Source organism: Stegostoma tigrinum, chromosome 9 (genome assembly GCF_030684315.1).
Source record: "Stegostoma tigrinum isolate sSteTig4 chromosome 9, sSteTig4.hap1, whole genome shotgun sequence".
In the NCBI taxonomy this organism is placed as follows: domain Eukaryota; kingdom Metazoa; phylum Chordata; class Chondrichthyes; order Orectolobiformes; family Stegostomatidae; genus Stegostoma; species Stegostoma tigrinum.
Genome location: NC_081362.1, coordinates 46,068,171 through 46,328,899, shown reverse-complemented (window position 1 = coordinate 46,328,899; position 260,729 = coordinate 46,068,171). Strand labels below are relative to the sequence as shown.

The 260,729-nt window shown below is 40.5% G+C and overlaps 2 protein-coding genes across 3 annotated transcripts; both read right to left on the bottom strand.

The window, feature by feature from the left end:
• Window positions 1-33,587: 33,587 nt before the first annotated feature.
• LOC125454619 (serine/threonine-protein phosphatase 4 regulatory subunit 3B) lies at window positions 33,588-93,436 on the bottom strand. Of its 2 annotated transcripts, XM_048535568.2 has the most exons (16): window positions 92,933-93,435; window positions 92,533-92,588; window positions 92,098-92,196; window positions 82,455-83,078; window positions 70,439-70,516; window positions 70,059-70,175; window positions 64,903-65,019; window positions 59,789-59,920; window positions 57,064-57,169; window positions 53,188-53,232; window positions 51,214-51,372; window positions 43,673-43,842; window positions 43,389-43,531; window positions 40,919-41,106; window positions 35,638-35,840; window positions 33,588-35,175 (listed from the first exon to the last, which is right to left on the bottom strand). In XM_048535568.2, the coding sequence occupies exons 1-16, from the start codon at window positions 93,072-93,074 to the stop codon at window positions 35,080-35,082; spliced, it is 2,475 nt and encodes an 824-aa protein (XP_048391525.1). In that variant the 5' UTR covers window positions 93,075-93,435; the 3' UTR covers window positions 33,588-35,079. The 2 variants fall into 2 exon arrangements, with proteins under 2 accessions (XP_048391525.1, XP_048391526.1); XM_048535569.2 differs by lacking the exon at window positions 53,188-53,232 and having other exon boundaries at window positions 92,933-93,436.
• A 2,729-nt stretch (window positions 93,437-96,165) lies between these two features.
• LOC125455146 (polyribonucleotide nucleotidyltransferase 1, mitochondrial) lies at window positions 96,166-160,773 on the bottom strand. The gene is made up of 28 exons (XM_048536818.2): window positions 160,557-160,773; window positions 146,557-146,617; window positions 143,288-143,362; window positions 143,107-143,212; window positions 142,293-142,342; window positions 139,735-139,798; window positions 135,845-135,892; window positions 133,350-133,463; window positions 132,181-132,367; window positions 130,363-130,414; window positions 130,217-130,274; window positions 127,235-127,331; window positions 125,120-125,222; window positions 124,143-124,213; window positions 120,786-120,822; window positions 118,955-119,021; window positions 118,761-118,850; window positions 116,836-116,889; window positions 116,534-116,643; window positions 116,351-116,422; window positions 113,284-113,347; window positions 113,119-113,202; window positions 111,149-111,232; window positions 106,418-106,524; window positions 106,271-106,326; window positions 104,896-104,974; window positions 104,694-104,741; window positions 96,166-100,287 (listed from the first exon to the last, which is right to left on the bottom strand). Exons 1-28 carry the CDS (start codon window positions 160,763-160,765, stop codon window positions 100,132-100,134), a joined length of 2,403 nt encoding a protein of 800 aa, XP_048392775.2. The 5' UTR covers window positions 160,766-160,773; the 3' UTR covers window positions 96,166-100,131.
• Window positions 160,774-260,729: the final 99,956 nt, after the last annotated feature.

Genomic DNA, 260,729 nt, shown 5'->3' with positions numbered 1-260,729 from the left:
ATTTGGAACAGATTACGTAACTGAAGTATGGTTATAGACCTGATAGTAATATTTTGCTCAGACTTCTTTTAATAATGTTAAATGAAGTAACCTGAATAACAGTTAAATATTATGAACACAAAACTGATTTAATAGTTAAACCAGTAGAACGTGTCCCATTATATGTTATATTGTTCATTGCTGCCCTCCGAGTCATTTATTGGTTTGTCTGCCTCCAGGCTCATCTCTTTTGTGAGAGATAATGGGAACTGCAGATGCTGGAGAATTCCAAGATAATAAAATGTGAGGCTGGATGAACACAGCAGGCCAAGCAACATCTCAGGAGCACAAAAGCTGACGTTTCGAGCCGAGACCCTTCATCTCTCTGATGAAGGGTCTAGGCCCGAAACGTCAGCTTTTGTGCTTCTGAGATGCTGCTTGGCCTGCTGTGTTCATCCAGCCTCACATTTTATCATCTCTTTTGTGTTGACTTTAAATTTTAGCTAAATAGAGAGTACATGACATAATTAGCTAATATATAGCCCTTTCATTTGACAGAGGGTTTTGAACTTTGTCCAAGTCAGAATTCCTTTTCTATCTGCTGTTAATTTGCTCAGTCCTCAACCATTATTTGAGCAAAACAACACAATACCATTTATAATACATCATTTTAGTGCCTTTCACAAATCCAGTTGCATGATGGCAGTTGTGAAAAATAGAAAAAGTGTGTTGCAGGTACAGTTTTTTTTTTAAACAGCTAAAGGATTAGATGAAAACATACCTCAGTTTTATCAGTCTAGGCAACCATCAAATATTTTCTGAAACATTTAATTTTAGAATACTATTTCAAGTGGGTAGTTAGGGAGAACCAAGTCAGTTTTAATAAAAGCTTAAAAAGTCTGATACAACAAACTATTTAAATGGATCAACAGAAACAGTTTGGATAAAAGGTCAAAAAATTATTCCTTGGATAAGGAGAATATATTTTGAATGAAGTTGAGGTCTTCATTGTATGCCATGAGAAACTTGATTTTAGATTGCATTTTTGCAACTAATAAATGAATTTATAATCTAGACCCATCTAATTGGTTGTTTTAAACAACATTCATCTTGTGGTATGCGTGTTATTGAATTGTCTCTCTAGATTTTAATGTTTGAGTTAGAACTGAACACATTTGGGGCTAGCTACAAGACATAAGGCTTCACAGGAATGAAAAGGACTTCTGAACAAAGTCAATTATGCAGTTAAATTATTAGGAAATTGTTGCTGCATACAAGAAAATATTTGTTGTTTTCATCGTTACAAATCTTGAGCCACAACTCCAACTAACTTTACCAAATTTAAAAACTAAGCTGTGAAACATTCAGTGACTCAAATGGTAAAATGAAATAATTGTGAGATTTGCAGGGACAGAAGTATTAGCACGTTATTTGCATATTTTACTCTACTTCCCACCTAGCAGTCAGCTAGACTAAGAGACTGGCCAACTACCAGGTGGGAACATCTGCAATAGTACGCAACTGTAAAAGATCAGGCAGTGGTGGGTGGTGCTACAGCTGAGGCAGCAAAGAGTTAAAGAAAAAATCAGGCATAATCAAGAAGGCATCCGTTAGGCTAGAGATAGCAAGAACTGGAGATGCTGGAGTCAGAGATAACACAGTATACAGCTGGAGGAACGCAGCAGGCCAGGCAGCATCAGAGGAGCAGGAAAGTTGATGACCTGAAATGCCAACCTTCCTCCTCCTCTGATGCCACCTGGCCTGCTGTGTTACCTTATGTATTTGGTTAGAGTTAGATTTAGCAGCTTGTTGAATTTGATAAAGTGGAATGTCTGCACATTGTGGGGCAACTCTCTTCCTGTTGACCCACAAGCTGTTTTGTAAACAGCACATCACTACTTGATCCACCTGCATACATTCCTTTAGTTACCAAAATCTGAGCGAGGGAACCCCATTAATATATTACAATCTGGACCCACCTTGCCACAGCAGATTACTTGGATACCCCAAATATGCCAAGGTTAAATCAGAGGTTGGCACATCCAGAGTGATTCAAATTTGCCACTTTCCATTGACACGCGGACTTGTCATAGTGTGTATAAAATTTCCCCCAAACGATCAGCCTAACAGCTACATGTAGATTTAAATTGCAAGTGTCACGTAATTTAATTAGCAGAGCAATCTTGTTCTGTATCTGATGGATTAAACCATGAATATGAACGTAATATCAAACACATGGTACTTAATCGTTATGATTCTTTGTCCTAGACCTCCTATTTAACATTGTGAATTTACAAAATGGATTTGCAACAAAGTCGGACCAATTTGCTGGAATACGAGCTACCAGATGAGGTGGTGGAAGTGGGTACAATTACAACGCTTAAAAGGGATCTGGATGGGTATATGAATAGGAAAGATTTAGAGGGATATGGGACAAATGCTGGAAAATGGGACTAGATCAATTTAGGGTATCTGGTCAGCATGGACAAGTTGGACCAAGGTGTCTCTTTCCATGCTTATAACTCTATGCCTCTAAGAGTAATTTCCTGTCCAATTCTTTTTAAATTCCAAACTCTGCCATTATGTAGAATGGAGACAGCCATTGCCCATTGTACTTTTGAAACCAAAGACGTATCGTAGGAGCACTCCATGTAAGAATTTAGAGTTTGCAGTTAATTTGAGCCTTTGGAATAGTTCAGATATTGATCAAAATAAAATTGCTTGGATTATTATTAATGGTAATTTAGGAAGTAGCAGCTGACTGATGTTAATTTTATGCCCCTTATTCTTTAGATTAGCTCTGAATGCATGGTACTTTTTTTAACTTGTGCAACTTCCGCCCAAATTCTGTAAGTCAAATATGAGAGAGTATAGCAAGGATGGAAAGGAAATGTTTACTCCCAGCGATGACCATTCTTTACTATTTCTTGTATATATTCATAGTAACTGGACACAATATAACTAACTGAATTACAAAACCAAGAATGTAGAGGAATTACGTATTCAGGCTCACTGGAAGCCACTCAGTGCCTTTCATAGGAATGACAATGAGATAACGGCTTGGTCCATCTGGTAAGTCGAAGAATTTAACTAACTATAATACCACAATTTATTTTCACACCATTCTTAAAATGTCTGATGACATTGACCTGATTACCATTCCTCAGCTCATTTTCCAGTGGTGAATTAGTTTTATCTGATCATTCAACCTCCTGTTCCATAATCTCAGGGCCTGTGATAAACAATCACTCAAGATTCATCCCACAGACAATCTAGTGGATCTTAAATCCCTCAAAACTTTCTTAAACAATTTGTTTCTAATATAAACAAATTCAACTTCTCTCAGTTGGTTTTTTTGTATTTAATGTCAGGGATTAGAAAGGAAGCACTTTTCACATTTTCTTGCACAATGATGCTTTGCCGTAAGATGACTATCGTAACTGCGCAAGTGATAAAACAATACCTTGTTTAGGTTGAGTCAGACTCTTCTTGAGCAATCAGGGTTGAGGATGACTTTTTTTCTCTCCAGAGGCAGGGAGGGTTGTGTAGTGGATAAATAGTCCAATCCAGGAGCTGCAGATTATGCCACAGGTGGGGTAGGTGATGACTTGGGTGGGATGCAGTCTGTGTGCTCTAGGACAAGTAATCCCTGTGAGCCAGTGGAGATATACTTTGCTTAGGGAGGCTTTCAGGGTGTCCTTGTAGCATTTCTTGTGCCTTTCTAGTGACCACTTACCATTGCATAGCTTAGGGTCAAGCACTTCTTTAGGGAGTCTTATATCAGGCGTGCAGACTGTGTGAACTGTCCATTGCAGTTGGTCATCTGTGACACCATTGCCTTGATAACTGGTCACATTGGTCTGGGAGAGGACACTCACTTTGGTATACCTACTCTGGCAGTGGATTTATAGGATTTTGCAAAGGCAGTGTTGGTAATAACTCTCCAAGAATTTGAAGCATCTGGTGTACATGGTTTATGTTTCTGCTGCATGCAGAAGGGTGGGGACCACATTGTTCTGTAAACCTTGAGCTTAATGCTGGTTTGAGGTCACAGACTTTAAACACAGTGTTCCTTAAGCATCTGAAGACTGCAGTAGCTTATTGGAGTTGATGTTGGATTTCATTGTCAATGTCTAGTTGCACTGAAAGGAAGTTTCTGAGATATAGAAAATGATCCATGTTGTCCAGGGACCTGCTGTCAATTTTGATGGTCAGGGGACAGTGTTGTGTGGCAGGAGTGGGCTGGTAGAGAACCTTCGTTTTCTGGATATTAGTCTGAGGCCCATCCTATCATATGCCTTAGTGAACATGTCAATAATGGTTTGTATCTCACCCTCTGAGTAGCACTCTTGTAGACGTCATCTGCATTCAGCAGCTTGATGACAAAGTTGGTGTGGTTCTGGTTCTGGCCTGGAGTTGGGGATTGAACAGTTTCCCACTCATCGGTGAGTTAGCTCCACTCTAACAGAGAGGTTCATGGAGGTGGTCTGGAGCATTGCAGCAAGAAAGATGGAGAAAAGCTGATGGTGTGAAGATGCAGCCCTGCTTAACCAGTTTGCACTCATTGAGTCCATGGAGTCTGTTGGTGAGGAAGATGGTTTGCATGCTATTGTGAAGCAGATGAATGAATTTCTGTAGGCAGCCAAATTTGAGGAGAATTTTCCACAATCACTCATTGTTGACAATGTCAAAGACCTTTGTGAGACTGAAGAAGGTCATGTACAGAGGTTGGTACTGCTCCCTAGCTCGTTTCTTGAATTTTCCATGCACTGAAACTCATGTCCATTGTTGCTCTTGATGGGAAGAAGCTGCATTGAGATCCAGGTGGAGGCAGTTGAGAAGGATTCTCATGATGAGCTCTCCTGTGGAGGACAGTAGGGAAGTCCGTCTCAGTTCCACAATTGGACCTGTCTCTGTTCTTGAAGATGGTCACAATTAAGGCATCTCCGAGATCCTCCTTCCAGTTGAGTGATAAGGTCATGGATTTGTGTCAAATGAGCCTGCACATCATATTTCAGTACTTCAACTGGAATTGCATTAATGCCAGAAGCCTTGTTTATCAGCTTTCAGATAGTTTTTTTCACCTCACGATAGGTTGGAGGTGTTTCAGGACAGTGTGTAGAACTGTTGCATTGAAGGCTGCAGCTTGGTTGAGGTGCCCTTCGAAGAGTTGTCTCCAGCAGACATTGTTTGTTCTTCAGTTGTTGATGAACAACTGTATTTTTGGCACTCTCTCAGTGGAGCAGGTCCAAGGGTCATCAATTCATAGATGGCTTTGATTGCGCTGAAAATGCTACACACATGATGATTATTGACAAGTTGCTGAGTCTTCTGTGCTCTTTCCATCCATCATCTATTCTTTAATGCTGAGTTGCTGGTGTCGGATTGAGTGGACAAAGTCAGAAGTCACATGACACCAGGTTATATTCCAACAGGTTGATTTGGAATCACACAAGTGTTCGGAGTGCAGCCCCTTCGTCGAGTGCACCTGATTGCACCAGTCTTGGTGTTCTGGTCAAGAGGCCAAGCATCTCCAAACAAGTGCTGATGATGGTTGCTTTTAGGGTGGGCCAAGTGTTGTGGGCACTGAGTTACTTTGGGATGTTGATCGTTGCCAGTTTGACTCTGAGGCACCACCTGAGTAGGCCTTTTCTGTCAGGAACTTTGCGTTCAGCACATTGCAGCAATAGTCAGATTGCATACCTAATCAGGCACTTCCAGTGAAGAATGACCTTTGCAAATACCATTGATTCAGAAGTTATGGCCTTACATATCTTGATTTTATCAATTGAAATTAAGAGAATTTGTGGTCCACAGTTCTGTAATTTCTTGCCACTTCCATTCTTCCCTGGGAGCATCCGATGAAAAATATACTTTAGTTGCATCTTGACTTCTATACTACTGCTCTACACAACCCAAGAAATATTTCCCATTTAAAAAAAAAATCAGCACCATACATCATTGTCTACAATTTTTTTTTATTTTTGCTATATCCCATGGACTTGATACTGTTTAGTTTTAAATTCAATTTATTCTTCTGCCCTAGTCTTATTACTCTATAAATGTCAAAATTGAAAACTAATTTGTAATTTCTTAATTAAACCATGTAAATGTTTCATATTGGAGCAGTTTTGTTTTAAAACTTTGCGTCTCTGCATGCACAATGTGACTGGGAAAGGTCATGGGTGATATGTAGAGGATGACTTTTGCTAAATTGAGTTACAGATTGTAACAGATTGGCAACTGAAGTTGAGAAAAGGAGGTATATTTCACCCATATACTGGTAGCCCAGGGTTCCAGTAAGAGGTAATTAAAAATATGGAAAGATGATTCAGCAGAATGGGGATGGAAATCTCTGATATTATCTGAGACATGCGAGTGAAGACTAACGAGAGCAGCATTGTTTGAGAGGAGATATAACTGCTGTTGTAGCATTCCTATCTATAAATTTAAAGGCTACATACCATGCTATACACCAATTGTATTCATCAGATTGTGATTTGTAAGTATATTTTATTTCACCTAATTGATACACCCTAACAGCATTACTCTGTAATGATGGCTAATTAAAAATAAAACCTGTAAACAGCTACAAAGCTCTCACCTGTATTAACATGGTTATGTTGTATTTATTTTATCCTAGATTTTATAGGGCAGTGAGGGGCTATCATAGTCCACAAAAGCAACTGGCAGCATTTTTGCAAAGCTAAATTATAGGGGTTACATTTCATAGGGGAGAAATATTGACTTAATAACATTAGTTATTAGTCACTAGTGATAGTGCTCTTGCAAATGTTTAGTAGATTTTCACAGTGCAAGTAATTGGATTCAAGGAATTTGTTTCGAATCAAAATGCAAGTTGTATATTGTATGGTGTCCATGACCAGTCCTGTTAAATCAGCAGAATTGCTAAATACTGTTGATTTTCCCAACTTATCAAATCAGGAGTTTACTAAATGTGGACCGGGGTTTATTACATTATCATTCTGGTCTAACTGCTGCAAATTGGCTTTTGGTAACAGGTAAGGTAACAGTAAAGTTACTATAGTCTTATCAGACCACATGGCTGCTTTCCCATTAGAACATGGTGGCGTTTAACTGGAAGGTCACCACACCTTAGGCAAGGCGAAAGGTTGAGGAGTAGAGAGTCCCTTCATGGTAACCTGAGAAATAGACGAGCACAAAGAAAATTCTCCTGATGACAAGCTCCATCGCAAACTCTGCCCGTGTAACTTACCCTAGCTTTCTTTGTTCGAAAATAATATCCCCTCCACCCAAGAACTTGCCAGAACCCAACTACCCTGAAAAGTAGTTACAGCTCAAAATCAAATCATACAAAATGGAGTTCAATGAAGAATGCTAGGACTAGTCTGTAAGCAAGTTCTGTTAGCTTAAGCCATAGAAAACATCAAGCTGGGGACCAATCCTGGATCAAGGGAGAGTGGATGAGGGCATGCCAGGAACAGCACCAGGCATAATTAAAAATGAAGTGTCAACCTGGTGAAGTTACAACATGGGACTACTTGCAAGACAAACAGTGGAAGGCATGTGCAAAAGACAGTTCTAATCAATCTACAACCAACAGATCAGATCTAAGCTCTGTAGTCCTGCCACATCTAGTTGTGAATAGTGATAAGCAGTTAACTACCAGGAAGAGGAGGCTTCACAAATATTGTGATTCTTAACAATGGGATAGCTTAAACACATCAGTGGAAACAACAAAACTGAAGCACCTGCATCTATTTTCAGCTAACAGTGCTGAGTGGATGATCCACCTTGGCCTCCTCGTCAAGCCCCCAGCATCACATATGCTAGCATTCAACTAGTTTGATTCACTCTAAATGATGTCAGGAAACATCTGAAGGCACTGGATACTGCAAAGGCTACAGGCCCCAACAACATTCTGGCAACAGTACCAAAGATTTGCATTCTGGAAGTAGGCTGTAATGCACCCCCCAACCAAGCTGTTCTACTCCAGCTACATCATTGGCAACTATCCAACAATGTGGAAAAATGTCTTACCCACCAAAAGCACAACAAATCTAACAGCCACTTACTGCTTTATCAGTCTACCCTCAATCATCAGCACAGTAATGGAAGGAATCATTGATAAGGCTAATAAGTGGCACTTGTTCAGCCCTTACTCACTGATAAAGCTCCAGCAGGGCCATTCAGTTCTTGACCTTATCCTGATCAAACATGGACAAAAAATGCAAAACACCAGAGGTGAGATAAGAGTGACTGTCCTTGACGTCAGGCAGCATTTCACTAAGTATGCCATTACTAACATCCAGCAATAGTAGAAGCAAAAGATATCAGGCAAAACATTGCACTTGTTGGAGTCAGACCTCACATTAAGGAAGTTGGTTGCGGTTAGTGGAGATTGTCTGAGGATATCACTGCATTAGCCCCTCAAGATGGTGTCCTAAGCTCAAACACCTTTAGTTGTTTCATCACTGACCATTTCTGGCCTTGTTTCCAGGAGCAGAGACAGGCAGAGGAGCACACATCTGACTGAAAAAGGTTTCTGAAGGGTCCTGACCCAAAACGTCAGCCTTCCTGTTCCTCTGATGCTGCCTGGCCTGCTGCATTCCTCCAGCTCCACACTGTGTTATCTCTAACTGCAGCATCTGCAGCTCTTACTCTCTCTGAAAAAAAGTGAAATCACAGGAGAGCTGTGACCTGATTGGCTGGTAGGAAATCTGTCCTAAATTTAGAGGGCGGGAAGAAAACTGCAAAACTAATTAAACATAATTGACTAACCAGGGATAATCTAGCTAATTATTTAAATAACTAAATAGAGATGAATGGGCAGATGATGTGCTGTAGGTATATGTTATGGGAGCTGGCTGACCCCATTGTGAACTGCAGTGACCACATCTGCAGCAACTGTTGGTGTTGGAGGAACCTCAGCTCAAAACTGATGAGCTGGAGTCTGAGCTTCAAACACTGCAGCACATCCAGGAGGGGGACAGTTACCTGGATGTTGTTTCAGGAGGCAGTCACATTTGGTAGATTAAGTGCCACAAATACAGTTAGTGGCCAGGGACTGCAAGGGGTGACTGCAAGTGAGGCAGGTAGAGAGATCCTGCATTCAGGAGCAGAGGATTGTCAGCAAGAGAGTTGTAAAAATAGATAAAATGATATTGTGGTAAATCTTTGTCTGAGAGACTCAATCATGGGATGCCAACTTTAGAAGGTTGAAATAAAAACCAGTGAATTAATAGGAATAGGAAGGACCAGAGTCCATGTGTGTTGCTGAACTTGATCAAGTGTCATAAAGGAATTGAATGTATCAGGAAAGTATCAGTGGACTGGTCAAATGGGCCAAAACGTTGCAAGTGTTCAATCTAAAAATATGAACAATACATTAATGCATTTGGGGAGGATAATCAAGACAAGAGAGAAAGCAGAATAAATGCTAGGATGATGAGAAATGTAGCTGAACTCTATGCATGTTCACAGATCCCTGATGGTAGCAGGACAAGTAGGTAAGGGGTTTAAAAAGGTAAACGGGATACTTTATTAGCTGAACAGTCAATATTAAATGGCACGTAAGTTGTACTTGAAATGTGTAAAATTTTAGTCAGGCTATAGGTAGAGTGCTGTGTATAAATACGATCAGTGTATTACAGAAAGTAGGTCATTGCAATAGTGAAAAATTACAAATAAGTTGCTAGGAACAGAAAATTTTAGATTTGAGATAAACTGGTTCATTTTGAAAAAGGGGAGAGATTTAATACAAGTCATAACATAAGAATCATGGGTTTAGTTGTAATGGATATGTCCCATTTTTTCAGAATTATGGACCAAGAGCTTGAAAGTGGGATAGGCTGTATAGCTCTTTTTAGCTGGCAAACACGTGATAGGAATAGGAAGGACCAGAGTCAATTGGCTTTTTCTTTTGTGCTAAAAAGCTTCAATGGACAGAACTGTACAGAGGCCTGAGCAATGTGGCTTATGGTGAGATGTGTGGCAGAATTTGCTGAGAAGTTCAATGAGGCCCACCTCAACATCAGAATGCTCATGCTGCAACCCTCATGCTTTTCACAAGTGGTGTAGTCAAATTCTCACAAGGCAGCAGTTGAGATGTCAATTTGATAAGGAATTACACTTGTTTAAGTGCCTTAACAGCCATCTCACTTTATTTATAGTCAGCCTGCCATGTTATTACATTTGCCAAACAAGCTCAATGTGGGGAGAACGCGACAAGGAAGCTAGAGTATGTACCTTATGGGTTCAGCTGTTTGTCTGCTCTGATCTCCATGTTGTCTACAAACAAACCACAGCACGGGACAGTGACGGACACCAAGTACAAACACCTATCTACACAGATATTGGCATCAGGCATTTTCCGACTGATCACAACCATCCTGATAACTCTACTGTTTACTGGCAGCACATTCTGGGGTTACAGGCTTACATCGCAGGGCACCCTAGCAACTGGAACTGAAAGGCTGAAGCAGGGAAAATTTGAGTGCAGGGACAGGCTCTCATAAACTGGATTAGGCTACATTTTTGAGGCTGCTTGCTTTCTCACATACTTAGCACCTTGCTGCAGCTCACAGCTTCCCTGTACTGCCTATTAGCACAGTCACAAAACAGGCAGTTTGCCTTCCTGTTAAGTCGGCCTCAGTCTAGGGGGCACACAGCTTGCAGTGCAGCAGTGTGATGTGTCAGTCTCATATACAGACCTTGTGCCAGCAACTTACACAGCAAACACATCGCATGCGCAGCAAGCTGGCAGCCATGTCTCAAAATCATAGGAGAATAGACCTCATGAAATTCCACAGACACATCCATCAGTCAGGGGTCCAGACACAGTAAGTTAGGAGTAGTCTCTTGTCCACTGCAAGGAATTGGCCGTGGTCAGGCAACGGTTAGAGTGTTCTTGGTCAGGGGCTCTGTGCCTTTGCAGTAAAGCCAGTCTGTTGGCTCCATAGGGGATAAGGACTGATATGATTGGGCTGTTGTAGAGACTCCAGTTAGGGTCTATGCCTGCATAGACAAACAAGAGACTGGAAAAACCCTGCGGGCCAGGCAGCATCTGGAGGAAAGCAGCAGTCAACGTTTCAGGTATTACCCTCTTGAAGAATGTTGATACCTGAAATGTTTACTGCACGTCTCTTCCAGTTGCTACCTGGCCTGCTGAGTTTTCCCTGCCTCTCGTTTGTCTACCTTGGATTCCAGCATCTGCAGTTTTTTAATCTAACTAAGTCTATGCCTGCTTTGCCTGGTCATGTCAGTCAAAGGCATGAGCCACCATCAGTCCATCTGGTCTGTCCAAAAAAATGAAGGGGAATGTTGGCAAGTGCAGCCATTGCCATGGGCCTGAGCCCCAGCAGATTGGGATTTTGGACTGGGGTCTGCAGGTATGATTGTGAAGGGAGCAGCAAGATTTGCAATAGGATTGATATGGTAAAGCACAGCTGGGTGTAAATTTGGATGGGTCCACTGTCAGGAGCACCCTGGCTTCATGGGCAGTAGCGAATGACCAAACCGGATATGGTCACTTCATATGCCAGGAACTGGGTGGTAAAGTTAAGCAGTTGTAGGCAAAGGTAGATCTGGGAGGGACTGGTGGGTGTGTGATACCTCTCAGGTTGACAGGATGGGCTGGTAGGAAAAGAATGTGGATGCTTGGTACCTCATCAATATGTTCAGGTTGAGGTTAGAAGCCACTGGCAGAGGAGGGCTCAAGAAGTCACTGTCACCTTCCATCGTGCTGGAAATCAGACGTGCACAATAGGGAAGAAAATAGCTGCAGCCACATTGGGAGCGGGCAGAGTGAGTGACTCGAGTGAAGGAAGGGCTGTAATTAACACTGATCATAGGGTTTTAAATGGAATAAACATTGGTCACAGACCCATGCAATGTACAGCACACAGGCACCGGGGCTGCCTACTCCCTACACATGCTACAGCATTGACCCTCTGTGTATGCTGCATCTCCCTGGCACAGCCACCGCCAGACTACTCATTGACAACTATACCTTTGTGCACAGGAGGGAACTAAACATTGGGGATGTTGAATGAGGAGGGATAAAGTTACCATCATGATCCAGTACCATGTCCACACATTGTTCCTCTGTTTAGAGATGGTTCAGAAGGTTCTCAGATCAGGTGCCCCAACCAATGAGCCTCATCTGTAGCCATAGGTTGCTCCTGGATTGTCTGAAGTTGTGCTTTGCACCTGCACAGAGACACTCGAACACATGGCAGTTAACACCAGGAATATTTATGCAGGAACTGAGTGCCTCACAAGCCTTTTTCATAGAGTCTTCGTCTCTCTCTCTCTCGTCTATTTCATCTTAGTGCACTCCCTGTTTCAGCAGCTGGGGTGAGGAGGAGTAATGGAGTCCATTGGCCCTGGAGATTTCATGCAGCAATCCTGAAGATGCTTGTGTCTGGACGGGCCAGACATAGCAAGGGTCTTCTTGCTGGAGGCAAGTTAATTCTTCTTGACTTAAGTTTCCAAAGGTGGAAAAGGGATAGACAGTGCTGACTGTGGAGGGCCCAGTCACCTTGGCAGTGTCCAGTGCCATGTCAGAATTACATGGGTTGTTCTTTCAATGCAGCATTCTATGCAACCTCTGGACCAGAAGGTCTGGGTTCGATTCTCACCTGCCCCCAGAGGTGTGATGTGACATGTCCAAACAGAACTAACGGGGGGTGTCACCGCACCAGATTATGACTGAAAGTTTAATGAGTTCTTTGGGTTATTTAACATTCACAGGTATAATTCCTGTTACGGATCGATCATGCAATAGGAAATGATTTGAACATACTGTGGAATATATACAAACAGTTAATAAATTTATTTTAAGGAATATTGGGACACTTAAAGACCAGGCTAAGAAGCCTTTTCATGCACAGGTCAAACCTTTTGGGCAGTAAATTGGAGATGCCATCATGGCCAGGAATTATAGTAAGAACGGAAACGTTTCAATGTTCAAATAAGGGTCCATTCCCAATACTGGATAATAAATCCAACAACATATTCTATAACGTTTTCAAGGGGAAATAAAGTGACAAGATGGGATATAAACCAAATTTAAATCAACAATGTATAAATGTTGCCCTTCGGGTTTTTCCAGCTAATGGAAAATCTTCAAGTTTTGAGGCTTTGAAGAAACAAAACCAGACATAAAGATCCATATGTCTTAGAAGTCTTTAAAAGGGGATTAGAATTGTTTCACTAAGCTTGAAGATGGGGCTTTATGAGAAGTCACCTTGGTGACATATATTTTTGTGGTCTTAATGCAACTTACAATATAGAGTCATAGAGTCATACAGCATAGAAACAGACCCCTCAGTCCAACTATTGCACCCTGACCATGTTCCCAAACTAAACTCATCTCACCTGCCTGCACTTGTCCCATATCCCTCCAAAACTTTCCTATTCATGTACTTATCCAAATGTCTTTTAAATGTTGTAATTGGACCTGCATCCACCACTTCCTCTGGCAGTTTATTCCACATACTAACCATTCTGCACAGAAAAGTGGCCCCTCATGTCCTTCTCTCACCTTAAAAATTTGCCCCTTAGTTTTGAATTCCCCCACCTTACAGAAGATGCTTGTCTTTCAACTTATCCATGCCCCTTACGATTTTATTAACCTCAATGGGGTCACACCTCAACCTCCTGTAAATTGTACTATATAAATTTATTATGTGTACAATCTTAAATTGCAGTCTTTAGCGTTTTAAGAGGCATGTAATGCGGCTTTAGGAAGAATACTGAATTTTTCTCCTGAGTAACAAGGGTACACAGCACTGCAGGACATTGTAATTTCTGTACAGAAAACAGAACAGATTGAACAGACAGAGCTTACTGACTCACTGGAAGTTCTCCAAGCATCACATTGTTGTGGAAGCTTATTCACACCTTGTACGTTGGTCAATGATTGTACATATTAATGAAGAGTTTTGGATTTTGTTGGCACGAATACAGAGACTTGGTTTGAATATTGCAAAATCACCTTCAGCAAAATAGGCTACAATAGCAGACATGTTACTGAGATCCGATGGCAGTGATTGTCAGGTCAATACTTGCTAAAGGAGGCAAGTACTCTTATTTCCTTGGAGAATTTGAGTGAGGAGCATTAAGAGTTTGAGTTAGGAGGATTAAAGAGAGCATCTGGTTCAAGAAATTGTCAAAAATATGTAGGCTGAAGCAACCGTTGTAACTGAAGAAGCAAAGCAGTGGAGAGAAAGAGCAAAGGAGGGGTGGGGGGGGTCGAGGCAAAGGAGGGGATAAAGGAGAAGGATAAAGGAAGCCTTGTGGGAGAGAAGAGGAGACGATGGAGTGCAGCTGCAGCAATTAAGGTGGGCTGGGAATTCGAGCAGTAAACTAGGAAATTTAAGTTGAAATTTTAAAGCTACAAACGAATTTATATACCTATATAAATTAAAGCTTCTGAAATTAAGAGAAAGATCAGTTCTAGCAGCCAAGAGAAGGCAGCAGAGGTCCTGAGACCCACAGGAGAGACACATAGACAGACAGACAATGCTGAACTCTTTATAACATAACTATCCATTAATCAGGTACTTATTGCTGTCTCATAAAATTTGAGATTTAACCTTTTATTGAACATATTTTAAGCAAATGCCAAAATTAGCCATGTAAGGAAAATTTTAAAAAAGATTCTCTCATGTTAACAATGTAAATTTCAAAACAAACATTTGGTCCTTGCAGCAGTAAGAAAAAACGCAACAATAAACATTTAAGAATTGATGGTGTGGAGCCGGATGAACACAACAGGCTAGACAGCAGAGGAGCAGGAAGGCTGACGTTTTGGGCCTGGACCCTTCTTCAGAAATGGGGGAGGAGAAGGGGGCTCTGAAATAAATAGAGAGGGGGAGATAGAAGGTGGATAGAGGAGCAGATAGGTGGAGAGAGGACAGACAGGTCAAAAAAGCAGGGATGACGCCAGTAAAGGTGAGTGCAGAAAGGGAGTTGGTCAGTGAGGAGGGAGAGGCCAGTAGGTGAGAAAACCGACAGGTCAAGGAGGCGTGGATGAGGCTAGTAGGTAGGAAGTGGGGGTGGGGGTTAGTCAGTGAGGGGAGGAGTGGATCGGTGGGAGAAAAGACAGACAGGTCAAGGAGGTGGGGACGGGAGGGAGGTCTTGGGATGCGGTAGGGGGTGGGAAGATTTTGAAGCTCGTAGTCCACATTGAGACCATTGGGTTGTAGGGCTCCAAAGTGGAATATGAGGTGCTGCTCCTCCAGTTTTTGGGTGGCATCATTGTGACACTGGAGGAGGCCCAGAATGGACATGTCATCTGGGGATTGGGGGGGTGGTGTTGAAGTGGTTCATGATTGGGAGGTGTTTGTTGCAAACCGAGCATAGGTGCTGTACAAAACAATCTCTGAGCCTCTGCTTGGTCTCCCTGATGTACAGGCCACATCGGGAACAGTGGATACAATAAACCACATGAGCAGATGTGCAAGTGAACATCTGTTTAACGTGGAAGGTTTTCTTGGGGCCTGGGATGGGGTTGAAGGAGGTGGTATAGGGGCAGATGTAACACTTCCTGGGGTGGCAGGGAAAAGTACTGCGGGTGGTGGGGCTGATGGGGAGTGTGGAGCAGACGAGGGAGTTACAGAGAGCATGGTCCCTCCAGAAGGCAGATAAGGGTGGGGAGGGAAATATATCCTTGGTAGTGGGGTCAGATTGCAGGTGGCAGAAGTGGTGGAGAATGATGTGTTGAATCGAGAGGTTGATACGTGAGGACAAGGGGAATTCTGCCTATTGCGAAGAGGGGCTGTGAGGGTTGAGGTGCGGGAAACACAAGAGATGTGGTCGAGGGCGTTTTCAACCACAGTGGGGAAAATTGTTGTCCTCGTTTTTCAAAGACAGCAATTTCATCTGGAATGTCTGACAGTGGAATGCCTTATTTTGGGAGCAGATGTGACAGAGGCAGAGGATTGAGAATAGGGGATTGCATCCTTGCAGCAAGGTGGGTGAGTCGATGGGCTTGAAATGGATATCAGTTTGAAGGTGGTTACCAGAGATGGAGACAGAGGGGTCCAGGAAGGAGAGAAGTATCAAAGATGGTCCAGGTGAACTTAAGGTTGGGGTGAAGGTGTTACTAAAGTGGATGAAATGTTCGAGCTCCTTGTCGGAGTACGAGGCAGGATGACCTCTTTAAAATGACAATGTTAGTATATGTAAAGGAGAATGCAAATTTAATCAACATATTTGACTTCAGCAGAACAACTAATTTAGGCGGAGAAGTTACTGGTTAGAGGCTTCCATTACACATGAGAGTTTTGTAAAAGGCACAATTAACTCAAGTGAATGGGGCTTATAATGCATGTGACAATGATTAATTACTAAATATTATGCCATCATTTATTGCCCATCTGTTGAGTGTCTGCAATCATATGCAGACCAGACCAGGTCAAAATGGGAATTTTCCTTCCTTAATTGATATTAATGAACCAAATGAATTCTTATGACATTTGACAGTGGGCTGGTTACATGATTGCTGTTGTTAGGTGAGCTTTCTTTTATTCCAGATTTATACTGAACTTAAATTCCGGTATCAGCCATTTGGAATCAAATTGATGTTTGCAGAACATTAGCATAGACTTTGGATTACTCATCCAGTGACATTACCGCTATGCCTGTATATTTGTGTCTTAGTTAATGATATCTACCAATAGCATCATTACCAAAAATGTTAAGACTTTGGGCTTTAATATCAAACAAAAAAAAAGGTCCCAACAAATGTTACATTTTATGCCAAAACTTCTAAGTGCAACCATTCTGTCACATCTGAAATTTATGTTTGTCAGATGTTATGGACCAGGCCAAACCCCCTCAAACTATTCAGAAAATAGTCTAGACCCTAACTTTTTCTTAATTTAAAGGCAAAGATAAGGTGTTGTGTTCCAGATGCAATTCAATTTGTCAAACTATCGAATTTAAAGCAAAATACACTTTATTCATTCCCTACAGTTAAAATGCAACAAAGGAGAAAAGGGGTTGGAGTGAATTGACTATTTGAAAACTTAACACAACAATAGATGTATTAAGTATTAGAAGTTAACTGTTCCAATATAGTAACATCCCATAAACACATTCTTGGCAAAAGGCAAATTTGCAAGACAGATTGCCTCACATGCAGAAAGACAATTCTGAGAGAGAACTCCAGTTTCCAGCCATAGCAAAGAGGGGTATGGCAGCTTCTCACAATGCCAGCAGCTTTTGCTGAAAAGTAACTAAAACTCCTGGTTCTGTGAGAGCTTGACCACACACACTCAGGCTGCTTCTATTGTTCCAATTTTAAAATGAAACCCCAAGGCCTACAAGCTGTTAACTGGGTTTCCAATTGGACAGCTGTGTTCAAACCTCTCTTTAAAAAAAAACAGAACAAAATAACCTTGTAAAGTCCCAGCCTTGTCACACAGAACAGTGTGAATGAACAAATCTCGTTTTCACTAGAAGAAACATGGAATAGTGAAAGATGCTTGCATGACAGGAACACGGGTGAAGTGTTGCCAAATTTAAAGATTGGACAACTGGCTCATATTCGCATTTTAAGTAATGTATGTTGCATTCTTCTGAATTGACAAGGGTCTGTCCAGAACCAACATCATCACGTGCAATGCTGCAACACAGAGATGGAACAGAGGACAAAATTAGTGAAGCAGCAAATCCTCCACTATTGTGCAACACCACTGCCCCCATGCCATGATGGTAGGAAAAATCCAAAACAACATTCAAGTATTAAACTCCATCAGACCAATGAGCAAATTCAAAGTTATGCTAACATTACTTACTGAGTAGGGTAAGGGCATATAAGGTATGAACAGACCATCGCAATGCTTTAGGGATTGAGGCGGAGTTTCTTAGCTGAATACTTTGTAATATGTAACCAAACATTTCTATCCACTGTAAATAGTTAGCATTATTTGTAAGGCAACGTTATTTATTTGTAAAAGGAGACCTATTGCAGAATGCCTTTAAATGGATGTAGTGTGGTTTCGATACACATCATTAGAGGGAATATTAAACCATGTTCCATGTTAATCAAACTATTTCTTCTGACCAAGCTCCAAACTCAAATGTGTACATGTTAACTATAATTCTACAACCGACTTCTGGAATCTTTAACGAATGAACCTGCATATTTTAACGTTAACCAATCTATATGTGGTTGATGCATTATATTTACCTACAAAATAAATGAGGAGAAGAAAAACACAAGGCACCTTACTGGATGTCTTCTGAAAATCAAAATGCAGCTTCAATCTAATTTACCCTGTTAGTTAAACCATTGCAGAAAGTTTGTCAAACAATTTTTCAACTATACAAACCACATCTAAGTGATATTTTCTAATTGTCCTCTAACCGTTAGTCTAATGGATTCTTGCATTTTCACTGCTATTTTTGTCAGGTTACAATCTGTAAGGTTACTTACTTTCCCCCTTCCTGAATAGGGTTATGTTCAGGCACTGGCATAGACAGATTCATCTATTTTTATGCTGCACATCCTATATGATTTTGTAAGTGATGTCAGACTCCAATCAGAAAAATACACAACTTGGGATCTAAGCTATTCCGATCAAAATTGATTTTTTTTGAGAAACTCAGTCTTATTATAGAATGTACATTTCTATTTGAAGAATAAAATTACACATCATTGAATTATTCCAACTGCAGACAGTTGAACAGTGATTATACAGTATTCTATTTTAAGATCCTAAGAAATAGAACAGGCCATTCCACCCATTGAGCTTGCTCTACATTCAGGAAAATCAAAGTTAACTTGATTGTGACTTCAATTTCACATTCCTCCCTATCCACCAGGGCCCTCAAATCCTTGTTGATCAACAATCTAACTCAGTTTTGAAAATAATCAATGAACCAGAATCCACAGCTTTCTGCAGAAGAGATTTCCATAAACTCAAAGACCCTCAGAAAAGATTACTCTTCATCTCAGTAAAGAAGACCTCTTATTTTAAAATTGTGCTGTCTGTTCTAAATTCCCCACAAGATGAAGCAACTGCTCTGGTCTTACTCTCTCAGAATTTTGTATGTATCAATGAGCTCATTTCATTTTTCTGAATTTAACTGAGTGTAGGCCCAACCTTTCCTCATAAAGCAACTCCTTCATCTAAAGAAAACAGTCCAGTGAACTGGCTCTGCATGACTTTCAGAACAGTTGTATCCCTCATTAAATAAGGAGACTAAAACTGTACGCAGTTGAGAAATGGGTGAAAGGAGCACTCGGAAAATTAGCATCACTTGCTTTGTGCGCTGAAAGAACTGGATCTGCAGGAGGAATCTCTACTCAGAAGAATGCAGAGTTTGAAAAGAAATCAGAATGTCACCACAAGGAAACCACAGGCTCAATGAGGGCAAGCAATCAGCCATGTGCGTTGGCTATTTCTACCCTAGTTTATAAAAGCAAAAATTGGTCTTTAATTTCATTAATGTTTAGGGTAGAACTAGCAATGCCTATAGATGATATTTAATAATCTTTTAACTAGCATTGACACTCATGTTACATTTCTTGACTGAAACCTTCAACAAGGCTTTGAAATGCCTCGTTTTGTTGAAGTACTTGCCTTGAGTTGGGCAAAGATGTTTTGCTTTGACAGTCAGAACTCAGGCATCCTAAGCATGTGGCCAGTGCAGTAGAGTTGGTTTGGATCACCATGGCCTTGGTGGTGTTATTGGCTGCTTAAAGGATACTGATGTTAATGTGCCCGTCCTTCCACCTGATTTGGAGTATTTGTCTTAAACAGTGTTGATAGTACTGCTGAAGGGTCTTGACAGGATGTCAACATGGAGTCCAAGTTTCAGAGGCACATGGAAGAGTCGTATTGATGATTGCCTTATACACAACGATCTTGGTATCAGGACAGATGTCACTGTTGTCAAAGACTCATCTTTAGGCATCTGAAAGTAGATTATAAATTGGATGTGATGTTGCATCTCCACATCAACGTCAAGCTTTGATGAGAGGAGGTACCTTGCCAGATCGAGGAAATGTTCGTGTTTGGGAGGATTTCTCTTAATGATCTTAGTGGAGGAATGGACCAGAACTTGATTGGGACAGATTGGTAAAGGACCTGAGACAAAAAGAATGTCCTCATTACCGAAGTGATGATCAGAGCAAATATTGCTAGACAGGCCACCAGCTCATCTGCTCCTCCATGTTCATTAAATGTGTCCAGAAGCAGTTGAGTGTGAAAAAGAAACTCAGAAGAAAGCTCAACATTGAGTGGCTTCAGGAGCAAAGCAGACTTAGCAGACTTTCAATAATGTCTGCATCAAAATTTCCAAAGAATTTATTCCAATAGAGGGGAGGAAATCTGGAAAGAGCTGGAGATAGTCATCATCTCATGTTGTGAAGAAATTGTCAGCTACAAGACCAGGAAACACCAAGACTGGTTCAAACAGAATGACCACATCATCCAATACCTCATTTACAGAAGAGCTAAGCTCTCCTTGCTGGCAATACAGCATCACCAGTGAGGCAAAGTGGTGGGCGGGTGGCGGGGGAAGTAATCAAACAGCTAAGTCAGTGTACGGACTGAGAAAGCTAAGAAGCTGCAACTCCTCAACAATAAGTATGACACCTGTTTCCTCCAGTGCTACCAAGGTAAATGTACAGACCCACTAACCTTGGCCTCATATCAGTATGGAGAAAAAAGTGGAAACCTTTTGAGAGATAGAGAAAATGGCAGCCTCCAATGGAGGAAGTACTTTAAGAGACTCAAACTGTGATCCAATCATCACCATGGACATGTTGAGAAAGTCCCCGAACTCCACAAAGATGATCTTGGGCTCCCACCTGATGTGGCAGAAGTTGAAACTGCCATTAGACATTTGCAGAATTGAAAAACTGAAGGAGTGGATGGGATTCCAATAGAGATTTTCAACCTAGGAGGAGCAGAGTTTATTTGTCATCTCCATCAACTTTTCTTGAAAACCTGAGACAAAGAAGAAATTCCTGCCATTCTCAGGAATGCTGCTATTACCACCATCTTCAAAAAAAGGAGAGAAAATTAACTGTGGGAACTACCGAGGAATCTCCCTACTCTCCATTGCCAGGAAGATCATTGCCCAAATCTTCACTGGGCACATGTTCAGAGAGTCTGAGGAAATCCATCCTGAAAGCTGGTGTGGATTTCAACCAAACCATGGAACTTTGGACATGGTTTTCATTGTTCAGTCCTTGTATACCATTCACTGAAAGCAAACAGGCATCTACAAGTTAGGAAAGAAAATGGTATATTGGCTTTTATTGCAAGAGGATATGACTACTAGCCATTCCAGGTGTGGTCATGCGCAGTTTTGGTCTCAATTGAGAAAAATATTTGTCCTGTAAGAAGAGCAGGAAACATTCACCAGTTTGATTCCTGGTAATGGCAGATATATCACATGAGGAGAGATTGGGTTGACTGGGCCTGTATTCACTGAAGTTTAGAAGAATGAGAGGGCTTCTCACTGAAAACAAAATTCTGACAGACTGGACAAAATAATGAAGAAATGATGTTCCCCTAGTTTGCAGTATCTGGAACAAGGGGTCACAGTCTCAGTAAACAGGGAAGACCATTCAGAATTGAGATGAGAAGAAATTGCTTCTCTCAGAAGGTGGTAAACCTATGAAATTCTCTGCAGCATGAGACAGTGAGTCCAAGTCGCTGATATATTTAAGAAAGAGATGGATTTCCAGAGTACTAAGGAGTCACAAGCATAGGAACAGCACAGGAGTATGGCAATGAAACAGAAGATCAACCATGATCATGAATGAAAGAATAACAGAGCAGGCTCAATGGGCCAAATGGCCTACATTTGCTCTTATTTTCTACATTTCAGGTACTCTAGGTGCAACCTCAAACACCCAGGTCAACTGCAGCAATACTTTGTTATATCGCAAATCCTGTGCAATAAAGGCGAATTCCATTGGAGGGGGGGGGGGGGGGGGGAATCTTCCTAATTACTCCCTGTATGCTAAATGGCAAAGCAGTACAAAATAGGTCACAATGAGCAATCAGTCCAAGCTCGGTAGCCCTACCACATCCAGTTGTGATTAGTGGTAGACAAGTAAATTAACAGGTAGTGGAGGCTTCACAAATACCCCATCCTCAGAGATGAATGCAAAAGCCAAAGCTGAAGTATTTGTATCAATCTTTAGCCAGAAGTGCAAAGTGAATGATCAATCTCACCCTCGTTCAGAGGTCCCCATCATCACTGATTGAGTCCACATGATTTCAAGAAGTGGCTGAAGGCAGTGGATATTGCAAAGACTTCAGGCCCTGACAACAGTACTGAAGACTTGTGCTCTACAACTAGCCACACCTCTGCTCAAACTGATCCAGCACAGCTGGAACACTGGCACCTATTCAACAATGTGAAATATTGCTCAGATATATTGTATACCAAAAGCAGAACAAATCCATCCTAACCAATTACTGCCCTATCAATCCACTCTCTATCATCAGCAAAGTGATTGAAGGGCTCATTGACAGTGGTGTCTAGCACCTTTGTAAGTAGAGGGAAACAGCATCAATAATGCCAACACTGGGTACAAGAGTCCAGTAGGTGACAGTTTACTTCAGGGGACATTTGATGTAGGAACCACAGGAATGGCCCAGCATGGGTAGGAGGCATGGTCATTGCAAGGTCAGGTCCAGTGATATATAAAGTTCGGGTAGGTGGTGATGGTTGTGAACAAGCACTTGGACCACAAACTCGCAAACTGTGCGGGAGCAAAACATGCCCAGATCCCTGACAGCCTTCCCAAATGTTCTGGAACCCATGGGGTTCCTCACTCTGCTGCGCATTAAAGATGCCTCAATATCTGGACAGGTGGACAGGGCAGATATTGCATCTGAAGAACAGGTTGAGTTTCTTCTTAGATGTTCCACACGCAAGAGGTGAGCTACTGCATGTTACATGTCACCTATATTAGGAGGTCAAGTTGGGGGAACTGGATCCAATGCTAACACACACCTGGAGAAAGTACAAAAACATGAACTAGTCTACATTCTTAGACTTGGGGGTGGGGATGAGGCATGTAGTAATTATGAGGTCAGCCAGTTGGACCTCCTAGAATGAATTCCCTGATTGGGGCCATTAGCCTGGACCAATCAGGAGTGCCCTGGCTGACATATAAATAAGCATGAGTGAACAAGATGGCTGACAAGAGCTGGCTCTGAAGGACCTGGATCACAGTCAAGGATGCTCCATGTGTAAATAAAGGGTGATTTTGTAATAGGATAGCAGCCTCGAGTTGCTTCACTCTTCTGAATGGATACTTTCTGATCAACCTGTTCAGAGAGGTTATTACACACCACTGGAGTTGCTGGGGCTTGAACCCAGGTCTCTGGCTCAAAAGTAGAGACAAACCATTGCATCACAACAGTCCCAGTTCCCCAGAGTATTAACCTAGGTGCAACCATCTTCAGTTGCTTCAATGACCTTCCCTGCATCAGGTCAGAAAAATTTAGGATAGTTTCTGATGTTTGCACAACATTCAGCACCATGTGACATATCAAAATATTGAAGCAGCCATTGCTCTCAGGGGAAAAAAAAAACATCTGGACAATACTTGTTATTTATCAGCTAAAGACCAGACAATGTTCACAGCACATAAATATTGGACAATGATCATCTCAAGCAAAGGGGAATCTAACCATTTCTCCTTGATATTCAATGACGCCACTGTCACTAAATCCTGGTGCTTACTATTGATATGAATTAGCCGCAGAAATACTGCATCTACAGAGCAGGTCACTAAAGAATTCTGCAGCAAGTAACTCTTGTCACCCAAAGGTTGTCAAACAACAGGCACAAAACAGGAGTACGATGGAATGATTTCCACTTGCCTGGACAGTAAAACTTCATCAAAACTCAAGAAATTTGACACTACCCAGAACAAAGCAGCCTTCTTGATTGGTATTCCATCCACCACCTAAAAACATTCACTCCCTTCCCTGATGCTGTACAAGATGAACCGTATTAACTGACTAAAGGAAACTTTACAAGCACCTTCCAAGCCTGCAACCTCTGCTCCCAAGACACAGGCAGCAGACACACAGGGACACCAACTAAAAGTTCTCCTCCAAACCATAGAATGTTCTTTGCTTTCAATGTTGCTGGGTCAATATCTGGAATTCTTTCCAACAGCACTGTGTATGACCATACACCCAAAGGACTCCTGTGATTCAGAGATAACCCACTGCAAACTTTTCCACAGCAATTAGGGATAAGCAATAAATAGTGGCCTAGCCAGTGATGCCCTTATACCATAAATAAGCAAAAGTGTACAAGGACATTCATCCCACTGTATTGCAATGATCTTACCTCCATTTCAATAACACTTTTTGCTCTGCCTGCCCAAACAGACATATTTTTCTAAATTATACTCTGCCAAAATTTTTAAACAAGATCCTTTAATAAACTCTTTTCCCCCTATCTGCAAATTTGATTTCAGTTCCTTCATCCAACTCATTAATGCAGGCTGTAAAGTTGAGGTACCACCGAAAAGTGCTTGCCAATCTGATAATGTCCAATTTATCCTACTGTTAAACAGTAAAAAAAAAATTGCCATTTCCTTTTTACGAAACGCATCTGGGTATGGTCAATATGGTTATGACTTTGTGCATGCCCTGCTATTATCACGTTAATAAATGTGTAATTCTCATTTCATGCTTTCTCCTTCCTTTGCAGAAATATGGCCTTATATGTGCAGTTTTCCCACTTGCTGGAACTTTTCTAAATTCAAGAAAACTTTGGAAGTTTGCAAACAATGCAAAATACTTTTGGATGCTGTCAATTAGGATCCAGGAGACATATCAGCTTGTGGTGCCAGGTTTTTGATGCAATTATTGTTAGCTCCTCCCTCCCTCTGTCTCCTGCTTTGTATTTTACCAATTTTTGGCTTTTTTTTGTCCTTTATAGTAAAAACAATCAAAATATTTGCTCAGAATCTTGGCCATTTTCTTGCATCCCATTAATTACCCAATCTTACCCTTTAAGGACAAACATTCGCTTTCTACATTTTCCTTCTTAGTAACAACATTTTTACTGAATGTGTGAAGTTTTCAAATAAAAATTAAGCTACTAGTTTTCTCTCAAAATAAAGAAGAGAGATAAATTCAGTTAAGGCATCTGTTGCAGGTTTCACAATCACCTGGGCTACCACTAATCTTTGCTGCATTGTGCTACGACATCATCCTTACACTTGGATGGTATTTGCCTTGCATCACTCTCTCAATGGAATATTTGAGAGCCGTTTTGATTCAACCTCCAAAATCAATCCCATTTTGTACTATTATTCAGAACAGAAGGGAGACTTTCACTAGTTTTCTTTGTTGAACTCAAATAAATAATCTTTATTATAAAGCAAAACTTCCAAAACTAAATATCAAAACTAGTTAACAAACCAGTTGTAATCTGGAACTAGAACTGTATCCCTTTGGAATCCCAAAACATTTGCAGAGATCAAGTTTTGAAAAGCCAAAAGAATAACACAGTTGCATGTTTAAAAAAAAATTGTTGACTGCAGATCACTTGGTTTCTCGTTGACAGAAATCTGTAGATTTACTGATGGAAGATTTTCAATTTAGCTTGAAACCATCTGGATGAGTGTCTTTGGAAAGTGACTACAGTTCAGATTCTCAAGATTTATAAAACAAAAAAAATTGGAAACATTATCAGGTTGCCAACAATGCCAAGAGAGACATGTAATCTAGGTTTCCTTCTTTACTGACCTAGGTCTGTGAAAATGGAAATCAAGTTTATAAAGCATTGCCAAGTAGCTGTCAGCACAGGACCCTTCTATGGTATTTTTATCAAAGGCCAGGTTTCCCAGCAGTTAAGGACAAGAAGTTACATCATAGCTTGGCCTACTTCTTTCCTCCAAAATCAAATACAACAGGTAAACAACACATTAAATTGGTGACAATAAAATGTGAGGCTGGATGAACACAGCAGGCCCAGCAGCATCTCAGGAGAACAAAAGCTGACGTTTCGGGCCTGGACCCTTCTGTGCTCCTGAGATGCTGCTGGGCCTGCTGTGTTCATCCAGCCTCACATTTTATTGTCTTAGATTCTCCAGCATCTGCAGTTCCCATTATCACATTAAATTGGTGACCTCATTTCCCAAAAAATCACATGGTTAAAAATCCTTTTCAAATTGGAAGATATCCAATTTCACTTTTCCTCAGCTTTTAAATGCAAACATATATTCCCAATAGCACTTATTACAATAGCATCCATTATAACCTTCCACATAAGAGTTGCTCCTGAATAAATACAGCTTTGAACTAAAGACATATATAATGCAGCATAACAAAGTGTGGAGCGGATGAACACAGCAGGCCAAGCATCTCAGGAGCACAAAAGCTGACGTTTCGGGCCTAGACCTTTCATCAGAGAGGGGTATGTGGAGAGGGAACTGGAATAAATCGGGAGAGTGTGGGAGGCAGACCGAAGATGGAGAGAAAACAAGGTAGGTAGAGGGTATAGCTGGGGAGGTAGGGAGGGGCTAGGTCAGTCCAGGGAAGATGGACAGGCCAAGGAGGCGGGATGAAGTGGTAGGTAGGAAATGGAGGTGCGGCTTGAGGTGGGAGGAAGCCACACCTCCATTTCCTACCTACCACCTCATCCCACCTCCTTAACCTGTCCATCTTCCCTGGACTGACCTATCCTCTCCCTACCTCCCCACCTATACTCTCCTCTCTACCTATCTTGTTTTCTCTCCATCTTAGGTCCGCCTTCCACTCCCTGTTTATTTCCCTCTCCATATCCCCCTCTCTGATGAAGGGTCTAGGCCCGAAACGTCAGCTTTTGTGCTCCTGAGATGCTGCTTGGGCTGCTGCGTTCATCCAGCTCCACACTTTATCTTGGATTCTCCAGCATCTGCAGTTCCCATTATCACTGATATAATGCAGCATGATGGCTCAGCGGTTAGCATTGTTGCGTCACTGTGCTGGGGTCTGTCTCTGTGGAGTTTGCACATTGTGTCTGTGTGGATTTCTTCCAGGTTGCTATGGTTTCCTCCATGGTCCAGGGATGTACAGTTAGGTGGATTAGTCATGGGAAATGCAAGGTTACAGGAGTATGGTCAGGAGGTAGCTCTGGGTGGGATGATCTTTGGAGGGTCAACAGGCCAAATGGACTGCTTTCACACTGTAGGGATTCCACATTAAGCAAGTAAGACATTACTTCAGTGACTGGGTTTTCTAAACTCCTAGTTCTTGTATTCCTTCCTCAGCAGGTTTGTAAGTTCCCTTTTTGGCAGCCTCCCTCTCAGCCCTATTGTCTCAAAGCCTCTCTTCCCAACTCCACTTTGAAACTGGCAGGCAGGTGGCCTCCTTAGCAAAAAAAAATGCTCTCGATGGCCCTTATTGGCTTTGGCAAAACATCTGCTTCTAGCGTGATTCCACGTTCCAGCCTCAGCAAAACAGTAACACGCATATTTTCATTTACAGGGTCCAGTCTTCTCAAACTGGTCACCGTATGTATTTTCCTGGGGTATTTTAGGGGTCAGGGTCTGGTGGCTGCCCCCTGCATATTTTGAGTATTGTGGTAGCATCTTTAGTACATGCCCATATCATTTTATGAATTTATTGTTTTTCTGCAGTGTGGCTGCTATCAGAGAGCCTATAGAGCATTGAGATTTCTCAACTTTTAAAATCCCCCACAAATTGATTCTACTTTTCCTCTGAAATTACTCATTAGTGAACTGAATAAAGAAAGTTTCAGAGCCTTCCCACCTGCATTACGTTTCAGACATTCCAAAATGTCAAGTAATGCTTTAAACATTCATGCCCCATCTGTGCTCACTGTAAAACTTAACGGCTGACATACCCATTTGAAAATGTCCACTGACATCCCAAAATCGCTCTCAGTTCATGTGCAAAACAAGGACACGTGGTACCCTGCCAGTGATACGCACTGTTGACATATTTATTGCACTTACTTGGTAACAATGTTTCTTACCAGCAGGGCATTTCACACAACATGCTGTGCAATGTACCTTTTGGAGGTGCCAGGCGACAGCCCACCTATTTATTTCTATTTGTGCCATGAATCTATCCCTCTTATTACTGAAACACAGTCTTTCACACTGTGTAAGTGTGATTAAAGGGACAATGGCATTAACACAAGTGGACCAGAGAGCATTTTCCCCCTTTCCTATTATGTTCTAGTCATCACCCATATTTTTATCCTGTCCTTTCTCCATGTTCCCAAATCACCTCTCTCAAACCCTGACGACCTCAAATCTACATTAAAGTACCTCCTACAGCTCTATCTCTATAATTCACAAGTGCACTGGTTCCAGTATGGTTACAGTGAGAGCCATCCTACCGGTAAAATTCCCCTACATTCCAATATTGATGCCAGTGCCAATGAATCAAAACTCATTTCTCTCATAACAATCTTTGAGCCACAGATATAACTCTGGTCTTATTTAACCACACCATCTTTTCTCAGGCTTGGAGATATCCAAAGATTACATTTAGGAATGTAGAAACAGGAACAGGCCATTCAGTCCCTTTAGCATGCTCCGCTATTAAATGAGATAATGACTATCTGTGGTCTAACTTCTGTCTTTGGCCCATATCCCTCAATACGTTTGCTCAGTAAATTTATCTCTCAGATTTAAAATTCACAACCGATCTAGCATCCACTGCCATTTGTGGAACGGAGTCTCAAGTATCTGCCACTGTGCTCGTAGAAGTGCATCCTAACATCTTTCCTGAATGGCATGGCTCTAATTTTTAGACTATGTCCCTTACTTCTAGAATCTCCAACCAATGGAATTGTTTGTGTGTCTTTTCCTGTTAATACGTTGAAGACTTCAATCAGATCACCACTTAATGTTCTAAATTTAACAGAAAACAGGCCTAATTTCCATAATCTCTCCCCATAACAACTCCTTCCAAGTTGTAGTTCTGTTAAGAAGGCATACAGTGTTTTAGCTTTTATTAATAGAGGGATCGAGTTCCGGAACCAAGAGGTAATGGTGAAGCTGTACAAAACTCTGGTGCGGCCGCACTTGGGAGTATTGTGTACAGTTCTGGTCACCGCATATTAAGAAGGATGTGGAAGCTTTGGAAAGGGTGCAGAGGAGATTTACTAGGATGTTGCCTGGTATGGAGGGAAGGTCTTACAAGGAAAGGCTGAGGGACCTGAGGCTGTTTTCATTAGAGAGAAGGTGGTTGAGAGGTGACTTAATTGAAACATATAAAATAATGAGGGTTAGATAGGATGTATAGGGAGAGCCTTTTTCCTAGGATGGTGATGGCGAGCACGAGGGGGCATAGCTTTAAATTGAGGGGTGAAAGATATAGGACAGATGTCAGAGCTACTTTCTTTACTCAGAGTAGTAAGGGAATGGAATGCTTTGCCTGCAACGGTAGTAGATTCGCCAACGTTAGGTACATTTAAGTCGTCAGTGGATAAGCATATGGATGTACTTGGAATAGCGTAGGTTAGATGGGCTTGAGATCGGTATGACAGGTCAGCACATCGAGGGCCGAAGGGCCTGTACTGTGCTGTAATGTTCTATGATTTCTGGTCCTACTATTGCAGGTATATAAACATTTCCCTCATTATACAACCTGTTCTGAATTTCATCGTATAAATGTCCAAGAGAACTGCAGCATTAACTGTCTTAAGACTTGTATTTTCCAAAGTTGTGACAGGTAAAATATTTGAAGGCAGACTGCTGGAATCTAGAAAAAGGCTCATGAACTAAGCACACTCTCAGTCATACAGCATAGGAACAAACCCTTTGGTCCAACTCGTCCGTGCTGACCAGATATTCCAAACTGACCTAGTCCCATCTAGCACATACTTCTCTAAACCCTTCCTATCCATATACCTATCTAGATGTCTTTTAAATGTTACAATGGTACCCACCTCTAACCACTTCCTCTGATAGCTTGTTCCGTTTACACACTAACTCCTGCATGAAAAGGTTACCCCTCAGGTCCTTTTTAAATTTTTACCCTCTCACTTCAAACCTATGCCGTCTAGTTTTAGACTCCATCGTGGGAAGAAGACCTTGCCTATTTACCTTATCCGTGCCCCTCATGACTTTATAAAGCTCTATAAAGGTCACCCCTTAGCCCCTGACGCTCCAGGAAAATAAAACCCCAGACTATTCCTCCTCTCAAACCCTCCATTCCGAGTAACATCCTGTTAACCTTTTCTGCATCCTCTCAAGTTTAACATCTTTCACAGTACACCATTCATGGAAGATATTCAAGTACCTTCCTCTGGGATAGCAAATTTTAAACATGCTGACAACAGCTTGTTAGGAAGAAATTTTATTACAACCAAGTTAACAACATATTGCAGCTGTGCCCCTAAATTACCGCTTGACAGGAATCTGTCACACAGCATCTATTTTCAAGGGACTTAGAGTCTATAAATGTAATTTCCCCTGACTCAAGCTTCATACTATCCTTCACCTTAGACAGCTGAACCTACAAATATTTGGAACTTGCTTGCAATCCACACTATAGAATAGGTAACCATGTCTCTAATAAGCAATCATATTTGGTTCAGCATCATTTGAGTAATTTTAAATTTCAGACAAAGGTGGCCATTTTCAATTAACACCTAAGTATCTAGTATATTCACATTTAGTGCTGCATTTACAACTAAAGTATAGGTTGGCACACAGCCTTTCTCAATCATCTTTAATTCAGTGCAGAGAATGTAAAATTCTGTAATGTTTGTTTCTTGTTATGAGTATACTACTTGTACTAACTTTCAGGACAGACATTATGCTAAGGCCTGATCTGCCAGTTCAGGCAAAGAACTGTTGAAGAGTCAGAAATTCTCTGAGCCCTGACCAACTACTTTATCGTCAAAGCAGCAAAGATAATATGGGAAACTCTACAGCACCATGCTCTGCTAAGTCCCTGCCACATTCAATTATAGCAGCATTAACTGCATTTCAAATAGTGGTCAATAACATTTTAGGTCAAAATGGGGATGCAGCAGAACTGAATATGTGCCTTTAGGAGGAGGTGACTTCATTATGTTAGCTGCTTCTGTGAATTAGAACTCTTACTCACATTTTCTGAATAGCATTTATGAATCAAGTTTGTTGCCATTAACTATGTAAACTTATGAGACTGACAATCTCCTGAGCAATATAAACTAGAATAAACATCCATAGGGAAAATCTGAAATCGCTCCATGATCTCTAAAACAATCAAGCAAGAGCTCCCAATATAGTCAATTATGCTGATATTCTACACGTTGTAACATGTATCTTTGGCTTCTTAGTAAAGCCATAACTGGGTATACTTATTTCAATAACGTTAAATATGAAAGCATCCTATATATTTAAAAATAGTAAATCTCTTCTGCAATATGCTAATAATGCATTTTCAAACATTTGAAATGCAACATACAAATGTACATTTTCATTAATTTTAGAAGTAATGAGGCTTTCAGGTATGTTTACGAAACAATTTACTCTTAATTCCTCACTCATTAAAAAACTGGTGTCAAGTACAGTGATCTTTAATAAACAATTTTGCTTAAATTATTCTTAATCTAATAAAAATCCCTACAATTATTAGATCGGCACTGAGACAGCAAGAGCAATAAAATCATTTAACAAAGAATATTTAACAGGCAATTCTGAAAAGGTAGCACTATAATACAACATCCTGAAACAATTACAGGTACTTGGGCAAACACTTGGAAGTTAAGTGGATTATGCACAACATTTTATGAAGTCTAAATCAAAAACAGAACTAAAATTTCAAATCACTCCTTAGATTTCAACACTGTGACTTTAAAACAAGACAAAGTAAAGTGAACAATTCTCACAGAATCCCTCCAAGAAAGTGCAGTGATTTTGTAAGATCAAATCTAAAAATTGACTGCATTCCAATGGGAAGTGCAGTGCTCAACTCAGCTTTTACAATTGCTCCAGGTGCTATTTCAACATTGGCTGCCCAAAAGAAACGGCAAATGATTTTTCTCTTTCAACTTGTCCCACTCTTCATCTGCTATATTGACTACATAATGAGTTAGAATTATATTTAGTCCTATTTAATTTGTCCTAGGACTAACTATAATGATTACCATGGAACTAACAGATTGTCTTCAAAATTTATCTTGTTCACTAATGTCCTTAAGGAAAGTAAATCTGTCATCCTTGGTTGGTCTTACCTATATGTGACTTCAGACCCACAGGAATGTGGATTACTCAACTGATATCTGAAATGGCCTAGCAAGCCATTAGTTCAAAATGCAATTAGAGGTGGGTAACTCACCTTGCCAGTGACATCCAGCAGGAAAAAAAACAAAATCAAGCAGCTTAAGTAGGGGTATTTCTAACATTAGACTCACATTTCAACAAATTAAATTGAATAATTTCTAAACTGCTACAGAAAGCAGAATCCAACAATTGGTGCAGAATCTCTCATGAAACAGATACTTGAGAATTATTCTATTTGGGGAAATATTAAAGTGCATGACCTAAAATGATAACTTGATTTTCTTCTACATCTGAAAACTAAGATGTTACTGACTATTTACCAAATTCACCTGATGTCAAGATACTCAAAATGATTCAAGGGTCAATTTCGGGCATCTCTTGGAAAGACATTACCAAGTGAAGTTGAGTGACACACTAGTCAGAAGGACCAAAATGTCATCACAATGAGGCGCAACCAAGACAGGCATCTGGACATACCCTGCCAGAGTAGCAGTGACTGGACACCACCAGATGCAACATGGTATGGCAGAGAAGACTGACTTGGGGAAGTAAATTTAAGAGTGAGATTTCATCTGGGCTGCAGTGAAAGACTGATGGACCAGGGCCAGTGCACATAGGTCCTCCAGTCACATGCAGCAGGAAGAGAGACAGACAAGTTACACAATAAATTTTAACTTTGTTCACTGGAATAGAAAAGGTCAAGTTTACCGAATCCAATTGAAGTTCTTGGATTATCAAATTATTGCTTGAAAAATAAAAGCAAAAATTCTCAAACTGTTTTCAGGTAAACAGATTAAAAAATTCTACTCTGTATTTAAATCATAAGCAGCAACATTTATCACAAAAATGACTCATTTAAAAGTTAACTAGTTACAGGCAAGTAACATACACAGTTACCTGAATGGTAGGATGCAGGTAACGTGGATTCTGGCTCTCTTGTTACACTGTATGAACGTTTGGTATAGCACATGCAAAACTCTATATGAGAGGGGAATGTTGTAGTTCTGCATAGTTTAAAAGTTTAATGCTCATTTGTGGAAGGGATTATGGCTGAAGATACATCTTCTAAAATGAAATGTAATGAATGACAACACTACGAAGAAAGAAAAACAGCTAAATATATGTTAATTACACACTTCCATACAAAATAACTTCATGTAAAATACACATTTAATTAACCCAAATGACAACAGAAAAATCAACTTTGATTAGCACGACACATTTAGTTGCTGCTTTGGTTTATTTTTAAAACATTGTGCGTAATCCTATAAATAAAACTAAGTCCTAAAACAAACAATCCAATTGATCAATTAATTGATTCAGTTTACAATTCAGCACCAGTAAAAAAAGTTCTGACTTTTACCAGAAAATAGACACAACAGCATTCTGTTCATGGAATTACAGGGTCACATTTTAATTCCTGAATCTTACATCGCTTCATTAATATCAACACATGTATACAAACAGTGTAAAATAACAGTTACAGTGGTGGTTATTCATCCATACAAAATAAACTTCTGTTTTATGGAAAAACTATACTTCATATCTACATGACAGACGGCCCATTTTTTTCCAAAGAATATTTAAGTTGAGCTACAAAACCTCCAGAATACCAAGGGATGCAGATGACTTCAAAAAAAAAGCTGTAAAAAGTTTTGATTTCATTTTGTAACACACAGATTGCCAGTTGGCTATTTGGCTACAGCTGGTTTAACAACCTGCGTTAACCACTGTATTAAAAATGAACTAGAACACCACACTGTGCAATAAAAGCATCTGGAACCTAACTTGAGCCTTCTAGTGTGCTTAGATCTTAACTACTGCACAGAAATGACTGACGGACTGAGCAAAGACAGACTATTTAAGACTCACGTTTGTTGCAGCTGTTACAACTCCCCAGTGTTACCATCAGTCAGCTGTTAAAATTAGTGTTCCCTAAAAGAATCTTGCCTAACAGTTATAATGAAATGTTAATCTGCAATATAATACCCAAACATATACATAAAAATCAGATTGGGATAATGTTGTTTTGGTTAAGTGGCATGTTTGGCCTGGGGAACTGCCACAATGTATAACAGTAGATGAGATAAAAGCAACAATCATGATCATAAACCACTCTCGCTGCAGTCACGAGTACCAGCTTTTACACACAGGCTTGTGAAACAGTCTATCTGTAGTATAGCACATGACTGAGGTGCATGTTCTTCTGTGCTTTTCCAACCATTCACCATTTTGATTAGAAAATGCTTAACAGGCCCATTGGATGCTCAAAGATCCAGTGAACATGATGGCAGTCTCATCATTATGGTCCCAGTAGTAGGTTGAATTCCTCTGCTAAGGAAGATTTTGACAGGTTTCCTTCCTTCCAATTTACACTTGGAATTGGAGGTAAACAAAACAAGAATGAGGATTAACACATGGGACAGCAACTAATTCATTTCAGACTGATAGGAATTTCAACTGATACTTTGCACGCCTATCCCAGTTTATGTTTCCTGGCAAAGAATTCCAAAACATCATTTTCGTGCAGTTCCTGCTCCCTTGCTCAAGCTTTCCCTAACCCGCCCCAAATCTGAATCTCTTCCCCATTTGGGAAACTGTCAATCAGGCTCCCAATCACTAACTGCTAGCCCTGCCAGCCTGATTGGCCGGTTTTCCTTTCCAAGTTTGTTCCAGAGAGGTCCAGTTCCCCAGTGGCGTGTCGCTGCCACACAGAACTCAAGCCCTCTAGTTGAAACATTGGCACACTGTTTGCTACTCCTTGTGTTGCATCTTCTGTAGTCACAGTGAAGCAGCCATTCCTGATTAAGACCCCAAGCTTAAGGAACAGTTGCACCATTGTATCAGACCCCAAAGTAAGCCATCACATGCGTCAATTATGAGCCTAGACGAGGTCTTTTTCTTGGAGATGCTTCTTCTTCCTCCTCCTCTTCCTCATCATCAGGATAATCTACAAGTCCCACTAGACCTCCCTAAGGAAATTCAAGAAAAACACACGTTTAAAGCAACATGTAGTTTTCCTCCTGAAAACATATTAGAACATTGTCTACTTCAAATTGTCCTTGCCAATTTACACAATTTACACTGCAGAACAAACCTACAGCAATCCACAGCATTTTTACTACACTGGTTTAAATTTTTGTTTGAAATAGTTCCAAAAGATTAAAAACAAAGCCAAAAAATACCGATACAATTTTGACACCTCATTCAGATTTATTTCAATCTATCGTCATTCATTAACATATTTATTACTAACAAAACAGGCCCACCAAAACAAAATTGCCAGTAGACTTATTTAAGGTGATCAAGAGTTCAAATCCTTGCATCCAAGTAAATGTAAAACAAGAATCTAAATTTGAAGCCTAGGAAGTAACCAAATTCCAAATTTATACTTAAAACTTGAAACAGATATTTGAACACAAGGTGATTCAAACCTTTGTCGTCATTGCAGTGGATGAACTGGTATGCTTTGCAGAACTGGTGGAACTGGCTGGAGTGGTCTGAGCTGCCATTGATTTACTATTAGTCCCATTTGTTCCATTTGCTGCACCAGATGCACAGGTATGCGAAAATGTAAATTTGAAGCTTGGACTTGAAGAACGTTTTGGAAAGTTTTCCTTGTCCTCACTTTCTTTAGCTAGAAAGGAAACATTTAAAGGCTCAGACAACACCAAACTAAAGTGATTATCTCAGTTAAACAATAACCTTAAGTTTTATATTTCAAACATCTATATTGACAGTGGCACTCTTTCAAGTTGTGCTGTTCTGATTCCATGGCCTTCTAGGCAAACTTTTACACTAGGTAAATGTATAACATAGAGAGCTGCAATCAATCAGTGGCAGCCTTTGCCAGGAGAGATGTTGGAATTGGTTTTTTCAATAAGAATGCAAACACAGGATGCTTTTAAAAAAAAATTAGTACTGTGCACCAACTTTGTAACATAGCTGGTATGAAGTTGCAAAAATCATAGCCCATGAAGTGAAATGAATAGTAGCAGTAGGATACAAAATCAATTCAGATATAAAGACTGAACATTAACATTTGCTAGAAAAGCTCAGCAGTTTTGGCAACATCGGTGGAAAAGAAATTAGAGTTAATGTTTTGGGTCAAATGATCCTCCCTTAGAAATCAACCCAAAACGTTAACTTGATTTCTATCCACAGATGCTGCCTGACCTGCTAAGCATTTCCAGCAATTTCTGTTTATGTTTCTGATTTTTTTGGTGTTCATTTAAGAGTAATGGATATACGGTTTGTTTCTCAGACTCTGGTTAAGTATATAGGGGTGTTCCCAAAGATCAGTGTTAATTTTAACACATCAAGTGTGGTACTGATTTGCAATTCAGTATAGGAAACATAAATTATGAAGTTGTTGATTATAACACTTGGAGATATAATAGTTTTTTTTAAAAAAAGCGTAACAGCATGTGATCATTATGCCCATTGAGTCTGTTCCTCCAATATGATCATGGCTGATTGGACTGTGACCTCAACAGCCTTGTCAAACAAAGATTTGTTTAACAGCCTGGATTATAGAATCTTTACAGCTCTGTGTACAAAAGAATTCCTCCACTTAAACAAACAGGAGAGTCTGTTTTAAACTATGCCTCCTTGTTCTATATTATGAGCTAAAACATCTGCCCAGCACCTACACTATCAAGCCTCATCAGAATCTTGTGTTTTAACAAGATCATCTCATCTGTCATTCTTCATGAATACAAACACACATCCTTCTGCACAGGAACATTTGACAGGTTCTCTCTCCATTTCAATAATATTCTGCTTTTCTGCTGGTGAAACTCACCTTCCCACATATACAGATTTATTTGCCAAACGATCTATCTACTGATCTTGCTCACAAACTGCCCTCTGACTTCTCTTTGTATCAGCAGCAAATTGGTTACAATATAGGCAAGTCCCTTCATCCAAGTCAAGACCAACAGTAAACAGTGGAGGCCCCAGCACAGATTCCTGCAGCAATCCACTTGCTAGTTTGCTGACCTGAAATGACCCATTTGGTGCAGTAGTGGTCACCCTATCTCTGGGCCAGAAAGTCTGGGTTAAGTCCTCTTTACCCCAGACAAGTGCCATCCCAAATCCAACAAGCTGATTAAAAACTATTCTAACTGCTTTCATTTAGTTAAAACAATTCTTTTTCATGCTAACCTATTATCACAAACACTGCTAACACTAATCTTGTGCTGTGACCTTTTATGAACGTCTATCAAATGGCTTTTATAGATCCAAATACACAACTATTATGGTGTCCCTTTATCAAATCTCATGCCCTCAAAGTCGCCTAATAAATGTGCCCAACAGACTTACATAATTTTCTAAATGTCCTGCCGCCTCGCTCTCCTTTAATAACAGATTCCAGCAAGTTGCCCAACATTAGCTTCTCCTGCATAGATTACTGCTTTGTGTCTCCCTCTCTTCTTGAATACTGCTGTTACATTTACATTTTTCAATCCACTGCAACCTTCCCAGAAGGAAGAAAATTTTGGAAGATTTTTAAAACTTTTTTGAAAACCAGAATGTATGTCACTGGTCGGGCCAGCCTTAATTGCCTAATCTTCAAATATCTTGGAGGTGCTGTGGATGGCGAGCTGGCCTGGAACCACTGGAGTCCTTTCAGTGAAGATAACTGCACAGTACTGTTAGGAAGGGCACAAGACTTGCGACAGTGCAGGAAAAGAAATACACTTCCAAATCAGGATGGTGTGTCAGTTAAAGGGTAACTTTCTGCCCCTTGTTCATACTGACAGTAGAGTTTGCAGGTTCGGAAAGTGCTGAAAGAACCGGTGATCTTGTGGATGATACACACTGTGTATTGGTAGTTGAGACAGTGAATGTGTGGCTGCTTTATTTTTAAACACAAGGGTCTATAGTGTGGAAAGAAGCCATTCAGCCCAACGAGTCCATACTGTCCTAAACATCCCTGGACACTATGGACAATTTAGCAGTGTCTGGTAGAAACTGTGCTGAAGCAGTTGCACTCATCCAGGCAAGTAAAAAATACAACAACACAATCTTGACATGCTTTTTATAGATGATTTACAGGCTTTGAAGAGTCAGGTGGCTGATCTACTTGCCATCAGGTTTCTTGTTTATAACCTGTTTTTGTAGCCACGGTATTTATATGGCTGGTCTAGCTTAGGTTCTGGTCAATGGTAATTTCCAGGATGTTAGTAATTCATCAATAGCAATACCACTGAATGTCCAAGGGTGGTGGTTATATTTTGCCTTGTTGGAGATGGCTACTCCCCGCCACTGGTGTGACACAAATGTAACTAGCCACTTTTATGTCCAATGTTGTCCAAGTCTAGCTGCATATTGACACTGGCAGTTTCAGCATGAAGATTCAGGAATGGTGCTGAACATTGTAGCTTCCTGTTGATTAAATAATCCTCATCTTTGGTGCAGCACCTCCAACCAATGCTCTGAGTAATCAGTCCTCGGTCTCAGCAGTGACTTCCTTTGTTCCCTAGTTCTTACCTCTACCCAAACTAACTTTACATTTTTATCCTCTGAGCCAACATCACTTCTCACTGAACTGTATTAAAGGAAACACCCGGCCACCTTCTCCCATCTTCCTCTACTTCCCAAGCATCAAATACCTTTGAATAGTCATCTAAGCAATAGGTGCCCTACAACTTGTCTCTAATGTCTAGTATATCATGCTCATTTACTTATATTTGTGTTAATAATTTACCCACCTTGTTACACATGCTGTATGTATTCACATGTAAACAACTTTTTTATTTACAATTTTTCTCTAGGTCACTAACTAGCCTTATTTGCTGTTGCACTGGTGTTGTATGGTCCATCATTCTCTGGTCACTATCTAGACCTCTAGCTACACAACACGTTGCCTACTTTCCAAAACTCTGGCAAGGTGGCACAGCGCCAGGGACCCGGCTTCGATTCCACCCTCGGGCGACCATCCGTGTGCAGTTTGCATATTCTCCCCATGTCTGCGTAGGTTTCATCCGGGTGTTCAGTTTCCTCCCACAGGGCAAAGTTGTGCAGGCTGGGTGGATTGGCCATGCTAAATTGCCCATTGTGTACAGGGATGTGAGTTATATGGGGATGGATCTGGGTGGGATGCTCTGAGGGTTGGTGTGGACCAACCGAAGGGCCTGTTTCCATACTGTAGGGATTCTATGATCTATGAAAACTTCCCTCGCTAACCCATTATTGTACTGGGGGCACAGAATGTAGAATTGGGCAAATATACTGAAGATAAAGTGCTGTTCACCAATGATGTGAATTGAAAGTATGCAGGAAAGGCAATAGAGGCGCTGAAGGCCTTCAGTTATATGGACAATCCCAGTCACTGTAATGAAGAATCGCAGATGCTAGAGATGTGAAACAGACAAAAGCAAAATGGCTGGAGAAACTCCGGCAACGATCAATTCTGAAGATGGGCCACAGGTTTCAAAACATTAATTCTTTTCTCTCCGCAGGTGCAACTTGACTAGGTTTCTCCGAAAACATGATTTGGTATTGTTTGGCTCAGCTTCTGCAATATATTTTCCAAAAAGAGAGGAGGATCAGGCTTTCAAGGTGAGGGGTTTTTATAAAGCATAGAGAAATGACTTACACTTGCTGTTGTATCAGTAGTTAGGTAATACACATTTAAGAGGAGAGAAGAAGCATTACAAGTTTTGATCTGGCATCCGCTACCTGATAGAAGGTCGGGTAAGTGGATTCAGTAGCTGCAAGAAATGGATGAGGTACCGTGGGCCAAAGAGCACCCCATTTGTAATGTATCATGAATGGGAGAATTAGGAAGCTCCCTTAAATTAAGTGAGCATCAACATGACAGGATTAACTAACTATTAATTGATTAACTATCAACTATTTTTATTGTATCAGAATATTGCAAACATCCACATTTGCAACACCAGTTATAAGAAACAGAAATAAGTGAAATCTCAATTTCAGATTTCCAAATTTTGCAAATTAAAAAAACTCTCTCTGAATTAGACAGACTGAAAGCCTGGAAGTTTTAAATTTCAAACTCCTCCGCAAACAGGAGTAGTGAAAGCAAAGCCGTAGCTTCCCAGCATTGTGCGCTGTAACTAATTATAGGTAATTGCAGGTAAATTCTAAGTTACAAAAACAGCTGTAACTTAATGAGTCACACAATCAATAACCCAAGAGATTCTACTTTTAATATGCTTGAGCAATTAACTTCCATGGATTTTTCACATTTAAACAGTCTATGGGCAATGTTTCAATAACTTCAACTATATCAAAATGAATTAATACTTATTCAGATTAAAGTTTTTAAGGAAGGAAATACCAAAGATATGCTATAACATCTTGCAAACAAAAATACAATAGAAATGCATTTCTATTAAATGGTTAGGATGACAGGTTTTTACTTAAATTTAAAATATGTTTTATCTTATTTCAGCCATTTGGTAAAGTCTGAAAACAACATGGAGAATTTCTCAGTATATATGGACAGTGACAGGCTAACAGATATTCAGAGCAAAACGGGGACCTTCAACCGCCAGTACATTAGCTATATACTGCTCACTAATGTGGAGGGTCAAAGGCCAGCCATCTGGATACTGCAAGACAATTAAATGCACATGGAAGCAACATGGACAACAACCTTTTCTTTTGGTACTTAGCATTCAGGTTTTTAGGATCAAGTACAGTACATCATAAAATGTATTACAAAAGGGCTGAAAATTACAGTACCCTTTTTAGTTTCCAGAAATTTTCCATAACTGTCTGGATAATCATCCTCTGATTTAGACTTCTCTACATGTGGTACTAGAGCCTCTCCTTCCTCCTCCTCCTCATCCTCATTAAACCACATCTCTTCATCTTCTTCCAATGCACGAGCATCTCTCCGGTACCGATTATTACGTAATATGGATGGTACACTGAATTGAAAACATAATAAACAATTAAACACCAAGTTCTACAGAAAACACAAAATATTATCTTGAATGCTGAATTGTTTTTTTGACTTCCAAACTGAGGTAGTTATATATTGCTTACAGACATATTTACAAATCACATCAGCTAATCTGAGTTATGCAAGCTGTCAAGCCCCAATTTTGTTCCTCGTACAATCCCTTCATCATTTTCTCCTCCTCCTATTCCGTCCTTGTTCCCTTTTCACCAGAAGGTGCTGATCCTTATCGGTGGTTTGGCTTGTGGATGACTGCAGCCCTCTGGGACACTGCCCAAGTCATCATATTTTGTGCATGAACCAAAACAGTGTGCATCGGCAAACATTCTATTACAGAAGGCAACAGAGACAAGTCTGATCCTTGGCTTACCTAATGTTCACAAACAAGCACTGTGCAGCTTAAATTCATAAGTAGATTGAGAAACAGAAATACTTGCTGGCATGGCCAGTAAACCAACTGAAAACATCTCAAAGTTGATTCTTCTGAAATTAATTGATAAATGGAACTGGAAACCTATAGCATGATTCCTAGCTTGCATGAAATACTATATAAGACTGCAATTCCATCCAACAAAAAAAGCCAACACTGTCAAGTTTGTTGATATATTTTGTACAATTTTGCTGTCAATTACAACACAATTATAACAAGTTTCCTTATATACTGCAAACCAACATTTATCATTTTCTTTTGAAAACTCCACAAACATATTTAAGTGCATAGTGAAGTCCATTTCCTTACTGAGACTTATTATAAAGGTTCCCCACATATCCGATACTTGGCTCAAATTTCAGTAAGGCAGTCTGTGGACCAGCACCTGCAATTCACACCCAAAAACAAGCTTCCCAAAGCACAACAGTAAACACCCACAAACTGAAGAAATGTAAATGTGAAAAAAATATAAAAGTTCAATCTCAGCAGCGATCTGCATTCAAGCCTGATGAAAATACTTTCCCTCATTTTCAGCTAGAGAGAAGATTCTTTACCAATATTAGTATTATCAATTCCCCTACATTGGTATGATTAAAAAAAACTAAAAAGTCACTGTAGCACATACTGCTCACTTACAGAACCAAGCTGCGGGTAGCTCAGGGTTCTTAACTTTTTTTTAAAAACATAAGTCACTTGACAAGAACAAGGTAACAACTCCAACACCAATCCAAAATTGTGGAATACCAACCCAAAAAGTTAGCAATCACCAGTGAAATCAATTAATAATTTAAATAGCTCAAAGTTATAAATCATAAGTTTTCACTGCAAGTCTGGATAATCAGTATGTGATGTTAAAATTTCTCCCCTTTGAATATTTTAATTTGATACCAATCTGTGATATTAAGTACAACTCATGAAATCCAAAAAATACGCAACAGCTCCGCGTGCTCAATATTTCGTCAATTAGTTTTAACAATTGATCTCCTCCCAGCTCTAATTGGGCTACATAGTTTTCAAAGTACAAACATTATTAGCCTTACCATTTAATCATTCCATCTGCTGGATGATAATGGAATAGTGTAGGTTAGATGGGCTTCAGATTGGTTTCACAGGACGGCACAACATCGAGGGCCAAAGGGCCTGTATTGCGCTGTAATGTTCTATGTTTATGCTGTCAGATTAAGGACCTACTACATCAACAGGAACTGTGTCAAGCAAATTGAAATTATAAAGTATTCCATTTTTGCAGTGTTATGCTATAATGTTTTTAGTTACTGGTGAGTAGCCACTTACTGATCAAGCACCAGACTTATATAGATTTAATTGGCAATTTGGCAAAACAAAATGCTTGTCATGCAGCCAGCAAGATCACTTTGGGAATAACATATTGCGAGTTGCGAGCTGTCAAATAATATTTGCTACGGAATGCAGTAATCAAAATTGGAAGTGATAGCACCACACCACTCTTCTCTATATGGCACCTGCAATTGGCCAGACACAAAATGCCTGAATGAATCTTTGTTCATGATCTTGTTCCTTCCTTCAGCTCCTCTCCATTCCAAATGTAAACTTTGTTCTATTCTTCAAATCAGATCACAGTCTGAGAATCTTAAAACTAACATTTCATTACGTGTGATGATAATAATAAGTCTAATAATTTATAACATATACTGTTTGTGATCATACAAGCCACAATCTAGAGTTTACACACATACTGAACTTGAACTGTTTTTTTAAAGATTCAACAGTTTTAAGCAATGATCTCTGAAACACGATTATCAGAGTTGAACATACATGAAGGATTCAATTAATTCTCCTACCTGTTCAGCTTCTGATTTTGAAGTCTATCCCTTTCCTGCTCATATCTCAGCTTGAGTCCTTTAAACGTTTGCACATATTCTATGTGTTCCAGTGATTTGTAGAAGTTGTCAACTATATGTGTTGTAAGTGACTTGATATCTTCCTGTGGTATCAAACATGACAACAGAAAGCACTGACAAGATACTTCAGAATGGTACAAAATCTTAAGTGACAGAAGAAGTTAGTCTAAGGAAATCTATAAAAAAAAGTTTTTTCACAAACTATTACAGAAATAGAAACTTACCACTCTGATAAATTCAAAAAGTTCAATTATTGCTGAATTAAGTAGATTATATCTGGTTCCATTATCCAAAAAGGCATTTATAACTGGTTCAAAGAGATTTCCTTTTGTGATGTAACGATTATAAAATTCATCCTTTAGTCCAATTATTCTCCTCATGAAACGCAGTGCACCTGTTTTCAGAAAAAAGAAACTGCTTACTTAGGTCTCAGTACTTCTCACTAGTTTGGACTACTTCCTCCAATATAGCTCATTTTGCTGTGAGGTCCAATCCTTCCGTTACTCCAAAAATGACCTCAAACTTATTGGCACAAGACCAATTCACGAACTGTATCCAATTTGGGGATCACCTGAACCTCCCTCAGCAACCCTTCAAGATTTAGGCTCCATTGCACCATACTATACACCTTTGCACACAATCTCCTTTTTAAACTGCATCTCTAAGATCCAACACCTATTTCTGTAATCTGCTCTTGAATATGGTTTCTGCCTGGTATCTTGATTACCAACATAATCTCTTTCCTACAACACGTTCTCCACCTTTACTTTCTCCAAAATCAGTCGAAGGTTCGCTCACTTTTTCTCTCAGACTGCCTTTACTCTCTCCAAGGCCTCAAAAGCATTGCAATTCAATTATATCGTCAGCATGTGATTCTTTCATTCGGCTTGCAAATCATTCAGCTTAAAATTATGGAATTCTTGAGGTTGCTAGGTTATGGTTCCTCTTCACCCGTGTTCTTTCATTTTCCGTTTTCCAGCATTTTCTCCTTAGCATCTTTCGTGCACCTCCTCCTAGTGGTTAGAATCAATTATACTGATGCATAACTCAAATTTCTTATCCTGAGTCACATGTTTTCCCACTGAGCTCAAAGCCCCATTGTTGATTCCTGTTATTTATCGTTTAAACAAGACTCTTTAGCAACATTATCTTGACCAGGATCAGCTTCCACATACATACTGGTAGTACAAAGCCTGGACTCCTTTAATCACCAACTCCAAAGCTTTTAAATACGGTGACTATTTAACATCAAGTCTCAGATGACTCAGGATTTCTTTAAGCTCTACACCGCTAAAATAGGAGACCACTCTCACCTCCATGTAGCAGGCAAGTGACTTCAGTTTTAATGCCAATATTGCCGACTGTCCACTTAGGATAACTTCAGTAGAAAAGAATTTTAACGTCCTGATTAACATCTGATCACATCTCTTCCATCCTTTCCTTTTCCATTAAAAGCACATTTTTAAAAAAACTCAAATTTTGTTTACATGCTATAACTTTATAAATGTTTCACGTCCCATAACATCCACAAAAGGCAGAACGAATCCAATCTGGCCAATTAGTGCTCCAATTTACACTATCAGCAGCAAAATAATGCTCAGCACTTAATAGTGCTATCTGGAGGCAGTCAGTAAGTAATAAATTGCCCGCAAACTCAGTTTTGATTTGGGGCTTGATGTTAAGCAGAGTTTGTTATTTATGAATTCTGGAATTGCTAGTAATGGCTGTCAGAATTGTGTGACTGTTGATACATAATCATAGTTTGGATTCTGTAAAGGTTACCCAGCCAACAGCACCTTCCAACATAAATGGTAATCAGAAAACAGTAATAACTATCCTACTTTCTTCCAAACAATTCCACAGGATCACATCTGAAAGGTCTCATTTGAAAGATAGTATCTTGGATATCAGGTAAGTGATCCATGACCTTTGTACTCAAGTCCGGATCTTATATTAACCCTTGGGAGTCCAGATATAATTCTGATGCATCCCACTATAATAAAAGACTCAAAATTCACAACACAGGACACAATCAGCCCATTTTGTCTGTACCAGCCAAAACTGAGCCCTGCAACCTAATCCCACATTCCAGCCCTTAAGTCTGTGTAGCCCTGGGGGGTGCAACACGAAGTGCACCCAGGTGCTGTTTAAAAAGTGGTGAGGGCTTCTGTCACAACCACCTTTTCAGGCAGTGAGTTCCAACATTTGGAGGAAAGAAAAAATTTCAATCCCCTCTAATCAATCTAATTACTTAGACTCGGTACTCCATGGGGACTGACCAGTATTCCAAGCGGAAAAAGGAAAACCTGTCCACTCGGTCTGAGAGCATCAGCTTTGCTGGTTTAAAGACCTAACCCATCCAAATAACGCTAAAATTCTCCATTCCAGAGTACAAAAAAAGGCCCCTGTAACCTCTTCAGTGCAATATATCATTTGTGATGAACAGTAACTTTAACTGCAACCTATCTGATATACTTTTTAAGCATAATTTCTTTCTTACACTGCCTCAGCTAAAACAGCGTTTTTTAAAAAAATTCAAAGGATACTGGCATCATTGGATAGGCCAGCATTTATTTTCTATCCCTAATTGACTTTTAACTACTGTCTTGGCAATTATATTGCTGAGACTCTGCGGTCAAACGTAGACCAGGCAAGGATAGAAATTTCCTTTCCTGAAGTAAAGTGAACCAGATGGGTTTTTAATTACAAATTTAAAAAAAAACATTTATGGTCATCATTAGATTCTTAATTCCAGACTTTATTTTTAATGAATTCAAATTCCACCATTCAAATCTTGGTCCCCAAACCATTACCTGGGTCTCTGCATTGTATCCCATTCTGTTTTCTTAACCACATTAGCGGGATAGTGAGATAGAGGTACAAATATGTGAACAGATAATGGAAAGGTGTAGGAGAAACAGGGTGGTGGTGATGGGAGATTTTAATTTTCCCAACATGGACTGGGATTCACTCAGTGTTAGGGGTCAAGATGGAGCAGAATTTGTAAGGTGTGTCCAGGAGGGTTTTCTAGAGCTGTATGTACGTAGTCCAACTCGGGAAGGGGCCATACTGGACCTGGTGTTGGGGAATGAACCCGGCCAGGTGGTTGATATTACATTAGAGGACTACTTTGGAAATAGCGACCACAATTCCGTAAGTTTTACAATACTCATGGACAAGGATGGGAGCGGCCCTAAAGGAAGAGTACTAAACTGGGGGAAGGCCAACTGTATCAAGATTCGGCAGGATCTGAGGAATGTAGATTGGGAGGAACTGTTTGAAAGTAAATCCACATTTGATATGTGGGAGGTTTTTAAGGAGAGGTTGATTAGCATGCAGGAGAGACATGTTCCTGTGAAAATGAGGAATAGAAATGGCAAGATTAAGGAACCATGGATGACAGGTGAAATTGAGAGACTAGCCAAGAGGAAAAAGGAAGCATACATGAGGTCTAGGCGACTGAAGACTGACGAAGCTTTGCAAGAATATCGGGAATGTAGAGCGAATCTGAAACGAGGGATTAAGAGGGCAAACAGAGGACATGAGACTTTGCTGGCAAACATGGTTAAGGAAAATCCCAAAGCCTTTTATTCATAAATAAAGAGCAAGAGGGTAACTAGAGAAAGGACTGGCCCACTTAAGGACAAAGAAGGAAAGTTATCCGCTGAGACAGAGAAAATGGGTGACATTCTTAGCAAATACTTTGCATCGGTATTCACCAAGGAGAGGGACATGACAGATGTTGAGGTTAGGGACAGATGTTTGCTTAGTCTAGGTCAAGTTGACATAAGGAAGGAGGAAGTATTGGGTATCCTAAAAGACATTAAGGTGGACAAGTCCCCAGATCCAGATGGGATCTATCCCAGGGTACTGAGGGACGCGAGAGAGGAAATAGTGAGGGCTTTAACAGATATCTTTGCAGCATCCTTAGACACGGGTGAGGTCCCGGAGGACTGGAGACTTGCTAATGTTGTCCCCTTGTTTAAGAAGAGCAGCAAGGATAATCCAGGTAATTATCAACCGGTGAGTCTGACGTCAGTGGTAGGGAAGCTACTGGAGAAGGTACTGAGGGATAGGATCTATTCCCATTTGGAAGAAAATGGGCTTAAAGTGATAGGCATCATGGTTTTGTGCAGGGAAGGTCATGTCTTACCAATTTAATAGAATTCTTTCAGGACGTGACAAAGTTGGTTGATGAGGGAAAGGCTGTAGATGTCATATACATGGATTTCAGTAAGGCGTTTGATAAGGTTCTCCATGGCAGTCTGATGGAGAAAGGGAAGTCACATGGGGTCCAGGGTATGCTAGCTAGATGGATAAAAAAAAACTGGCTAGGCAACAGGAGACAGAGTACTAGTAGAAGGGAGTTTCTCAAATTGGAGACCTGTGACCAGTGGTGTTCCACAGGGATCTGTGCTGGGATCACTGCTGTTTGTGATATATGCAAATGATTTGGATAAAGGTGTAGGTGGTCTGATCAGCAAGTTTGCAGATGACACTAAGATTGGTGGAGTTGCAGATAGTGAAGGGGACTGTCAGAGATTACAGCAGAATATAGATAGACTGGAGAGTTGGGCAGATAAAGTTCAATCCGGGCAAATGCGAGGTGATGCATTTTGGACGATCAAATTCAAGGGTGAACTATACAGTAAATGGAAAAGTCCTGGGGAAAATTGATGAACAAAGAGATCTGGGTCTTCAGGTCCATTGCTCCCTTAAGGTGACAACGCAGGTCAATAGGGTGGTCAAGGCGGCATATGGCATGCTTTCCTTCATTGGGCGGGCCATTGAGTACAAGAGTTGGCAGGTCATGTTGCAGTTGTATAGGACTTTGGTCCAGCCACATTTGGAGTACTGTGTACAGTTCTGGTCGCCACATTACAAAAAGGATGAGGATGCTTTGGAGAGGGTGCAGAGGAGGTTCACCAGGATGTTGCCTGGTATGGAAGGTGCTAGCTATGAAGAGAGGTCGAGTAGATTAGGATTATTTTCATTAGAAAAGACCGAGATTGAGGCGGGACCTAATTGAGGTCTACAAAATCATGAGGGGTATAGACAGGGTGAATAGCAAAAAGCTTTTCCCCCCCCCAGAGTGGAGGACTCAATTACTAGGGGTCATGAGTTCAAAGTGAGAGGAGGAAAGTTTAGGGGAGATACGTGTGGAAAGTTCTTTATACAGAGGGTGGTGGGTGCCTGGAACGTGTTGTCAGCAGAGGTGGAAGACGCAGACACGTTAACGTCTTTTAAGATATATTTGGACAGGTACATGGATGGGCAGGGAGCAAATGGACACAGACCGTTAGAAAACAGATGACAGGTTAGACAGAGGATCTTGATCGGCGCAGGCTTGGAGGGCCGAAGGGCCTGTTCCTGTGCTGTAATTTTCCTTGTTCTTATCTACTTGTTCGGCAATCTTCATGAATGTTTGGACATACACCTTATTTATCGTTACTCTTCCCTGAACAGTTATGGCATATAATTATGTGTTGTTCATCAACTCCAAATATACTACCTCAATCCTCTGAACTGAATTTCATTTGTCACTTTCTGCCCACGTGACCAGTTTGCAGTGCTCTTCATGAGGATTTTATTTGCCATCTGCAAAAGTCTCAAGCTTGCTATATACTTAATTCTAGATCATTGATATGTAACAAAACAAAAAATACAAACAGCCTTTTAGTCACAAAATATTTGCCAACCATTATTTTTGTTCTGAGGCAGACACAACAGAAGGCCCTCTCAGCTATCAAGTCTGCACCAACCTACCTACACAAATCCCACTTTCCAGAATTAGGCTCGTAAACCTGAATAGATGACATTTTAAGCACCCATCCCTGTCCTTTTTAAAAATGGCGATGAGATATTACATTCTCAGACAGTGCACTCCAGATTCCTAACAGTCAGTGAAAATATTTCACACACATACCCTCTAAACCTCCTGTCCATCACCTTAAAATTATGCCTCCCTTAATAGACTCTTATTCATATACATTCTGTTCATTCTCCTCCGTGTTATACACCTCAGTCAGGTTCCTCCTTTACCATTCTGTGCTCAAAAGAAAATGTCAATTTATGCAGGGATAACAAGGTGTACAGCTGGATGAACACAGCAGGCCAAGCAGCATCAGAGGAGCAGGAAAGCTGATGTTTCAGGTCGAGACCCTTCTTCAGAAAACGAACCATCAGCTGTTCCTACTACCTCTGTGAACTTACGCAGCCTTTCATAGTTAAAATGCTGAGACATAGGCAACATCCTGGCGAATCTCTTTTGCATTCCCTCCATTGCAATAATTTCCTGACTACACTGCGGTGACCAGAACCCCACATGAAGTAGTCCAGCTGGAGCCTAACCAGTTTTGAAGATAAAGGCAAGCATCTTGTATGTGTCTTTAATTACCCTAGTCACCTGTTCTGCCACATTCAAATGATCTCTGGACTAGCACAGCGAGATCTCCGTACCTCTGAACTTCCTAACATCTTGCACTACTCAATTGTCTCCTTATTTTTTCCAAACAGCATCACCAAACACTTCTCAGGGTTAAATTCCACCGCCACTTATCTGCCGATCTGACCGACCTGTCTACATCCTACTGTAACTTAAGACCTTCTTTCACAATACTAACCACTTAACCAATCCTTGTGTTATCTTATTTACCATGCCCCCTAAATTCTCATCTATATTGTTTATTATCACAAACAATATGAAAACCACCTATGAAAACTGATTCACTGGCCACTGAATACTACCCTTCAGTCACAAAAATAGCCTTCAGCCATGAAAGCAATGTTTGATCCATCTTGTTAAGTTACCCTGGATCCCATGTGCGCTTATTGCTTTCCTTGTTCGTCTGCCATGTGGGACTCTGTCAAAGGATTTGCTAAAACTCACAAACTACATCAACTGCACTACTCTCACCTATGCATTTGATCACCTCCTCAAAAAAATTGCTTTTATTATTTTGACTAGTGTGCCACATAGGTCCCTGTTAGAAATCTTAACATTTATTTCATCCAACATTTTACACTCAGCTACAATATCCATGTTGTTTTCCGTTTTGTGGAAAGAGATACATGCCATGACCACTTGTTTCATCCCACGTAAATTATCTTTTCCATTTATCAATCTGAAGGCCAATACATCCTAAGTTTTGGTGCCAGAACAGCTCAATTCAGGTGCTGCCTAACCTGTGCTCTGTTTAGTTGGAAATATGGCTTGCCTTGCTTTATATTCTAGTGTTCTCAATAGAAAGGACCAATATTCCATTCTCAATATTTTTCATAATATTCTGTAGGAACTGAATGTTTAGAATGTTCTCTGTATCAAGATCAATTATTTTTGGGCTTTTACTGTTCTAAATTTGCACTATTTCAGAAGTATCCTGGTCTAGCCTTATTAGATGCACAGAGAATACCATCTTCTGGTGGACGATAGGAAACACTTACCACCTCCAGGACATTAAAGTGAATCTTGAAAACTGCCATATCACAGCAAAAGAACATTAGAAGGACTTCCAATCATGATTTGACTAGAGTTACTCAGGTTTCTTGGACAGACATATTTATTATTCAAATTAATATTCGCGATGAAAATCTGATAAATTATTAAAGAACATGTCAAAACAGGTGGCAAACACTGGTTAACATCTGACCTGGATGGTTGGCACAGACATGGTGAGCCAAAGGGCCTGTTTCTACACTGTATGTCTCTATAAAAGACAGATAAATACCAAGACTATTATTTTCACTTTCACAAGTGTTCACTTACACAAGGCAAGGAAAGTATGTTTTGAATTCATCAGCACCAAAACTCTTCTAAGTAAATCTTTGTTCATGATGTAGTTCTTGATGTGATATGTGTGATGCTCTACACAGAAAGTGAGAAGCTCTAGGATCAAGGCCAACAGCTGTGCTGTCTGGAAGTTATCTAAAAAAAAATAAAATTTTGTCATACATTTGAAAATAACATCTTTGGAATCATTTTAAAAAGTCAGAAATAGAGTGAAAGGAGTAATGCATAATACAAAGCTGCATTTAACCTCTGGCACCTGGGTTCAAAACCTAGCCAGACCAATGGAATGCAAGTCTTTCTTCTTTCAAAGAAGATAGGGTCCCAAAAGAAATCATTTGACTGTGTTCAATATCAGCAGAAAATTGGGGCAATCACAAAACCTTAAGGCTAAGGTCAGAACACATTTGGATTTTGGCAGTCTCTAACAGTTGAAAGGACATATCTTGCAAATAAATATTTTGCACATACAAGAGATAAAGTTTGTTTGACTTAATAACATGTTGGGCAAGTGCAAATTAAGTTTTACTCTTACTTAAGCTGCATAAGATTGCACTTCATGCATTAGTAAAGATGAAAGCTATGTTCCCACTAAAGATACCATAATTTTCCTCTCCCCTTCCCCCCACCCCACAGGATATTTATGTACTACAATTTCAAAAGTCCTGGCTGTTTGTCAATATCTTCATTCTTCTCAAATAAACTCTGATTAGTAATCCTAATGGGAGTGGATCGTGGTATAATTTTGAAGGAAATGCAGGTAAAGAGACTCAAGAATGTATATAACAATCTTTGATGGTGCTAGGGCATAATGAAATGGAAATTTAAGCATACAAGACATGGCTTCATTAGCTGAGGAGAGTATAAAGGCTATACAAAACTTTCATAAACTGGCGAGGCCTCAGCTGAAAAGCAGTGTTCAATTCTGGGCAGCATAGTTAGAAAAAATATTCAAGGTCACAGAAAGGGTACAGGGAAGATTTACTACGATGAAGCCAGGAATGGCAGATCTGAGTCTTATGAAGAGGTTGCAGCAGTTATGACTGTACTCTGTGGAGTGTATATGTAAAGAAAAATTTGATAGAGTAAAGGAGACTATTGCTGATGGTAGAAAGGTTGATGACCAGAGAACATAAGTGGAAGCTTATTGGCAAAAAAAGAGAGGAACAATTAAGTTACTTAACAGTATGCTATGATCTGAAATGTACTGTCTGAAATAGATTCAATAGTAACACTTGGAAATACTCAATTTAAAACAACGTACGAGAACAAAGAATCAGGGTTAAATTACAGCCCACCTAACTATTTACGTACGCATGCAGTGCCTCTTCCCATGGTGTATTATTCTATGATCTGCCCAGCACCACACAAATGTGAACACACACATCTTCTAGCAGGTGAAAGACAGCAATCAAGAGCGACAGCTATTAGCTGATTCTTTGCCGACATAGTTCAAAGTCACCGAAGCTAAATATCAGGACGCCAAAAGGCACGTTAGTTGCTACCAGTATCTCAACACAGCACGAGGCCTAGAACCTTCTGGTCTAAACTGTTTAACATCAAAATGTAGTTATTTAATTAGACAATCCATGCCACACAAGCACAGCGTGCACTTTCAACACTGCTTTAACATCACAACTATATTTCTTGCTGTTTTAAATGAATGTGCCAACATGAGCTAGACGGCATAATAGTTGAAAACAACTTTCTACAAGCTTAAACTCCCATAGAAAATTATCTTGCAGGTTACAAATATTTTATGCAGGCAACCCACTAATCATAATCGTTTAACAGCTACTTCCAAGCAGCTGGTCAATAGCCATTCAAGTACATAACACTTTTTTCTTCAGAAACAAAGCAAGTGCTTTGCTGCTATTTAGTGTTTAAAATCCAAATGAGACACACTCCACTCACACAAAATCTACCAGTTCAATAAATAAACATGAAACTTACCAGAACAAAAAGCAGTATTCCTGCTGGATTCAACTATTCCTGTATCTAATAAATAAATCAAGTACAGGATTATGTTAAAAACATTAATTGCTAATGCAGTTCTCAAAACCAAATTAGGAAGCCATTCACACCTAGTATATTCATTTAGAAAACTCAAGGTCCCCACACTGCAGTGTTTATAGTTTTAAATTATTTCAATTTTTCGTTTTCATAACTCTAACTGTAATCCCTGTGATGGAAAGGCCACATTACTGTCGATTTAATATTGTTGTAAATTTATTGTTAATTTGAAATCTCACCTCAAAGAAGTAACATATTTCCCAAAAAATAAGTTAAGAACTTTCAGCAGTAGTAAAGCATCGCTAACTACTTAATTTAAAATGAGCTACCATCATTTAGGTCATTTCAGTCCCTGGTGCTCCATTCGAGGCCAAGACTGCAACAGACTCCTAGCTATGCAGATAAATAGTTCCATTTGTACATTAACACCAGCATGCACCAGTGCTGTTTATGCCAACTTTTAGTCGCCTAAGAAACCAATTCAACTTGCCTTTGGATTTTTGTTGCCCCCTAACAGAGTGGCATACAGTGTATCAACCTAGATAACTTGGAGAAGACAGCAAAAAATTCAAGATAGTTGACCCACCCTAAAATTCTACAAGGGCATGCAATTTATAAAACAGAGAACATTACAGCACAATACAGGCCTTCGGCCCTCGATGTTGCACCAACCCGTGAAACCAATCTGGAGCCCATCTAACCCACACTATTCCATTATTATCCATATGTTTATGCAAGTTTGCACGCACAGTACTGCTGCAGGTAGGGCATTCCACGCCCTTACTTCTGAGTAAAGACCCTACCTCTGGCATCTGTCCTATATCTATCACCCCTCAATTTAAAGCTATGTCCCCTCATGCTAGCCAACACCATCCGAAGAAAAAGACTCACTGTCCACCCTATCTAATCCTCTGATCATCTTGTATGTTTTTATTAGGTCACCTCTTACCGTCTTCTCTCTAATGAAAACAGCCTCAAGTCCCTCATAAGACCTTCCCTCCATACCAGGCAACATCCTGGTAAATCGCCTCTGCACCCTTTCCAATGCTTCCACATCCTTCCTATAATATGGCAACCAGAACTGTATGCAATACTCCAAGTGCGGCCTCACCAGAGTTTTATACAGCTGCAACGTGACCTCGTGGCTCCGAAACTCAATCCCTATCAATAAAACCTAACATACCGTCCGCCTTCTTAACAACCCCATCAACCTGGGTGGCAACCCCCAGGGACCTATGAATCCATGACTAAAGATCGAGCTCTATGATACAATTCTCATTGCAAAGTGATTAAGAACAAAACTTTTTCAAATAGTACTTTTGGAATGGGCTCCTCGGCCTAATCTGAGGGCATTTTCCATACAGACACTGGTCTAGGGAGAACCTTTGACCAAGTCAGGCCAATCAGTTTAAAGAACTCAGCAGTTCTCAAGGGAGGCAGAAATACACAAGAAAAGCCTCAAACGACATTCTATATACAACAATTTGTACGGTAGCCATATTTTTAGGGGATTTGGCAGGTAGATAAAACAGCTCCAGGCTCCAAGGCTGGCAAAATGTGCCTGGGAAAGATATTGTTAGGTATCAAGTTCCAAGAAAAGTGACTGTCAATTCCAGGCTTGGGAGACTGAAGCAAATTGTTAATTAAGGTACTATAATAAGATAATGAACGGATAAATTTAATCTCATTGTAAAATACTTTTTTTCTAAATTTAGTTTGCTTAGAACCATATTCCAGTCTAAAAAAATTGATACTGCACCGAAATGTTTAGCTATACCCTCAAATGAAGGGCCACTAAATCTGCTCTCAAACGTAACAAATGCTGATCTCTTCAGAAATACTTTAAGAATGTCCCTTGAACTTATAGGAAAGTGGGAGTTTTTAAAAACAGAAAAGGTGAATTCTTCAAACATCTGCATTCAGATTAACACCCATGTGATCCCCAATTACCATAGGAGAAAAACACAAATAGAAATCCATCGAAGTATTAAGTGGCAGATTTTAAGCATCTTTCCCAGGGCTCTCAGAAAAGAAACGCAGGCAGCAGAGGGCACAAAAGTTGCACAATGGAGCCGCAGGGAAAATGGTTTGTGTTGCCAAGCTTTTAGGGCTCAGTTTATGTCTAAAGGGGGAAAAACCCAGTGGGGTTCTTGAAAATTCTGGGAACTGAGAATCATTAAGGTGCGCCTCGCTGGTGATATAGAAATGCTGCTGAAAGACACATGGAGGTTTCAAGCCAGCATAGGTGAATCCTTGCAAGAGAGGCTAGGAATGACACTGGGACCATCCATCTGATGTTACATATTTTTCAGAAGCGTTATATAGAATAAAAACTTTTTATAGGTTTTACTTTGTCAGCTTATTAATGTAAAATCGTAACTCCTTTAGGCTGAGGCACTGGTAACTTGTTTATTAATGTTTGATCTACACTGATTAACCTGTCAAAGTACTAGTCCTGAATGGTGAAATCTTGTCCATAAGTTAACTTCAGTTGGTGATGTTGGGGTTCCTTTTTTTAAAAAAATAAGTTGTCGTCAGTCTCCATGGAGACAGTAACTCTCACAATCTTGTGCAATTGTATGCAAACTGAAACCAAGGGGTCAAATTTCTGGTCAGTTGCACAGATTTGTTCATTTGAATTTAGCAGAGGCATCAAAAAGATTCAGGGAATTAAGCAAATCAATCTGTAGTTGGGCCCACCCAAAAACTAACCACACCCTCAGGAATAAATAATTATTGTTTGGAATTTCTGTTAACAGCTTCCTTGTACGGCTTTGAAGATGGTGTATAAATTAAACTGGCCTTTTGGCCACTAATAGACATAATTAAACAAGTTTTAAAAGCTTGAAAACAAATTTAAGTAACCCATCTAAAATTCACCAATACAATTAGCAAATCATTCAGCAATTTAAAATTTTGCAGACGGTGGACTGACATGGATTAAGAATGCTTGTTGTAACAGATAATTCAATTTTCAACTCCATTAATCAAAGTTACCACTCAAACAAATCAAGAATCTATTTTTCTAACGCAAGTGGTGAATTTCTCAGATATATAAACTCAGAGTAATGCCCAGGTGATTTCAGATTACCAATTCAGTTTGAAAGTATTGCCTGTTTCCACTAATTTACAGCAAAGTTTGTGTCTAGCAGTATGCAAATAAGTTTAAGCAGAATTTTGGTGGAGGGCACACTTCTGAAAACAGGCATATTTGACCTCTTGATCAGTAATTGCATTTAAAGTTGAAAGTCTACCCCCTGTTTTAAATGAGTGTATACCTAAGCACCATTATTCCCAGACAGAATACAGAAAGCTGAATTATTTCCTTTAACACATCTGAAGGCTGCTTATATTCTCTGACAGGGATACACAATTCTCATGTAACTATCCTCCAGATATCACAATTGGCAAGAGAAATTGCCATGTTTTTGCTGAGAGCAAGTTACACTTCTGTTGGCTGCAGTCTGTGGAGTCCCTTTAATCAAACTGCTTCATTTGCTTAGTGCAATTTGGATTGTTTTGCTATTCATGTAATGTATGCGGTAGCCGTATGTCCCACCTTGCCTCCAATTCATTGGCTGACAGTGGTGTCAATCAACACTCCAGTTTTTAAGTAGGGAAATGGCAGAATTACTGGGCTGGAAAATGTGTCTAAAGATTCAAGTGCTCCAAATGGAAAAACTAGTGCACCACCTACAAATCACACAGGAAATAACAAATGTCATGAAGTATAGGCACAATCGACATTCTGAAGTTCACAAGTATTTAGATAAAGGAAAGGCAAATGGACTTTAATTGAACGAGTTTAAAACTCACCTTTACCGCTGTGTTTTTCATCTGTGGTATTAGCCAGCAAAGGAGCACTGAGAACATGCATGCAATGCTTGTAAAAAAAGCTAAGGAACTCTGTCTTCTCAGTTTTCTAAGAAAGATGACAAGATTACATGCTGGTAATTACAGAGGTTAACTATTATATAATTGAAGTTTTAAATTTTTAAAAATTGAATATTCATACTTTAATATTATGCAATTGCAGAATGCAACTTTTGAATTCAAATCAGGGCTCGGCACACATATAAGATAAACCTTTGTAAATACCTCAAATCCCAAAAATGGAAACACATGAAAAATGATTTAAAACATTCAAAAATCAAAAGCAGAAATATAAACACCCAAGAACAATAATGATAAAATATCAGCAATCTGTAAAAACTAGGGCTCAACAAACAAACATGAATCAGATCATGTAATAAGTTAATCTTTTCTATGCCTTCTCCAGTAATAAACACCCAGTGCTGGACTTGAACATGCTGTTATGTTAAAGGTACAAATTGCAAGGGTTTTGAGAAACCCTGGAGTAGGGTGAAGATAACAGATAATTTGCCAAATTGGAAAGGCATGGACAGCTGGAGATGATTGACTCAGCACAAATGGAATGTTTAAACCTTGGAATATACTGGGTAGAATAAGGTGATGAAAAAGAACTTGTAGGTGATAACGATATAAACTGCTTTGAATTAAGAACAAGTAAAACAGGATTGAGAGGGGGACAGCGGGAACAGCGGGGGAGGCCGGGAGAGAGCAGGAGACCGTGACCGAATAAGAGGAGCTGAATAGTGGATCACAAAATTTAGAGACGATAAAATGAAAAACCAGAAGAACAACACTGCACCAGTCTAGGGTCCAGAATGAAAACAATTTGAAGAAAATTTGTACTACTAAGAAGGCTCTCTTAGAGAAAACAAATGACAAAAGATCAAGTCTCCAGGACCTGATACATTGTAGAATTTTTTCTGAGGGTGACTACCAGATACTGAAATAGTTCTTGCAGATTAGAAGGTAGCAAATGTCACCCCACTATTTAAGCAGGAAGGGAGAGTAATAAGTAAATTACAAAGCTGCTTTGTAAGAGAAATAGTAAGGGAATCTCTCTGGAGTAAGGGAAAGGTTAGCATGTATGATAATGATATATTAGTTGTACAATAACAGTCTGACTGAGCATAGTAAATGCGCATTTGTCAATAGGAAATAGATTTTGACAAACCTGTTGGCGTTTATTGAGAATATTAGAATTGTTAGAGAAGTCAGTGCATGTGTTTTACTTGGATTTTCAGAAGACATTTGATGAAGTCCCCCAAAAGGAACAGGTTAGCAAAATTAAAACAAATGAAATAGGAGATAATGTACTGGCATGAATTCAGGATTGGCCACAGGCAGAAAACGGAAAAAAGGAATAAATAGGTTAAGTCTTGCATTGGCAGGCTGGGACCAGTGGTGTATCATAAGGATGAATACTCAGGGCCTCACTTGGTTATGGTATATATCAACGATTTAGATGTGGGAATTAAAATGTAATATTTCCAAATTCATGAATAGGTTAAAATGCATGCTGTGAGGATGCAGAAAGGCTGTTTCAATGGTATTTGGACAGATCTCACGAGTGAGCAAGAACATGGCCGATGGAATATAATGTAGAAAAATGTGAAGCTGCCCATTTTGACAGAAGTAATAGAAGTGCAAAGTAATTCTTTAATAGTAAGAAATTAGTAAGTGTCAGTGCACAAAGGGATCTAGCAGTCTTTTTTGATAAGTAATTGAAGGCTAACATGGAGATGCACCAAGCAATTAGGAAGTCTAATGGTATGTTAGCCTTTATCACAAGAGGAAGACAGGACAGGAGCAGTGACATCTTAATTCAATTACACAGAACCCTGGTTTGATTATACCTGGAGCAGTGTGTGCAGTTTTGGTCCCTATACCTAAGGGAGAATATTATTCCCATGGAGAAAATGCAAGAAAGTTTGCAAATCTATTCGCAGAGTGGCAGGGCAGTCCAACAGAGAAATTTTAGGAAACTGGGCTTAGATTCTCTAGAGTTTTGAAGAATGAGTGATGATATCAGTCTAACAAAAAGAAAACACAGACTTGCACAGCGGGCTCAATCAGACAGAATGCCCCATTCCTGCTTCTGTGTTCCAATGAACGACGAGGGAATAATGTGTTATTCATGGTCTAGCTTGGTCTACAGCAATCCTGATGAGGCACACAGACAAAAGGAATTTAAACTAAAGTGTGCATTAGAAAGAAGGGGAGATGAGTTCAAGGAACTAAGTGGAACAGCAGGTGGCTGTTGGAAGGGGTGGTACTTTGTGGAGAGATGAAAGTGGAGAATCAGGTTCGGGCAAAGGGAGTACATCAATAATGCCAACAATCATGGGCTAAGAGGTAAATGAGTAATCAAGAGTTTAAGATTCAGACTCCTTTAAACACTAACCTCAAAAGTTTTAAAAATAATTGAGACTTTCTAAAATAGAAATATATAACATCATCGAAGGGATAATATACATCATCGAAGTGCAGTTCTTAATATGGAGTACTATTATAATCAAAATCAACGTACTAAATGTATTTAAACTTTACTTTTATAAAACAATTGGAGGTACAAGATCATTAACTGCAAATCAAGTTATCCCAATAAGCATATATAGTTATATTTACTATTCTATTAGCCAAGATTGTTAAAATATTCTAAATGTCTTACATTTGCTGTAGCTAACATATTCTCAGGGTCAATTAAGGTTCTCAGTAGGCCCATTAGCTGAACTGCTCCACCAAGCTCAGGATCAGCATCACAGATCATCTGTTCAATGATTACATTAATTAGGAGAATATCCTGTACAGAAACAAATGAAAAAAATGGTCAGCATTAAATTCAATAGCTACCATTAAGTGATAACTAGTTTCAAAATAAAGCCCTAACTGAAATCACATGGTAAACATTCCTCATTTGATCCCATCCTTCCAAAATACCAATCATTTTTAATTAATATTCATCTGATTCTTGAAATATCTTGGCCAACTGACATTCTCATCAGCCTATACCACTAATTGACAATCTCTTATCTATTACTGTTTATCCTAAGTTTCGCTTTCACACTTTTCAATCAGTGCTCTTTTGAAATACTCCCTAAACATAGAAAAGTATCTTTCAAGAGCTTACCCTTTCTACTCCATCGCAAATCATACGCGCTTAGGGTTCACTGCTTAATCTCAAGATGGTCCAAATGAGATGTCCCTCAGATAATTCTTCTGTCAAAAAGTCTCCTTAGAGCTTAGTTAATGGTGATTGTGAACATGTAAACACTAATTCAGGAATGATTTCATTGCAGCGCTGCATTTAACTAAGCTTTCTGGACATTTAAATCAAAACGAATTGACAAAATAATACAGCATCCTATTTCCTTTATCATTCTCAAATATTTAGAATCTTCGACACATTTAAAGGGTCACTAGGTAAATACACAAGGAGGAAAGAGCTGACAGGGTTAGATGAAGTGGTTAGGAAATTTCAGGCTTAAGTACCAGCATGAACCTATCTGGCTGACGGGCAGCTTCTGTATTGTGTGCATAACCTCACTTTGTCAGGGTGAAGACAGTATTTTATGAAAATGTAAATTGCTCTGGCTAGCTTCCACAGTGGCATGGAAATGTTTTGGCAAATGAGCCTGCTGAAAGTTAAATGAAATGTTGCTTTTCTGTTGAATCTACTAAGCTAAAATGTAAATTCCATTGCAAGTGATACACATTTATTTGAATAAACACTATTCTAGAGCAAAACATTTGGTCCATTTTGTTCCAGAGATAGTAGGAACTGCCGATGCTGGAGAATCTGAGATAACATGGTGTGAAGCTGGATGAACACAGCGGGACAAGCAGCATCAGAGGAGCAGGAAAGCTTGACATTTCAGGTTGGGACCCTTCAGAAATGGGGGAGGGGTAGGGGATTCTGAAATAAATAGGGAGATGGGGGATGCAGATAGAAGATGGATAAAGGACAAGACAGGGTGAGAGGAGACAGACAGGTCAAAGAGGTGGGGTTAGAGCCAACGAAGGTGAATGTAGGCAGGGAGTTAGCGGGGATAGGTCAGTCCAGGGAGGACGGACAGGTCGGGGGTGGGGGTGGGGGGGGGGGGGGGGGGTGGGGGAGATGAGGTTAGTGGATAGGGGTGGAGCTTGAGGTGAGAGGAATGGTTAGGGAGGTGGAGACTAGCTGAGCTGGTTTTGGCATGTGGTCGGGGGAGGGAAGATTTTGAAGCTTGTGAAATCCACACTGATGTCCTTGGGCTGCAAAATTCCCAAGCTAAATATGAGATGTTGTTCCCACGTCATTCGGATGGCATCATTGTGGCAATGCAGGAGGCCCAGGATGGACATGTTGTCCAAGGAGTGGGGGCAGGAATTGAAATGGTTCACGACTGGGAGGTGTTGTTTGTTGCAAACAGAGCGTAGGTGTTCCAGCAGTCCCCAAGCCTCCGTTTGGTTTCCCTGATGTAGAGGAGGCCACAACAGGAACAGCGGATACAGTATAATAACATTGACAGATGTGCAGGTGAACATCTGTTTAATGTGGAAAGTCTTCCTTGGGCCTGGGATGGGGGTGAGGGGGCAGGTGTAGCACTTGCTTTGGTTGCAGGGAAAAGTGCCGGGGGTGGTGGGGCTGGAGGGGAGAGTGGAGCGGACAAGGGAGCATGCAGAGAGAGAGTGGTCCCTATGGAAAGCACAGAAGTGTGGGGAGGGAAAAAAAATGTCTTTGGTGGTAGGGTCGGATTGCAGATGGCGGATCCCTCACACCCCCTATTCGCTATAATAACCATAACCGAATCACCCTCGTCCTCACGTACCACCTGACCAACCTCCCAATCCAACGCATCATCCTCCGACATTTCCGCCATCTGCAGTCTGACCCTACCACCTTTGCAGAACACCTACGCTCTGTTCGCAACAAACTACACCTCCCAGTCACGAACCATTTCAATTCACACCGTGTTATCTCTGTCTACTTTGTTCGTTGTTCCTGCTCCTAATTTGTGGAATTTTAGGGATTGGAATAGGAACTGATTTTCTAATTAGAATAAAATTTCAACTAGCTTTGACAAGGAAGTGGAACGCAATTTCAGGCATGTCAGCTATAGCTCAATTGGTAGCATGCTGACAGAACATGCAAATCAAGGCTGACAATCCACTTAAGATAATAAAATGTGAGGCTGGATGAATACAGCAGGCCCAGCAGCATCCCAGGAGCACAAGAGCTGACGTTTCGGGCCTAGACCCTTCATCAGAGAGGGGGATGGGGTGAGGGTTCTGGAATAAATAGGGAGAGAGGGGGTGGTTGACCGAAGATGGAGAGAAAAGAAGATAGGTGCAGAGGAGAGTAGAGGTGGGGAGGTAGGGAGGGGATAGGTCAGTCCAGGGAAGACGGACAGGTCAAGGAGGTGGGATGAGGTCATATGGTATCAATGTGGACTTCACCAGTTTCAAAATCTCCCCTTCCCCTACTGCATCCCTCAACCAGCCCAGTTCGTCCCCTCCCCCCACTGCACCACACAACCAGCCCAGCTCTTCCCCCCCACCCACTGCATCCCAAAACCAGTCCAACCTGTCTCTGCCTCCCTAACCTGTTCTTCCTCTCACCCATCCCTTCCTCCCACCCCAAGCCTCACCCCCCGCTACCTACTAACCTCATCCCACCTCCTTGACCTGTCCGTCTTCCCTGGACTGACCTATCCCCTCCCTACCTCCCCACCTACACTCTCTCCACCTATCTTCTTTACTCTCCATCTTCGGTCCGCCTCCCCCTCTCTCCCTATTTATTCCAGTTCCCTCCCCCCATCCCCCTCTCTGATGAAGGGTCTAGGCCCGAAACGTCAGCTTTTGTGCTCCTGAGATGCTGCTTGGCCTGCTGTGTTCGTCCAGCCTCACATTTTATTAGGTGGGATGAGGTTAGTAGGTAGGAGATGGAGGTGCGGCTTGGGGTGGGAGGAAGGGGTGGGTGAGAGGAAGAACAGGTTAGGGAGGCAGAGACAGGTTGGACTGGTTTTGGGATGCAGTGGGTGGAGGGGAAGAGCTGGGCTGGTTGTGTGGTGCAGTGGGGGGAGGGGACGAACTGGGCTGGTTTTGGGATGCGGTGGGGGAAGGGGAGATTTTGAAGCTGGTGAAGCCCACATTGATACCATTGGACAATCCACTTGGATTGGCCATGCTAAACTGCCTTGCAGTGACCAGAGTTGTGTGAATTAGCCATGGTAAGTGGAGGGTTATGGGGATATTAAGCTGGGAGGGTACTATTAAAGGACTCGGTGACTTGGTGGGCTGAATGGCCTCTTGCAGCACTGCAGGATTCTTTGATTTTGTGACTGAAGGAGTAATACTCTGTAGGACATGACGTCTTTTCAATGAGAAAAGAAACAGAGGTCTGAAAATGCCCTCTCCAGTAACTACAAGATCTTATGACAGTATTGTAATAAATATTTATGGTGTGGTAATATCCCTTAATCAAAACATAAAACAGCTGTCTGATAATTACTATATTACTGTTTTAAAGTCTGCTTGGTCAATTACTTTATGATAGTGACTATGCATCAAAGGTATTTAATGGATCATAAAATGCTTCGAGAAGTCCAGTAGTCATGAAATGCACTTTATAAAATGTAAGTATTATATTTGAGACAGGTGTTAATGTGATCAAACTATATCTGAAATATTTCAGAATCATGGTGAAAAGGTACCATTCGAAAAAAAGGTACCATTCGAAAAGTAACATGTCAATCTTTGGTCAATGACTTAATTTAACAGAATCTGATATCAACAGGTATGCTGGGTACTTCTGCATGTACCAAAATATCACAACTGTACAAGAACATAAGTATCAACAAACATTTAGTGCTCAGGTGTTTTGTGATTTGAAGTTACTGTCAAATCAACACAGAAGCACGAAAATCCAAGAACCCTTGTCATTAGTAATACAGTTGGCTCAGCTGGCTGGGCAGCTGGTTTGCGGCACAAAATAGCACCAACAGCATGGATGTGATTCCTGCGCTGGCAGAGGTTACCATGACAGACTTTCCTTCTCAACCTCCTCCCCTTGCCCAAGATGTAATGATCTTCAGATTAAACCACCAGCTCTCTCCCTAAGAGAATGCTATTCATTCTAACGAGAATGCAGTCCAGTGGTTCATAGAGCTATGACGATTTTACCTTTTTTAAAAAATGAAATGCAACAGAAGGCTGAAGAAATCAGACACAAAGTAAACTACCTCTGTTCAATTGTATGAAACTATTCAGCCTCATTTTACAAAAACAAAAACCCGAGCTATCTTTCAAATTTTTGCAATTGCTATTCAAGTCTCAGACCAACTTTCCACACAAACAGTTTAATTTCTTGGGAAATTGTCAAAAGCCAGCAACTTTCCAAAATCATTATCTGCCCAGTATTTGAAATATGACAAACATTAAGGTATGAATGCACCACGGAATGGATGGCAAAATCATGAACTGAAGTGTAAACAGGGCCAAACATTACAATTTGTTTGTTGTTTGTTAACAGAAACACTTGCACCTGGTAATATAATCTAAGATTAGATATTTTTCACAAAGACGATGAAATGTTTACAAGTATTTTCTGAACAGATATTCATAAACCCTGAAAATAGAGTGGGTGACTTATCAGCTAATTTACATAGAAAGTATAATAAAGGTAACAGTTACATAAATCTGATAAATCATTTATACACCCTAAAGAAAAGTCAACAGTTATAGTGCACATCCAGCTCTTCAATGAAGCAGAATTAGATTATTCCCAAAAGGACAAATACTTACATCATCACTCTGCTGAGCTTCCTGCATTACAAACTCACGTACCATTGATGGGCTATATTCTACTAGGTAGGAGAATATGTCTGTAGCCGCAGTTCGCACCTGTGCGTCATCCATGCCCTGTAAAGAAGATAAATGTACTATTTAATTGAAAATTAAAATTATGCATCAAGCGGTTAAAAACATGGCACTTCTACCACAAAGAAAACCAATCACAAAAACAAACTGGAAATGTTTAGTGAACTAGTGAACACAAATTACTATTCTTATGGAAGTAAGAAGGGTTAGAATACACAATTTACCAACGAAGAATTTCAAAGTTAGCAACACATCCACCCTCAATAGTGAATCATCATACATTTCTGCATATAATTCAACAACTAAGACACAGCTGTTCTAACACTTGCCACAAATTAACTTCTTATTTCCACCCCCATGATAACAGTGGAAGGTCACATTCTTCTACCCTTAGAAATGAAAAGATATACAACAAATAAAAATGAACGATCCAACCACAGCATCAGGTGAAACATCGTCGAACTACCAGTACGGAAGGGAATAGATAAAACTCCAGGTATAGATTCTCCAAATGGTTTTAAACCCTAGCTGAGGTGACAGAGAGAATATATAACTCAAAGGATCTGCATAATCTAATGATCCTGAAGTTAAAAAAAAAAATTAGTTGCTTTTAAACAATTTTAAAAGAAAAGGTAGATTTTCAATTCCATATTGAAAGAAGTTAACAGTTATTTAATTCTGTTCATTTGCCAAAAGGCTTTTCAGGACTTCTTAATGATCTGTTCTCCTCGAATAGACGAGCAGCATTTCCATTTACATCATTTTTCTTCTGAGTTTTACTGCAGAAAACTTATTGTACCATACACCACCTCATTGGCATAAATCAAGCAGTACAACATGAATGTTAGACTAGCCTAATTTGTCATTTTAACTTTAACTCACAGTTTTAAAAATGTCCTATCCAGCTTTAAGCAAAAAAGGGTTCAATTTTTAAGCAGTGAACTATTCTGAATTTAACAGACACAAGATAAAGAACAAGTGATACAAAAATTGAATCAACCTTCCATTTTAAAAAAAAATTCTCAAGGTATTTCAGTTCTTGCGAGTTATTGAACAGTGACCTATTAATGAGCTAATATCAGTATGAATGTTTTTTAGACTTCTGAACTCTCAAAATTAAAACAGCCTACAACAATGAAGAAATGTGCAGAAAGATACATAATTTTCAGTATGATGAGCATTCTTGAACATACTGCCCCAGAGGTCATTGGCTATATGATCCAGGACAGCCACTGCATATCCATGCTTGCCATTACTTCCGCTAAAATGTTAAGCAATTTCACATGAAATAATCCATCCATTACTTCTGCCAAAAGTTTATAAATATTGAACAAATCTGTACATGGAAATATTACTGAGTACGATAAGTGATTATTTTTGAAGAGATGCTAACATGTTTTGACATAACAAAAGTAGTCTGCAATAGCACACGTCCAAATGTTCAAAAATCTGAAGGCAAACCGTGTCAAATATGTACATCTCCTTATTTTTGAAATGTTAATGTCCAAAGTATACTAGAGAAATAAAGTTGGCTCAGTAACAACACAAACATTTAGTGCTTCAAAACAACATTCTAAGGGAGGCGATGGCTTAGTGGTATCATCGCTGGACTGTTATTCCACAGACTCAAATAATGTTCTGGAGACCTGGGTTTGAATCCCACAATGGCAGATGGTGGAATTTGAATTCAATAAATATCTGGAATCTAGTGATGACCATGAATCCATCGTCAATTGTCAGAAAAACCCATCTGGTTCAATAATGTCCTTTAGGGAACGAACTACTATTCTTGCCTGGTCTGGCCTAAACGTGACTCCAGAACCACAGCAATGTGGTTGACTCTTAACCTCCCTCTGGGCAATTAGGGGTGGGCGATAAATGCTGCCTAGTCACCGATGCCCTCATCCCATGAATGAATAATAAAAAAAAACTGTTAAGTGAAATGGGTGACAAAGTTATTGTGCAATCTTCGTACACAGAAGTGCTCACAGTTTAGCAAACTGGTGATCCTACTCAAAGGCCCCAACAATGACTGGAATGGAAACAAGTAATACAAAAGGTGCAATGTGGCATTTCTTGCTTAAGCACATTGTTAGCATGAGGCAAAAACAAAATCTGATCAGTATTACTGCAATACAGCTGTAAGAACAGTGTTATACCAGGTGGATGTATAGCAGTTAGATAGTTCACGTGATTAGTAGAGAGCTCTAAGAACAGAGATCTATGCTAAATGTAAAAAGATATGCAACGCATAAACTCATTTGCCCTCTGCTGCACCTGCTGATCTCACCAAAACTCATTGCACTTAATTTCCCAAACTACTTCCATCTCAATAACATAGCCAGCACTTATTTAATACAAAATTGAATAGCCTTCCCCTCGAAACAAACATTTGAAGCCATCACCTAACCATTTCTATTATAAAACCATGAACTTTGGATGCTGGAGATCTGAAACAAAACTAAACTGCTACTGAAACTCACCAGGTACATCAGCATCAGTGGCAAGAAAGCAGAGTTGACATTTTGAGTCCAACGATGCTACCAGGCCTGTGGAGTTTCTCCAGCAATTTGTTTCCACACCTGATCATTTCTTCCTACTCCTCTCTTTTTAATTAACATCGCCTCCTAGACCATTGCTGCAACTGCTTTGAATATGTTTTTAAAAACGTTTGTGCAGACTACATGTCTGTGTCTGTTTCCATGCAATGAAAATGTGCAGAAAGCTTAATTATCCTTTCCTTTGAGTAATTCCTTAAGTCTTTTAATAGGTCTTGCTAATCTCGTAACTTTGAAAACATTTGATGCAACTTACTTGCAAAGCCCAACTATATGCATAATTTGCAGCCCACAATGTATGTACAGACCAAAGCCACCATGTCAAACAAATTACCGTCAATTATTGAGAAATCTCAAACCTCCAAGATGAACACAATGCAAAAAAAAAATCTGAAGATAAATAATTAATTGATATCAAACTAATTGTTTCTGGCAGAATGACAAAAAGATACAATATAGGAATGCTTCATGGGAAAGCTGAAATGGCTTAGGTGGCTCACATGCAAACTGGTATCAGATCAAGGCGACTGTGATCTATTCTTTGTTCTTTGTGGTTAATCCAAAACTGTAATACTTAAGGGCTGCAGCTCCTCATCTAAAAATAATTGTGGAATCAGGTAAATTACTGGCCTAAAGAATTAAAAGTACAATGGAAATATGAATAATACCACTCACTATTAAGCTCTAAAGTTGTATGGGCACCAAAAAGTTTGAGATTATTTTGAAGGCCCAAAGCCACACTCCAGCAAAAAGATAGCAATAAATCAACCAGTTTCCTTCTATTTTACTGCCGATCAATTGAAAACTGAAAGCAAACACCTGCAGAAGCGCAGAGCAAACTTGAGAGGCTCAAGATAAAACCTCAGCAAGTAACCAGGAAAATGGGTCTTGGTGGCCCTTTGAAACTGCTCTGCCATTCAAAAAGATCATTTCATTTGATTACAGTCAGGGCTCTACTTTTCTGTCTGCACCCCATAACTCTCAACTCCCTTGTGTATCAAAAAATCTAACTCAGCGTTGAATAATTTAATGGCCCAGTTTCCACGATCTTCTGAGGCAGAGAACTTCACATTCAAAAGGCCCTCAGATTAGATTTTTTTAAAAAATGTGTCTCAATGGGAGACCTCAATTTTAAAATATGCACCCTCGTTTGAGTCTCTTCCGCAAAAAGGAAAACATCCCCTGGGTATCCACAGTATCAATTCCTTCTGGATCTATTTGATTCTTAAAATCACTTCTCATTCTTCCATTCTTCAATGGGTATGGGCCTAAACTAATCAATCTTTGTTCTAACATGAGCCCTTCACCCCAGAAGGGAGCTGAGTCAATCTTTTCAAATAAGACCAAAACTCAAAAGGTTTTGGCAAAGATCTGTGACTTGAGTTGTGGGGGAGGTTGCCAACTTGCTCGCTGAACTGGCTTGTTCTTAGTGTATGCCATATACAAACCCATACAGATCAAAACCGGAAATGACACTACTCACCATTACGGAGCAAACAGTACAAATTCCAAGCGGAGTAGAAGAACATTGCTTCATTGGATGCTCCACTGATGATGTCACCTAGCATGGTGACGAAACATCTGAACGAGAACAAGTCAGCTCGGTGAGCAAGTCAACAACCCGAGACCAAAACTGTATGCAGTGCTCCCAACATGGTTTCATCATCTCCCTGTACAACTGCAGTAAAACTTCCCTAATATTCCATTTCCTTTGCAATAAACTTCTTAATCACTTACTATACCTGCACTGTAACTTTGTGATTCCTGTGCCAGAACATCAATATGCCTTTGCATGGGCATGTGTGATCTCTCCCAATTTAAAATACTACACTGTTTTTCAATTCCAACTGTGAAAATGGACAAGTTCACATTCACTTACATTACATAAACATGCCAATTCATTTAACCCACGTGTATCATTTTGCAGACACTATCTCATTAGCAAATTTGCCTAAGCTACCTTCCAGCAGTAAGTTGACTGTTGCATCATCCAAATCATTAACAGATTATAGTGAGCACTCAGAACTGAACCCTGTGTAACTTCACTCAATACACATTGCCAATCTCAAAGAGACACATTTATCCTTGTTCTTTGCTTCCTGTGACCTAAGCAATCAGTCATCTGATAAGAACCATGTGAAGCTCTATGAGCACATTGTCCTTTCCACACTGCATCAAGGACAACAATTAGTTTTTGTGACAGCCATGGATCAGATAGTAAAATATTCAATCCTAATTTCTATAGGTTCAGCTTTGTAGCCTCTTTCGCCTTAGGGAGCATCCATTCAATTTTTTTTCCCCAATATTGGCACGACCAAATGTCACAAATGGAAGGTAACACTGCTTTTATACTGCTGAGTAGTCACAAAATTGCCCACTGTTGTTTCTTCGGTCAGATAACATCTGAATATTGATGGAGTAGAGGCTCAATTCTGAGTTAGAGGATAAATAACTTTATGGATAGTTCCTTTCCTCAATGTTTTAATTAAATGATTACTACTAAAAAGAAAAGTCCATTCTTACCAGAACTATTTCAAGGGCTGGAAGAATTCCTAAATTCGCCAATGTTTTGAAAAATGCATCACGATTCTGAGGTTGCAGTGTTTGAGAAAATGCACAAAATTCCTTAAAGAAGTTCACCTACGTTTCAGAAAAAAATAATTGTGAAGTAAACCACGGAGATAGCAAGAACTGCAGATGCTACAGTCAGAGTCAATATAGTGTGGAGCTAGAGGAAAAAGGTCAGGCAGCATCAGAGAAGCAGGAAAGTTGACATTTTAGGTTTACACCCTTCATCGTGCTCCCGTGATGCTACCTGACCTGCTGTGCTCCTCCAGCTCCAAACTGTAAAGTAAACCATTTTATGCAAATACACAACTTTTCAAATTCAACAGTCAACTTACTAATTCACGTCTCTTGTCATCATCTGTTGCTTCATCTGTTAACTGTGCAAACAGTTCAGTCAAAAATTTCTCATCTTCCTGTATAAAAATAACAAGTTTCAGTATTTCAATTTTACCAGTTGCAACCTGTATAAAATGTATACGTATGACTGACTTGCAAATTTGCAGTTTAAACACAATAGGCAAATTATGAGCTCTACCTTTAGATCAAAATTAAGTTGATTTAAAGAATGCTTCGTCTTTTAACATTTTTTCAATATCAACATCTCTTAAAACGCCTGAAAAAAGAACTTGGGAAATGTGATTGTTCTCATGTGTCAATGCAAGACCTCAGGAAATCTAGAAAAGTAATTTGACTGTCCGTGTCCATAAATCTCAAGTACAAAAAGTAATCAAATGATGAATGGAACACAAGGGTTGAAACACCAAAAGGAGGAAGCAATGTTTCAGTTGTACAGAAACTTTCATTAGAGCCCACCTGGAGTCTGAATTCAGTTTTGGATGCTGCAGCTCAAGAAAAATACATTAGGTTTAGAATGACAAAGCATATTTAAGGAATGAGTCTCTAAATGAGACGCAACATTCATTTCATTTTTCTACTCATTCCATCCTTGTTCCAGTCATGAATGAGTAATTCAAATTTTTAGAGCATTAATTTTCTTATTCCAAAACTCACCACCTGGATTTGTCTGCAGCTTTCTAACCAATTAGGTTTCTAGCATCTCATTAGTAAAATAATCGTTTGTCTATCTTTCATTTCTAGCCATATCGCCAGTGCCACACATCCTCTCAACAGCATGCATACCAATTTTCCTGTGTTTAAATGATCTTTTTACTTGTTCAACTTACTTCTCTTTGGTCCTGATCACTGCAGTGTATACACTCCACTGTTTTGTGTATTTAACACATTTCTTTTGACATTTTTGTTAGATCGGAGTTTCTTTCTCCACTGTCTCTATTCCTTATGTACCTTATTTTATGTACTTAGGCTCAACTATTTCTACCTTGCTACTTTGTTTTTAATTTCCCAACTTTCCTTCCAAAGTAAGATGATTTCGTTTTCCCACTCCCCACTTGGCCATTGCATTTTGTAGAACATCTCTCATGTTCCCAGATTTGATGCAAATTCTGCTTGAAATAGTAACTTTCTAATATTACTGACTAATACTAACATGTGGTTGAAAGAGTGATCCAGAAATTTTCTTCAATTCCAGTTCAAAACCAAAATTATTTTTCAGGCCATGGGCCTTTCTACTATTGGCACTAATACTGGTAAGATGGTTGACTTCCTTTCCTCCATATTTTTCAGTCTTTCCAAATATCACATACTTTAACAGGTGGGACTAAAAGATGCTTTTGACTGTGGTGGGTGGGTGCTATATTTTTGTATGGGGGGAGAAGGACAACTTGCTGTGTCAATGGATGGTAGAAAAAAAGTAATTGTACATGTAACATTAAGTACAACAACCTGCAATTGGGATGCAGAAACTGTTAAGTGTCTTTTTGGGGTTGATACCAATTTGGAGTGGAATGTCCTTCTCTGTGACTCACTGACTGACTTATTTATCCAACAGCAGGCAGCCTATCCATCTCTCAATAAGCCAAAAATATAACTGATTCAAAAATTAACCTTTCCAGGCCACCATTTAGATTTCAATACTCTGAAGATACATTAGTTACCACTCTTCTGCCCTCAAATCAACTTTTTCCAGTTAGGCTGTTCCACTCTTATAATTTGCATTAATTTAATTCAAAAACATTCTCACATACAATTTAAAAATCATATTCCTATAAACATGGTGCTTCAATCAAAGAAATTTCTCAGGGGTTTTGCTCAATTTCTCAGATGCAATTTAGCCCTTAAATTCATGCAGACAGCCCTAAATTTATCAGTATTTCTAGCCTATATATTGGGTGGTAGAAACTTAACCACATCAGTTAAAAATCAGACAATACAAACCCCATGACATTCTGGCAGAATTTACATACCCAAGGAGATCTGAAGAATGTTAGAACCTGTTATTTGATCTCCCAGTTTGCCAGCATTCGGAAAATGAATGCCATTGGAACAGGGTGCCAATTATATTCACTTTTCTTCAGCACTACTGCCAAATCCAGTTATCAAATTCTCCATTTCCTTCTCTTATATCCACTTATTTGTACACTCTGGAAACTTAGGTAAAACAATCGTTTAATATTTCTTATACTTAATATTCATCTTTATCTGACGCTGTTGATAAATTATGCACGAAATTATTTTTGCCTAGGTTTCTCAGATATATCTTTAAAATTTTGTGTATATCCTAACACGTCTTATTTATGTATCTCATTAAATATGATCTTATTTACCGATTTTCCTCGACTGGTGCCTTTTCCATCTGTTAGCCTTTCTTCCTTATTGAGAACATTTAGGTCTAACAGAACACACTCAAACAACTATGCTGAGGTCATTCTCCAGATGTTCACCAGCTATATTAGTTAGTCTTTCCACTCCCTCATTCAGGATTAGATTCAGAATGGTTTTTCTAAGTTTTTTTTAAACATTTTCTAAACACCTATCTGAAAGGGGAATGTATAGGGAATGTGGGAGAGGGTCAGTGAGTGACAATTACATGAATTGGTCCTCAGGAGAGCCAGCAAGCAATGGGATAAATGGCCTTCCTTTATGCTGTAATACTTCTACCGGTCTAAAGACAGGAACTATTTAGAAAAATACACCAAGTAGCTAGGGAGATTTGATGCTGAACTGGACATAAAGGCAAGAATTCAAGGAAATTGAAAATAATAGCAGAGGTAGACTATATGGTTTCTCAGGGCTGCTTTGTCATTCATGAAGATTATGACTGGTATTCTTTTTCAGCTCTACACCCTTGGCCTTGATGAACATAACTGAGCATCCACAGCCCTCTGGTGCAGGGACTTTCAAAGTTTTGCAACTACAGTGTCATACAGCACCTTTGGTCACACCTATCCATGCCGAACAAAATTCCAAAATACACTAGTCCTACTTGCCTGCTTCTGGCCCATATTCCTCCAAACTTTTCCTATTCATGTACTTAAGTGTCTTTCAAACACGACTATGCTTGCATTCACCACTCCCCAGGAAATGCATTCCACATGTGAACCACCCCGCTTTAAAAAAGTTATCCCCAATGTCTTTTTGAATACTCTCCTCTCAGCTTAAAAATATGCCCCTGTCTTAAAATCCCCCACCCTAGGGAAACGACACCCATCATTAACCCTATCTAAACCCCTCATGATTCTATAAACCTCTGTAAGGTCATGTTTCAACCTCCTACACTCCAGTCAAAAAACTCCCAACCTATCCAGCCTTTCTTCATAAGTCAAACCTTCTAGACCTGGCAACATCTTGCTAAGTCTCTTCTAAACCCTCTCTAGCTTAATAATATCCATCACATGTAAAGGATTTTTTCATTATTCATAAATATGCAATGACTTATCTGGAATTTGATTAAAATAGATAACAGATAATCAGTTAAAAGGACAGTGGCGGTGAGATGAAGCCAAAAGTATGCTGTGTATAAAGAGAGCAATAGCAAATAGTATTAGCTTAGCTCTGACAGAGTGGGTATGAGGTGAGAAATTCAGTTCAGAGACCAAACATCATGACGAGGTTAAATAGTGTGGTCCAACTGAGATGTCATGCGGCAATGATGAGTTTCTCAAAAAGACTTTGCAATCAAATACTTCTTTTCAAGCACAACATCAAGGTTTTCCAATACTATAGGAACAAAGATCAGAGGGAGTGGACTATTCAATCATCATTCCTAAGCTCCAATATTCTATGACCAATCATCTACTTCAAAGCCATGTTCCTGCATTATTTCTATTTCCCCAGGTCTTTAGTAACTAGAAATCTTAGTTTCCATCTTAAAATAATGACAAAATTTCCACCACCCTCTGGCGAGAGAATTCTGAAGATGTACTACCCCGAGTGAAGAAGTTCCTCTTCATCTCAGTCCTAAATGGCAAGCCTTTTAGTCGGAGATCCCACATTCAAGGAAATCACCACTTCTGTATCTACTTTGTCTAGCCCTTTAAGAATTTTGAAATTTTCACGAGCTGATTCTTCAATCTTCTCGACTTTGGAGAATACAGGCCCAGTCTCCTCAACTATTCCTCAAAGGACAATATCAACACCTCAGCAGTCAGTCTCAAAGAGCTTCCCCTGAACTTCCTTTATGACAAGTATATTTTTCTTGGGCAAGGAAACCAGATTTGCAAACAGTATAGGAGGTGTTCTCACCACTGCTCCATACAATTGAAGGAAGGCTTTTGTACACACTCAAATCCTCGTGATAAAAGCTATCATTCCATTTGACTTGGATTACTTGCTGCACCTGCATTTTAGCTTTTAGTTACTTATGAACACGGACCTTCTAATCCTTCTCCATTTAAGAAATATTCTGCACATTCATTCTCCATACCCATAGTGGACAATTTCACATTTATTAACATTATATTGGATTAGTCATGCTCTTGCCCACTTACTAAACCAGTCTAAAATTCCCTCGAAGCTTCTTTGCATCCACCTCCAAACTCAAAATCCCACAAGTTTCATTCTTGTGCTAAGCTCGGAAATATTACAATTGGCTGCAACACCCTAATCATTAAGACAGGCTGAACAGCTGGCACTCATGCACTGATCCCTGTGGTCCCCACTGGTTGCAGCCTACTAATCTCAATGACCCATTTATTCCTACTCTTTAATCTTCACAACATGCTGGTATGTTACCCCCATCCCACGTACCTTAATGTTATTTGCTAATATGCTGACAAGATTTTATCAAAAGCTTTCCAGAAATCCAAGCTCACTTTATCCACAACAGTCCCTTAATTGAATCTGCCAGAAACATCCTCAAATTCTCAGTTTTCTCAAGCAGGATTTCCTCTTCACAAATTCACGTTGAATTTATCCAAACAATTATTTCCTAAATAACCAAACACAACTCTTTTAAAATAGTCCAGCATTTTCCATACTGATAGGAGGCTAATCAGTCTGTAATTCCTGGTTTTTTCCCCTCATTCTTTCTTAAGCAACAGGATTAAGTTTTTAAACACTATACGTCAAGAAAGCATTAATAGTGGACAGTGTCATGTCAGAGTGTCATGGAGAAACAGAGCTGAGTGTGATTTGCATGTGCTGAAGCTGACAGTATGTCCAAAAATGATGTCACGGGGAAGGGAGGGGTAGCATGTAGATGAGGAAGACATGGGGAACGAAGGGCAACTATGCTTGGACAGAAAGAGATACTAATTACACAGATGCTCTAATCAGACAGTATTAAGCAGCACACACAATGAAATTCCATAGAAGTCAAACAAACCGAAATTAAACAAAAGGCAATCTATTGTCACCAAAAGAAACACTTACCAATCTTAAGAGGATATGACAGACACTGCATTTTTCCAATGTAGAAATGCATATGCCATATTAAAATCTGCTTGTAAGATATCGCTAGTTGTTTAAGTAGGACACAAAGCTAACTAAGTTTAGAACTGACAATGCTCCATCAAGAACAAATCTTGTGAACCGTTTCAAACGTTACCAGAGAATCATCTGAAATTAATAGGAGCATTACTGTGCTGACTTTGATTTAAATTGTATGCAGTGCTTTCCTAATTTACCTGATACTTTCATTTCTGAAAATAAAAGAACTGAACTCAGCTTCCATTGAAAACGTGTTAAGTTTAGAAGGTTGAATGGAGTCATTCTGCTGTATGGAGAAACTATGTCCACGTTATAGGGTCTGCTCTACTTTATTGTAAAAGCAACTCAGAATCTGACAGCAATACGAAACCAGTCAAGTTACCTTAGTGGATTGTTAATATTCAACTACTCAGACAAGGCACAAACATACTAATTGTTTGCCATGTATCATTTAAGTAGATGCTGGAAGATATCTTACAGTAAACCATGTTTTTAATGCAAACTTTAGCCTTAGAAACACTAGATTCAACTGTAGCTTTTAAAGAAGAAAACTTGAAAAGTACAAGTAAAAATACAGGCAAGCAGCAAGATAGCAGAATTAAGTGCATAACTTTTTCAAAGAGCTGTCACAGACAGGATAGGCCAAACAGCGTCCCCCATACTACACTATCAAATTGTGGTTCTTTGACAGATGCAAATAATCATACAGCATGGAAGCAAATCCTTCAGTCTAGCTTGTTCATGCTGATCAGGTTTCCCAAACTGAACTAGTTCCATTTGCCAGAGTTTGGCCCATACTGCTCTAAACCTTTCCTATTTTGTATACCTGTCCAAATATCTTTTAAATGTTGCAACTATTTGCATGTACCACTTCCTACGGCAGTGCATTCCACGTATGAACCACACTGTGTGAAAACAGTGCCTTTCAGGTCCCTTTTAAAATCTTTTACCTTAAAATTATGCCCTTTATAGCTTTGAGCTCCCCATTCCTCGGCAAAAGACCATTGCTATTCACTCCATGCCGCTCATGATATAAAACTTTGTAAAAAAAAGGTCACTACCAACCTATGTTCCAGCGAAAAAAAGTCCCAACCCATCCAGCATCTCCTTATACCTCAATCCCAGTCCCAGTAACAATCCTTGTATATATTTTCTGCACCCTTTCCAACTTAATATCCTTCCTACAGCAGGGCAACCAGAACTGTATACAGTTCTCCAAAAGTGGCCTCACCAATTCCTATACTCAGTGGTCTGACCAATGAAAGCAAGCATGCCATAGGCCTTCTTTACCAACTTGTCGACTGGTGGTGCAACTTTCAAGGAACTATGTACCTGAACCCCTATTCTTTCTACATGACAAGTCTTCGCATGGCCCTACCACTAACCATGCAAGTCCTGTTCTTGTTCATCTTGTCAAAATGTACCACCTCGCAGTTATCCAAATTAAACTCCATCTGCTACTCTCAGTCCACTGGCTCAGTTGATCAGGACCCCTTTGTACACTTAGACAACCTTCTTCACCATCTACTATACCATCAATTTTGGTTCCATCTACAAACTTACTAACCATGCTTCCTATATTTGCATCCAGATTGCAATCTGTCAATATCAACATCTTGCTTGTAAATAGTTTGCTTTTAATCAAAACACTGCTATCAAAAGGTGCTTTCCCCAAAATTGCTCCTATGAATGTCTTGGCTAGAAAATGCTTATACACAGTCTGCTAAAATGTCTGAAAACTTCGAGGTATAATGCAATTGTAGCACTTGGGCAGAATCATTAGTTTTTCCCCTTTGTTCACCTCATATTAGCTGTGTTTGTCTCCAAAGAAGTGAACAGCTAGCACGACTGAAGATGGCCACTATTTTCGATCTGTACATGTACAGATCGCATCACAAGTATGTGAGCTTTGTTAGATTGTGGCAAACACTCCTGTAAATCTCAGTCATTACCTCCAAACAGTCAGACAAAGGTTGGAAACGTGGGATCTGCTGTTGAAACTTCCAGGAAAATGCCTAACCAGGAATGATGACTTTGATTCATCAGAAGATTTCCACCTTCAAAACAGGTCATCAGAATATTTACTGAACGAGGAATATCAACTTCTGCTAATCTATAATGTAGAGACTGAAAAAGGACCTGGTTGAAAGACTTTGGCAACAGATACAGCCTTTTCTGAAGTCAAACTGATATTAGTATTTCAGCAATGTAGTTACAGCATACATTCCAGGATAGAGTCCAGAGTAACATAACATGACCTTTCTACATTATGTTCATGCGAAACACAACAAAAGGTCTCTGTGCAACTTACAGAAGTTAATTGGAATGGGCTATTAAGGTGGGCTACACCAGTGGCGGCCACATTCCATGAACAAATATACGACAAAAGCCTCTTGAAAATTAATGCAACTGCTTAAAATCAGAACAGGAATAACAGCAATATTCACTAGATAAAGTTTGCCTATTATTGATCAACATAAATCGTAAATATGAAAATTTGCTTTTAAAGTTGGGTTTTCAAAAACTGCTTTCTCTACCTCAATTGTGATTAACCCGTTTAGAAGCAATTCCATAAGTAGGTACGAAATTCAGGAATCTTTGTAAGAAATTTAATGTCTAGAAAGATTTCAATTTGTATTAACTATACCACTAAAATGGCGCACAGCCCACCACAAATTCTGGATGTTGAAATAGAACTTTAAGCTGTGTGAGAAAGAAAAATATTTCATGATCTGCTCTTTAAATTAAAACATAGCAATAGTAATTAACTTTAGACAATTTACACACTTCCATTTGAGTGCAAAACAGCAGAATGCATGCAACATTCAATTAATATATCTTCATGAAAAAGGAACCTAAGATATGCAGCGTCAGGCACATGTTTCTCTCTCCCAAAACCCCAAGAGAAAAATATAGCTCAAGACAGGTAGTCATAGTTGCAGAATGTAAACTTCAAACTAGAACTTAACTAGACAGATATTAGCACGTAATCATTAAGAGAACAGATTAGCTAACAAGGTAAACGATCCTTTTCGCTGATCTTCAGAGAGTAAGGAAACCTCAAGTTTGCTACGCCAATTATCTCAAAAGGTGAGTAATTCTAGCCATTCATTCATTCATTTGACTTCCAAGTTTATTCAGATACTTAGTGCGAATTGGATAAGGCTGGGAGAAATTAGGTTCAAGTTTCAACGTGTGCTGAAGAATCGAAAATCCATTTTGGGAATAAGTGTGCAGCTAAAGTGATAGCTACCACTGATCATGGTATTCAATTCAACCTTTTGAAGTTTCATAAAAATCCATCCAAAACAGTGGCTGACTGATGCAGTGTATAAAATGTGAACTACTGCTCTTGGTGCACATGGCCTCTTGTTTTAAAATATGTGGGTCCATCTTAAAAGATAAATAAGAGATTTTTCTAAAACTATACAAGGAGGGAGGAGACTTGGACTGAGAAACACAGCCATGATCGAACATGGGGCACAGACTTGATGGGCTAAACGACCTAATTCTGTTCCTGTCTTACGTAAGGCACTACTTAGGCCACAGCTGGAAATTTGTGAATTATGTTATCTCAGGGAAAATATGCTTGTATTAGAGGTAGTCCAGAAAAGATTCGCTAGGCTGATAACAGGTATGGAGGGACTGTCTTATGGAGGAGAGGCTGGGTAAATTGGACTACACTTAATGTAATACAGAAGAATGAGTCGCAATCCTACTGAAACATACAAATGTGCTTTAGTCCATTCTTGGTTGTCAGTAAATACTCCCTATGCCTGCTGACAACATTGACATGTGGGTAAAGAAAATCATTTGAAGAAAACAGAATTTAAAATGTAACATAATCCTGGTCAGATATTTTTAGACAATCACCTCAAACTGTTCCAATTGATTCACTGCTATTATGTGATCTTTTGTCTTAAAGCTAAGAAAAATCATTACAACTCAAAGAAATTTATAAAATTATGAGGTTTGGATAGTCAAAATCTTTTCCCAAGCTAGAATTGTCAATTACATGGGGAAATAGGCTTAAAGTAAAAGGTGGAAAGTTTACTTGAAAAATGAGAAACAAGTGTTTTTTTTTTATTTACAGGGAAGATGGTAAGTACCTGGAATTCACTGGCAGAGGCGGTGGTAGAAGCAGATTTTAAAAAAAAGCAATGTATAAGAGGCATCTTGACAAATACGTGAACAGCAGGGAATAGACACATGCTGACCATGTCGAGTCAACAGGTTTTTAGTACGTAAAGGCATCATGCGCCAATGCAGACTTGGTGAGCTGAAGGGTTGGATCCTGTGCTGTACTGATCTTTGAACACACTCTAGGACACTATGTTCGACATGGCTTCACTTTGAGCAGCAAGGTTATGATCTCTGACCAGCTATATGATTGCGTGAGCCACAAGTTGTGGAAATTAAAGGAGGCAGTGCTGCAGTGAATTAACTCAATCAGTAATGCATCTGACTGTATCATGCCTTCTGAAAATGGGGCAGAAAGGTATTTAATTGTATCAAACCACTGAAACGTTTCCTAAAAAAAATGGATGGATCAGCCAGTATCAGTGTTAGTGCCAGAAACAAAAACAGCAAACCTCTTCCTATCAACGCTGCAAAGCTGTCTTTAAGATCAGTGGGGGCTTGTGCCACCAATAAATCAAGCAACAACCTGCCACTAGCAGCAGATACATGGGAAAATCATCACCTGCAAGTTCCCCTCCAGCCATACACCATGCAAGCTCGGACAACACTGCCATTCCTTCACTTGCTCTGGGTCAGAATCCTGAAACTTCCTTCCTACACACCAAGGACTGCAGTGGTTCATCCCTAGTTACCTCTCTCAAGGGCAATTACAGATGGGCTAAAAATGCTTGCCTAATCAATGATATCCACATTCCATGAACAAATACATTTTTAAATTTTAAATATTGCTACTGGCTGTGATGCCACCTTTTTCTTGATCAAGTCACCAGAGCAACCTATCACTGCACAGCTGCAAAGATATGCAAGGTACAGATAACTGCATTTTGCAGAAAATGGTAGGCGTTAAGAGTGATCGGAGTGTAGGTAATATCAGGTGATCTCTGATGGGTAGGAAACTGTCTGGGTCAGCCTGTTTGTTGCTGAATGGTCTACACATGTATGCTGATAACACCTTGAATTGCTCATCACCTCAATGCTGCTATAGCTCCAGTCAGACAACCCTTTCTGATACAAAGTGATTTAAAACTGCGGATCAAGAGACTGGTCAGGAAGAACAAATGCATTATTTAAGAACCCATCATAAACTCTGGTCTCTCATCAATGGCTGCATTCTACCTTGTGGCTATGCACTTGGGGTTGATATGCGTCTTCCATCCGTTATGCTGATTACTGGAGTCATTATTCTAATACACTTGTTGCTGTCTTCACGTCTTCTGCGAACAAAGATTTCTCCCAAGCTTTGCTGCCTCCAGCTAGATTTCCACAGAGTCCCACGACTCATCCTAATCGTTTTACACTGTTGGTTTTCTACTTCGCATCATACTAAATGTGCAGCCTGTATACAGAATCAGAATCCAACCAGTGTCTGCATCAACATGGAGGTTAGGAAATTCACTCAAACACTGCACATTTTAAAACCTACACAGAAATCCAAGCATTTAGGCAGGGTAGGCATTAACAACACCATTAAACCAATTTAGGATGACAATACCAAATAAAAGCAAAATACTGAATATGCTGGAAATCTGAAACAATCAATTCTGGAGAAATTTAGTGGGTCCAGAGAGTATTGTGGAGAAAGAAAAGTGTTAGCTTTGAATCTGACATGAGTTTTCCTCTGAAGAAATATCAGACACAAAATACCAAGGCTATTTCTCACTTCAGAGATGTTGCTAGACTGTATGGTAAAGTTGTGCAGTTACAAGTAAATTTGGTCCTGAGAAAGAAAATTCAATTTTCATCCAGGTCATGTTAGAAAAGTAAAATAAAAATGTACAAAATTCTGGAAACCCGCAATCAAAAAGAAAACAAACTACCCAGGTAACTCAGGATAAAGAGGCAGAAAAGCTTTCCATATTTCTGCTATCTGCTCTTCCTTCACATGTGAAGCCTGTTTGTAATTTAATCTGCTGTTTCTGGTCTCACCCAAGTACAATTCAAAATGCACTTCAAGCCAGGCTACTGGAACAGCATTTTCCAATGTAAAGCCTTTTAATGTCCAATGCATTTGAACTGAATCACTTTTTCATACACAGATCCATAGCACAAAATCTCCTAAATCTAACTTGACTAGCAAATCAGGAACGTTGCTCTGAGACACTGTGATCACAGGTGGTATAGGAAAATTAACATTAACAGATCTCAACAGGAGGCAAGGCATAAATCACTTAGAGCATGAAGGCAGCAAAACTCAAGTTCCTCTTTTATTGCATCACCACCTTTCATTTCCAAAGCATATTTTATTCCTTTACACAAGGGGGAAACCCAAACCACTGTTGGAATCCAGAGCAAAGTCTCATCTTGCTATAGTTGAGACATCAAATCTGCAAATCAAATTGTTAATATTTCAGAAAATTAACTCACCTGCAACATACTAACAATCTCCACTTTATTGAAGAATATAAATGATGTTAGTGTGGATAGAAAGTTTTCCTCAAATACAGATGGGGTGGGCAAAATTATATCCTGGATATATTGCACCCGGTATGTTTGGTGAATTTTTTGCTTCAGTTCAGTGTCAGTGATAGGTATAACCTCTTTAAATTTGGCTGTTTTGGTCAAAAATTCTCTGTGTTTTCTGGGATGAGATAAAGAAGGATCATACTCCAAACAGCCCACCACGTCCATAATGCACTCATCTGAAAACATCACCTCAAACAGTGCTGCTTTGTTGAGGAATAAAATTCCTCTGATAATTTCATACAAATGATGTAGACCTTCCGTGTTCTCCAGGTCCTCACAAACTTGAAAGAGCTGCAATAGTTTTTTAATATAGCCCTCATTTTCCAAAGCCAGTGCCAACTTCTCTCTGCGGATAGGAGAGGAGAGGACCGAGGTTACCAAGTCGGCAATCTCTTCCAGTTTGTTTAGTTCACATGGTGGAAGATCAACTGTATGAGTCGTTTCAGGCATTTCTTCAAATCGCTCCTCTTCAGACTCATCAATGATGTCCTGAGTGATATCTAGTGATGGGTCTCGTCCCTGCACCTGTGAATGCCAATAAATGGATCAGTTGAAATTTATTCTACTACTGTGACCTGCAAATTAAAACATATTTAATATTCATCTACTGTTCATTGCAAACCTGTCAGAAAGAATGCTTAGAAACAAGATCAAAGTGTGCTGGATTTTTATAGACTTAACGTTAAGTTTCTTTTCAAAAGACAGTAAGCAATTTCTCAAAATGCAAATACAATAGATTATACACATTAACCTCAGATGCTTCATATTCTTAGACGGCAGGCTTTCAATCATCTGATGATTTAATTTGAAATAACCAGCACACTGCCTATGGTCAGTTAGTAAATACAAGCAGTAACAGAATTAAGATTTTTCATAATTAGGGTTCACAAAAGCTGATTGGCTAGAGCACAGCACGGCTCACCTTATCAGTTAACACGTTTAAAATGCCATTTTGTGGCAAACTGGTGACAAGAAACGTGATGAAGGTACACGATCAACAGTATGAAAGGCTTTGATTTTAAATAGCTTTGCACATTACTCAAATGACAAACTCATCACATCTAATATCAGAAAGAGACAGCAGTAATAATAAGCCATATAACATTCCAACACATTTTGCCATTAGACATATGGTATCTTCTGCCCCAAAATCACTTTGGTCCCTATCACTTAGTATCAAAAAATCTGATCTCTATCCAACAATCAGTCTAGCGAACTTTGGTAAATCTCTCTTTTGGTCAGTAAACCAAATCTGTAGTGTTTTAGGTGCAGTCTTACCAAAGCCCTATATAATAGCCATTACAGACTTTGTTACTTTTAGATTTCAACAGAAAGGGTTTGAAGTATAACACCATTTAGTTCCCTAATTGATTGCTGTTTATGCATATTAACTTTGATTTATGCACAAAGGAATTTTCCCTGCTAAAGTGGATAACTTCATGTTTTCCATGTTACAATCATCAGCGACATTCTTAAATATTCACTTTGTAAATTACTTTGCAAGCTCTGCCACCCTCCTAAATTTTTTTTGCACATAACTGAATCATCAAATTTGAATGTTATACTTGGTCCTCAAAGTCAGTGACAACTGTAAACACTAATTACAGTCTATGAACCAAAACATTATTTTTTCCAGTTTATGTCCGTTAATCAATCCTCAATGCATGCTAACAGCCCAATTGAGTGTAAATCATTTATTGCACCCTACTCAAAAAAAAGACTTGAAATGTTTACAGTTCCATTTCACTCCTATACTCTGGGGAGCTTCAAAGGCAGCAAGAGAAAATTACCATTTCAATGGATGCATCTATGTTAAATGTTTCAAAATTCACCAGATGAACTCAACTAATTCATCCTCAGTTATTAGCCTATTTTTTCCATTATGACTGCAAAACTGTAAAAGTTGTTCTCTACCAGACTGCCAGTTGATGGATAAGATAACAAGTAAGCAGTCTAGATAACAAAGCGTGGAGCTGGATGAACACAGCAGGCCAAGCAGCATCTTAGGAGCACAAAAGTTGACGTTTCGGCCTAGACCCTCAAGCACTCTAGCAGGTCTCAAGTTATCTAACACCTTTGGGGCGGCACGGTGGCTCAGTGGTTAACACTGCAGACTCACAGAGGCAGGGACTCGGGTTCAATTCAAGCCTCAGGTGACTGTCTGTGTGGAGTTTGCATATTCTCCCCGTGTCTGTGTGGGTTTCCTCCGGTTTCCTCTCTCAGTCCAAAGATGTGCATGCTAGGTAGATCGGCCATGCTAAATTGCCCGTAGTGTTCAAGGGTGTGTGGGTTATGGGGGATGGGTCTGCGTGGGATGCTTCAAGGGGCGGTGTGGACTTGTTGGGCTGAAGGACCTGTTTCCACACAGTACGGAATCTAATCTAATATAATCTAAACTAGTCTGGAAATATCCATGCAGGCTGTGCATAATTTGGCCTCTTCAAGTTATCGTGCACTTGGTGTCATGCAAAAATTTAATGCAGCACGCATTCCCAAAAACAAGAGCAAACGCCGATCCAAATCCAAAATTATGAAAATTCCAAAATGGTAGATGCCAAAAGTGCAACATGATGATTACCTACTTTTCTAGAGATTCTCAAGCTTGGGAGTCTCAGATTTTCATTCTGTATGTACCATTCCAGGTAGTTCTCCTTTAATGCGATAGTGGAGTTCTTGCATAACCTCACATTATAGAGAATCACTGTACTTGTACAGTGGAAAGTTTGCATTATCCAAATAGCATCCACTCTTCAATCATGTCACAGCCAATTCATGTTAACAGAAAATGCATTATAGCAGAACTACATGTAAATAACACAAAGTTTACCAGCTATTACGGCACTGCTTCCCCTGAGTAAGTGATAGTATTTTGAAAATTAGAAATTGGGACAAGTGGAAGAAGAGGGACAGAAGTGCTAGTACTGGCAGGGGAATCCCACACTGGTGAATTCACATTTGAATCAAATTTTCAGATACTTGGACCATCCAGAATGTGCCACTAGTAACAGCAGTCACAAACAACAAGGTCTTTTAACATAAACCAATATTTAACGAAGACAACATTGATAAGTTAACGAGGCTGAAGTCTTGTTGTGCATCACAAGATTAAATGGAATGGTTTGAGGTGATTCAATTGCTGCATGCCTGTAGTGGCCTCTCCCCACACCTCTCATTTCCCATCTCAACACTTGCCTCACAGATTTGTGATTCTTTTCAAGATCCAAGAATAATTCAAAGCTGTGGAACTCCCAGTTGGGGCATTTATCATCCAAAATTTTTAAAAAAAATTGAAGTTGATCCTGCCTCACTAACAGCAAGGATTCAGGAGAAGTAGCAAGCAACTGCATTTGAAAAAGTGGGACCGTAAAAGCTCCAGTTCAGCACTTCCACAGTTTTGGGATTCACAGCCCCTCAACATTGGAGCTTAGATTTTGAAACAGATACAAAAATGGAAAGGACAACAGCGAGAGTCATGGAATGGAAAGTTTAGCAAGAACATGGGTTGGAGTCAGGAGGAGTGGTATGCAGCAAATGAAGGAGGTTCAGGAAACAGGATCACCTAAAAGTCTATCGCAGTAAGAAGTTAACATTTTGAAAGCATAAAAGCAAAATTTTACAAGTATTTCACTTGCCAATATAGCTGTGAGAAATATTTCAATATGGGAGAATATAATCTTTTAAACACTTATTTTTTCTAATAAATAAGAATCTACGGAATCTAGAGTTTTAACACCGACTCCCACTTGAAGTAGTTTTTTTTTAAGGAACACAATCACAACTGTAACTGAGAACTTATTGTATTGATAATTGCGTGGAACCGTCCTTCAATGCAAAGCACAGGAAATTCTATCAAATAGGCTGCATAAGTCTTGCGTATACTAATTCACGTTCTGCAGTAGAACTAGTAATTTGGTTGGTTATATTGCTAGTGATTCACAGTTATCTTTATGGTGTAAGTACTGCATTCGTATGTTGTTTTATGGGTGCTGACGTTATTTCAAAGTGTCCTCGAAATTACATCCAAGAGGTTGGGAGCGGTCAAATAGAAAAGGAAGCAAGTTCATTGTAAACACTTTTTCACTCTGGAATTTTATTCTTTTTAAAACAGAATGGTTAATTTTAAAAAGGTGTACCACAATAGCTGACCATGGGAGCATATTCCAAGTCTGACAGTTAAATGCAATAACAGTAGCCTCAATAGGGATGCAGAGTGTCATAAATGGTCTTTAAATTTGATTGGATTATAATTTGGAATACCCACAGTGAAGTAAACGGAATCTATTTTGAAATCTATTGTTCTTTGAAGTTTGAGCATGGTGGGGGCCTCCTGTGATGTGGTAATATCCCTACCCCGGACCAAGAGGCTTAGGTTCAAGTCCCACCTGCACTCGAGATATGTACGAACATCTCTGACTAGGTTGATTAGAAAAACAGCAAGGGGCAAAAATGAAATCAAAACCAAAACCAAACCCCATTAAGATTCCTTTTTTATGGAAAAGTCCCAATTACCAAACCGGACTTCTCAATGCAACACATGCAGCAATTCTGGCTAGTTGCTCTATGTGCACTTAAAATGTAAAACTGTTCTATGCACAATTTTAACAGCCACAAGAAAGCATATTTTGTCCCAATTAGGGAAAAAAATTAAACATTTTGCCAAACATGCAACTATCCAAATCCAGAACAATGTCAAACTGTCGATGAATTACGAAATCAGTGCAAAGATCCACAAAGTAATAGGTGAAGATACAGAGTCATGTTTGAGGGGACAATTAAAAAAAAGGTTTTCCTTGAAAGTTTCCAACTTGTCTTAGCTAAAGTAGCACCTCAGGCAGGACTACATGGACAGATATCATTAAAATTGTGCGCTTGTGTGAATTTACGTACTTAAAAACTATTTCCAAACATCGCTCGAATGTTTGTAAGCAGAAAACTCAAGTTAAACTTGCTTTACGAACACAGCACCTCTATTGATAAAATCCAGGACCCCGTATCTATTAAACCACTTGCTGAACCAACCTTGCCACAAATAACTTATGCATGTACATCCTAAGGTTTAGCTACTTATGCAACCCATTCAGAGCTGTGCCTTTTATTTTGTGTTGCCTCTCCCCATTCTTATTACCAAAATATACATCACATTCCTCTGCATTAAATCATATGTGAAATGGGTCCACCCTGACTGCATCAAATTTTGAAACTGTATCTTGGAGATGCAGTCTATGACATTAATATATGAAATATATTATAAATATTAATATATAGCAGTCTTAGTATCAATCCCTTAGTACTCTTTCCTCCAGTGCAAAATGCAATTGTTTACCACTACTGTCATTTGGGTAAACTGAAAGCCACGCTACCATTTTTTCTTTTATTCCACGGGTTTCAACATTTTCAAGTACTATTGTTGAGCTTAGATAAGCAACTGCACCATTCCTCATTATCTGCAGCACTGCTTCGGGTTATTTCAAGGTCAGACGATACCACAGAAGACTTGTTTACTTCTTTGTGAAGACAACTTATAACAAAGCTGCTGGACTCCCCCCCACCCCCCCGCCAATCAAACATACATCGAACATACTCATGTGCTTGAAGAACTATAAATTCCAAAAATAGGTTCAGAGTTTACCTCACTGTTGTATTCAAGTTATAATCTATTCAAATTTAAGACCATTTATGACAATCTGCATCCCTATTAAGGCTATCACTGCATTTAGCTATCAGACTTACTACCACCATCAGTTATTGTGGTATAGCTTTAAATTTTAATTTAATATTCTCTTAAAAAGAATAAAAAATTCAGTGTTTTACTATATGATCAATTTGCTTCCTTTTCTATATCACCACTTCCAAACCCATGAATGTAATTTCAAGGATGCTTTCAAATAAAATGAGGACCCATAAAATCACATATAAATGCAGTGCTTTCATCATAAAGATAACTATAAATGACTAACCAAGCTGACAAATTACTACAGCGATAGTAGGAACTGCTGATGCTGGAGAATCTGAGATAACACGGTGCGAAGCTGGATGAACACAGCAGGCCAAGTAGCATCAGAGGAGCAGGAGAGCTTGATGTTTTGGGTCAGGACCCTTCTTCTGAAGAAGGGTCCTGACCTGAAACATCAAGCTTTCCTGCTACTCTAATGCTGCTTGGCCTGCTGTGTTCATCTGGCGTCGCACCGTGTCATCTGCCAAATTACTAGTTTGATTGCAGGAAGTGAATTTGTACACACAAGACTGACTACATGACAGAATTCTCAAAGGACCCCAGGAACAGTCTGATATACAAGTAGTTACGAAGGCTGTGAAAACAAAATTGCAGATCAACAAGTTTATAATATGGATACAATTTACAATCCATCTGCTTAGAATGACAGAGCAGGGTTAAGGGCTTATTCTACTTTTTATAAAAGGCATTGAAGATGACAGCGCTAGTATTGATGAGTATGTACAATAGCAGATGAATCACAACTGGATTGTTGTAAAGTGTTCTGCACACCTTATCAAAAAGTCACTAAAAGACAAATAAAGGAGGAGATCTGAATGCTGCTTTACTACGATTACACTAAGGTGACAGCATACTGTCTTGATGAGAAACTTGTAAAAGAAGCTTTATGTTCACCGAAGCAGAGGCTAAAGAGGAAAGAAATGTTCAAAATGAGCACAGTGTTATTTCCACTGGTCGATGAATTACCAACGAGAGGACTTAAAAATTCAGTAGCTATTCAGTAGAATTAATACCTTCACAAAAATGCATGCCTCAATAAAAACTGGCAAATGCGATTAAAGCAGGTGACATGGGGATAACAATAACAGGCAGAGGACAAGCCAACTAAACATTTTTTTTAAAAAATAAAAGAAAGTTAGGAACACAACCAAGCACTTTGTCGATAAGCGCTGTGTACACTAACGTTTCTATGCCAACATATAAACACAAGTGATCTGAGACCGAAACACAGTCTCCATCAATTGTGTGAAATAAATATGCAGCAAACACAGAAAATCCTTGCAAGAGTCTCATTACCAACAGTAGCATAAAAAAAGATCTGAAATACCTAGCTTTAGCAAACCACCAGCCAATAACAATTGAATTTGACTGAAAACAGTGAATTCAGATTAATCTTTTCTTCATTTTCAGTATGAGGTTTTTTAAAAAAATGAGGACTCCGCTGAAATACATTTTAAAACTGTCTTATATATAAAATGAACAAAAACTGACAGCATAAGCGAGTTTGGTAGCATTTTGGAAGACTAAATTATTTAATATTAAATTTCAGCATTCATGTTTTTAGGTAAAGGATGCACATAAATTAAGCATTTGCATCTTTATAGCAAACAGCTCAACAACCTGATTATTACTGGTATACTCAGAGGGTAGGTTCAAATATTCATGTTATGTTCCCCAATGGTACAGATAGTTCTATAACGTGATAGCTGTGCTCCTGTGATCTCGTGCTATAGAAAATCACCATGGAAAATTGCTATACCTATACAGTTGGAGGTCTGCCTCATGCAAACAGCATCCACTATTTATCGGTTTCAGCCGATTCGCGTTAATGAAACATGTGTTATAGCAGAACTACCTGTAATGCAATGTGGCAATCCTGAACAAACTAAAACAAAGTTGCTAGGTAGCATACTGTCTGAATGTATGTATGATGCAAACGTATATTTCAAATAACATATCTGCACACAGTTATCTACAGAATTGTGCTGCATTGTTGTGCTCCTCGCTGGCTTTATAGATGGGCCATTGAATATAATAGCATTAATAATGAATCTGTGGAAAACAACAGATAGGCCATAACTGAAGTACAGCAGTAAGTTTTGGACACACCATTAGAGATAGGGTACTCAACTCATTGAAGAAGGTGTAACTAAAATGATCCAGAGATTAAAGGTTATCACCTACATGATTAATTTGACAAGTTAGAGCATCATTAGCTTGAACAGGAATTAAAAACCTGAAAGAAAACCGTTCATTTAAATCCATTAGGAGCGAAAAGGACAAAACCGTATAAAGCCGAAATTGTTAGTTCCTCCCTGCCCCCAGTATAAATCCAATGCATCCATTTAATTGGAACAACCTATGAAAATTCAACCAACATTCTCATCATCAGGTTTTGCATAAACCGCAAAAAATTCTACACATTTTCACCATCCTGAAAAAAGCATTGCGCGAGAGGTGGGATTGTTAAATGAGTAGACTGAAAAAGACCGGGGGTTATGGGGAGGAAAAATGATAACAGTGACAAAGTGGCAGAAAGAATTTACAGATGTGTGGAAGATTGGCTGGATCTATGTGACAAACAAGTAAACAAGTGACAGGAAGAGTAGATGGCAAGCAAGCTACTGAGCATCACAATGCCACTGTAAATCCCACATTAAGTGCAACCTTGTGGACATTACTGGTTCCTCATCCACCACACTAACCATCGCATCCTACCTGAAAAATAATGAAGATGGCGGACAGAAAAACTAGAAAGTTTGCAAAAGAAAGTGATACCATATGCTCTACTTTATCATAGCTAAGAGCAGAGAAGAAAATTAATATGTAAGATTAAATATTTTCCAGTGCAGAACTCCAAAAGAATGTGCATTAATTTTTAGACATCTGGAATGCCAATGAAAATCAAAGTTCAACTGTTCAGCTAACTCACTTAATCAATGCTGATTATGAATCAGTCAAACTGTGGGATAAAATTTTAATTATCTGTGAAGTATAATACTCAACATGGAAGACTTACACTTATTAGTACTTTTAGCATTAACCATGATCTCAAAGCACTTCATATCCAAAGGATTTAAATGCACTTAGCACTGCACAGGAGGAATTAGTGCCATTCTCAAATTTTTAAAAATGTGAATGTTTGATAGAAAATTCAACTGCTTTAGGATGTGGGTACCATGGTAAGTGTGGACCTTGTTTTAAAAATCATGAGGGGCATGAATACGGTGAATAGCCACAGTCTTTTTCCTCAGGACTGGGGAGTCCAAAACTAGAGGTTATCTGTTTAACGTGACAGGAGAAAGATATAAAGAGGGACCCAAGAGGCAAATTTTTCACAGAGTGGGGTGCATGTATGAGATGTGCCGCCAGAAGAAGTGGAGGAGGCTGGTACAATTATGTTATATAAAAGGCAACTGGATGGGTACACGAATAGGAAGGATTTAGAGGGATATGGGCCAAATGGGACCAGATTAATTTAGGATATCTCCATGGATATCAATCTGAATGTAGAAACACATTTAGCATTCTAAAAACTGTGGATATTGATTAAAAACAGATTAGGTCATACAACAAATCTTCTATTAAAAAAGCACTTCTCCAATAATGCAGTTTTTACAAATAATGTGAAAAACATGTGCGTCTCCCTGTAAAATCAGAAACATTATAGAATTTTAAAATATCCACCCAACATATACCATACCAATCTGTTTTAAAGTTGCTTGCAAGCTTCTAATTTCTCAAACAAAGCACAAATTGAAATGGCAGAACTCATGTCTCTTCAAACAGTTAATTTTGTAAAAACAGTACCTGACAAATTTTCTCCCAGATTTCATCACATCCAGCTTTTTCTTGGAAACTGAGTGCTAAATCATAATTGTCTGCTTCTGACCAAACAATCAGCGTATCCTGTTTTAGAATAAGATAGAAATCACAACTGATTGTTTATCTGCAAAGTACTTTAGATAATATTTCAAAGATCAATCCAAAAAGCAGTGAGCAACCTCACTACTACTGATTCTCCCACACTATACCTTTAAATAATAAAGGAAACTAAACACACTTAGAACCTATTATCGCACAAATTAAAATGTGCAAAAACTCTAAATGACTCAACTGAGTCTGTATATTTGCACATGACTTTAACTATAAAATGAATGCTCCTTACTGTAACTCCCGTTTATCATATCCGCTTACACATGAAAATAAAACTTCCCATTTTGTACAATACTTTAATTAACTTACTTGCTGTTTCTGATACGCGGTATTCGGATTGATTTTCGATTCCAGTAGAAGCGAACCTAGGAGAACGAAACAAAGAATGAGCATAAATTCCACCTGCACTGCACACACTAGCCTCTACAGTAAATATTATTTAAATCTACATCTCCTCGCCCCAGCACGTCACACTGGCACAATTTCCTGGCCTCTCCACAATTACAACGTTTGGCTCATCTTTCACTCGGGGTCATTTGGAAACTCGCAATTACAGCGTCTCAAAACAACGCCTCGGAACATCGCACAAAAAAAACAAACGGAGGATTTTTTTTGTCTCTTTCAAACCAGCCGGTAGTTTATTCTACAAAAGGGAATGCAATTGCATTTGCAGATACAATCCGGCCCGAAGTGTTCTCCTCTTTCTTACCGTCGGACTCGGCTCGGACCAACAAGGACATTCCATTCAGGCGATCGACATAGGTCGAAGACACATGCCCCGTGCCCCGGTCGTCCCATTGTCGGTCCTCGTTCAGCGTGTACACTTTCACCCTCCTCCGCGTATCCGACATCTTTCACCTCCCTCTGTTTCTCTCTCTCTCTCCTGGGCCTTTTTTTTGTCTGAGGGCCACGGCCGTCGTTCTCAGTCTCTCGCTTTTCTTTTTCTACGCCGTCACCGCCGTGATTTTACAACGGTAAAAAACGCGAGTAAAGAGTCGCGCGGCATGTTATCAAAAATAAATAAAGGACCGCCACGGAGAAGGAAGGAAGAAAAAGCACATTAAATACTAGTGGCTAATGTTCGATGGGTAGGCCAGGCCCGCCTGCCTTCCTTTTCCCCCTCAAACGACTGCCCTCAGCACAGAACAACATCCGCCATCTTGTAACCCGATCCCAGCGATTCAGTCGTCGTACGGGGTTCCACAGTCTCCAGCGCAGGGCCATAGCGTGGTCACGCAAAATCACTGACGTCACCAGCACTTAAAGAGATAAGCCGGCTGGTTCTCGCTTACCTTCTTAAAGGAGCCAAACCGAGTACATTCCCGGGGAACTTCGCTGGCACTTTCCAGTCGGCTTGGGAATTAGTGGTTTTTGGGTTGCTCATACACTGACTGGAAACATTCCAAATCTCTCAGTTCACCTCGACAATCTTCAAGTGATGTTTGGGGCAGCACAGTGGTTAACAGTTCATCCATCTCGGTGACAGTCTGTGTAGAGTTTGCATGGGTTTCCTTCAGGTGCTCCAGTTTCGTCTGACAATCCAAAAATTTGTTTTTTTCAATCAAGGGATGGGGGCATCACTGGTTACGTCAACATTTGTTGGCCATCCTCAATTGCTCAGAGGGCAGTTAAGAGACAACCACAGGATGGGCAGTTTCCTTCCCTTAAAGGGCATTAGTGAACCAGATGCGTTTTTCAAACTATTGACAATGGTTTCACGGTCATCATTTCTACACTTCAGGCTGCACCAGCAACTATAATTGTAATGCTGCTACAAGGAAACTTTACCCTTAGGTACATACATCCAAGCCCTAGACTGAACCATACTACATCTCTGGGCTCTTTATTTACTGTCATATCACTCTGAGCAGATCTAGATGCTTGCAGATTTCCTGCCGTGCCTTGCCTTGCCTTGCCTTTTTGCACATTGCCCTCTCAGTCAGATATATTGCTGCTGTCTTGCCATGCTATCTTGTGCAGGCACAAAGCCAGGAAGTGAGTCATGGTTGTCAGCAGGTCTCAATCCAGTCAACAGGGATAACCCACATTCAGGGGATCTCAGCACAACAAGTCAAGGGCAGCATCTGATACCAGGTCAGGCCCTGTATGAGCATTCAGGATTAGGATCTTTTGCACATAATGGGTGGGAGCTGATTAACAGGCAGAACACCATTTGTGCTGGCCTGCTATTTAGGGCAGTTTTCTATAGGAAATGAGAGAGAAGCAGCATATTGGAAGATGAAAATGGATGGCACAGCAGATGCAGGTGGGAGGTTTACTGAACGAATGAGTCGGCAGTGCATAGGGCATGCAGGATTGGTGGATGTCAGAAGTTGGGATAGGTAGGGATGACTGGTGAAGATATTGAAAGTAGTGGTGAGAATGATAGAACATGAGCCTTGGTGGGTCATGGGTATAGTAGCAGAGATGGAGTGAGTGTGAGGTAGCAGAGAGAAGACAAAGGTAGTTGGAATGAAGGAGGAGATTGGCCTTCTTCCCACAGAGTCTGGGATTTCTCCAGATGACTGAGACTGCACTAACCCAGGTGGCAAACTCGGACCAGGTGGCATGGTGTGGTTTTGTGGCCTCTATTGCTGGATCCTGGGCAAAAGTGAAAGTCTTGCCTCTGCATCATCCTATCCAGCATGATCTCCAGGACCATGGCCGTAAAGTGGGGTGCTTAGTTCCCCTTGTCTAGGTAAACATCAGGAACTGAACAGGACAGCTCCGTACTGACAGTGTCTTGTCCAGGTGCACAATGACCTTTTAAATTTGGCAACAGTGGCAAGGATTCTGATCAATTCTGGAATCACCTGGTGAGTTACACCAGCGACAGCACACGGCAGAAGTTAGATGTGAAACTCACCACTCGAACTGAAACACTAATTAATGCAGTGACTTTGGTGATATATGGCAGATAACTCAATCAGCCCCACCACTCTTCCAGTGAGTACATTTGATAACCTACTTACTCAGTTTGAAAAAAAGCTTTTTGCTGTTATCACGTTGCTTCTTTTGCAAATCACTTTAAATCTATGCCCTCTGGTTCTCATTCCTTTTGCATGTGAGAATGGTTTCTCTTTATCTCCTTTCGCCAGCTGCTTATGATTTTGAAAATCTCAGTCCACTCACCAAGGAGAACTGATAAAATGAACAACAGTTCCAACTTCTTCAATCTATCCTCATAACTGAAGTTTCCTCATCTCTGGATACCTTCTTGCAAATCACAGCTGTACTCCCTCTGGTGTGTTTACATCTTTCCTATAATATGGCACCCAGAACTGTACACAATACTCCAGCTGAGATTCAACACATTTCCTTACTTGAATCCCTTATAATATAGCCAACAATACTGTATGCATTATGTAACCATTTTCTATCTGTCCTGCTAGCTTCAAAGATCTGTGCACATACACAGTTAGGTCACTTTGCTTCTGAACTGCATTCAGAAATAAACACCCTACATTATATTGCTTTTCAATGTTCTTTCAACCATTATGCATCACTTCATATTTCTCTGCCTGGAGCCTCATTTGGCAATTGACAAGTTGGTGAAATGGACTGGCATCATCCTTTTGGAATTCTACACTACCCTTTCAAGTTACATTTCTTTCACGTTTCCAGTTATTATTTCTTGCATGGAGAGATTTGTTGTCAGGCTTGTCGGAACTATTATCGTTCTAGTAAGCCACGGGCAATCACAGGTATAGTTCATTCAGAACTATTTTTCCACACAGAATGGTAAACCATGTCTTGAGCTTTTTTCTTCAGGGGTCAAAAAGATTACAGGTTGTTATGATCCTTTGATACTAGTTCTGGACAAATCAGTTCACAGATTGAAATCAGGCTTGATGGGTGTTTTTTCCTTGGTTTTGGTGAGGTGATCTTTCACTAAAACACAAGTATGCAAGAGCTGCAGATTTGGATTTAACAACAAAACAAAGTTTATTATGCAAAAGGAATGAAGAAAATACAGAATACACCAAATTATTTACATATAAGATACAGCATTTAAAGATTATTAGACATGTGGTTTAATACAATCCTATTAATCCTTGCAGCACTCCTTCACAGTACTCAACATAACAGAGAATTACCTTCTCTATAGGACATAAATGAACTGACTTCAGGATCTTAAGTTGGATTTCCTCAATTTCAAATAATCCTTTTATAGTTTAACCAACCATTTTGGGTGTCGAGCTTCCAAACTAAACTCCGTACACTGAAGTAATGAATTTCTTAAGTTCTATGTTATCTTTTGTCTTCAGGAGCAACTGGTTTACACATCCAGGTCTAGCCAAGGCTTTTGCAAACTGAAATGCAAAAATAAAAGGTTTCCCAAACTACAGGTGTCGCCCCTAAGACCAAAAAAAACTCCATAACTCTGGGACCTTCCAAAGTCTAATGTGGTTCATTAGTTTGCTTGCTCACAGCTTGAGCATATTAAAATAAAACTCATTTATTCCCCAGGAAGTCTCTCTAATACTACGTTTTAAAACAAATCATGAGGGCAATAGAAATGTTTACAAGTTAATGATTAAGTGCCTTCATGGACACAGACCAAACCTACATGGCACTAATTCAAATTTAAAATGTAGAAGTATTTTAAAACATTAACATTTACAGATCACACATCTCACATCATTTCAAATTTTCATCCTAGAAAAGCACAAGTCTAATGAAGAACTCTTGAAATCGTAAAACGTGAAAGCATGAAACTTTTGTAACCACAACAGCTTCCTGAGTGCATGTATGTTACTGAACGCTTTGGTGTAGTATGCATAATAGATGTGTAACATGTATAGACGTTGCATAACAAACATTATCCTTCTTTTAAAGTTAAAAAACCTTAGTACTTCCCTGTACTTGACAAATAAAATATTATCACTTTTTTATCTTTCTAAAAGTTATTCATTGATTACCTTAAAAATAAATCATCATAAGATTTGTATGCGGGTACCAGGAAATAAAAACAGTGGTGTTCCGTCAAAATATATTTAAATACAATATTTCTGAAGCACTGAAATGGTGAAAAGATTCAAAAGATACTCTAGGCTTGAGGAAATTTATGAAGGATATGGCTTGCCTTAAAATTTTTGAGTGTAGCGAGACAACATAAGCCACCATAAATGGCACAATTTTAAAGGGGATGCAAGAACATTGACACCTTAATATGTTTGTACAAAAATTATTGAAGGTGGCAGAACAATTTAGCAAAATTTATACAGAAGTGTACAAAAAATGAGAAACAAAAACAAAGTTGCTGGAAAAGCTCAGCAGGTGTGGCAGGTCAACTGATTTCTTTTCCTAGATGCTGCCGGACCTGCTGAGCTTTTCCAGCAACTTCTGTTTTTGTTTCTCATTTTCAGCATTCACAGTTCTTTTGGATTTTACAAAAATGAGAAAGTTACACTGAGTTTTAATATGGCCTTAATTTGTCCCTCACTGAAGTATTGTGTTAATTCTGGGCACCACACTTGGAGGGACACAGAGGCTTTGGAGACCATACAGCTCAGATTCGAAGGAAGGAGAATATCAGTTAGAAGTATAGACTGTCAAAGCTACATTTTCTTCTCAGAGCAGAGACTTATAAGAGGAGATACAGCTGTTTAAAATCATGTAGAGTTCATAGGTGGCATAGGTTTAAGAAAATTGACAAAAGAGCTGGTATTTAGACTCCGTTGCCTGACAGAAAGATAAAGTCCGCCTATCCTTTTGTCTTCCAGCCACGAATGGTTTCAGTTTTTCTTTGATTTTTCCAAAGACATTTATTCCATTGACCGGTTTCAGAAAAAGAATCAATCACAGGAGGTCATTCCACCCATCAAATCTGCACCAGTTCTTCATAACAGCAATCCAGATAGTCTCATTAATCTGTTCTTTCCTCAAATACTGATAATTTTTTATCCAGTATTTATCCAATTCTCCTTTGAAAGCAACAAGTGATCTACATCTACCACATACAGAAAAACTTTCCATTCAGCTGTGAGCCCCAAAATATAGTGGAATATAATTCATATTCAACCCCTGCACCAAAACTGAAAACTCCTAGGGTCAAACTGTGATATCATATTTGCTGCCCTAAAGTGGTCAGTAACAATACAATTAAATCAGTTAGGTAGTCTGCATTTAGGTGCTAGTTCAGTAATTCATACTAATGCTCATGAGCATTAGCTTAAAATGCTTAATAATTCCACATTGTAAGGTAAGCAGCACAAGAAGTTGAAGTTCACAGCTAAGTTATGATTATATCATTAGACTATAATCTAATCCTGTAGATCAACATATTGTTGATTGAGCAGAAAGAATTTTAACCCTTGGCCTCTTTTCACCTCAGTTCTGTAAATTAGCTTTAACCACTTCAATATCGCTTGCTTGCTCTGGTTTATTTTCTCACTCTCCCTTAAATTCTCACTATTCAGTCTTGCACTTTCTCCTTTCATATCTCAGCTTGCTGAGAAGGATTAAAACAAACAGACAACAAGAACTTGGAACAGCAACTCATACTCCGCTTGGGAACCCTGCAGCCCAATGGTATCAACGTGGACTTCACCAGCTTCAAAATCTCCCTTCCTCTACTGCATCCCAAAACCAGCCCAGTTCTTCCCCTCCCCCCACTGCATCCCAAAACCAGCCCAGCCTGTCTCTGCTTCCCTAACCTGTTCTTCCTCTCACCCATCCTTTCCTCCCACCTCAAGCCGCACCTCCATTTCCTACCTACCACCTCATCCCACCTCCTTGACCTGTCCATCTTCCCTGGACTGACCTATCCCCTCCCTACCTATACTCTCCTCTCTACCTATCTTGTTTTCTTTCCATCTTTGGTCCACCTCCCCCTCCCTATTTATTCCAGTTCCCTCTCCCCATCCCCCTCTATGAAGGGTCTAGGCCCGAAACGTCAGCTTTTGTGCTCCTGAGATGCTGCTTGGCCTGCTGTGTTCATCCAGCTCCATACTTTGTTATCTTGGATTCTCCAGCATCTGCAGTTCCCATTATCACAAGAACTTGGAATGGGCAGGTTGGAAATAGCAGATGTGGAGCAATCAAACAAGCAAGTTAGCAGGAACTCTGATGGGTCAACAGCTGATCCAGGAACTGTTTGGGTCAAGCTGGCTGGAAAAATGGTAGGGTAAGAAGCCCCATTGGCGAGTTGTTTCCTTTGGACAAATGTGGAAGCTTATCATCACATTTAAGAAGCTCTAAACCAAATGAGTGAAATCTATACCAGCAAAAGTTTCCTCACTAATGCAACCTCAGAGCTTAGGCTGGTCGATCCAGAGCTCAGATACTTTGAACTCCTTTCCCCTAACCCTTCCTTTCCCTTCCCCACATGTGAAAAAGGTACTGCTGTTTTTCAGGAGCAAAAACAAAGTTGCTGGAAAAGCTCAGCAGGTCTGGCAGCATCTACGAAGGAGAAAACAGAGTTAATGTTTTGGGTCCGGTGACCCATCCTCAGAACTGCTATTTTTCAGTTAGCTAAAAATCATGGTATTATTGCAGATGCCTCTGCTTGCCCAGCTAAGATCACCATACCAATTTGGGCATTGGCTGGCAGAATTAGTTAAAAGATTCTGGGAAGAATCCCAGTCCCCAATAAGTTTTCAATTATAAGTAATGCTTCCATTTCAACTCAATTTATTTACTCAATATTTTGAAATGACTAGTATACTAAGTAGTTTAATCTTTCTTGTATCAATATTTTATTACACAAAAAAACAAACATTGTAATCGCCAATGTCACAATTACTATACTAATTGAGGAAAAGTACACATAAAACAAATTTATATAGTATGTATAGAAAACTTGTATTACAAATTTTCATCCTATGTTAAAATAAATGTTTAGTTTGAGGAGTTCTTCAAACTTCATGTAAATTGTTACTGTTGCTTCTGACAGTATCAATGTGGTCAAGAGGAAGCACTAGAAGCTGAAGACTCTCTTGCTCCCATCACAATACTATTTTTGTCACTCAAGTTCTTGACTACCGTTGCAACTGGAGACTGCAGCACTTTGCGAGAAAGCCTCATCCTTCCATCTGTGGGATCACGACCAAAATACTTCACCTAGTTTTCAAAGAAAATATTTTCCTCCATATTAATGCTTTCATTTTTTTAAATCAGTGTTGAAGTACACTTTTCATCTGGATTTTACGTTTGCAAACTTTCAGGTTTAAACAAGCAAAAGCAATAAATCAAGAAACCAATTAAATACTAATGCTTCTTATGAGTAGCAACTAAAAAAAACACACCTTTTTATTTTTGTGGTTTTAAAATAGGAGGACTGAAATGTGATAGAATGGTTTTAAAAAACCAAGGATGGATGCAAGTTTTGAAGACAAATAACCTGACACTAACATACATAGTGTAAACTGCTACTTGAAAAAGGAATAATTAAAACATATCCAGAATGCTGGAGAAGGTGAAGCTGCGTCTGTGGAGACTGAGTTAACATTTCAAATTCACTATGGTTTTTCTTCAGCTACTCTGAACAGTCATCAGTTTTTCTGTTGAAGAGCTTTTCAGTTCTGAAGGAATCATACCAGACTCAGAATGTTAACTACCTGTCTCGCTCCACATGTGCTAGAACTGCTGAGTTTCTCCAGCATATTCAGATGTCTATAAACAAGAGGCTGGAAGTACACAGCAGGCCAGGCATCATCTAGAGGAAACGAGCAGTTGAAGTTTTGGGCATTATCCTTCTCCGAAACATTGATTACTCCTTTCCTCCAGTGCTGCCTGGCCTGCTGTGTTCTTCCAGCCTCCTGTTTGTCTACTTTGGATTCCAGCATCTGCAGATGATTTTTTTTGTCTCATTCTCAGATGTTTGTTTGTTTCAGATTTCCTAGCAGTCTCAATGTTCTGCTTTTAAGAAGTACTTGAAGTTTAGGTTGCAGTCGAGCTGGAGTTGATGTGTTCTGTATTCAGATGGAGCGCTGGTTGGCTCTAAAAAGTTGACTGACCTATGAACTAGTGCTCAGTTAGTGATGACAACAACCTTTTGATTGCCAATAACTGATTAGTTCTTAGGTAAGTGAACAACTTGGGGCTGGCAAGAAGATGTAGAGTGAAGTTATCAGATCTCCACCAACTCAGGATCTTCCTCTTTGTTTTCTGAAGTCAAAAGCCACTTTAAAAATGGAAGAAAACCAGCTTATCTTTCAATGGTTTCAATAAGCTTTGACTTTTTATTGATAAGTCAGAGACCTTTTATAAGTAAACCAGTGGAAGCATTTGGAAAAGGAACCTCAAGAAGACAACTTCCAATTCGCAAGAACCAACTCAATAGGTCTTTGAAACAAAGGCTACTAACTGCTCTCCTCATTTTTCCTCTGCTCTGCGTTTTCTCCCCATTTCTGTCTGTGTACAAGGAGTTTACAAAGGGGATTAGACATTTAAACTAGTAGCATTATATGCCGATAGTTTATAACTGTTCACTTGTAGCTAAATTTTAATTACTTGTAATAAGTAGTAATTCATATTAAGTAAACAAATCTGGTCCATGCTTTTAGATCAACCTGGATCTGGAAATGAGCTAAATTGGGGAATAGGAACTACTTATTTTACAAATCTTTAACTTTTGTGATAACTCTGGGAATAGTGGGTCTTGATTACCAGCATCCTATTCAGTGAAGTGTGATTCATTTTGTCAGTAGAAATTTGTTTGTGAAACTAATGCAGTAATAGCTGGTTGTGACAGCGTGGTAGCATCTCTACATCTGAGCAAGAATCTCTTGGTTCAGCTCCAATGCTAGGACTTCGTAGAAAACATTGAAAAATAGAAACTAGGAACAGGAGTAGGTTATTTGAGTCTGCTCCGCCATTTAGAATAATTGTGGCTGATCTTCTATGTTGATGCCATATTCCTGCTTTCTTCCCATATCCTTTGATATCTTTATTATCTTAAAAAAAACTTAAGAATATATTCAGCAATTTGGCTTTCACAGCCTTCTGTGGTAGAGAATTCATAGATTCACTGCACTTTGAATTGTCATCTCAGTTCTAAATGGCCCATTGTATTCTCGGACTGTATTCACTAGTTCTAGCCTCTCCAACCAGAGGAAAAAATCCTCCTTGCACCTATCCAGCACCATTAAAATTTTATACACTTCTATCGGATCCCCACACATTCTTCTAAACTCTAGTGAATATAGGCCCAGTTGAACTAGTGTCTCCTCACAGGGCAGTCCTATCATTCCTGGTATTAGCTTAGCAAAGCTTTAACACATTCTTTTATGGCATGTATATCCTTTCTTAGATCAGGAAATAAAAACTGCATGAATACTCCAGGGGTGTGTTCTTACCACAGCATTGTACAACTGCAGTAGGACATCCCTACTTCCGAACTCAAATCCTCTTGAAAAGGCCAATATTCCACTTGCCTTCCTACTTGCTTGCTGCAGCTGCCTGCCTACTTTTATTGACCAATGTACAAGGACATCCTGATCACTTTGCACATCCCCACTTCATAATATATCACTATTTAAATAAAATACTACCTTTCTGCTTTTTACACTTAAGTATAGAACTTCATATTTAGACATGCTATACTGTATCTGCTATGTGTTTGCCCACTCACCTAAATTGTCTAAATCATGTGGTAGGCTCTTTGCATTCTCCTCCCAACTTAATCCTACCAGCTTTATATGACTGTTGGTCATGGAGCTATGTTTATAACATAGCCAAACAGGTTGATTATCAGATGACAGGGGTTTTTCCCAGAATCGTTTGGACAATTCCAGAAGCCAAAGCCCAAATTCGTAAAGTGGCCATAGCTGTGCAATCAAAGGGATTTTCACTTTTAACCTGTATGATGACACAAATTATAGACAGGAAGGCAAATGATAAGAATTGTACAAAGAGTCTGCTGTGGGATCATAGCCAGGTTAAGTGAGTGAACAAAAGTTTGGCAAATGGAATACAGTGCGGAAAAATGTGAAGGTATTCACTTTGGCAGGGAGAACGCAGAGGTTGAATATTGTTTCAATGGAGAAAGGCTGCAGAAAACTGCAGCAGAAACGCATTTGGAAGTGCTTGTTCATAAACCATGACAAGTTAGCAGGTAATATGAAAGACAAATGGAATATTCCTTCATTTCAAAGGGAATGAAGCGTCAAAATAGGGAAATCTTGCTAAAACTATTCAAGGCACTAGTTTGACTTCTTCCTAAACACTGGACAGCTTTGGTTCACTTGTCTAAGGGAAGGCACTTGTCATTGAAGGCGATCTAGAGAAGGTTGATCTCAGGTATGGTTGGAATGTTTCAGGAGGAGAGGTCGAGTAAGTTCAGCCTGTACACATTGTCGTTTAGAAAGAAGACGTTCTTCAAATATATGAGATTCTTCAGGAGTTTGACAGGGTACATGAGAAGTTGTTTCCCTTGTGGGATATGGGGTCAGACGGCATAATCTCAGAGTAAGGTTTTGCTCAGTTAGGACAAAGATGAGGGCAAATTTCTTTTCTCGGAGGGTAGTGAAAATATGGAATTCTTTATCACAGAGGTTTGGTGAGACTGGTTTGATAAGTATATTCAAGGCTGAGATAGACATTTTTAATCAGTAAGGGAGACAAGAGGCGAGGCAGGAAATTGGAGTTGAGGATTATCAGATCAACTCTAACCCCATTAAATGGTGATACAGACTCAGGTGAGCCAAATGGCCTACTGCTACTCCTACATTTTACGGTCTTATGATTAGCCTGCAAATCCTTCACGTGGTTTGATAACAGATGGCAAGAGTAGGAATGTCGCCTGGTCAGCCAACCTGCACAATGCAAGGCAAATCTCTATTGTACTGGAAACCAAACCTCAGAAAGGAGAACAGAAGTAAGGATAGACAGTGCAGTAACAAGGATATAAATATAAAGACAGTTCAATATCCACCTAAAAATCAAGGCTTACTGAAATCAGTGAATAAATTTAAAAAAGTAAGTAGCTTTCAAAATGAGACTTTTGATTTTCATGGTTTCATTTTACTTAAGTTTGGGAGCAAATGGTCAGCTGTAAGAGGTACATGTTTTCAGAGGTAAGCCCTCCATAATGGGCAGGGTTTTGTTATAGTATTGACAATCAACTCCTGCACCTTCACATCAGTGTCTGTGCAGGAGGCCTGACAGGTCTTAACTGGTCAGGTTCAGGCATTTCACACAATCAAACACTGTAGAGGGGCTGAAGTCCCTCTGAGAACTACTGGTCAATACTGGACTGCACTGGGAGTATTGGCTAACCACTTATCTTCCAACCAATGGCAATTATATAGCAATGGAATGACAGCATTTTGTACTTGGAAGGTTATGAATGCTCCACTTGTTGAGCATACTTAAGGCAAGAACGGTCAGACTTCTGCTGATACAGGGAAACAAGGAATGTGAAGAGTGAGCAGTAAAGTGGAGTCAAGGCAGAAGATCAGAGCAGACTTGAGGAGCCAGAAGGTTTACTTCTGTTTCTATTTCTTATGTACATATGACAAGACTACCTGAATCTGTTGTCCAACTTCCAGTCCAATGGCACTTGGATGTTTTATCTATAGAAATAAAGAAAACGTTTTAAGGCTATGATAAATATTTTATGAAATTAAAGACTTTTTAATTGTTAATATGAATTATTATAAAGGTAACATGTAGGCTGCACTATTACATTTTAGTTTTTGCACTGCATTTTGTTGCGACTTGTCTTACCCTTCTGTGATCAAGTTGTGAATTATGCAGTAAAACCGCAGTCATATTGGGATAAAGCTTCACCATAACTCCAATATCCCTAGATAAATACAAGTTACGAGATAAATATGATTAGCTTTGTTACATAAAATACAAATTACACAAAAATACCTGGGTGAACTTTGTTCGGCTGGTTCAAATTAGTACCAAATGAAGCAATTTATTTATACTTCTCTCAATTTAGCTCACTGTATTTGCTCTTCACATTGTAGCTTCCTCTATATTAAAGAGACCAAATGCAGATTGGATGACTGTTATGTGACACCTCTATTCAGTCTATAAACATAACTCCAAGCTACTGATGCCTTTTAATTTTAAATCACCAACTCATGTACACATTTCTGTCCTTGGCTGCAGGGTTCCAGTGAAGCTCAAAATTAGTTCAAGGACCAAAACCTCATCTTTCAATTAGGCTTTTTACAACCTAGTGGATTCAACATTGAGTTCAACAATTTCAGTCCATGAACTCTTCCACGATCTAGCGGCACGGTGGCTCAGTGGTTAGCACTGCAGCCTCACAGTACCAGGGACCCGGGTTCGATTCCAGCCTCGGGTGACTGTCTGTGCGGAGTTTGCACATTCTCCTTGTGTCTGCATGGGTTTCCTCTGGGTGCTCCGGTTTCCTCCCACGGTCCAAAGACGTGCAGGCTAGGTGGATTGGCCATGCTAAATTGTCCGTAGTGCTCAGGGGTGTGTGGGTTATAGGGGAAATGGGTCTGGGTGGGATGTTTCAAGGGGTGGTGTCGACTTGTTGGGCCAACGGGCCTGTTTCCACACTATAGGGAATCTAATCTAGATTCTGGGTTTTCTGCCATATGCCAATCTTAATCTTATTTTCCATAGCTATCATTTGGCACTGAGGCATTTACTGGGTAAACCTATCCACTCATTGAGCTCGGGTCACATGTTTTCTTGGAAATGCTGTTTTGAACTTACTGTTCAAAATTACTTTAAACTTGAAAAGCCACTTTCACAGAACTAAGATTTACCTGTACTTTAGAACCCAAACATACTAATAATAACAATGTATGATCCCTTTAGAAACCTATGAAATTCTAACAGGGCTGGACAGAATAAAACGTTAGCATGGAACACAGATGTGTATTTACCAATTACATGCATGTTATGGATGACTGGTGGTTTCACTAGTCACAGATCCATAGTCAGCACTTATGCTGTGGGGGTTATAAAGTAGAAATCCCTATTTCTCAGTTAAGATGTCATTTTTTGCAATATCATTGCCACACCCCAACACAAACAAACAAACAAACAAGCACGCACGCATATATTAGAGGGTCTACTTAGTACAAAGTATGACTTGTTTTGATGTATTTACCGTATTTCAGTTATAGTGGCAGTGTAAACAGCACCAAACTCAAGTTGTTGTTCTTGCTGTGGAAACATGGTAAAAAAAAGCCGCAATTTGTTTTGATATAGAACAACAAACAAACAAGCTAAATTACAAAATTATGTTTAGACTTACATCATCCTTGCAGAGCTCACTTATGAACTCAGTAGCTTCATGCATAGCACTTGGAGTTGGAGCAAATACTGAGAATGTTTCTTCATCGACCTGAGATATTGTTACCCCTTTGAAGGAAACAAGAACGAAAAAGGTGTTGTTTGATTAAAAGATACATTAAACACAATAGAAAGCTCTTGTAGTTCTGCTGGGCAAAGTGGAATAGCTGGGCCATACAGACTATGATACATTTCTGGCTGACTTCTTCAAATTTGCATTACGAACAGGTGACGATGGGGTCATGATACCCCTTTTTTGATAAGAAACCACTCTTGGTCAGTCACAAGTAGCCTTTTTTCCAAAACTATTCTTTTTTAGCAGGCAGCAGTAATGTCAGTGGAATAGTTATCTAGAATCCCAGGCTATTGCCCTTCGAACAAGGATTAAATCCGAGCACAGCAATGGTGAAATCTCAATTTAGCAGATGTCTGTTATAGAAAAATGCCTAATGCAAATAACTATTGTCACTTGTCATAAGAATCCATCTGGTTCTTTAACACCCTTTAGCTAGTATGAATGGCCTATCTAGGACTCCAGATGCACAGTAATGTTAACTTCTAACGGTTCACAATAAACACTGGCCTAGTAACTGGTGTGCACATCACAAACTTTATTTTTCCTCCTAAAAAAAACACCTATACCAGCAACCTGCACATGCTTGAGGCTGTCAGTTCTATTCCATGTAAATAACGGTGAGTATGCTTGGAAAACATGTCTTTTTTTTACTGCTCCTCATTTCCATCATTGCCCTGAGGGGTACAGCATGTGTGTCCAGTTGAGCAGAGTTTGGCAAGGTGAATGCCCTCCGAATAACTTTCCACTGCCATCTCTATCAAGATTATTGCCTCCCTCTTCATAGCCATCGGGTAAAAGAACAATCTGTCTAACTTCTCCAACCAAGCTTTCAGTATTTGTAACTTAAGTCCTTAAGGTGCTGCAATCTCAAGGAGTTGGTCAGCTGCTTGGAAGGTTCATTGCCTGCAAAGACCAGAGATTTTGGCTGCAGAAAACCTGAAGGTCTTAGGGACTGTCTTTATAATGATTGTATGCACTAGTTGTTGCAAAAAGTCAAAGTCAACTATTGTATTACGTATTTGTCACTAATACTGAACTGTTTCACCAGGTATTTGGGCAGTTTCCACCTAACTGCCATGATGGAGAAACATTATTAATCTCCAGTTCTTTTTCCTCTAAAATTTTTCACTGGGAAATCTGTGGAAGTCTACCTTGGATTCAGTCCCTTTCTCTAATGTTCTAACTCTTTCTCCTGCAATGCAGGAGGAAAAGAACTGAGTGGCACATGGTCACTGAATGGGCGCAGAGCATTTTGTAAAAAGGACTACTGGAAAATAAGCTATGAAATATCATCAGGGGAAGGGCGAGTCAGATAGATATTTAGTTGGGGATGTGAGGAAGTAAAGATAAAAAGGAGGTGTGGGTAGGCAAAATAAACAGGTGTGAAGTGTAAGATGTCAAAAAGAAAAAAAAAAAGAGGCTGGCGGATGTGCTGACATGCTAAACAACTTGCCAGTGGATGTGTTCTAAATTCATCAGCTAGATGATTAAAGTGTCGAAGAATAAAGGCGACCAGGCGAGGCAAGGATGGCAGATTTCCCACCATTAAGAACATCAGTAGAACACAATGTGTTTTTGTGAGAATTGATAATAGTTTCATAGTCACCATATGGTCACTTCCATGTTTATTAATAAATTCTGCCAGCTGCCATAGGAGAATTTGAATCTATACTCCCACAGCATAACCCTAGGCCTCCAAATTATTTATCCACGATCTGACACTATGCCTTCTTCTCCCTTCATACGCTTCTGGATTTCCCCCTCAATACAGTTTAAGTATTAAACTGTCTCTAAGTTAGTATCAGGGTCATTATGCCCAGAACTTCCCAACGATCAATCCTTAGTCTATCCTTTTTCTCTATCTTATGTATCTTGGCAAGTGTCAGAGAGTGGCTTCAGCTTTCTATGTATATTAGTGACACTTGGCTCTAACGTTTTCACCTTCAAGATCCTCCAACTCTCTGCTGGCCTGCCTTGCATTATAGACAAATATTTCCTTCAGCTGAATTGCTCATGGCACCTACTGCAAACCTGTTTCCCTCCTTGGCTACTACAGAATATACAACAGTACAGCACAGAAACAGGCCCTTTGGCCCACCACATTTGTGCCAACTATGATGCCATTCTAAACTAATCCCATCTGCATCCTTCTATTCCCTGCCTGTTTGAGTCTGTCTAAATGCTTCTTAATCGTTCCTATCATATCTGCTTCTACCACATCTTCTGGCAGCACATTCCAGGCACCCCCATCCTCTGCTGTAAAGAACCTTGCTTCACAAGGTTTCCCCTCTCATGTTAAAGCTATGACCCCTAATATTTGACATTTTGACCCTGGGAAAGAGATTCTGTCGATCCATCCTATCCATGCTTCTCATAATTTAATATACTTCTTTCAGATCATCGGTCAGCCTCCACTGCTCTAGTGAAAACAATCCAAGTTTGTTAAACCTCTCCTTATAGCTAATACACTCCAATCCAGGCAACATTGTGGTATACTTCTTTTACACTCTCTCCAAAGTCTCCACATCCTTCCTATATAGTGTGGTGACCAGAAATGAGCATAAATGTGCCAAATATGGCATAACTAATGTTTTATACAGCTGCAACATTGCTTGCCAACGCTTATACTCAATGTCCCGATTGATGAAGGCGAGCATGCTGTAAGCCTTCTTTACAATCTTATCCACTTGGTTGCCACTTTCAGGGAGCTATGAATTTGCATCCCAAGATCTCTCAGTATATCAGTGCTCCTAACAGGCATGCCATTTACTGTGCAAGACCTAAGATTGAACAAGAGTTCAAAAGAAAAAGAAAATCTGTTGAGTTAAGATCTGCAAATCAAACCACATCCTTGCAAATGACAAAGTTCATTATTTCTACCTCTATTGCACAGCTCATTGTAAAATGATACAGCAAAGAATGTCATTTAGCCAATGCTCTGTCGCTAGTTTTTTGACAGTCATTCAGTTAACTCCTCTCCTGATTCCACAACCCCACCATCTCCCAGCTCTGCAAATATTCTTTTGAAGTCTTTATCCAAGTTCTTTCTGGATGTTACTGAATCTGCTTCCACTACCCTCTCAGATACAGCATTCCAGATCATAACAGCTAGCTGTGTAAAAAGGATGTTTTATCCTGCCAGTTTTGACAATTACCTTAAAACTAGGTCATCTGGATACCGACCCTTCTGCTGTAGGACACAGTTGTATTTTCCCCGAGGGCTTTATGCTGGGACATATCAGGTGTCTTAAGACTGCATGTTATGACAGTAAGACCAGCTATGCAATCTTCTGAAAGGCTTTTCCAAATTGGCTACCACTGCTTATAATGGCCATTAAGAATGGCACGTGGGTTTCTGATGTTGCAGGACCACGGAGATAGCAGCTTGAGGCTCAGCCATCTCATTGAGAAAGGTGGGTGCTGTCAAGTCAGATGGGGTGGGGGGTGGGGGGCAGGGAAGCCTCAGTGAAGAAAAATTGGCAATGCTGAAAGATCGACCAGGATGTATGTGAAACCCTGCTTCTCGATCAGGCTTGGTTGAGATTGCTGTCTTTCATACTCATGGCCCCATCAACCAGGGTTTGGAGGGGCTGCTCCACTAGGATTTTTGGATGGCAAAAAAGTTTCCAGAAAGAAAAAGCTGGAAACTGGTGTACGTGCTAAAGAAAGATTTATAATAAAATTCTTGAAAGTATCAAAATGCATTTGTTGCTTAACTCAACATACATATACAAGTGTTAAACACCTATCCATTATACCTTTCTACTAAGGCTGTTCTCTAGCTTTCTCCAAAGCTTTGGCATTCCTCCTAAAATGTGGTCATACTTGAACACAAGGGTCTAGTTGAGGTGAAGTGTTTCATAAAGATTTAACATAGCTTTCTTGATTTTGTACTTTATTCTTTGATCAAAACAGCCAAGAATCTCGACAGCCTTTCAAATTGTCCAACCACCTTGTATATACAACTTTATAGCATCTGTATACTGCAGTCTAGGACATGACTAAATATTACAAATACCAGTGGTCCTAATACTAATCCTTGGGAAACACTAGACAGTCTGCTAAAATTGCTATTCACCACTACTCTGTATTTCAGTCCCATAGGAAACTTGCATTTACACTCTCACTGTTGCTAATTCTGTAGGTTCTAACATTGTTAATCAAGCATATTAAAATAATTTAAGGTCAATAAACATTACCATTTTCTATATTCCAAAAGAACGCTACCAAGTCCATTAGCAAAGCTTTCAATTATGAGCACCAATTTTCAAACACCAATTAAGTTTGTCCAAGATTATTGTTTTTAAACATTTCCCCATCCATGCCATTCAGCCTTATGTCATTTAGTTTCTGGGTTTATTCCTTGCCCAGCTTTTGGAGTGGTAATGTCTCCAATTGTTCAGATTTCAGGCATCACCCTCACACCTGAGAAGGGTTGCAAGATTGGCCAGAACTTCAAACTGTCAGAAAAAAAAAATGCTCTAAAGCTTCCCTAATCCTCAAGTTTTCTGCCACCTTTCTAAATTCTTCCTCTAGGTTTGGTGCTACTGGATTCATACCATCACTACGTAAATGCTTTGGAACACTGCATAAACAAATAACATCATTGATTCTTACCAGTTTCAGCCTGAAGTTTCCTTAGGTTGTAACCACCTGGACCAACAAACCTAGCTCTTTTAGACACTGGCACCACTACAGTTTCTGAAAAAAATATACATGAATGCATTTCCTGAATTGAAATCCGAGAAGTCACCCAAGCAAAAAAAAGACAAAAAGACAGACAGATGTTTCTTGGATTGAAAATAAGATCAGACATCAAACTAAATCCTTCGGCAAAAATCAACAAAATAATTTAGAAAGGAAGCAAATTATCTATTTTTAGATAATTAACTGCCTTCAAGTCTCATAGTAAAGCAGAGATTTAGAGACTTAGCTGCATTCTGACCATCCTTCTCCACTTGGCCTTTTGTTAAAAGATGTGAAACCTATAAGCATGGATATTCAGGGAGGCTTGGATGTGCTCACAAAGGAATTCAGAAAGCTGACATTTCACAACACTCTTTACAATTAGATTTGGTGAGGGCAGTGAATTTAAACTGGGATGGATCAATTCTTGGTCTTTCTGGGAATAAGGAACTTCAGTGTAGGTGGGAAAGTAAAGCTGAAGCCCAAGCTCAGTCATGATCGTTACTGAATGGTGTTCATGAATCCTGTTCCTGTTTGTATTCAGCAACCTGGATGTGATGCAGGTGACTGAAGACGTAGTCCACACCGATGCCGCCCTCCAGTCTCGAAAGCAATAGTAATTCTTGCGATAATTAAATATATCAAAAGAATTAGAAATAAACTTGTCATTTATACATAATACAACATTGAACATAATGGAGCACTTGGATGATGATGGGATAGTGTAGGGGGATGGGCTTAGATTAGTTCACAGATCGGCGCAACAGAGGGCCGAAGGGCCTGTTCTGCGCTGTATTGTTCTATGTTCTATTCCAGGAACTAAATTAATGGACGTGTAACTAACATCTTACCATGTCTTTTTATTTTTATACTTTTTACAACTGTGGACTGAAATGGGGAAGAACTGCTTTAAATCCAATGCTTTAAATGATTGCTACACTTTTGAAAATCACGTAACCTGGCACTCATCATGCAAACAGATGTTTGAACAAGTAGTAACTGAAGCGGTTGCAGATGGATTAGAACAGAGGGGTCCTGTGTACATATGCAGTTGCTTGGCAACAAGAAATTGATTGATCTATTTACTAGTAAGCGTTTACTGACAGCAAAAGCCTTTTGCCTAAACAGTTTGGAACTGGGAATAAAATATAGAAAAAGAGTGCTTCGATCTCCACCAGGACAGGAACACAGTTTGCTGCAGTCAAAACCCATTTTGAACCCACAGATAACAGAGTTCCTCTTTCCTTCCACAGTTGTTGTAAACTATGACTTTTAACTGGTAAGTTAGAGATCTTTTGTAAGTGAACCAACCGCATTGTGTCTCTTGCAAACCAGTGGAAGCATCTGAAGAAATATGACTGAAAGGCAACACTCCAACTAGCACATGAATCACAAGGTTTCCTTCAGCAACCTGTGAACTGCACCTCAATGTTCCTCTTTCCATACGATTGTCTGACGTATGTGTCAGTGAGCCGGATAGGGGTTAGTTTATAAGGTGGATTACAGTTTCACTGTAAAATGCCGATAGCTTATAATTATTAGCACTTTAAATAGTAATTATTATGTACAGAAATCTGGTCTATGCTTTCTATTGACCTGGGTCTGAAAATTCTCAGTGAAATATGACAGATGTGATAAGAAAGACATGTACCTTAGATATGACTAAATGTTTTAGACTATGGTGAAAAGTGGAGAAATAGTCAAGTATTCTTTGTAGAATCATATTGTGACCAACACAAAAGGATAAAAAAAAACACACAATCATAGCTAAATATAATTTGAGGTAAAGAAGTAATCTTTTTAAATCATACTGAAAAAAAGTTCTAGTACAGTTTCCAATCATACTTGCAAATAGTAAAGCAAAGATAATTATGTACAGTAAGTGAGAGTTATAAACTTACCTAGAACAGGTCCATTTTCTTTCCTTTTTTCTCTGGGTTTAGGAATTGCTTTATTCATTAAGGTCAAGATCTCCTTCTTGGCAACTAGTTTAAAAAATATATTATTATAACTGCGCAAATGACAATTAAAACCAGAGCTGCAATGCAAGATGCATTCAGATTTACCTGAAGCTTGCTGGACAGCTTCCATTATAATTTTCAATGGCAGTCCTTCTATTTTAATGTCTGCCTAAGAAAAAATAAATGACATACGTCAGTGGAGCACTAAAGACTGTATGAATCAAATCCATGGAAACATACAATTTTAATCAGCACGTTTTATTTTACATGTTGAATATTTTATTGGCACTACTCAAAGAAGAAACAATATTACTGTAACCAGAATTTGATTAAGTTGAAATATATAATTCAGAACAAATCATTCCTAGCTTACAGACACTGCAGAAACAAGGAAAAACTACAAAAGAATCTGTCAATAAATTACAGATCTTTCACAATGTATGAGAGAAGTAGTGAAAATGTACAAGACCATGCTTAAATTTATATTCACTTAATTTAAATTCTGAAACGGAGTTCTGCAAAGTATGAAACTCGGCAATTCAATCCAGCACATGCAAAGTCAATGTGCAATTTTTGGAGCATATTTTGCATATAACATAATTCAGTAAAACAGACAAAATGCAAACAATAAAATTAAATATAGAAAAGAACAGACATCAGAAAGTTATCAAAATTTTCCTTCTTTAAACAAGTAAGGACAGCAACACAATTTTCCACTGGGCTATTTCTAGAAGGGCTAAAATAAATATTGGTATCACAACATTCTTAAATTCATTCTATCCAACCCTCAGTATCATTGATAAGGTGTCACAACAGGCATGTTACAAAATTCAGTGGCATTGTATATGAGAAATGACACAATTGATGGAAATTTGGTTGGTGGATAGGAAACAAAGGATTAGGGCACATGTTGCTTAGAAAAGGAAGACTTTAAAACATTGAAACCATAGGGTCAATATATACAAATAAGACAGTGAAAGATTTCATGAGGACATAGATTAATAACAGCTTTGCCTCAGCACTGCAGGTCTCATCTTGAATCAGAAGCTGGTGCATAGATTCTAGGATGACATTTCATTTCAGATCTGAGGAAGTGTTGTGCTGCTGGATAGGATATTATACTGAGATCTCAAATGCATATAAAATCTTGGATGCCACTCCGAAGAGTAACCTGATTAATATTTAACACTGAATCATAATCACTATCCAAGAATCCCTGGTAGTATAGCTCTTTCTTGTTTGTGGGGCTATAGATCATAGAACATAGAACAATACAGCGCAGAACAGGCCCTTCGGCCCTCGACGTTGCGCCGACCTGTGAACTAATCTAAGCCCCTCCCCCTACACTATCCCATCATTATCCATATGCTTATCCAAGGACTGTTTAAATGCCCCTAATGTGGCTGAGTTAACTATATTGGCAATTCCCTCTAAACCTTTCCTATTTATGTCCCTGCCCAAATGTTGTAACTATACCTCCATCTACCACTTCCTCTGGCAGCTCTTTCCACGTGCAAACCACCCTCTGCATGAAAATAGCTGCCCCTCAGGTCCTATGTTTTAAGCATTTTAGCTTCTGGGTTCCCCTACAACAATGACAAGTATTACATTGGCTATGGAAGTTTTGGGGCACCTTGTGAAAATTACAAAATGTGCTATACAAACCCAATTTTTTTTCCCCCCCCCAAGCTTCTTAACTTATTTTTGCAAAAATATGATGGACTGTACTCTGAGATGAAAGACAATTGGTGAAAGCATGTACAGTGAAGATATGCTGGAAGGTGTTGAAGAATTGGGGCAGTATTTACTGGAGAGCTAATGATGCCCTCATGTCACATCTTTTAGGGAAGAATTAAGTGAATTGCACTGAATTAAGTGCCACTGCATACATTCTGCCCAAGTCATAGGCTAACGAGCCATTGAATGGTAGCATCACCAGGCAGCAGCTGTTGTAAGTACAATGCCCATTTGAGGCCAAGTATTATTGCTGATTCCAGGAGTGTGAGATGTTTGGAGAGGTTCCATGGTGGAGGAAAGAAAAGAAGTAGTGACTCTTAGCAGAACCCCCTCTCTGATCCTGGGTCCATTTGATTAAGTACCAAATGACTTTGATAAAGGGACCCCCTACTCCCAACTACTTCTCCTCTAAATTCTGGCAAACATCCTTAAAGAGATTGCTCATCATGCTCCCCAGATAGTAAGCCTTCCACCATAAAATCTGCCAAACCGGAAAGCAAGTACATCGATTATGCACAAAATAGTTAAGCTGTTTAAAAAAAAAGTTTGAATTTATGATAGGAACATAAAACCCAAGAACAAAAGTCCAAAAAGAACTTGGAATATAGGTAAAAGCAAAATTCCATGAATGCTGGATATCGGATATAAAAATGTAAAATGTTGGAGAAACTCAGTATGTCTGTACTGTTAATGTTTCCAGTCCAACTACTAGACTTCAAAGACCCTCCAGCAGTTCCCAAGAAGACTCATTGGACTCAAAATGTTAACTTAGCTGCCTCTTCAGACTTGCTGAGTTTCTCCAGAATTTTTTGTTTTCATAGATCATAGAATCCCTACAATGTGGAAACCGGCCCTTCGACCCAACAAGTCTACACCGAACCTCAGAGCATTGCACCCAGATCTATTCTCCGTAACCCACCATAATCGACACATTCCTGAACACTAAGGACAATTTTGCATGGTCAATCCACCTAGCCTGCACATTTTTGGGCCGTGGGAGAAAACTGGAAGCACCCAGAGGAAACCCATGCAGGCATGGGGAAAATGTGCAAACTCTACACAGACAGTTGCCTGAAAGTGGAATCAAACCCAGGTCCCTGGCACTGTGAGGCAGCAGTGCTAACCACTGTCCTGCCCCGTTTTATTGGAATACAAGTAATTTTTTGGTCAACGTTAAAGCACTGTTCAGTTTTGCGTTTTCCTTATAGACAACATACAGTGTAGAATAACGAACACTATGCCAGCAATAAGAAACTATAGTTATATAAAAGGGGAGATGTGAGAAATTTAAATAATTTGCTTTGAAGCAAAGAAGCTTAAAAAAGTTAGACATATTTTAAATTCAGGGTTTCGACAGAGCAAATAGGTAAAAACATTTCTGTGCATGAAGTAATCAATTTAAAGTCATTAATAATACAACAATTGAGACATTCACCTGTAAAGCTGTTATTCCTTTGCTTGTTCCTGCCATCTTAAAGTCCATATCTCCATTATAATCTTCAATACCCTGCAGGAGTAAACAGAACTAACTTTCATTTTTGAATGGGTTTAGGTACAATTCAATGCGGAATACAAAGCCAATGTTACAATGGTCCTTGGACAAAAAACAAAACCCCACCAAAATATCAGTCAGGAGACGGTAATCTTCGATTTCAGCAGGCTTTTCTGGATTGTTCTTTGTGATGAGGCCAACAGCTACACCCGCCACAGGAGCGGAAATTGGAACACCTGATGGAAAAGTAAGACAACACCACAAATAAATTGTAAACTCTCCTACAGTGGAAAACAAATTCTTTAAGTCTCTAGTCTTTAATATAATCTAAAAGCATTTACTGAAAAGTTATATAATGTTTTCTTATATATTTATTATCGTAAAAATTTGAAATGATACTGGTGAAAGGATACACGGTTAGAACTCACCTGCATCCATCAAAGCCATACTTCCTGCACATACAGATGCCATAGAAGATGAACCTGTAAGTTAAAAATGAACATAAAAAGGTAAATTGCTACAAGACTGGAGCATTGGGCTCCCAATTTCAGATACAAACACCACAAACCCCAAAAGAAGGGTAAAGTTTGTTGAAAATCTGAAATAAAAACAGAAAATGCTTGAAACACTCCGTGGCAGTGTCAGTGGGAGACAGAATGCATCAACATTTCATGTGAATGATCTCACTTCAGAACTGGCAGCACTCATGTAAGCAATTTCTTTAAAAGTTCCGGGAATACATATCTATACTTAATAAGTTAATTTGCCATAGTCCAATTGGCCCATACAGCTGGTCTCTCATTTGAGAGAGATGACTGGTGGTGGTTTACTGCAGCGTCACCACACCTCAGGCAAGGAATGAGGTCGAGAAGGAGAGTCCTTCATGGTAACCTCATTGGTGCAGGATTTGAATCTACACTGTTTTATAATTCTGCATCGCAAACTAACTGTCTGGCTAACTGATGCCCTTATTTATATTCAATGACTATGTCAGAAACAGAAAATAAGAAGCACCTTCTTATGGACACCTTCTAGACAAAAAAGGGTTTTACTTACATAATTTCGTGGAAATTAAGGTCAATAGTTTACAGACAATGGGAACTGCAGATGCTGGAGAATCAGAGATAACAAAGTGCTGGATGAACACAGCTGGTCAAGCAGCATCTTAGGAGCACAATTGTGCTCCTAAGGTGCTGCTTGGCCTGCTAAGGTCAGTAGTTTAAGTGTGTTGTAGTCCAAGCCCATGAAATATTCCTGTAAACTGCTGCAGTGATCAGAACTGCACACTCATTTCTAGCTGTAATATCACCAGCATTTTTTACTGTTCCAGCACTATGGCTCTATTTTCACCTTCTAAAATCCTGTTCAATTCAAAAAAAGAAATTCCACATGCCACCTGTGCCATCTTATCTACCCGTTCGCTACTTTCAAGGACCTCCGGATGTGCACTCAAAGACTTCTCACCTCCTTTACCCCTCTCAATGTCTTGGCATCATTCTGTTCACTGTGTATTCTCCGGTTTTGTTTGTTCTTTCCGAATAAATTTCATTTGCCACTCTTCTACCCTCTCAACAAAACCATTGACATAAATTTGGAGTTAACATCCATCCTCTCCACTAATCGACTACATGGTTGATAATTGTGGTCATCTGCAAACTTCCCAACATCTCTCACATTCAGGTTATAAATAATTAAGCACTTGTGCAGCTCCAGCAGGGTCCGGGAAAGTGTTTGGATGTTCCAGATACACAGTCAGTGATCAAAGCACAGAAGCCCTGTCTATTTCAATCTTAATTAAGGCATAATAAATGTTAATTACCATCAACCAATTACTATTGCACTGAAATTAATAGTACATCGCATCATTCATTCAGATTTAGTTTGCAATACTGACAAACTAAAATGTTAAGCTCACATTTTTGTTTCAGCTCCTAATTCAATCTTTGATACCTTTCTCTTCATTTTCCTTGTTACCCTTCTTTTCCTGTACTTGATTTGATGTTGAATTTAGGCTGGATTAATTTACATTTCTTTTTTATTGCTTGTGCTTTCATTTCTAAATCCTTCATTCTGATCGGTAAAGGAGTTGTCATTGTATGTGACCTGTTCCCCTGTGGTGGTGATGTCAGATCACACTTCCACCAACTTGCTATGCAAACATTTTAAAAACCTGTAAGTGCAAAGGCAAGTAAATGTATGACATCTATATATGTTCTTTAACTTACAACTCTCAATTACATAAAGCAAAAAAGAGGGACTTGGGAGCATTTGTTACATTAGATTGATTAAAAGGATTTAAAGTAAACAGATGTGCTATTGTTTGAATTTATGGTTATTTCATTTAATAACTTACCATTAGATTCCAATACTTCTGCAGTTACTCTTATTGTAAATGGAAATTCTTTAGGAACCACAGGTTTCAATGCTTTTTCTGCAAGAGCACCTAAATTGATATAATTTTAATAGATAGACATAAATATTTTTGATAAACGACAAATTTTGAAGTAGAATTTCTGTAAATTAAAACTTAATTCTTGTTCTCCTCACCATGGCCTAATTCCCTCCTATTCTGACCAATTATTTTCCCGATTTCATTTGTTGCATATGGCGGAAACTGAAATAACAAATATGATGCCATTAGACAAAACAGGACAAAAAAAAAAGTTTTACAAATGTACAAAAACAAACTTTGAGCTGTGTTCAAAACAAATATATCAAACACAAACATCAGGAAATCTTAAGTTATTTAGTGGAGATGGCAAAGGTCTTATTACCACCTGGAGAATGGGTGAGAATCGCATTGTCTCTTTACAGAAAGTCTCAGATTGGAAGAATCAAGAGTTCCGGTGTGGAAGTCAAGCCTGCCAAGCACAGCAGTCAGAGGCTGAATGCTGTTTATTGTTTGGCAGTCTCATCGATGAGACGGTGGCTGCTGCTAGCACTACACTTAAGGCCGAGGATCAAGAACTGGATGGCAGGAGGGTTTGGTTGTAGGCAAGATTGTCAGCAGCAGGGTGGCTTTCAGTAAGTCTCTGTCTCCAATGTCCTGATGCAGAGTCCCATGCTCAGGCAATTGACTGCTTTTAATTGAAGGAATACCTCTAAAAGCTCAAACAACAGCATGGCAGTTTACAGTTCCAGTTTCTAGGTGGCTCATCCTCCACCCACAGTGGGTAAATATCAGTTGAGTTTGGATTAGACTTTAAAATAAACACTAATTGCTCACTTAAGGAATCTGCTATTTAATTCTCACAGTTGGAAATCACAAACGATGATCAGATAAATGGCAGAGATAATTTAATTAGTGCTTTTGGTCTGGTATATAGGCTAGGGACAATTCTTTGTACAGTCCTTGACATCAACCTAATAAGAAAAACAGGATTTCAATTTAACATCCTATTTGAAACATGCTTCTTGGAACAGTGCAGCATTTGAGAGACAGCAAGAACTGCAGATGCTGGAGTCAGAGGCAACACATTTTCCTGAAGAAGGGTCCCAACCCGAAACGTCAATTTTCCTGCTCCTCTGATGCTGCCTGGCCTGCTGTGTTCCTTCAGCTCCAAACTGTGCTGACAGCATTTGAGAAATAGCCTGGACTGTGCACTTTATTTTCTTGAATGAGGCAGAAACAAACAAACCTCTAACAATGCTAATGAATAAACCAAGACTAAAAAGTGATATGAAACTTTGGGTCGACAGGAGGAATAAGTTGTGAAACTTCAAATAACTGTAGTATTTGAAAGTCTGACTTCACTAGTTCCTTTTTCAACAAACAACAGCTGCTTATATGAAAGGTACTTATGAAACACAGATTTATAAGCTGTGAAATATTTTTGTTCATAAGAAACACTTACTACAGAGATTGGGTATGGAATGGTACTACAAAGTCACTCGATAAGTTTCAACCGAGGAATTCAGAAATGAGAGATTGTTGACCTGAAACATTAACTCTGTCTCTGGCAAGAGACACTGTCTGACTCGAGAGAGAGTGTATGGTACTTTGTTTTGATTAAAGTAGACATGAGATTTGCAAAATCAATGTTTCCCTATTACCTGGTGAGGTAATTTGGGAGATGCATCTCCATTTGAAATCTTTTGCTAACAAGTCTGAGGAGAAAATGATGTGGCTATGTTTCTTTTGAGTAAATTTGTCCAAGTAGAGGTGTGTATATATTACAAATGTGCTATCAATATGAATATTAAAAAGAATTGTGCAAACAAAGAACAGAACATAAATCTATAATTATAGTTCAAGTTACAAATATTGTTTTTTGATTCAACAAAATTAAGTGTATGTCACATCTGAAGGCTCAACAAATTAAATGACTAAAACAAATCAGAACTATCACTAATCGGAATACAGAAAAATATCACTTACCTCATAGTGCAGCATGAAATTTTTTTCCTTCACTCCACTGTACAAATAAAATTTATAATATCAGCTTGGGCAGAGCATAACATATAGCACAAAAGTGAAAATCATTTGATCAGAAGAGAAAGGGCAAATATTTTCTAGTCGGCTTCAGGATATAACCATACTGAAATTATGTTGAGAACCTGTAATGTGTGGGAGCAAACTCCGATTGTGTTTTTCCACAAATTGGCCTATTACTGGTTAGATGGTGGATGTGTTGTCCAATTATGAATGATGGACAGACTCTTGAAGGTGAAGAATCATTAGGAGTTCCGCCCACACCAATGGAGCAGGAGGTCAAGATGGCTCCACTACTCCAATTGTTTCAACTTTAGAAAAAATAGCCTCAATATCTGGGCTTCTACTATGAAGACAGGATGGGAATCCGTATTTGCCAGCCCTAGCCTTTTGGGGTTTCAGCAGGGCACCACAGCAGCCTGGAAAACCGTAAGAAAATTCCAGTTGGCCTTCAAACTTGCTGAAGTCAGTTAGCTACTTGCCAGTTGCAGGCAGCTAAGCCCTATTACATGCTTCTTCTACTAATAACCATATTCCCACTCTGGGAAAATCGCCTATGGATGGTATAGGGTCGATAAATCAGCACTTCAGCTTGCAGTACAATTTTTAATACCCATCCACCTTTGTGTCTGCCCTCATTAGGAGAGTAAATATCTGGCTGAGCCAGATGTGGGAAAGAGGAGCTTGTATTTCAAGCAAAGAGCTATGCCAGTGGGATAGGCTCCCATCAAACAGAGCTAATGAGAAATAACAAAAGCTAAAGAAAAGAAAAAGGATGGGAGCCAAGGTTAGAGAACAAGTATGGCATATATAATATGAAGCAAATATCTAAAATGTTATTACAACTTACTAGTCAATTGATACTATATTTCAATACTGGTGGTCCTTGATCTGATCCTTGACTGAAAGGCCTTTCCTAAATTTAATGCTTAAAGTATCAGACTTTGAATAACGTTGGTGGGAGTGTGGAGAAAGAAGATGTGCAAACAGAAAAGGCAACATTGTTTTACCGTTCACTTGATCTATTTGCAAAGAGAGTTTAAAAAAGTTAAGAAACAATCCCGAAAACCTACCGCCCCCTTGATCATGACCCCACCCCCGAGCACCAAACCATCATCTCTAATGCCATCCACGACCTCATCACCTCAGGGGACCTCACACCCACAGCCTCCAACCTCATTGTTCCCCAACCATGCACTGCCCGTTTCTATCTCCTTCCCAAAATCCACAAACCTGCCTGCCCTGGTTGACCCGTTGTCTCAGTCTGTTCCTGCCCCACCAAACTCATCTCCACCTATCTGGACTCCATTTTCTCCCCTTTGGTCCAGGAACTCTCTACCTACATCCGTGACATCATCCACACCCTCCACCTCCTCCAGAACTTCAAATTCCCTGGCCCCCAACACCTCATTTTCACCATGGACGCCCAGTCCCTATACACCAGTATTCCTCATGCAGATGGCATCAAGGCCCTTCGCTTCTTCTTGTCCCGCAGGCCCGACCAGTCCCCCTCCCGCAGGCCCGACCAGTCCCCCTCCACCGTCACCTTCATCCGCCTAGCCGAACTCGTCCTCACCCTCAACTACTTCTCTTTCAATTCCTCCCACTTCCTACAGACAAAGGGGGTAAGCCATGGGCACTCGCATGGGCCCAAGCTATGCCTGCCTCTTTGTAGGTTATGTGGAACAGTCCCTCTTCCGCACCTATACAGGCCCCAAACCCCACCTCTTCCTCCGTTACACTGATGACTGCATCGGCGCCACCTCTTGCTCCCCAGAGGAGCTCGAACAGTTCATCCACTTCACCAACACCTTCCACCCCAATCTCAAGTTCACCTGGGCCATCTCCAACACATCCCTCACCTTCCTGGACCTCTCTGAGTCTCCATCTCAGGTAAACAGCTAGAAACTGATGTCCATTTCAAGCCCACCGACTCCCACAGCTACCTAGAATACACCTCCTCCCACCCACCCTCCCGCAAAAATTCCATCCCCTATTCCCAATTCCTCCACCTCCACCGCATCTGCTCCCAGGATGGGGCATTCCACTCCCGCATGTCCCAGATGTCCACATTCTTCAAGGACCTCAACTTCCCCCCCAAAAGTGGTCGAGAACGCCCTTGAATACGTATCCCGCATTTCCCGCAACACATACCTCACACTCTGCCCCCGCCACAACCACCCCAAGAGGAACCCCTTGTTCTCACATACCACCCCACCAACCTCTGGATGCAATGCATCATCCTCCGACACTTCCGCCATCTACAATCCGACCCCACCACCCAAGACATTTTTCCATCCCCACCCTTGTCTGCCTTCCAGAGAGACCACTCTCTCCGTGACTCCCTTGTGCGCTCCACACTCACCTCCAACCCCACCACCTTCTCCTGCAACCGCAGGAAGTGCTACACTTGCCCCCACACCTCTTCCCTCACCTGCACATCTGCCAATGTGGTATACTGTATCCACTGTACCCGGTGTGCCTTCCTCTACATTGGGGAAACCAAGCAGAGGCTTGGGGACTGCTTTGCAGAACACCTCCGCTCGGTTCGCAATAAACAACTGCATCTCCCAGTCACGAACCATTTTAACTCCCCCTCCCATTCTTTAGATGACATGTTCATCATGGGCCTCCTGCAGTGCCACAATGATGCCACCCTAAGGTTGCAGGAACAGCAACTCATTTCGCTTGGGAACCTTGCAGCCCAATGGTATCATTGTGGACTTCACAAGCTTCAAAATCTCCCCTTCCCCCACTGCATCCCAAAACCAGCTCAGCCTGTCCCCGCCTCCCTAACTTGTTCTTCCTCTCACCCATCTCTTCCTCCCACTCCAAGCTGCACCTCCCTTTCCTACCTACTAACCTCATCTCGCCGCCTTGACCTGTCCATCTTCCCTGGACTGACCTATCCCCTCCCTACCTCCTCATCTATACTCTCCTCTCTACCTATCTTGTTTTCTCTCCATCTTTGGTCTGCCTCCCCCCTCACCCTATTTATTCCAGAGCCCTTTCCCCATCCCCCTCTCTGAAGGGGAAGGGTCTAGGCCTGAAACGTCAGCTTTTGTGCTCCTGAGATGCTGCTTGGCCTGCTGTGTTCATCCTGCTTCAAACTTTGTTATCTAAGAAACAATCTTGCCCTGCTCTCTTCATCAAAAATGTTTCACAATGTTTATCTCATACTTGGCTAAAGTGTTTTGTAATCTCTGAAGCTAACGCTGTATATTTTATACATTAGCAGGCGCAATAGATATTTTTTCAGAAATAGGAAAGCAAAATAACCAAAGATGCAATTGCAAGACTTACCTTATAAGAGTGGTGATAAGATCTGTTTTTATACTTGATTCTATGGAATCAAAGGCTACTGTACAAAGAACCTAGAAAGAAAAGTCATGAAGATTATCTTTACAGTAGCTCAAAGAAGAACTTGGAAGAAAAGAATGTTTTTTCAGTTTCTTCTTTTCTCCTCCTATCTCACCTTTTGTTCCTATCCTGAAATTCTTATTGGGATACAGGGTTCAAGAGGTGCTTTGGTTCTCTGCTAACTCACCAAAAGGCAGCCCATAGTTCATGTGAAAGCTTTGACAGTTCAGTTCAGCTTTTCTACCTGAAGATGGGTCAAAGTCGATCTGGATACAATTACTTCCCACCATGTGTACTTGTCTATGCAAATGGATCGCAGAAATGGTTGAATAGCCATTAACAGTATCATTTCAGGCTGACTGTTAATTCCCAACATTTGGAGCTGGTTTCAATAGGCCCAATTCTCCAATGACCTCACTGATATCATAACAAATTGGGGACTTAAACTATCAATCAAGCCTCCAGGTTGTGTGGTTTAATCAATGGAGAAGAACCCACTGACCCATCACAGTTTAAATATGCCACCTGGAATAAAAAGTCAATTTTCTGATTAAAAATTGCATTGCTTGCACCTATTAGCCATGATGTTGATTTAACTAAATTAAGGTGATAAAACATTTGGCAAAATGTTAGTAAGAATACTTTATGACAACACAGCTTGAACATTAACTATGATCTATATGCAGTTTAGTTTTAATAGTTCATAACTTTTACATAAAAGAATTCAACTTTTACACAAATTCAAAGGAAGATAGCAATGTGGAAATATAGTGCTCAAAAAAAATTCACACTTCAGGCCAGATCAAGCAAAATGTTCTGAGGAAGAGTAGACCAAATTAAAGCAAATGTTGAATAGTTGGCATGCACGTATTATTGAATCTGAAATTTTATCCTTGAGAAAACTGAAGTTCATTTATTACCTGTGTCTGTCCCCTTTGAAACAGTGCAGATCCATGAAGAGGCTTATACATGTCAACTTCGCAATTTATGTTTCTAAGAGATCTCAAGTCTCGACCATCACATCTGTAACAATAATGGAAGATGCTAACTTTTAAAGATTTAAACAATATTTCCAGATCAAAATAATTTATTTTCTAAAATGATTTATAATGGCTTTATATTTTTTCTAATTATACTCAATAACATACACTTATTTCTAAATTTGAAGAACCTAGTAAGGAACATTCCTGGCTCCAGAAACACAGCGTGTAAGAAAATGCCCTGAACAGCCAGATTTTTGTTCCCAAGGTGAGACGGGCTGAGGGTGCAGTTGTTGTTACTAGGAGGTGGGCCCAGTGTCCCCAAAATTAATTGTAGACGGACAGAGTCACTGTGAGATACAGAGGCTGAATGTAGGAGAGGCCCTTCTCAGCACTAAGTCTTCATGACTCACATCCCTTCATTCCCCCCCCTCCCCACCCCCCACTCTGTGCCCCATCTGTGACAAACCATGCTGTCTGATATGCACGGCCCAGTCCAATGGCTTCTCATACCCTCAATGCCAATCAATTCTCCTCCATCTCCCTCTGCCTCTACATCCCCCTGCTATGCCATCTCAGCCAGTATCCACCATGGGCAGATCTCAGGATTTTTATTAAAATGTAATAAGATAAAATTCCAGCATCTATTTAATAATTCACTACGTTAAAACAAAAACTCATTAATAAAACCAATTTGCGATATTTAACTTCCTTGGTACATTTAAGCCATTATAGAAACAAGCAGCTATATTCACTGTCACATTTTGAAGACATTATATTAAGCACTTGGAGCTGTCAATCAAACTATGAACTAGGAGTATGGGGGGGGGGGAACATGTTCAATCTACCTGAAATATGTATAACAATATCTCTGAATAGATTAATTATAAAATATTGACCCACCTTACTAAAGAAATCTGCAAACATCACACCGTTTCCGTACAGGTCTAAAGTGAATGATTCAGGTTACGAACATCCCACTGGCAGAATCTGACTGAAAAAGCATTTAACATGGGAAGCTACCTATCTCCAAAGTACAACCTACCCCTAGCAAAAATGGTGGGTGCTATGTTCAGAGATGGGACCTCTGGATTGATGCACTACATGCAATTTTGGCGAAGCCAGGGGCCTTCTTCATTCTTACAAAAATTCAGGTCTTAAGTTCAGAGAATTACTTTGACATCTTACATAATGTGTATGAACACAATTAGTTTTGATAAAGTCAATGAAGAGGAAATGAGAGTGGGTGTGGCATATAGTACAATGTGTACTTTAAACTATGGACTGTGGGTCAAAATTCAGTTCAGATAAAACCATTATGTATGGTCTTGTGTTACAAATTCCTTCTTCCATACACGTTTTGTTCCGAGCCTCACCTTTATCAGCATCAGACAGACTGAGCAGTGTTAAAAACAGAAACTCACATTGTGGTGTCAGAAGCCCCAAGTCTTGTGTATTAATTTATTGAAAATCAATTAAATTAACAAATTTTAAATGTTTTCACTAAATCTAACCACATTCTCAATTAATGAGTCCAGAATCAGAAAAAAAATAAATTTGCCAGTCATCAAACATGCCACAAACAGAAAAACAGGCGATGTATTATTTCACTAGGTTAACACAATTTTCATAACAAGTGACATGAAAAATACACCTTATACTGGGGTCAGTAGAACTCACTGGCAACGCATTAGTCTTTAAGTAGATTTACAAAATAGACTGCATTGCTCCTATCACACGAACCGTAGGCTCATTTTCAAGACATTACCAGTTATATGACTTAACAGTGCAATACCTATAAATTGAAATATGCCATACTTTAATCAGTGCCAACACCCCTTGGTTCCAATAAAGGGTACATTTGGCAAGTGCAAGTTTCAGGAAGCTCCAAATTAATGCTATAGTCTGGGCAAATGAACAATCGTTTTGTTTAAATAACCTTTGAGAAAAAATTATGCAGGAATACAGCATTTTAACCGCCATAGAAAGCTGGTCCTTTGAACGTAAAGTTCAGTAAATAGCCAACAATTGAAACCAAGCTGAAGAGTTTCTTACCTTACATATTCATTCATAACAATATTTCGAAAAACGTCTTTAGAAACTACATTAAATGCTTCCATTATTTCAAATGATTCAGCTTCAGAAAATTTATCTAGAAGTGAAAATTAAACAAAACATTGCTTTTTCAGATATGGGGTCACATTATACATCTAGTTAAGAAGGGCACTTTTTAAGGAGGGCAAAAGAGGAAAATCAGGGATTTACAGATCAGTTAGCTTAACTTCTGTGGTGAGGAAATTGCTACACATTCTATAATCAAAGATGGAGTAATTGAACACCATGAAAAATTTCACTTTATCTGGGAAGGTCAGCACGGATTCATGCCTGAAAAACCTCATTGAATCTTTTGAGGAAATGACAAAGGTGGTGGACAGGAAAATGTCTATATATGTTGTTTATACGCACTTCCAGAAGGCATTTGATAAAGTACCACATATGAGACGGTTAACTAAAGAAGAAGCCCACAGAATTGAGGGCAAGTTACTCTTGTGGCTGGGAAATTGGTTGAGTTGCAGGCGATATCATGTAGGGAAATGGTTAGGTACTCAAAATTGGCAGTTTGAATCTGGTGGGTGTCCTACAAGATCAGTGTCAAGGCCTTAATTATTCACTACTTATTAATGACTTGGATAATGGTATAGGAAGTCATGTATTCAAATTTGCTGATGACAATGTTAGGCAGCACTGTAGACAACGTAGATGATAGCATAAAATAACAAAGGCATATTGATAGACTGAGGAATGGATAAAGCTATGGCAGATGGAGTTCAACATTAGCTCGTGTGAGGTTATCCATTTTGGACAGAACAAAGGATCGATCAGTGTACTTTTTAGATGACATGAAGTTAAATACAGTGAATATCCAAAGAACCTTGGGGGTTCAAATGCATAGATCTTTAAAATGTCACAAACAGGTTTAGAAAATAATAAAGACAGGCAATGGAATGCTGGCCATTATATCTTGAGGACTGGAGTACAAAGATGCAAAGGTTATACTGCAGCAATATAAAAACGCAATTTGACTCCACTTGGCGCGCTGTGAGCATATCTGGGCACCACACCTCAAGAATATACTGGCTTTGGGGATGTACAACAAAGGTTTCCAGTGGTTAAGAGGAGAGATAATATAAATTAGGGCTATTTTCTGTATAATTTCAAAAGTCAAGGGTTGATCTGATTGAAGTCTTTAAATTTAAACAGAAAAAGACAGGGTAGATAGATAAACTGTTTCCACTGGTTGGGGATTCTAGAACTCGGGGGCACAGCCTCAGAACTATGGTCAGAAAATTCAGGAAAGATGTTAGGAAACACTTCTACACACAAAGTGTGGTAAAGATTTGGAACGCTTTTCCACAAATGGTAGCGGATGCTGGGTCAATTATTAATTTTAAATCTAAGATACCAATTTTTAAAGGAACATTAATGCAATGTTCTATCGGGTTAATATAACAATACAAGGCCACCCAAGGCCACATATTATGCTGGGTCCCATGCCACAGATGAGTGTCAGCCAAGGAAAATTGCAGGGAATCACCCTTCCTAATTTTAATCTCTTGATTAGGCACGGATGGCTTTTGACTGAGGATCCCTCTTTATCTACCCACAAATTTTTTCCCCCCTCTCCTGGACATAGTAAACCCTCAAGAATCATTGGATTAATACTGTTTGCAGCAGGATAAAGCTCTTAAGTGGGTAACTAAGAGTCACTTAAGGGCCTTAATTATAAGCAGCGTGGAAAGGGCACCCACAAGCAATCTGTCTTGGATTTATTCAGGGTGGAGGCTGCCAGGCAGCAACAGTGGGGTCCCTACCACCACAAAGCACACCATAGTGTAAGGCAATAAATTCTGCCCTGTGAAGTTATTTCAAATCGTAGAGCCAGCAGACATCCTCTATTACAAACTAATCCAAGGAAGCAATTTTCCAGTAAGCAAGTAACTAAATTATGGAACAGATACATTCAGATGCCAATCAGATTTCTTCAGAAAATAGCATTTTGGGTCTATCAGCAATCCAACACATGGCATATGGCAAGCATAGCCTCTGTGGAAGGAACAGGTGACTCTGGATGCATGAAAACTGTTCACCAGAGCTTACATCAAATTTGTTCTTGGGGTACAGACATCAATGGCAAGCCATCATTTATTGCATATTCCTAATTTCCCTCAAGTACGTGGTGGTGGTGATCCAACTTCAATTCAGTAGCTTGTTAGGTTATTGCAGAAGGCAGTTAGGGGTCAACCGCATTGATCAGGAGTCTCATGTATGGCAAGGATGGCAAACGTACTCCTCAACAGACAGCAGTGAACAAGATGGAATTTTCTGACAATCTGATAGAATCAAACTCATTATTGATGGGACTCCGATCATATATTTGGAAAAAAATCTATGGATATAATTGAACCTAAATTCTCCCAGTTGCTGAGTTAGGATTTAAATGCACCTCTCCAGAATTTTCTAAGGTCTTTTGATTACTAGTACAGTCACCTGTCTCTTGTTCTCACATCCGGGCCTGTTTTACATATAAATTTACACAACGTGATTGCTACAATTGGTGAATACTTCTTTGCCACATTATATGCTATCACATGTGGTAGTCTACTCAGGATGGTAGAAGATGAACTTGATGGACTGGGCCATTTTTCATTCAGCAAGTCCTCTGCCTCCTCTTTATTTCAAGACTAGTGTTGAATTAACTCTTACAATTCGAATACCATGCAGCTTTTAGGTGTGAATTAATCTAAACATTGATACACATGAATCACATGGCGTGCAGTTAACTTCTTGAGACACAATGGTTCCATTAATTTGAATAGATATTTCAATGATTTCTGCATTGAGTCCTTGAAGATTTTAAATAGCACATTGTATCACAGTTCCTTTTCTAATATGCTAAATTGTGATCAATAAACCCTATAATTTATAGATCACAAGCATAGAGAATTTAGCTATATGATAAATATATGCAAATCATACCTCTTAACTGTTCCTCTGTCTCAAGTCGGATTTTATTAATGGCATCATCTCTTGAAACCTTAAGTGAAAAATAATTCAGAATCATTTTAATTTAAAAAACCCAAATTAGCTTGCTACAATTGCCCTAATTATGAAAAGTGACTTACTTTATCATGAGTGAAATCTGAAAATACACCTTGGACCTTCTCAGAAGCAAGTCTGAAAAACAAAAGCAAATTATTTCAACATTTCATTGGAGACTTGTATATGCCAATTAAAAATTGAGACATGCACCTATTTATCAACACTAAGAGAATTCCCCTCCCCCTTCTCTGAATTCCCCCCATATACTTTACCATCTAAGTAAAGTGTTCTTAACTCTTTAGAAATATTAAGCATTCAAACCAGAGTACTTTATGAAAATACTGACTGCAATGCTAGGGTTGTGGTGGTGAACTACTGGGTCAGTTCTATGTTTGAAATGGCCATTGCTCGAGGAATTGGCAATAACCTAAGAGTCACTAAAGACATTCATTTTATACATAATGATCTTTTAAAATAGAAATATTTTAAATTTTAGATGTCAATATCAAGCTTTTTGGCATTAATGGACATGATACTCATCCACGAACATCAAAAATAAACTTTTGGGAATATAAACAACAACTCAGGTTATCCTTCTTTGTACTATATTACATCCAACATTACAAACTTTATAGCCCTGTCAGGAGAGCTGCATAAATTCAACTAATGAACATTTACATATAGAACCAGAGTATATTGATGGACATACAAGGAAGATTCGTGAATAACATTTATGGAGTGGCGGCAAAAGAAAATACTATAGTTTCTAATCAACATTTTGGATTGGGATAACTTTTCATTGTTGGTATATTTTTAGGTGAAAGCAATTCAGATGTAAAAAGAAATTTCCCTTATGTTTTTAAAACTGAAATATAATTTACATCATTCGTGCACAAACAGTAAGGGCAAGTAACAAAGGGACTAGCAATACATATGAGAGACGGATTCACAGCAGTTATAAACTGTGTCGCTTCTTGATTACTTTCTCACTCCCTCTTGGATCTCTAAGTCATAAGCAATGATCTGTTACTATATTTATTTTGTCAACTGCTAGGTGTTTTGAGTGACAGGTGCATAACTCTGCCCCTTTTGTTGCTTCTACATTCAGAGGAGCACTGATTTTGATACCATCTTTTAGGTTGATTTCGAAACATAAAAATAGCAGCATGCAAGAAGCATATGGATACCAACAGGTTGGGTTTACAGAGTCTAATCCAAGAAAGTGACTGCAGAGGTTACTCTGTTTGCACCCAGATCTCTGTATTGCTGAGATCCTTTGATCATATTATTTATAAATACACAGTATCATCAGATGCTAGTTGGAAGGCTTCTTTGCTCATAAACTATCATGTGTTAAAGCAGTATATGAACATCCCTCCTTTCCAAATTAAAGTGCTTGGTCAGAACTTTGAACGTCTGGTGAGCAATATTGGGAGATTCTGGCCACCAAGCCATGAAACAGTGATGTGCAGCAACATCATGGGATTTGACTAAAGTGTGTACATTCACTCCTCTAAACAAGTTCTCCTGAAAACAGAAAAGAAGTGCTCTAGAAAAGTAAAAAAAAAAAATCAAATTTATAAACGATTGACAAATATTAAAATGCAAGTTTTAAAAATCAAAAAAAACATGGACTTTTGCAGGCTATTTTTGAGCTCTCAATTACTTGAGAGTCATGGCGAAATAACACTGAATAGTATTTCATCTTCTGCAACTATTTTACACTTAACAGTTCTTAATAATATATGGAGCCTTAGGTTAGTCACCCAGCAGTGATGGTCACAGGGTCCCTTAACTTGCATGGAAGACCTTTATGACTTCTTTCTGCAACCCTGTGAATACAGTTCATCCACATTCATGAAGATTTCCAATTCTCACCAATCAAAGAATTCCACACTTACTGCCTTGCATATTCCACTATTTCTGCAGGAGGGGCAAATATCTTTTGAGGTGTCCTTTTGGGATTTCCGTGTTGTTTAGCTAGCTGTTGAATGGCCAATATGATTTGTTGCGTGTGTTTGACGCCCATTTTGACAGCGTGACAGAAATCCTGTTGCAATACATTCTCTGCTGCTGCATCCATCATGACTAGTAAAGGAAAAAAAATGCAACTTCAACTGATTTACTTGTGGGTTAAATGAGGTCAAATTGACTATGTATGAAATACCTTTAGTACTGCTTGTTGTCAAAATTCTTTTTAGTATTGAACATTATTTATTGACAGTGCATAAGAAAGTAAAATGGGACTGAAATAAAGTTGAGCGGTCAAAAACGAACAAATTAAATCTCTGTCAGATAACGATGAAAATGTTTTGTTAAGTTGTTGCTGGATTTAAAGCAAAAATGAATAATTATATTCTAACATCATCCATTGCCAATGTACGCCAAAATATTGTTCCTGCATTAAGGACCCTAAACACTGACATGGATGATGTATACAGTAAGGAGGCATACTGCACAACTACAAACTTTTTTTAGGTTCATTTATGGTTCTATGTCACTATGTATCCATCTGAAAATGACTGAAGAGAGAGAACATAAGTTTCTAGCCCTCTATAATGAGGAAATTTAGTCAAGGCTACAAGCTGCCTTTCCAACTGATTTTTCTCATTTGAATCACCCAGAAAAATGTGGGAGACCTGAAATTTTTCATGCACAATAACATGGCAATGAATTTCTGCATGCTATATGACACAACGTTTGAGTGTAAATGCTCTGCACTGATTAGCACCAATTTTAAGCTGCATTAATATTATAATATGGCCTAGCAACTTTTCTTGCATATTATACTTGTGATTGAAACCCTTTCCTGGCTTAATATACGTAGCTTTAGAAACAAGCAGACACATAAGCATTAAATAATTGGACAGTGATATATTTTACAGTTTAAAAAAATTAAATATCATGAAATCAGTTGCACATCCCAGATAAAGCTTTAGGTCTTTCAAACATCAAAGTAGTAAATATTGAAGCATCTAGTAAAGCTGAAAGGGTGTAAATATTTTACTGCATAAACTATTTTTTTTAAAATCAGCAGGGGACAGGTGACTACAGAAGATCAAATCCTTACCAATTCGGTTCTGAGGTCCCCCAGCGAGTACCATGTTTAAAGTACTTAAAGCCATCTCTTTTCGAGTTGGGTTAATCACAACTTCTCCATCGACAAGGCCAACCCTTACAGCACCTGAAAGAGGCAATCCAGAATAGAATCACTAATAACCTCTGTTGTTAGGCATAAGCAATATGAGCACAGATGACATTGTATTGAAGAAAAATATAAGCCAGTAAATATTTCAGAGAACACATACTAGCTTGCAGCCACAGTGATGTTTTCTAACAAGCTTTATGGGGCGGATGGTGGTTGGCACTGCTGCCTCACAGTGCCAAGATCCTGGGTTCAATTCCACCCTGCGGTGACTGTCTGTGTGGAGTTTACATGTTCTCTGAGTTTCCTCTGGATACTCCAGTTTCCTCCCAAAGTCCAAGGATGTGCAAGTTAGGTGGATCGGCCATGCTAAATAGCCCATAACGTCCAGGGAGGTGTAGATTAGGTGGCTTAGGTGTGGGACATGCAGGGATAGAGTTGGGGCGGGGGACAAGTTTGGGTTGGATGCTCTTTGAAGAGTTGGTGTGGACTTGTTGGACTGAGTGGCCTGTCTCCAAACTTTATGGATTCGATGATATTCAGTGCCTTTCAAAATAAAAAAAAACTTCCCCATTTTGACAAAGACTCCTGTAAAACGGAAGGAATGCTTGATCTCTTCAGGCATGTTTTGAGGACATCTCTAAGTGAATCTGCTGTACCTCTGAATTTCTAGCTATTATTAAATTTGAAGTAGAGGAGTTGCTTCAGATATGTGTACAAATACCATGTGTTGCTCAGTGGACTTGGTTTTAAGTGAATACAACTGCCATGCTCAACATGCTTGCGTGGGTGTGGATGCTGCTGTTGGACTACTTTTTCCGTCACTGCATTTAGAGAATATAATGAAGACACCAGTGGTGACACTTCTATAGCAGTTTTAGGTGCTTGCAGTGAGCTCTTCAGTCCCCTGAAACATACAGAAGCATGGGGGATCACTACTGTCTAATAAATTATGGCTTTTGTCTTGATCTTGAGACCTTGGTCATCAAGTTCTCTTTCTCAGTCAGCTAAATGTTGAACTGGCTCAGGGAGCAATCAAGATAGAAAGCCTATTTTTAAAAACTACCTCCCCATCTCCTGAAAATCTGACAGCAGGACCCCAATACACATCTGTTTTACATCATTAGAATCAGTGTAAACAAGTAGACGAATCAAGAGTTATGGGAAAAGGACAAAAAGGTGGAAGCAAGAAGTGTCGGATCTGCCATGATACTATCGAATGGGATAGAAGGCTTGAGGGGCCATGAGGCCTACTGACTTCTGGTTCACCCCGCCCCTGTCCCTCACCACAAAATATTCTGTGCTTTTTCTGTGATATTCTTTACCTCCACCCAGGAGGCAACACTTTGTAGATAACAAGGTGTAGAGCTGGGTTTGTTATCTCAGATTCTGCAGCATCTGCAGTTCCTACTATCTCAGGCAACACATTGTTGGATTCATGATGATAGTTACAAACATGCCCTTCACCCCCTCCAACCATGGAATCTTCTACACAGTTTACTGCTCTCCTCATGCAGTTCCTTGCCCATAAATTGCTGATCTGGATGACAATCCTTCAAAGTGTTACCATTCCCAGCAGCCTCAGAAGCTAAATACTTGTTTGAAATACCCGCAAAAATACCCGCACTTCCTAATCTTCTGGATTGTTGATTTACTGGCCAGAACTCTCTGCTGGTGGGATGACCATCGCTTCCAATGTAAAATGCAGGAAAATATCATCCTCTCTGATGGTCTGTAGTGATTCAAGCTGTCCCTCAAGCTTGGGGCCTCCAAAGACATATAAAATGTCCACAGATCCCTACAAGATGCAGGAGTTGCAAGCAAGAGGTCTCAGCTGTCTACTCAAAGACTAACACCTGTTTCATTTCTGAAGAAGGGTCGAGACCTGAAATGAGAGCTTTCCTGCTCCTCTGATGCTGCCTGGCCTGCTGTGTTCATCCAGCTCTACACCTTGCTGTATTCTCAGATTCTCTAGCATTGGCAGTTCCTACTATCTCTCACTAACTAACATCTGTTCCTGCTTTCAAACTCTAGTTAATACTTTGTATAAACTATCAACTCTACATAATGCTCTTACAGCCTGCTCCCTTTGTAAGGAGGACATTCATTTATTTCCTCACTATTTCAGTTTCATTATTTGAGAATATGCATATATAACCTGCTTCTAGATACTACTAACAACACATTCAATTGGCAATTAGATTATTTTTTAGACAACATCTTTTCCCCCCAGTTTGGGAAATTTACAAATCTTTCTTTCCAAGCAGTTGGTGATGAGACATCAAACTTGCTTTATGGTATTTGTAAATATCACGTAGCATCTTAACAACTAATAGCAGAGTGCGCATTGCCATTGATTCAACATTTCAGATTAAGAACACAGGCTGACTTCAAAAGTCCTGGCGTTAAAGATTACCTACCTATAGGGCCATTCCATGGTATGTCAGACAATGCCAAGGCTGCAGAGGCTGTCAAAATAGAATGGAAAAGTTTGAGCATGGAAACTCTGGTATGTATGAAAATATAGCAACACAAGTGATCACAATCAAAAACACTTATTGGACACATTAAAATAAATCAACAAATCACATTTCAGAGTTTTCATATAGTCGCTGTAAACCATAATGGTGAGTGATTAAAACTGTCACACTTTGCCTACCTGAACTTTGACAAGCAGTGCAACAACAACTTTTCCCTCAAAACCTAAGCTACAACCACAGTGCTAACTTTAGGCTTTAGCTGCAGAATGTGTGCTGCTGGTAGTATGAGAAACCTGAAGTGAAAAGTTATAGAATGAGTGGTAGAGTTTTTACATTGAAGACAATTGATAATTTCAGCACAACTCACACCTGTCCTAAAGAAAAAGTGCATCTCTCCCACCAACCTTGATTTTCAGCTTAAGTTCATTTGCATATCTGCTGATGGTAGGTCTGACATGAATTTGTGCAATTCAGCTGGTTTCTAAACAGCAACTTGAAAATAATATTCCACTTTGAAAACTTTCTGCATCTTAGGTGAATGTGATAACATGGTAAAACTTAAATAATTCCACTGAAAATAAGCTTATCATAAAAACTAAGCATTTTAAATTGTAGCATCATCTAGCTAACTCAGTTTTAAAATAATTAAAAAGTGATCCTTAAACAAAAAAATGAAACTACTTTTTAGTTATCTTCAAGTAAAGCTCAGTTAAATTCTATCTGGTCTTGAATTTTGAGATTGTTTTGGGTTGCGGCAATATTCAGCAAATTGCAATAACAAAAAAAAAAGGTCAGTGTGTATTGTTGCAACTTTAAAGCAGATTGATTTGTGTGACTTCTCAGTTAGATATTAGAATCAACACTAAAATTCAAGATATAGAACTCTAATGGTATATGCTCAGACAGATTCTTAATGTAATCATACTGTCTATACTGGAGTGGTGGAGAAAGAGTGGTGGAAATCAATAGCCAAGGTACTGGTTATCAAATGGTTGTTGCATCAGTACAAAAACACAGAAAATCTGCTTATCTTCATTTCTTAAAATATTAAAGTTGCTTCCTCCACTTCCCATAAAAGGAACAAAACTAAAACTTTTTACCTCCCTCAGCCTTTCCCGCTTCCTACAACTTTTGGGTGGTATCCCTTATTGATTTCTTCCTGCGTTACCTTATCTTCTCTTTTACATCTTGATAGTATCCTGCACTGTGACCTCGGCCCTTTATCTAGATGATTTATTAATATAAATAAAAAAGGACAGTAAATGGTGGGAAAACAATTAAATAATTTTTTAAAACTGAGATAATTAATACAATTAATTATACCATTTTTGTCTACTATGGGACCGGGATGAATTCTCTAAATATACAAGAATGCCATCATTAGCTTCACAGCATAGAAACAAATTGCCTTGATCAACAGTTCTGTGGCTAGTGTTTATGCTCTACACAAATCTCCTTTGATTTTACTTTGTCACACCCTAATATACTTCTGTGCTTCTGTTCCTCATGCTTCATGCACTTAACTAGCTTCCACTTAATTGCATCGAAGGTCTTCACCTCAATCATTCCATGTAGTAGCAAGTTTGATATTCTCACCATTATACAAATCTCTACCAAGGTCTTAGTGTATACAAGTTCCCAGCACAAAGTTTGATATATATTAAAACTGCTTTGCGGATAGCAACATTTTGTTTTAATTTTGGTAGAACTTGACAAAGGAGATTTTAAAGGAAATGCCTTCAAACATTTATCTGCGGTATCAGCAACGCAAAAATGGTGGTAAATTCCTGTAAGCTAGGGTTGGCTTTACCAGAAGTGTGTTCTGGCCCCAAGACTCACCCCAACTCTGCGCTAAAAAGACCTGAAGTCTGAAGAATTCCTGTTACTTTCCCCTCACCAGTTGTTGCAATTGCTGCAACCGTAACAGTTGCCTTTAACCAGTAAGAAAGAGACTTTGCGGTTAGTGTACCAACCACCTTGTACCTCCTGTGAAGTACTAAAAGAACCTGGAGAAAGGAGACTGAAGAACAGAAAATCTTAGCAAGACAGAAGGAAGATCCCAATGAATCCTGTGGACATGGGTTAATCTGTTGCCATTCCAAGGTTCTTTTTTATCATCCACCCATAGAACCACTTTTTTTGTTTATCTAGGTCTGTCCGTATCTGTACCTAGGAGTTTAAAAGGGTTTACAGTTTTAGCTAGTAAACCCATATGTTGATAGTTCTTAGCTATGTACTTTGTAACAAGTAGGAATTCTTGTTAAGTACAGAAATATCATCAGTGCCTTCTGACAGCTCAATTCTTACAGACACTTAAATCAGAGGCATTGTATGCCTTAATTAATTCATTAAGTTTTGCGGTAACACCGGGAGTAGTGGGGCTTGAAATTAAGCACACTTTCCTAAGTAATCCACAACAATAATAAAAAAAATAACTAAATACGTGTGCAGGGTTGAGGCAATTCTGGCTCCCCTCAACACCAGGTTGAATTTGACAGAAATTGGCACCAAGGAGTCTTAACAAAACTGAAGCCAATGGAGATTCCACTCCTATTTATGTTCATGGCCAATGGAAGATGGCCATAATAGTAGCAAGCCAGGTCTCACAACTGGCCAGAAGCTGTACTGCACCAGTCACTATCAATACTATGTCTGGAAGCGCAAAGTAGAGACTGGATGCTCCACAGCGGTTCTTTAACATTATGAGAACTCATAGCTTCATCTCTATCTACTAGACACAGGTTAGGATTGTGATGGAATACTATTCACTTCACACGATAGGTAGAGCTACAGTAACAAAGTTCTGAGAACAAACAGAGAGCACTTTAGGTGATCAGTGTGTCTGTCACTAGCCTCAGTCCTCCACTGGTACACTATGATTAAAGGATGCACAGTAGCACTTCAAGTTGTCTTCAATAGCATATTCCATCTCAGCAACATCACCAAGAAGGAAAATGTAATTTCATTGGAGGTAGTTCAGAGAAGGTTCACTCGGGTGATCCTAGTATGGTTTGTTTAATGAGCATAAGCTAAACTGATTGGGACTCTTACACACTGGATTTTAGAAGGAGAGGTGATTTCATTGATATATATGATTTTTAAAAGGGGCTTTGTAAATGTTGACAGAATATTACCCCGCTAAGAGAATCTCAGACCAGAGGGCATAGTTTCAGGATAAAGGGTGCCAATTTGAGACTGAGATCAGAGGAATTTCTTTTCTCAGAGGGTGAGAATCTTTAGAACAGAGAGCTATGCGGACAGAGATAATGGGAACTGCAGATGCTGGAAAATCCAAGACAACGAAGTGTGGAGCTGGATGAACACAGCAGGCCAAACAGCATCTTAGGAGCACAAAAGCTGACATTTCGGGCCTAGCTCTGATGAAGGGTCTAGGCCCAAAACGTCAGCTTTTGTGCTCCTGAGATGCTGCTTGGCCTGCTGTGTTCATCCAGCTCCACACTTCGTTGTCTTAGCTATGGGGACAGAACCCTTTTGAATATTTAAGGTTGATATAGATTGGTTCATGATTAGTAGGGAAAAGGCTACAAAGCAGATGTGAGAAATGTCGATCAGTCATGAACATATTGAATGGCAGAGCAGGCTCAAGGTGCCAAATCTATTCCTATTTCTTATGGTTTTGTGCAGAAAACTAGCATTATAGGAACATCACCTGCAAGTCCCACACAATTTTGATTTGGGAGATTCACTACTACCCTTTCACTAAAATATGGTCAAAATTCTGGAAATCCTTTTTCAATAACATCATGGTCCATCCCCATGGTAATCAATAACAATTCAAAGTAACTATTCCAAGGTACGTTGTTACTTACCTCCATTTATTGCAAGTACATCAGGGTCATTGACACCATCCACTGCGATGAGATTACAAACAATCTTAAACAAAAGAAAGAATCATACCTTTAGTCTAAAACCTGACTAAAAATATTTCTGCAATCAAATGTGGCATGTTTTAATCATCAATAACTGGCAATTGCAAAGAGGCTGCAAAGGGGGAGAAGATGAAATATGACAGTAAGCTAGCTACTAATGTAAAAGATGACTGCAAGAGATTTCTTAGATATAAAAAGCTTAAGAGAGGCTTGAGTAGACACTGGATAACTGGAAAATGAGGCTGGAGAAGTAGACACAGGGAACACAAAAAAAAAACTGGCAGAGGAAATGAATAAATACTTTGCATCAGCACTCATTGCAGAAGACACGAGCAGCATACCACAACTTCAAGTCAGCCAGGGTCAGAGGGGAGTATAGTGGCCACCACTAAGGAGAAGGTGATGGGGAAGCCAAAAGGACTGAACATACATTAATCGCCCAGATGGACTACACCCCAGAGTTTTGTAAGAGATAGATGAAAAGATTGTGGAGGCATTGGTGGTCACCCTTCAAGAACCGCTGGACTCATGGAGGTTGCCAGAGGACTGCAAAATGATTGACATACCACCTTATTTAAGAAGGGAGGGAGACTGAAGACAAGTAAAGATTAGCTGGTTAACCTGACCTCAGTCATTGGTAAGATTTTAGAGTCCATTATTAGAGATGAGATTATGGAGCACTTGGAAGCGCATGGTAAAACAGGGCTGAGCCAGCATGGCTTTATCAAGGGGTGGTTATTTCTGCTAAATCTATTAGAAGTTTTTGAGGCGGCAATGAGCAGGTTAAACAAAGAAGAGCCAGTGGATGTGACCTGTTTGGATTTCCAGAAGGCCTTTGACAAGGTGCTGCACAAGAGGCTACTAAATATGATAAGGGCCCATGGTGTTAGGGGAAAGGAACCAGCATGGATAGAGATTTAGCTGACTGTCAGAAGCTGGAGTGTAGAGATAAAGGAGTCTTTTTCAGGATGGCAGCTGCTGATTAGTGGAGTGCCAAGGGGGTCCATATTAGGGCCAGAACCACGTTGTGACAATCTCTATGAAGGAACTAGGGGCATTGTTGCTAAGCTTGCAAAGGACACAAAGATAGGTGGAAGACCAAGTATTGTTGAAGAAGTAGAAAGGCTGCAGAAGGACCTGTGACAGACTGAGAAAGTGGGCTTTGAAGTGGCAGATGGATTACAATGTGGGAAAGTGTGAGGTCATGCACTTTGATAGGAAGAGTAGAGGATAGACTATTTTCTAAATGAGGAAAGGCTTCAGGAATCCAAAGTACAAAGGGACTTGGGAGTCCTAGTTCAGGATTCTCTTAGGTTAACATGCAGGTTCAATTAGTAGTTAGAAAGGCAAATGGAATGTTAGTAATCATTTCAAGAGGGCAAGAATACAAAAAGCAGAAATGTACTGCTGAGGATGTATAAGGTTCTGGTCAGACTGCATTTGGAATATTGAAAGTTTTGGGTCCTGTATCTAAGGAATGGTACAGCAATAATGGGAACTGCAGATGCTGGAGAATCCGAGATAACAAAGTGTGGAGCTGGATGAACACAGCCGGCCAAGCAGCATCTTAGGAGCACAAAAGCTTCAGGCCTTGAAGGGTCTAGGCCCGAAATGTCAGCTGTGTTCATCCAGCTCCACACTTTATTATCTAAGGAATGATACACTAGCTTTGGAGGAAGTTTGGGTTGAAGGGCTTGTCATATGAGGATGCTAGGTCTGCACTCAGAGTTTAGAAGGATGAGGTGGGATCTGGCAAACATACAGAATACTGAGAGGCCTGCACAGAATGAACATGAAGATGTTTCCACCAGTTCGAAAGACTAGGACTCAAGGACACAGCCTCAATGAAGGGCAACCCTTTAGAATTGAGAGAAGGAGAAATTTCTTCAGCCAGAGGGCAGTGGATCTGTGGAACATATTGCTGAAGACAGGCTTAATTGATAAGGGGATCAAGGGTTACAGAGATAAGGCAAGGCAAGGGGGTTGAGAATCATATCAGCCATAACTGAATGGCAAAGCAAATGCAAAAGGTTAAATGGCCTAATTCTGCTCCTATATCTATCTTATGGCCTTACGGAATACATACTTTCAGAAATACTTGAAAAGTTCTTAGATATTCAAATACATCATTAATGTTACACTAATAGCCATGTCAAAAATAACTACATTGCAAATAATTAAGTGATAAATTGTGATAATTTTGAATAGTCAATCATATGAACAAAGAACAAGAAACAATCTTGTAACAATAAAGCAACATTTGTAACTACAGGAGCTGCACATACAATTATGCAGCTGCTATAAAGTTTTGCTGACAGTAATGAATGTGTTGCAGTCACTGTTTTAAAATGATATAATTTTCTCTTACAGCATTTACATCCTGGTTAAATATAGATATTTCAACTAAAGGATATAGGCAAAATTGATAATTTGGCAGGTGTGTTCAAAGTACATTTTCCCCGAAAAGTCTCAAATTGTTAATTTTATCCATTACTTACCTGCGTGTCATAAAAATAGCCTGAAGGAAATAGTGGTCTGATTGAACGGTCTGAAGAAGCAACAGAAAAACGAATCATTTACAATGTTGAACTCATTTCCAATTACAAAAGACTTGGAAAATAATCCTACATTTTCCTCATGTGCCTGCCTTTTCATCTGTCATGGTTTAACTTCTGAAGAAGGGGGACTGGATTTAAAAGGTGAACTCTGTTTCTCCTCCATAGATATTACCAGATATGCTGAGTTTGTGTTTTGGTATGGTTTTCCTTCAACTGGACAAATGGGGAAGATAGTCTGAACTGGGCCAAAGACTTCACTAGATGTGGTATTAAGTGCAGCTCTGCATTTGCTGTCTGCTTTCAACTGCTTTCTATGCTTAACACTTATGTTTTCCTCTTAAAAGACAAACGAGGAACGAAAATGCTAATGCACGGGGGGCAACTAACTGATTCCTGGTTAAAAGTGATAATTCTCATGGGGTCAATCAGTTCACTGGCAGAGATAATTATCCATCAAGCCCAGCATTTTTATAATTTAATCTAAATAATTTTGACAAGTTTCATACAATGCACAGACCACATTTGAGCAAAACAATATCATGTTACACTTTAAAATATTTTTACTTTTAAAGCTCCTGTAGTTATTGGAAATGTAAACAATTCAGAAAATAATTTCCTGGGAAGTATTCATCGCTACTGTCAAGGGATGGAAAAAATATAAAATTGCTGCTGCATGTATCACAAGGTATTTGCAGAAATGAATTTGCGAAGAAAAATTCCTGCAATAAGCCTATTCTGCATTAGATGATCTTACCAATTATTCTGCTAGTCAAAATCTCATTATCCGTGTAGCCCATTTCTCTACGTAAATAGGTTGTTGGTATTCTCCCGGCAGCAGCAGCTTTCTGACGGTAATCAACCTATTACAAAAAGACTGTTAGTCTTCAGCAGATTCTACAATATCAACCAGATACTAAATGTTAAGAAAAACTTACCACCAACGGCATAAACTGAGATGCAGTAGGCTTTGTTTTGCTGACAGCTGTAACCATCACTGATGTCTCTCCTAACTTCATGATGAGAAAAATAAAATTAGCAATTTATAATTCAAAAGGCTTTTTCTAAATTATCAACGCAAACAAATATTCACATATTTCACTAATTTACATTTTTCTCACAATTTTATTGCCAATCATTTACAAGTACTTGTCATTTAATGCTCTGTACTTCAAAATGGCTGTTCCTTACGATTACACAGCTGAGTTCACAATTGGGCAAGCTGATACAATACCATCCATCAATCAGCTCAGAGGGTGTTTTCATGAAATCCATTTCCAGCATAGCTAGGATGTAACCTTTAGGCTGCACTCGGGTCCAAGGATGCGCCATTTGGCTGTACATTTCATTCTGCCAGCAATAGACAAGGGGCTGAATGCAAGGTTTTTGATAGGTTACTGAGGACAATTTGAGGGGTCACTGAAGAGACGTTCAAAAGTTACAGTCAACAGGAGAAGGATAAAGAAGTAGACTCCATAGTAGAAGTTCTACAGTTAGTTGTACTGCTGGGAAAGCAGCTGAACTACAAAGCTCCCACATAGGGGGGACTGGCTTAAGAGTCAAGAACAGCTGAATGGCTGTGCTTTTAGAAATATTGAGAACAATTTGTCAAAATTAATACAGGGTCAAATTTTGGACTCAAGTATTCCCAGGGAGCTGAGTAAGTGGGAAAGTCACATGCTCTGTGCAATGGGAAGCTGAGAAGGGCCGGTAGAAGCCTATGAGCATTAATATTTCACTGCACATAAGATAGTGAGAAGTGAAGACCTTAGAAGTAGTATTTGCTTGAAGGAACTGAACAAGATTAGAACCTGGAAATTTAGCTTTCAGACAACAGCTCACATTCTGCTTGTGAACAACTATCACAGTGCAGTTTCGGAATGCAGGGGAAGAGTACACCCGAGAAAGGAACCTGATCGACTACAATGGGAGCAGTAATTCATGTAGCCCATTATGGGGCAGTCAGAGAGGAAGCGTCAAGGTCAGGTTTGCAATATTGACATTCCATTTCAAGTTTAGTGAGATTTATGGCCCACTATTTCAATAATGTCAAAGGGAGAATTGCTAAGAAATCAATGGGATCTGTGTAGATTATAATTGCTATTTACTAAATGCTTTGGGTAATTTGATCCATGTTAAATTGGACATTAGAATATAAATTGTATACACATTGTAGATTACATTACTTTTCTAATATTGTATAGTAAAGTTCATTGTTATTTGTTTACAACTAGAATTTTGTGACAGCCTTTTCTAAGTCCATCCACTGGACCTCTTTGCGTGCTTTAGCTAGCTAGATCATAACATATGTGGCAATCGGGAATTGGTTTCTAAGAGTGTGGAGTAGCATTACAAGTAGGGAACCTGAACCTGCAGACGCCTTTCTTGAGACTTTGCTTCATTTTTTTAAACACAACATTATATGATCACTTTCTAACATTTCAACCTATTATTGCAACAAAGGCATCCCAAGTGAAACTAGTGCAAAGTCTCCATGAAATAATTCTATTGATACCCAGATTGCTGTAATTGAGATCTAAGGTTCCAGGTCTCAGGGTATTCAGAGTTTCCAATAAATGCACCTTGAAACACTATCCATACCCTGACAGCAAATGAAATAAAAGCACAAATCACAGCATCATAGACTACTGTCTCTTTAACTAATCACTTGTACCTACAAAGAAGTTGAAAATCTACTCTTAAAGTGACCTTTCCTATCTCAAGGTATAGAGCAGGAAGCTAATTTGAACAAATTGTGGCAAAGTTAACCAGAAGTTGTGGTACAGATGAGCAAGGTTATAAGAAAACCAAACCTTAGGCATCATGCCTACAGGGATAGAACTGAAAAGCAGGGAAGCTAAACAAAACCTGTAATAAACTATGGTGTTGAGTGCACTGCTGTTTGTCACAAATACGATGATTATTTCATAAATGCATTGCTTGACATAGCAGGAAGGAGTTGACAGGTTGAACATCTTGAGAAAAGAAAATCTTGAAATGTGCCTAAATAATGTTCTTTAAAATTATTAAATGATTTGATAGAATGGGTAGAGAGAGAATGTTCCCTCTCATGGGGAAGAATACAACTGGATGCTAAAAGGTAAAATAGTGACAAAGAAATCCAATATGGGAAAGTCATAAAAATGTGAACTTGCTTCAAAGTAGGGATTGATTGAAATAGATTTCAAGGATATATTTAAGAAGAAACTCTGCCAGCATAAAAGAAAGCCTGAATAAATTGTAACAAAGGTATCTTCAGGAGGAGAAAAGATAGGAGGAGGCTTGAGTCAAGCATAAACACTGGCATGGACAAGTTATGCTTGAATGGTTTGTTGCTGTGCCATATATCCAATGCACGTGTTACACCATGTGGGAGGCATTCACAGTGTAATAAGTAAGGTTGAGGAATTACCCATGGTCATTTAACACTCAAACTGACACAATATACTTGGCTTCAATTTTTATCCAGTCTCTACATCGATAGTTGGAATAGTTTAGAAGAGGAAGATGTTTTTTTAAAGAAAAATGTTCACATAGTACTGAATTAGGTAGTGTCAACTTAGATTTTGGGACTTTCCCATATCTAGGGAAACATGAACCAGCCAAAAAGCTTGGTTTTTCCTGGGGCAAATTGCTACTCTGTCAACAGAAGTTATAACTTTAACGTCACATCAAATATGGCTGATCAAGAGATTCTCCTGCACTTACAGTCTGTCACAGGTTTATAGGGAGACTTTGGTGGTGTTGCTCACAAGTACCTTCTGTGACCACCAATGTCTGGAGCTGTATTTGAACCTGGAGCTTTTAGTTCAGAGTCCAAGATATACCCACTGTGCCACAGGACTACCAAACCATATGGGGTGGCACGGTGGCTCAGTGGTTAGCACTGCTGCCTCACAGCACCAGGGACTCAGGTTCAATTCCAGTCTCTGGTGACTGTGTGGGTGTCCTCCCTCAGTCCAAAAGATGTGTAGGTTAGGTGGATTGGCCATGATAAATTGCCCACAGTGTCCACGGATGTATAAGTTATGTGAATTAGCTATGGCAAATACAGGGTTAGAGGGATAGGTTTGAGGGGTGGAGTCAGGGGTAGCAGGGGATCGTCTTCAGGAAGTTGGTGTGGACCTGTTGGGCCGAAAGGGACACAATAGGTATTCTATGACTCTGTGAATCTAACTCTATATAGACGTTAGAAAGAGTAGTTTACCTGAACCAAAGCACATCCATCTGCAAACCTGGCAAGCTTCCCTGTGGAGATTTCAAGCTTTCTATTGAAACAAAGAGATGAAACATTGTGAATAATATAACATTTCTCTTTAGTATATTCCAATCTTATTTGGGATACTGTAGTTATTGGGATAACCATTTGTCAAAGAAACTTCTCATTCACCCTTATCAAACAATACATAATTAAACGGATAAATCATTCAGCTTAAATGCTCATTTTAAAACATACCTTTAACTGATAAACTAAAAATTGCAAAAGTGAACTTCAAAATCCTCTGACCAACTTTCGTTTTGTTCTTTTAAGATAAAAAGCCTTGTTAGGCAAAGTGGCCAAGAGACTTGCTGCCTAATCTCCAGACCCATCCAAGAACAGTTGCATTAACAAGGCAGAAAACAGTACACTGCCATCTGTAGGTGGAAATCAAGATAATAAAATGTGAGGCTGGATGAACACAGCAGGCCAAGCAGCATCTCAGGAGCACAAAAGCTGACGTTTCGGGCCTAGACCCTTCATCAGAGAGGGGGTTGGGGAGAGGGAACAGGAATAAATAGGGAGAGGGGGGAGGCGGACCGAAGATGGAGAGTAAAGAAGATAGGTGGAGAGAGTATAGGTGGGGAGGTAGGGAGGGGATAGGTCAGTCCAGGGAAGACGGACAGGTCAAGGAGGTGGGATGAGGTTAGTAGGTAGCTGGGGGTGCGGCTTGGGGTGGGAGGAAGGGATGGGTGAGAGGAAGAACCGGTTAGGGAGGCAGAGACAGGTTGGACTGGTTTTGGGATGCAGTGGGTGGGGGGGAAGAGCTGGGCTGGTTGTGTGGTGCAGTGGGGGGAGGGGACGAACTAGGCTGGTTTAGGGATGCAGTAGGGGAAGGGGAGATTTTGAAACTGGTGAAGTCCGCATTGATACCATATGGCTGCAGGGTTCCCAGGCGGAATATGAGTTGCTGTTCCTGCAACCTTCGGGTGGCATCATTGTGGCAGTGCAGGAGGCCCATGATGGACATGTCATCTAGAGAATGGGAGGGGGAGTGGAAATGGTTTGCGACTGGGAGGTGCAGTTGTTTGTTGCGAACTGAGCGGAGGTGTTCTGCAAAGCGGTCACCAAGCCTCCGCTTGGTTTCCCCAATGTAGAGGAAGCCGCACCGGGTTCAGTGGATGCAGTATACCACATTGGCAGATGTGCAGGTGAACCTCTGCTTAATGTGGAATGTCATCTTGGGGCCTGGGATAGGGGTGAGGGAGGAGGTGTGGGGACAAGTGTAGCATTTCCTGCGGTTGCAGGGGAAGGTGCCGGGTGTGGTGGGGTTGGAGGGCAGTGTGGAGCGAACAAGGGAGTCACGGAGAGAGTGGTCTCTCCGGAAAGCAGACAGGGGAGGGGATGGAAAAATGTCTTGGGTGGTGGGGTCGGATTGTAAATGGCGGAAGTGTCGGAGGATGATGCGTTGTATCCGGAGGTTGGTAGGGTGGTGTGTGAGAACGAGGGGGATCCTCTTAGGGCGGTTGTGGCGGGGGCGGGGTGTGAGGGATGTGTTGCGGGAAATACGGGAGACGCGGTCAAGGGCGTTCTCGATCACTGTGGGGGGAAAGTTGCGGTCCTTAAAGAACTCGGACATCTGGGATGTGCGGGAGTGGAATGTCTTATCGTGGGAGCAGATGCGGCGGAGGCGGAGGAATTGGGAATAGGGGATGGAATTTTTGCAGGAGGGTGGGTGGGAGGAGGTGTATTCTAGGTAGCTGTGGGAGTCGGTGGGCTTGAAATGGACATCAGTTACAAGCTGGTTGCCTGAGATGGAGACTGAGAGGCCCAGGAAGGTGAGGGATGTGCTGGAGATGGCCCAGGTGAACTGAAGGTTGGGGTGGAAGGTGTTGGTGAAGTGGATGAACTGTTCGAGCTCCTCTGGGGAGCAAGAGGCGGCGCCGATACAGTCATCAATGTACCGGAGGAAGAGGTGGGGTTTGGGGCCTGTGTAGGTGCGAAAGAGGGACTGTTCCACGTAACCTACAAAGAGGCAGGCATAGCTGGGGCCCATGCGGGTGCCCATGGCCACCCCCTTAGTCTGTAGGAAGTGGGAGGAGTCAAAAGAGAAGTTGTTGAGTGTGAGGACGAGTTCAGCTAGGCAGATGAGAGTGTCGGTGGAGGGGGACTGGTCGGGCCTGCGGGACAGGAAGAAGCGGAGTGCCTTGAGGCCATCTCCATGCGGAATGCAGGTGTACAGGGACTGGACGTCCATGGTGAATATGAGGTGTTGGGGGCCAGGGAATTGGAAGTCCTGGAGGAGGTGGAGGGCGTGGGTGGTGTCACGGACGTAGGTGGGGAGTTCCTGGACCAAAGGGGAGAAAATGGAGTCCAGATAGGTGGAGATGAGTTCGGTGGGGCAGGAGCAGGCTGAGACGATGGGTCGACCAGGGCAGGCAGGTTTGTGGACTCCATTTTCTCCCCTTTGGTCCAGGAACTCCCCACCTACGTCCGTGACACCACCCACGCCCTCCACCTCCTCCAGGACTTCCAATTCCCCGGCCCCCAACACCTCATATTCACCATGGACGTCCAGTCCCTGTACACCTGCATTCCGCATGGAGATGGCCTCAAGGCCCTCCGCTTCTTCCTGTCCCGCAGGTCCGACCAGTCCCCCTCCACCGACACTCTCATCCGCCCAGCTGAACTCGTCCTCACACTCAACAACTTCTCTTTTGACTCCTCCCACTTCCTACAGACTAAGGGGGTGGCCATGGGCACCCGCATGGGCCCCAGCTATGCCTGCCTCTTTGTAGGTTACGTGGAACAGTCCCTCTTCCGCACCTACACAGGCCCCAAACCCCACCTCTTCCTCCGTTACATTGATGACAGTATCGGCACCGCCTCTTGCTCCCCAGAGGAGCTCGAACAGTTCATCCACTTCACCAACACCTTCCACCCCAACCTTCAGTTCACCTGGGCCATCTCCAGCACATCCCTCACCTTCCTGGGCCTCTCAGTCTCCATCTCAGGCAACCAGCTTGTAACTGATGTCCATTTCAAGCCCACCGACTCCCACAGCTACCTAGAATACACCTCCTCCCACCCACCCTCCTGCAAAAATTCCATCCCCTATTCCCAATTCCTCCGCCTCATCTGCTCCCACGATAAGACATTCCACTCCCGCACATCCCAGATGTCCGAGTTCTTTAAGGACCGCAACTTTCCCCCCCACAGTGATCGAGAACGCCCTTGACCGCGTCTCCCGTATTTCCCGCAACACATCCCTCACACCCCGCCCCCGCCACAACCGCCCTAAGAGGATCCCCCTCGTTCTCACACACCACCCTACCAACCTCCGGATACAACGCATCATCCTCCGACACTTCCGCCATTTACAATCCGACCCCACCACCCAAGACATTTTTCCTTCCCCTCCCCTGTCTGCTTTCCGGAGAGACCACTCTCTCCGTGACTCCCTTGTTCGCTCCACACTGCCCTCCAACCCCACCACACCCGGCACCTTCCCCTGCAACCGCAGGAAATGCTACACTTGTCCCCACACCTCCTCCCTCACCCCTATCCCAGGCCCCAAGATGACATTCCACATTAAGCAGAGGTTCACCTGCACATCTGCCAATGTAGTATACTGCATCCACTGTACCCAGTGCGGCTTCCTCTACATTGGGGAAACCAAGCGGAGGCTTGGGGACCGCTTTGCAGAACACCTCCGCTCAGTTCGCAACAAACAACTGCACCTCCCAGTCGCAAACCATTTCCACTCCCCCTCCCATTCTCTAGATGACATGTCCATCATGGGCCTCCTGCACTGCCACAATGATGCCACCCGAAGGTTGCAGGAACAGCAACTCATATTCCACCTGGGAACCCTGCAGCCATATGGTATCAATGTGGACTTCTTCAGTTTCAAAATCTCCCCTTCCCCTACTGCATCCCTAAACCAGCCCAGTTCGTCCCCTCCCCCCACTGCACCACACAACCAGCCCAGCTCTTCCCTCCCACCCACCGCATCCCAAAACCAGTCCAACCTGTCTCTGCCTCCCTAACCGGTTCTTCCTCTCACCCATCCCTTCCTCCCACCCCAAGCCGCACCCCCAGCTACCTACTAACCTCATCCCACCTCCTTGACCTGTCCGTCTTCCCTGGACTGACCTATCCCCTCCCTACCTCCCCACCTATACTCTCTCCACCTATCTTCTTTACTCTCCATCATCTTCGGTCCGCCTCCCCCTCTCCCTATTTATTCCAGTTCCCTCTCCCCATCCCCCTCTCTGATGAAGGGTCTAGGCCCGAAACGTCAGCTTTTGTGCTCCTGAGATGCTGCTTGGCCTGCTGTGTTCATCCAGCCTCACATTTTATTATCTTGGAATTCTCCAGCATCTGCAGTTCCCATTATCTCTGTAGGTGGAAATCATACTGGTTTTGGCTCAACACTCTTGATTTCAAACTGAGGATGAGAAGTCAATTTGAGAAACGTCAATACAAACCCATCTCCAACATTAGAAAGGGTGTGGACATTGAATCGATCCTCAAATTTATTTTCCTCACTGTTAAGTCCAGCAAAATTGACTAATGATCATTGCCGACAAGTAGACAATGTTCAAGAACAGCTGTTTCAATTATAACTTCTCACTTTGTTGTCTGAAATTAGAAATTGATATGTTCATGAATACATAGCATTCGCTCACCAAATAAGCCATCCTTGATATATGAACTTAGTGAATGGACATTGGTTCATTACGGGCTTGGCCAGCCTTGCAATCAATATAGACTCAATTTCCAATGTCGCTGGATAGGAATTAGAACAAGAATGTGAGAGTATTCACCCCTATCCCACATTAAAAACATAACTTGTTACAGCACTCCAACTACCTCCAAGGTTTAGGGCAATGACTATTGGAAGGCAAGGGGGCTGCATTGTCCTGAATGGCGTTGAGCTGCTTGAATGTTATTGGAACTGTATTCATCCTGGTGCTAAGAAGTTTCAGTTACACTCTGGATTTGTGCCTTGTAAATGTGTGACAGATTTGGGGAATTAGCAGGCAAGTTAGCTGCCACAAAATTCCCAGCCTCTGACTTGCTTTTGTTGCTATGGCATTAATACGGCTGGTCCATACTGGAGGAAGGTTCAATAGTTGCAATGGCGTTGAATGTCAATGTGGATAGCTTATCTTCTTTTGGAAATTTCCACAAGAACAATTTACTTAAAATTTATTGACCAGAGGCTGTGCATTGGTCAGGTCTTACAGCCTATGAACACAGACTACTTGATGGTCTGAGATGCTGTATATCACATTGAACACTGCATTTATCAGTGACATTGTCACTTTATTGACCTTATTGAGTGCAAATCATTTACGAAGCAGTGGACATCACACTGAGGAATTTCCTGATTGACCCCTAACACCATAACCATCTCACTGGCAAGATATGACTTCAACCAGTAATGATGTTACACCTCGATTGCTATTGATTTAACTCTGAAATCAGACTCCTTGATGCCTGTTGGTTGAGCATTGCTGTGTAATCAAATCTACCTTGTCTCTGAAGTTCAATTCTTATGTATGTTTGGACTAAGACTGTAGTGAGGTCTGTGGCCACACAGTTCTGATGGGATACAAACTGAGCAGTTGTTGCACCTATGGAGGCAGTCCCTTTGGATTGAGGTAGATTTGCTTTCACTCTGGTTCAATGAATTCTAAGATTGCTGATAATCAGGGGGTCAAAATAATTTTGAGGCACTTTTTGAAATTTTCGCAAGGACCATTTGTTAATTTTCAGATGTTCTATTCTATTCACTCCATTATCAGGCAAAGCTGGGCAGAGTACTTGTGGTTAAAATTTTTGAGACGATTTGTAGCTCGGGTCGTGGATGAGGTTGCAGACCTGCTCGTTGAGCTGGTATGTTCGATTGCAGACATTTCATCACCTTGCTCGGTAATATAGTCAGTATGCCTCCGGTGACCCTTTTCAAAATCTTCGAACATCTAGGGGCACAACAACCTTAAACGGGCCTGCAGATGGGAGACAAGTGCCATCTGTTTGAACAAGGCCTGTGAACTACTTTACTTCCTGCATGAATGCCTCAGAAAACAGGTACTACCACAAAGCTTAAAATATAAAGAACTTGTCAACGATCCACAGGCACGGAGAACAGCTGTACAGAACGGCTGCAGAATGATAAGGATTATGATCAACGATGTCCAAAACCGCCTCCACAAATACAAGTGGGAAACCACACGTCAAAATTTTTGTACTTTGCACTCTGACGCGACTGACCAAGAATGGGCAACTACACTGGAACAAGCCATAGCCATACAACAACAGAGGACAGAACAAAGAAAAGAACAGCCGACAAGACAAGCTACCCAAACTCACTTATAAGAATGACATAGACAGCACAGAAACATAGATCCAGAACATCTCAGGCCAACCGGTTACAAACACTAAGAAAACTGTGCTGGTACGCGGACTGTATTATAACCACAGAGATCCTGGCTGCACTGGAATCAACATTGAAGAGCAACCTGTTGAGCTTTTCCAGCAACTTTGTTTTTGTTCTTGAAGAGCAACGGACTCATGGAGGAAACACAACAGACTATCAGATAGCCGATAGTCCCATCACTGAGTAAAAAAGGCAAGTGGAACACATTCAACACAGAAGAGAAGGCGGCCCTGGAAATTCCCAAGAAGGACAGAATCACAATCTTACTAGCAGACTAAGGATGCATAACAGTAATCCTTAACAGAGCTCAATATATCAAGAAAGTCAATGCACCATTAGCAGATACCAATACCTACTAACAGATGGCAATAGACCCAACACCACAGATGGGAGGTAGGAACTGCTGATGCTGGAGTCCGAGAACAACAAGATATAGAGCTGGATGAACACGGCAGGCCAGACAGCATCAGAGGAGCAGGAAAGCTGAAGTTTCAGGTCTGGACCCTTCTTCAGAAACCTGAAGCGTCAGCTTTCCCGCTCCTCTGCTGCCTGGCCTGCTGTGTTCATCCAGCTCCACATCTTGTTACCACAGTTAGGGAACCAGATCACAACAACCCTGAAGAAATTACACAGCTCAGGAAACATCAACAAAGACAGGCTACCAAAAAATGAAGCCAGTGGGATCTAATGCACCCCGCTTCTACGGCCTCCTTAAGGTACACAAGCTAGGGGTCCCCCTCAGACCCATTGTCTCACTACCAGGCATACCAACATAGACTAGACAAAGAACTTCAATGGAAACCAAAATCCTTGACAACAGTATCCACTGCTCCCAAGAATTTCTCAACATCAAGGACACCAGACTAGAAGAGGATGAGATAACAGTATCTTTCGACATAATAGCACTTTTTACATCCATAAACAAACATCGACCTAGCCAAAGAGTCAATTCCCACACTGCTGGGCAAAACAAGAAGGAAGACACCACATGACACCAACTGCGTCAACAAGGACATTATCCTGAAACCAGTGGATCTGTGCCTAATACCTTCAATGGCCATATATTTAAACAAATCAACAGAACACCAACGAGATCCCCAATATCAGGGCTGATAGCAGAAGTGGTAATGCAAAGATAAGAGTGGACAGTGCTCCCCACTATCCAACACAAACTCTGGGTCCACTATGTTGATAATCATGAAGATATCATCTAACACACAATACTATAAGAAACCCACTGACACAAACAACATTCTCACCAGAATAAAATTCTCAAATGAACAACTACCTGCTACCCTTCCTGAACACAAGAACAATGGGAACTCTGGACTAGCGTATACAAAAAGATAACAAATACAGACCAGATACTCAATTATATCAGCAACCACTCCAACACCCATAAACAAAGCTGCATCAGGACATCATTTAAACAAGTCACAACACACCGCTGCAACCCAGAATTGCGCAAAGCAGAGAAGAAGCATTTATTTGGAGTTTTAAAAAGGAATGGATACCCAAAAAGCACAATCTGCCATTACCTCCGTGACAAACCACATCATCAGGAAGACACAACACGGCCAGACACACTAGTTACCACACCATATATCAGGAATATATCAGAGATGACCACAAGCTTACTCAGACCCCTAGGTATCAAGGTAACTCACAAGCCAACAACTATCCTGTGACGGTTACTGACAAACGTAGCTACACCCAATTACACAATGTAATATACAAAATGCCAAGCAAGGACTGACAGAAACATTACCTAGGCCAAATTGGAAGAAAACTGGCAATAAAAGACACATGACCATCAACTAGCCACCAATTCTCACTGGTCTCAATACACATGGACAAAGGGCGCAAATTTGACTGGCACAACACGTCCATAATAGCACAAGCTAAACAGAGACATGCCAGGGAATTCCTGGAGGCCTGGCATTCCAATGGGAACTCCGTCAACAAACACTGAACTGGACCTGATGTACAAACCACTGAAGAACTAAACCAGAAGTATGGCAACCACCCCAGGAAACCAGGTGTATATATAACAAGTGAGACAGAATGCCAATGTTTCACCAGAGGTGCACTGATGATGTTACCTAGCAGGGTAACAAAACATCTGCAATCAAACACACTGGCTCTGCGAGCAAGTCTGCAACCTCGGAGTACTTGTAGATTGGAAGATAGGAAATTAGAATTTGGTATTTGTAAAATGCTATGGGGGAGGGGGAGAACAGTGCAAGGTCCCGTTAAAAGATGATCTATGTTTTCTATGCTTAGAGATTTAAATAAAGTGTCCGTGGGCAGTAGCTTGTGGGTTTGCAGGTCCACAGAGAGCCCTCAAATTGAAATGTTTGTATCAAAAAGTAATACAGTTAGCAGGTTAAGCAGTTTTACTTTGTTATCAAGACAACAAGTTTTGTTTTTCGCCAATCAATTTCAACCAACCACTCAGAAACCAAAGATCAATTAAATTTAAATCCGATGGTTTTGACAACATGGGATCAATCCTGTTGTAAGGAATTGAGATGTCATCAAGGGTATATTAAAAAAAAGAAAGAGAGAGGATGGCTGGAAAATCAGGAGAATCAACTGTCATCTGCCAGAGTTAACAGCTTTCAAGAGAGAATCACTGGCTCTCAGTCTTCTCTAGGTTTTAGAGAAAGCATGATCTAAATCAAAGGTGCCTACAGCAGAACTGGTTAATATTCCTGACAGAAGAATTCGACAGAGGTATTCCTGACAGTAAGTTTGACGGGGAAGGGACAAAGCATTCCAGACAACACATAATCTGACCGTAATTTCGACAGACTAAATTCTGTTTTCTTTTAAATTTATATAAGTGGAACTTGTATTTATTGAAACAGCATATCATTAGAACCTTGTTTTATTTGGGAATAGTTAGTAGTTAGAAGGGGGTTTATTTGGTTTGTTAATAACTTAGTTAGTTTGTTCACTATTAGAATTAGATGAATAAATTGTTATTTGTTCATTGTAAAAAGTGAGAGTCAGGGGTTTGTTTTATTTAATCACTAGAAGTTGCTCAAAAGCAGGTTACACCACTTTTTCCACACTCCTTTTTAACAGATTATAAGGTGAGGTACTCTGCTCGAGGTGCTTCAATTTTAGTTACAGGGAGGGTGGTAAGCTCAATCTCCACTTTATAACACTTCAAACTCACTCCAATAGCAACATGGACTACATAGGATGAATTGCATTGACAAACTAAAATTGCTTTACAAGTATTACACTTGTAATTGCAAATACATCCCTAGGAACAACAGAACTAAGGACAGTGATAAATTAAGGGGAAACTGCTTAAGAAATAAAAGAGGTTTAAGTAAATCAATGAATGAGGAAAATAGTTTAAAGTCTGTGAAATGTAAGTGCTCTGTTTAATAGTCCAGAAGTGGTGAGGTTAAGAGTTTGTGTGCATTACAGCTCCTGTCAGGGAGGTGTAAGTGTCTAAGTCACATATGCTCTTATTCTTGTCCCCATTGCTCTCCTCCTTCCTGGCTCCAGCTTGAGCTTTAAGCAGCTGCCAGTATTGTGACAGCATATGTACATACCATGAACTGAATTTCACACGTTAGGTCACTTTCAACAAGTAAATTCTCTTATTTGTCACCTCTACCATTTTTTTTGGGCCGGTTTTTAGGAGCGGCATGAGAAAGCAAGTTTATCCACCAGCTGTGATTTTTGAACCTTGATGATAAACCATTACATAATCTAAAGACTCTGCCACATGTGAAGAAGGTGGTAGTTCAAATATTGGGTAGGTGGGTTGCTTGAAGGTTGTGCACTCTCTCCAATATTTTGAATTCACCTCTACACATCACTGACAAAGTCACATTGTGCTTGATACTATGTAAGTGCCACTTGATAAGAACTGTCAATGACATCTTCTACCACTTTGCTGATGGGGCGATAATTCTTTAAATGGGATTTGGTCTTGCCTTTTAGTGAACAGAACATACCTGGACAATTTTCCACAGTGCAAGGTATTTGCCAGGTTTGTAACTACGCAGGAAAAAAGTAATGAGGGAACACCTGGTTTGGAGCACAACTTTTGAATATCACAACTGAAATGCTGTCATGGTCTGTAGCTTGTACCCAATACATTCAGCAATTCTTGATACCATATAGAATGAACTGACTCATCTGAAGACTGGTACTCGAGTGCTGAGGATCTCAGGATAGGGTAAGAAGGATTGTCACACAGTACTTCTAGCAAGAGATGTTTGCAGATGCTCAGCCTTCTCTCTCACACACGTGCTGGGTTCCCTCATCTTTGAGGACAAGGATATTTATGGAGAGAGATAGTAGGAACTGCAGAAGCTGGAGCATCTGAGATAACAAGGTGTAGAGCTGGATGAACACAGCAGGCCAAGCAGCATCAGGGGAGCAGGAAGGTTGACTTTTGTGCTTAGGCCCTTCTTCAGAAATGGGAGAGGGGAAGGAGGTTCTGAAATAAATAGGGAGAAAGGGAGAGGCAGATAGAAGATGGCTAGAGGAGAAGAAAGGTGGAGAGAAGGCAGACAGATCAAAGAGGTGGGGATGGAGCCAGTAAAGGTGGAGTGTAGGTGGGGTGTTGAGGGAGGAAATATGGCAGTCCAGGGAGGACAGACAGGTCAAGGTGAGATGGCGGTGAGGCTTAAGGTGGGAGGAGAGGATAGGTGGGAGGAGAGGATAGGCGGGAGGAAGAACAGGTTAGGGACGCAGGGTCAAGCTGGGCTGGTTTTGGGATGCGGTAGGGAGAGGGGGAGCTTGTGAAATCCACTTTGATACCATTGGGTTGCAGGGTTCCCAAGCGGAATATGAGTTGCTATTCCTGCAACCTTCGGGTGGCATCGTTGTGGCACTGTTGGAAGCCCAGGATGGATGTGTGGTCTGAGGAATCGGAGGGGGAGTCAAAATGGTTCGCGACTGGGAGGTGCAGTTGTTTATTGCGAATCAAGTGTAGGTGTTCGGCAAAGCAGTCACCAAGCCTTTGCTTGGTTTCCCCAATGTAGAGGGAGCCAAAACGGGAACAGCGGATGCAGTATACCACATTAGCAGATGTGCAGATGACCATCTGCTTGGGGCCTGGGATGGGGGTGAGGTGGGAGGTGTGGGGACAGGTGTAGCACTTCCTGCGGTTGCAGAGAAAAGTGCTGGGTGTGGTGGGGCTGGAGATTTGTTGTTTAATTCTCCACGTTCTTTAGAATTCTCAACATCAGAGAGCTGTGGATGCTCAGTCATTGAGCGTATTTAAGATAGTGGTGGTAGACTTTTGGGCACAAGGGGAATTAAGGAATATTCAGGAGATTGTCAGACACGCTAACTGTGCTGCCTGTACTTCATGCTTCTCTCACCTCATTACTGATTCCATGCGCTATACTACCACTATTATTTGGTGGCCTATAAGTAACTCCAATCATGTCTGCTGCCCCTTGCTGTTTCTTAACTTCACCCAAACAGGCTCCATTTTATTGTTAGAGATAATGGGAACTGCAGATGCTGGAGAATTCCAAGATAATAAAATGTGAGGCTTGGCCTGCTGTGTTCATCCAGCCTCACATTTTATTATCCATTTTATTGTTCTTCTGATCTGAGATCCTCCATTACTAATGTACTAATGCTATTCTTTATTATCAGCACAACTCCTCTTTCTTTTGGTCATAACTTAAATGTATATTCTTGACTCTGATTCCCGGTCTTGGTCATCAGGCAGCCAGGTTTCTATAACGGTAGTCAAATCATAACATTTAAATCTATTCACTTCTTTCAATCATCTACCATGTTCCAAATGTGTGCACTGGAGTGCCCTTAACTCAAATCTTTTTGACATCATGCTGCATTCAAAACTTATTCAGTGCTTGGCTTTGTTTTTCCTGTCTTTGAGTCCTCTTAGTAACAGAAAGTAGGCAAGTTACTAAGGTTATTCCCTTCAAATTTGGGTTTCTCCTCAAGTCTCCACTTCCTCACAAGCCAATTTAAATCCACCTTAACTGCATTAGCAAGTTTCCCTGTGACAATATTAGTCACAATCTTGTTTAGATGTAACTCATCCACCTTGTACAGGTCCCATGTGCCCCAGAACTGGTCTCAATGCCTCAGAAATCTGATTCTTCCTCCTCACACCAGTTTTCCAGACATGTGTTAAATCAATCAACCCTCCTGCTCTTATACTAACTAACACGTGGCACTGGGAGTTATCCTGAGATTACTGCTCCAGGATCAGCTTTTTAATTTTCTTCCCAACTCTCTGTAACCGGCTACCAGGAACTCTTCTCTCTTCCTTCCCATGTTATTGGCACCAATGTGAAATCAACATCTGGTTGATTCCCTTCTTCAGAAGGATGTCCTGCAGCCACTCAGATATCCTTGACCCTGACACTAATTAAACAACACACTATCCTGGATAAAACAGTGTGAAGCTGGATGAACACAGCAGGTCAAGCAGCAGAGGAACAGGAAAGCTTGACGTTTCGGGTCAGGACCCTTCTTCAGAACTACTGCTCCTCTGATGCTGCTGGGCCTGTGTTCATCCAGCCTCACACCATGTTATCTCAGATTCTCCAGCACTGGCAATTCCTACTATCTCTGTAAAACTATCCTGCAGTCACATTTAATGCCACACAAAAAAAACCTGGTGGATCTCCTATGGAATTCCATCCCCTCTCCCTATTGTCCTTCCATCTGTCACTCCCTTTCACATATGTCCCACTTCCCCCTCCACCCCACACAACCAAGATGCCAAGATGCAATGGACTTGGTTCTGGCCACACTCTGCTGAGGAAGTACTGCCCAAAGTGAAATACTAATTAACAAGCAGGAGAGACTCAGGAGACTCCTGCATTCTCCTGGAGTGTTTGGGGGTCACCCATTCCTTCAAATCTGCATGCTTCTAACCTGTGGTATGACCGACTGCCTATTCACGCTATCCATGTAGTACTTTGTTTCATGGACGCAGAGCAGCGACTCCAGATGCTGCTCAAATTCCAAACTCAGTACATATGGCACATCCACATAAACCACAGGATGTACACTCCACTTGGCCCAGCTAACCTGCCATCCCGTTACTGATATATACTCCAGAGCTGCCCCATACAGTTTCAGATTTCCAGCATCTGTAGTTCTATGATATCACGGTGTGAAGCTGGATGAATACAGCATCAACTTCACTGCTCCTATGATGCTGCTTGGCCTGTGTTCATCCAGCTTCATACCGTGTTATCTCAGATTATCCAGCATCGGCAGTTCCTACTATCTCTGTAATTCTGTGTTTTGTTTTATATCAGCCGTGGAGTATTTACCTGTTTCCCCATTAAAGTTCCTCGGGGTCACTGATAAAGCAAGAGGTCGTTGCCCTGAACAGGATCTTCCCCGGGCCTGACCGCTGACCGCTCTCTAGAACTACTTTAGCGCCATCTTTTCATTAGGGACACATGAGACGCGCTCACCTTGGCAATGCCGAGAAAGATTCACCGGACCCGAAACGTTAATTCTGATTTCTCTGCACAGAAGCTGCCAGGCCTGCTGAGATTTTCCAGCAACTGCTGTTTCTGTTTCTCACCTGCTGCTGCCCTGATCCACCGAGACTCGGCCCCGGACGGCGTTGCTGGCCCATAGCTGTTGATGAGTTCGTCTCACCGTCTGCCGTCCTGCTCCCGTACCCAACTTCCACACGAACGGAGATCCGAGCGCGGAGCCACTCTCCGGTAAAAACCTGCGGATTCCGCGGAATATCAGCAACTTCATGTCCACGGCACAGGGCGCCGCCATGACACACACCTCCCTATAAACCCCAAGCTGATTGGCTCGTTCACCCCCAATGAAACCTTGGTAACACCTATGCTCTCTTTCATTTTCTATTTCCCCAGTTTCTGATTTGTTTCTTTTGTATTTTTGCAGAGAATAAAATATATTTCTGAAATACGAAAATGCAACTTGCAGTTTTCAATTTGGAACGACAGAGATGTGTTATTCCCAATATTTGTTACCCAAATTTTATTTGCATCGTTTTGTGGAATTTCATTGTGAATATCATTTCACGGTTACATTTGGTTATCTCAGATTGTCGTAGCAACATGTCTATATCAGAAAATAATTACAATTACAATCCAGCAGTCACTGGGACGGCTGTTAAGTGGTCTGAAATAGTTCAGTACTAAATATGGAGCCCTCTGATGGCTGGAATTTTCTATGATAAAATTTTAAGATAAAAGTGAGTCATGCTGTTCTGGAAAGTTATAGGCTTATTCTTCAACCTTTACTCCAGACTGTAGATGATGGCTTATATTTTCCTTTAATGAGAATCATTGACTGCTTGAGAAACTCTTCACTTTCTCGCAATGATGGCTCCTCATGTAAATAATCTGCCCCTGTGTGACTCAATAATTGTATCACCTTCAAATTGTCAAACAAGCCATTTCGAACATCTGCTCTAGAACATGGTACATAATCTGCAAAACAACTAGCATCTATGTTTCTTGGAATGCATCTGAACTGTTGATGCTTCTTTCCCACAAAGTGAGATTTATGGGTATAGATGGACATCAAAAACAAAAGTCAGCTGTCAAATGAATTTACCTAGTTTTGAAAGGTGTGAAGTGCTTTTTTGTAGGAGTTTTTACATTAAGTTTCAACCTTTTATTATTTGCTTCCATCCCATCAAAGTCCACATGTACTTGGACAAACCTGGATTTGCCAACTAAATGGCAGTATCCACAAAGACTGGTAGTGATGTTCTCATGTATCATCGACCCTTATCCTTCTAAATGTTAGTGGTCATGGATTAAGAAGGTATATAAGGAGATTTGGTGATTGTAATACATCTTGTGGCTGGTACTCTTTGCTACTGATCATCGATGTTGGATGGAGTGACTCTGTGGATGTGGTACCAATCAAGCAGGCTGCTTTCTCCTGGATGCTGTCAGGATTTTTGAGTGTTGTGGAACTGCACTCATCCAGTTAATTGGGGAGTATTTCATCAAAATCTCAACCTATGTCTTGTAGATGGTGAACAGGCTTTGGAGAGTGAGGAGGTGAGTTACTCATATGGGATTTTTGACCTCCTTTAACCTTTGGCTCTGGTAACCCCAGTATTATAGGGTGTTAATAGTGGGGAATGCAGTGTTGGTAATGTCATTGAATGCCGATGGACGATGGTAAGATTCTATCTCGTTTGAGATGGTCATTGACTGGTATTTATGTGGTGCCAATGTTATTCAGATCTGGGTATTGTCCAAATCCTGTTGTATTGGGCATAGAAGGTTTCAATATCTGACAGGTTGTAAGTGGTGCTGAACATTTTACATTCATGATTGAACATGATGAAGGGAATGTCACTGATGAAGCAACTGAAGATTTTTGGGTAAAGGACAATACTGTGAGGAATGTCTGCAGATATGTCCTGGATCTGCAATAACTGACCTCCAGCAGTTAGAACCATCTTCCTTTGTGCCAGGTAGGACTCCAACCAACAGATTTTCTCCCTGATTCCCACTGGCTTTTTACTAGGGCTCCTTGATGCACCATTTGATCAAATGTGACCTTGATACCAAAGGCACTCAATCTTACTTCACCTCTGGAATTAAGGTCTTTCATCCAGAATTTAGCAAAGACTGTAATGAGGTCGGGAGCTGATTAGTCTAGCAGAACTCTGTCCGATAATCTGTAAACACTATTATTAAGCAAGTGCTTCTTGATAGCACTGTTGATGACCCATTCCATAACTTTACTGACAATCAAGAGAAGTCTGATTGGATGGTAAATAGCCCGTTTGGATTTATCTACCTTTATGTGCACTGGAGAAACCCGGCCAATTTTCTACATTGTTGGGTAGATACCAGTGTTCTAGATGCTAATGTTTCCCTACATTAAACAGTGACTACGCTTCAGAAATTACTGACTATTAAATGCTTTGAAAGATTGTCAGGCTGTGAAAGTGGGGTGTAGGAGGACTTCTGTGCATGTATACAATAGACCAGTTAAGAGAACTTCCAGGGTTACTTTCAAGGAAGGATTGGGGAATTAATGTTAAAAGTATTAACAAAGATGAACACAAAGAACAAAATTGAACTGGTGATGGGTCAAATGACATTTTCACTGAATGCCATTGGCTAGGCAGCATTTATTACTCATCCTTAATTGTACTTTTGGAGGTGATGGTGAGCTACCTCCTTGAACTTCTAGAGGGTAGGTAACTCACAGTGCTGTTAGGAAGGTGCTTGGAGGATTTTGATCCAGCAGTGGTGAAGGAGTGAAAATATAGTTCCAACTGAGAATGGTGTGTTGGTTGGATGGGAACTAGTAGGTGGCTGTGCTCTCATACATTTGCTGCTCCTGTTCTTCTAGGTAATCAATGTCATAGGTTTGGAAGGTGCTATTGAAGGAGTCTTATAGGTGTTACAAACATCTGTCAGCTGTGGAGGGAGTGATAGATGAGATGATAATCAAGCAGGCTGCTTTGTCGTCAACGATGTCAAGCTTATTCATGTTGTGTTGGAGCTGCATCGTCTGCTCCACTGGAGAATTTTCCATTACACACCTGACCTGCATCTCATAGACAATGATCAGGCACTGAAAAGTTGGGAGGTGAGTCACCCACTGCAGGATTCCTAATATCTGACTTGCTGTTGTACCCGCAGTATTTATATAGCTGTTCCACTTTAGTTTCTGTTCAATAATAACCCTCAGGATGTTGTAAGTGGCAGATTCATTGATGATGATACCATTGAATGTCTAAGGAAGATGATTAGATTCTGTCTTGTTGGTGATGGTCATTGCCTGGGCCTTTTGTTGCATACATTTTACTTCCTACTTATCAACCTAAGCCTGGACGTTGCCTAAATTTTGCAGCATATGGCCTCAGGCAGCTTCAATATCTGAGGAGTAACGAATGGTGCTAAACGCTGTGCAGTCATCGATGGTTGTCCCCATTTCTGATCTTATGATGGAAGAAAGGTTATTGTTGAAGCAGCTGAAGATGGCTGGGCTTAGGACACTGTACAGAAGAACTCCTGCAGTGGCATCCAGGAGCAGTGATCTCCAACAACCACAATCATGCAACCAACCTTTTGTGCTCGGGTTGAGTTCAACCATTGGAAAGTATCCCCTCCCCCCTTCTTCCATTCCCATTGAACGTACATTTTCTTGGGCTCCTTGATGCTATACTCAGTTAAATGCTGCTGTGAAGGAACACAGCAGGCCAGTCAGCATCAGAGGAACAGGAAAGCCAATATTTCAGGTTGGGACCCTTCAGAAATCTCTGAAACACCTGCAGTTCTTGCCATCTCAATACTTAATTCAAAACTTCTGATTGTTCATTGTTAACTCTAAACATGCTTCTCACACGAAAATCCAGTGACCACAGGGAATGTTCACTTACATCTGGCAAATTTATTTTCTGGTTTCATAGTAATGACTGTGCAAGAAGACAGGCTGCATTCTATGTTTCTTTTTGTGTTTGATCATCTTTTTCAGCACAGTGCTCTGTACCATTGTAGAAAATGTCAAAAATCAATGCTATTCCAAACTGTTAAAAACAGGATATCATTGGTACATTTAAAACAATATATCAATCCTTTGGAACTATGCAAGTTGCATGTTTCATTAAAATCTTTTTTTCCTGACTCGTTCTGCTGTTCACCACCCCGCAGCCATGGAGCTGTAACTCATCTTAACAGTTTCCACGAGATGGCACTGTTATAACATTTTTATTAGTTCAAAAGTTGAGCGCAACACAATTAAACACAATTTATCAGATTTTGAGTTAGAAAACAGAGTAGAAAATAGATTTTTTTAATACTTTTGGACTCAACTGGTTGCCAAGAAAACATAAGAAAACTACTAATGTTGGAAATTGCATCCATTAGGACTATAACTGAGGCAAGTTTCACTCACTCTTATCGACTTATTTGATATGGTTGATTATACCAACCACATCCAGTGCCCTTACACTGGGAGTCTGCAAATGCCTCTATTTTAATTATAGCCTGAGAATCACCAGCAATGGATTCTGTTCCTATTTCCACACAGTCACTACTGGTGTTACCCAAAAATCTGTTGTTCCCAATGGACAGCATGGTAGTTCAGTGGTTACCACTGCTACCTCACAATGTCAGGGATCTGGGTTTGATCACAGCCTTGGGTGACTGACTGTGTTGAAGTTTTTTGTTAAGTGCTGAGATGGCAAGAACTGCAGATGCTGGAGTCAGACATAACAAAGTGTGGAGGTGGAGGAACACAGCAGGCCAGGCAGCATCAGAGGAACAGGAAAGCTGACATTTTGGATCAGGACCCTTCTTTCAAATATTCATCCTGTCAGTCATTCTATCAACTTTCAGATACAAGGAATTTGCACATTCTCCCTGTATCTGAACGGTTTTCTGTCGGATGTACCGGTTTCGTCCTACAGTTAAAAGGTGTGTTGGTTAGGTGGATTGGCTGAGGTCAGTGTGGGATTACAGGATAGCGTGGAGGGGCTGGGTCCAGGTGGGATGACTTTTGAAGGGTCAGTCAGACTCATTGGGCTGAATGTCTTCTTTCCACATTGTTGGGAATTCTATAATAATATCTTTGAACCCCTCCTATTTCTCATCAATGTCTGCCTTCAGTGATAAAACACATCAGTTTCCACATGTACATTGATCACACTCCCACTTACTGCACTGCTATTTCACTAAATCCTGCCATCAAATTGTCAGACTGATTGACTAACATCCAGTACTAGGAGAATAGAAATTTTCTCCATTAAATATTGGGAAAATTGAAACCATTATGTTTGACCCCTAAAACGAACAACATTCCCTCACTACCCAAGCCTTCCCTCCACCTGGGTACTGGCTGAGGCTGATCCAGACTTTGTGACTGTGTCTTATTTGATCCGGAGATGAGTTTTCAATTGACTATACAGGGCATCACCCAGGACCACCTATTTCCAGTTCTGACATTGCCCAGCTCTTCCCCAGCCTCAGCTTTCTTCTGCTGAAATCATCATTCTTGCCTTTGTTATCTCAGGACTTGGTGATTTTAACCTGCTTCTGCCCAGCTCGTTCTGTAAGGTTGAGGTCATTTCAAACTCTACTTCTGGTGTCCTCATAGCACCAAAACCTGTTCACCCATCACCTCTGTATTCGCTGATCTCCATGGCTCCTGGCTAACCAATACCTCACTTTGAAAATTCTCATCTGCGTTTTCATATCCATTCATGGCTTGACCCTTTCATTTCTGTAGTCTCCATCAGTATAATAGACTCTCAGTTACCAGCTTGGCTTTAATTCTGGCCTCTTGAAACATCCCTGATTTTCATTGGCCCACACATTGGTGCACTTTCAGTTTCCAAGGCCTTATGCCCTGGAATTCCCTCCATAAACCTTTCCGAATCTCTTCATCAAGTTTTTCTCCTGTAGAGGATTCCTTAAAATGTAAAACCTACCCCTTTCAATAAGCTTTTGGTCATCTGCTCTAATATCTTTTTATGGAGATTGGTGTCATATTTTGTCTAATATCACCTCTGTGAAGTGCCATCCATTGCCTTCCAAGGCAGAGAGTTCCAAGGTCGTAGATCTCACAGAGCAGAAAAAAAACTTACCTCTACCCTAAATGGGCAAATCCTAATTTTTAAATAGCGTTCAGAGATAATGTGAACTGCAGATGCTGGAGAATCCAAGAGAACAAAGTGTGAAGCTGGATGAACACAGCAGGCCAAGCAGCATCTCAGGAGAGGGCTCACCCATAAGAAGAAACATGCTATCCATGTCCACCAGGTCAAGACTATTCAGGACCTTATTTTGAGTTGTATCTCCACAAACCAGCACTCTTGTGTCTGGCAACTGCTGTGGTTCATTACTCTCAGTACTTCCAGTTTTCCAAAGATCCCACAGTCTTTCTGTTTTTTTTTGAAGAAGGTGCATTTTACAGAACAGAAAAGAAGATTTTCCAGAATTTATCTGCTGTAAAGACAGTTATAAGCATAACAAACAGAGTTCCTGTCATTTAACTGCTGTAAAGGGAGCTTCCAGCATTTAAGAACTGAAAAGGAATTTCAAAGAGCAGTAAACAAGAGTTCCAGCAGAAGACCTGATGAAGAGTCCCAACCTGAAATGTTGACTTTCCTACTCCTCTGATGTTGCCTAAACTGCTGTGTTCCTCCAGCTCCACATTGTATTGACTCTGACTCCAATATCTGCAGTTCTTGGTTTCTTCCAGGAGTTAAGTGCTGATAGGCAGTTTAAAAAGCAGCAAGTGAGAGTTCACAGCCTTGGATCACCTGAAAACCTTCCCATCATCATAAGGTTAGAAGTGTGAATATTTGCTGATGTTTGCACAATGTTCAGCACTACTCAGGGCTCCTTAGATTCTATCACAGTCCATGTTCATATGCAACAAGATCTAGACAATACCCAGGCTTGGGCTGACTAGTAGCAAGTAACATTTTCAGAAAACAAATACCAGGCAACAACCATCTCCAATAAGAGATAATCTAATCACTGGCCCTTGACTTTCAATGGTGTTACCATCATTGAATCCCCCACCATCAAAATCTTTGGGTTTCCATTGACCAGACTCAACTAGACTCACCTCATAGACATAGTAGCTACAATAGCAGGTCAGAGGCTAGGAATACTGTGGCCAGTAAGTTACTTCTTGACTTTCCAAAGCCTGTCCACCGTCCACAAGGCACAACTCAGGAATGCGATGGAATATTCCCCACTTGCATGGATGAGTACAGCTCGTCCAACACTTTCAAAGCTTGACACCATCCAGGACAAATTTGATGTTTGATTGGCACCACATCCAAAGCATTCACTACTGCGTGTGTAGTGTCTACAAGATGCACTGCAGAAATTCACCAAATATCCTTCCAAACCCCCAACAACTTCCATCTAGAAGGTCAAGGGCAGCAGATACATGGGAAGGATACATATCTGCTCCTTTGTCCATCTTCCATCTGCCTCCCCCTCTCTCTATTTATTTCAGAATCCCCTTCCCCTCCTCCATTTCTGAAGAAGGGTCCAGACCTGAAGCATCAGCTTCCCTGCTCCTCCGATGCTATTTGGGAACACCACCAACTGCAAAATCCCCTCCAAGCTACTCACCATCCTGACTTCGAAAATCTCATTTTTCTTTTGCTGTTGCTGATGAAAATCCAGGAATTTCAATCCTAAGGGCATTATGGGACTATTTGCAGCACATGGACAGCAGCGGTTCAAGACGGCAGCTCACCACCAACTTCTCAAGGGCAACTAGGGACAAGAATAAATGCCCACATTCCACGAGCGGAGAAAAAAGCACACTTTGAAGAGCAGACATCAAGCAGGAATTCCCATGATTAACATCTGTGGCAGTTCCTGGCATTTAACCACTTGAGAGTTTGAAATGGCATCAAAGAAACAAAGAAGTGTAAACATGCATCATTATCAATACAGAAAAAGATCGAATTGTTGAAAAAAATTAGAAATGCACACATTATTAGAGGTTTGTTTAAGGCTTACAAAAGTTTGTTTTCCACAGTACAAAAGGATAATATTTTTAGCAAACAAAAACAGAAATCACTGGAGAAACTCAGCAGGTCTAGCAACATCTGTTGGGAAGAAAGCAGAGTTAATGTTTTGAGTCTGGTGATTTTTCATCAGACCTGTTAGTAGCTAGAAAACATGGTATTTATGCTGAAACCAATGTGGAGGATGGGAGTCGAGGGGAAGGTGATCAGATAATTGGAGATGGTGCCCAGAGCGAGGGAGATGTGAAAGGGGTAGGTAACCAAGGAGATTATGGACAGCAGACCAGGACAGCAGAAAAGCTGAATAAGAAAAGCTGAAGGTGTCAAATCTGCGTACATGATACAACATAAGCTTATTTAAAAAAGACCAAAATACCTGACACAAACCACACTGTGAGACTGGTTAAAGGAAATTACACACCAGCCCTTAAAAATGATTGTAAGGTGCAATAATCCCATGGATAAATAGCTCATGAAGGGTCACACCAGAAGTCCTTTGTATATGTAGTGACTTCAGGTTATTAAAAGGGATGCGAGTGAAGAAAAAAATGGTTTAAAAACTCTTACAAGTGACCTCTCTTGGTCCTGCAAATTCTCTGGTTTGGCAAAAGGCTGTATTGTGGAGGTATAGCCTGTACCAGCATCAAGTCACTTTTCACATTTCTAAACTCCAGTGGAAGCAAGTCCAGTTCGTTCAACCTTTCCTTGTAAGAATCTACTTAGTCCAGTCATCATTCTAGTAAACTTCCTCTGAAGTGCCTCCAATGCATTTATGTCTTTCCTTAAATAAGGAGACCAAAACTGCATATAGTGTTCGAGTTGTGGTCTCATCAATGCCCTGTATAACTGAAGCATAAATCATTTGTGTTCATATTCTGAAGTATTAAAGGGTAGCATTCCATGGTCCTTCTTAATTACTTGCTGTATCTGCATACTACCTTTTTATGACTCATGCACTAGAGCATCTAGATTCCACTGAAACTTGAAATTCTGTAGTAATTCTCCACTTAAATAATACTCTGCTTTTTAAATTCTTTCTGCTAAAGTGAATCATTTCACATTTTTCCACGTTACAGTCCATCTGCCAGGCTTTTACCCGTTCACTCAACTCAATCCTATCCATGTGCAACCTCCTTATGTACTTTCCTACCTATATTTATGTCATCTGCGAATTTAGCCGTCATGCCTTTGCTCTCCTTATTTGCAACGACATCCTCCTTTCCCTGATCATTAAGCAAATCAGAGGCCCGTGTGCTAGGGAGATATACTGAATCATAAATAAGAGCTTGTGAACCTCTGAGTATTCATGGTTGATTGATTATTTATGTCAGTATAATCAACACTTTCCTAGATAAATATGATCACTTTACTGAGCTAATGGAAGGAAAAATTGAGCAGGATTGCAACAGGTGGGTGTTACTACTGGGACAAGAGGAATGTGCTAGTAATTAAGCTCCACTACTCCATGACTTGCACAATTAGTGTGAATGTTTTGATTTACTCACAGAAATGGCCAACTGTTTCTCCTTAAGTACTGCTCTCCATAACAAAAGAGAGTTTCACTGGGTTCTTTCACAAATTCAGAATTAATTCATTTATTTTGAAACACAAATGATTTCTAAATGCATATGGTAAAACTGGTTACCATCAAAGAATAATCCAGAATTAGAATTACATCCCTGTATTACTTCATAACAATCACTTGTTTCACACAAAGGACAGCAAAGATTTGGCATGGATGGTATTTTGAAAGGGACAAAAGACTCAGTGTTATTTGCCAATTGTTTTACATGTTCTTCCTAAGTGCTGCTGTATGTGATACATCATCCAAGTAAACCACACAATTAGGACACAAGTTATAACTTGGTTCACGAGTCTTTGGCAAATAGCTGGAGCATTTTAAAACCCAAACTGCATGACTTGGCATTGAGAGATAATGGGAACTGCAGATGCAGGAGAATCCAAGATGATAAAGTGTGAAGCTGGATGAACACAGCAGGCCAAGCAGCATCGCAGGAGCATAAAAGCTGATGTTTCGGGCCTAGACCCTTCATCAGAGAGGGGGATGGGGTGAGGGTTCTGGAATAAATAGGGAGAGAGGGGGAGGTGGACCGAAGATGGAGAGAAAAGAAGATAGGTGGAGAGAGTATAGGTGGGGAGGTAGGGAGGGGATAGGTCAGTCCAGGGAAGACGGACAGGTCAAGGAGGTGGGATGAGGTTAGTAGGAAGGAAATGGAGGTGCGGCTTGAGGTGGGCGGTAGGGATGGGTGAGAGAAGAACAGGTTAGGGAGGCAGAGACAGGCTGGGCTGGTTTTGGGATGCAGTGGGGGGAGGGGATGAGCTGGGCTGGTTGTGTGATGCAGTGGGGGGAGGGGTCGAACTGGGCTGGTTTTGGGATACGGTGGGGAAAGGGGAGATTTGGAAGCTGGTGAAGTCCACATTGATACCATTGGGCTGCAGGGTTCCCAAGCGGAATATGAGTTGCTGTTCCTGCAACCTTTGGGTGGCATCATTGTGGCACTGCAGGAGGCCCATGATGGACATGTCATCTGAAGAATGGGAGGGGGAGTTAAAATGGTTTGCGACTGGGAGGTGCAGTTGTTTATTGCGAACCGAGCAGAGGTGTTCTGCAAAGCGGTCCCCAAGCCTCCGCTTGGTTTTCCCAATGTAGAGGAAGGCACACCGGGTACAATGGATACAATAAACCACATTGGCAGATGTGCAGGTGAACCTCTGCTTAATATGGAAAGTCATCTTGGGGCCTGGGATAGGGGTGAGGGAGGAGGTGTGGGGGCAAGTGTAGCACTTCCTGCGGTTGCAGGGGAAGGTGCCGGGTGTGGTGGGGTTGGAGGGCAGTGTGGAGTGAACAATGGAGTCACGGAGAGAGTGGTCTCTCCGGAAGGCAGACAAGGGTGGGGATGGAAAAATGTCTTGGGTGGTGGGGTCGGATTGTAGATGGCGGAAGTGTCGGAGGATGATGCGTTGTATCCGGATGTTGGTGGGGTGGTGTGTGAAAACGAGGGGGATCCTCTTAGGGCGGTTGTGGTGGGCTGGGGTGTGAGGGATGTGTTGCGGGAAATGCAGGAGACGCAGTCAAGGGCATTCTCGACCACTGTGGGGGGCATGTTGCAGTCCTTGAAGAACTTGGACATCTGGGATGTGCGGGAGTGGAATGCCTCATCCTGGGAGCAGATGCGGCAGAGGCGGAGGAATTGGGAATAGGGGATGGAATTTTTTCAGGAGGGTGGGTGGGAGGAGATGTATTCTAGGTAGCTGTGGGAGTCGGTGAGCTTGAAATGGACACCAGTTACTAGCTGGTTGCCTGAGATGGAGACTGAGAGATCCAAGAAGGTGAGGGATATTTTGGAGATGGCCCAGTTGAACTTGAGGTTGGGGTGGAAGGTGTTGGTGAAGTGGATGAACTGTTCGAGCTCCTCTGGGGAGCAAGAGGCGGCGCCGATACAGTCATCAATGTAACAGAGGAAGAGGTGGGGTTTGGGGCCTGTATAGGTGCAGAAAAGGGACTGTTCCACGTAACCTACAAAGAGGCAGGCATAGCTGGGGCCCATGCGCGTGCCCACGGCCACCCCCTTTGTCTGTAGGAAGTGGGAGGAATCGAAAGAGAAGTTGTTGAGGGTGAGGACGAGTTCGGCTAGGTGGATGAGGGTGTCGGAGGAGAGGGACTGGTCGGGCCTCAAGGCCCTCTGCTTCTTCCTGTCCCGCAGGCCCGACCAGTCCCCCTCCACCGACACCCTCATCCGCCTAGCCAAACTCGTCCTCACCCTCAACAACTTCTCTTTCGATTCCTCCCACTTCCTACAGACAAAGGGGGTGGCCGTGGGCACCCGCATGGGCCCCAGCTATGCCTGCCTCTTTGTAGGTTATGTGGAACAGTCCCTCTTCCACATCTACACAGGCCCCAAACCCCACCTCTTTCTCCGTTACATTGATGACTGTATCAGCGCCACCTCTTGCTCCCCAGAGGAGCTCGAACAGTTCATCCACTTCACCAACACCTTCCACCCCAACCTCAAGTTCACCTGGGCCATCTCGAACATATCCCTCACCTTCCTGGAACTCTCAGTCTCCATCTCAGGCAACCAGCTAGTAACTGATGTCCATTTCAAGTCATCGACTCCCACAGCTACCTAGAATACACGTCCTCCCACCCACCCTCCTGAAAAAATTCCATCCCCTATTCCCAATTCCTCCGCCTCTGCCGCATCTGCTCCCAGGATGAGGCATTCCACTCCCGCACATCCCAGATGTCCAAGTTCTTCAAGGACCGCAACATGCCCCCCACAGTGGTTGAGAACGCCCTTGACTGCGTCTCCCGCATTTCCCGCAACACATCCCACACACCCCGCCCCCGCCACAACCGCCCTAAGAGGATCCCCCTCATTCTCACACACCACCCCACCAACATCCGGATACAACGCATCATCTTCCGACACTTCCGCCATCTACAATCCGACCCCACCACCCAAGACATTTTTCCATCCCCACCCTTGTCTGCCTTCCGGAGAGACCACTCTCTCCGTGACTCCATTGTTCACTCCACACTGCCCTCCAACCCCACCACACCCGGCACCTCCCCCTGCAACCGCAGGAAGTGCTACACTTGCCCCCACATCTCCTCCCACACCCCCATCCTAGGCCCCAAGATGACTTTCCATATTAAGCAGAGGTTCACCTGCACATCTGCCAATGTGGTTTATTGTATCCATTGTACACAGTGTGCCTTCCTCTACATTGGGGAAACCAAGCGGAGGCTTGGGGACCGCTTTGCAGAACACCTCTGCTCGGTTCGCAATAAACAACTGCACCTCCCAGTCGCAAACCATTTTAACTCCCCCTCCCATTCTTCAGATGACATGTCCATCATGGGCCTCCTGCAGTGCCACAATGATGCCACCCAAAGGTTGCAGGAACAGCAACTCATATTCCGCTTGGGAACCCTGCAGCCCAATGGTATCAATGTGGACTTCACCAGCTTCAAAATCTCCCCTTTCCCCACCGCATCCCAAAACCAGCCCAGTTCGTCCCCTCCCCCCACTGTATCCCAAAACCTGCCCAGCCTGTCTCTGCCTCCCTAACCTGTTCTTCCTCTCACCCATCCCTTCCGCCCACCTCAAGCCGCACCTCCATTTCCTACCTACTAACCTCATCCCATTTCCTTGACCTGTCCATCTTCCCTGGACTGACCTATCCCCTACCTACCTCCCCAACTATACTCTCCTCTCCACCTATCTACTTTTCTCTCCATCTTCGGTCTGCCTCCCCCTCTCTCCCTATTTATTCCAGAACCCTCACCCCATCCCCCTCTCTGATGAAGGGTCTAGGCCCGAAACATCAGCTTCTGTGCTCCTGAGATGCTGCTTGGCCTGCTGTGTTCATCCAGCTCCACACTTTGTCAACATTGACTTGGCATTGATACAACTCATTGATGGTCAAAATCTAATATGTCTTATGATCTTGATTTCAATGGTACTCGCCAATATCCCTTCAATAAATTCCTGAGTAAGGAATGAGGCATTGCCAAGCCTATCAATATAATCTAACTAAGGGATATGGTATGAATCTTTTTATTACAACATTTACTTTCCTGCAAGCTCTGTAGAATCTGGTTGACCCATCAGATTTAGTGACTCATTCTATAGGAGACCCCCAACTGCTTTAAAAAGGTTCAGTCAAATGAGTTTTTAAGGTGTTTACTTTTCACATTCACCTGAACTTGTTTCACCAGACTTAAGCAAAAAATGATACTGTTTCATTGGTGCAGAGTTTCCTCCATCCACCTTGAGTCTAGTTAAAATTATACATCACAGATTTCCTTGAATACTGCAAGTAATCTAATTAGACCCTCCCATTTTCATTCCTGTGTGGGATAGAATATGATGTCCAATTGTCCCAATATTCCAACATTAGCTAACCAGATAACAGGAGGTTCAATTTCTGAATTATCTATGTCTCTTTCTACCTCACTTTTGTTGTTTATGACATCCTCTGCTATTCCTTCTACTTGGCATGCTTGCTCCTTCTTATTCTCCTCCAGTGGTATTATTTCAACTTTTTGATATGTCGCAACTAACTCCTCTTCCTGTGATCTGGAGTATCTATCAGATAAATTCATTTTAACAACTGTATTAATTGCATTGTATGGACGCTCAATCCTGTTTTTAAGAGTTTCGTCTTGTAAAAGATGATTTTATTTCCTTTTCGTAATGTTCTGGTTTCTGGATGTTTATTTGACCATTCTTTCATCTTTGCCTGTGAGATATTAAAATGCTCCCATGCTACTTTGAAGATTCCCCTGAGTTTATCCAGGGCTTCTTATTTCATGGCCATTAATTAATTTAAATGGATTAAACCCAGTAGATTAATTTGGCAAATAACTGAAAATCCAGACCTTTGTTCCTACTGTGTGGATTTTTTTGAACATTTGCATTAATCATTATTTTGAGAGTATGATGATTTCTCTCTAAAACTCCTTGCAACTGTAGATGATACACTACGTACTTCAACATTTTTCTGCCCAGGTTACATACTGTGCCTTGAAAAATTTTGTGCATGAAATTGGTATCTTGGTCTGGCTGTATTGCTATTAGTCACAATGAAGAAAAAAACAAGTTGAGTTTTTTCCACCATTATTTGAACTATGATTGTCGTCACTCAGCTTTTGTTAACTGAATTGTCATATCGTAAAGATATACTGGGCTCCTGCTTTCATATTTAGTAATGATCTCCACAGTCTACTTGCAACCTATTAAACGGTTCCTCCAAACCGATAGAGGTGTTATAAGTGCTGGTTTGATTATATGTTTCAATTTTCCCACTACTTAGCATGTCTTGCATGTTTTAGAAACCTGCTCCACATCTTTGTGAAGATCAGTAAAAATGCTTGCTCATTAATACTTGAATTCTCTTTACGTCTACATGTTCTGCCATATGTATTTCATGACCTACCAGCAATACGTCTTCATGACATTTGGACAGTGTCACTACCTATTGAACAATCACCAACTCTTCGTCAGCATGTCTCATAGGAGATTTATACATTCTCAACAAAATCCCATTTGTAACATGATATTTTGGACCACCTTCAGCTTCAGCACCGGTGTGGGTTGATTGTGCTATGTTGTTTAACTGCGGATCTACTTGCTGAGTCTCAGGTAAAGAAGATATACTCAGCATTTCTTTTGGATTATAGACATCTTTAAAGAAAGTTTTGGTTACTCTCCTATCTGCTTGTGGCATCACTTCACCTCCTTGGTGATGTTCAATGCTTAGCCATTCCTCTGGTCATCACAAATGAAGGTAAAATATCCTTGTAACCATTTTTGTCTCTTAGACCTCAGTCGGACATTCCTTGATTATAAAGGAAGCTAAAACTGCTAAATCGTTACATAGGATCAACTCAGTGCAGACTAAGGGTAATTTATAAACAAACACATACTGTCACTGTTCCAACAGTAGGTGAAATTCTAAGTGCAGTCAGCACAAAGGAGCCATTATTTGCTTTCCACTCACTTCATTTTTCAAACTTTGTCTTTCAATGCACTCTCTGGAGGAAATGATATGTCTTAATTCAGCAAACAAGTTTGCGTAGTTCCTGTCTCTTTGAATATAGTTATGCGTTTATCTACAGCTTTGAGGAACAAGGGATTACTCTTCTTATTAGCAAAAATCATTTATGTTTCTCATTTACGTTATTCATCTCTCCTGTACTCACCAACAGTATTGTTCTTTGGTCTCCCAGTTGTAGTTAAAGCTATAATTTGATTCTTTGAGTTTTTATTCTGCATAATGTTTCAAAATCACTCTTTGGAAGCACTAAGTCCCAAAGATTTTCCACAGGACTTCCAGCCTCCTGAAAGAATATGTTGTACTTTGTTACCAAGAAAACTCTCTAAGACTTTGATTTTCACCCAGCTTCTTCTTTTGTGATCTAATGGAATTTCAGACAGCATACCTAGCTGGCCCTTCTTTACCATGGCTATCTGCCTTCCTTTTATTCTCCCAACATATCTCCTTCTCAGTAATATGGAATGGCAAAAAAAAGTTCTGATTTTATGGATCAACTGATACTTATCAGCCATCTCTGATGCCTCATTAGCTATTGCAGTCCTCTGGTCTTCAACATGGGACTCCTTCAGCTTCAGTATCAGTATGGGTTGCTTGTGCTACCTTGCTTAACAGTGGATCCGCTTACTGAGCCTCAAGTTTTACATTTTGTAAATAGAATAATTTCTCTGAGATCTTCATATGTGGCACTTAGTACTAATGCCCGTCTCCAATAGTCAAAATTACATTTCTTTTACCTTTTAAAATTCAATACAGGTCTAGCAAACCTGTTTTGTTATAATTCAAAACTTTTGCCTGCATCCCTCAGGATCTGACTCATAGACACAAAGAATAGCCTTTTTTATTGCACCACAATCCATAGTAACTTCTTCTGAAAGTGATGCATCTACTTGTCAACCTGCTTTGCATGAATGGTGCTCAGTTTTCCTTCAGCCACTACACTTGTTTTGCCATCTTCTCAAATGAAATGAAGAATACTTCTATCTCCTTTTCTTCAAATTTTGGTAGCTCTTGTAACATTTAAAAATCTAACTACCAGACATTGTGTTAAGGTAGAACTTTCCTCTGCATTTCAGCTCTTGTTCTTTAGTTCTAAGACAGTATTCTCTTCTCAATTCCCTCTCTTTATTCTTTGCTCTCTCCTGAAATTCTAGTTCCAGTCTCTCATGCTCCATTTCATTCTCAAGTGCTTGTTCTTCTTCTTTTCCCTCAATTTCAAGCTTTTCTTTTAAAAAAAATCCAGTTCCAATTCCCTTGTCTTTTCTTTCCCTGCTTTTGACATATCACTTCTAACTGCTTCACTTTTTCATGCTCATGCTGCTTTAACTGTAACATGAGATCTAGTGAGCTACCGCATGCAATTTTACAGTGCTCCTCTCATTGTGTGTGCACTACATTTCTCCAGCACTATCCATGTGCCATCAGGTGGTTACCAGTGGCATACATTCTACAGCTTCCAGGGCATTCTTGGAATCACACTGTTAGCATCATGTTTAAAGCAACGTGAGCACCATGTCAAAACACTGGGAATTAGGAATAACCCTTCACAGCAGATGTAGTGGGAGGGAAACAAAAAAAGGAAAGCTTCTGAGGTCACATATGTGGAACAGGTGACACTTCTTTAAAAATAGAAGATTACATTGTTAAATGTATTGCCACTTTACAGAATTACCTGTCTGACTACAACTCCGTGAATGAAACTACAGATGTTGCCCATCCTTGGTGCTATAGCACAGTATAACCCTTTCTGAAGAAATTGTACACTTTCTCCGATGCCCAGTGCAGCATGACATCCTGTCATTGTTGAATGTGGGAGTTATATGGAGTTCTAACTGTTGTTGATTTCAACTTTTATCAAACACAAAAGGAAGAGAAAAGAAACTACAAATAAAGTAGCTGCATCTACTCCTGGGATTGAATGGGAATGCTTGCCTTTCAACCAATAATGAATTAACAGCCAATGAACGATGTTTTCGCTCAACTCACATCTTTTGATCAGAAGTCACACAACACCAGGTTAAAGTCCAACAGGTTTATTTGAAACGTTTATTTGAAGCGTAAGCTTTTGAAGTGCTGCTCCCTTGTCAGATGAGGTGAAGAGAAGCATGCAGATACAGAATTTATAGACAGTGAGATCAAAAGTTCGTACAAGTGGTGTCAGTAGAGTGTAAACAGGCTGAATAATGAGTCTTTGCAGGTGAGCAAAAGTGTCAGACTGTGTGAGTAAAGTGTCAACAGATAAATAGCCAGTGAAAAGATGGTCTGAATAATTGATACAGAGAGATAATTGCAAAAGATTAAAAATAAAGTGGTGCTGGAGACAAACCAAATGGTTGGAATAACATGACAAGTGTAAGAGTTGCAGGCCAAGGGTCTAACCAAAGTAACAAATAATCCAAATCTGTACAAACTAATTAAAGCTTAACAAGATACTAGATACATACAGACTAGATACTAGATACTATCCACTACATACTAGATCATAACAAGCTATCAAGGTGATGGTGTCAAAACAGGACAGTAAGGAAGATTTTATGGATACAGAACAGTGTGGTAGGGTCACATGTAGTGCGAAATGACCTCAAGGTCATAGTTGAGGCTGTCCTCACGGTTACAGAACCTGGCTGTCAGTTTCCACTCAGTGATTCTGCATTGTTGTGTATCTCAAAGGCTGCCTTGGATGATGCTTACCTGAAGATTGGAGGCTAAATGTCCTTGACCACTGAAGTGTTTCCTTACTGGGAGGGAACATTCCTGTCTGACATACAGTGAACTTGTAGTTCTGAATAATGCAACAAGGGAAGGCAAGACAAGGTAGAGATGCTGTGAACATCCAAGTAGGTGTGAAAAGATTGAGACTATGATAACATACTAAAAGGACTGAGATTCACCCTGTTACAATGTATATAGTAGGTGTTTGTCCCTCTATGTAGAATGGTCTGCAGCAATATTGAATTGAGATTTACTGTGCAGTGTTGAAGTGGTCAACATTATTACAAGTGGTAATGTGCCATGTAGATGTGGTAAGGCTAGTGTGTGTCCAATGCCAATCTCCTTGTATGGAGAATGCAGGCAGTTGCTGCCCACGGAAAATGCCCTGGGATGTCAGGGAGTCCTGGCTAAGATGAAGGCCTGGAAGTTTAAATGATGAACTGGAGACATCAAGCGCTTGCTCAACTATAGTGTTGTGAGTTATTGATGTCTAGTTTCTCTCCACTGCCTAGCAAGCTGCTTATAAGTGAGGAGAGATTAGGAAATAATAAGATGTTATTAGATGTATATCACCTTCTAGCCACTCACTAGAAAATTTCTTGCAATGTTGTAAAGACCTTGGGTGGAAAATCGGACTGATTTTTTTTGATGCCCTAGAACTTTATTTTTTGATCCTGCCAAATTTTCCCAACTGTCTCACCATTGGTCACATCATTCAGATTCTACCCACCATTATTGGCCAATGGTTTGAAAAATAAAGGATAGCATTTGATGACTTTTCACAGTATATCACCTTTCTCATTAATGAAATCAAATTGTTGACAACCATTGATTGAAGACCTTCCATGCAAGCTTCAGCTTAGCTTGAAATTGGATTGGTTCTGAGTCTTTGGAAAGTGATCATAGCTCAGCTTCTTAGGGTTTACAAAATATTCAAAATATTGAGATGTGGAAACTTCATCAGGTTCTCAAAAACTTCAATGAAGAGAGTGAGAAATGTATTAACATCTTTACTTCAAGCTTTAGAGGTTTACATCTTTCTGACTCCCTGATTTTTTAAAAATTGTAAACAAAGGTCAGAGAGGATTTCTAGGCAATGAACAGCACAGAGATACCATAGTTTCTTCCAGTAAATAAGGGCAATAAATCCCATCTCTTATCTCTTTCAAAGCTTTGCTTGCCTCATTTTCAAAGAGACTTGACTTTCTGTAATTAGTAGTGTATCACAGCCCAAATTAAATTTGATCTAATTTCTAAACAAAACATGAGTTCCCTTCTCCCTCGGTTAGAAACCCTGTATAATTCTGGCAACGTTGAAAAATTTCAATATCTTCCAGTTCTTCATAAGTTAAGATACGTAGTCCCAGCTAAGTGATATTTCATAGTGCTCAGCAAAAGTACGTACCAGTGAATAGGAAAGACTGTGGGAAAAGGGATAATCATCCTTGGATAACTAAGGAAATAAAGGAGGTGAGGACCGGGAAACATCATAATCACTAAAGAGGTAGTTTTGGGTGAGCTAATACGGCTAAAGGTATACAAGTCTCCTAGCCCTGATGAAATGCACTCTGGGAACTAAAAGAGATGGCAGAGGAAATACCGAATATGCTTGTGGTAATTTAACAAAATTAGCTGGATTCTGGTGCGGTTCCAGCAGTTTAGAAAATAGCAAATATGATGCCGCTGTTTAAAAAAGGAAGTAGACAAAAGGTGGAATAACTGTAGGCCTGTTAGCTTAACTTCTGTCATAAGGAAAATGCTTGAATCTACAATTAAGAAAGAAATAGCGAGACATCTGGATTGAAATTGTTCCATCAGGCAGACACAGCATGGGTTCATGAAAGACAGGTCATGTTTAACTAATTTATTAGAATTTTTTGAGGGCATTACTAGCATAGTTGACAACAGGGAACCAGTGGGTGTGGTATATGGTGTATCTGGATATCCAGAAGGCATTCACAAAGTTGTTGTACATAAGGCTGCTGCATAAGATAAAGGTGCACATGTTCTGGACAATGTATCAGCACGCATAGAAGATTGGTTAACTAACAGAAAGCAGACAGTAGGGATAAGTGTCTCTGATGAAGGGCCTAGGCCCGAAACGTCAGCTTTTGTGCTCCTGAGTTGCTGCTTGGCCTGCTGTGTTCATCCAGCCTCACATTTTATTATCTTATTATAGTAGGGATAAGTGGGTGTTTTTCTGGTTGGTGACCAGTGACTAGCAATGCGCCTCAGGGATCGGTGTAGAGACTGCAATTGTTTACAATTTACGTAGATGATCTCAAGTTGGGGACGAAGGGTAGTGTGTTAGAGTTCGCAGCTGACACTAAAATGTATGGTAGAGCAAAATGTGCAGAGGACACTGAAAGTCTGCAGAGGGATAAGGATAGGTTAAGTGGGTGGGCAAGGTTCTGGTGGATGGAGTACAATGTTGGTAAATGTGAAGTCATCCATTTTGGTAGGGAGAACAGCAAAATGGACTATTATTTAAATGGTGAAATATTGCAGCACGCTGCTGAGCAGAGGGACCTTGGTGTCCTTGTACATGTATCATAAAAAGACGGTTTGCAGGTGCACCAGGTAATTAAGAAGTCAAATGGAATATTGCCCTTCATTGCTCGAGGGATGGAGTTTGTAAATAGGGAAGTTATACTTCATCGGTATAGGGCACTGGTGAGGCCACACCTGGAATACTGTGCACGGTTTTGGTATCCTTACTCAAGAAAGGAAGTACTGGCAGAGGAGGTTCACTAGGTTGATTCCAGAATTGAGATATTTGGCTTCTGTGGAGAGATTGGTACGCGGGGACTATACTCATTGGAATTTAGAAGATTGAGGGGGGGGCTTCCAGAAACATATCAAGTTATGAATGGAAGCAATAAGATTGAAGCAGCAAGGTTGTTTCCACTGGCAGGTGAAACTAGAACTAAGGGACATAGCCTAAAAGTAAGGGGGAGCCAATTTTGGACTGAATTGAGGAGGAATTTCTTCATCCAAATGGTTGGAAGTCCGTGGAATTCCTTGCCCAGGGAAACAGCTAATGCTGCCTCATTGAATGTTTTTAAGGCAAACATAGATAGATTTTTGAACAGTAAAGGAATAAAGGGTTAATGTGAGAGGGCGGGTAAGTGGAGCTGAGTCCATGGAAAGATCAACCACGATCTTATTGATCTGCAGAGCATTTTCGGCAGGCCAGATGGCCTACTCCTGCTCCTATTTCTTATGTTCTTATAGGTAACCTTTAACTAACAGTTCCACACATCCCACCACCCAACATGGTGTCTATGTTATAACGTTGTTGGATGAAATTATGTATGTGCTATTATTCTTGAGTAGATTTTTACCTTGGGTTGTGGGTGCTATTGTCGGTTCGCTTGCCGAGCTGGTTCATTAGTTTGCAGACATTTCATTATCCTACTGGTTTACATCATCAGTGCATCCTCCAATGACGAGTTGTTGCATTTTTAAAAATGTATTTAATTTTTTTTAAAATAGCAAGCGGGAAAATACAAGAACGCTTCCTTGGAGGCTTCACTGATGATGCTACCCAGCAGCGTAGTGAAACATCTGCAAACTGTTGAACCAGCTCGGCAAGCAAACCAACCACATCTTACATGTCCTATTGTGCATAGACTAAATTTAGAACAATAAAATTTCAGTGGATTTTGAGCTGAATTACCTGCTCAATAGCTTTCTTCCCTTTCTTCACGTAAAATAAATTAGTATTTAATGCAGTTTGTATGATAGATGACCGCATGGCATGTACTTAAAATTATAGTGGCCTCACGTAGAGAAATAGACGGTATTTGGACTAAAACAATTACATTCAAATCTCAAAATTGTTTTGTTTTTGAAATCAAATAAATAGAATCATCATTATTTTGAACATCTTCAATGTCTGGTGATTACTGGCAATCTCAGGCAGTGTACACACAAATAGGTTTGAGGTGAGCTCTTCAGTTTTCAACACAGGAACAACTTCGTTCAAACAACAACATGAGAAAGTGGATTGCTATCACGTGATACATTGTATTAGAACTTGTTGTCTGATCTGCAAAAACTGTGCAGAGGTTAGCAATTTTCAGCAGCTTTTGCATTTTTTTTGCCATGTTTGTTGCTCATCCCTAATTGCCCTTAGGAAAGTGGTGGTGAACTGCCTTCTTTCACACTGCAGTCCACCTGATGTGGGAGCACCTAGAATGGTTGTAAGAAGAGAGTTCCAAGTTTATTAAACCAGCAGGATATTGTGAGCCTTGGGAGCAAATTAGCAGGTGACATTTTTTTCCTTTTATTTATTAATGAAATGTAGTCAGTGTTGACTAGGCTAGCATTCAGAGCTTATGCCAAATTGCCAGAGGGTACTTAACTACATTGCTGTGGATCTGGAGGCACATGTTGGCCAGGTCAGGAAGGTTAGTAGATTTCCTTCCCTAGTGAAACAGGTGGGTTTTTACAAGAATTGACAAGGTCACATGGTCGCCAATAGACCAGCTTTCTATTCTAGATTTTTTTCTTGAATTCAAATTTCACCATCTACCATAGTACAGTTCAAACCCATGACCTCATAAGGGTGGTGTACCCAGTGTATCTGCTGCCCTTGTTCTTTAAGGTGTTTGAGATTATTGGTTGGAAGGTTGTGTAAAGGAAACTTTACATGATGATTTGCTGCAGTGCATCTTGTACCTAATTTACACTGCTGCCGCTGTGCATAAGTGATGGGGTGCAAATTAAGAGAGCCAATATGTCCTGGATGTTTTTGAGCTTCTTCAGTGCAGCTCCAACAACAACCGTTCAAGTACATAGAGCACATTCCATCACAATCATGATTTCCTTCTTGTAGATGGTGGGTGAGCGTTAACGAGTCAGGAAGTGAATTCTGCACCTCAGAATTCCCAGATTCTGATCTGTCCTTAGAGCCACATCATTTGTGAGGCTGGCCTAGTTCAGTTTCTGATTAGTGGTAACTTCTAGGATGTTGATCTAATTGTCTTGTGGGGTTCACTGTTTCTAAAACTGTTTTAAAACTGTTTTCACAGTTTTTTTTACAACAATTTAACTGCTTCATTAATATTTACACGAAAATCTGCAAAATGATTACACACATTATAAGTTTGTGAACCTCTGTAATAAAACTTCGTGAACCCTAGCAATAAAAACAATAACCAATTGTTATAACATGTGACAAATTCTATTTTTAATTGTTCTAAATGTCTTATGTATGGTGCTATAGTGCCAACTTCATATAAAATGATAATATTCTTCCCTTACAAATTTTCAAATCTAGAGAGTGATAGGGGTGTGGAATGCATTGCCAGAGAGGGTAGTGCAGTCGGTCTCACTAGGGGCATTGAAGCAGCTATTAGATAGGCATATGGATGATAGTGTAAGGCTGGGGTGGAGGTTAGATAGACCTTAGGTTGTGAATAAAAGTTTGGCACAACATCGTGGGCTGAAGGGCCAGTACAGTGCTGCACTGTTCTATGTTCTATCTTTTATCTTCTATGTGCTGCACTGTTCTATGTTCTACCTTCTATGTTCTATGAAGAAAGGAGGGGGTAGTGATGAATTCTGGGGGATGTGGGGAAATCTTGGTTAATCTTGTAGTGATCCTAAAGTCCAAGGAGACAATCTGATCCTGGGTGCTAGTGGCTTCAACGGGAAGTTGGAGACTTTATAGTGGTGGTGGAGGTCTGTGGGTTGGAGAGGATAGAGTCAGAGACCTCTGCAGAGGAAGGGAATTGAAAGCTTTGGGGTGGGGGTATAAGGAGAAAGAGTGATGGGTATCAGACTCATATGGGGGATTGAAGGCCTGAGAACAGCATTAAAGGCCTTGGTGAAGGCAGGTCAGAACGGTTCAGATTGTTGGGGGTGTCAAACCTTGGGGGTGGGGACTTGGAGACCTCAGGGAGTTTGGAGGTCATGTGTACCCACCTGGGTTACTGTTTAAACAATGTTTAAAGTGCCAGCCTACTTCCTGGGAATGTGTCAGCTTATTGCTTGTACCCATGCTGCCTCAACCATTGACAAAAATGGGCAGGTTTGGATCAGTAATCATATTTTTAAAGCTCTAACCTCTGACCTGACCAAAACATATTGATCTTTTCAAATTAAAATTCTCCTGTATAATTCTGACGTAATTGCTTGAACTGTCCCATTGAACCTCATTCAGATCTCACCATCTTCTGCCTCCTAAACCACACCAAAAAAACTCATTCAGAAAATCCATTTTTACCTTATTTCCTCCAATGTTTATGCACATTGACCAATAAGTTCAACCTTCATGATTTCCCTGCTAGATTATCCTAAAAAGTACTCGTATGTTTTCATTTATTCTTCTCTTTCTTTGGAATATTATTCAACTTACATAAATTTCTTGTCTTTATATTTCAGATGATTGACCCATCACATGTTGAAGTAGTCCTGCATACTTCTTTCAAGGATTTTAGATTCTATTCCTGTTATGCATTGTTAAATCCAATAGCTGCTTCTCCACCTGTTCTTTTTCTTATCTTTGTTTGGTCCTCTCCATCCTGATCATTCCCCTTCACCAGAACTGGAATGACCTTACATTAACTGTAATGTGCTATTTTGCCAATAGCTACATTTTTGTCACAACTGTTCTGACAATGCCATCTTTCACCAGTCTGCTTTTGTTTTCCTCAGCTGAAGATTCCCCCTTACCATGGTTGATAGCCATGTCTGTTCCAGATCCAGCAACTCTGAGACATCCTGGCCAAGCAAATCCTCAGTCTCTCTCAACAACCATTTCCCTACGCAAGCCACCTGCCACAAGTATAAGAGATGCAAAGCCTGCCTTTTGTCTTCTTATTTTTCTCCATCCTCGGCTCGAACACATTTTTTCAGGTGAAAAGAGTCGAACATCTTACTGTTTTGTACACTGCATTCACCGCTATAGAGTGATCACCTTTAAATCGAAAATATTAAATGAAAATTATGTGTGTGCTTTTCTAACACCTCTATTTGAACTGTAAATGTGACTGTGAGCTCGTGGTCATGTTATTTTGATTCCTTTGCATACACTCAATCTGACCTCTCTGTACTCAGCTTCACGCGCTGTTTCAATTAAGTTCAATGTAAGCTCAAGCTGCAGCTTTTCAGGCTCAGCATTAAGTTCTACAAATCCACATGATGACTTCTGCTTCCTTTTTTGGGTAAAATTGTTGATACTTATCTGGCTTTTTCCATATACATCTCTTTTATACATCTGTTGTTTTTTTACTTGCTCTGTTAGCATCCATCTTAGTCTTGCACTTCTTTTGCAATTTAATCTACTGCGCCTGCAACTCTTTCACAGACACATTTATTCCTCTTTCTTCCTCTCTCTTTTCTGCCTAGATTCTTGCTTAAAACAAGCTAGATCTCAAATTTTTCCATCAACCTGAAACGTAACTCTGTTTTTGTCTCCACGGTTGCTGCGTGGGCTGCAGAGTGCGCCCAACATTTTCTGTTTATATTTCAGACTTCCAGCATCTGCTGTATTCTATTTTTGTATTTATTTCTCATTCATGTTTTGAATGCTGGCTAAGCCTTTACAAATTTCTAGTTTTCTCCCAGAGTTACAAAAGTGTGCTCTTGATCTCCCCATGATTTTGTTACTTACCACCAATTATGAGTCACAATTTTGACACATGTACTTGTCAGAGGACATGGAAAAAATGCAGCAAAATCTGAATGCTTCATGCAATCTATTTCCCTTCACCCCTTTGACAAAATTTATTTTACTATCAACATTTGATTAAGACCAGCCACACAGATTTTGTTATTTAGCACAATCTTGGTTTGTGAAAGTTCTTATTCATGTAACTTTTATGCAACACCACCCCCACCAGCCCCTCCTGTCGTGAGAAGTTACAGAATTTTCCAACCCTTCCATTACACTGTGTTGTATGGTTCTTCTGCAGTCACATCTCCAAGGAATTAAACAATCTTAACACATTGCATAATGATGATCATGCCCTGAGTGCACATCACTCACATTGCCTCGAGGGAAGTCACAGCATGCCAACTTGGAAAATGTAAAGAGAACACAATCTGAAAACTATGACCCAGGGTAGGAGTGCTTGATCTCTGGGAAGCTATAATAATCATTTTTTTTTGGTTTTAAAATACTGTAGTTTTTATAAAGCAGTGAAAGCAAAATCCCAAGTGTTCTGCAAAATTTTGTAACCACGCCTTGAAGCTTCCTTAAGGATAGAAATAAACGCAGTTATACAACTTTCCTGGATGTTATCCTCTCCACCTTAAGAGAAACAAGTGAACCTGAGCAGTTTTTAATTTTGGAGAATACTTAAAGGAACACATTGTCTATAGCCAGGGAAAATCTATTAAAAACAATCAGTTCTGTAGGTAGCTCAAAGGAGAATTAAAACTTTTAAAAGATTGAGTGCCTTGCTGAGTAAAACAGCTGAGGCTGTATACACTATACTGATGAATTCAGTGTGCTATTGTGCAATAGCAGATTGAGTTCTCATCAAATCATCATCAAAATTTGCTACAGAATGAGAAACAGGTAAAAAACATATACAGTTAAAAAATATGGAAAGGAACAGGAGCTGTGAACTCTGTGTTTTATTGGAAGAATTATCTGACTGATGTTTAAAGGTCGAGATGCCTGCTTATTTTGTTCACCATATGGATCCAAACTAGTGACTTGTTAGTGGAAAGGACGGTGATGAGTTTGTAGCTTCTCTCTTAAAGCTCTAGCCGCCCTTTGTTGTGGTAAAAGCTGTTAATATCTAACAAACAGAAGAGCGATATTTGCAACACAAAGTCCAAAGTGTTCTGAGAAGCCAAGTATTTTGCACTTTGAGCAGATGTGGAGCAATTGGCACCTTGAACTGGCCATCTACTGCAGCTGGTAAGTAACTTAGACATCTTGGATCCTCCTTGTCATATGAAAGCAGTTGAGAGAGTGGGGCTGCAGCGTGTAACATTCCTCCACTATAATTAAATTTCCGCAAAGGTGGAGATGTAAAGTGAAACATCCAGCCAATAGAACTTGCTATAATAATGGGAAGTGGACAAAGTGACAGGTCCATTCTAACTGGGAATTGTAATCCTCAATCTGCACATGGACAATCCTTGGATTGGTTGCACCTTTAATCCTGAATGAGAAGTAGCATCAGGCATAATTATAAGACAATCCAAATGCTCTATTTAAGGATATAGAACCATTTGGTTATCTCCATAGGACCAATAAGAAGAGGTGCCTTCTTATAAAGTGACTGTCATTATACAGTTCAGCAAGCCATTGCAAGAAATTATAGAAGAAAGCAGAGAAAAACAAAGTCACCAATAATGACTGTGGTATGCTGTAATGCCTGTACTCTAGTGGCTTATCAACCCAACTGTTTCATTCAGTATTTCATCTCAATCATTTCATTTCAGACAAACTCACAGTAGCTATGTAACTTGGTTGGTATGACATAGACATCATTGGCTTTGGTTATCGGGACAAGATTAGCAGGAAGAAGGTCAGCTTGAAGAAATAGGAGCAGGATAAACTTCTGTTTGGAACAGACTGTAAAACGTGGAGAAGCAGGAGTTGGTTTCACTAGGAGATAGTTAACAAAGGATCTGGAATGCCTTCTTAAAGACAACACTTTCTTTGGCAATAACAGGGGAAATACACAAGAATCATAAGTGCATATGGCCACGCAATGACTAACAGTGGCTATGTTATGGAAAGTTCTATTAAGTCCTGGACTATCTTCTGCAAACAATCTCTGAGGTGAAGAAAGTTATTCTAATGGGTGATTTTAATGCCAGAATTAAATAAAATCACATTGTCTGAAGAAGCATTATCAGTCAACATGGGTTTGGAAAGAAAAGCTCATGGAACTCTCCTCCTTTTGTTGTGTGCCAAGTGTGATGTTGCTCAAACTAACACCATATCCCAACATGAAAGGGAAGTACAAGACAACCAAGGAACAGACATGATTTAAGCATTAGCATCTCCTTGACTATGTACTTGTCAGGCAGAAGGGGAAGTCTGATATTAAGGTAGCTCAGAGCTGGCTGCTGGACAGACCATTGCCTAATCCACACCAAACTGGGACCTAAAGATCCAGCCTGAGCCATCATAAATCAATTTACTAGGCATGGCCAAAACTAAATTTCAAACTCTTGAAGAACCCTACTATTGTCTTAAACCTCTTGACCTAACTGGACATGACTCTGTGATTTTATCTTCTTCAAGTGACACAGAAGATGAATGGAAATAGCTCCATAATCAGATTGTCAATATTTCAGTGGACATCCTGGGATCCTGAAAATGTTTGAAGAGAATGATGAAACATCTCCCATCTTCTCAGTGGAAAAAGCATTCAGAACATTGTGGAAACATGCATCATACCTCTCAGATGACTGTTACTGTTCCGCCACTTTGTATTCCACCAGTCATTCTGCATTTTCCTTAAAGCATACTGGGTTTGTTATTTTCTTTATTTGCATGACCTTGATGCCTTGCTTTTCCTGGGGGGATGCTAGTAGGCTTGTATATGAGATTTTGCAACTCCTGATGAAGTGTTAAATACATCGATCTAGAAGTAAAGTTGTTTCTATGGATGACTGCATGATCATGTCTGGAACCAGTATGGCATTGAACTAAAGATTAAAATCAAACTCCAGCAGTCTATTATTTTCATCATCCTGCAGTGTGTTGTAGAACCTGGGTTTGCTATAGGTGTGAGATCAACGCACTGGAATGCTTTCACAAAGGCCCCTGAGATCCAATATGAGAATTTGTTGGCAGGACATAATGATAACTTTTACCGTTCCCTGGCGCTTAACAGAATGGAGACCATTTTCCACAAAATTCAATCGAGGCAATGGCACCCAAAGGATGACTAAGGAATCCGGAAACACATCTTCTATGATTTACTATCTGAAGATGGTCAGTACAAATGATACATGAATACCATAAAAAATTGAAAGAACTGTGGATTCTGTAAATCATGAACCAAAGCAAAGTTGCTGGAGAAGCTCAGCAGGTCTGGCAGCGTCTATGAAGGGAAAAACAGAGTTAATGTTTCGGGTCCAGTTTATTTATTTCAGAACCACCTTCCCCTTCCCCATTTCAAAAGAAGGGTCTAGGCATGAAACATCAGCTTTCCTGTTCCTCTGACGCTGCTTGGCCTGCTGTGTTCATCCAGCTCTGCACCTTGGTATCTGAGCTTCTCCAGACACATTGTTTATGTGACTGTAAAAAAAAGAACTTTGTAAACTTCTGCATGGTAGACCACCACTCTTCAGTAAACAATGCAGCTAACCAATCCAACTGGAGAAAACTACTAAATTTGTTTCAGCTTCCTCTGAGGAGCATCCCAGTAATCTCTCAACATCTAACATTCACAGAGGTGGGCCTGAGGTATGTAAATATAGACATTCACATAATCATCAAATTACAATGAAAAAAGCCAATTCTGTGGGCGTCAGTTTCGAGCCTGCATTGAATTCTGCAGCCAAGAGAGGGTTCACAGAAGACAATGTTGTTTGCAGGTTGAAGGTACAGGGCAAGTTGAAGGAGTGGTTAATAAAATATACTGCATCCTGTATAGAAAACTATTTCAACTTTAATATTAATCCAGAATTGAGAGAAGGTTTCACAGAAGTATTCATAAGGGTCCAAGAAAATAACTGTTCTGATTAATGGAGTGTCGAGAATGACAGGACATATATTTAAGGTAATTGACAAATTAAGCAGTGGTAATGGGAGGAATAACCTTTCCATGCAGCAATATGGGATGCACTGTCTGAAAGTGTGGTGGAGGCATGTTCAATATAGGTGTTCAAGTGGGACTTGATAATTATGTTAAAAAGAAGAAAACATAGGGCTTTGAGATGAGATGAAGTTGTTGACGTGGTGGGAGGGAAGACTAGTGTGGAGGTGACGCTAGGTGAATTGCTTTTTTGAAGAGCCAGCACAGACACAATAGGCTGAAGGGATTCCTCCTGTATTGTAAGTATTCTGTGATACTGTGAAGCAGCTTTAGTTTCCTCTCTGAGATAGTTACGTCTGTTGGCTAAGTTTTCATAGGGATTGATATAATGATGAATTTTATGACCTGTGTTCAAAGAAGCATCTTTACTCTGCCAAAAGATTTTTGCAAAATCCTGTTGGAAGCCCACCTCTGGAAATCTTTCATAAAATAATAATTTTGCCAATTTACAACAGTGACTTTAGACAGTGTCACCACAATAATGTCGTGTTTACACTGGAATGATTGCAAGAATTTTTTTTGGATCAAGCCAATTTGTAGTGTATATCAGGTTCACTGGCTGCTCAGATAAAATTGTTATTTTATTTGTATGCATTCTCCCCATTTTGTACGATTGGTTCTTGTATTTTCTCATAGGTTTGATTTTTGCAGTAATAATGATGGCAAAAGTGTCATTGCACCTCTACTTTCAGGATATATTATGAGACATGAACGGTTTGGAAATACCACTACTAATCAAGCTGGCTGTGCCCTGTCACATATCTATCAAATGGGCCTTGCAGCAGATAGCGAGGGAGTTAGCAAAAATGAAAAACCGTTTTGACATGCATTTACCAATCTCACAGATAGGTTTGCCTTTTACATATTGATAGGTATGATCGCTGCCCAGTCCTTGATGGGATAATTCCCATTTCCACACTGAGGGTACTAACCATTCTGTAGTCTGGTCTTACAATGGTGCTAAATGGGATGGATTCAGAGCAGCTCAAAACTGAATATCTAAGAGGCATTGTAGGCCTTTAACAGCCACAGAATATAATCTTTAGCCTCATAGTCTGGTCCCTCATTGTACCATTGCTATGAAGTCAGGTGTTCACTTCTTATTCAATAAGAAGTGCAGGAGCCAGTCCACTTTGGAAAAATATTGTGCCAATCTGGTGAAGCTACAGTGCAGGACGATTCACAAGCCAAACAGTGAAATCTTCAGCCAATCCAATTCACTCTGTGGTAGCAATGAATGGCTGATGGCACTGACTACAACAAAGGTGGACTTTTATAGAGGTCAGAGCAATGAAGCCTATGGCGAGATGTGCGACAGAATTGGGTAACAAGGGCGGCAAGGCCTATCTCAATGATGAAATTTTCTCACTGCATCGTCTATGTTTTTTACAGGCAGCAGGGTGAGGATCTCAAACAAGGACAAAAACAAAGTTGCTGGAAAAGCTCAGCAGGTCTGACAGCATGTGTGAAGGAAAAAACAGAATTAACGTTTCAGGCCTGGTGACTCTTCCTCAGAACTGGAGTGAGGATCTTGCTAGGCAGTAACAAGGTGCCAATCCACAGTCTTTATTGTCATGACAAATTCATTGTTAATGCTACAATTTGTCTCATTAATGTGGAAGAACATTTGGCCCATCAAGTCTACACTGACTCTGAAGAACAACCCACCCAGACCCAGCCCCCGACCGTATTCCTGTAAATCCGCATTAATCAAGGACAGTCCGCTTAGCCTACACATCTCTGGACTGTGGAAGGAAGCAGAACACTCAGGGAGAACCCATGCAGACCCAGGGAGAATGTGAAAACTCCACGCATACAGCCACTTGAAGGTGAAATCAAACCCCGGGTCCCTTGCACTGTGTGGTGGCAGTGCTAACCACTAAGCCACCATGCTGCCGTTCAGTTCTCCCATTTTACAAAACTCATAAAACAAGCTAGATGCTGGGAAAACTCAACAAGGAAACCAGAGTAAGCACCTGGCTGACTTAACTCACTGCTTGCTTTCAATTGCCTCCATGTTGGGAACCAGCCACCAACATCTCAGCGCACACTCTATGGACCAGCCATACAAACTTGACATCCATGGACATGGGTATCCAACATGCACCAGTTCTAAGAACGTTCACGGCATATTTTTGTCTCAGTTACAGGATGTTTGTGCACTTCAGTGCTGCACCTTGAGCACATATTACCACTGACTTGTCTCACCATTTAGCCAAGTGCTGCTTTGCAGAACACCTATGCTCGGTTTGCACTAACCAACTGCACCTCCCTGTCACGAACCTTTTGTACTCCCCCTCCCATTCCTCAGACGGCATGTCCATCCTGGGCCTCCTGCAGTGCCACAATGATGCCACCCGAAGGTTGCAGGAACAGCAACTCATATTCTGCTTGGGAACCCTGCAACCCACTGGTATCAATGTGGACTTCATAAGCTTCAAAATCTCCCCTCCCCCAACTGCATCACAAAACCAGTCCAGCTCATTCCCACCTTCCTAATCTGTCCTTCCTCCCACCTATCCCCTCTTCCCACCCCAAGCCCCACCTCCATCTCCTACCTACTAACCTCAACCCACTCCCTTGACCTGTTAGTCCTCCCTGGACTGACCTCTCTCCTCCCTAACTCCCCACCTACACTCACCTTTACTGTCTCTATCTCCACATCTTTGAACTGTCTGTCTCCTCTCCACCTATCTTCTCCTCTATTCATCTTCTATCCGTCCCCCCCCAATTTATTTCAGAATCCCCTTCCCCTCCTCCATTTCTGAAGAAGGGTTCAGGCCTGAAACGTCAGCTTTCCTGCTCCTCTGATGTTGCTTGGCCTGCTGTGCTCATCCAGCTCTACACCTTGTTTTCTCAGCCTTCAACTCCACCCTGTTTGGGGCAATCAGAGTTAAGATGCTATCCTCATAGGAGTAATGAGGGAAATGACAGGTAGCACACCACGCATCCTAACTCTTTCTGCCCTATCGTGGGCTGCTTTCTTCTGGGAATGTTCGAGAGAGTCAGGTATTGGGGAGGGTGTGATGAAAGGATGGCATGGCTGTTAATTTTGGTCAGGTGGAAAACAGCCCCAAGCACATGATTGGGCATTGTTGAGGCCATGCAAGATTAATGGTGCAGGATTTGGAATGGTTGAGAGCAAGTGTGGAAGACGTTGTAGTAATATTAAGAGTGGTAGAGTATGAATCCTGGTGGGTGGTGGATACAGTAGCAGAGACAGAGTGAGAGTAAGAAATGGGAGAGAAGATGGTGGCACTTATGATTGCTGACTGTAGAAGGACATTGACTTTATCCCTACAGTGTTGGGCTGAGATTGCTAACATTTTGGCCCCCATTCCTGGCCCTGGGGAAAGAGAAAGCCCCACCTCTGTAGCAGCCCATTCAGTAGGGGCTCCAGCCTCCTGCTGCACAGGCTGGTGCCAGTTTTCCTTGTGAACCATGTCTGGGGCAAATGTCAGGATTTGTGCAGGACTGGTCTGGACTGACTGTGATAGTCCTGGTGAGCAATGATGGTGAGGGAGCAAGGGCAGAAGGTGAATTCTGTGATATCTGCTGACAAATTGTTGGGGGAATAGTGCACGGTAAGAAGGTGGAAATTGGAAATAAATGATGGTATAGGGCTGGGGTAGGGAATTAATGAAGCATGTTTGGTAAAAATGGGTGAGAGAACCTTCTAAAGAAAAATTCTCAGACTTAGCCAAAAACAATATAACATTCAACCGCATGGGTCTGACAGTATCCTACCGTGGTACTGAAAACTTCGGCTCCCTCAGCTGCACTCTTAGCCAAGTTACTCCAGTATATCAATGTCTCAGGCATCTACTGGGCAAAACTGAATCATGCCCAGCTCTGTCCTGCCCACTCAGAGCAGGATAAAGAACAACATCTTTCATCGTGCTTTTTCAGAAGATGAGCATATATGTGATGAGCTGAATGGCACCTTATTGTGCTGGAAACATTCTGTGGGGGATATTATTTTATATTAGTGTTGGTTTGGTTGAGAAGGGAGTATTCAACATAAGGTGGGTGGCTAGCCCAACACTATGCTGCCCACTCCAGAGCAGCCCCACACTGAATAGTGAGTGGGTAAGGCGTCATTTAGCCCACACACTCTTAGGCCTGTTATCACCCTTATATTGTCAATTAACAGCCATTAAGGGCCTTTTCCCGTCTCTGCCACCATCTGTGATGGGTGGCTTAGGTGGAGGGAAAATGGCCAGTCTGCAACTTTTCCTACTCAGGGTAAGAGTGGATGCGAAATTAAGTAACTTCTTTGGGGACATTGTGTACTTAGCGAGGACACTCTAGGATGGGAACCCCTCCCCACTTTGTAACTCCTCATTAGCACCTTCAATGTAACCCCCCACCTTTCTCACTTCCTGGCTGGGATGTCTGATCTGACCAAAAAAAAACATGGAAGTACCTTATAGCCCAGTTACCATGATCCTCTTCTCAGGACTCCACTGTATTACCAATAGTGTTCACTGCTGCATTTTGGCAGTGCTGGGACACCTCCGATACCAGCCAATCAGCTTGCAAGGATGAGCCTTCCTGAGCCTATGGGACAGAAACCCCATTCTCATCTTGTTAAGACATTTCTCATCATATTTTCCTTCCAAGACAGCCCTACTTAAAGGTAGTGAACTGTTAACTAATTTTTCTACTTCGGATGGTGCAAACAATATATCACCCCACCCAACCACCCCCACACCCCCTCACCCCACGCCCCCACCCCCACTCCCTAAAACTTCACTCAATGATTTTAAATCTAATCTGGTCAATCACACTATCAGCCAACTTTTGATCATCAACAATTGATGGAAGGTATTGTCAACTGTGTTGTCAAGTGTCACTTGCACAGCAATAACCTGCTCACTGACACTCATTTTGGCTTCTGCCAGGGCCACTTACCCCCCAGGCTTCATTATAACTTTGTTGGCCAAATATGAACAAATGAACTGAATTCATGACATGCGGCGACCGAGAGTGGCTGCTCTCAGCAGTTTCTGATTAGTGTAATGGCAAAGGAAGCCTCACAAAACTGAACTCAATGAGAATTGGTGATAACTCTCCACTGTTGGGAGTCAAAACTAGCACAAAAAAAATAGCTGTCGTCGGGGTCAAAATATTTTTTCATTTTCGACTGTACCTCTTGAGAAACTACCTTTTCATTTTCAGAGCTTGCTTTTTGATAATTGGGGACTAGTTTTTCTTTCTCACTCACTCATTTATTGGGGGATGCTGTCAAGTTGCATGATGTCTTCAGTATTCGTGCTGACATATGGGGCACTTGGCCTTACTCAGTAACAGAATTAGAAGAATTCATCAATATTCTCAGTAATGGAAAAGCAACTCCATTAAAACTAAAGCACAAGACACAAGGAAAATATTAATGTCCTAGGCAACAGTGTAATTAGATTGTAACAAAATAACAAGCATAAGTGAAAAAAGTTATTTTTCTAAGTAGCTGACACACACTTCTACACATGGAAATCCACCGACCTCAACATACCTTCCATAGAATACTGGGGTCACAGTTTTGCATTTTCATTGCACACTCCATTTGCACAAAGCTTGAACGTTATAACCAGGCAGTCACAACTGTATTTACTGAATCTTGGATTCAAATGTCAAATTTTAATTTCACAATGATCCACCCCAAAAAGCTTAATTTAGGCCACTAGGATGCCTGTTCCACACATTGTTAATACATAACTTCACTCTATCATCATCTGTCAAAGTGCTGGCAACGATAATCCTGCAGAGAGAGATGACTGGTAGTAGTTTAACCTGAGGGTCACTACACTTGAGGCGAGGGTAAAGGTTGAGACCCACTGGCATAGAATGCTGGAAAGCAAACCCCATTATTCCCAGAGACTTCACAAATCTGAGAAGTTTAACTGAAACTCTTAAATGTTCCCAATTTACCCATCTGAAGTTCCTATATCGGAAGAAAACACTCAGCAGGTTTTTACACTTAACAAAGAAAACCTATTTATACAAGTATTTTATATTAACTGATGATATGAAGTGCTAACCTAACATTCCATAACTGAAGTTTTACCCCTTTTAAAATTTCCATGTACATATAAACAGACACACAATGAAACAAAACAAGATACAAATTTAATGACGTTGGGATGGTGGGGGGAGCAGTGAAAAATCAGTGAAGCACAGTTCTGGCATCAGTCCAGATTACAAGTATTGATGAGATGTTTTCCTCAGTTTCAGCTCTTGAGTGATGGACACACCAATTCTCAATGTTTTATTTTTTGGTTGAGGAGTTATCCTCTCATTGTCTCTGAAAATTTTTTCCCATTTTTCCTTTCAAGAAGGAAATTTTCAGAGAGAGAGAGAGAGAGAGCGAAACAGAGAGTAACTGCCTCCTCAGGATTTTCATTTACTTCTCCACTAACAGAAGGGAAAGAGAGAGAGAGACATTTTCTCCTTCACAAGTTTGATGTTTTATCTGTATTATGGAATGGAACACAAACCTGTAGCCACTCACCTAGAAACCAGTCCAAAAGTGTATTTTTGAATACACATGACCGGTAACGGTTGAGAAACCAGTAAAAAGTTTGTCACTAGGCAAAACTGCTCTGAATACATACCCACATTACTGAGGTGTCTTGTCATCCTCCCCCACTGATTGAAAGAGCCAACATTATAGAAGTAACATACAGTGAGTTCCAATAAATTGTCTTTTAAGGAAAAGCCACAAACATCTTCTTCTACAGATTCCTTGGTTCAAACCAATAACTTTTCCTATTTTTAAATCCACAATCCAAAAAATGTCTTTAGAATAATTTTACATTTGAAAATTACAATTGGCTTTAATTTTCTCCCATAAGATGTGCAGACCAATACTATCATGAATTTAGATAACAAAGTATGAAGCTGGATGAACACAGCACGCCAAGCAGCATCTCAGGAGCACAAAAGCTGACGTTTCAGGCCAGGCCCCCTCATCAGAGAGCCTCAGCTTTTGTGCTTCTGAGATGCTTCTTGGCCTGCTGTGTTCATCCAGCTTCACACTTTGTTATCTTGGATTCCCCAGCATCTGCAGTTCCCATTATCTCTGACCACTATCATGAACCTTGTCTTCTTATGTCCTATGGTTTTTCAAGAGAATGGTCTTCTAACATTGTTACTGCACAGGCTAGTTGTTTGTTTCATCTATATATCTGTTTCCAGCACTGAAAGTGAATCACTGGAGAATGGGCATTAAAATAACTCCACGATGGCCAATATTCTGTCACCAAGTCACTCTTTATTTACACATGCACTGAACATGACACTGATCCATCCGATACAGTGCCAGCCCCTAAAGTTAGCAGAACCCCTGAAACTTCTGTTTATACCTGTCAGCCAGGATTTCTTGATTGGACCAGGGAACTCGTGTTCTAAGATATCCACTCAGCTGACCATGTTTCAATCACTATAGGTAATGTTGGCATTGAGGTCTTCAACTCTCTAAGTAATCTTGGCTTTCTGCCACAATGCCATACATTCTTGTTCTGTAATGCAGCTACAACAAATATTTGTTGGTCTCAATTCTTTGTTGGACTCAGGGTGTGACTTGACCCATTTATATATACGCTGCAGTTCTGGAGATGTAATCATTCCGATGATTTTCAAGGATGCATTCTGATACATGCTTCCCAAGACCAGATTAGTGGATAGTCCCTATTTTCCAAACACATTTGGTCTTGGGCATCTTCTTCAGGATGGATTCCTTCTCCTTGCACATTTTCAATCATCAAGTTTTTTCACTGCAGCATTTATTTGATAAATTAGCAAATGTTAAGACATTTCGCTTGAAACCATTTTAATTTGTTATGTTGAAAGTCTAATTTCTCTTCGTTGCTCACTACATAGGTGTGCTTTGTGTGGGGCTGTCTTAAACTCCTGTACATCTTTGCAACACAATTCATATTGCCTGCTTGATCACTTGTGCCCAATCATGAGATAATTTAAACAAATATTTGTGGGAAGAAAATATCGAATATGCTGCGGCTGGAAAGAAGGCGTGGGAGGCTGGTGCTGCTGGTTGTCCATCGAGTAAAGGACAGCATTTGGAGCTGAATAGATAGGCAGTCACAATATACACCGGGTTGATTTATGTGCTGTGATCTGTGCAACTGCAACCTAAATAGAACATAGAAACATTGAAAGTAGGAACATGAGGAGGCCATTCGGATCTCTGAGCCTGCTGCATCATTCAGTACGATTGCGGCTGATCATCTAACTCAGTCCTCTGTTCCTGCTCTCCCACGATCCCTTTATTCCTAAGAACAATATTCAACTCCTTCTTGAACATCTTCAAAGATTTGGCTCAACCACGTTCTGTGGCAGAGAATTTTATGACCAAATAGCAAGTCCTGTACCCTTAGGCTGTGGACTCTGGTTCCGGAATCAAATCCTAAATCCAAAATTAACCTATATGTAACCCACACATGGGAGATGTATTCTTAATGCTTCACAAACGTGCTTGAGTTGATCAAGATTGATAATTCTGCAGCTTAGCAGAAAAGCCTGGCCAAAGAAGTGCACATATACAAACAGGCTATGCATCATGATGTCCCTCTCTTTGAGGCTTCCCAGCTGTGATGTCAAGAGACAGAATAGTAATACATGTGTTCTGCTTTACTCTTGTAATTTCACACAATATTAGAATTCAATCAGTTATATTATTATTCCCTTGCAAGATGAAACATTCAACTGTATATACTTATTGTCTTCTATCCCTATATCATGAAGAATGTAGAGTACAAAAGATTTACAGATCAGGAATTCTTCTTTGCATGGTTAGTTAATCACTAACAGGATGTCAGTAAGATTCTTACAAACGAACTCAGCACCTCTATATTTTTGTTGTGAAAAAAGCAGGAAAGCTTTTCCTATGTTGAATGACAAGAAATGTTGACAGAAGAAATGTCTCTTCCTGTGGCCCAAAATAGTGAAATAGCCCAATCGTCTTTATCCTCACACACACATAAAGTATCGGCCCTTGGATACAGAATTGGACAGTTTCCAATGTTTGTCAAATAAATCAGAAAACCTAGTGACTTTATGAAGGAGTTAAAGAACTAGAAAGGAGTGGATTGCACATTACGCTATATTAAAGAAATGACAAATGATTGGAAAATGAATTCCTGATTTGTATTGGGGATATTAATTCATTATTTGCTACTTACATATATTCTGGTCCCAAACCAATTTGAAACCAGATTGTGTAAGGAACTTAAACCCTAAACAAATGTTGTTCCACTTGAATGGAGTTTGAAATGTGCAGGACTTCACTATCAGTGAATCTCCTTTGCTTTTTATCCATCTTTGTCGAAGAAGGTGACAGTTAGAATAAATAGATTTTCATTAAGTTCATAACATACATACTCTTGGCAAAGCTTCATTATAAGTAAGGTCATTTTCTCAAGTGTTAGAACCATTTCTTCTTGAATGGAAAATCACAGGACCTTTTTGTTTTCCAAAAGACAATATGCTTTAACATGACTGAATGCATGTGCAGGCATAATAACGTTTGAGCAAGAATAGGCCATTTAGGCATATCATACATCCAGTCCAATCATACATTCAGTATATTTTCAGATTTTATGTTGAGTAAGATGATAACTGATTTTCTTGCGTCTACTGACAAGATTACCTAATTCTTAATTCACTTCGAAATTCATTCATCTCTGTGTTGAATGTATTTGATACCGGAACATCCATAGCTCTCTTCAGTAGGGAATTCTACAATCCTTTGAATGAGAAAAACTTATCACTTCAACCCTAAATGATCAACACTTTATTTAGAAAGTGCGACCACTGGTTGTACATTTCCAGCCATGGGAAACATCCTCGTGTCAAGCATCACAATATTTTTATCTTTTTCAATCTCTTCTAATTTTTTTTCAAAGGATGGGGTGTCACTGTCTAGGTCAGCATTTATTACCCTACCCTAGTTGCCCAGAGGGCAGTTGAGAGTCATTCACCTTGATGTATATTTGGAGTCAGATGTAAGCCAGACCTTTGTCAAGATTAGACTGGTATTTCACTCCAGATTTGTATTAAATTCAAATTTCACTATCTGCAACAGTGGGATTTGAACCCATGTTCCCAAGACATTAGGCTGGGGTCTGGACTACTAGTTCATTGACATTACCATTGTGTCACTACCTACCTCTTTCTAAGGAGTGAGATTTTATCTATTTAATCTCTTTTAATATGCCAATCCTCAAACCAGAAATTCATCTTGTGAACCTTCATTGCATTCCCTCTAAGGAAACCATACCAAAACTACACGTAATATTCTCGATTATAGTCTTACCAGCACCCTATGTAATTGTAGCAGTCTTTGCCGTTATAATTAGGATGACTAATACACCAAACTAAAGAAAAAGCAAGGTAACACAACACAAAGGCATTATGGCAATATTTTACTTTACACCAATCTCTTAGTGGGTAATGCAGCCTGGAGCTTTACATTTCAAGCTACTTTCAGCTTTCAGGAGGGCCCCTTCACCCTGTCATATCAGGGTAAATCTTTCAGGGCCCTTAGAAAACTATGCCATGTTGCCTTCTTCGTATACTTGAACCAACTTCCAGCAGCAGGGTCCATTCCAACAACCCCTTCTTCCCTACATCTGGACAGGACCCATCCTGTTAAATAGAAAGCAAGTTCCCACCAGCATCCTGCTGGTAAAAGCCCTTCCCTTTGTTTTTCATAGCAGCAGCTGTTTCTAGGACATGCAAGGGATGTGGGTGTCTAGGTCAGCGTTTATTACCCAACTCTAATTGCCCAGAGGCAGTTGAGAGTCATCCACATTGCTGTATATCTGGAGTCAGATGTAAGCCAGACCTCTTCGTCTCTGCGTTTGCTTGTATCTGTCCAGAAAACCACATTTCCCTCTTATGTAAGATAATAAAATGTGAGGCTGGATGAACACAGCAGGCCCAGCAGCATCTCAGGAGCACAAAAGCTGACGTTTCGGGCCTAGACCCTTCATTAGAGAGGGGGATGGGGTGAGGGTTCTGGAATAAATAGGGAGAGAGGGGGAGGCGGACCGAAGATGGAGAGAAAAGAAGATAGGTGGAGAGGAGAGTATAGGTGGGGAGGTAGGGAGGGGATAGGTCAGTCCAGGGAAGATGGACAGGTCAAGGAGGTGGGATGAGGTTAGTAGGTAGGAGATGGAGGTGCAGCTTGGGGTGGGAGGAAGGGATGGGTGAGAGGAAGAACAGGTTAGGGAGGCAGAGACAGGTTGAACTGGTTTTGGGATGCAGTGGGTGGAGGGGAAGAGCTGGGCTGGTTGTGTGGTGCTGTGGGAGGAGGGGACCAGTCCAACTTGTCTCTGCCTCCCTAACCTGTTCTTCCTCTCACCCACCCCTTCCTCCCACCCCAAGCTGCACCTCCATCTCCTGCCTACTAACCTCATCCCACCTCCTTGACCTGTCCGTCTTCCCTGGACTGACCTATCCCCTCCCTACCTCCCCAGCTATACCCTCCTCTCCACCTGTCTTCTTTTCTCTCCATCTTCGGTCCGCCTCCCTCTCTCTCCCTATTTATTCCAGAACCCTCGCCCCATCCCACTCTCTGATGAAGGGTCTAGGCCCGAAACGTCAGCTTTTGTGCTCCTGAGATGCTGCTGGGCCTCCTGTGTTCATCCAGCCTCACATTTTATTATCTTGGATTCTCCAGCATCTGCAGTTCCCATTATCACTGATACAATTTTCCCTGTTATGTGTTAAGATGTAAAATCATTCATTAAATTTTCTATAAGTTTTGGGTTGCAGATTATATGGACCTATTCCCAGACAAAGTTTAGAATGCTCATCCTGCTCTTTTACTATAAATTAACAGAGACAATTTTAAATACAACAGTCTTGTAGACCCTTGCATTCGGAAAACCTCCCCACTAAAAATGAGAGGCAAATGTTCCAGTAATAATGAATTTTCCACAAAGTGATCAACATACATCATTGTAAACATTTTAACAATTATTTTAGTTAAGGTACAGTGATCATCCTTTTACCTATTGTCACGTTTCACCAGTGAACATTCTGTTTTGACAACATTACAAACTTAATCCATTGGAACTAATTGACTGCATGTTGCAGTTAAGATTTAAAGTGCAGTTTGAACGGGTTCTCAGGACCAACTCTCTTGCAAACAAAATCTGCTAAAAAGATCTCCTTTTCCATTTTGCTTTGGATGTACAACATTTTCGTGTCTTTGACTACAAGAGTGCACTTGAGATTTTCATCCTCAGGTGGCTTTTTAAAATTGGTAATAGGTTGAGTGCAGTCTGGGTTCTGGATAATATTTGTGATGAACTGGAAAGTTTTACCATTTGTTTGGTCTGGTTCGCTTTGTCAGGAATGGCACTGAAGTTGTTAGGAACCCATATTGGCTTCTGGAGACTGGTGGCAATGAACTGGAAGATAAGATGTTCCCTACTATTGTGCTTCTCATCCTCTAAATTCAACAATTTCTGTTGTTCTGCTTTAAAGTTAGACATTAAATCACTATCAGAGTCTTCCATTGCAAAAACAGACATTGAACAAATTGTTACAGAGATAGTAGGAACTGTTGATGCTGGAGAATCTGAGATAACATGGTTTGAAGCTGGATGAACACAGCAGGCCAAGCAGCATCAGAGGATCAGGAAAGCTTGACGTTTTGGTTCGGGACCCTTCTTCAAAAACAAATAGAAATTGAACACATGTGATCAGGTTTTAACTTTTGATTTCCATATTCTTCCATGTTTGTATGTAATTAAATATTCAAGTCTGTGAAGAAAGTCTCATCCAGCTATATATTCAAGTTGCATAACAAGTAAATTATCTTACCTTATTTGAATTCAGGGTCACTTTCATCTTTAAGTTTACTTCCATGATTTAATCCTCGTGCTTTTTTCTGGGAGATGTAGGCTTCACATGCCTCTGTTCATGCAAATAGTCTGTTTTCTGTCAAGTAAATTTTCTGTAGCTGCTTTAAGAACTTTGTTAAGGTTATGCCAATATTCAGTCAAAAAAATCCTCATTTTTTGTCAGTTCGCACATTTTTGGAAATTTAATTTTTGCTTTCTCAATTAGATTGAGCATTGTCTAGTTTTATTTTGTAGCAAGGGTGTCACTTGATTTGAATTTTTAATATATGCTTAAGAACACATGTTGTTCCTTGTAGCTCTATGGTGTCAGTATTTATTGCAGCTTTGACACGTTCCGTCAGAACATTCCTTTTCACTGTTTCACGAATAGTTTTGAATACCATTCCTATCAGTTATGCCGCACCTTGCTTATGCTTAGTCCATGTTTTTAAATCAGATGACTTTACTGCCATTAACTCTCCAATTCCAGCCTGATGCTGTAATATAATGTTAAAGTGGCAGTCTGAGATTCAGACTCTTCTGACACAACTTCAGATCAAATAGTAATTTTCTCAGCAGCATTACAGGAAAATATTGATTCTTTTAAGTCACTGAATTATTTCCTATGCGATTTCAGTTTCCGCCACCTCCATAGCATTGTGGAAGCATTGGATACGGCAACACTTTACCCCAAAACAAGACACTTGTTAATGAAAATTCTATACATCAATGGGCTGATTAGGCCCAATCCCCGTAATTACGGGATTGGAAATTAACCAGCATTTTAAATTAACATTACACAAAAGAATAAATACACAATTTCCTTCAATAATCTATATCAATACATTTTAATTCAGCAAGTCTATAGAGGACCTACAGGTTTATATTCATTTAATTTCCGGACAGTATTATCTGGAAGAACATTGGGCAACCTTACCAATCCTACAATCTTGTCTTTTACTCTGATAACAAAGTGTGAAGCTGGATGAACACAGCAGGCCAAGCAGCATCTCAGGAGAACAAAAGCTGACATTTCGGGCCTAGACTCTTCATCAGAGAAAGGGTCTAGGGCCGAAACATCAGTTTTTGTGCTCTTGAGATGCTGCTTGGTCTGCTGTGTTCATCCAGCTCCACACTTTGTTATCTTGGATTCCCCGGCATCTGCAGTTCCCATTATCTCTTGCCTTTTACTCTCCAGTTTTCCATCTTCGCATGTCCTTTTCATGTCAACAGTAACTTGTTGGTACCTTTGAATCAACCTTAGCCTCCAGATTGTTGCTCTCAAGATTCTAAGGATCGTCTTTTTCTTCCCTGGGTTATTTTCCTTGCTTAGATCCTATGTCTATCTCTTCAGTCTCTGTGTGAGTTCACAAACAATGTCCAGTTGCTAACATGCTTATGCGACAACTCAAAATCTTTGTCATCACTGCTGCCTGCTTTTCTCAGAAATGTGATGGTCTTCCAGGCAAGATAATATTCTCAAAGGGGCATTGTTTTTACTTCCTTACATCAGCATCAAATCCCTAAGATTCTGGAAACAATTCTGCCCTTATACCACCGATAAGACATAATTTCATTTTCTTTAGCAAATTCCATAAAAGTCTTACTCTGTTTCTTCTAACTCATACACGTGGAGAACAGCAGTTTTTACTGTGTCATAACCATCAGACTGTACATCTGAAAGAGATAAGTATACCTCCATACCCCTCCTTACAAGCAGTAAAATAGCCCAACTTTCTTATGGCCATTGTAGCTTCATACTAACTTTCTCAAATGAAAGAAAATATGTTTCAACTCTCGCAAATATTCCCTGTCAAATCAAAACCAGGGGTTAAATCTGAGTCATCCTCAAGTTTTATTGCCAACCGCTACTCTTGCAAATCTAAGCCTTTCCTACAAGTTCAAGTTCTCTCTCTCTCTCTCTCTCTCTCTCTCTCTGTGTGTCTCACCCCCCAACCCCAACATCTCTCTCCCCCTTTAAATTCAGGATTTTCTTTTTCTCTTGATCTTTGGAACTCATTCAAGTTTTCACATTTCCCTAACTTTTCTTTCTTCATTAGTGTTTTTTTAAAATTTCTGATTCAAATGCCATTTCTCTTAATTTTAATTGAAGCCTCGCTAACTCGAAGTGCTATCAAAATCATAATTTTGTCTTCAAGGTTCATTGATCAAGCCAATTCTTTAACAAGCCTTTAAGTTCTTTTCTTTCCAGAAATGCCTGAGCATTGAAAGTAATAATGTTGACTTTGCTTCAAATATAGCAAAAGTAAGTGTGAAAACTTGTTTGTCTGAACTCTGGAAAACCTCTGTGTACCTATTTTACAGCTTCTGGATTTGAATCTTGCAAGAGCTCCAGCTTTTTTTATGATCCCTGTAGAGACCAATAACTTTTAAAAAGAATGGATATATTTCCCAACAGCTAGTGGAAGGAATCGTAGAACAGAATTTCACATTTTATGATGTTCTCTGTAAAAAACAAGGAAAAATCAACATGGACTAAAAATACTAGAGTCAACTAACAAATTAAACTCAATAAGTGCCCAATTAACCAATTTCTTCTTCTTTAATTCTTTCACTGAAGGCAGGTCTGACCCACAGTGCCATAGATACACCATGGTTTGGGCAAAGAGGCAGGTCCCAAATCCACTCCTACTGAATTTGGGAACGATTCCTGTACTGTTGGCACTAATCTGATCCACACCAGATGTCAACTCAACTGAGCCAACTAGTCTACAACATACGTATTTACATGTATGCTGTATGTTGGAATAAAGCTTGTAATGGTTGAGGCTCTAATTTTTTTCCATCACATAGGAATCTCTCCTGCTCTCACCCCCTGCCATTGTGTAAATCTTCCCAACGTACAAATTGATACTCACCTTGTTTGGCTGCATTGTGCACAGACCTTCCTTAGCCATCAATTCCTTAGGTGAGACTTGAATGTGATGTTCACTGCATAATAAGACCCGTATCAAATAACTAACAAAATCAAAATTATTTATGTGTTCTTACTGTACACCATGCCCTCATTAAGTTCCAAGCTATTCCCAATTTTATAACAGGGTTCCTTCTACCTGACACCAAGATGAGTTTCTACTGTCCTTTGAAAACCATTCATCTCAGTCTTCAGATTCAGATTCCGAATGACGGGCTAAGGATTGATGTTAAGTTAGAAGGAAGTTACGAGCAGGTTTGCCTCCATAATGGTGAGGATCTGGAGATTCTATTGCATTCATTAATACAGTATGAATATTCATTAACACACCAGCCCCCAGAGTTACATTCCAAGCTTTCAGGCTGGAACCTTTTTACCAATAAGTGAGGGAAAACATGCCTTTACAACCCTGACTGCGTATATGAGAATGTGCCTGGCTGGTAGATTTCTTCCTGTATGTTCTGGTGAATACACACTGCATCATGCTTCATACTGAGTCTTCTTCATTAGCAGGCTAATTCTGAGTGGGCATTGCCAACGCACTGTGCTATGGGCAGGTTACTTCCTAAAGAATGCAGTCATTACAGGGCAATGAGCCTGTCCAACAGAGGCAGGGAAATTGGTTCACTCAAGAACACTCATTCCAGGGCATACAGGAGAAAGGGAAATGTGGCAAAACAGGAAAGGGGCAATAAAAGGTGAGAAACCTCCAGCTGTGGAGAAACAAACATCCATTGAAGAAGACACCCAAGTGCAACATTGCTGTCAATCAGTGTACCTTGGGAAGGTGTATCAGAGGTGTTGCTGCTACCTGCAGATGGGTTAAAGGTAATGCCCAATGGAGAATTCTCATGACAAGGTACTCTGTCACATATATCTCCTGCCTCTTGCAAGGAGATTTTAAGCCTTGCATCTTGGGAGGCAGTGTAATGCTTGCAATGCTGAAGATCACAACAGGATTGAAATTTCTCGTGATTGGCCCCATTCAACGTGTGACTCAGGACTTGTGTGGCATCTCCCAATCAGTTACCCGCAAGTGCATCGAGGGGCATCATACAGCAGAGAATTTGTTGGGCCACTGAGGAGGAGCATTCCAGCACTCACTGGACCGTGTCTTTATGAAAGTGGTTGTTTGATGTATCTACACAACTCCTAACTGAACAATGGGGTGATAACTTAGCTGAGGGGAGATGAATGAATCACATATCCCCTTAGACAAGGAAGAAAGGAGGCTGATAGAGTGGAGATGCTAAGGGAGGTAACACACATTGCTGCTGAAGAAGCCAAAGCAATAGTCGGTTGCAGCAAACGGGCCTGAGTGAATCTAATACATTTGAAGCTGAATGGCTTTTGATAAACGTATGAAGTAACTCAGAACTATGTGCCAATGGTTGCTGACAGGCTTTCTTGCACTTAATAGAATGTTTGATTTCTACCATTTACACACTAAGTTATTTTGCATCCCATGAATTTTTTGAACATTATGTCAATGATTACCTGCTCAGTTTCTGGGCCACATCGTCAGTAGGGACTTATTCAGGAACACATGGTGTCTATGCATACATTCCTCAAACATCAGTGCGCAAGGACCATGCATCTATTGCACGATTTAGGATCTCCTGGACAATGCTCAGTTACTCCTCAAATGGCTATAGGTTGCACCGCACTGAGGCCATGTTCCTCCCTGAGTACAGCAGAGATTGGCTCCAGACATGATCAATATGAAGCACCTGCAAACTACTTTGGTAATGATTTCCCTTCAACATCGGCTATAATAGAAACAGAACCAATCAGAAGTGTCATACCACAGTATGTTTGTACAAAATTGATTGTTTTAGTGCAATATTTTGTTGTACATTAGATTGACACATTGAATTTTTTTGAGATGCAATGTTATGTTATCTTTCTTTTCCTGTTACCATACCATAGTACTACACAACACATGCAGCTGAGCTTGAGAAAGCCCGCTGACTGTGTTGCTGGCTTGCCTTAGATGACTTCAGCAGGCATCCTCTGGTGGTGCAGGGTTGAGAAGTGCAGGTATAATCTCCTCAGCCTAACCTGATGGAGGTAAGAGGGTCAGCAGCAGAGGGAGGCAGAGAAGCAGGTCACCTTTAGAGTCTGCTGAGATGACATTACCTAGATGCCTAACTGCTGACCCTCCTCCCTGATGGTTTGCAGGGGCACCTTCTCACCTCATGAGTGGATGGGACATTCTAAGGTTTAGGAGTAAATCTGTAGCTCGGGTTGTGGGTGTTGAGGTTGGTTGTCTCGCCGAGCTGGTTTGTTGTTTAGCAGATATTTTGTTACCATGTTGGGTAACATCCTCAGTACAGCCTCTGATGAAGTGTTGGTGTATTTTCCCACCTGGTTTTTAAACTTTGGGATCCATTGAGATGGATTGCCTCACTTCCGGTTTTCCTTCGTAGTGGAATGTACGTGGGGTCGAGTCCAATATGTTTATTAATAGCATGCTTCGTGGAGTGCCATGCTTCCAGGAATTCTTGTGCCTGTCCCTGCCTAGCCTATCCCAGGACCTTGTTGTCGTCCCAGTTGAAGTCATGGTTCTCCTTGTCCACGTGGACTGAGATGAGTAAGTATTGGTCGTGTCTTTTTGTAGCCAGTTGGTGTTCATGTATTCTTGTTGTTAGTTTCCTTCCTGTTTGTCCGACGTAGTGTTTCTCACAGTCTCTGAATGGGACATTTGGAGGGAGGATGTGGTGCCTTGGCCCTTTTTCACCTAGCCATTGAATAAATGATGCTGAAGTGATGGGAGAGAAAGGCTGAGTGCGTACCATGTAGATACTGACTGTTCTCTAAATGTGGTTCTCCATGGTGGCTGTAACCAATTCCATGGAGGCAGCTGTACAGGGAATGCTGCAGTCATGACAATAGACAGAATGTGGGCTGTGGTAAGGTTAATGACAGAATCAGATGAGAAGTCTGGAGAAGCTCATCTCGATGTCAGAAGTAATTCCTTCCATCTTCTATACTTTTCATGGCATGGTTTGTTTCTTGCTTGACAGTGAGTGGTGAGTTGACAAGTGTTTGTGATTATTGCCTGTTAAGCCCCTTGTTGATGGCATAATACTTCATTAACATTCAGTCTCCTATTTACTAAAATCACAAATTGACATGAGGAGAAATTGACATGGAAATCTCAGCGGGTACCTGGTGGGTACAGCCTGCCTCTTGCTCTGATGTTACCCTGTTGCCGATGACCAAACGGCAACACAATCCATGGGCATCCAATCACATGCACACTTCATCAACAGACATTGGCATTTAGCATCCAGTAACCACTCATGAACATCCTGGCACCTTTCTGTGCACTGGTAGTGTGTTCTGGAAACACAGACTTGCGTTGCAGGGCACAGCAGTACCTTGCAATGAAAAGCTTCAGTAGGGACACATTACACAGAGACTCGACTCAGAGGTTGTATCCCAGGGCTGCTTGTTTCCTGTCCCTGTGCTTACTTACATGCTGCCTACTGCCGTGCCTGAGCATACATACCTTGCTGTGCCAATTATTGCAGTCACATAACCAGGCAGCTTGCCTTGCTGGCCTGCAGTCCTTCACAAGGGGTTTAAAGGTAGGGTGTAAACCTTTCAGGGCTGAGATGAGGAGAGATTCCTTTATTCGAAAAGTGACAAGCCTGTGGAATTCTCTACCACAGATAGTGGTTGAAGCCAAAACATTATGTGCTGTCAAGAAGGAGGTAGGTATAGCACTTGCGGCGAAAGGGGTATGAAGGGAGGATGGGATTAGAGTATTAAGCTCGATGATCAGCTATGATTATATTGAATGGCTGAGCAGGCTTGAGGGGTCGAATGGCGTACTCCTCCTCCTATATTTTATATTTCTATGTAGTAGGGTGCATATCCTGCTGTATAGCAGTGTGCCAAATCAATCTCACACCTGCATCATGTGCCAGCAACTTATATAGCAAACACACTGCATGAACAGGGAGCAGGCAGCCATGTCTCAAAGTCTCAGGGAAGTAGCTGTCACTGAAGTCTATGGATGCACCTATTAGTTCGGGGGTCTTGGCACAATGTGACAAGGATGATACCAGTCCCCAGGGGATTGGTCTCGGTCAAGTGGTATATTCCTCTGCAGACTATGGTTGGTCATGGTCAGTACTTTGACACCATAGTGGATAGTCCAGGACATAGGGGTAACACAGGCGCTGCCTGGTCAGGTCAGTTGAGAAGCCATAGTCAGTCTGTTCACAAAAACATAGGGGTAAGGAGGGTAAGTGGGAGGATTTGGGGTAGGGGCAAGGGTGGCTGTTGCCACTGGATTGAGCCTTGACTAGTTACTCCTTAGAACTGGGGCCTTCTGGAGTAGGGCAGAATAAGTTGTGAAGGGGACCTGCTAGGGGGCGCACATGGTGAAATATGACTGGGAAGATGGAGGGATTGTCCACAGTCAGGAGCACCTGAGCATCAAGGGGATGGATAGCAGGCACAATCACCTCAAATACCAGGAGCTTGATGGGGAATATAAGCAGCTGCAGGAGCATGCACCCGTGTTGTTTGGGCACTTGAGAAACCCTGAAGCCTGTGAGGTTAATGGAATGGGATACTGAGAAGGGAATGTGGATGTTTGGGGGCTCATCAACACATTTAAGCTGAAAGAGCAGCGTTCACTCTCACTCTCCGTAATGCTGGAAATTGAAAGCTCACAACTTGGAAGAAAATGGTTGTGGCCACATGATGAGTGGGTCAGTGACTCAAACAGTGAGGGAAGGAGCTGCAGCAAATGCTGATCATGGGGCTTTAAATGGAACAAGCATTGGTCTCAGGCCCATGCAGTGTACAGTACAATCAGGCTGACCCTTGATATCCTACAGCAATGTGCCCCTATGTATGCTGCATCTCCCCGACACAGCCACTACCTGACAACTCATTGACAGATACAGCTTTGCGCACTGAGAGGTCTAAACATTGGTGATGTCGGATAAGGAGGGCCAAAGGTATTTGCGTGACCCAATGCCCTGTATAAGTATTGTTCCACGTGCTTCCAAATGGTGCCATAGGCTCTCAGCACAGACCTCCATCCACTGCGTATTGTAACAGTATGTTTCAGGCCTATACAGAGAGACTAACAAGATGCAATGCCTGAGTTGGCAGCTGTGGGGAAGGGCACTGGGTTCTGAAAGGCATTGAAACAGTTGCTTAATAAAGTCACCAAGAAAGACTCAGAAACAGAGATCCTTGACCTACATATACCAGGTCCACCTTTCCACCAGAACGTCATGTGAGTCCACAAATGTCATGAACTCCTTCGTGGTCGATATCTGAGGATTTGTAGCTGACTCACTACAACAAGCACCAGGCCATTTTGGCCAGGAGATCCAGAGCAGGGTCTACCCTACACTGCTGGGGGAACTGGGCAAACATGTCATCTCCAAAGGCCCAAAAGTGATCACCAAATGCACTAGCTCCGCTTGGGTCAACCACGCTAAAGAAGTATAACACCCCGCCACCCCCCACAAAAAAAACACAAACATTGACACATAAGCTGACAGTTAGGTCCAAGCCACTCCCACTTGTGCCATCAAAGTGTCCTTAATAAGTTTTCTTCATTCTCTCCCTCCCACTACAGCTTAGTGTACTCCTTGGTTCTGCAGCTGGAGTGGAGATATCCTGCTCAGCTGACATTAGAGGTTTGAGGGGGGGTCCCAGGGAGGCCTGTGTCTGGAAGGGTCAGATAAGCCAATGTTATTCTTGTCAGAGGTTTGTTGACCCACCTCAGCTTTCAAGGGTTAGAAAGAGTCAGGAGACAGTGGAGCTGGAGGGACCACACGGTGGGCTCTATGGTGCCTTGAGTGTAAACTGCTGGGGATCCTCCTGGCACTGCCCTATCTCTTTGTGAGGAGAGCGAGCACCTGGAATGCAGTCTACTATTCCCACCAGCCTCTTGCCATACTTTCTGCCTTGAAGACTAATGGGTGGGTGATGGTGTGTGTTCCTTTCCACAGACCCTGAGGGTTTTGGGCCTGACTCTTCATGATATTCACCAACCGGTCCATTGAAGCAGACAGATAATCACTTGAATTGCTGCACTGATCACTGTCTGGGCAATGATGGTTACTGTGTCCCAGATTCCTGTCTGCCTCTGCTTCTTTGCCCTGCGCATTTAGATAAAGTCCCTGATTGGTGTCTGGTCTCTGATAGCCCTCCGAGTGCTAGTGGCCTGAGACATTTCTCCCTTGGCCAGCTGCGCCCACACTCTCTTTACCTAAGGTTCCCACTGAGATATCAGCATCTGGGCTGGAAAACGACGCAGGAGACAGCCTTGCTGGTGTTTTCCCTGAGGCCTTCTTACTCTCATCTTCAGAGATCCAGGAATTGGTTTTCTGGAGGGAGTTGGGTATTTCTCTGCACAGTTTGTGGAGATGCTGGCTGTATGTGCAAGATACAGGTCTTAAATATCTTAAATATACCAACAGTAAAAGTTAATATACCAAAGTATGTGTTGCTTTGCTTGTCGTACATCAAGATTGTAAAATAAGAGTATTTATATTGTCACTAAAAATCGAAACCATAATGACATTTTTGCTCAAATGCTCATTGGTTTTTTTGTTTGTAACAATAACACTACATTCTTCAATTGCTTGCCATTTGAAAATGGGACTGTAACCATCAGGTTTCAATGCAACATTTTACTTGTTTTCAATTCAGGATACACAGAAGTAAAAGTGGTTTGTCAACTAAAAGTAGAATAAATAAAAATAGACTCACCCCGTTTATTAATTGCTTGTAGTTTTATATTGACATTCAGGGGTTTTAATTTGTGTTTTCAGTAAAGCTGCAAATTTATATGAAGCTGAAATTGTTAATCAACTTAGAATCAATAACTCCATAAAATAAATATATTTTTCCATGAACATGAATAGGTATGCTAAAATGAGTCTTACTTTTGCTCAAAGAACTGGCCAAATTCAGTTGTGCATAGTTCCATCTTTCTCATTTTTAAAATATCTCAGGCTAGATTTGAGTGGTAGTCTCTTGATAGAAACCACTTCTCACTAAGATCAACCTTAATCACTTGTTCTGACAAAAGGCATTTCCTTCAGTAGATTGACTGCTTCCTGTAAATACTGGGCTATTTCCAAGTGACCTGGGCACAACTTCTGGTATTGGACAATCTCCAATTCAAATAGATATTTTTCATGCACACTGAAGTCAAACAATACATAGATGTATTTCACTGTACAAAATGAGAAAACTAATAGCTAATCATTACATCATAGAGGGAGGTTGTAAGCAATTGCTTTCTCAGAAAGTACAACATGTGTTTTCCCTTGTTTCAGGTGGCAAAGATAGAATTATATTGAGCGCATGTCTCAATAAAGTTGATCTTTAGCCATAGGTTGGGGATAACTATTGTGTTCACAATCACATACTGTTGCTGATTTGAACTTTCTTCAGACTGATCTACTTGCAGATAGGAACTGTAAGTAACACAGCAGTCATGTCTGCAAGTTGGCTGTGCTATCATTTTTATTTACAAACTGAGTTGAAAAGATCCAATGAAATGCATTTTGTTTTTCCTCTGAACAAGCACTGCAAGCATCTTAACTGGCTTGACATGGTAAAATAAATGTCGAACCAGAGATGTACATTTGATATGAAGATTAACTGTAGGGCTGTTTCGAAAAAATTGTTTTTTTACATGACATAGCTGAACATCCCCTATAAGTAGAACAACAAAAATGGAATTTTTCATTTACCATTAATGAGGACTTAAATATGACAGAAGAATACTGAGGTTGGTTGGCTCGCCGAGCTGGTTTGTTGTTCCACAGAAGTTTCGTTACTGTGCTTGGTAACATCCTCAGTGCAACCTTTGATGAAGCATTGGTGTGTTTTCCTGCCTGGTTTTTAAACTCTGGGGTCCGTTGCGATGGATTGCCTCACTTCCGGGTTTCCTCCAAATTGGACTGTATATGGGGTCGAGTTCAATGTGTTTATTAATAGCATGCTTTGTGGAGTGCCATGCTTCCAGGAATTCTCGTGCTTGTCTCTGCCTAGCCTGCCCCAGGATCTTGATGTTGTCCCAGTATAAGTCGTGGTTCTCCTTGTCCACGTGGATTGGGATGCCCACAACCTGAGCTATGGATCTACTCGAAAACCTTAAATTACAGAAGAATTTTAATTATATTTTTATTTCTTTGAAACTACTGATTCATTTGTCAGAAAACTAGAATAATATTTCACTACGGCCAGTAAATTTCTATTGTAACCAATCAAATAGATAAGATTATTTGTCTAATAAAATCTAGTAATGTTCCATTTGTGACAAAACCAGACGTAATTGTGGAGTGATCACGAGACAGAATGGGAATAGAGCAATTTACATTTTATTTTACCAAAGTGGCAAAGTTGATAACTCATCAATAATAAAAGCGTGGGGTTCATAATCATGAACTTCCTAAAAAGCAGAATAAACCAAAGATTCCATTTTATTTTCAATTTCTTGATTTTTTTTTGAACATTCAGTTACTGTGTGAATAACGTTTGTTGATACATTGCCACGATCTTTGGAGCACCAAAAGCACACCAACAACCGTTATATATTAATCAATCAAACCCATTTTGTGGCTCATTTATTCTTGTTGGAAGTGACATGCATGTATATTTTGTTGCTATATTACTTACTACTTCTTATTCCAATTATACAATTGATGTGGGACTATTTTGGTCATTAAAGTATGAGTCAAATTGATTTTCTCTTCCTTTTTTTCAGTGAGGTTTATTGCATGTATCAGATCCTTTAAAACTGACCGCTGTTGTATGAATCAGCTGTTATATCCTCCTCCAGATATAATCAGGTGCCATTTTGACAACCTAATGAGATTTGTATAAGTGCATATAAGCTTCCCATCTTCAAAGCTTCACGAATCGCACTGAGAGAATATTGAAATGTTGACCTCCAGCAGACAGCCATTACTGAGTGTCTATTTATATCTCATTACTGAATGTCCATTTATATCTCCACACAGAGAGGACTAATCTAATAAAATGCTCAGGTCTTATATATATTATTCCTGTCCCACTTAAAAAAAATTAACTGAGACACGAATTTGTAAAACAGTATATATGCAGAACAATCTATATGCAGAATACAGGATGACTGATCAACATCAACATTTTACTGTTGGATTGCAGGTTTACCTTTGTTGTAAATATGAAACAACTTATATAACCAGTGCACCCAGAGTAATTTATGTGTAAACAAAACGTTTTTCCGTGATGCCAGTATGCTTTTAACTAAAATATCATCATTTAAAAGAATACCTTGTTTCTTGAATAATGCTGCAATGAGAGAAATATTGCTGGACAAACACAAGGATGCCAAATTTCAAACGAGCTCAGCAGTTTAGATTACAGGAGAAAAAGGAGCTGACTGTTTGCCAAATCTTACTTGGGAAGGTATTTCCCAAGAGAAAACTCTAAGGAACTAAGGCTCTACATGCACCCAGATTATTCAAGTAAACGTGCAGAGCTTGAACATTTGCCCTTAGTTTTCAATGCCATGTATGTCATTCGGGTAACAAGGACAAATGAAACACATTATTAGCTCGATTGATGATCGTAAATTGGTAAATTGGTAATGTACCGTGGTTGTGTGTCAATTGCTGTGCAATTGTGGAATCACATCCAATAGTAGACAATTTGTGTTTTATAAGTGTGGCCTGGTTGTGTATGATTTGTATTTGTCTATTATGTATAACTGAATGAATCTTCTGGTTAATTCAATTCCCTAATCACAAGCACATATGCCTATGTACCTGACATTGTCCCAACATTGAAATTTGTCCATGTAGTTGTTTGGTTGTTGAATGCCTTAAGTCCAAAAAGAAATTCTTCCGAACACACAAGGTAGTAGCCAGCAGAGTCCTTATAGGGCTTTGAGTTCAACAGCAATATTTGACTTTGCTGTACTGTGAGTGATCTGGGACAACGTTGTTTACAATGCATAGAAGGAAGGACCAGCTGAGCTTGCAGGTTCAACTATGTCCCACAGACTGTCAAGTGTAACATTGGACCTTAACATGAATATTCAATGAAAGGTCAACACAAAAGCACAACTTCTTTTCTAAATCATGTTCTCTTATGCGAAACTGATATGTCTGTTATCTCTCCTGCTGAGTTATCAATGTATCAATGACAAAATTAAATTGTGAAACTCTGCCTTTCTTTTTCACTGTGGAAGCTATTCATCCACCATGCGCTGTTTGCAATGAACACTGACTGAGTATACTTTTGAGCGTCCTGCTCAATACCATCTACTTCTGTTTTCATATCTATCACATGCACTGGCAGGGATTTACAGACTCCTGAATTTGCTTTCAATCTACTATGACTTCAACGTGAGGTAGGGCTAAAACCTGGAGCTTTACCAGAGCCTGAAGGAATTTTGTTACTTCTTTTCCTGCACTTTGTCTGGATTTGACCAACTTACTCATAGGCTTTGACTTGAAATGAGAGCATTTAAATGTTTGTTGATAATGGAGCAAAAGTAGCATCTAAATTTCTGACTGAGTCTGTGAACTGGGCTTCTGTCTGGTGGATCTCAGTGTATTCACAGCAGGCAGTGGCTGTTTTATAAGTTTTAGTTTTAGTTTAAGTTTAGATTTTGCCTCCCAACAAAGCTTGCAATAGAAAGGCAACTGACAGGGCAATGTACCAAAGTGTGATTTCTTGCAAAATTCTCCAATGAGCATGACTTAGATATTTTCTGTTAAAACATTTAGCACCGTGTTTTTAATCAAGTGTGCAATTATATTGTGAGATAACAAGGTGTAGAGCTGGATGAACACTGCAGGCCAAACAGCATCAGAGTAGCAGGAAGGCTGATATTTAGGGTGAAGAAGGGTCTAAGCCCAAAACATCAGCTTTCCTGCTCCTCTGATGCTACACCTTGTTATCTCAGATTCTCCAAATCTGCAGTTCCTACTACCTCTGATGCAATTATATTGTGAAGCTTTCATAATACAAGTTTTTTCTTCAGTTGAATAGAATTTCTTTTTGGCTTGGAAATGTATTTAATACCACAAAATTGCAAAATAGATAGGGATGAGTAAGACCCTGACACACTCTGGTCTCGATCTGATTTCAGACCACAACAATGTGGTTGATGCTTATTTGCTCTCTGCCTAGCAAGTCACTCATTCCCAGGAACTGAAGGGATAGCAGCAAGTGCTGGTTTAGTTGGTGATACCCACCTTCCTAGAACAATGAAAACACGTGGAAGAAGCTTTTGTCATGGCTGCGGGCCTGTTGAATGTTGCAAAAGTGTAAACCTTTCCTGTTGGTGGATTTGTGTGGGCATTTCCTGGTTGACTCAATGGCCACATGGGGGCAATTGTTCATATCCTGCACCTGGGGAATCCAATAGTACTGGCAACATTATTATGCTTCACTCATTTTTTGTGGAGGAAATCAAGCCCCAGAGAATTCCAAAAGTTCACAATCAACTGAATAAAAATAATTTTTCTCAGCTCAGAGCTAAGTAACATCTCCCTCATCTTGAAATTGTGCTCCCTGGTTCTAGACTCCCCAACCAGGGAAAAATCTTATCTGCACCCATCCTGTCTATCCCTTTAAGTATTTTGTATGTTTCAATGAGATCAGCTCTCATTCTTTGAGTCTCTAGAGAATACAAGCCCAGTTTGCCTAATTTCTCCTTATAGGGCAGTTCTGCCATCCTGGGAACAAGTTTGGTCAACTTTCGTACCGCTGCTTTCATTGCAATAATATCTTTCCAGAGATAAGAAGATCAAAACTGTGCACAATATTCCAGGTATGGTCTCACCAAGTTCCTACATAATTGAAGCAAGGCCTCATTACTCCTGTACTCAAACCCTTCTGCAATAAACATCTCAGCACTTTATACATCTACAGTTTCCAAGTTCTCACTGTTTAAGATACTTTGCACATCTGTTTCTTTTACCTAAAAGGATAATCTTATATTTTTATACATTATATTCCACTTATCTGCAAGGCCATGTCTATAAATGTATGATTCAGCTACGACAAAGATGGCTTCAGTGACCTGTGTGATTCAGTATTTGTTTTTCCATTTGTGAGATGCTGCAAATACACAAAGCTGATCCCTGGAAGAAGCCAAAGCAAAGGCATTAAAGGCCATTGTGACTTGATGGTTGCTGCGAGAGTACAAGTTTTCAGCAAATAGGGCACAAATGTTTGGTCTCATCTAGCTGGTGAGATACAGGCTCCTGCAACTGATTCATGACAATCTCCAGGCGTTTCTGACTCACTGTTAGATTTTGTTGAGGGTACAATCTTTGTGACCTTCCTACCCGTCATTCCTCCTAATGCCCTTTAGCTGCTTGAAGTTTCACCCTTACTGCTCGTCATGTTTCACCTCATCATTCTGGACTCAAAATCTGACAGCTACTCCTGTAGTGTGAATTGCAGACTTCATGCTTGGTGAGTGGTCATCCAACTGTCTTTTGTGACTTTGTCCTCGCTATCATGTCAGGGACTGCTGAGCATTTAGTGCCTGACACTGAGTATCTATTCTCCCTGCCATCTGTGCAGTATAAAGGGCACCTCGATATCATAGGAGACCCCTTCCATCCCACAATACATTATGGGATTAGGGTGAAGACATGGACCACTTTTTATCTACCTTATGTCTTTGAAACTGTGGTTAAACCGTGCATTCCTTCAAAAATTTAAACACTCAACCTTGACAAGATCTCAACAAGCTTTTAAATCATTTTAATTAGCCTCTTTTGGGAGGAGAGAAGGATTCAAGTCACTGCTGTCATGAACATTGTCTACGGCAGGGGCATCATTCTGTAATTGACACACACTCGGCGTGTCATTTTCAAGGTCTACCAGCCCTCATCTTATCTTTGGAATGGGCCCCAGAATTTCAGCCCATAACTACTGTTGACTCCTCAGCATCACTGAGCTACTGTCTTTTACTTGAGCTAAACTAAGGCCTAACCTGCCCGTTCAGTTGGATCTTATTTATCCTTCACCAGAAAACAATTAGTCAATTGCTCATCTGATTTACTGTGAGGGGTCTTGTGGTACAGTGGTAGTGACCTACCCTCAGGGGACAAAGAGTACAGGTTCAAGTCCCACCTGCTCCAGAGGTGTGTAATAGTATTTCTGAACTGGTGGATTATATTTATTTAATTTGATTGCCATGTTTGCTCTTTTTCAAAGTAATGATAATGCTATCAAGGTAATTCATGCTTTATGATCTTAAAACCATTATATGTGGAAGTACAATTCTTCCTTCTCTACATCAAGGTCTTAAAACTGTACTTGTATTCCTCTTAATTTATTTATCCAACAAACAGGTAAGTAACAAGATCCTTTGCTGCTATACTATTACCCTTTACTGCTGTGACCAAACTGATGAGAATACGAAAAGGAGTGGTGAGGCGGTTGGGGTTCAAGACTGTTGTAGGACTTGGAATAGAATTTTCCTCTTCCATATGTATGAGCCAGGATCATTTATCAGCAAGTTATGCATCCAGCTTGTGTTTTCCTATTAGTTAAATTCAGTGCATGGGAATTCTCAATTTCTAAACATGGACTCCCAAATCACTCCAAGGATGTAGAAATTGTATATTTTTACTGGCCTGATAACAGCATTGTACAGTTAAGAAATCTTTTAAACACTTATTATTTTGTCTATATAATTTAATGCTCCATTTCGTTTGATAGTTGCTGCTACATTACAGCCAAATATTTTAAGCCCCACATCTCTTTCAACTTCACCACAGCTAGTAATCACTATTCTTTCATTTCTTCTTTCATTGGGCTGAAATATCATCTGCTACCTTTCTGTCTATATGTACATTTTACCTAACTCAACTTTTAGCTTTGATTCTACCTCTTAAGTTCAACTGACCTCTAAATTGGTATTACCCTATGACCTGAAGTTGTTAATATTAGCGAAAGATGGAAGATGTCCTTTGGGCAGTCATAACTTATCATAGTTCCAAATATGAGGTTTGTAAGTTTTGTTTTGTGGCTGTGTCTTTAATTTGGAATCAAATAAAGAGGGTACATATGACTTGTTCTGAAGTCCACCTGCATGATATGGCTGTTAAAGATTGAAAAGTGATCTACTTGTTTTTAAGCAAAAATGTACGTGCTGTTCACACTTGGGACAACGGCAGCCCCAATATTCCGAGTGTTTACAATGCTTACACTGCTTGTTTTCAATGTTCCGCAATATGTTGAAAATATTGGCTGGCAAACAATTAAGTTTTAAGCCGTTCATTTATTTACAAGGTAAAAGAGAAATGGCTTTCAAGAATTGTTAAGAAACATTTCTCCCTGGCTACAAGGCCCATGTGGTTTGTTTACCAAATAAATGAGAGGGTTTTTATGATATCTCTGAAAACCCACAAGTGCAGGCAGTCTTTCAGCATCCAGGAAATAGAGAAAAGCTAGAAGCTGAAAGCCCCTATGGTACACTGCACTGAAATATGGGTAGGAGTTTGAGTTGAGATTGTAAAGATCAAATTTGGAAAGATTTAAAACGAGGTTGGAAGATTTGCCTAACCTGTGCTTGGGGCAGGATTTCCATACAAAAATACCTTACAGTGAAAGACAGTTCTGAGATTTAAATTTAAAAGGATAGGAAAAGTTAAAAAAATGAAAATAACGTCTTAACAACTCTGAATCAATTCGAATTGGTTCTAAAAGAATTGAATGTCTACATAAGGAACAGTGTACTGTATAATTGTGAAGTGGTGTTTGCAATTACGTTAAGAAAAGGAAAAAGTGAAGTTCTTTTTAGTAGTTTAAAGTATAAGTTGCTGATACAAATAGTGTTCAGTCAGTTACAACAAAGGTTTAAAAAGATGAAATCTTCTTGTGTCATCCTTTCAGATATTATCTAGAAGTTTCAATCTTTTTGTTTTGAAAGTAATTGATCTGTGTGGGGAGTGTAACATCTTGGTCTGTAATGTAACTCTCCCTAGAAGAACCTGCTGCTTCTTATGGTGCAGCCAATTTCATAATCACTTGGAAAGTTTATTATAAGTTGCTGCTGATTTAATTAAAGGTACAAGCATTCTCTGTGCTACTTTGCCAAAGGCAGTTTGGAGATGTTGGTGTACAGCAATGTGAAGCCTGCACACCGTCCACTTGTGATGTCGCCTCAAAATAAAAGTCAAAATGATTTGTTCAGCAGGATCTTTTCTCATTTTCATTCCATAAGTATGAAATCATTGATGCAACAGATTATTAACAGTGCTTTTGGATGGAGAAGTATTTAAATCACAATGACATAATCACATGTTTATTTCACTTAATTTATCTTAATATTATTTGTTTAAAGGCAAATTGTTCCTGATTCCCATGTTTGCTCCTTCCATTCCTTATTGAGTAATGATACTGTTCTCCTATTATGTGCACATCTGGCCACAAGCATCTTTGGTTGCCCTGAACCGTTATATATTTATATATAAAAAGTTACACAATATTTTTAATGTGCCCTAAAGGATCTCATAAGATTTATTTCAAACATCTGTAAGGACCATATAGATTGGCCCCCAGGATATTTTTGGTAACAGATGGGCCTATTTTGCTCTATAGAGGATCCCTGGTATTTGCTGAACAGCATGTTACTTTTTTGTGTAACTAGGTGATTCATTTTTATGTATGTCTCCAGGAAACGTTATTATTTAATTTTGATTCATTTCAAGTCACTTTGGTTTATTGTATGAAATAAAAGTATTGATTAATAATATGGTTAGAATACAAAATGCTGTTTAAAATAACAATAGTGTTGGGTAATTTCCGTGGTGTAATTTAAAATAAGATGCTGCACTGACCATGGTCATAATCCTCACCATCTGACAATTTAATATTGGTGGCTGGGGAAATACTACATGCCTAAATGCAGCTCACTTGGATCAATATAAATTATCGTCATGTTTAAACTACTAAAACCCTATTAAGATACATAGGAATGATTGAATAAGTTACATTGAAATCAATATCATGAATTTCTAATCTTCTATTGCCACATCAATTTAATAGTAGCAACTTAATTATAAACAGTACTCAAGTTTTAAGTAGATATTTTTAGTTGAAAGAATTAATATGTGAGGTTACAAAAGGTACTTTAATTATACCACATTAACCCAGTGTTAGTTGCAACGTACCCATAACATAGCAAACTTATAATCAATCTCCAAAACTGCCTTCAAATCAGAATAAAGTTAATACCTGAGTAGACACATTTATATCTTTGAATAACCAGCCTCTGGATATGTTGAAAATTTAGTCAGTTTATCTCATAAGGGTAAGAGATTTGAGGTTTGAGATTTTACTCAATCATATCCACCAAGCTGGTATTACAAGTTTAGTAGTTCGTCCCGCTTTGAGGTCACCAGTCTGAAGAATCTTTACCTGTTGTGATAGTCCAAACTTCCAATGTTTGCTCTCACTTTGGAGCACTTCTGTTCCTCTTCACAGAAACTACATCAAGTGATGCAGTTATTTACCTAAATTCCATGAAACGTTCTGTCTCTCAATATAAATTCTGTCTTTGCCTTCTACGATCACATTTTTGGTTTTTGGTCAAAACATCATATTCTACACATTTAGTTCTCCAAAGTAAAGCTGTTACAATTTTCACAAACTATGTTATACATCTTTTTTGCATAAATGTCTTATTTGCTAAGGCCACCCTATATGGATGTGAAGTATTTAGAGTGGTCACAAATATAATTACTTGTGAGAAGCTGGGTTTGCTAATCAGTGGCATATTTCTCATTCTGGTCTGAAGTGATGGTGTGAAGGCAATCCCCTATTTATTTGCAAAGTTATTTTCATGTTGTCTGTAAATAATGATGTAGTATAAGACAAAGGTTATATCTCTTGGTCTAACAAAATATAGCCCTCCATAAAACTTTGACAAGTCTGGATGTGCTGAATTCCAGCAACTAATTAGAAACAGATGCTAACAATGAAAGATCCTTTGTCTTCACAGTTTGTCTTTGAGTAGCCATAGATCTTTGTATTAACTCTTTCTATTTACAACAGTGCAGGAGGATTGTTGCAAACATCACATTTAAGACGCCTTTTGACAATGATTACATCAATTTCTAAGTGCTTTTCCCACACATTCTTCTAACTAGTGCCTTCAAGTGCCAAATCACTGAAATATCTTACTCCTTTCAGATTCAGTTCACTAAAACACCGATCTCCAGTTCTCCAAGTTCATACTCTGTGAGTTCCACCTCTTCCTCAAAGTTTTACCTGGCATGGCCTTTCCATTTAATTCAGTCAAGCTGATACTGTTCTTTCAAAATGGTTTTTCCTCTTTCCGTTATGGAGGAGTTTGTGATAGATCTCTTTCCCGTCCTACCTATCATTTGTCAGTTGCCAGTCTGTGACTCTAGTGCCTTTTAATTAGCACTGGTTCTTTCGTTTTCTATCTGAACACCAATTACTAATAACCAGTATTATCCCCTTAAGTTTGCAGATTCACCATTTTCAATTTTTGTCCTCTTCTCTCTCATTCACTAACATTGTTGTCCCATTCATTCAATCCTTTTCATCCCTGTCAATGCCATCCATTTGTTCCTTTCATTTCTATTTTTTTTAAGATTATTTCTTTAAATTTCCTCAAGTCTCTCTTCATTGCATTAATTTATCCCCATTCATTGTCACTCCTTTTTCTTTGTGTCCTTCCTTTGTTATCTGTGCATAAATTTCGACTTCCAACCCTATTTGATTTCTATTGCCCTTGTTTGGTTGCTGTTCCTTCTCAATGCGTTTGTAGACTGTAGGTAGAAACTTATAACTTATATTGGCCTGATATTATCCATTTTGGCGTTAAATTGTGGCAATAAGTATCTTGGTTGGCATTACATCTGCTAATGTCCAGGGTGAATTACATGATTCTCACCCCATTACTTGTGCAAGCAAGATGTTGCGTGAATCATTCAGCAAATCACATTGGGTGAGAGAGAATGTAGTCCTCAGCTCTGGTGGGACTCCCCAGGGCAATAATTTCTAGTACTCTTTTTAAAGGCTAGCTAGACATCAGCTCTCACTTAGCCTGTGGAGGGTGACTCCCAACCCCAGTGGACACCTGTCATAAGAAGCAAATGCTTACTCATCATTTTAGTGATATTTGGTTACAGGAACTACTGGATAGAATGAGGGACAAAAGGGAGGTTCCATTCGTGGGAGACGGCAAAGGAGGCCATCTTATCAAACTGTCCAGCCTGGACCAAGATACACCACAGGTCAATGGCAATGTCCCTCATGAATGCACCTGGCATCTGAGTTGCAAGAAAGTGAATAATCTCTGGTGCTTTGATAGGGTAAGTGGCATTATCCTCTCTGTGTGAGCCCACGTTCACAGGTGCATCGGTCAGTCTAACTCTGCCAATGCACAGGCGTATCACACAGGCAAGCTTCAGCATCATATTGATGATACACACTCAAATCATTGTTCTCAAACTATTAACCCTTCCTGTGTTTTGCACCTCCTACTCACTGGGGATGGTTCACCATCTTGTATGGTTATGCATGTGGTCAAATTGACCCAGCACCCAATGCTATCAAGTTTAATCCTTCTCTTATCGCAGGAAAAGCTGGTGTACAAACACATAGAGAGGGCCAATACTGGTGGCAAGGAGCTGGACGTAACTATCCTCACCCCTCTGAGCTAAGGCCAAGACCAGGACCATACCTGTGGGGATGAGAAGACAGGAATGGACTAGGTTCCCAAAAAACATTACATTCCACTCTTGTTGGATGTCCCCAAAAGCACATACATTGATCTTCGTAAGCATTTGTGCTTCTTCATCAATTGATTCTTCCTCTTTTCTTCAGTCGGCACTAATGGCACACAGGAGACAGATGAGTAAAAGAGGCTGCAACCTGATCCCTTTAAGGTTAGCACAGCCTCTGAGGAGGAAGCCTGTGAGCCCTCAGACGATGCACCAGCAAAATATTGGCCTGCACCCTCCACCAGTACAGGGACAATCACCTTGCTGGGTACCCTGGTTAGATTAGATGCAGAGACACAATCTGGTGAGCATCATATCACTGTCTCACATCCATAGCCATGTGTTTTTCCTTTCCCCTAGAGCTTGAGATCTGGTGACATGTTTTGACATTGAGATTATAATTTAGGGGAGTTTGTAGTCCTGGAGTGCATGGAGATACAAAAGTGTGGATGTGATTGTGAAGTGCACCTGCGTACATTTTAAAACATGTACATTTAAGTTGCAGATCTAGGTAAAGTAATTAACACTGGAATTTTATCATATCAGTATGATTCTTCCAGATAAAAGAAAAGAGTGGCTGTGAAATACAAATTGTTTAAAGGATTGTGAAGTCATTGTGCTTTGTTTCTTTAAGGAGCTATTAATGGTCTTAAAAAAACTGTGAGATTTTGCTTGGAGTCAGAATTGTAAATATTTTCTTGTGAGAGGTGGCCTCTTAGTTTTTATTTGTAGTTGTGTAAAAGCCAACTGAAGAAAGACATATGAAGACAAACCAGGAAATTTATTACCAGTTTTTCTTAAAATGATGTACTATTGATTTTATATTTAATTTAAGGAAATAGTTGTAGATAAATGGTTAAGTTCAGAATTTTTAAGATTGGAATTTAATTTTTTCACCAGCGTGAACTTTCATATATTATTTTAACATGTGGGTTAAACTTTAACTCTGGATAGTAAGGTTTGCTCATATTAAATATTTATTGCTGTGAACTGGTGCATTAAAGAAAGTAAGGAAAACTTGGAATTTATGACATTGGAAGGATAATTTTCTTTGAACAAAAACTATTTGAAGATATGTTCTGAAATCTGAGAAAGCTGACATCAAAAGGCTTGAAACAAAAAGAAAGTAAAATCCAACAAGGGATGTAGATTTTTCTTTCGTTCAGGAAGAGACACACAGACAAAGCTTTTCTTTTTGTCTGAAAGAAAGAGGGGTGATGATGTAATTATGTCCAAGAACTTTTGCCCCACTCCTTTACTGCTTGACTGAAGTTGACTGCACAGCTCTTAGAACTTATAATGTCCAACACATTCTAAAGAATTAAATTTCTGAATTGTCAGAGGTGGCTGATTAATCAATGCATTCTCCCTGAAGTGGGATGGATAGGTCTATTTTTTTGTCCTTGAGATAACTGCAGATGCAACAATTTTTTCAGTAGTTTCAAGCATTTCCAAATCTGTGTACAGAATTTCAACATCATAGCACAATGATGGACTAAAAGACTTTGAAGTTTTGAAAGGGAATCATCCATATCAATCCAAGCCATCTGTTAACAATTTATTATAATTGAGACAATATTATTGGCATCGCATTGAATTGCAAATCAGTCGTGAAGCAAACTGAGCTTAGCTGACCCAAACCAGGTTTGGTCACCATGAAGGTCCCACCTTCTCAACTTCTCCCCTCATATGAAACTCGATAATCCTCAGGTTAAATCACCACTAGTTATCTCTGTCAAAAGAGAACAACCATATGGTCCTTTGGGACTATGTTATTGGAAAGTGACACAGATTAGGAGCTATGAATTCAGTTTACTTGAAAATCTTATACAGGTTGATTTAACAGCTCAGACTATAACTTGTAGATACAGGTAACTACGTATGAAGTACATAACTATATATGAAGTCAATTGCCTGCACTTTTATAAGAAGACATTGTGGCATAGGTGGTGCACTTGTCAGTGATTAACATTAAACGATTTCCAATTGTTTGTGATCGGTTTCAACAATGAATTGCTTACTGAATAGTTACACATGGAAACTTTTGATACTGAATACTAGAGCAAGTATTTCATTTTCTATATTGAAATATTTGGATTGATTTTGTAATACACTTTTGGATTTAAATGTTTTGCCATGTTGAATGATACATGTCATTTTCTGAAATGCATGCTTTTGAAATAGTTTCTTAGAGCAGCATGTCCTGGAACTGACCAGAAAGCAGGACTTGGTATTGTGTAATCTGACTGGATTAATTAATGACTTCTTCATAATGACACATGAAGAATTTTTCTACAAGTCTGAAAGAGAGAAGAATGAATCCCAGACTAGTATTTTAAAGATAAAAACTTAAAAACAGAGCAACTGCGTGGGCATGAAAACCGAGCTAGCTGAAGAGAACTGGGATATTGGGCTAGGAGATAGGTCAGTGGAGAAGATGGCAGGCATTCAAAGGGATAATTGAGAATACTCAGAATAATTATATTCCTATATAAAGAAAAATTTTAAGGGAGAATCCACCATCCATGCTTAAAGAAGTTGAGGAACCCATCAAACTTAAGGGAAAAGCATGTAATTGCACAGAGGTGAGTGATAGGTCAGTCGAATGGTCAGAACACAACGAACAACAGGGAATAACTAAAAGATTACTCAGAACTAATAAATTACAAGATGAGAGAAAGCTGGGTCAAAATGTAAAAACAGATAGCAAGAGTTTCTATGGCTGTCTAAAAAGGGAGAAAGGGAAATCAGCTTAGTAAAATGAGCATTGGTCCTCTGAGGGATAGGAATAGGTATAATAATAGATATTATATGATTAATCAATAGGTTCTAACTGGGCACATGGGAAATCTCAAGGTAATTGGGAAGGGTCAATATGGTTTTGTGAAAAGAAATTCCTGTTTAACCAATTTATTGAAATTCTTTGAGGAAATAATGTATACTGTGAATAAGAGGGAGCCTGTTGATGTCCTGTACTTGGATTTCCAGAAATCATTTGACAAGGTTCCACATAAAAAGAAGGTAGTTACTCATGATATGTGCAGTGTCATAGTAGCATGAATAGAAGATTGGCTGGCTGGTAAAAAGCAGCGTATGCATAAGTGGGTCTGTCTCAGGTTGGCATCATGTGACAAGTGTTATCTTGCAGGAGACTGTGCTAGGCCCTTGACATTTTATAAATTATATCAATAACTCAGATAAGAGGATTGCAGGTCTGGTGGCTAAATTTACAGGTGACACAAAAATAAGTGGGAAGGTGTTTTGAAAAGATGACGTAACAATGGTGCAAACTGAAATACATAGGTTAAGTGAGTCGGCAAAAAATATCCAGCAGATGTGGGAAATGAGAAGTTGTTCACTTGGCAAGAAGAAAATAAACGTAGAATATTACTTGAATGGAAAATGACTACAGAATTCTGAGCTGTAGTGAGACTTAGATGTTCAAATGCATGCTTCACAAAGGGTTAGTATGCAGGTACAGCACGTAATAAGGAAGGCTACTGTGAGTCCAGCTTATTATGAGAAGAATTGAACACAAAAGTAAGGCTGCTATGCTTCAGTTCTAGAGGGCATTGGTGAGATCACATCTTGAATACAGTGCACAGTTTTGGTTCTCTTATTTAAAGAGAACATGGATAAAGGAAAGGTGTAAATGCATCAGAAATAGTTCAGAAGAAGCCCACAAGACTGATACCTGTATGGGTGGTTTGTCTTCGGTGGAAAGATTGGGCAGGAGAGGCAAAGGGTGAATTGTTTGGAGTTTGTAAGATTCTGAATTGCCTTGATCAGGTGGACGTGGAAAGGACATTTATTCTTATGGGTAAGTCCAAAACTATGGGATGTTGTTTTAAAATTAAGGTTCACCCTTTTAGGACAGGGATGAGTGAAGTTTGTTCTCTCAGACGGTGTGTGATGTTGAAACCCTCTGCCTCAGAAGGGAGTTGAGATTGAGCCATTGGATATTTTTAAGGCAGAGGTAGATAAGTTCTTGTTAGGCAAGCATAACTGGGGACAGATGGAAATGTCAAACTTGAAACCAAAACAGAGCAGATTTTATTAAATGATAGAGCCCCCTTGAAGGGCCAAATGGTCTACCTCATCTCCCAACTCATACGTTTGGATGTTTCATTGACTCCCTGGATTGTTTTCTTCCTTGTGCTATAGCACTGTACACATACTGGTTTACAACACTTGTCTGAAGGATTCAAACATGTATTAAGAGTTCCTCTGCCACATAAATGATACATCTTTACTTAACACGATAGTTATGTTAATGACAATATTTGATTGAAAAAGTTTTGTCTGCATGATACTAGGAAGTTAAAATCTCTGAGCCAATTTTTCTGGTCTTTTTTTTGTCTCGGGGAGTATGCTGTGCATCTTTGACTTTGCCTGAATCAGGGAGGACATAACAATGGATCCCATAATCTAAATGGATAGAGCCAGTAAAGTTGATTTCATCTACATTCACCTGGTGTCCCAGCTGTTGGTGCTAAGCCCTTCAGGATGAACTGCTGCCAGCAGTAAGTCCAGATTTTTGCCATGCTCTTCTTTGGTTTTGCCTATCATTACAATATCATTGGCAGTACCCATACAGGAATATGTTCCTACATTCTATCCATATGCTGCTGGAACAGTTCTTGACCTACAGACAGACCAAAAGGTAGAGTCTGAAATCAATATCTGCCAAGTAATGAGCTGAAGGTATTCATTTATAGAATCATAGAGTTATGTAGTGCAGAAACAGACTGTTTGGTCCAACTCTTCTGCGTCAACCAGACATCTCAATTTGCCCTAACCCCATTTGGCCGATATCCTTCGAATTCTTCCTATTCATATACCCATTAGATGCCTTTTAAATGTTGTAATTGTACCTGCCTCCTCCACTTCCTCTGGCAACTCATTTCACACACGCTCCCCCCTCTGCATGAAAAAGTTGCTCCTCAGGTCCTTTTTAAATCTTCCTGAGATACCTTTGGCAAGTGAATTCCTCAATATCCACATTTGGTGACCAGTTTGAATGTGAATGTGGCTCCTGTGAAGTTGGGATTCAATTCCTCTCATGCTGGAATATGTTTTGGGGATCTCTTGAGACAAATGTTGATAGTTCCGGGGTACTAACATATTCTGATAGTGCTATCTTTCTTTCCATGTACATGATGGAACTGTCTGTATATTGCTGGACATGAATAATTACATTCTACATCATCCAGCTCACTCATAAGCTTCTATTATGTCTGAATACTGTGTTTTCTGGAAGGCCAATTGATGGCTTTACGTCTCCCTTAGGTGCAAAACAACATCACATTGGAAGTTTCCTATGGTGTCACATCTAATTGGACATATTTCTGGACTGGCTTCTTCTGCTGCATTTGATGTTTTGGTGATCTCATGAATGGTTACGATATTTAGATTCATGCACATATTAATCCTGCTAAAGCAAGTGCACTAATGTTGACCAGGTAAAATACTTACAGAATTCATGCAGAATTGCCATTGCTGCATTTAGTCAATGTACCAATGTAGGGGATTGGCGTCCCAATCTATTCAGTTAATTTTGTTGTTGTACATTGTATCATTGACTTCTAATTATTCAGTTTCTGTATCTGACCAGTAGGGTGTTAGCAGTAGCTTTTATGTCAACTTTGGCTTTGAATGTGTGTTTGCCAATTTTCTTTGGGCACATGATGTTAATAGTCGCACAAGTTTCCAGCTGTTTGACTTAAGCTACACAATGTGCAACTACATAGAAAGTCTGTTCATCTTCTGGTTGAATGTTCTTCCGCTCTAAATCCTCACCCAGGTGAATCTTGCTGCTCTTGTACGTGCTTGCACTTCTGCATGTTTGTGACATTCTGTTTGCTATGGGTCATGGTAAGAAACCCCCAGAAGCACAATTCCCTTGGTGGAATATGCTGGTATTGAAGATTGTGTGTTATGAAGAAGGGTAAGTAGCCACGTGGGTGCCCTACACATCTACAAGTATGATAGAAGCCAAACTGCTCATGTTGCTTCTGTTCTTGGCCCACATTGAAATCATTTGTTGGAGTTTCAATTGTATAGCTTGAAAAGTACTGATTATTGGGAAAACTCCATGCTGTAATGACCTTACTTCCAAACACAGGATCTTTGCTTTAAATTGACATAGTATTACTTAGAATACGCTGATGTGCATTTTGCCTTCAGAGGATAATTTTATCTCCTATGGCAATGCTTTTGATATAATATATTATATATAACATGTTATGATATAACAACAATATAACTTAAGAAACTGAGATGTGGATAACATGAGCGCTCCAAAAGGCATTAATCACTGTTGATCAATATGTACAAATATTACATTCAAAGGCACTTTCACATCATGCTGATCGTGAGCTGTTTGGTTACAGAGATAAATATGCTTTCATCAACATGCAGTGCTTCAAGTGACCTGAGTTAAGACGGAATAAGTAATCTTTAGATCCTCAGGTCATATGCTGTGATATAGCAATGATACCATGAACATGTCTCTTAAAGATATATTTACATACTAACTGTGAGACATAATATGACTCAGGAACAGATCATTTGGCCCAACCAGCCTGTATCTGAGTGTCTTTCCTCATCAAAATCTGTCATTGCAGTCTTTTCTCTCTTCTTGCTCAGCTGTCTACATAGTTTCTCATTAAATGCGTCAATATTTGCTGCAACTTCTTACTGTGGCAGTGAGTTCTACATTCTCACTACTCTTTGGGTAAAACATTTTCTGATGAATTTTCCATTGGGTCTCTTGATGACTATCTAATGACCTCTGGCTATGCTTTTCTCCACAAGCATAAACATTCTGTCTGTATCCTCTCAACTAAGACCTTCCATAATTTCAATACTCACTATTAGGACATTGTTCAGCCTTTTCCTAAGAGAAACTGACACAACCTGCTCACTCTTTTCTACACATTCCTGGTATAATCTTTAAAAGTCTTCTCTGCACACCCTCCATTTCCTTTATATCCATTTGGTTTATTTCATTTGCAGATCTGCCAGTGTAAACTGATGCAATTTCATATCAAAGCTTTGTCTGGCTAACCTTTACTAAGCATTGCTCTATGACAAGCTTCACACAGCTGGGTCTTATACAGCAAGTTCTTATACCAGTGCAACTGTGGCACATATTACTGAGTCTCAGATAGTCTTGATATTGACGTTATACATTCTGTGCCACTGTGTTATGAATCTGAATCTTAACTCTCAAAAATACAGAGTATTTTAAGAGTTTAAAACAATTCTCAAGCCTGATCCCAACTCGGTTCCAACCTGCTTCTGGGAGGCAGGACAATGGGAGGCCAGTCAACTTGCTGTCATGGGATGGGCGAAATATACAACTATGCAAATCAGGCTGGCAGTTTCAGGTTTAATCTATATTATGGGTTTAACCCTGGCTGACCAGGCTAACCAACATCTGAACAAAGATGGGAATGACTTCCGGAGAAACTAAGAGACTGTATATGTAAGCCAAGAGGAGCTCCCTCCAAGCTCCCCACTCTGCCAGACCCTTCCCCATATAAATCCCCAAAGTTTGCGGATTGGAATTTTATGGGTTTGCAAAATAGATGGGAAGTCAAGTGGTGAGGGTGACAAAAAAGACTTTGGAGTGACACAGAGAGGTTAAGAAAGTCAGCAAAAACTTGGCGGATATTGAAGAATGTGAGGTTACGCACTTTGACATGAACTGGATATTATTTAAATGGGAAAAGATTGCAGAAAGCTACAGAATAGAGGGATTTGAGAGTCTTTACGCACATATCCCAAAAAGCTAGCATCCAAATTCAGCAAGCAATATGGAAAGCAGGTAGAATGTAGGCCATTGCTTCAAAGGGAATAGAGTCTAAAAATAGGGAGGTTTTGCTAAAGCTATACAAGAGAATACTGAAACAGTTTTGGTCGCCTTATATAAGAAAAGATATACTGGCATTGGAGGCAGCCCAGAGAAGATTCAATAAGCTGATACCAGGTAGGGAGGACTGTCTTACGAGGAGAGATTGAGTAGGTTGGGCCTGTACTCATAGAGTCATAAACCATAGAGATATGCAGCTCAGAAATAGACGCTTTGGTCCAACTCATCCATGCTGCCCAGATATCTTAAATAAATCTACTCCCATTTTCCAGCATTTGACCCATGTCCCACTAAACCCTTCCTATTCATATATCCATTCAGATGCTTTTAAATTTTGTAATTGTACCAGCCTCCATCACTTCTTCTGGCAACCCATTCATTATACGCACCACCCTCTGTATGAAAAAGTTGCCCCTTAGGTCTCTTTTAAATCTTTCTCCTCTCACCTTAAACATATGCCCTGTAGTTTTGGACTCCCATACCCTGGGAAAATGACCTTGTCTATTTATCCTATCCATGCCCCTCATGATTTTATAAACCTCTATAAGGTCACCCCTGAGCCTCCAATGCTCCAGGAAAAATAGTCCCCAGCCTCTCCCTTTGGCTTAAACCGTCCAACCCTGGCAACATTCTTGAAAATCTTTTCTGAACCCTTTCAAGTTTCACAATATCCTTCCTATAACAGGGAGACCAGAATTTCAAGTAGTATTCCAAAAGTGGCCTAACCAATGTCCTGTACAGATGCAACATGACTTCTCAACTCTATGCTCAATGCAATGACCAGTAAAGGAGGGTGCACCAAATGCCTTCTTCACTATCTTATCCAACTGCAACACCACTTTCAAGGAGTGATGAAACTGCACTCCAAGGACTCTTTGTTCAGCAACACTCCCTCGGATCTTACAGTTAAGTGTATAAGTCCTGCCCTGATTTGCATGTCCAAAATGCAGCACCCAACTTTTATCTAAATTAAACTCCATTGGCTTATCTGATCAAGATCCAACTGGACTCTGAAGTAACCTTCTCTGCTGTCTGCTATACCTCCAATTTTGGTGTCATCTGCAAACTTACTAACTTTACCTTCTATGTTCACATCCAAATCATTTATATAAATGATGAAAAGCAGTGGACCCAGCACTGATCCTTGTGGCACATCACTGGTGACAGGCCTCCAGTATGAAAAGCAAACCTCCACCACCACCTTCTGCCTTCTACCTTTGAGCCAATTCTGTGTCCATTTAGCTTGTTCTCCATCTATTCCATGTGGCCTTATTTTGCTAACTAGTTTACCATGAGGAGCCTTGCTGAACGCCTTACTGTGGTCCATATGAATCTACTGCTCTGCCCTGATCAATCCTCTTTGTTACTTCTTCAAAAAATGCAATCAATGTTAGTGAGACATGATTTCTCACATGCAAAGCCATGTTGATTATCCCGAAGCAGTCCTTGCTGTTCCAAGGTACATGTAACTCCAATTTGTCAATACTTCCTCCAACAACTTGCCCACTATCAATGTCAGGCTCACCGGCTCATTGAAATTTAGAAGAATGAGTGGTGACCAAATTGAAACATACATATTTCTTAGAGGGGACTCAACAGGGTAGGCATAGAAAGTCTTTTTACCTTCTGAGTGAGTCTAGGAGTGAGGGCATGATCTCAGTACAAGTGTCACATCTTTAAGACAGAGATGAGGAGGAATTCTTTTTCTCTGGGAAGGTAGTGAATCTGAAATCTTTCCTACAGAGGACTGTCAAGGTTAAATCATTTTGTATATTCAAGGCTGAGGTAGATTTTTAATCAGTAAGGGAGTCATTGGTTGTTGCAGGAAGTTGATGATTATCAGATCAGCCATGATCTTGTTAAATGGTGGAGCAGATTTGCTGGGCTGAATGGCCTACTTCTGCTCCTATAGTCTTATGTAATTTCTTTTCCTTGGACTGCGGATTGCATTCCCACTTTCCGTTTAGGAATCAGAAGCACACACTTTCTGCGATCAAGCCTCTGATAGGGATTGTCAGTAGAAGAGAGATTGAAATGTGATACATGAACAGTATGTGAGGAGAAAATCGTGGAGCATAGTATTTGTAGATGCCTGACTAATGGTGATCTCTTGTGTGAAGTCCTTGAACTTATAGCACCACTGCATCCAGACCCTTGGGGTTGCACAGTTGCCCTTGACGGTCACAGGTGTCTGCTTCGACTACCTTCTGGGAGTTTATCCAGCGCAGTTAAGGTTCCCTGTGAAGAGGGCCTGTCACCTCCTTTGCAAGTCTTTCAGATTCACATCCAGAGCTTTATAAGAGAACGTTGGAGAACCTGCTGTCTATTACACTATGCTATTCATATGTCTTTTTCAAGTTTCCTCCCATAGTCCAAAGATGTGCAGGGTAGGTGGATTTGCCATGCTAAATTGCCCGTAGTGTTCAGGGGTGTGGAGCTTAGGTGGGTTATAGGGGGATGGGTCGGTGTTGACTTGTTGGGCTGAAGGGCCTGTTTCCATGCTGTAGGGATTCTGCGATCTATAATCAAGTTGTAGACGCTTGTCAAGTGATTTTCAGCAATGAATGTGCGTCTCACTTTTAAGAGACAAAAACAACGTTGCTGGAAAAACTCAGCAGGTCTGGCAACATCTGCGAAGGAGGAAACAGAGTTAATGTTTCGGGTCTGGTGACCCTTCCTCAGACCTAATGATGGCTGGGAAAATGTCAGTTTATATGCAGAAAATAGGGAGGTGGGTGGGGTAGGGAGTAAACAATAGGACAGAGCCCAAAAAGAGAGAAAGGCCATTGGACAGACAAGGGAGTGACTAACAATGGGGGGGGGAGGTGTAATGGCAGGCTATGTGGTAACAAGGCCTAGTGTGTGGGGTGGGGCCTGGGACATCGGAGAGTTTAGGCCCTAAAATTATTGAAATCAATATTGAGTTCGGAGGGATGTAGGGCCCCCAAGCGGAAAATGAGCTCTTGTTCCTTCAGCTTGCATTAGGCTTCAATGGAACACTGTAGCAAGCCAGAGACAGAGATGTTGGCCAGGGAGCAGGGTGGTGCATTGTAGTGGCAGGCAACAGGTAGTTCAGGGTCTTTTTTCCGAGCAGAATGTAGATGTTCTGCGAAGTGGCCATCAAGTCTATGCTTTGTTTCCCCAGTGTAAAGGTGGCCATATTGTGAGCAGTGGATGCAGCAGACTAGATGCTGGGAAGCGCAGGTGGTGTTGCTTCTCCTGGGGGGTATATTTGGGCCCTTGGATACTGGGGAGGGAGGAGGTAAATGGGCAGGTGTTGTACCTTTGCCGGTTACAGGGGAAGGCGCTGTGGGGCTGTGGGGTGGTGTTGGGGGTGAAGGAAGTGTGGACCAGGGTGTCCCAGAGGGAACAGTCCCTGCGGAAGGTGGAAAAGGGAGGGGAGGGGAATATGTGTCTGGTGGTGGCATCTTGCTGGAGGTGGCGGAAATGGCATCTGATGATCTCCTGGTTGTGGAAGCTGATGGGATGGTAGGTGAGGATAAGGGGAACTCTATTGCTGTTGCGGGAGGGAATTGATGTTGTCTTGTTCTACACAGTGCAGAGCAGTTTGAACTCATGCTGGCCTTCATGATTTGAGTCCTTTAGTCAGGTCAGAAACCATTTATCCACATTTTCAATAGCGCAGTTGAAGAGGTAAGTATTGTATGCTGTCACCATCGGATCTAATTGAGGCTGTGAATCACGGATCATGATCTTCAAGTCTGTTTTCAGATCTTACTTAATTTATCTGCAACTTTCCCACATTCACCCCATTGTCCCTCATAATGGCTCCAAACTTTATAAAAGGCCACTTAAACTGGTGTGGTGCCCCAAAAGTGAGACTACTATTTTCCAAATTTCACAAGAATGTGGCACCAGGTAATTCACAAAGCTGTTGGAGCTTGAGAAGGGGAATGATTAAGCACATGACACCATCCTAGTGGAGATAAAGGAGAAGGCTGGCTATGGGTTTGGAGTATGGGGCCCCGAGCTGATGTGCACTTGTCTGATAAAAAGGATATTTGAGGAATATAACGCCTTAGTGCAGAATCTGAGGTCAGTTTTCACAGATGTGTTGTAACTGACAGTTGTGCGCTTGGAGACTACCACTCTGATTTACACCATCACCTGAGAAACTGCTTCTTCATGGTATATGCAGCTGCTTCATTAGAAACTGCGTAAGAGAGAGTAGTAAGGGCGTGGAACGCCCAGCCTGCAACAGTAGTAGACTCGCCAAGTTTAAGGGCATTTAAATGGCCATTGGATAAACATATGGATAACAATGGAATAGTGTAGGTTAGGTGGGCTTCAGTTTGGTTTCACAGGTCGGCGCAACATCGAGGGCTGAAGGGTCTGTACTGCGCTGGAGTGTTCTATGTTCTAGGACTCTTGTCTCAGAGGAAAGCCAGTGCTCCTTCATTTAACTTGCCCAGGTTGCCACTATTGGCAAGACCAGGATTTAGACTTTAATCCTAACTGCCCTTGATAACTTCATAATGACCTGCATTATTGAATCTCTTCAGTGTACAGAGTGTAGGTACACTCACAGTGTTGTTTGGGGGGAGTGGCAGAATTTTGACCTAAAAGCCATGAGCAAACAGTGATATATTTATAAATCAAAATTAGTTTCAACTTTGATAAGGCTTTGCAGGAGGAAGTGACCCTATGTGTCTGCTGCTGTTTTTGTTCTTGGTGGTGGGGACTATTGGTTTGGAAAGTACTGCCAAAGAAACCTTAGTGAGTTGCCACTGTGCATCCGGGAGATTTTACACAATGAGCCACCATGTGCTTTAATGAAGGTTTGAGATGGTGAATGGGTCCCAATCAACCAGGCTGCTTTGAGGTAAATGGTGTTGAGCTACTTGAGGTTTGTTGGAGCTGCATCCAACTAGGTAAGTGAGTACTATTCCATCGCAATCCAGATATTAGCTTTGTAGATTGAAGAGGCTTTGGAGAGCCAGGAAGTGAGTTACTGAAAAATTCCTGGCCTCTGACCTGCTCTTGTAGCCACAGTATTCTCGTGGCTAGCGTTGTTAAGCTTCTGATCAATGATAAATCACCAGGATATTGATTTTGGGAGTCCAGTAGTAATAATGCTAATGAATGTCAACGTGGAGAGTTGTGATCTTCTATTGTAGGAAATGTTCATTGCTTGGCATTGTGTTACCCAATGGTTAGTTGCCACCTATCAGCCAAGACTGAATATTGTTCAGGTCTTGCTGCATTCGGGCACAGATTACTTCATCATTCTCCGTTATGGAAACATGTCATGTATGGACTTAGGGATTTCCTGTAGGCCTGTAGCTGAGAACATCCAGAGTCGGTTAATTGCCATTAAACCAGCGATACTACTGATTAATAGGGACACAAGTCGAAGGCTCAGTGGACTGCAATATGTATGAGTTTACTATTTCTCAAGTGTGCCTTGTTGGTAATATTGTATGCATGAGATTTGAAATTGAAAGTTGCTGATGGACGGGATTCCTGGTCTACCCTGCATGAATAAACTGTCCCATTTTGTAGAACCTTGTGGCTACAAAGTGTCATGTATGTACACAGTGATACAAATGTTTGTGGTTGCTTAAGATGTATTTTTGTTGTATCAATTATTTATCGTGAAATTGACCTTTTCAGCTTAAGTAACATTTGTCTGTTAATTGATGTGTAATTTGTGTTACTTGTGATTTGTGTCAAAGTTAAATATGTGAGTTCTGGTTGGTAACTTCTTTATTTAGGGGTCACTCAGCAAATCTTGGTCATTTTGGTTTCTACCTATGTGATGGATAAATACCATAAAACCGTAATTATCTGTTAGGATTGAGGAGCACTTTGCCCCCCCCAGCAGCTCGATCTAAAAGGGACCCAGACACAAGATCTACTATTTCTGCAATTGCATGGATAACTGGTTCTGTCTGATTTCTGGCAGATGTACAGAGTAGGCTGGCAGGAACGAAAGGACCTTCATAAAAGTAGCTTCTAAACCCTAACATTTTCCTGGTGAATCAATTTGCTACACTATCTCTTGCTGAAATATTGCCTTTGAAAATACTAAAACTTCTCAGTTCTTGAATTTCTTACTTTTTCAGGGAATCATGTTTTTCAGCCCTAATGTTGCTGTGTCGCTTTAGGCTACACTGAAAACTGACATATTGCTCATCTATCATGAGACTTCTTTGCACATTTATTAGCCAACTTCAACAATTTGTAACATGTGTCTGTCATCATCAGGTAGCAAAGAATTCCATTTTAAGTGATGATCCTGGAACGATACCTTTACCACTACCATGCAAGTCAAGTTATACTTTAAGGTAGCACAGGACAAATGTGCAATTTGTTAAAATGACATTGAAAAAAAATGAAGCAACATTTTCTGTACACAGTTAGCTGTTATTTTCTCAAATGCACTGCCTGAAAGGGTGGTTGAAATTGGTAATGATCACATAAAGTGAAAAGACCTGGTATGTTATCTCAGTGGCTAATAATAGTTCAAGTGAAAAAGATAGTTGAATCCAGAAAAGCTAATAAACAAAGAAAAAATACTTTACAGATTTGCTGCATCACTGTAGTTTCCTTTTTCCTGACTGAATGAACATCTTCAGTCAACATTGACATTCCCCGAATATTGGGTGGATCCAGAAAACAAGTAGATTGCAAATGAGTTTTGAGAAGATTTGTAGCTCAAGTTGAGGTTCTGGATATGAGTTTGCTCACTGAGCTGGAAGGTTAGTTTTCAGACGTTTCGTCACCATTCTAGGTAACATCATCAAAAAGGCTCCGACGAAGCTTTGTCGGAGGCTCACTGATGATGTTACCTAGAATGGTGAAGAAACGTCTGAAAACTAACCTTCCAGCTCAGCGAGCAAACTCACATCTAGATTGCAAATGTTATATGAGAAAATGGGAACTGCAGATGCTGGAGAATCCAAGATAACTAAGTGTGAAGCTGGATGATCACCGCAGGCTGAGCAGCATCTTCAGCTTCAGGGTCTAGGCCCGAAACGTCAGCTTTTGTGCTGCTGAGATGCTGCTTGGCCTGCTGTGTTCATCCAGCTTCACACTTTGTTATCTTGCAAATGTTATACTCCTGTTTAAAAGAAGGGGAGGGGGATAAGTCTGCAAAATTCAAGATGCTTGTAGTTCATTAATGTTTGGAGGTAATAATCTGACTCAAGCTTAATTACTGTTTAGAGTACAATGGACTAGCAAACCATAATCAGCATGATATGTTAAAAACAGATTGTGTTTGACAAACTGGATCAGATTTATTTATGATGAAACTGAAAATGTTGATCAGGTAATGTTGCACATATAGACTTTAAAATGGCATTTAACAAATGGTATACAATAAATTTCCTCGTTATTTGAAATCCATGAGATTAAAGGAACAATGGCATTGTGGAAATGGAGTTGGTGAAGAGACAGTGAGCAATGGTGGATTTAACACAGTGTGGAGCCGTAGTAACACAACAGGCCAGGTAGCATCAGAGGAGCAGGAAAACTGACATTTTGGGTTGGCACCCTTCTTCAAAAAATCTTCTGAAGAAGCGTCCAGACCCAAAACTTCAGTTTTCCTGCTCTTCTGATGCTGCCTGGCCTATTGTGTTACTACAGTTCCACACTGTGTTATCTCTGATTCCAGCATCAGCAGTTCTTACTATCTCCAAGCAATGGTGGATAGTTTGTTTCAAATGGGTGGGAAGAATAGTGTGTTTTCCAAAAGATTCAACTAGACACTTACTTTGGTACATTTTAATGGTATGGCCTGGGGTTATTTTAAAGCTCACAAATGACATTGATTTCTGAAATGTCATGAACAGTAAGGAACATAATAACCAAAGAGAATACATGCTGACTGACTGATAAAATTTGCAGACACATGAAAGATGGAATTTAAAACAGCAGCGTGATGTAATACATTTTAGTAGGAAGAATGACCAGAGACAATATAAGCTAAGTAGTGTGTACAGGGACAGACAGACCAGAGGAGGGTTCATAAACACATCTTTGAAATGCAGAAGTTGAGAAGGCTGTGTAAAATGCATTTGCAGCTTTGGATTTATTAATAAAAGGCACGAAAGCAAAAACGCCAGTCAGGCATCAGCTCGAGTTTTGTATCAGAGATAATGGAAATTGCAGATGCTGGAGAATCCAAGATAATAAAGTGTGAAGCTGGATGAACACAGCAGGCCAAGCAGCATCTCAGGAGCACAAGTTTGGAGCTGAGGTTTTGTATTCAGTCTTAGATCCAGACTTCAGGGAAAATGTTGAGGCCTTTTTTGAGAGGATACATGAGATATATTGCAATGCTATCAAGCATGAGAGACTTTGGTTACGTGAACAAAACAGTCATGCAGGGATTGTTTGAGCAAAGAAGGTTATGACAAAATTTGATTGTTTTCATAATTATGAAGTGTTCGATAAAATCAAGAAAAATAAACTGTTTCCAATGGAGAGTTGTTGATAATCAGAGAACATGGTGTGAAGGTAAATGACAAAGGAATGATGCAACTTTATCTACACCACAAGGTTTTTTCTTTAATACAGATTATGTGAAAAACTGGAGACCATTTCAACAGTAATATTTCCAAAGAAAATTTGGTCAATACGGTGCAACTGTAAATAGTTGAAAGGAGAAAACAAAAGCCTTATGAAAAGAGAAGGAAAGTGAGGTCAATTAGATTACTTTGCCAATGAGCTGGGATTGGCACAACTGGCCAAGTGACCTTACTATGTACCGTATCATTCTGTAATTCTGGTGCTGTGAGAGGCTGAGGATGAGATCAGCAAGAGCAGTGGCAAGTCTAAGTTGATTATATTTCTGCTGCAAAGGTTTTTAAAAATCACACTGAAAGCATTCTCTCTTGTGGGAAATGGTTTTTGACAGCATCTAGTAATAGCAGAAGATATTTGTATGTTTGGCTTCCCTTAGTGGTTTGAGTGCAGATAGGTTCTTTGTGTGAACAACATTAAGGAACTTCTCTTGCACATATGTCACCAAGTTGATCTGACAGTGGGAGATGTACTTAAACTGTTCCTACTGGTTCTGTAATTACATGTCATAGAAACAACCTGCTTCCTTTACTCAAATCACACATACTTCCCAAAAAGATATAAGGATCACATACAGAATATCAAATCTCAACAACACTTGTAGTTTTCTCCTTATGACTGCTGGAATGCTAACTCAAGAAGCTTGCTATATCTGCTTTTCCTTGACTCTGCTTTATCAGAAAATCAGCTAGAGCTTTTATACTTTTTTATAATTTAGCTGGAATTCACTTTGTTCTGGCAATGATATACTCCTTAAGACATTTTCAGAGAGTGAAAATTGTAATGCAATAGGAAAATTTTAACTTGATGAATGTGTAGGTGGTATGTGATTCTGCGTGTAAAATTACCAATCTGGTAGCCAAGTTTCCAAGTTCCTGTCATGACTCTAACTAGTTCTGCTTTGGCTGGGATCGTAAACTGGAACGAGATCAGAGAAAAGTAGAAAACTTTAGTTATTAAATTTGGAACTTTCAGGGGTGGCTTTCGTGATTTGGCCTTGTTGTCTGTTGTGAAGTCTCTAAGAACCCAGCTGTATTCTGCCCATCATCTGTCTGTGTATAATTACGTGCATTATTTTGCATGTTAAAGAAGTTTCTTAAAAACACACTTCGAAAGAGATTATGGAAAGAAAAGCATATTTTTGGCAATATTCAACTGTTCCAAATTTTTATATAAGTGATAATGTTGCAATGAGGTGTAAATATCAACTTTTATGATCTGGTTTGTCTAATCAGTTATGACTTTTGTAAAACAAACATTCATGATTGTAACCTCATGTGAAGAAATGAGAGTGTATGACTTCTGGATGCCATGAAGAACTAGATAGATAAGAAATGGCACAATATGAGAATAAGTGACCTAATCTAGAGCAATGCTAGTTCAACTAATTAATATGTCTCAGATGCCAGGACTCTGGTGCAATTTAAGCATCATCGTATGCATGATTGAACTATTAATTTTGGAAAATAACAACTACCCATGTTTAGAGATAATGGGAACTGCAGATGCTGGAGATTCCAAGATAATAAAATGTGAGGCTGGATGAACACAGCAGGCCAAGCAGCATCTCAGGAGCACAAAAGCTGACGTTTCGGGCCTAGACCCTTCATCAGATTCTCTGATGAAGGGTCTAGGCCCGAAACGTCAGCTTTTGTGCTCCTGAGATGCTGCTTGGCCTGCTGTGTTCATCCAGCCTCACATTTTACTACCCATGTTTAGTTGGCTTTCGTACAAATAATGCAATTCTGAGAAAATCCTCAATATATTTAGAAAACAACAAAAAGAAGTTCTGCCCTATGAGATGAGGGAGACATTCAGATGGGTAACAATGGTAACAGTATTTATAATTGTCTATACTTACTGATTGAGTGTTTTTCCAAAATTCCCAGAAGCCGTGAGTAGATGTTATGGTTGTGGGAGAGTCAATATGACCCCTCCCCACCCCAACCATGTAAGAGAATGCCTTGCCTCGAACAGCTGCCTGCCAATCAATGGCTGGCTCTTGTGATTGGAAGGCTTGGTGGTGATAAATGGGGAAGGGATTTGTTGTAGGGTTGGGGGTGCCCTGTATTAGGCACAAGGACCACTCCCTTAAGCCTACAGCCAGCCAGTTTGTTCACATGGTGTAGACATTATCTACAGTAATAAAATATCTGTGGACATTGGAAGAGGCAATCAAATTGCCTTTAAATGGCAACTTAAGTGCCTGGATTATCTCAAGGGTAGGTAGGCAGGTTAGCCAATGATGACACTTTCACACTGGTAAAATACCGGCAGAGGTAGATAGATAATGTGCAGAGCAGCCTCTGCAATGGCATCAAAATTTACCTGCCCCACCCACTTGCCATATACTCCCAGGAGATGCTTAAAATTCCAACCATTGACATCCAACAGACAATCTTACCCTTTGTTCTTTTGCTGTTAACCTTAATGCCCTCTCATTTGAATGTTATTGACCAGTGGAATTTGCTTTTGCCTATTCATCTTATAAAATCAATCATAAGTCTTCCTTAGATTTGAGAAAAGTTCAAAGTATTAGAAAATTGCCAATGTAACACCTCAATTTAGAAAGTGAGGAAGACAAAAACAAGATAACTATAGGCCAGATAGCTCAACATCTGTCATTGGGAAAATGCTAGATTCTGTCATAAAGGATGTAATGGCAAGACATTTAGAAATATGTGATAAAATCAAGCAGAGTCCTTCAGACTTCATGAAAGGAAAATCACGCCTGACATGTTTACTAGTAGTCTTTTTAGGAGGTAATGGGCACAATAGATAAATACGAAGCAGTAGGTATAATATATTTGGATTTCCAATAGGTGTTTGATAAGGTATTATATTTAAGATGACTTAACAAGATAAGAACCATAGTACTGACGATGGTATGCTAACACAGATAGGGGATTGGCTACTTAACAGACGACAGCGAGTTTGGGTGAAAATGAGTGGAGTGCCACAGTGATGAGTGCTGGGGCCTTAGTTATTACTATATGTGTGTGTGTTTGTGTGTGTGTGTGTGTGTTTGTGTGTGTGTATACATATATACGAGAAATAAATATATGGCTTGGATGATTGAAGTGAATGTACTATCACCAAGTTTGTGAATAAGTCAATTATAGGTGAGGAGGCAAGTAGACAAGATGACATAAAGAGTCTGCAGAGGGAAATAGACAGGTTAAATGAGTGGGCAAAAAACTTGACAGATGAAATATAATGTGGAAAATTAAGTTAAGTACATTGGCAGGAAGAATGGATGAGTATTATTTAAATGTGAGAAGGCTCCAGCACAGAGGAATTTGGGAGTGCTCAGACATGAGTCACAAAAAGCTAGCAAACAATTTCAAAAGTTATTAAGGAAGGCAAATGAACTGTTGTCCTTTATTCCAATGGGAATGGAGTATAAAAATCCAAAGTCTTGTTAAAACTATACTGCACCTGGAGTACTGTGAATAATTTTGGTCCCTTAAGGTAAGACTTATTCACATTTGAGGCTGTGGAGAGAAGTATCACTGGGATATGGAGGGATTTTCCCATGATGAGTGGTTGAGCAGATTGATCCTATACTAATCGGAGTCTAGAACAATGAGATGCAATCAAATTAAAATGTATAAAATTCTTATGGGCTTAATAGAGTAGATATTGTTAGGGAGGGGGACTAGCTGAACCCCTCTGATAGTTAAACTAAAATACAAGCCCCTATCTATTTAGACAGGATTAAAAGGTTACCTTCTGATCATTAACCCCGAAACACCCAGAGAAGCTCATCTTTCCCCTCATAACCTTTTAGAAGAGTGGTTTAATGAAAGAAAATCCCTGATCTCCACCTTATAAGAAACAAACAACTATTTATTTATCTAACCTAACAATGAACAATTAACAGAATTACTAACAAACCGACAATTCCCCCTTAGACTACTAACTGCTTCCTAACTGTTCTAAATTCGACTGGAATACTGTTCAAATAAACACAAGTCCCACTTAATAAACCCAATTAATAAGAAAACAATAAATTAAAACTTAATCTCTTCAAGTTTGCACAGACTGTCTTCTGGAATATTCTGTCTTCTTTGCTTTCTTCACAAATGCCTTTCTTCCGCTAATGCTGCTGTCAGGGATGTTTTAGCTCTATAATTTCTTCAACGAGGACTTTAAAGCTGTGGTACCTTTGATTGAGTATATGGGCTTTCTTTGAGAGCTGGATGGTGCCAACTCTGGCAAGTGGTAGATGGCTCTCCCTCATTTTCCAAATGCCCTTGTTTTATACCCGTAATGACATAATCAAATTCCTATAATATGATTTGTTTCAGGTTGTCAACACCATCAGATTTAAATTCAATTGGCTTTCCATATCTAGGAGCTTTCAAATTAATTGGCTGAATTCAAACTTGTTGTCATGGTAAAAATGTTGCTTGGTTGTTCAATACAAAATATTTCCGTTCAGGCACTCTCTATACACCTGGGCTTATAAACTTCCAAGCACAGACAGAGCACAAACTTTTAAATGGCACTTTTCCCCCCAGGATCATTTCTACTAACAAATTCTAACTTTCTGCCTTCCAATTCATGGATACTCTATCTAACTTTATAAAAATATGAAGGTGTTATTTCTCTTTCTAGGCATGGCATAATCTCTGTGTATCGGGTAACTTGTTTAAGGTGGAGATGAGAAGGATTTTCTTCTATCAGAAGTTAATGAATCTATGGAATTCTTTCTTTCAGAGGGCTGTTGAAACTGAGTCATTAAGTATATTCGAAACTGAGATAGATACATTCCTAATGACTATGGGAATCAGGACTATAGAGATACGGCTGGAAAGTGGAGTTGAGTGTTATCAGATCACCCATTTCTTCATTGAATTGTGGGGTGAATGAGTTGGTTGGCCCAAATTTTATTTTTATACATAAATATTAATATAAATGCTCATATATTTTCTTGTTTTATAAGACTGAACTTTTCGCTGTGAAAGAATTCTTATTTACTCAGCTCCGAGGATTACTTTAAGTCCTACCCATGGGCCTAGTTATAAGGAAGCACATATGGCCAGAAGAAAATATAGAAGGAAATGTTTCAGTTTCTGAGGACAATGGGTTAAATTTAAGGCAAGTGGAAATAATAAATGTTGGAATGGTTTTTCCTAACTCAGACCAAGACCAAAAACAAGATTAAAAGAAGATAACATATTGATATTTGGATATTAAAAACATTCAAAATAGTTTTAAGTTCTAGAGCAGTGAGACTGTGTTTTTGTATTTAGAGGATTAGAGTACAGAAGGTTTGAAGTCAAAAGCCTGGCGAGATCACATAAATATTTAGTCACCATGCTTCCAATGCTCTCTGGGGAAGGGAGTACCAAAGATACACAATTCTCTGGGAGAAAAGATTTCTCCTCATCTTCAACTTAAATGGAAACCTCCTTATTTTTAAAATGTCCTCTCTAGTTCTAGTCTCTCCTATAAGAGGAAACATCCTTTTAGTGGCCACTCTATCAAGTGCTCTCAGGATCTTACCTGTTTCAATAAAATCATCTCACCTTCTAAATTCCAAAGGATACAGGCTCAGTCTGTCCAACCTTTCCTCATAAGTTGATCCCAAACACCATCCCGAGTATCAGTTAAATCAACCTTCTTTGAACTATTTCTGCGGCATTTATACCCTTTCCCAAATATGGAGGCCAAAGCAGTACACCTTAAAGGTATTGAGTTCTACAATTTCTCTCTGTTTTTTAGAAAAAAAACATTGCTTTACTATTCTTTGTGCTGAAAATGTGAATGTTCCTGTGCCACTTTAGGAACAGGATCTTTGTCTTCATGATGATATTGTGTCACTCCATCTGGTTGCAGCAAGTGTCACTGCAGATATAATTCCTGACACGATGTTGACCTGAAAGCATAATTTAGATGAGGATTCTTTACAAGGGACACAAATGTGCAGGATCCAGGGAATGAAACTGGTCACATAGGTGTAGATTTGCCAGAGAGTCAGACTACATACTAAGAGATAATGGGAACTGCAGATGCTGGAGAATCCAAGATAACAAAGTGTGAGGCTGGATGAACACAACAGGCCAAGCAGCATCACAGGAGCACAAAAGCTGACGTTTCGGGCCTAGACCCTTCATCAGAGAGGGGGATGGGGAGAGGGTTCTGGAATAAATAGGGAGAGAGGGGGAGGCGGACCGAAGATGGAGAGAAAAGAAGATAGGTGGAGAGGAGAGTATAGTTGCGGAGGTAGGGAGGGGATAGGTCAGTCAGGGAAGATGGGCAGGTCAAGGCGGTGGGATGAGGTTAGTAGGTAGGAAAGGGAGGAGCGGCTTGAGGTGGGAGGAAGGGATAGGTGAGAGGAAGAACAGGTTAGGGAGGCAGAGACGGGCTGGACTGGTTTTGGGATGCAGTGGGAGGAGGGGACGAACTGGGCTGGTTTAGGGATGCGGTGGGGGAAGGGGAGATTTTGAAGATGGTGAAGTCCACATTGATACCATTGGGCTGCAGGGTTCCCAAGTGGAATATGAGTTGCTGTTCCTGCAACCTTCGGGTGGCATCATTGTGGCACTGCAGGAGGCCCATGATGGACATGTCATCTGAAGAATGGGAGGGGGGGTTAAAATGGTTTGCGACTGGGAGGTGCAGTTGTTTATTGCGAACCAAGTGGAGGTGTTCTGCAAAGAGGTCCCCAAGCCTCTGCTTGGTTTCCCCAATGTAGAGGAAGCCACACCGGGTACAATGGTTGCAGTATACCACATTGGCAGATGTGCAGGTGAACCTCTGCTTAATGTGGAAAATCATCTTGGGGCCTGGGATGGGGGTGAGGGAGGAGGTGTGGGTGCATGTGTAGCACTTCCTGCGGTTGCAGGGGAAGGTGCCGGGTGTGGTGGGGTTGGAGGGCAATGTGAGCGAACAAGGGAGTCATGGAGAGAGTGGTCTCTCCGGAAGGCAGACAAGGGTGGGGATGGAAAAATGTCTTGGGTGGTGGGGTCGGATTGTAGATGGCGGATGTGTCGGAGGATGATGTGTTGTATCCGGAGGTTGGTGGGGTGGTGTGTGAAAACGAGGGGGATCCTCTTTGGGCGGTTGTGGCGGGGGCGGGGTGTGAGGGATGTGTTGTGGGAAATGCGGGAGACGCGGTCAAGGGCGTTCTCGACCAGTGCGGGGGGAAAGTTGCGGTCCTGAAAGAACTTGGACATCTGGGATGTGCAGGAGTGGAATGCCTCATCCTGGGAGCAGATGCAGCAGAGGAATTGGGAATGGGGGATGGAATTTTTGCAGGAGGGTGGGTGGGAGGAGGTGTATTCTAGGTAGCTGTGGGAGCCGGTGGGCTGGAAATGGACATCAGTTACAAGCTGGTTGCCTGAGATGGAGACTGAGAGGTCCAGGAAGGTGAGAGATGTGTTGGAGATGGCCCAGGTGAACTTGAGGTTGGGGTGGAAGGTGTTGGTGAAGTGGATGAACTGTTCAAGTTCCTCTGGGGAGCAAGAGGCGGCGCCAATACAGTCATCAATGTAACACCCAAACCAGCCCAGCTCATCCCCTCCCCCCACTGCATCCCAAAACCAGCTCAGCTTGTCCCTGCCTCCCTAACTTGTTCTTCCTCTCACCTATCCCTTCCTCCCACCTCAAGCCGCACCTCCCTTTCCTACCTACTGACCTCATCCCGCCTCCTTGATCTGTCCATCTTCCCTGGACTGACCTTTCCCCTCCCTACCTCCCCACCTATACTCTCCTCTCCACCTATCTTCTTTTCTCTCCATCTTAGGTCCGCCTCCCCCTCTCTCCCTATTTATTCCAGAACCCTCTCCCCATCCCCCTCTCTGATGAAGGGTCTAGGCCCGAAACGTCAGCTTTTGTGCTCCTGAGATGCTGCTTGGCCTGCTGTGTTCATCCAGCTCCACACTTTGTTATCTCAGACTACATACTAACTCTGGTAGAAATTGTGCAGACTGTTGAAGAAGGCTGATGATCATGCTCCTGGAAAGGCTAGGTGCACTGGCCAGTTTGCAAGAGATGGTGCATATAATGAATGAGAGCACGGAGAAGTCAAGCTGCAACGTGTGTTCAAGACTACACAGAGTAGGGGAGCATTTAATCCAATGTGAACTGAATAGCCAGCTCAATCAGCATCACACTGGTGCTGGCCATCATGAAGTCTTTCTTGACAGCCCTCACTGTTTTCATGGAGGTTCAAATTGCCTCTGCTTTTGATGAGCAATCCATGTTGACTTGGGCTATCAGAACATCACTATGTTTCTACAGTGTATTTCAACAGAATTCAAGAGATACTAAGACACCTTCCCAGGAGAGTGTCCTCCTTCAGTACAATAGCATAGGGTTAGGGTTAATCCTAATCCTAAACCACAATCCATGCTGCTACTGCCCTTCTCAGTGCTGCAAAGCCAGCTGGGCAAGTTTGCGCTAGCCCATGCAAAGCTGTTCCTGTCCACAATGGAGTACTTGAGACTGAGTGTTGTTGAGGGTCACCTATCATGGACATTGGAAATACCATGTTAAAAACTCAGCAGCTTTCCACCTCCCAAGATGTTGCAGCTGAAGAAGGCCTTATAGGAACATTGGAAACAACAATGGAGTACACAGAATAGAGACTAAGGGGTGCATGAAGTTGACAACTTATTAGATTTTGTTAAACATTACATACATACAGAATAGAACTCTTGCAACAAATTTTCCCAGGGCTGGAACCTGCTTTGGAATTGCAACAAACATTAAGGAATTTGAATGTTGGAATAACTGGGAGGCTGTACAAATACAAAAATTCTCGGGTCAGTTGGCAGTATTTAACTGCAATTCTGCAAACTTTAGAAAAATAATTAGAACTGAGGTTTAAAAATAATGTATTAACTTTAGTTTGTAAATCTTCATTTTGCAAATATTTTGTTCAGAATAATAGCAACATCTGATTGTTCTAACTGAAATATATAATATTAATCATAATTAATAAAACAACAAAGAAAAACATTATTAACGCATCAAATATTACAACCAATGCAGACTAGCCCATTCTGACATCTGCTTAAATTAGAAGCACATTTGGTCTTTGTATAGATCTGTCACTATTCATGCAGAACTAAATTTGTGATCATTACAGGCTGTTTAGTTTATGTGGCCATTGTTTCCCAGCTGCGTGATGTCGTCTGTGAGCTGTGAGGACCTTGAATGCTTTCAATTTCTGCTACATTAATCACCTATTAACTATACAGGGTAAAACTCAGAATGTATTAATATTCTTTTTTGTGAACTTAACTTTAAACCAGTATGCCATCTTATTTCAATAGTCTCTGCTTATGTGATATTATCCTTCTTGTCTTTTGGATGACGGTATCATTGTTAGTAGAGGCCTGTTTATTTAGAAGAATGTGTTTGAAGTGCTTTTCTCATCCCACTTCTGCTCCAAATAAACCACATTAAGCTGGTATTGATATTGTTGTAAAATTGGACCCTATTGTTAGAGGAAAGAACTCTGCAGATGGCACATAGTTAACGTTCGCGATTGATAATGTTTGAATTTAAATGCTTGGAGAGGAAGACTTCAGATGCCAGTTCTCAAATATGGTTCTAATGTGCTCAGTGGCAATAAAAAGTTTGAAAGAACTGCGAACGCTGGAAATCAGAGACAAACCAGAAATTTCTGAAAAATTTTAGCAGGTCTAGCTGCAACAGGAAGCTTGAGGTCACTTTTATGAACAGAAAATAGGTGTTCTGCAAAATGGTCATCCAGTTTGCTTATCATCTCCCCAGTGTAGAGGAGACCACAATGTGAGCAGTGAATATACTAGATTATATTGAGTGAGGTACAGATAAATCATTGGTTCACCTGGAAGGTATGTCTGGAGCCTTGAATAGGGAGGAGGGAGGAGATAAATGGGCAAGTATTGCACCTTTTGTGATTGAATGAGAAAATGGTTTGTGACTGAGGGGAAATGTTGGGAGTGGAGGAGAAATGGACCCGGGTGTCCCAGAGACGCATCCAACCCACTGTCACCTACTTTCTGTCCCTATTACCAGCTTTTCTCATTCCCTGGCTTCCTATCTGTAGTCTTTTTGTCTGGCTAACTGTCTTTTTTATTCTCTGGGCTCCATTGCCGGCTATCCACTCACTCCTTCCCCTCTACCCTCTGTCATCAGCATAAATGCCACCTTTTCCTTGCGACTATTAGTTCTGAAAAAGGTCACTGGGCTCAAAATGTTCATTCTGTTTTCTCTCCACTGGAGCTGCCAGACTTGCTGAGTGAGTATCTCCAGTAATTTCTGTTTTTGTTTCAGTTCTTCAGCATCTGCAGTTCTTTGCTTTAATTTTATGCTAGTGAAACCTTGTTTTTCCTGTCATAAGTTTATGCTCTGGATCTTGGTCTGGAGGGGACAATTTCAAAGTTTGCAGATGACATTAAAATTGGAATATTTGTAAACTGAGAGGAGAACAGTGTGGACTCCAAAAGCACATTGACCGAATGTTGGAGTGGACAGATAGGTGCAGATAAAGCTCAATGCAGTGAGTTCATGCACTTTGGTTGGAAGAACATTGAAAGACACTGTAAAACAGGGGCTGCAATTTGAAAGAGATGCAGATGCAGATGCAGAGGGACTCAGGTGTATGTATACAGAGATCATTGCAAGTGGCAGGACAAGTGAAAAGAACTATAAACAAAGTATATAGTTTCTATTTTTTTTCTGAAGAAGGGTCCAGACCCGAAACATCAGCTTTCCCGCTCCTCTAATGTTGCCTGGCTGCTGTGGTTGTCCAGCTCTACACCCTGTTATCTCAGATTCTCCAGCACCAGCAGTTCTCAATATCTCTATACAGTTTCCTCAGCTTTATTAATAGACGCATAGATTACAAGAGCAAGAAGGTGATGATAAACTTGCATAAGACACTTTGTATACCACAGGTGGATTATTATGTAAATTTGTGAATACCATATTACAGTCAAGATGTGAATCCATTGAGAAGTGATTTACAAGAAAGGTTCCATGAATGAGAAACTTCAGTTCTGAGGATAGATTGGAAAAGTTGGAACTATTCTGTAGGGAGAGAAAAAACGTGAGAGGAGATTTGATAGAGGTTTTCAAAATCATGAGTGGGCTGGATAGAGTGGATAGGGACAAGTTGCTCTGGCTTGTAAAAGAAAACAAAATGAGAGAATGAAGATTTAAAGAGATGTGCAGAATTGGTGAAAAAGATCTCTTTCATATGGTGAGTGGATAGGGTATGGAATACACTGCCTGGAAATGTGGTTCAGGCTGGTTTAATTGAGGCATTCAAGAGGGCTAAACAGGAATGCTGTGCAATTAAGGACAGTTGTCTATCATAGAATATCAGGATGCTCTTTTTACAATATGAATGTTTTATATAGGAACAGAAGCAAAGAGCAAATGAACATACGGTTGGAGACACAATGCAAGAGGGAAGACTTTAGATTCATGAGGCATTCTGATTATTTCTGGAGGACGTGGGACCTGTACAATTTAAATGGGTGACATTTAAACAGGAAGAAGACCAACATTTCCATGGGGAGGTTTGCCAATGCTTTTGGAGTGGATTTAAACTAGATTGGCTGGGATATGGGATCCTGACAAGTACTTTAGAGGGAAGAGAAACAGATGGAATTAAAATGCTATTAAGTGAATCTGGAAGGCTGAGAAAAAAAAATGGGCTGGATAAGAAAGAAGTGAGTTTAACAAAGCCAACTGAAATAAATTCTAATGCAAGGAGTCTGAGGAATAAGGCGGATGAGCTGAAGGCACAGCTTGAAAATGTGGGAGTATGATCCAGCCATGACCAAGACTTAGTTAACAGATGGTCAGGATTGGCAGCTTGATATTCCTGGTTATAAGGGGTACTGATCAGATAGAGAAAGGGATAGAAGAGGAAGGGTGTTGTGATATTGATAAGGAATCAATTATTGCTTTGAGCAAGGATGATACTTTAGGAGGGTCATGAAATGAGGCCATGTGGGTTGAAATAACAAACACAAAAGTGGCAATGACACAATTGGGTTTGCACTGTAGGCCCCCCAAACAGTCCGGAAGAGATACAGGATCAAAAGTATAATCAAGTTTCAGACAAACGTAAGAATAATAAGGCAGCACTAGTGACAATTTTAACTACTCAAACCAGAGGATCCCTGTGTGGAAGCAGGCCATTCAGCCCACTGAGCCCACACTGACCTTTTGAAGGCCGTCCCACCCAGACCCAACCCATCCCTGTAACCCTGCATTTCCTTTGGCTAATCCACCTACTCTGCATATCCATGGACCCTTTGGACAATTTAGCATGGCCAATCCACTTAACCTGCACATCTCTGGACTGTGGGAGGAAGTTGGACCACCCGGCAGAAACCCACACAGGCACATTGAGAGTCCACAAAGACAACTGCCTGAGGGTGGAATCAAAACTGGGTGTCTGGTGCTGTGAGACGGCAGTGCTAACCACTGAGCTACCCAAATGTTACCCAAAATTGTTTTATTGCACAAGGTAGAGATAGACCAAATATTTTAGATTCAGGAGAAATTGTTTAGATGATACATAGAAAGGTTGGTGAGTTCTGGACCTAATATACGGAAATGAGCCTTGGCAGGTCAAAAGTGTGTCAGCACAGTAGCATTTTAGAATTAATGATGATAACTCAGATTTAGGATTGATGTGGAATTGGAGTAGACTGTTCACAAGTGAAAGGGCAACTGACAAGTGGGAGGCTTTCAAAAATGTGATAATGAGATTTCAAAGGTGTTATATTCCTGTTAGAGTGAAAGGTAAGGGTGGTAAGGGTAGAGAAGAACGGATGAATAAAGGCATTGAGGTTGTAGTCAAGAATAAGAAAGAATCATGTAGTGTATATAGACAACTAAGATAAAATAAATCTCTTGAAGATTATCAAAAGTGTAGGGGCATTCTTAAGAGGGAAATCAGGATAACAAAGAGGGAGATATGAGACAGCCTCATCAGATGAGGTTAAGGATAATCCAAAAAGATTCTACAAGTACATTAAGAGCAAAAGAGCAACTAGTGAGAGAAAAGGGACCCTTACCGATCAATTAGATCATCTATTTCTTGAACCTCAAGAGATGGGAAAGATCCTAAATGAATTTTTCACGTCAATTTTTACTTTAGAGAAAGAAATGGAGGCTAGAGAACTTGGGGAAACAAATGTTGATGATTTGAAAACAGTTCACTTTACAGAAGAGGAAGTGTGGAGGTTTTAGAAAACAAAAATATGGATAAACCTTTGGGATCTGATCAAGTGCATCCAGCATGTTGGGGGAAGTTAGAAAAGAAATTATGTTGCCCCAGCAGAAATATTTGTATCATCTATAACCATTGGTAAGGTGCCAGAGGACTGAAGGGTAATGATGTTGTGCCTTTATTTAAGAAATGCTGTAGGGAGAAGCCTTAGAATGATAGCCCCCATGAGCCTTACATCAGTGGTAGGTAAGTTATTAGAGGTGATTCTGAAAGATTGGATTTATATGCATTCGGAGAGGCAAGGACTGGTTATCGATAGTAAGCATGGTTTTGTGTGGGGGAAATTGTGTCTAATAAGCTTACTTGAGTTTTTTGAGGAAGTAACCAAAAAGTTTGATGAGGAAAGAGTGGTAGATGTGATTCATATGGACTTGAGTAAAGCCTTTGACAGGGTTCCGCATGGTAGACTTATTAGTAAAGTTAGATCACGTGAGATTCAGATGAACTTGCCAAGTGGATACAACATTGGCTTGATGGTAAGAGACAGAGAGTGGTTGTGGAAGGTTGTTTTTCCGACTGGAGGCCTATGGTCAGTGGGGTTTCACAGGGATTAATATGGGGTCCATTTTTGATTGTTATGTATATAAACAATTTGCATGAGAATATAGGAGGCATGGTTAGTAAATTGGCGGATGACATCAAAATTGGTGGTATAGTGGACAGTGAAGAAGGTTATCTAAGATTACAAAGAGATCTTGATCAATCGGGTCAATGGGGTGACGTGTGGCATAGGGAGTTTAATTTAGATAAATGTGAGGTATTACATTTTGGTAAAACAAACAAAAGCCAGACTTACACAAATAATGGTAGGGCCCTGAGTAGCGTAGTAGAACAGGACATTGGTGAGCATCTTCTGGAGTACTGTGTGCATGTACTGATTGCCCTGTTATAGGAAGGATATTATTAATTTGGAGAGGATTCAGAAAAGATTTACCAGGATATTGCTGGGACGGAAGGGTTTGAGTTCTAAAAATAGGCTGGATAGACTGGGACCTTTTTCACTGGAGCATAGGAAGTTGTGGGCAGACCTTATGGAAGTTTATCAAATCATGAGGGGCATGGATAAGGTGAATAGGTCTTTTCTCCAGAGTAGGGGAAGTTCAAACTAGGGGGCATATCTTTAAGGTAAGAGGAGAAAGATTTAAAAGGGACCCAAGGAGCAACTTTTTCACACACAGAATGGCTCGTGGTGGAAGAATGAATTGCCAGATGAAGTGTTGGATGCAGGTACAGTTACAATATTTAAAAGATGATTGGATAAGTGCATGAATAGGAAAGTTTTGGAGGGATTGGGCCAAACATGGGCAAGTGGGACTAGTTTAGTTTGAGAACATGGTTGGCATGGACTAGTTGGGCCGAAGGGTCTGTTACCAAACTGTATGATGCTATGACTCTATAAAAGGATAAGAAGGGATTGGCAATAAAAATTCTAAACCGCGGAAAGGCTAACTTTACTATGAAGAGATACTATTTTAAGATAAGGTACTATTTTGCCCAAGTGGACTAAAGGCAGCTACCTGCAGGTAAAACTATGTCAAAGGGATCTTGATGGATATCTCCACAGATTCCTGAAGGAGCATGGCAGGTAGATGTGGTGGCTTAGAAGGTATTTGTGATCCTCGTCTTAAGTAGATCAGGCATAGAATGTAAGAACAGGGAAGTTATGCTGGAATTGTATAAAATACTAGTCGGGCCATAACTGCAATACTGCTTGCAGTTGTGTTCACCACATTATGGGAAGGATGTGATTGCACAAAAAATGGTGCAGAGGAAATTATCAGGATGCTGCCTAGGCTGGAGGTTCTGAACTATAAGGAAAGATTGGATAGGCTGTTTTCCTTCGAGCAGTTAAAGTTGAGAGGGATGAGTGATAATGGGAACTGCAGATGCTGGAGAATCCAAGATAATAAAATGTGAGGCTGGATGAACACAGCAGGCCCAGTAGCATCTCAGGAGCACAGAAGCTGACGTTTTGGGCCTAGACCCTTCATCAGAGCTGATGAAGGGTCTAGGCCCGAAACATCAGCTTTTGTGCTCCTGAGATGCTGCTGGGCCTGCTGTGTTCATCCAGCCTCACATTTTATTAACCTATAAAGTTGAGAGGGAACCTGATAGAAGCATGTAAGATTATGAGGAGCACAGGTAGGGTGGATAGGAAGACACATATTCCATTAAAAGAGGAGTCAATACCCAGGGCTATAGATGTAAAGTTAGAGATAGAAAAGAGGGGTATTGGGAAGAAATATTTTCACCCAGATGGTGGTGAGAGCCTGGAAATCACTGCCTGAAGAGCTGGTTGAGTCAGGAACTCTTGAAGCATTGAAGCAGTATCCCCTAATGTTTCCATAAACTCCAGGGCTAGGGGCCAAGAGCTGGAAAACGGGATTAGTGTAGACAGACTGCTGGTAACTGATGTGGACACAATGGGCTGAATGACCACATTCAGTGACTACTAATATTTTTGTGTCTATAAATTTATCACTGTTTCTGATCCACACCACACAGTTTATCTGTTCTTATTCCCACCCCACCTTGCAACCCTGTCAAAGTCAGTGCTACAGTTTAACCCAAATTTACCTCATTGCTCACTGTGGGACTAACATATACAGGAAAACCTTCAAATGGCCCACATCATTCGCTTTCATTCAGCAACAGCAGGAGTGAACAAAGAAGCCTCTGAACAGAAACGGATTGCTTGTCTTTTGAGCAGCAACAAATCTATAGTCAATGATTGATCACTGCATCCAGCCTTGCATCTATCGGGACCAGATGTCAATTACATCCTGTCTGTCTTGTAGCACCTGACACAATCATGTGAAAAGTGATATTCTTCCTTCTCAAAGTTCTCATCTTTCCACATGGAAGACGACTGCCACTCTCCCAGCTACTTATCCTCCATTATTTTGCCTGTTCCACTTGCACATCTTCCAAGGATTATGCAGCACACTCTGACCAGATTGTGAGCATCAGAACATCACCTTCAGGAGGTCAACTGCCTTTTCCACTTTGTCAAAGAATGTGCTGATTTGGATTTACACGTTGCCTCAGTCAGGGGGTTGGCTCATAGAAACATCAACAAAGTTTGCAGAAGATAGCCATTGTCTCCCAGTAAACATCCTTGTAAGGCAGCTGGCTCTTGATATGCAACAGGAATATTACAGCTCCCAGGATACCTAACACAGACTTCTAAGATCTGATACCAAAGATTGCAGATGACTTGTACTTTAATAGAATGGAATCCTTTCTGTTGATGAAGTCTGCTGTGTGATGATGTCACTCTCTGAACACAATGTCTGTGCAATCTTTTGGTGCCCTCCACTTGGTGGAAGCTGCAACATTGACAAAGCCTACTGTTTGAGATTTAGTATTGACCTTGTCTTGGGGAAGTAAGATGAGGCATGTGATCTGTCACAACATGCTTCAGGAGCAACATTGGTGCATTTGTGGGTTGAAGATTGAAAGAACCCACAGCTCTTCAGTGGCTTCTTGGAAGGAGCTAGTTGCATAAGAGTTGAGCATAACTGTACCTTGACATCTGCAGGGGTAGGACAGCCATTCGCTTCCTCAGGTCCTAGGTGCTGCTCTAGCAGCTGGCATAGTTTTGTGATAACACCCTGGGATGTCCTTAACCTGTGCTGACACTAGCATTGTGACAATGGACTCTGATCCACCTGTGTCTTCTGACCATGCTGAAGGGGTCCTTCACCAGTGACCTCTTCATGTGGAGGCTATTCAACAACTGCTGGAGGTTGGTGCTGGTCCTAAGCTTCCTGGCACATCCGTTCCTCCTCCATTTCTCTGCCCTTCCAAAGTATGACAGGAACAGTTGTTGTGACTGGATCCAACAGTCACACTTACAATCAATCTTTGTTGGGACAATAAGAAACAGAATAGGTTATTTGTTATGTAAGCCATTGGCAATTGTATCACTCACAAACAATAGTTTAGCACAATGCTGCACCCAATGGGATATGGGACGCTCTGAAAAGGAGGGAAATAGAACGCCCCTCCATGCAATTTTAACATTGGACCTTATTTTGATGAAAGCATCGAGACTCATGTCAGAGAGGCAATAAGAGGTTTATGTGCTGCAGGAATACTGAGACCTTGTTCTCCCAGCCTCATATCACCCATTAAAAGGCACAATTTCACATGAGAGGATGTTCCATGTTGGTAACATTCAGGGTGGGAGGTTATCAGTTCCCTGTATCTGTGTAGCTTTGAGATATTGCAGTAACTTGGTGAATTATGACCCGCAGGTCCCACTTTTAAGCTCGCCCATGATTACATCTACTTCACAGAGATGACTATCTTCAACCTGCACTGACTAGTTACTTGGTCAAGATTGCTTATGAGCAGTATTTGCACCCCATACAGTTGAAAAATGCATGAATTTGACTTGCATAACATGATGATTACAGATGATTTCAACATGTATTGTAAAAGTGGCTGATTAATGCAATTGCTCTTTTAAGGGCATCACATTGCACAGAACTAGAACCCATGTGCTTAGGTAGCTAAAAAAAACACTTTCTCTAACCATTCTGGGTGAGCTTGTAGCTGTTCTCCATTTGCAGCGTGCATTTTGATTTGATTATGGTAAATCTGATAAGTAAAGCCCCAACTCCACCCAAATCTCAATGTCCTTTGCTTCCTGGAGCTCCCTGTCCAGTAATCAGTATTGGTCCTCCATGGGTTCCCACACACTGTGTTTGCAGCTTTCATCATTATCCTCTTGATCCCCAGGCCTACACTTTAGTTTTGCCAAGTATCTGTCCCCTGTCAAGGACATTGTGCTGATGAGTGCCGAAAACCCTACACCTTGCAGTGTCCCATGCACTATCAGCTCCCTGCCTTATATGTTGAAATTCCCACTTCACCATTCATGTCCCCTCTGCATCCCAGGTGCCTGCCTCCAATCCCTAGCTTTGATTTCCTCAACTTCCCTAACGCAACATTATTCCCTGATAACTCCATGTTCAGTTTCTTTCAGAAGACCTACATGATTGACCACTCCCTTCCCAAATCCCGACCAACATGGATGGACAACTCTGACTGCTGACTGAACACAGTTACCCTACACCCCCTAACAGTTTAGATTCCCTACAGGGGGGGAGCAGGCCCTTCGGCCCAACAAGTCCACACCGCCCCTTGGAGCACCCCACACAGACCCATCCCCCTTACCCACACACCCTGAACACTATGGGCAATTTAGCATGGCCAATCCACCTAGCCTGCACATCTTTGGACTGTGGGAGGAAACTGGAGCATGCAGAGGAAACCCACGCAGACACGGGGAGAACGTGCAAACTCCACACAGACAGTTGCCCAAGGCTGGAATCGAACCCAGATCCCTGGCGCTGTGAGGTTGTAGTGCTAGCCACTGAGCTACTGCGCTGCCCCTTTCGGATGCATCCCTCCAACAGGCTCAAAGTGACTCCCCTGTACGGCTGAACGTGGTCCACTCTGTGGACAGTAATGATCCATTTTCCCTGAACCTGACTGCTGTGAGTGGATGACTAACTGTGTCTGATAGAACATTACAGCACAGTACAGGCCCTTCGGCCCTTGATGTTGTGCTGACCTGTCATACCGATCTCAAGCCCATCTAACCTACACTATTCCATGTACTTCTATATGCTTATCCAATGACACCTTAAATGTACCTAAAGTTGGCGAATCTACTACCGTTGCAGGCAAAGCGTTCCATTCCCTTACTACTCTCTGAGTAAAGAAACTACCTCTGACATCTGTCCTATATCTTTCACCCCTCAATTTAAAGCTATGCCCCCTCGTGCTCGCCGTCACCATCCTAGGAAAAAGGCTCTCCCTATCCACCCTATCTAACCCTCTGATGCTCAAGGCTTACCTTACTGGGGCCCTCTGATTGACAGCCAGCTCCTTGAACTGACTGAGGAGCACCCCCCCGCCCGCCCCACTTTTAAACTTTGAGAC

What these genes read in the sequence shown, in the direction of transcription:
- LOC125455146 (XM_048536818.2), bottom strand. Translation starts at nt 160,765, where the DNA reads ATGGCGGCGCCCTGTGCCGTGGACATGAAGTTGCTGATATTCCGCGGA. An exon ending in ATGGATGTGCTTTGGTTCAG is followed by an intron (nt 143,363 to 146,556) that starts GTAAACTACTCT and finishes CTCATCATGAAG; the next exon opens with TTAGGAGAGACATCAGTGAT. An exon ending in AGAAAATGGACCTGTTCTAG is followed by an intron (nt 111,233 to 113,118) that starts GTAAGTTTATAA and finishes TATTTTTTTCAG; the next exon opens with AAACTGTAGTGGTGCCAGTG.
- LOC125454619 (XM_048535568.2), bottom strand. Translation starts at nt 93,074, where the DNA reads ATGTCGGATACGCGGAGGAGGGTGAAAGTGTACACGCTGAACGAGGAC. An exon ending in TCTGGGAGAAAATTTGTCAG is followed by an intron (nt 83,079 to 92,097) that starts GTACTGTTTTTA and finishes TGGCATTCACAG; the next exon opens with GTGCAGGGACGAGACCCATC. An exon ending in CAAAATCAGAAGCTGAACAG is followed by an intron (nt 41,107 to 43,388) that starts GTAGGAGAATTA and finishes TTTTCAATTCAG; the next exon opens with TGTACCATCCATATTACGTA.